Source organism: Scyliorhinus canicula, chromosome 16, assembly GCF_902713615.1.
Source record: "Scyliorhinus canicula chromosome 16, sScyCan1.1, whole genome shotgun sequence".
In the NCBI taxonomy this organism is placed as follows: Eukaryota; Metazoa; Chordata; class Chondrichthyes; order Carcharhiniformes; family Scyliorhinidae; genus Scyliorhinus; species Scyliorhinus canicula.
In genome coordinates, this window is record NC_052161.1 from 51534661 (window position 1) to 51823018 (window position 288358).

Here is a 288358-nt window from a genome sequence, read left to right on the forward strand (position 1 = left end):
ACTCACTGAGTAGCACTCTGTGGCACTTAGTCTCTCACACACTACTCATTGCCGTCATATAATTCCAGCTATTCAGCTATGACAGGCACATCACCCAAGGACAGGGCAACAGACTCACCACATTCATTCCTCTCTCTTGCAGCAGAAGATGGGGTGAATGAGGATGTCTGAATCTACTGATCCCAATGGAAGAGATGACTCTTAACATCAGTGGTCAGCAGCAGGGTCTGAAGCTCTGAGAACATTGACGATAATGACAACTCCCTATTTTATGTCCCTTCTGAACTCCCAGACACCTTAATCCTACTATCTGGCAGGATGAGCAGGCTGCTGATGGTGTGACCATGTACGTCCTTTCCATCTCCTCGCCCCCCCCAACTACCTGCCCAATACCAGCAGGAACTTGGTAGGCCATCCACCTCGTGGAGTCAGAAATTTCTCAGAACCTTTGTCTCTTACCCCAGCAATGCTCTAATTGGTCAACCCCGACTATGGGCCAAACTGGGCTAATATCTTTTGAACGTGTTTGTTGTCCACAGGGGCTTAAACGTTTGGGAAGGGTAGTATGTCTTATTTTTCTTAGCATTCTGGTGCCTACATGGATCCTCGGTGAACCTCGGGAACAGCAAATCAGCTTAGGAAGTTCCTGCTCCTGTCTGATAATTTGCCTCGGAAGAATTGGGCGCATTTTTCACCTCTTAAAAGACAATTGAGAAATTCCCAGAGATGGTCGGCACTTGCCGTTTCTTTTATAATTCCCCAGATTATTGGCCAAGGTTTCAGTGGGAAAATTCCTGTTCCTGCCTTCCACCTTTCTGTACCATTTTGGACTGCCCTGTCCGAGACTCTCCTTCTTTCCCTTCTATTGGGTCCATGATTTACCTTCCTGCTGTTGACTGGTTCTTTGTTACCGTATGACAACCTTCTGCTTTTGCGGCATTCTGCTCACACCCTCAGAGCAGCTCCCTTCTGTTGTTTTGGTAAAATTTGTTTGAAGCACCCAAGTCCTGTGCTCCCAGTTAAAATTGGGGCTTTCATTTCCAGTAAGATGCTTCAAAGTTCCCTCTCATCACGAACTGCTCTGGGAATGCTAACTTTGTTTAATTCTCGATTAACAAGAGGGTGGAAGATTATCAGGGATAGGCAGGAATGTGGAGTTAAGGTTACAATCAGATCAGCATTGATCTTATTGAATGGCGGAGCAGGTTCTAATTGGTATGTTCGTACTGTTTGCTGAAAGGTTTTTCTGTGTACACTGTAAATACATTCATGCATTTATTCATCCGTTCCAACTTTGAACATATGTAAAATCCACCAATTTCTTGAGGTAAAACCACTATTTATCATTGCAAAAAATGCTCCGAGCAAAGTCATGGTCTGACCTTAAAAGTGTGAAAATATTTTGACTAATGAGAAAACATTGATTGCTAACTTGACAATTCCAGTACCTGCTGCATCAAGGTGAAGAATATTTATTCTAACAAGGGAACATAAAGTAGCGGATGGAAAGAGCTCAGAATCTCAAGCCCGCATCAAGAGTTGTCATGTCTGTGCTCCAGGCACCCGGTCATAACAGTTACATGAATAACTGTCTCCAGATGTTGGGTGGGATTCTCCCAACCCACTCGCAGCGGGTTTAGTAACAAGAATTTGGCGGGAGTCAAAACTTGGAAGCCTGTCAGTGTAAAATCACGTTGCAATTCTCCCAATGGCAAGTCGGTTGTCCCGCTGGCAGGAGGCTTGAACTCCACTTGCATTCATTTGTATCTCGAATGCTCATTAAAACAGCTGCCTGCTGGCATCCCGTCAGTGTTTCTAATCCTGCCTCAGGCCAGGAGGAAATTACATCAGCTTCAAACCCGATTGATAAAGAGTGGCGTAAACAAGACAGCCCTCAGTTTACCAGAGATTTTCAGGTGATTCAGCGAAGGCTAACGGCCATAGTGCTGATGTGCAGAACACCATTCTGCCAGGACCTGCCCTCCATCTCTATGCCAAGCAGATCTTGATGGGAAGCAGGGTAGCATCGTGCTGCTGGGCCCATGGATCCTGCTGAGCTGCCTCGGTTAAGTGAGGCTGGGGTTGGGCAGTACAGAGGTCTCCTCCCCCAACCCCCCCCCCCCCCCCCCCTCCCCACCCCCACTCCCCACCCCCACTCCCCACCAAGGGACTCGTGTAGCCACAACAAGGGTCAGAAGTTCAACTGGGGCAGGAGTGGAAGGTGAGAGTGGTGTGGGGCATAGCCTGACAAAGGCAATGGGGAGGTGGGTAACATTGAAAGAGGGCTGTGTAGGGAGGGGAGTGGGGAAAGGGAAAACACTTGGGTGGCAATGTGGAAGGAAATGCTGGAGGCCAACCTGTGGCCTGCCACCAAATAGATGACGGTCGTCTCCAGTTCTTCAAAAATCCCCACCCCCCTCCTGACACTGGCGCATCTCAAGCGCAGCAGGCAGAACAGGGTGCCACGGTGATGCCTGTGACACCACTAAGGTGGCCAGGGCCCTCTGGCTCCAGTCCCCCTTTAGGATGTCCGCCAAGAGCATCAAAGGCCACAGGGCGCAGAAACCAACAGGTTGTAACTAATGCAAATGAGAGCTAATGCTATTCTCCACATCTTTGGGCAAGATCTGGAACTCGCCCTCTGGAGTGGGCTGGCTGAATTGCAAAAATGGTTCGCGTCTGAAGCCAATCTCAATTTTGGCCTTTCCCATCATTCACCCGTACGCCCTGATCCGCGCCGGCCACAACATGGTAGTTACATTGCTTCCTAAATTTAAAGGGTTTTAACGGGATAGGAACAACTAGATTGCCTCACGTCAAAATTGGAAAAGCTATGTAATGGAAGACAGGAATACGGTCTCGGAGAGCGAAGGTTATAGTGAAGGCACACAGCTGCATCAATTGTGCCACCTTATCAATGAAGGGAAATCACGGGTTAATAATTCATGCCATTTATTAGTGGCCAAACAGATTTCATTCATTCACCCTGAGCAACCGAAAGCTCATAGTTATGCCAAGTCAATGAATGGAGTTCAGAGCCACATTGGTTCATAGAACATACAGTGCAGGAGGAGGCAATTTGGCCCATCGGGTCTGCACCGACTCACTTAAGCCCTCATTTCCACCCTATCCCCCGAACCAATAACCCCTGCTAACCTTTTTGGACACTAAGGGCAATTTAGCATGGCCAATCCACCTAACCTGCACATCTTTGGACTGTGGGAGGAAACCGGAGCACCCGGAGGAAACCCACGCAGACACGGGGAGAAAGTGCAGACTCAGCACAGAGAGTGACCCAGCGGGGAATCAAATCTGGGACCCGGGCGCTGTGAAGCCACAGTGCTAACCACTATGCTACGATGCTGTCGAGAATTCCCCACCTTTGGGGAGGCCCGATCCCTGAGTGGTTGGCGCTACTCCCCTACGCCGGCATCCTCCGTCACGCCAGGTAGGGGAGAATCCAGCCCATGAACTGGAGTGAGTTTCCCACGTGATCAAACTTGGCCCTTCACAATCTGGCTGTGCAGAGAGGTGAGCCCCTGCCAGGGGGTGAACTGCAGGAGGAGGAGCCCTCCGTGGAAGAAGATGAGAAGGTGCAGGAAGCCCAGCGGGCTACGGAGGAACATGAGCACCATGATGTAATGGAGGATGGGAGACGTGGAAGGCATACCTGTGATACACTCATTGGTGACAGGCTCCAGGAGTAAAATTATAGAAACATAGAATTTACAGTGCAGAAGGAAGCCATTCGGCCCATCGAGTCTGCACCGGCTCTTTGAAAGAGCACCCTACCCAAGCCCACACCTCCACCCTATCCCTATAACCCAGTAGCCCCACCCAACCCTAAGGGCAATTTTGGACACTAAGGGCAATTTAGCATGGCCAATCCACCTAACCTGCACATCTTTGGACTGTGGGAGGAAACCGGAGCACCTGGACGAAATCCACGCAGACACGGGGAGAACGTGCAGACTCCGCACAGACAGTGACCTAAGCCAGGAATCGAACCTGGGACGCTGGAGCTCTGAAGCAATTGTGCTAACCACCATGCTACCCAATGAAAATGAAGTATGATCGGACTTCCGGTTGCGGCTATGACCAGCTAAGTCGCACGTTTGGCGGCTCCTGCTACAAAGGTGTTTTCGGGCCGACTGGAGGGCCCCAACGGCGCTGGAAGGACAAATCCCAGTGGGGGAAGGCTCCCTGAGGAGAACCAGACCAACTTTATGGTCGGTACCCGGAGTGGGGTGGCAAAGAAAGCAACAGCAGCTCCCCAAAAAAAGCGGGGGAAGAAGACCAAAATGGCGGCCGGTGGCGCACCCGAGGAATGGAGGAAATGGGCGGAGGAGCAGCAGGCCGCTCTCCTGCGCTTCTTTACGGAGCTGAAAGTGGAGCTCCTGGAGTCAATGAATGCGACGACCACCAGGCTGATGGGAGCCCAGGCGACCCAAGAGGCGTCGATTCGGGAGCTGCAGCAGGAGATGACTGCGAGGGAGGAGGAGGCCACGGTCCTCGTGGGAAAGGTAGAGGTGCACGAGGCACTCCACCTGAAATGGCAGAGCCGTTTTGAGGAGCTGGATACCCGAATGAGGCGGAAGAACCTGAGGATCTTGGGCCTGGCAGAAGGCCTGGAGGGGTCAGACCTCCCGGGATACGTAGCAGAAATGCTGAGCTCCCTGATGGGGGCAGGGGCCGTCCCTTCGCCCCTGGAGCTGGAAGAGGCCTATAGGGTCATGGCTAGGAAGCCAAGAGCAAATGAGCCCCCGAGGGCGGTGCTGGTGCGGTTCCAGCGACTCAGCGATCGTGAGAGAGTGCTGGAGTGGGCCAAGAGGGAAAGGAGCAGCAAGTGGGAGAACTCGACGGTGAGGGTGTACCAGGACTGGAGTGCGGAGGTGGCAAAGCGGCGGGCCCGGTACAACCGGACGAAGGCGGTGCTACATGCAAAACGGATCAGGTTCGGAATGCTGCAGCCAGCGCGCTTGTGGGTCACCTACAAGAACCAACACCACTATTTTGAGTCCCCAGAGGAGGCGTGGGCCTTTGTACAGGAAGAGAAACTGGACTCGAATTAGACCCAGGGGATACTTGGCGGCCGTAGCCGCTCGGGTACTTTCAGCTGAACAAGCGGTTCTTTTTCGGCTGGGTCGGAACTGGGCAACCCTTATTGGAACGGTTTCCCTTTTTTTTTCTTTCTTTGTTTGGATCTTGAACTCTTGCTTTGGTTTTTCTTCTGATGTTTTTCCCCCCTTTGCCAACTTCCCTTAGTTATTGTTATTGTGGTTATTCATGGTTATTTATAGTTATTTATATTGTTTGGTAGAGGGCGACTGTTAAGTACATTGTTATTTGTTATCTATCTGTTATTTATAATGTTAAGTTGGGGAGGCGGGACGGGGGGGGAGAGCAGATCGGGGATATGGGCTCCTAGGGGGGGTTCTTTACAGGTATGGATGGGGACGGGGGTGGAACTGAAGATGGCGGGGTGGGGTGTGGCAGGGCGAAAGCGCGGGCTTTCCTCTGTTTTCCCGCGCGCGGGGCAGAGGAGGGGGGAGGGGAGGAGCGCGGGGCGTGGCTAGCAATGGCGACCTTTCCCGTGTTGGAGCGGGGCCAGGGAGGAGTGGCAAGGGGGGGGAGCCTCCCCCCCCCCCCCGAGCCGGGAGGAGTCGGAGTGTGGCAGGAGCAGCCGGGTCAGCGTAAACCAGCTGACTTACGGGAGTACGATGGAGGGTACATCGCGGCTAGGAGGGGTCCTAGCCTGGGGGGGGGGGGGGGGGGGGGGGGGGAGGAGGGGGGGTTAGGGAGGGACACCGGGTTGCTGCTGGAAAGACCAGGAACGGGAAGTGGAGGACTGGAGGGGTGGGGGGAGGGGGCCATCGCCATGGGGAGCGGGTCAGAAGGGGAGGGTCGACCCGGGGCGAGCAGGGAACAGGACATGGCTAATCGGCAGGGGAAGGGGGCGGGTCGTCCCGCGACCCGGCTGATCACTTGGAACGTGAGGGGGCTGAATGGGCCGGTCAAGAGATCAAGGGTATTCTCACACCTGAAGGGACTGAAGGCTGATGTAGCAATGTTACAGGAGACCCATTTGAAGGTAGTGGACCAGGTTCGCCTGAGAAGGGGGTGGGTGGGACAGGTGTTCCACTCTGGATTGGACGCAAAGAACCGGGGGGTGGCGATTCTGGTGGGAAAGAGGGTGTCGTTCGTGGCGGAGGAGGTGGTGGCGGATAAGGAGGGTAGGTATGTGATGGTGAAGGGTAAGCTGCAGGGGGAGAAAGTGGTGATGGTCAACGTATATGCCCCGAACTGGGATGACGCGGGTTTTATGAGGCGCCTATTGGGCCTCATTCCGGGACTGGAGGCAGGGGGCTTGATCATGGGGGGGGACTTTAACACAGTGCTGGACCCCGGGCTAGACAGATCGAGCTCAAGGACCAATAGGAGGCCGGCAGTGGCAGAAGTGCTGAGGGGGTACATGGAGCAGATGGGAGGAGTAGACCCATGGAGGTTTGGTAGGCCGAGGGCGAGGGAGTATTCCTTTTTCTCCCAAGTCCATAGAGTGTACTCCAGAATCGATTTCTTCGTGTTGAGCAGGGGGCTGATCCCGAGGGTACGGGAAGCTGAGTACTCGGCCATTGCGATCTCTGATCATGCACCACATTGGGTGGATGTGGAAATGGGGGAGGCGCGGGACCAGCGCCCGCTGTGGCGGCTGGATGTGGGGCTGTTAGCGGACGACGAGGTGTGTAAAAGGGTCCGGAAGAGCATTGAGAGCTATCTGGACTTGAATGACACGGGTGAGGTGCAGGTGGGGATGGTCTGGGAGGCCCTGAAGGCAGTGATCAGGGGAGAGCTGATCTCCATAAGGGCACACAGAGAAAGAAAGGAGAGGCAGGAGAGGGAGAGGCTGGTGGGGGAGCTATTGGAAGTGGATAGGAGATATGCGGAGGCACCAGAGGAGGGGCTGCTGGGAGAACGGCGCAGCCTGCAGGCCAAGTTCGACCTGCTGACCACCAGGAAGGCAGAGACGCAGTGGAGAAGGGCGCAGGGCGCGGTCTATGAGTATGGGGAAAAGGCGAGCAGGATGCTGGCACACCAGCTTCGCAAACGAGATGCGGCTAGGGAGATTGGGGGAGTGAAGGAGAGGGGCGGGAAGGTAGTGCAGAAGGGGCAAGAAGTGAACGGGGTCTTCAGGGATTTTTACAAGGAGTTGTATCGGTCTGAGCCGCCGACGAGGAGAGGGGGAATGGAAGACTTCCTAAACAAATTGAGGTTCCCAAGGGTCCAGGAGGGGCTGGTAGAAGGGCTGGGGGCGCCAATAGGGCTAGAGGAGCTAGTCAAGGGAATAGGTCAGATGCAGGCGGGGAAGGCGCCGGGGCCAGATGGGTTCCCGGTGGAATTCTATAAGAAAAATGTGGACTTGGTGGGACCGGTACTGGTACGAGCCTTTAATGAGGCGCGAGAGGGGGGGGTTCTGCCCCCGACAATGTCGCAGGCTCTGATCTCCCTGATATTGAAGCGGGATAAAGACCCCGTGCAGTGCGGGTCCTACAGGCCTATCTCGCTTCTGAACGTGGATGCCAAGTTGCTGGCAAAGATCCTGGCAGCTAGAATAGAGGATTGTGTGCCAGGGGTAATCCATGAGGACCAGACGGGGTTCGTGAAGGGGCGGCAGCTCAACACGAACGTGCGGAGATTGCTGAATGTAATTATGATGCCGGCAGTGGAGGGGGAGGCTGAGATAGTGGTAGCGCTGGACGCGGAGAAGGCATTCGATAGGGTGGAGTGGGAGTACCTGTGGGAGACGTTGGAACGGTTTGGGTTTGGGGAAGGGTTTATTAAGTGGGTGAAGTTGCTCTACTCGGCCCCGACGGCGAGTGTAGTGACAAACGGGAGGAGGTCGGAGTATTTCGGGCTCCACCGAGGGACCAGGCAGGGATGTCCCCTATCCCCCTTACTTTTCGCACTGGCGATTGAACCGTTGGCGATGGCACTGAGGGGTTCAGGGGGGTGGAGAGGACTGACTAGGGGAGGGGAGGAACATCGGGTATCGCTGTATGCGGATGATCTACTGCTGTACGTGGCAGACCCAGAAGGGGGAATGCCGGAGATAATGGAACTATTAGCAGAGTTTGGGGACTTTTCGGGGTACAAACTAAATTTGGGCAAAAGCGAGGTTTTTGTGATACACCCGGGGGACCAGGGAGAGGGTATTGGGAGACTCCCCTTCAAGCGAGCAGGAAAGAGCTTTAGGTACTTAGGGGTGCAGGTGGCAAGGAACTGGGGGACCCTCCACAAGTTGAACTTTTCCAGGCTGGTGGAACAGATGGAGGAGGAATTTAAGAGGTGGGACATGGTACCGCTGTCGCTGGCGGGGAGGGTGCAGTCAATCAAAATGACGGTCCTCCCAAGGTTCTTGTTTTTATTTCAGTGCTTGCCCATCTTCCTCCCTAGGGCCTTCTTCAAAAAGGTGACGAGTAGCATCATGAGCTACGTGTGGGCGCACGGCACCCCAAGGGTGAGGAGGGTCTTTTTGGAGCGGAGTAGGGACAGTGGAGGGCTGGCACTACCCAATCTCTCGGGGTATTACTGGGCGGCAAATGTGTCAATGGTGCGCAAGTGGATGATGGAAGGGGAGGGGGCAGCTTGGAAACGAATGGAGAGGGCGTCCTGTGGCAACACAAGCCTGGGGGCCCTAGTAACGGCACCATGGCCGCTCCCCCCCACGAGGTACACCACGAGCCCGGTGGTGGCGGCCACCCTCAAGATATGGGGGCAATGGAGGCGACACAGGGGGGGAAATGGGAGGTCTGTTGGCGGCGCCAATAAGAGGGAACCATAGATTCATCCCGGGGAACATCGACGGGGGATTTCAGAGCTGGTACAGGGTGGGCATACGGCAGCTGAAGGACCTGTTTATAGAGGGGAGGTTTGCGAGCCTGGGAGGGCTGGAGGAGAAGTTTGAGCTCCCCCCGGGAAACATGTTCAGATATTTACAAGTGAAGGCATTTGCTAGGCGGCAGGTGGAGGGGTTCCCCCTGCTCCCCAGTAAGGGGGCGAGTGATAGGGTGCTCTCGGGGGTCTGGGTCGGAGGGGGGAAGATATCAGACATCTACAAGATAATGCAGGAGGCGGAAGAAGCATCAGGGGAGGAGCTGAAAGCCAAGTGGGAAGGGGAGCTGGGAGAGCAGATAGAAGACGGGACGTGGGCGGATGCACTGGAGAAGGTCAATTCTTCCTCCTCGTGTGCGAGGCTGAGCCTCATTCAATTTAAGGTGCTGCATAGAGCTCACATGACGGGGACAAGGATGAGCCGGTTCTTTGGGGGTGAGGACAGGTGTGTCAGATGTCTGGGAAGCCCAGCGAACCATGTGCATATGTTCTGGGCATGTTCGGTGCTGGAAGGGTTCTGGAAGGGGGTGGCAAGGACGGTGTCGAAGGTGGTGGGGTCCAGGGTCAAACCAGGATGGGGGCTTGCGATCTTTGGGGTCGGGGTAGAACCGGGGGTACAGGAGGCTAGGGAGGCCGGAATACTGGCCTTTGCGTCCCTAGTGGCTCGACGAAGGATACTAATTCAATGGAAGGACGCGAGGCCTCCAAGCGTTGAAACTTGGATTAACGATATGGCTAGCTATATTCAGCTAGAAAGGATCAAATTTGCCCTGAGAGGGTCGGTACAGGGATTCTCCAGGCGGTGGCAACCTTTCCTTGACTTTTTAGATCAGAGATAGGCGTTCGGGGTCGTGGCAGCAGCAACCCGGGGGGGGGGGGGGGGGGGGGGGAGGGGGAGGGGGGGAGGGGGGGGGAAGGGGAGGGGGGGAGGGGGGGGAGGGGAGGGGGGGGAGGGGGGGGAGGGGAGGGGGGGGCAGCAATGGTCGTGGGGGGACATGCACGACTGTAACGCGGGCAAGTCTGCTCGCTGCTCATGTCTGAAACTGTAGGCTGCCTTGTTTGTTAAGTTGTTGCTTGGGGGGGGGGGGGGGTGGGGGGGAGGAATGGTGCGCGCGAGAGGGCGGGCGAGGGAGGGATATTTGCCGAGAGGGATTGTGTTGTAAATAATTTCGAAATTAGTAGGGGTAAATGTCTGTATGGAAAAACTCTTTCAATAAAAATTATTTAAAAAAAAAGAAAATGAAGTATGATCATCAGGAGACATCGCTTCTAGCCCTCCAAGCCTTTGAGTTCTAAGGGAATAGTCAAACCATTGCTCGGAAGATGGGTCCTGCATTCACACTTTGGTCAGATTTTAGCTGTGCTCATCCGTGTCCTGGCAATTTACTCACTCTGTCAACATAAAGGCGCACCATCTCCAGTCACACAGTCTGGACCTGTAAAGACTTTACCTACACAGACACGCATTCAAAGTATCATCTTGCACCATTTCCTTTGTCTATATATGCTGTGTTTGTGTAACCTACCTCTTCACACACCTGATGAAGAAGCTATGCCCCAAAAGCTTGTGATTCCAAATAACCCTGTTATTAACCTGGTGTTGTGCGACTTCTTACTGTGTCCACCCCAGTCTAATGTTGGCTTCTCCACATCATAACATGGAATTATAGAATTTACAGTGCAGAAGGAGGCCATTTGGCCCATCGAGTCTGTATTAGCTTTTGAAAAGAGCACCCTACTTAAGCCCATGCCTCCACCTAACCCGTAACCCAGTAACCCCACCCGACCTTTTTGGACACTGGGAGCAATTTAGCATAGCCAATCCACCTAATCTGCCCATTTTTGGACTGTGGGAGGAAAGCGGAGCACCCGGAGGAAACCCACACAGACACGAGGAGAACATGCAGACTCCGCACAGACAGTGACCTCAATCCGGGAATCGAACCTGGGATCCTGGAGCTATGAAGCAACTGTGCTAAGCACTGTGCAACCATGCTGCAAGTCCAGTAAGGAAGTACAGTGACACGACTCAACACTAGATGGCTCTTATGCTATGTAAGAATGCAAACACTGCCGTGAAGGAAATGCGGACCAGCGTAGGGTTCCCATCCCAAAGTGCACGTCCTGGTTTGGGACATGATCAGTTTGGAACCCCAGATGTACAGAGTCACATAGCTGATGTACCCATCTCAGCCATTGTTACCAATTGAGGACTAAAGATTGAGAATTCATCCATCATACACTCCGAATAAGGAATTACCACATCTTCCTGACAACACACAAGGGTCTGGTACCAAGTGACACTGAGAGCAACATCATGTGAATATCAATCTTAAAAGCAGGATGGTCTGAGTGTGAGAAAGGTTGAAGCTCGGAATAAGAGGCTTGCAAAGATGCAAAACCAAAATGCTTTCATCTGACCATCACATTCACATGGAATCATTCTCAAAAAGTGCAGTTCATTCAGTGATCGAGCAGCCGTTACCCTGAGGTGACATCAAAATGTTTTAACTTTCCTAACCCTACCACTACACCTTGGTGGACCCCGGCAGCCTGCTGACAGCTACATTCACAGCTGCTTGTGATGACCTTGGCAGATGTCCACTGGAGGCCTGAGCCTTGGAGAGCCCAGGACTCATAAGGATCTCCTGCTCTGGAGCAGTTGCACCCTCAATGGCTTATGCTGCGGGTGTTTTGTGGGCACAGGCAGTGGGCACTCTGAGCATCTGCACACCCTTGGTGTGTGCTGGGTGGAGACCCCTGGGTCTCTGGCTGATGCACATCCTCATTGTGAGTGCTCGAGGGTCCCACCCTGCCTCCTTTAAGTGATGGGGTACTTGGAGGGATGTCAAGGAGACTGGTCTCCATGTGACCTACAACTTGATGGGTTGTGGCCATGTAGTGCATGGTTGAGTGCAAATCTTTGAGGCGCTCGCATGTTGGAGCCATGACATCAGACAGAATGTGGATGGACTCCTCCACTGTGGTCTCTGCTTTGAATAGTGACTGGCGAAGCTCTGCCTAATGTTCCGCTGCCTCTCTTTGCATCTCCACCAGCCATTTCCAGAGGCTCATCATCATCTGACTGGGGTTGAGCAGGTGGCTGGTCTCCAGCAGCCCTCCGAGTGTCGGAGACCTGGGCTGTCCCTGGCTCCAACTGCTGCAGGAACATGTCTGTTGGTAATCGCCAGAAAGTGACCCGAATTCCAACCTTGAGCTACACCCCACCGAGATGTGTGTGTATCTATGCTGGTGGAGAGTGTGGGTAACCGATGTGATGGTTCTTCCTGAACCCCTTCATTGTCAGACATGCTTTGGGGTCTATGAGAGCTGCTGGACTGGCTGGCAGGTGGCTGGCTGGCTGTGGTCTGCTCTTACCTATAGAACACAAAAGGACAGTTTTAGTGAATGAGCTGAAGCGGATTCAGAGTTCACAGCGCTCAGTACGAATTGCAGGATTGTGTGAAATGATGGCATGAAATCCGTAGTAGGTTGTTCGGAGGGGTCAAGATCTGTGTTGCCAGACGTGCGATCTCTGTCCTTGATAGCGAGCTCTGCCGCACCCTCCTTGAGCGTGAGTGAGGCCAATAATCTCTGCCGTTCCTCCCCTGGTCTGGGCTCGCACTTGCTGTGTGCAGGTTTGGCCTGTATGGAGAGAAACGAAAGAGATGTGACCAGAGGGGATGGAGCAGGGGTTGGGTGAAATGAATGTCTCCTGTGTCTGTGTGATGTGTGATGTACCGTCCCCTGATGGGACCGATATTGCAGTTTGAACAACAAGACAGATGGGATGATGGTGTTGTGAAAGCCTTGCTGAGAGAATGTTGATACATGTTCCCACGTGACTGAATGTGTGAGACCCGTGAACAGAGTAGTCGTTTGAATACATTATGTTATACTGAGAATTTGATAGTGGAGGGAGCAGAGAGAGGTATTACCCTGATGGAGCAATCACTCATCTGCTTCCGAGACTGTGTGACACTTCGTGGGCAAGTGGCAGCTGCTTTGACCTCCTGGGAAATGGCCTCCCCGGCCAGAGAGGTGAAGTTGGTGTGCTTCTTTGAGCCAGCCCTGGGGCAGAGCACATGTCAGAGGGCCTGCACTCACTGAATAAGGGCCTTGACAGCCCTGGCGCTGTAAGCTGGTGCCTCCTTCATCTTAAGGCAAAAGCCTTTTTCCTCTGGGTTGCTGACATGCTGCACAGTCTGGTGAAGACAGGTGGACTGGAGACCGAGATCAGAGTGTGCTGGACGGGCACTTAAATACGGCGGCAGGGATTTTGAATATGCGAACTGAGGGTGAGCGGATGAATCAGCTGCTGGACCACCAGGCAAACCGGAGGTCAACGTGTGTAATTAATGAGGGCAGCATGGTGGTTAGCATTGCTGCCTCACAGCACCAGGGACCTGGGTTCAATTCCAGCCGGGTGACTGTCTGCGTGGAGTGCGCACAATCCCGCCGTGTCTGCATGCGTTTCCTCCGGATGCTCCAGTTTCCTCCCACAGACCAAAGATGTGCAGATTAGGTGGATTGGCCACGGCAAATTGCCCGGTAGTGTCCAAATGTTAGGTGGAATTAAGGGGATAGGGCAGGGGAGTGGGCCTGAGTGGGGTGCTCTTTCAGAGGGTCAGTGCAGACACGGTGGGCTGAATGGTCTCCTTCTGCACTCCCAGTGTTCTTTGATTCTAAGCGCCAAAACTGGCATGGGATCCGGGGGTGACGTGCCGCCAGCGCTGCCTGCAATCTCGCTTCGTCTCAGAATGGGAGAATTCCACCCGTGGAGGTTACAGTGAACCAAATAAGATTTTACACAAACACAGCATCAATTTAGTGAACAAGCCAATGATTAACGTTTGCAAAGTGCTGAGATAAAAGAAAGGCTTCAAGTACAGTCTAAGCAAACGATTGAAATGTGTGCACAGAAAGACGTGTGACCAGTGAGAATTTATACAGCACTCCTGTTGGTCTTGTAATGTGGAGAGAAACTGAGAATTATTGACAGGTTTGAGCTGGTATTTTGCATCTATAATACATTTGGTGAAGGCTACAGTGATTCATCAGGAGAATAGATATGAATTCAGCTGTCAGGCAACCTACAAAGTGCTTGAAAGTTGAGAAGATGAATGAGTTGCAATACATGATTACAACTGACACCAGATAAAACCATTGGAGCAAATTTATGTGCTGTTCACTCTTTAAACCAAAGGGACTGTTGTGTCAAAATTCTAAAGGGTTGAATTTCTTCATCTTCCAAGGATTGACGTTAATTAAGAGAGATTTTATGGATGTGCTTTGTGCGTTTTAATTTCACTTTATAGTTATATATATTTTATACATTTATACTAAACTTTGTCGTAAGTCCCATTTTGCTAAGGCTTGTTGATGGAAGCATATACGTATGGAAAGCTGCAAAATAAGTAGAAAGGTTTAGCCCATAATGAAATTACTGTGAATTTACCATCAAAATTAAATCCTTGCTAAATATTGTGAAGCATTTATATTATATAATACACTTAGTGTTAGGGCAGTGAAAAGATTTAGAAAGTGCTAATCACATTTTAATGATTAAAAATATTCATATACTGTATTGTTAATTGATTTAAAAAAAAAATTGGTTTTAACGATCAGCTTGGCTTAAATCTGGGTTAATATGTTTATCTAACTCCTGTACAGTTTTTCAATTTTATTCTTCTGCGCTATAATAATAATCTTTGTCACATGTAGGCTACATTCACACTGCAATTAAGTTACTGTGAAAAGCCGCTGGTCACCACATTTCAGCGCCTGTTTGGGTACATGGAGGGAGAATTCAGAATATCCAATTTACCTAACAAGCACGTCTTTCGGGACTTGGGGGAGGAAACCGCACCCAGAGGAAACCCATGCAAACATGGGGAGAAGATGCAGACTCCTCATAGACAGTGACCCAAGCAGGAATCGAACCCGGGTCCCTGGCACTGTGAAGCAACAGTGCTACCCACTATGCTACCGTACCAAGACTAAACCTGAAATGTGTCTTGCAACACTTAGCTTACTTGTGTTCTAAGTATCAGAAGTAAGCAGCAAATATGGAAATAAATTTTGAAACAAATTATGTGAAAAAATATCATATTTAATTTCTATATAAATAGCACATGGACAGCAGAGAACAAGATAAACATTGCAGCTTTATGTTCCTTAAAAGCAAGTATGAGTCATAAGATCACAAATCATCATCAATTTCTTTATCTAACAGTTTACAATATGTAGTGTATAGAATATAGGAACGTACAGTCCATTTGTCACTTTCTGCCCTGAAATATTACATTTGAATTTAAATAACCACATGCATTTTCAAGCATGCAAAACATATTTATTTGAGAAGGTTAGTAATTGGCATATATACATTCTATTTAAGACGGTTATGTGGCTTTAGGTCATCTGGTTAGGCAAGCAACAATCAGCAGAACAAAACAGCTACTAGCCCATTAAACAAAGAATAATTGACACACGCTGTCAATACTTCTCATCTAAATTCATACCATGTGAACCAGAAGTGTCATTACATTTGAAATATACTGTTAATTATGTTTTCCTTCTCTCATCGTTGCACACAATTTTTAAAAAATGAGCAGCAATGCTAGATTTACCAACTCCAATAAGCCAATTGCTGATATTATTGTGTGTAAAGGTGTCCAGAACTGTGTGGACATGTACTGTTCCACTCCCCTTCTGAATTGCAATCCACAAGTGTACATGTATATCCTGGTTGAATTTATTTGTGAATTAAAAAGGATGACTTTACAAAATCACAAAAAACAGTTTTGATTGGTTGATTCAGCTAGGATTAAAGCAAACACACAAAGGTCCCGAAAATACTTTAATGCCAGTTAAAGGATTGCTTGACCAAGCTGAAAAATCTTTCATTGTGTTCTCTAAAGTAAGCATGTAGCTCCTTCAGTACAGTACTATTCACAACTGGATGAGGGCGGCCTTTCGATTCGTGTAAACATCTTTCTTTGCCATCGCTTCGAAGACAGTAGAAACCCTTGGTTTGATTAAAGTAGAAATTTGAAGTCATTATCCGAGCAGGAACGTTAAGAAATCTTTCCACTTTCTGTAACTCTTCCAGAGGGTTCCTTATAAGAGTACCGCCATCCACAATATGTATTTGGTCCAGTGGGAAGTACCGCAGCCAGTTATTCATGTGAATGTCATACAGACTTCTCTGAATGGCTTTGTATTTAGTATTCAGTACTCCATTTTTAATGACCATTTCTTCGATGGGTTGGACCGGCTTGTGGTTTTCCAATCGGTTGTAGTATACCTGGGTGTAGTCTGATATCACGCGCTCTGTAGGATCTCTGAGGATTAACAGTAATTTGGTAGAACTGTTCATTTCATGGATCCTTTCTGGTGTCTTAATAGAAGTGAAATAACCTGGGGTTTTCTCAATAGTGGTTTGGTGTGGGTAAGAGGAAGGCATCAGCTTCCTGTACCATTCTAAGCCTTTTGCATAGTTCTCGTCCCAGTCAAAGAAGTGGACTTCAGTGGCAGCAACCACAATATCAGGGTGCATGTCCAACATCTCCAACAGAGCCCTGGTCCCTCCTTTTCGCACACCAATTATGATGGTCTGTGGAATCATTTGGTTGGTAATGGAAGATGGCGACTGTGGAAAGTTATATTCTGTTTCATTGCCTTTTAATCCACCATGGTATCGCAATGACTGAAGCAGTATTCCTTCTCTCTGCTGAGAACTCCCCGAATACACCCTTTCTGTTTGGGCTACCAAAAGGAGAGCCCCCAACAGTAAGCAGGCCATGGGAGAAGCTGTGCTCAGTAAGCAGTAAAGTCAGAAGTATATTGTTACCACTTAAACGCCAGTCAACGCACTCAGATGAAATGATGTAAGTAGCAACACACAAAGTGCAATTTGGAAAGTTGTCTTGATCTGCATCTGCCGAAGACAAAATCAACAGAATGAATGACATTCAAACAAATTGTAAAGCACTTTAAACACAAAATGACTTTCTTCAGAATCACTTCTACTACACATCACATTTGAGCATCACATTTGGATATTTTACACATTTTAGCTTGAGTTAAAGTTGAAATAGTCCATCCGAGTATATTTCTTTGCCTCATCTAATACAATCAGTATATTTATTAAAACTGCCTTCAGATTTTAATACCTCTTTAAGTAGACAGTGATTCTTTGAGGTTTTAAAACGTCTCTGCTGCAAGGATATTTTGATGTTTGAGAGACCACTCAGAAACCACCAATTTGTATTCAGAATAGATGCTGTACTTTCTGCCAAATCTTACATATAAAGACTTGTGTACAGATTCAAATACCAAATGTCTTGCGTACTTACATTTGTTAATGGAAAAAATGAAGCACACGTTGAGGACTTTTGAACGTGTCAAAATACATCACATCCATTTTCATGAATAATATTTGACCTCTCTCTGGATCACTATATAAAACTAAAACACACCATTGTACCAGATCTCAAATCTTATTGGGTCAGGTTTGTAAGTCTTTGATGTTGGATACAATGCTGCAACATTAATGCACAACGTTATCCAGATAGCTTTTGACTATCAACCATTTATAGATATAATGGAGAACAGTTGGACATCTCCAGATACTTCTCAAAATTCACATTAAAATTATTGACCATAAGTTATATCAGCCTTACCAAGAAATGGAGCTACTGGTAAATGAATCATTGCAACTGTGTCATGAATCGTTGGGCTAAGAAGTTAAGAGGTTACAAAGGGAAGTCAAAATTTCAGGCCCTGTCAAAAGCATGGGGTCAATTTGTAAAGATGCAAATCCAAGGTTGGAATATCTCATAAATCCTGAGATTTTTTGACCAGAGACCAAATTAATTTGAGCGAGACTGCTTGCTTTGCATAGTCTCAGCTTTGTGAACTGTTTTATCTTGAATTCACTTGACATTTCCTTCCATAAATTTTCTTTAATGCTCGAGTTAGAGGTCTACAGCACAGAAAAGGTCCTTTGGTCCCTCATGTCTGTGCTGGTCAAAAACAACCACCTAACTATTCTAATCCCAATTTCCATCACTTGGCCTATAGCCTTGTATGTCTTGGCATTGCAAATGCACATCTAAATACTTCTGAGGGTCTCTGCCTCCACCATTGTTTCAGGCAGTGAGTTCCAGACTCCCACCACCCCCAGGGTGAAAAGGTCTTTCCTCACATCCCCTCTAAACCTTCTGCCCCTTACCTTAAATCAATGCCACCTGGTTATTGATCCCTCCACCAACGGGAAATAATTCTTCCTGTCTACTCTATCTATGCCCCTTATAAATTTTATACATGTCAATCATGTGCCCCCCCCTTCTCAGTCTCCTCTGCTTCAAGGAAAATAACCCGAGTCTATCTAATCTCTCTTCACACCTGAAATTCTCCAGCCCAGGTGGGATTTTTATCAACATGATAAAATCCAGTTTCATTATGGCCTGCGGCACTGGGGAGTAAAGCACCTTATATAAAAGATCATTATTTTGGCAAGATATTAGCCTAGATTTCAAATCCAAGAAGGAGACATTGAGGTATTGGATTACATTGTGGTAAGGGGGAAAGAATGGGTTGACTTTTAAGAGATACAGAGTTAATAATTTAATAATCTACATCCTGGTAGATCTCCTTTTTAAATTTTAATAATCTTTATTGTCACAAGTAGGCTTACATTAACACTGCAATGAAGTTACTGTGAAAAGCCCCTAGTCGCCACATTCCAGCGTCTGTACAGGCGCCTCTGCAACCTTTCCAGTGCTATCACATCCGTCCTATAGTGTGGATTCCAGAACTGCACACCAATGTGCCTAACCAATGTTTTTCACAGTAACTTCCTTGTGGTGTGACACTAATAAAGATTAAATTAACTAATTTTATGCAGTTCCAGCGTAACCTCCCTGCTCTTAAACTCTCTGCCTCGGCTAATAAAGGCAAGTATACCATATGCCTTCTTAACACTGTATTCTGCCCTCCTACTTTAAAGGACCAGTGTACATGAGCACCCAGGTCCCTCTGATCCTCAATGCTTCCCAGGGTCCTGCCATTCACCATGTATTCCCTTGCCTTGTTTTCCTGCCAAGCATATCACTTCACACTTGGATTGAAATCCATTTGCTACTTATCACCCCATCTGACGACTCTGTTTATATCCTTCTGTAAACTTAGGCTATCCTCCTCACTATTTACCATTCCACCAATTTTCATATGACCTGCGAACTTACTGATCACCCTTCCTACATTTCTGCCTAAACCATTTATATAAACCACAAACAGCAAGGGCCCCAACACTGATACCTGCAGGACCCCACTGGACACAGGCTTCCAGTTAGAAAAACACCCTTCGACCATCACCCTCTTATTCCTGCCACTCAGCCAATTTTGGATCCAATTTGTCAAATTTCCTTGTATCCCATGAGCTGTTTCCTTTGCTATCAGTCTCCCATGTGGCACCTTATAAAAAACCTTTCTGAAGTCCTTGTAGACTACGTCAAATGCATTGCTCTCATCTACATACCTGGTCATCTCTTCGAAAAATTCAATCAAGTTGGTCACGTTGGTCAGACGAGCTGACTGCTCGTGATTAATTCCTGTCTCTCTAAATGCAGATTAATTCTGTCTCAGAATTTCTTCCAATGGTTTCCCTACCACTGAGGGTAGATGGACTGGCCTGTTTAGAACTTTGATTTTAGACCCATCCTTGTCCTTTTCCAGAACAATCTTGAATCTAACGGAGTTATGATCGCTGTCTGCAAAATATTCCCCAACTGATTCTTCAACCACTTCCGCAGCTTTTTTTTAACCTAAAATTAAGTCCAGGCCCGCACCCTCTCTTGTAGAACCTTCCACTTACTGGCTTAAAAATTTCTCCTGGAATTCCGTTCCCTCTAAACCTTTCGCACTATGACTACTCCAGTTAATGTTGGGGAAATTGAAATCCCCCACTATCACCACCCTATTACTTTTACACCTTCTCTGAAATTTGCTTACATATCTGCTCTTCTATTTCTCTCAGACTGTTAAGGGGCCTATAGAACACTCCCAGTGATGAGATTGCTCCTGTTTGGTTTTTAAGTTCCATCCACAAGGCTTCATTTGAAGAGTCTTCTAAGATGTCATCCCTCCTTACTGCTGCATTTGATTTCCTGATCAAAATTGTGACACCCCCTCATCTCTTTCCCTGTCTTGTTTGAAGATCCTGGGCTGGATTCTCTGCCCCGCCGCGCCATATTTCAGCCCCGATTCTCCATTACACGAGCCGGTGTCACTCCTCGCTGATGTCAATTTAGATGTCTCTCTGAATAGCAATGCAGCATTTACCATAATCTGTCAAATGTTCACATCACTGCACTGGAAGGCCCTCCCAGGTTGAGCATTTTGCATCCTGTTTTAACAAACCAAATAAGTGTTCAGTACATTTGTTTACCTCGTTGTGAATGTATTCAGTTGATATTTGTGATAAAATAGGTTCATGTATCATGTTGGAATTCCTTGTGATGTGTGCTTTGTAAAAGACCTGAACATAGCTGCCAGATTTCGAAATAATTTTTGTCCTATTCATCTAATTGCTTCGTTGTAGAGCAGATCTGTGCGCATCCTGCTGTAAAGTTGTGCCTTCCAGCATATACAACTGACTGACAGCATCCATGCTGATCAGACCAGAGCTCATTGCGGTGGCCAGTCTTTCAAAGCTGAAGAGCCTGAACATAAATTGTATGTAAACAAAAACACTAATTCGTTTCTGCCATTGGCTCTATGGGGATGGGGATCATTGGTTTCCAGTGACGCGAGAGCTATACATCTTCAGTCAATGGCAGTCCATCAAGGTACAAGCACCTCCAATTTCCTAGCCAGTGACACACATTCCCAAACTTGGGGAGTTCCAGCCAAGCGTCAAGTCACACCCCTTGCTGTTTGCAGTTGAGCTGCTCTGCATAATTCCCCATAATTCACATCACTGAAGCAGTATCGGGGCAGGGGAAATACGTTTTACTTCACGTTGGCAGGAAAATTGATGCCTGCAACAAAAAAAAACATTCAGTGCAGTCACAAGGCATAGCCTTCATCCAGCTTTGCACTCACACTGCACACAAAAAAATCTGCTGTTTCTGAGTTGTCTTCCATTATCCACCTGCCAAATATTATTTGGATTATTCTCAATAAAATTCACTATGACACAGAATCTTATGTTTACTGCAGATCTCGAATTCACCACCTTTAGCTTCCTCTTCAGCTACTCCCCTCGTTGGCACTTTACCTTTTCACAGGAAATAATTTCCGAACATCTCTGAGCCTTTCTGCACCTGTTTCTCGATGCTGTCCACGCAACACCTGTCATTTCACAGGTCATCAACTGCCAGTGCTAGATCAGACCAACACTGGCTTAGCTAAGCAAAAAGCGGAGTTACACTCCAGATAATTTTCCGGCAAGGGAAAAGACTGCATACATGGGAATACGAAAGCCACACGAACCATGTGAGTCATGGATTGGCCCTCTAACAGAAAATGCATTGTACATATCCTCAATTAGCCCATTTCTCTTCATCAAAACGTTAACATTTATTTACATAATACATTGAATTTACAATATAGAAACAGGCAATATGGCCCAATTGCTCTATACCAGTGCTAATGTTCTACACATGCTTCATTCCACCTTAACTCATCAATTAGCACATTCTTCTCTTCATTTTCCTCCACATGCAATTATATAGCTTCCCCTTAAATGCATCTATGCTACATGCAGGAGGAGGTCCTGTGTCATAGGGGTAACATCCCTACCTCTGGGCTCAAAGCTATAGGTTCAAGTTCCACTCCAGTACTTAATGGCCATAAAAGGTTCATAACGTGGCCAAACAGGTTGATTATCAGCCTGTAAATCCTTCCGATCGACCAGAAAACAGGCAGTAAGAGCGGGCAAGTTTTCTGCTCAGCCCTATTGCAAAAGGCAATGGCAAACAGCTGCACTATTTTGCCAAGCATAATTGTGGACAAATCACATGGCAGTCCATGGTTAACCATGCCCTCTTAGGGCATGGTACCTGAAGTCGGAGGAGGAAGATGCTCTCTGCAATATTAAATGAAAACCATTTAAGTCCATAAATGCTCAGTTTACTACTAAAGTGGCATTTGAAATGATATGGAAAGCTCTATTCCTGACCCGCTTGTTCTTGAAGATATGATCTCTCTCAATTTCTTTTGTACGGATAAATTTTATTAAAAAAATATGTTCAGGTAGGTGCTTTCGCAATGAATTAGTGAATGGGTGGCATAAACTAAGGGATAGGAATAAAATTAGGCTCAATAAGAACAACAATGGGCTGGATTCTCCGTCCCGCCGCGTCAGAAGAGCCTGGCCACTAGAGGTGGGAAGATCGAGGGGCCAATCTGGTGACAGAATTAAGTTTCAGGCAGGCACATGGCAAACAACACTCAATCATGCTGACTTCATGCCAACAGGAAGTGCAATGTGATCATGTGCACAATGATAATGCCAAACTTTCGTACCTGAATGTACTCATTGATATCTTTTATTCCCACTAGGGCATCACACATCATGCAGGAGGTGGTCTGACTAGCTGACAATGGCAACTCCTCAGTACAGGTCACTCCCACTTAGGATACATCAGAGAACTCATGAAGATTGGGGACCAGCTCAGGTACTTGTGTCTTGCTGGGACCAGTATGGCAGATGGCTTGGTTTTCACCTGGTGACCCACATATCACAAGTGAGCATGAGGAGATGGTGGAGACAGGAGCAGCAGGTGAGCATTTGCATCAAAGACCAAAGGACATTTCAAGCTCTGCACAACTGGATGCAGATGTTGTACCTCGTGCCATTGACAAACAGGACACCTCTGGAGCAGTAGCTAGAAATGTGAGATTCACTGGTAGTAAGTAGAAGTGCACTGTGCGTGAAGTGCACTGTGCGTGCGTGTAGAGGGACTGTAGAATGCATCTTAAGCATGAGTGGCATCATGTTTCATGATTTTGTAATGATATATTTGTCCATGCAGCATCAATTACAATAAGTGTGTAGGGGTCCATCAATGCCTTGCACACTCTAAATCCCAACCTTTAAACATGATCTGCAGTAAAGTGCTCTCCAGTTCATTGCAAGCAGGAAGTGGCTGTGCTATCGTAATGACAGTGAAAGGGGATATGGAAGTGAGGATTTGGTTGGAAACGCTTCCATTTCTCTAATTTTCTCCTCGTCCCCCCCAGATATCACCCAAGATGCTACCTCATGTGTCAATGACTGGGTCTGTCTTTGTCCATGTGCAACTAAATAGCTCGTTGGTGGGCCCTCACAGGATCCAAAATCCAGGCGATGTTGGCCAAGAGCATCTGAGTAGTCACTGCAGAGATCTGTGCAGCCTGCTGCTATCACTGCTGAAGCCATAGGAGTTACTCCAGGTAGAAAAAGGAAGAATCAAGATCTGTTGTTGCACACGGATATGTACATGGACATGCTAGAATGCTTAAGTGTCTGTTTATTTGTAAGCTTCGTGAATATTATTTTGCACCACTTTCCTGCATTGACGATTCTTTGTGCAAACTGTGCAAACTATTTTCAGTGTGATGATGACTGTAAGATGTGCAAGCCACGTAGGTCTATGAAGGGAGGTATAGGTTGTTTGCATATCATCTTTGGGTTAACGGCTTTGCAGGTGGGGTTGTGGAATTGTGGCTTTTGAATGCTGTTGTTAGATCGGTACACTATTTGGATCAGTGCACTGGTTAGATCAGTGCTTTGGTGGAATCTAAGTGACTCTCACAATAATGTGACACCCCATGGAGCAACGTGTGCCACTGGTGATACTTGGCCTTCAACAGCATCCACTGCCTTCTTTCCCTCTTTCTGCTCTGCATCATAAGAAGATACTCTGAACCTTGCGCTTTGTTCCTTCTGCAGATCCAAACCTTGAAGCAAGGATCATTCTTGAAATCCTGGCTTGTGTACTGAAGAGGGCCTTAGGTTTGTTGTTAGGATTACGGACCAGACCTCAACATTTGTTAGGATACTGAACGAGAACCCCAAACAATATTTCAATTTGTAAAATGTGAGGAAAGGATGCTTCACCCCAGGAGTGATGGCTCTGACCTATAGATATCTATTATGCAAAAACAAAGTTTAATTTAAACACATAATTAACCACATTAACATCAAAGAAATAGCTTTACAATTATCAGCTAAACCGCTTTTAAATAAAAAGTTAAAAAAACTTCCCATCTACACGTGCCACTAATTCCAATTATGCAACCCAATTCAGTTCAAATGTCACTTATAAATAAAGTTAACAAAACAGGTTACTTGTTTATCTGTGCAGACCTTTGGAGAGAGAGAGAGACCCTTTCCGTCTTGTCAGGCTCAAATTCTATGACAAACATAATATTCTATTTCAGACTACAAAAGAACCAACAGACTTAGCTCATCCCATTAATTACATCATCTGCACCCCATTAAGATGTCCCATGACCTGTTAACTAGGACTAAACATAGCTCATAAATTAACTACAGTTCAGGGAATATTCAGCAATTAAAAACAATGTTCCATTAGCCATCTTTCTGTAAACAAGTAAATGATTAAAATCAATCATTACCTCCTCTTTTACTTAATTACAGCTTTAGCAGTCCCACTACCTGCAGGTATTTTAGACTGGATTTTTAAAAATAACATTACTGTCACAAATATGAGATAGAATATATAACAATTTCTACATTCATCACACTGTCCAGACACTGTGGTGTTCTTTGTGTTGCTGGATTCAGGATGGTTGGCGCAGTGGCAAAGATCCACAAAAGAGCTTTAACTTGAACAAAGCTATAACTTTATTAACACTACTAATTTAGATTTGACACGTACTCCTAAATAATACAGTTGATAATTAACATATAATCTACACTATAATAAACTATGATCTGCTGTTCCCGCACTATATTTCCTTCAGTCTATGCTCTAGCTAACTCCTTCACTTCTCTCCCCACAAGGCTTAGCATCAATGGCTTATATACTTATAACTCCAGCACCCTCTAGTGGCTGAACTAGACATTTAATTAACCCTTACAGTTCTTACATTTCTGATAATACCACAGGCACTTGAAGCCTATTTTTGGCATTCCAATGATTCAATACATGCCTGGTGGTCATATAACGTTCACTATATCACCCCTGAACTTTATTCCTCAGGTTTCCAAGGGATGTTATCAGCCATGTTTAAGTGGATATCACTGGCCTCCGAGCAGCCAGCCAGTAACATTGCTTTGAAATGTGATGGGGTCAGGGATGGTGGACTGTTGCAGGATGAAAACACCATGGCAGATGCCCTGGGAATCTTCGCACATATGTAGAAAGATATTTTTGTGGTTGCACACCAGTTGCATTTTGATGGAGTGAAAGCCCTTGCTCTTGAATCTTCAGTGATCTATAGGTGCCTGAATGGCCACATGTGTGCAGTCTGCGATACCCTATCGCAGTGGGAAGCCAATTGGAGCCACAAACCTGAACATCCATTCATTCTGGCCGATATCATCACAGGCGGGATTCATATTCCCGGCCCTGGAAAATAAACTATCAGTCCCTCAACTTATACATTTGTATGTTATTGACTGTGAGTCCTACATGACTCCAGCAAAGCCCTGGATGGACCCAGAGGCTAAAAAGGTGCAGGGTGGTAGTGCCATTGACATTTGTTGGTATCACTGGAAAACTAGTGACCACCAAGTCCAGATGGGAGCAGCTTTTGCTTCCTCAGCAGGCTGTCTATGAAGCAATGCCCTGGGCCTCCTGCTACATCAGGTCTGACTCCTGTCATACCAAATAGCTGATCCTATGTCTGTAAACCCTTGGTACCAAGTATGGTCTCCTTCATGTCTCTGCTGATCTCCTCTCTCCTGTACACTCACCAGCCTATGAGCAGCAGGCTATGGCTGCCGCTGGGTCATGCTGCTCCGGCTGCTACTACTGCTCTTTATGGGCATCATCGGAGGACCAAAATAGCACAGTATAATCAACACCCTTACAGAGCAGATAGATCAAAGCGCGAAACTTCAAATCAGATAGCGGGACCTTAAGAATGTAGATGACACCTTGGAAAGCATGTAAAATCACCTCCAAATTGTGTCACGTCACCTTAGAAGTACTGTGAACAAAACCTTTTCACACAAGCAGGTGTGAAAACAGCTGTGAATGCTCAGTTCTTATTAACATATTTCCCTGGCTTCAGACACCTCAGCTATCTTCTCGATTTGCTTTACTGGCAAATTCCATCAAGCTTGTGTTGCCCGCGGAGCCAAAATTAAACCACAAAACCCATATCAATGTTGCTGTAATTGAGCAATTAACATTATGAAATTGACCTCTCCCAAGGCCGCCGCACACATCACCATCGGCTGACACGTTATGGTTGAATGCGGAAAGGGATGGTTTGGATTTTGCTTCCGGACTTGTTTCCAGGATTTCATCCTCAAACCATATCAAACCCACCTGCTCACCCACGTTAAAATTCCTCCAATGTTTCCACGATGGCACAAAGCAGCAATGGATAATTGAACAGGATTTTTTGTTTAATAAACAGTCATCAATGCGCCGCACGCCACATAACCAGAGCCCTGGTTTATGAGCTACTATCCAGAAAAGCAGAGTTTCTGCAAGAAGCAACATTCAAACATTTGTCTTGAAAGGAAATTAGGTTAATTTGCAAATAAATGGAAAAAGGTAAGAAGCAAATCAATATTCTTCCCATGACTGAGAAAGAAGAAAAATGAACATTCAGAAATGGGAAGGGTAGAAAAAAGAATTCAAATTGGAAACATGTTCGGCATTGTTTGATGAAGCTGTAGGAATTTGTATCTTTGATCTAACAAGCATTGCTTCAATGTATAAAAATCGATTAAAATCCTCTTAATGGACTCGGCTGCCAAAAACTGTTGCATTCACATGCTGAATGTTTCTGAACAGAAATAGGAAACATAAACCCCTGAAAATGTATTACTGCATTATAGTTTATCCATGCAGATCTGCCTCCTGACATTTAGAATGAGAAACGGTCTGTAGTTGATAAATATCTAACTGGCCCAGACTACAGAGAAACTAACCAATTAAGTCCTGCATTTAAATCTGTCAGTCCATATGTACATCAACAATAGTGGTGCTTTTCTGATTTGACACGGAACAAAGACTCTTTGAACTCTTTGAACTTATGTCTGTGTTCTTGCAGAAATATAGCTTATGCTATCAGAGACAGAATTAGCGTCAAGTAATAATTGCATTTGCATTAAACCCAAACAAACTTTAAAACATCAGCGTATCATTTATGGGACTCATTTGTTACATTTATAATGCAGGCCAACGAACCATATGCAGAATTTAGCACTGCAATATAATTCCTGACGCTCAACAGCATCGGAGAGTATGAATCAGGTCTTATCAATTTGTTAGTGCAAAACTGTTGCGTTAAACTGAGCTAATAACCGGGTAGCGTCTGTTTGATATTTTTTACTGGGATTGCTAAGAACTGTATTTGTAATCGGAGTTCTCTGCGGTTCTCCAAACGCTATTATATACATATATATATATATATATATATATATATATTCATAGAACGGAAATACGAATGACAGAGGATTTCACCACCGACTCTCGTATAATTTGATGGCTACAAGGACTGGTTTGGTCAAGGACATAGAATAATGGTGTACATAAAACCCAGGGGCAGGACTCTGTCGGCCGCCGAAATCGAGAAAAGCTATTGGGCGGAGCATAGGTCGTGGTGGGCGCTGGGCACACGCCAGAATGCCATGCTCTGGTGCCTGCTCAGCGGCATCAATGCTTTCTACTCCGCACATAGAGTAAACACCATTCGCATACAATTAACAGGCTTGACCCGGTATTCACTGGGGCCTCCACGATGCTCCACCTCCATCGCTCCGCCTCCATCAGGGGGAATTACCAACCGCGAGTTTCACTTGTGATTTCTGAAATCAGGAAACAGGCGCCATGGCTTATGAGGGAGAGCGAGGAAGTAGGACATTGACAGCTGTGACCGTTGGCTGCTGGTCTTGCTTGCAGCAGGGCTGACTGGGGGGGGGGTGACCAGAGGATGGGCTGTGGGGTCGGGTGACCCCCTCACGAGACTGGGATGTCCAGGCATGGACCGCCATTGCTACGGCCTGCAAAGCAACTACCTCGCTGCACACTCAACTGACTGCCCACGATTGTGCAGACCCCTCCCTCCAACCCACCAACTCGTGGGCAGCATGGTAGCACAGTGGTTAGCATGGTTGATTCACAGCTCCAGGGTCCCAGGTTCGATTCCTGGCTTGGGTCACTGTGTGGAGTTTACACGCTCTCCCTGTGTCTGCCTGGGTTTCCTCCGGGTGCCCCGGTTTCCTCCCGCAGTCCAAAGGTGTGCGGGTTAGGTGGATTGGCCATGCAAAATTGCCCTTAGTATCCACAAAAAGTTAGCTGGGGTTACTGGATTTTGGGGATAAGGTGGAGGCGTGGGCTTGAGTAGGGTGCTCTTTCCAAGGGCCGATGCAGATTTGATGGGCCGAATGGCCTCCTTCTGCACTGTACATTCTATGACTCTATGAACTAACCCCCACCCCCTAAACTAGGTGCCTAAACTAGCACACGGGCCAACCAATGACAACGCCCACAGTAGCCCCTACAGGAGGACCCCGGACAGGGGCTGCGGAAAATACCGCTGGGATGGGTAGCGCCAATCAATAGTACCACTGGCAGCAAGGATGTGCATCAGGGCTAGAGGCCCCCACGGTGCCGGGCACCAATGGGGCCAGGGGAGTGGCGGGCAGAGTGCCGGGGTAACTGTTTGGATTTTGTTTATTGTCACGTGTACGAGGTACAGTGAAAAGTATTTTTCAGCGAGCAGCTCAACAGATCATTATGTACATGAAAATCAAAGAAAATACATAATAGGCCAACTCAAGGTCCACAATGGAACTACATAAACACCAGCATCGGGTGAAGCATACAGGGGTGCAGTGTTAATGAGGTCATTCCATAAGAGGGTCATTTAGGAGCCTGGTAACAGCGGAGAAGAAGCTGATTTGATGCTGTTTTGGGTAATGGAGGGGGATGGGGGGCTTGGGGGGCATGCGGGGGCAGGTGTTGCATGCAGGCTAGGGCCGTGGTGTAGCCCAGTGGATCTGGTTGGGCACAGGAGTACACATCATACAAACATCTTTGCCTTTCATAGAATTCAACCAGGAATGGTCGTCTGCATCCTGGTCACCACAGCCCTGGGGGATACACTGAGGCTGTACAACCTGGAGCTACTCGATGATGACCCTGCAGCAGAGTAGGCTGCCCCAGAGGAACAGGGGGCAGCCGGTGAGGATTGGGATCTGGTCGCCCAACAGGCCGAGGAGGAGGTGGGAAGGAGACGCCGCATCAAGCCTTGTGTTCACCAGCAGCGCCTGTCATTCGAGGGCCTGCTGGACTGGGCAAGTCGTCAAACACTCCAGCTGAGTAGGGGGACAGTGCGGCATACCTGCCAGATTATGGCGTACCTGGCATCACGGGATATGGGGGAGAACACCCACCCCCGGCGGCCATCAAGATGACCGTCGCCCTGAACGCTTACACCAGCGGGTCTTTCCTGGTGTCAGGTGGGGACCTGTCTGAAATCTCACAGACCTTGGTGCACAAGTGCATCCACTTGATTATATCCAGGCCCTATATGCCCGCTGTACTGTTCCGGCATCTACCCTGTGGGAGTCCCAGTATGGGACCCATCGCCCCCTCCTCCCTCGGGGTGCCCAACGGCCCCCCCGGGCTATTCCATGGGACTGGGGTATGAGCGGAGGTAACCCCTGAGGCTTCCCCACCACCTGGCTCTGTCAGTGCTGGAAACCCATTCCCATCGCGACCAGGGTCTCAATGCTTGTGGCAAAGGACCACAGGGAGTGGAGCACCTTGCTCTGGGATTGTGCCACATCATTCTGTGACTGTGCTACCATCTTCTGGGTCGGTGCCACAACAGCCAGTGACTGCGCCACCTCCCTCTGGGTCTGTGCCTCAGCCAGCGCCCAGGCAATTCCGTCGACGCTCCTCAGCCATGGCCCGTTGTGACTAGGCCAGGCTCTGGTGCGCCGCTGCAATGACCAGGTGTCCCTGGTACATGGCTGCCTGTGACAGGGCAGCCCTGTCCTAGGGCCTTGTCCACCGCCCGCACAGGATGCCCTAGTTCTTGGACACCTTGACCAATGCTGCGGTGCCACCCGTGCGGTATTGGCCTGGTCCACACACATGGTCGACAACACATCCTGCTCCTGCAGGTGGTTGGACTCCAACTTCACCTGCAGATGCTGGATGATAGCCAACACCCCCCGCATAGTCCCTGGCTCAGCGACTGCACCTCCACTACCAGATGGAAGTCTGGAACTCATCCAGGTGGCAGTTAGTCCCTGGGGTCAGGCTGCCCTCCTACCGTCGGCCCCCTCGGGGGTTCCTATCTCTACCTGCCGTACTGCTTCACATGTGTGGTGCACACCAGATAGTTCTCTAGAAACCTCTCCACTAACATTCCCTCTGGTATGGTGGAGGGTGTTGAGACAGCTGAAATGAGTAGTCAGTATCAAGCCCGGTCTGGTGCTCCGGGGTGTCTCAGCTGCGGGTCGAGGGCCCCCATCTTCCTTCGTATCCTCTTCCTCGCTGCTCTCCACCTGGTGTTGTGGTTGGGGACACGGAACAACGTCGCCGGGATTTGTGCAGGACACAAGATTGGGCCGTGGGCTGGGGTAGTGGGGTGGTGGTGGTAGAGTTGGAAGCGTTGAAAGTGGTGGTGGTGGTGGTGGTGGTGTGTGTAGCGGTACACGTGCCATGGGAACTGAAACTCAGATGGGGTCTCACTTGCTCACCCGATGCCAACCTCTGCCTCGATAATTGCCCTTTCTCTGGGCCCACTGATCAGATCCAGTGCCCCCTGCCCCGCTGCGGGAGGAGCCGCAGGTCCAGTGGTCCACCACTGGTCTTTTTCCTCTACTGGTGGTTGTGCGCCGCCGTCTACTGAGGTGGAGGGAAACAGAAAATGCACAGTGTTGGACGCATGCAGCACAGGGGGTGGGTAGCCAGTTGCCTTTGTGGCCAGGGCACCAGGCCATGGTGGCCTGTATGGTGCTGGGAGCTGGTGCAGGGTAGAGGTCTGGTTGTGTGGATTGGAGGTTGGTGCCAGGGGCACAGTGTTGCCTACTCACCCTGGCAGCCAGAGGTGGTCTAGCACTGTGGCACGGCTGGCCAATCCTGGCGGTGTTGACCACAGCGCTCATGGCCTCTCCCATCTGCGCCCAGGCCCAGTGCACAGCTGCAGGTGGCAACCTCCTTCCCACCCCAGGGTACAGGGTGACCCGCCTCTCTTCAACTGCATCCAGCATAGTCTCCAGTTCAGCATCTGTGAATTGTGGTGCCGCTCTCCGTGCTGCCATCTTATTGGTTGAGATGAATGTGTGTGGGGAGTGGAGTGCTCATATGCGGCTGTAGCTTGTCAGCCCCTCGAGTATTAATCCTGACACCGGCAAATCGGATACTGCTTTCCAATGGAATCGATCGTGTTCCACATGATGCCGGTGCTAGTCCATTACCGGTTGATGAATTTGGGGCCTCACGGTAGCATGGTGGTTAGCATCAATGCTTCACAGCTCCAGGGTCCCAGGTTCGATTCACGGCTGGGTCACTGTCTGTGTGGAGTCTGCACGTCCTCCCTGTGTGTGCGTGGGTTTCCTCCGGGTGCTCCGGTTTCCTCCCACAGTCCAAAGATGTTGCGGGTTAGGTGGGTTGGCCATGCTAAATTGCCCGTAGTGTAAGGTTAATGGGGGGATTGTTGGGTTACGGGTATACGGGTTACGTGGGTTTAAAGTAGGGTGATCATTGTTCGGCACAACATTGAGGGCCGAAGGGCCTGTTCTGTGCTGTACTGTTCTATGTTCCATGCTCTGGGAATGGTGCCAATTTTGCTGTGGAACCCCACCGATTCAGTCCCAGCGTCAATACTTAGTTTCTGAAATGGAGAATCCTGGCACAGGTGTTTCAGCTGCATTGCGACACTCTCCTCCTTTGTGTCGTGCCTTGTCTTGCATCTGGCTTCTTGTCTTTCACCCTTGTTGGACGCACTATGAACCATCTACCTCCACTGCTTTCTATTCAATGCTGCACTCACTGCCTATCCCATCGAAAGGCTAGTCCACATTCTCATATTATCCATCCATGCCATCTTCAGTCTTCCTTGTGCATGTTTTCCAGGTGTTTTTCCTTGTGTTACCTCTTTTTTCCCCAAACATTACCCTCCTGTTAACATCACATGTCTAACATGCGTTTACAATCATCACATGCATGTATTTTATTTTCCAGATGTGGGTGTCGCTGGCTAGATGAGCATTTATTGCCCATCCCTAATTGCCCTTGGAAAAGTGGTGGTGAACTGCGCTCTTGAACCGCAATAGTTCATATGGTGTAGCACACCTGCAGTGCTGTTAAGAAAGGGAGTTCCAGGGGTTTTACTCAGTGACAATGGAGGAACGGGGATATAGTTCCAAGTCAGGATGAAGGAACGGCGATAGCGTTCCAAGTCAGGATGAAGGAACGGCGATACAGTTCCAAGTCAGGACGAAGGAACGGCGATACCGTTGCAAGTCAGGACGAAGGAACGGCGATACCGTTGCAAGTCAGGATGAAGGAACGGCGATAGCGTTCCAAGTCAGGATGAAGGAACGGCGATACCTTTGCAAGTCGGGACGAAGGAACGGCGATACAGTTCCAAGTCAGGACGAAGAACGGCGATATAGTTCCAAGTCAGGATGAAGGAACGGCGATATAGTTCCAGGTCAGGATCAGGGAACGGCGATACCGTTCCAAGTCAGGATGAAGGAACGGCGATACAGTTTCAAGTCAGGATGAAGGAACGGCGATATAGTTCCAAGTCAGGATGAAGGAACGGCGATATAGTTCCAGGTCAGGATCAGGGAACGGCGATACAGTTCCAAGTCAGGATGAAGGAACGGCGATATAGTTCCAGGTCAGGATGAGGGACTGGCGATACCGTTCCAAGTCAGGATGAAGGAATGGCAATCTTGTTCTCAGTCAGGATGAAGGAACGGCGATATAGTTCCAAGTCAGGATGAAGGAACGGCGATATAGTTCCAAGTCAGGATGAAGGAACGTCGATATAGTTCCAGGTCAGGATCAGGGAACGGCGATACAGTTCCAAGTCAGGATGAAGGAACGGCGATATAGTTCCAGGTCAGGATGAGGGACTGGCGATACCGTTCCAAGTCAGGATGAAGGAATGGCAATCTTGTTCTCAGTCAGGATGAAGGAACGGCGATATAGTTCCAAGTCAGGATGAAGGAACGGCGATATAGTTCCAAGTTAGGACAGAGGAACGGCGATACAGTTCCAAGTCAGGACGAAGGAACGGTGATATAGTTCCAAGTCATGGGATTGTGTGGCTTGGAGGGCATCTTGAACATTTTGGTGGTGTTCCCATGCATCTCCCTCTGCCCTTGTCCTCCTGGGTGTTGGGGGTTGTGGGTTTGAAAGATGCTGAAAGATTCCTGTAACAGCCTCCCCAAACAGGCGCCGGAATGTGGCGACTAGGGGCTTTTCACAGTAACTTCATTTGAAGCCTACTCGTGATAATTTTTTTTTTTTTAAATTTAGATTACCCAATTATTTTTTCCATTAAGGGGCAATTTAGCGTGGCCAATCCACCTACTCTGCACATTTTTGGGTTGTGGGGGCGAAACCCACGCAGACACGGGGAGAATGTGCAAACTCCACACGGACAGTGACCCAGAGCCGGGATCGAACCTGGGACCTCAGCGCCGTGAGGCGGTTGTGCTAACCACTAGGCCACCGTGCTGCCCCGCCTACTCGTGATAATAAGTGATTTTCATTCCATGTTGTTGAAGGAATCTTAGTGAGTTCCTGCAGTGCATCTTGTACGTTGTACACACTGCTACCACTGTGTATTGGTGGTGGAGGGTTTGAATGCTTGTGGAAGGGGTGCCAAAGTGGGTTGTTTGTCCTGGATGGTCTCAAGCTTGTAGATTGTTGTTGGAGCTGCACCCACCTAAGCAAGTGGAGAGTAATCAATCACACTCCTGACTTGTGCATTGTAGGTGGTGGACAGGCTCCAATGAGTTAGGAGGAGTTACTCACTGTAGGAGTCCCAGCCTCTGACCTGTTCTTATTTGCACAGTACCAACTAAATTTATGGTCAATGGTAACCCCAGAACGTTGACAGTAGAAGATTTAGTGGTGGTAATACCACTGGTTGTCAAGCGGAGATGGTTAGACTCTCTCCTGTTGGAAATGGTCATTACCTGGCACTTGTGTAGTCTGAATATAACTGTTTATCAGCCCAAGCATGAATATTGTCCAGGTCTTACTGCATATAGGCACAGTCTACTTCAGTATCAGAGGAGTCATGAATGGTGCTGTACATTGTGCAATCAGCAAACATCACTACTTCTGACCTTATGATCAAGGTTTATGAAGTACCTGAAGATGGCTGGGCCTCGGACATTACCCTGAGGAATTCCTGCAGTGATGTCCTGGGACTGAGATGATTGGTGACCAATGACCATTTTCCTTTGTGTAAGGTATGACTCCAACCAGCGGGGGTTTTCCCAATCCCAATGATTCCAGTTTTGTTTGGGCTCCTTGATGCCACACCGATCAAATCACTCTCACCTCTTGAATTCAGCTCTTTTATCCATGTTTGGATTCAGGCTTTAATGAGGAACCTAGTGACCCTGAGCAGTTTATTGCTGACTACGTTTCAGTTGATAGGGCTGTGGACAACAGCTTCCATTACTTTGTTGATAATCGAGAATAGGCTTACGGACCAGTACTTTGCCAATTTGGATTTGTCCTGATTTTTGGGTACAGGACATACCTGGGTTGTTTTGTGCATTGTTGGATAGATGCCAGTAATGTAGCTGTACTGGAACAGCTTGGCTAACAGAACAGCTAGTTCTGGAGTTTAAGGCTTCATTAGTGTTGCCTTCAGCCATTTCTTGATATCACGTGGAGTGAATCGAATTGGCTTAAGACTGGCATTTACGAGGTTGGTTCATCTACTCTAGCTGAAGGTTGTTGCCTTGCCTTTTACACTATGTGCTGGGTTCCTCCATCATAGAGTATGGCGATATTGGTGGAATTTCCTCCTCCAGTTAGTGGTTTAATTCTCCACCACCAATCATGACTGCAGATGTGGCACAATTGAAGAGCTTCGATCTCATCTATGGTTGTGGGATTCATTTGCTCTATCTGCCGCATGCTGCTTATGTGACTTGGCATCCAAGTGATCCTGTTCTGTAGCTTCACCAGGTTGAAACCTCATTTTTCAGTATGTCTGGTTCTGCTCCCAGCATGCCGTCCTCCACCCTTCACTGATTCCCCAACCTTGATGAAATTGGTAAAATGGGGATACGCCGGGCTCTTAGGTCACGCATTATGGTTGTAAACAAAACCAGTGATGCTGATGTCCCACAGTGCCTCATGAGTGTTCAGTTTTGAATTGTTAGCTCTGCTCAAAATCTATGCGATTTAACACAGTAGAATTCCATACAACATGAGGGAGGTATCCCCATTATGAACAGAGGACTTTGTCTCCACAAGGACAGTGCAGTGGTCACTCTGAACAATACCATACAGGCAGATGTACTGCAACATGTATGTTGGCGAGAACAAGTTAAAGTAGGTTTTTGCCTGTTGTTGGCTTCCTCACCACCTGCTGCAAACCCAGTCTAGCAGCTTTGTCCTTTAGGACGTGGTGAACTCAGTTAACAATGGTAGACATTGAATTCTATCCAGTGTCTCGGTTGAGTATATTTTGTGTCTTTTGCACCCTCAGTGCCTCCTTAAAATGTTCAACAGACAGGAGTACGGGTTAGTTAGTTGAGAAGGAGGTGGGAGGTGGCAATCATCAGGAGGTTTCCTTGTCTATGTTTGATCTGGTATTATGAGACTTCATGGGATCCAGAGCCAATTTTGGGTACTCCTTGGGATTCTCCCTCCTGACTATATACCACTGTGCCGCCACCTCTCGTGTTGTTGGCAATGCCTGGGAGATTTTCTGTGAGGTGGGACGGTACTCCTAACTTATGCACAAACCTCCAAATGTTACCAAGGGGAACTGCATATGGTCAAGGGAGCTGAGTTTGTTGTTGTTGCTCCCAGTGCCGAGACCGACACTGGGCAGTTAATCTAGTTTCATTCCTTTGTTAGGCTTTGCAGTGATAGCAGTTTGATATTGCTAGATCAGGCTAGGACAGTGGATTTCCTCCCTTAAAAGGACATTAGTGAACCAGTTTTTAACATTTTAGGATGTAAACAACAATCTACATGGTCTCATGGTTACCATAATTGAGACTTTTAATTCCTGATTCAGTGAATTTAAATTCCAGTAGCCACTGTGGTGGGATTCAAACCTGTGTTCTCAGAGCATTAGCTTGGGTCTCTGGATTACTAGCCCAGTGACATTACTATTAATGTCAACCACTCTCCCCCAATCCATTCTTTTTCGATGAGAATATTGAAAATCTGTGTCTTTTGGAATTATATAATTGAGTATTTAATATAGAATCTTTCAACATGCTACAGGATGTTTAATGCTTAAAGATAAACTTATTTAATGTAATCTCCTGAGCAACAACAAACTAATTCTTATCCAAGGTTTACTTTGATGAAGTCCAACCTTTCTTTCTCTCTCTCAAGATTTTCCTCTCTGCCAATTTTGCCCTTTCCAATGTTGAAGGTGTTAACTCTGCACAATTTCAGGGCCATTTGTGGTCTCTCAGTATGTGTTTGGTGTGGAAGGGAGAGGAAAGTGAATACAGTGGAGAAATCTAGTGATGTCTATGAAAAAGTAATTTTGTCCCTATATATAAAACAAGAAGAGTTCATTGGCTATTATTATGTGCTGGACGTTTTGGAATGGAGGAACTCCACCCATTTTAAGGCATATTAATTTAGTCAAACATCATGTATGCTTCATTCAATTGGCCTTTATAGAATCCTTGATGGTACGTTTTGGCAGACTATTCAATCATAGAGGCATTGCTGCTGGGCCTCACCTTGCCTTCACATGTAATTTAACCATGAGTCACTGGGTACCAATTCGGGGCAGAAAACATGTAACATTGCTGTTCCTTATACAGGTGCATTGAGGTCAGTTAAATTGCCTCGATCACACTGGGTGAGATTAGATAAATCAGCATCAATTTACTGGCCTGTATTTTTAAATATTTGTTCAGGGGATATTGGCACCGCTGGCTAGGCCAGCATTTATTGCCTATCCCTAAGGTGATGGTGAGCTGCCTTTTCTGGAGATATTGGGTCTTTTAAAAGATATTAAGGCAGATAGGTGTCCTGGGCCAGATGAGATTTACCCCAGAATAGTGTGGGCAGTAAGGGAGAAAATTGCTGGAGCCTTGACTGACATCTTTGTATCCTCATTGGCTGCACATGAGATCCCCGAGGACTGGAGAATAGCTAATGTGGTACCGCTGTTTAAGGAAGGTAGCATGGATAATCCTGGAAACTCTAGGCGGTGAGCCTTACGTCGGTAGTAGGTAAATTATTGGCGAGAATTCTCAAGGACAGGATTTATACACATTTGGAAACAAATGGACTCATTAGCAATAGACAGCATGGTTTTGTGAAGGGGAGGTCATGCCTCACTAACTTGCTTGAGTTTTTTGAAGAGGTGACAAAAATGATTGATATGGGGAGGGCGGTGGATGTTGTTTACATGGACTTCAGTAAAGCCTTTGACAAGGTGCCTCATGGCAGACTACTAAAAAAGGTAAAGTCAACGGGATCAGAGATGAGGTGGTACGGTGGATACAGAACTGGCTCGGTCACAGAAGGCAAAGCGTAGCACAAGGTGGGTGTTTTTCTGAATGGAAGGTTGTGATGAGTGATGTTCCACAGGGATCAGTGCTTGGGCCTCTGTTGATTGTAATATACATAAACGATTTGGAGGAAAATGTAGCTGGTCTGGATTCTAAATTCGCAGGTGACACCAAGGTTGGTGTAATGGCAGATAGTGTTGAGGATTGTCAGAGGGCAGCAGGACATAGATAGGTTCGAGACTTGGGCAGAGAAATGGCGAATGTAGTTTAATCCGGACAAACGTGAGGTAATGCATTTTGCTAGGTCTAACATAGAGGGGAAGTGTATCGTAAATGGCAAACCTCTGAGGAATATAGAAAGTCAGAGATCTGGGCGTGCAGGTCCACAGATCTTTGAAGGTGGCAACATAAGGGGACAAGGTAGTCAAGAAAGCATACAAATTTGTTTACCTTCATTGGATGGGGCATCGAGTATAAAAACTGGTAAGTCATGCTACAGTTGTATGGAACCTTGGTAAGGCCGCACTTGGAATATTATGCACAATTCTGGTCGGCACAATACCAGAATGATGTGGAGGCTTTGAAGAGGATGCAGAGGAGGTTTTCCAGGATGTTTCCTGGCCTGGAGGGTGCTAGCTATGTGGAGAGGCTGAATAGACTCGGACTGTTTTCATTAGAAAGACGGAGGTTGAGGGGTGATCTGATAGAGGTCTACAAGATTATGAGTGGCATGGATAGAGTGGATGGGCAGGCACTCTTTCCCAGAGTGGAGCGGTCAGACACCAGGGGGCATAGGTTTAAGGTCCGTGGGCAAAGTTTAGAGGACATGTGCGAGGCAGCTTTTTTTACAAAGAGGGTGGGGAGTGTCTGGAACACATTGCCAGGGGAGGTTATGGAGGGAGATACATTCACGGCATTCAAAAGGCATCTTTACAAACACATGGATAGGATGGGTATAGAGTGATATGGCACAAGGAATTGCTGAGGGTTTTGGCAAAGGTTGGTATCACGACTGATACAGGATTAGACGGCCAAAGGGCCTGTTCCTGTGCTGTATTGTTCTTTGTTCTTGAACTGCTACAGCCCATGTGGTGTAGGGATTTCCAGAATTTTGACCCAGTGACAGTAAGGAATGGCAATATATTTCTAAGTCAGGGTGGTGTGTGAGTTAGCAAAGATCTGTTTATTAAGTGTGGTAAAATAACACCGGGTATGAGCTAACAATCTTTTATTAAAAAAGGCTATACAAAGTATAATAGTTGTTTTTTACTTCCTTTTCTAGATTCAGGATTTGTTTCAAGATTCAGCACCTCTTTTGCATTCATCAGTGATTTAAAGAAAACTAATGATTCAGAATCTCATTAATAAACAACCTGCCCAACCAGCCAGAGAGCAAAGTGCTACTGATGAGAAGGGATCACCATGTTGCACTCTTAAGTTTTGATTTTTAGTTCTGTTTAAATCGGATTCCAGGTTTGGAACAACACTTCTGCACTTCTTCAAGACCAGCCTATCTAGATAAATATTCTCCAGCACTGTATTTTTAAAGTGTAAGAGAGGGAAGCAAATCTTTGACCTTCCATTTAAATGTACCAAAAGAGGCCGTCTTGCAAAATATATTGATCAAATTGTGCTAAAACAGCTCTTTCAAAAGATCAAAATCCTGTGTAACTGTGACAAAGGCAAACTACCTTCCCTTCCCCCTTTCAGACTGTCCGTAGTCTTTGATAAAGTTTACCTCACCAAAGCTACTCAAACATTGTCCAGCTGGGTGCGGCTGCACTCACCCGATTCCATTCTTGCCTATTTAATTGTCGCTGGTGAAATCGCTCTTCATGGCTTCTCTTCCCATTCCCACAGTTACTTCTGGTGTCCTTTAAAGGATCTATCATTGGCCACCTCCTATTTCTCATCTGTATGATTGCCCTTGGAAACATCATCTGAAAACACAACGTCAGTTTTCAAAAGCGTGCTGACAATACCCAGCTTGATCGTACCACCGCCACTCTTGATCCCTTCACTCTCTAAACTATCAGATTACTTATTTGACATCCAGGGCTGGTTGGGCAGAAATTTCCTCCAATTAAATATTTGCAAGACTGAATGAATGCCTCGACTTTGGTCTCTGCTGTTCCCTTGCCTCCAATTCCATCCCTCTCCTAGACAATAGCCCGAGGCTGATATCTGACTAGGAAACGAGTTTTCAACCACATACCTCTGCCCGCATGGAGACTGCCTAATCTCACCTCCATTATCTAAAACTCTGCTGCCCGAAACTTAAACTCCACATTCACCAATCATTCCTGTGCTCACTGACCTGTACTGGCTCCGAGTACGTGCAGCAATTTTAAAATTCTCATCATTTCTCCATGGCCAATCTCTCCATATTTCCCCATATCCAGCCGATGTCTGCACTCCTCTAATTCTGGACACTCGATCATCCCAGATTTTAATCATTCTACCCCTGGTAGTCAAGCTAAGGTCTGGCCTAAACTCTAATTCAGTTCCTACACCTCTTGTGTCTCAGCATTTCACTTTCTGCCCAATACCTGCCGCGGTGGCAAAGCATTTGGGCACGTGACTTAATATCTCCTTATGTGGCTCGGTGTCATGTTTTGTTTTATAGAACCCCAACAGTAGAGAAGAAGGCCATTCGGCCCATTAAATCTGCATCGATCCTCTGTAAAAGCACCCTACCCAGGCCCATTCTCTGCCCTATACCCGTAAGGATTGGCTGGTCCATGATTGACACTCGGGAGGCTGACAAGCTGCAGCTGCAAACTCCCCACACACACACTTAACAAAGCCAAAAATATGGCACTGATTGTGCTGTAGCGCGCCCATAGAGCTGATGGGTTGGCTGGGACCAGAGGGCACCCAGGGGTGTGCCCCAGGGGCCCCTGGCACTAGGTTTAAAGTGAGCTGTGAGTGGTGTATGCAGCCGGCCGCTGCAATGGCACCCCGTCTCCGTCCATCCCGACCCCACAACACACCTGTTGGCCACCCCTCCACTACTCTCCCCGGCCTGGCAGAAGGCCCCCCCCCCCTCCCCGTCGGCAAAATATGGCGATGTTGGACACCGTCCGTACCCCTTCTCTCTCCCTCAGCAGCCACCACGCCAGGTTCACGATTTTTGAAAGCACCAGTGAACCGTGCCATCGGAAACTCAGCCCATCGGAGGTGGAGAATCACGGGTAGGCCCACTAATGATATGCAAAAGATGTTTAAAGTACGCACGGTGTGAAATGCAATGATGCCGCTTGAGGTGACGGAGAACCGCGATTTGGCATCAAACCAGCACCTGCCACGACTTTGCCGTCAGAAGCTATTCTCCGTCCGATCGCACTCCCCGATTTCGGTGGCGGTTAACGGAGAATCCTGTTCATGATCCTTTGATCGGTTACAGAGATTTTGGTTGAACTGTGCAAAAAAAAAAGTACAATCGAGCAATAAGCCCAGAGCAGAATTTTTGTAAGCCATGAAATGATTCTTTGAAATGAAGAGGGAATGTTATAGGCTGAGAACCACGATTCCCCTTCTAGTTGGCAAGGCCCTTAGCTGTGTCCATTCTATTCTGTGGACACCTGTCCTCACCTTTGCTCTTTCTCCAAGAAGCATTGGGCGGAATTCTCCGCTCCCCACGTGGCGTGGGAGAATCGTGGGAGGGCCTCCCGACATTTTTTATGCCCCCCTGGCGCCCCCGCGATTCTCCCCCCCACGCTCGGAAAAATCGCCGCTCGCCGTTTTTCACGGCTAACGGCGTTTCTCCGAGGCCGATGGGCCGAGCGGCCGGCTCTTCACGCCCGTCTCACCACGGCAGCAACCACACCTGGTCGCTGCATTCGTGAAACGGGCGCCGGATGCCCGTTTGGGGCATCCAGGGGCCCGATTGGGACGGGAGCACCGCGACTGTGCTCGGGAGGGGACAGGCCCATGATCGGTGCCCACTGATCATCGGGCCGGTGTCCAAAATGGACGCACTCTTTCCCCTCCTCCGCCCGGCAAGATCAAGCCGCCACGTCTTGCCGGGCGGCGGTGGAGAAAGACGGCACCGCGCATGTTCGCGTCGTCTGCGCGCTGATGTCATCCGCGCATGCGCCATTCGGGCGTCATTTCCGGCGGCCGAGGTCGCGGCCGGGAACGACGGGGGCCCACTCCTAGCCCCCCGGGTGGGGGTGAATTAGGTGCGGGGAGCGGGCCCCGAGGCCGTCGTGAACTCAGCCTCCACGATTTTGGCCACCAGCGGAGAATTCCGCCCATTATATATAGTGTCCTCACCTTCCATCTTACCTGCCTCTCTATTGAAATGCTCCACCATTTCTGCCAACCCCAGTGTGAGACCACCGGTAAATTCATCATCAACCTTCCCCTTCTAGCATTCGGAGGGGACCATCCCCTGTGCAACAGCCTGCTCCACTTTGCATTCTCCCCAACATCCATGGTATTTTCCCATGTCAGCACAGGAGATGCAGCACTTGCCCTTTTACCACCTCCCTTCCTACTGTCTACAGTCCCCAAACACTTCCTTCCTGTGAAACAGTGAGTCACTTGTGCCCCTTTCAATTTGGTATACTGTATTCATTACCCAGAATGTGATCTTCCCTACATTGTGGAGACCAAATGCAAATTGGGTGATGGCTCTGTATATCTCTGATGTAACCATCAATTCATACGACACGTGGTTAGAAGTGAACAATGGTTTTAATAGTCTTTCAACAGAAAAGACTATTGTTGAGATGAACTGGCAGGCAGGATCACGACTGCCAAGCTTTATACTTCCGGTTAGTGGGAGGAGCCGTGGGCGGAGCCAAAGGTGGAGCCCAGTACAATCTCCTCATCTCCCCCTATGGGCAGAGCCGCGCAACTGCTCATATACCGAGCTTACATAGACACAGTACATCATATATAACAGTGTGAATTACACGGACTGTGATTCACCACATTCACCCCCTGTAAAAAATTGGGGCATCCAGGGGCCCGATTGGGACGGCAATGCCCTTTTCGAGCAGCTCGTCGTTCATAAAGGACGAACCTCTGTCGCTGTGTACGTAGCTGGGGAAACCAAACAGGGTGAAGATACTGTGCAGGGCCCTAATGACGGTGTGGGAGGTCATATCGGGGCACGGGATAGCAAAGGGAAAGCGAGAGAACTCGTCAATGACGTTCAGGAAGTACACATTCCTATTGGTCGAGGGAAGTGGCCCTTTAAAATCGATAATGAGGCGTTCAAAGGGCCAGGAGGCCTTGGCCAGGTGGGCCCTGTCTGGTCTATAGAAGTGCGGTTTGCGCTCTGCACAGATCGGGCAATCCCTGGTGATGGCTTTTACCTCCTCAGTGAAGGAAGGCAGATTTCGGGCTTTGACGTAGTGGGCGAGCCGGGTGACCCCCGGGTGGCAGAGGTCATTGTGGATAGCTTTCAGGCGGTCGTCTTGCGCGCTGGCGCACGTGCCGCAGGACAGGGCATCTGGGGGATCGTTGAGCTTCCCCGGTCGGTACATAATGTCGTACTTGTAGGTGGAGAGTTCGATCCTCCACCGTAGGATCTTATCATTTTTGATTTTGCCCCTTTGAGAGTTGTCGAACATAAAGGCAACCAATCTTTGGTCGGTGATGAGGGTGAAACTCCTACCTGCGAGGTAGTGTCTCCAGTGACGTATAGCTTCCACGATGGCTTGTGCTTCCTTTTCGACTGAGGAGTGTCGAAGTTCCGAAGCAGAGAGGGTTCGGGAGAAGAAGGCGACTGGTCTCCCTGCCTGGTTTAGTGTGGCTGCGAGGGTGACCTCTGAGGCATCGCTCTCTACCTGAAAGGGGACGGATTCATCCACCGCCCACATGGCCGCTGTGGCGATGTCTTCCTTGATCCGAGTGAAGGCCTGACGAGACTCATCCGATAGAGGGAAGAGTGTGGCCTTAAATAGTGGGCGGGCTTTGTCCGCATACTGAGGGACCCACTGGGCATAATAAGAGAAAAATCCCAGGCACCTTTTGAGGGCACTGGGACAATGAGGGAAAGGGAGTTCTAAGAGGGGGCACATACGGTCCGGGTCGGGGCCCAGGACTCCGTTCACCACGACATAGCCGAGGATGGCTAGCCTGGTCGTGCAGAAAACGCATTTCTCCGTGTTATATGTGAGGTTGAGCTTCCAGGACGTCTGGAGAAATCGATCGAGGTTAGCGTCATGGTCCTGCTGGTCGTGGCCGCAGATGGTGACGTTATCCAGGTACGGAAACGTGGCCCGCAGCCCGTACTGGTCCACCATTGCTCGTTGGAACACCGAGACCCCATTAGTGCTGCCAAAGGGAACCCGGAGGAAGTGGAAGAGGTGGCCGTCGGCCTCAAACGGCGTGAAGTGGCAGTCTTCCGGGCGGATTGGGAGCTGGTGGTATGCGGACTTCAAATCCACCGTGGAGAAGACTTTATAATGGGCGATCTGATTCACCATGTCTGCAATTCTGGGGAGGGGATACGCGTCAAGGAGCGTGAACTGATTAATGGTCTGGCTATAGTCCACTACCATTCGGAATTTTTCCCTGGTCTTGACGACCACCACCTGAGCTCTCCAGGGACTGTTACTGGCCTCTATGATCCCCTCATGTAGAAGCCTATGGACCTCTGTTCTGACAAACACCCTGTCCTGCAGGCTGTATTGCCTGCTGCAAGTGGCTATGGGTTTGCAGTCCGGCGTGAGATTGGCAAAGAGTGGAGGGGGGTCGATTTTTAGTGTGGCGAGGCTGCAAATAGTGAGTGGGGGCAAGGACCCGCCGAAGCGGAGTGTGAGGCTTTTCAGGTTGCACTGGAAATCGAGTCCCAGTAGGAGTGGGGCGCAGAGTTCAGGGAGCACGTACAGCTGGAAGTTTGAGTAGCTGGTGCCCTGGATCGTTAGGGTCGCGACGGTGCACCCTTGGTGGTGAACAGAGTGGGAGCCCGAAGCGAGGGAGATAGTTTGCCGTGCAGGAAAAATAGGGAGCGAACAGCGTCTTACCAGTTCTGGGTGTACGAAGCTCTCGGTGCTCCCGGAGTTGAAGAGGCACGGCGTCCTGTACCCGTTGATTTTAACGGTCATCATTGAGCTGCGGAGGTGCTTTGGACGCGACTGGTCCAACGTGACCGCGCTGAGTTACGGGTAGTCGGCGGCTCGATTGGCTGTGCTGGAGTGGCCCCGTGATGACTGCCCTCTGAGTTCGTAGTCGTCGAGGTGAGTTTCAGAGTTTGAAGAGGGTGGATCCCAAGATGGCCGCCCCATGAGTCGCACATGGCCGGCCACATGGAGGAGGATTGCCAAGATGGCCGCCCCCATGAGTCGCACATGGCCGGCCGCATAGAGGAGGATTGCCAAGATGGCTGCCCCCATGAGTCACACATGTCGGATGGGGGCAGAGTCGGCATACAGGCTGCAGCATTTCAGGGCCTGCAGGCCTGTGAGGTTTGGAAGCGAGTGCTTTGGGCTGCGGGAGAGTTTGGAGAGGGGGATTTCTTCACCAGGCAGACCCGGGCATAATGTCCTTTGCTGCAGGTCGCGTTGCGGGCCAGGCAGTGCTGCCGTGGGTGCTGGGGCTGTCCGCAAAATCGGCACACTGGGGCTGCGTGATGGCTGGGTGGCCGCGCGTCGCAGGCCAGGGGCAGTCGCTGGTCGGGGGCCCAGGATGAGGTTGCTTGGTCCGCGGGAACAAGGTGAGGCTGCGGAATGAGAGCTCCATAGTGGTAGCTAGTTCAACTGTGTCCTCTAAGTTCTGGGCCCCTTTTTCTAGCAACCGCTGGCGCACATAATTCGATCTGAGGCCTGCCACCTACACATCTCTAACGGCAAGTTCCATGTGCTGTTCGGCTGATACAGCCTGGTAATTACAGTCCCGAGCTAAAATCTTTAACTCCCGCAGGAATTCTTCCAACGACTCCGCGGGGCGCTGGGGGCGGGTCGTAAAAATATGGCGCGCGTAGACCTCGTTGATGGGCCTCACATACATTCGATCCAGCATGGTTAGGGCCCCCTTTTACGAGTTGGTACTATTGAGTTGAGAAGATATACGGTGGCTCACCCTTGCGTGCAGTAGACTGAGTTTCTGCTCCTCTGTAGTTTCAGCAGTACTTGATTCAGCCAGGTAGGCCTTGAAACATCTGAGCCAGTGCTGAAAGATTTCTCTTGCCTCTGCAGCCTGCGGGTCGAGTTCTAGTCGGTCAGGTTTGAGGGCTGATTCCATAGTTGTTTCTTTGATTTCTTCTTGTTTCCAAAGACTATTAAATTGATGTGACCACCAATTCCCACGACACGTGGTTGGAAGTGAACAGTGGTTTTAATAGTCTTTCAACAGAGCCTGCCTGTGACGAGATGAACTGGCAGGCAGGCTCACGACTGCCAAGCTTTATACTTCCGGTTAGTGGGAGAAGCCATGGGCGGATCCATGGGCGGAGCCAGGGTGGAGCCCAGTACAAACTCCTCATCTCCCCCTATGGGCAGAGCCGCGCAACTGCTCGTATACCGAGCTTACATAGACATAGTACATCATATATAACAGTGTGAATTACACGGACTGTGATTCACCACAATCTCCATTCAGTTCAGAAGCATGACCCTGAGCTTCTGGTTGTCTGTCATTTTAATTTGCTTCTCCATTCCCACTCTGACCTCTCAGTCCTCATTTTCCCAATGCGTCTCGAGGTAAGCTCGAGGAACAGCACCTCTTCTTTTGATTAGACACCTCACTGCCTTGCACACAACATTCAGTTCATAACCTCTGCTCCTGTTATTTTAACACAACAGTTGTTGGTGATGATTCTGTTTCAGTTAAACCTCTGAGACCCATCTTTTGTTTCTATATTTATCTCATTAAAATCTCCCCTGTGCTTTGTACCACCATTCATTTTATCATTTACTCGATCCCAATTCCGCCCCCCCCCCCAATCACAGAACCATTCCATTTTATCTTCCCCCCCCCCCCCCCCCCCCATTTCCCTGTCTCTGTGGCTTTAAAAGCTGCTACATTGCTAATTCTGTTCAATTCTGCCATCAGCTTGAAGCTTTAACTAGTTTCACTCTCCACAGACGCTGCGCATTTCCAGCATTTTCTGTTTTGATTTCAGATGCTGAGTTTATGGCTTAACATTTCTAACCTCCTGGGCAGGAGCTCCACTATTTGTAGGTTTGGTTCCTGAGCCATACCCAACTTTCTTAGTCCCAGAGTTTCTAGTGCGTTCGAGATTAGGCAGTGTTTTACTCCACACAGCACAGTCACATGATGCTGAGCATGTGTATTTAATGTAATAGGCCCCAAACTAACAAAAGGAAAAATGGAGCCACCAGAATGCTTGGAAAAACAATTCCCTTTATTTTGAGGAAATTTCAACTTTCTGTTGTGCATGATCACTAGATCAGATCCCCCAGACCACTCTCAGATTATGCACTTTCCCATGGTAAGTGTGCATGTGATGCATTCCTAAATGCTTCTTTACGAGAAAGTAATGTTCAAATTGATAGATTAACTGCAGACATGCCTACAAATCCAAAAGCCCCTTGGCTAAAGTTGGAGCGAACTCTGTATCTATATCACCGGATCAAGGGTCCCCTGTACAAAGGTCAGTGAGGAGTAATTGCTTTCTGCTTCTCACGAGATCTTTGAGTCATGTTCTTATGATTGTCTTTGTTCATAGCCATCTATATTGCTTCTTACATCAAACATCTAAAAGGAGTAGTGGGAGACCACTGTTACCACAATCACTATTACAGCAGAACTGGTGATGCTGCCTGCTCACTGTCAGGTGACAGAGTGGATAACATTTCTGTCTAAACTTTGCACCATCACAGGTATGAAACCACAAGCCTACTCAATGCGGTTCACGTATTACAGCCTCATTTGGAAAGTTGCCCTAGTAATCTCTGTAAACTATTTACAATGCATAATGAGGATTTATTATGCCAATTTTTTGTTTTTTAACTGCTGGCTCCTCAGCAGCCACCATCTCTAAACCTTCATAACCACGGATCTGTGACTTATCCTGAGCTGTTTCATCTGTGGCTCTAAATAATAGATGCATTCTGTCAGTTTGGCTGCTGTTTCTAGGGAGCATTTGGCTGGTGAGGTAGTGAACACTCCAGTATGACCAGTCTCTGAGGATCACTGGCTTCCCACTCATCTGAAGAGAATTGGAAGAGGCATTATTAATAGCCAGGTGTACTTACCTATTTTGTATTATGTCTGCATTTCATAAAGCCCATCTGTAAAATTAGCAAGTGAGGGCAGTTAATGTTTTTTATTGCATTAATTATTAAACATTTGTTTATTGACATGTTAATGTGACATATGGTGCATAACAGAGAACACAGGAATAGTATGGGACACACAAGATGGTCCACATGAATTCCCATCCTCTGGAGGACCAGGCTTTCCAAACTTGCCACCTTCAGAGTACATGCAGCTCATATATTGTCAAATATTTCCCTTGGTACAATCCAGCACCTGCACCTTTCCTAGCCATCCTGTTGAATGCAGGATTTTACCTTTAAATCTAAGAACAGTACAAACTTAAAAAGGAATCAAGCTGATTGCCAATATTTGTTCTTAATGTATTTTACATAATACAGGCCTTAAATGTCAAAACTAAAACTCAATTTACCATATATGTCATTCTTCTCTATAGTAAGGGATGGATTTTCTTTCCTCATCTTAGTTGAGTTTTCTTTTAAATTGTAGAAGCTTCTCTTACTGCTTGTAATCATTGAACTGAAGTTGACCTGGGCAGTGATTGTATCTTGCCAGGGAAGATCCTGCTCATGAAACAGAAATCCAATTTGAGAAATGCTACGGGCACCTGTCATTTAGATTGACAGCTGGTATTGACGACTAAATGTTTATTACTTATTTTCAATTGAGACAGTGAAGTGCTTCTGCCCTGACATGCAGTCACGGAATCATACAAATTACAGTTATACAAGGAGGAGGCCAATTGTACCTGTGCCAGTGCGGACTGGAGCAAACTTATCAGGGGCACAATTCAGTGGACCAAAGTTAAAGTCCAGTTTTTGGGCGTGTTTGGCAGGGGGTTTCATGATGGCCATGTAGGCAAGACACATCGTGCCAAAAATCAGCCCCCACAAGATTCTCGCCATTACTGGCTCCCTCACCATGGACACCCGATTCGCCAACTCACCCCTCAGCTGCTCGCCGCTAACAAGAGGGAGCTGCTTTTATACGCTGCCTCACCACTTACTCCCAGTCAACATACAAGCGTGGCAGCGCGCAGACTTGCTCCTTGCTTTGGCGATGCCGACCTGGCCGGGCTTCTCAGCGCTGTGGATGAGAGGTGGGCCACCCTGTTCCCCCGAGGGGGTCAGAGGACCAGCAGCAGGGTGAGTAATGCAGCTGGACGCGGTGGCAGCAGCTGTCAGTGCAGGCATATGACCAGAAGGACCACCTTCCAATGTTGGAAGACGACCAATAACCTTACTGCCTCTCCCCTGGCATCAGTTCGGCCGGCCACCCTTCAAATTCTCAAACCCAACCCCAATCGACTGGCTGGCACCTCGCAACTTCCCCACATCCGAACTTCATATTTTTTCCTCAGCACCCCTGGTACCCACCAGCACAAGCCCTTCATGTCCAGGTGCGGTGCCTACAAATGCCACCTGCTATATTACACCCTGTCCCATCAATCGTGCGGCTCACAATACCCTCCCCCCCTTTTTCCCCACAAGAGAAATTGTGGGGAAATCGGGGCCTCACGGTAGCATGGTGGTTAGCATCAATGCTTCACAGCTCCAGGGTCCCAGGTTCGATTCCCGGCTGGGTCACTGTCTGTGTGGAGTCTGCACGTCCTCCCCGTGTGCGCGTGGGTTTCCTCCGGGTGCTCCGGTTTCCTCCCACAGTCCAAAGATGTGCGGGTTAGGTGGATTGGCCATGCTAAATTGCCCGTAGTGTAAGGTTAATGGGGGGATTGTTGGGTTACGGGTATACGGGTTACGTGGGTTTAAGTGGGGTGATCATTGTTCGGCACAACATCGAGGGCCGAAGGGCCTGTTCTGTGCTGTACTGTTCTATGTTCTATGTTCTATGTAAGGTAGCCCATAATAAATAGGGAAGGGTCAAGGCAGGAGGAAGAATCCCAGAGAGTCTAGTCCTTATCCCCCATGAGGAAAGGGCCCTGATAATCAAGGAGAGAGCAGTCACTGACAGAGAGGTTTGCTTGCGCCAGAGAGGGAAGGATCCCACTGTCCCTTCATCCACGTGACTGGTCTCTTTTTAAAAAAAGTTTTATGATCTTTATATCTTTATTGTCACAAGTAGGCTTGCATTAACACTACAATAAAGTTACTGTGAAAATCCCCCAGACCCCACACTCCAGCGCCACACTTCAGGTACACTGAGGGAGAATTCAGAGACATTAGCTCACAAGCATGTCTTGTGGGACTTGTGGGAGGAAACCGGAGCTCCCGGAGGAAACTCACATAGATACGAGGAGATGTACAAACTCCACATAGACAGTGGCCCAAGCCGGGAATCAAACCTGGGACCCTGGCGCTGTGAAGCAGCAGTGCTAACCACTGTGCTACCGTGGATTTTCACATCTTTTATTTGACAATTTGTTTTATATTACATATTTGTAGATTGAACGTTAAGTTACAGGCATTGTACTCTCAAGTAGCATTTTACAGAAAGTAATCAGGGTGTGGTTCCGCTTATACAACAAAAAAAACCAAAAGAGATAAAAGAAAGAAATTTAACAATAATAATAAAGAAAAAAATAAGAAAATCAAACCAGTTCACCAGAGTGTGGACAGACTAGATCTGCGGTCCATGTTTACAGTCGCCTGCTGAGTCTCTCTTTGGTAGCCGTGGATCTTATTTGGCTCGTCAGCTCCTGCTGCATTGCCTGTTATGGCTTGTGCTTCACTGTTTGTTATTATGTCCTCTCGTCTTCTTTTTGCCATTGGGTTTATCCCCCTGCTGTAGAGATATGTATATATCGAGACATATAAAGGCTTAATGACTACATCATAGTGTAAGACAACCACTAGATGGCAGCACTAGATTCCTGTATAAATATGAGAACTCAAAGGATCTTGGGTCTCTTCGAACCAGGAGTGACTAGACAGCAGAGTGTTAGAGAGATAGATAATAGCATAGTTAGCATGTGTAGTTAAAATAGTCAATACGTTATTCTGAATTATTTGATCACTAGTTAGAGTTCTGTAAGAGTGAACAAACTCAATATTAATCAATTCATTATTCATTAAATCTAGAACATAGAACAGTACAGCACAGAACAGGCCCTTCGGCCCTCGATGTTGTGCCGAGCAATGATCACCCTACCCCCCCCCAACCTTACTTTTTAGGACACTACGGACAATTTAGCATGGCCAATCCACCTAACCCGCACATCTTTGGACTGTGGGAGGAAACCGGAGCACCCGGAGGAAACCCACGCACACACGGGGAGGACGTGCAGGCTCCGCACAGACAATGACCCAGCTGGGAACCGAACCTGGGACCCTGGAGCTGTGAAGCATTTATGCTAACCACCATGCTACCGTGCTGCCCAAATCTATTTTGCTTTAAGTTGAAATGTGGTGGTTTCTTAAGAATCACACCATCAGACCACTCTGAATATATAAAGCAAAGAGTAACGATATATTACCAAAGAGTAATATAACACCTGCCTCTCGCAGCCTTCTAGTGGGGTTTTTTTGAACCACCCTCCCTTCCCCTCTGCTCCCCCCACCCTTCTCTTCCTTTTGCTAACCCCTCCCACCACTCTGTTGGCTGGTGGCTACAAACAGTTCTTGGAACAAGTTGGTGAATGGCTTCCACGTCTTGTGGAAGCCCTCTTTCAACCCCCAGGTGGCTAATAGTCTTCATTTGGAGAAATTCTGACGGGTCGCACAGCCAGTCTGCAGCTTTGGGTGGTGCAGCTGATCACCATCCGAGCAGGAGTCTTTAGTGGGCGATTAGCAAGGCAAAGGCCAAGGGCTTTGGCCCCACTCCCCATGAAGGGTTCTGGCTGGTCGGATACCCCAAATACTGCCACTTTCAGGCTTGGCTCCACCCTCACCCCCACAATCATGCACATTAACTCAAAGAAGGTTGTACAGAACCCGGGAAGTCTGGGGCATGCCCAGGACATATCGGTGTGGTTGGCTGGGCCTCCCTGGCACCATTCACATATATCCTCCACCACTGAGACGAATCTGATGATTCAGGTTCCGGTAAGTGTGTTCTGTGTACCACTTTCAGCTGCATTAGGCTTTGCCTTGCGCAAGTGGAGGTGGAGTTAACCCTGTACAGTGCTTTGCTCCAGAGTCCCCACCCTATTTCTTCCTCCTTTTTGTCTCTTGTCTCATCCAGTGGGGAACATGCCTCTTCTAACAGTCATCCATACATGTTCCCGTATTTCCCCACAGTTCCCCCTACTTGAGTCGCCCGTGTCCAACATTTGCTCCAACATTTGAGTGTCTTGGCGTCAGTGGTCATGTTGCCATCTCCTCGAGGAGGAAGTTCTTGATTTTGTAAATGTCATAGTTCAATCCCTTTGTGCAGTTCCAACATTTTCATCAGTTGAGATTAACTTTGTGGCCACTGGGGTGTGGGTGTCCTCCTCCTCCAGGGTGGTACGGTAGCACAGTGGTTAGCAGAGTTGCTTCACATCTCCAGGGTCACAGGTTTGATTCTCGGCTTGGGTCACTGTCTGTGTGGAGTTTGCACGTTCTCCCGGTGTCTGCGTTGGTTTCCTCCGGGTGCTCCGGTTTTCTCCCACAAGTCCCGAAAGACGTGCTTGTTCGGTGAATTGGACATTCTGAACTCTCCCTCAGTGTACCCGAACAGGCGTTTGAGTGGGGTGATGATTTTCACAGTAACCTCATTGCAGTGTTAATGTAAGCCTATATGTGACGATAATAATGATTAAAAAGGGGGTGAAATTGACTTTCAGGAGAGAAGCCGCAGCAAGGCTCTGTCCTGGAAGGGTTTTATGTTTCTCCATAGTATTTAAAGATGGCGTGAATGCCTTACAGACACAAAGCCCCTCACTTCATTACCCCCAACCCAGCTGCGACCCACAGATTCAGCACCCAACCAAGCCCAACCTCCGTGAAGGGTCCCCCACCCACCCTCCGGTGCCCTTGAGCTACATGGAAGCGGCTACTCACCTCCTCAGTTCCCTGTAGAAGACATTGTGCCAGCTTCACATTTTTAAAAAGGAGTACAATAAACGACACCCACCTGATTTCCCAAGGGAGAGTTGGGTAAATCCCGGGGAGGTTGCTGCATTTGCTTTCAATCTCATTAATGAGTTTGAAATCAATGCAATTTAGGGTTAATGATATTCTCGACATTTTTGGATGAGATCCAGAATTCACCATCGGGACGTTGTCAGGTTGCACCCAGCGCAAATCTCGGATTTTGCATTCTCTCGCTTTTCACCTGGCAGGGCAAGGATCCGAGCTGGGCAAAATGCAGTTGCTGAATCGCACCACGGGTTCCTTCCCTTATCATACTACATTCTGTCCAGCATTTTCTGTTTTTGTTTCAGAACCCAGCATCCGCAGTAATTTGCTTTTATCTGTTAGTATTGACAGGTACACTGACAACACCAAGCTCTTCTTCAGCAGCAAATCTCTTGACACTACCACCAATGTTGCAAACTTATCAAACCCCTTATCCAACATTCAGTGCTGGCTGAGTAGAAGTTTACTCCAATTAAATATTGGGAAGGCTGAAGTAATTCATTTTGGTCTCACTCCAAACTCTGTCCCCAAGCTCATCCCATCTTGATCTCTCTGATCTCCTCCAGCCCCACAATCCCCGGAACATAAGTGTGTGTCATCTAATTCTCGCCTCTTCAGCAACCCTGATTTTAATTGTTCCTGCTTTGCTGCCTGTGCTTTCAGCTGTCTCGGCCTTCAGCTCTGGAATTCCCTCCCTGAACCTCTCCAAATCTTGATCTCACTTCCTTCCTTCCAGATGCTCCTTATAACTTCCTAGGTTGACCTCACGTTTGACCATCTGCCCTGCGTGGCTCAGTGTCTAACAATGCTACATCACACTCCTATGAATTACCTTGGGATGTTTCATTATGTTAAAGACGGTATATCATTATACACTGCTGGTTGTTGTTTTCCTCATCTCCACCAACTCCAGTATGTTTCAACAACCAAATAAAATCTTGCTCTCCTCTCTCGGCATTCCTTCAGGACAATTATCTCTGTGACAACCTCGTTCAGGCCTCCATCACCTCCATTCTTTCCAATAAAAATGGAGGACAAAGCCTGACCTACCCTTTTATCTCCTTCCATTCGATTGTCCAGGGCCCCAAACATGCCGTCTAAGTGAAACAGCAATTTAATTGTTCTTCTTGCGATTCAATGGATACCGGCGGTTTCCAACGTTCTCCTTTATGCAGACCATGGAATGTCATCAAAAGCTCATGCGGACCACAATGTGGTTCTCCTTTATGCAGACCATGGAATGTCATCAAAAGCTCATGCGGACCACAATGTATGCAAGCCGCAGCTCATGCATACCACAATGTATGCAAGCTGTAGCTCATGCGTACCACAATGTATGCAAGCTGTTTTAAACATTATTTTTTCACATAGCCTACGGCTGATGAGTGTCAAACTTATATATCCTTCTTTAAAAAATATTTTTATTCAAGGCTTTTTACATATATACACAAAACATAAGAACAATGCATCAACCTAAACAAACAACCAAAGATCCCGGGCGCGATTCTCTGCCGGCAGGATTTTCCGTTTTGCCGGCGCCCGGGGGTTTCCCGACGGCGTGGGGCTGCCCCACAATGGGAAACCACATTGGCCGGCCAGTGTAATGGAGAATCCAGTCAGTGAGTCAAGGCTGAAAAGTGGCGTGGCTAGGGGAGAATCCAGCCCCTCTAACCTCCCCTGATACCAAGACCCCAACACACCCTGCCTTCCCCACATATGCCCCTTTACCCCCCCCCCCCAAATCCCCGAAACACTCCCCCCATTGCTGACCCATCAATCTTCCTTGAATAAATCAATGAGTGGTTTCCACCTCCATGTGAACCCCTCTAACGCAAAGCGAACTTGACCTTCTCCAACTTCAGGAATTCTGCCAGGTCCTGCACCCACACCTCTGCCTTTGGCGGCTCCAGTCCCGCCAACACAACAAAATCCGTCTTCCGTCTCTGGGCTATCAGGGAGGCAAAGGCCAACACATCAGCCTTTTCCCCCACCCCTGGACTCCCAGGTCTTCCAACACACCAAATAATTGCCACCTCCGGACTCGGCCACCCTTACACCCAGCACCTCGTACATCACTTCCGAGAACCCCATCCAGAACCCCTTCAGTCTTGGACATGCCCAGAACATGTGACATGATTCGCAGGCCCCCTGCTCGCCAGCCACACCCGTCTTCCAACCCCGCAAAGAACCTACTCCTCCTCGCCACCATCATGTGGGATCTATGCTCCACTTTAAAATCTATGTGACTTACCCTTGCAGACGACAAGGACAAGTTCACCCTGTGCAAGGCTCCCACCCACGACCCGGTCGGCACCTCCCTCCCAGCTACTCCTCCTACTTGCACTTGATCTCCACTGGAGCATCCTTTCTCTCCATCAATTCCTTGTATATGTCCGACACCCTCCCCTATTTCCTCCTCCAACAGCTTATCCTGCAACACCAGAGGCGGCAGCCCTGGGAAGGACAGCACCTTTCTCCACATGCAATCCCTCACCTGCAGCTACCTAAAGCCGTTCCCCTTGGGTACCTCATACGATTCCTCCAACTCCTCCAGCACCCTACATCAAGTCCCTAAAATACTCAGTCCCCAACTGCCGCCACCCCCGAAACCTCTCACCCAGCCCTGCCGGCACAAACCTATGGCTGCCGCATATAGCAACATACCCTCTAGCCCAAAATGTTAACTGCAATGCCCCACAACCATAACCACCACCACTAGGCTCACAGAGTACCTGGCTGGCAAGAATGGGAGAGGTGCCAACAACAGTGCCCTCAAACTTGTCCCCAAACATAATGCCCCCTCAATACGCCCCCAAACCAATCTCCCCTCGACCGCCCATTTCCTCACCATCGTGATATTCACCGCCCAGTAGTAATTTATCAAATTCAGCAACGCCAGCTCCCCTCCCTTTGCCCCCACTCCAAAAACAACTGAAATACATGGGCTCTTCCCTGCCCACACAAACCCCTCTCTCGCGGACCGCCGGTGCTCGCGTGGACTGCCGGTTGGGAACCACTGACACCAAATTGGGTTACTGCTTTGAATAACACTTTGGTTCAATCTGCAAGAGTGATTCCAAATTTCTATTTGCATTATTTTTATTTTCTGCCCCACTCTCATCTTTCTGCCCTTGGTTTCCCATTTGTTTTAATGACGCTCAACTTAAGCTCAAGGAACAACACCTCATATGCTGATTAGGCACTAGACTCAACACTGAGTTCAACAAGCTCAGATTGTAACCACTCCGTAACCAATTTTTGAGATGACAGCTGTTGGCAAGTAAAAGTATAGGGCGGTATTCTCCGCTCCCGATAAAAATCGGGATGGCCGTCGTGAAATCAGCCGAGCTTCACGACGGCCCGATATGGCCCCGCTCCCTAGCTATTCACGCCCCGAAAATGGGCTAGGAGCGGGGCCGCGGGTGTCACACGTCAAATGACGTGAAAAGGCTGCGACTCCCGAATGACGCCACAATGACGCCCCTCCGCATTGTAAAAAGGCGTGAGCGGTCCCCCTCTCTCTCCCCCTCTCCCCCCCCTCCTTTTCCCCCCACCCCCTTCCCCCCCACTCTCTCCCCCTCTCCCTCCTTTTCCTTATCCCCCCACTCCCTCTCTCCCCCTCCCTCTCTCTCCCCCTCCTTCTCCCCCCACTCCCTCCCTCTCCTTCTGCTTCTCCCCACTCCCTCCCTCTCACTCTTTCTCCCCCCCCCCCCCCCTTCCCCCCCACTCCCTCTCCCTTCTTCCCCCCCCCCCACTGTTCGCTGCGTTCTCCGGGATACCAGCCCCGGTTTGCTCTCAGTCTGGCGGTCCGCTCACATCCTCGTCAGCCAGCTCGACTGCCTGACGAATTTGAAAAGCAGGTGTGTCAGCCGGCGTACTCAACTTGCGTGCTGACGTCGGGACTTCGGCCCATTCGGGCCGGAGAATAGCGGGAGGCCAGTTTTGGCCATTTCGGGCAATTTGACGGGGTTATTCGCGGAAAAGGCGGTCGGAAAAATTTGTGCGTTGGGGAGAATAGCGGGAGCGTGTCGGACCGGCGTCGCGGGAAAAAGCGGCGCTTCCCGCTATTCTCCGCACCGGCGTAGGGTCGGAGAATTCCGCCCAAAGTCTCCGTAGTCCCAGATGACCATAGGCTGCTTTCCCCTCTTGAGGGCGAGTGCTTACTAGTGGTCATTTAACCTGAGGATTACCACGCCTCAGGCAAGGTTGAGAAGGCGGGGCCTTCATGAATAACCTCAACCGTTATGGGAATTGAACCCACACTGCTGGCCTCACTCAGCATACGAACCAGCTGTGCAGCCAATTGAGCTAAACCAGCTGATGGTAAGGATATTCCCATTTACATAAAAGCTAATTCTTGCGGATGCTGGAATCTGAAACAAAAAACAGAAAATGCTGGACAATCTCAGCAATTCTGACAACATTTGTGGAGAGAGAACTGAGCTAATATGGAGTCTGGGTTACTCTTCATCAAAGCTAGTTTGTATTTCCATTGGGGATGTACATTCCTATTACACCCCACTTAGACCCATGTTTTGTTTAAACATGTCCTATTACCATCTCCTTTTGCCTCACACCATCAGTCTATTTGCCATTTAGTCTTTCCTACTTTCAAGCTTATCACAGGCCTTCCCTTTTGTTTGATATCTGCTCTTTCCCCATCGGGTCAGTGTCTAAAACCTGTTACATCCCTCACGTTTTTCAGCTCTGGCAAAATGTGCCCCCACCCGAAACGTTAACCCTGATTCTCTGCTGAGTATTTCCAGCGTTTTCTGCTTTTATTTCAGATTTACAGCATTCACAGTATTTTTCATGGGTGTCTAGATTCGTGTGCCTTCACGGTGTCTCAATTTCCATCTACACCTCCTGTTGCCTCCATCTACACCTCCCACTGTCTGGGGAAAGCGGGCAGCATAATCAAGGATCCCTCCCACCCGGCTTACTCACTTTTCCAACTTCTTCCATCGGGCAGGAGATACAGAAGTCTGAGAACACGCACGAACAAATTCAAAAACAGCTTCATCTCCACGGTCACCAGACTCCTAAATGACCCTCTTATTGACTGACCTCATTAACACTACACCCTGTATGCTTCATACGATGCCAATGCTTATGTAGTTACATTGTATATCTTGTGTTGGCCTATTATGTATTTTCTTGAATTTTGTTTAATTCCCTTTTCTTCTCATGGACTGAATGATCTGTTGAGCTGCTTGCAGAAAAATACTTTTCACTGTACCTCGGTACACGTGACAATAAACAAATCCAATCCAATCCAATGATGTTCGGGATGTAACAATTCACCAAGGAACATCTTACCACTGTCAGGTTCCACACACAAGCGTGGAACAACCGTGAAGCACAGAAATGTGGGATCACAGTTGGATTCTACTCATTTGACATTGTTCCTCTGTCCCACAGGATGGCACACATCACCCTCATTAATTGTAGGCATTTATTGCGGTCTGTAGTATTAGGGTGATCTGGGTTGAAAGAGTTAATGTGTGGGACTGGAGAAACCAAACCACCCGCATGGTGATGATGTAAGCGACATACGAGAGGAAGAATGCTCCGTGGCTCAAACGGTGTAGCACCTCATCATGTATATCTAGGTACAGCTATGTTTATAAAGTAAACCAGTTATAGTTCAGGTATAACTTGGTCTCAGCAAACATTCGTCAGCCAGTCACAACCAACATAGAACACGGTCTTCTGTAGTTGGTCACAATTGAGGCATTAAAGACAACTTGTAAATCTCATTTGAGGACAATTTTTTTAACGGAGACCACCACTTTCAGCATGCAAGTAGAAACCAATATCAAAGGGCGGCATGGTGGCACAGTGGTTAGCACTGCTGCCTCATGCCGCCGAGGACTGGGGTTCAATCCCAGCCCCGGGTCACTGTCCATGTGGAGTTTGCACATTCTCCCCGTGTCTGTGTGGGTCTACCCCCACAACTCAAAAAGATGTGCAGTGTAGGTGATTTGGCCATGCTAAATTGCCCCTAAATTGGAAAAAAAGAATGGAGTACTGATGGATCTCTGTGTCTATTCGGAACCCTGGATATCAGTTATCCCTTCTCAGTTCCCAAATAACAGAGGTCAAGTCTGTGCTTTTTGGTGAAGTCCACTTGTACTTTATTTGCCAGCTGCGCCACTGGTAAACTTATTTTAGTTGAGTTTTCATTCAATTACAGAACATAGTAATTCTTCAAATCATAATACACAGGATAAAATAACTAAGTAATTTAAACAAAAGAAAGATGACGATTCGCAAAAGCAAGCAGCAAGGAAACAGGTTTCAGAAATATAGATGGGGTGATCCTGGGATGGGTTTTTCCATCCCGGTAAGTGATTCTTAAGGAGATTATCTTAAGATCTAGCCTTCTTTTTACTTCTGATTGGCTTTAACTAATTTATAATTTACTCAATTTGGCCAAAATGTCTGTCCATCAATTTAAGAGATATATGTACTTAAATATATTGGTGCAAATTTCCCATTCCATCGCTTGCCAATTTTCCAAATTATCCACACCTGTATCTAGCATTAATTAAGGAAACACAATTTTCATTAAGGCATTATCACCCTAGACTGGCCGTTACCATACAAATGGGACTACTCGTACTGTACAACAATGGGGCCTTTTAGCTTGTTGACGTCACTGACCTTGTAGCCTCAAGCAACTTGCTAATGTGAAGCCCAAGAAATTACTGAAATTAAAGTGTATGATCTGGATTTGCCCTTAGTGGATTCCCAGCTATTGTTGCACTCACGTAATGCTTAATATGATTATAGTTAATTATTCTTAATGAGTTCTCATTTAACCCTTTTACCTCTATCATCTTCCCTTAATCTCATGGTCATAGCTGTCTAGAAAAGTCAATTTCAATCAGGTACTCTAGATTTATATATAAAAAAAGAAAAGCATATCAAGAATGCAACAACTCTGCAAACAATGTAATCGAGGTATTAAATTGTGTCTGCTGACACTTGCATGAAGCTCATTGTTGCTGCTGGTGTCGCTTTGTAATTACTTAAATTGAAGGCAGCCAAAGGCTGGAGGATTTTAGTATAGATAAAAGACCAGGAGGCGGCCAGTTAGCTCCTTGAGCGTGTTCCACCATTTAATGAGATTCGACCTAACTCTGCGCCCCACAGACTTTAATACTTCTACTTAACAAAAATCTATCAGTCTCAGATTTAAAATTCAAAATTGATTTTGCATCATTTGCTGTTTGCAGAAAAATCCCAAACATCCACTAAATTTTGGATGTTGGTTGTGACTGGCTAAGGAATGATTTCTGAGAAAGAGGTGTGTCTGAAATATAACTAGTCTACGGGATATATTTCCTAATTTCACTCTTGAAGTCCGTCTCTAATTTTCATAATATTCCCCCGGTCTTAAGATACCTCATCCAACTGAAACGGGGTAAATTTTATCAGGAGACACTTTCCTCACACCCACCCCCACTCAAAAGGTGGTTGGCAACTTTAAATCTAGATTGCCCAGCAATTATAATATGCTGGGGGTAGTCTTGGTGAAAGTGCAAGCATGCAAAATAGAAGTGGGCCATTCGGCCCCTCAAGTCTGCTGTACCATTCAATAAGATCATGGCTGATCAGTCTGTGTTCCCCATTTCCATCTACCCTGATAACCGTTGATTCCCTTGCCTAACAAGAATATATCTACCTCTGCTTTAAAAGCTTTCAATGACCGTGCCATCACTGTCTTCTGAGGCAGAGAGTTCCAAAGTCTCACAACACTCAGAAAACAATTGCCTCATCTCTGCCCTAAAAAGTCCTCAGTGTCCCCTAGTTCTTGGGCTCATGCACATGAGGAAAAATCCTTTTCACATCAACCTTGTCAAAACTGTTTAGGATCTCATATATTTCAATCAAGTTACCCTTCACTCTTCTAAATTCCAGTACAAACACACCCAGTCCGTCCAACCTTTCCTCATGAAACAACTCACTCATTCCAGTATCAGTCCAGCCAACCTTCTATGAACCACCTTCAGTGCATTTACATCCTTCCTTAAATAAGGAGACCAAAACTACACCCAGTATTATGCCTTGCATAACTGGAGCATAACATCCTCACTATCAAGTTCAATTCCTCTTGTAATGAAGGAAAACATTACATTTGCCATCTTAATTACTTGCTGCGCTTGCATACCAACGTAAACAACATCACATTTTCCCACATTCTCCTCCGTCTGCCAGATTTTTGGCCACTCACAACCTATCTATATCTATTTGCAACCTCCTCATGTCCACTTCACAACACATTTTCCTACCTATCTTTGTGAGATCAACAAATTTAGCTACCATGCCTTTGCTCCCCTCATCTAAATAACTGATATATATTGTAAAATGTTAAGGCCCCAACACGTCCTGTGTATCAGGAAAAGGCTCATTTATACTTATGCTCTGCCAACCATCCAATCTTCTATCCATATTACTATGTTAAAAACTATGTTATCTATGTTAAAAACCCGAGCTTTATGTTTTAAAATAACTTTTGATGTTAAGAGTGGAATTCCTGATAAGAGCTGAAGACTTCAGAAGTATGGACATTTTGGTCAGGAGCATCTTTGTGACAGCAACGGGGAGGGGGTAATTTTGAGGTCGGGAAGCAGCACAGAGCATGCGTGCGATTTTGTTTTTTGTGGGGGGAAGGGGGGGTTTGGTGTGCCCCTCCAAAGGAGGCACCAACCTATTTTACTGCATGGGCTCATGATGGACAGCAACCTATTCAGCTCTTCCCCATCTTCCATAGCCACATAGAATGAGGCCCTTAAATGGCAAATAATTGGCCACTTAAAGGCCTCAATAAACATAAGGGTGGGCTTAGCCTGGCTGATGCTTTACCCACCCCACATCATATGGGTGACTAGTCAACGTGGGTGGGAAGGCAGTGGGGCTGGCCACCCGCTTTTAGTTTAGCCTTTCGGTCCCCTTAATAACTTGAAAATTTATGATCAAATCATCTCTGAGCCTTCTAACTTCCAGTGAATACAACAGTAATTTTTGTAATGTAACTTAACCTCACAAGTCCCCCGTGTTCATGTGGGCCTCACGCCCACAACTCAAAAAGATGTGCAGGGTAGGTGAATTGGCCATGGTAAATTGCCCCTTAATTGGAAAAATAAACCCCTACAGGTAAATCTGCACTGCACACCCTCCAAGGTGCATTTCCGAAGGTGGTATGCCCAGAACAGCTCACAGTGCACCAGGTGTGGTCTAACCAGGGTTGTGTGGGTAGCTGAAGCATGACTTTTTCTCCCCTGTATTCTCGTCCTCCAGATGTAACGGCTTGCATTCCATTAGCCTTTTTGATCATTTTCTGTACTATTCATGACACTCAAGTCTCTTTGGATCTCCACAGTTTCTCCCTTTCACCATTTGGAAAGTACTCTGTTCTCTCCTTTATAGATCCAAATTGGATGACATAACATTTACCTACATTGAAATGGATTAGCCATTTTTTTGCGCTTTGGTAATTTATTATCTTTTCTGTTGAATTTTATGCTTTCCATCTACTCCACTTACAATGCCACCTATCTTTGTGCCATGGGAAAATTTGGATGTGTGACTTTCTACCCCATCATCTAGGTTGTTGAGAAATACAGTGAATAAGTGAGGCCCCAACACAGATCCTTATAGGATAGCATCAGTTGCATCCTGCCAATTAGAGAACCTGTTCATTAATACTAATCACTGCTTCTTGCTGCTCAGCCAACTTCCTAACTAGGTCAATAATTTACCTTCAATGTCATGAGCATCAACTTTAGTTAACAGTGTAAGTGCAAACAACTCAGCACTATGTAGGGCAGAATTAACATTCAAGTCTGCTACAGTGTTATATATAAACAAACAATATTGGTTCCAATTTGAATCAAATAACTCCAATTCAGACATGCAAAGTCTGTGCCACACATGTGCCAAGCAATGATCATCACCAACCATCTCCCCACAGTATTTATTAGAATGGCAATCCCTCACCATTAATAGCCTTTGGGGCACCATTGACCAGAAACATTACTGGACCAGCCACATAAATACTAGGATTACAAGAGCAGGACAGAGGCTGGGTATTCTGCAGAGAGCAACTCATCGTTGTTATGCAGCTTCCAATCCATGTCCTCTACCTCTTAAGATGGACAATGGCAGCAGCTGCACTGAAACATCACCTCTTGCAAGTTCACCTCCAAATCGCATGGCATCCGGATTTGGAAATATAGGCTTGTGTTTTTCAGGGGGATCTTGATGCCACCCGGAACAAAGCAGCCTGCTTGATTGGCACCCCATCCACAAATATTCACTCCCTCCACCACCGACACACAGTAGTCACTTGTGCACCAACTACAAGATGCACTTCAGAAACGCACCAAAGCTCCTTTAACAAGGCCTTCCAAACCCATGAATGCTATTACCTAGAAGGACAAGCGCAGCAGATCCATGGGAACACCACCACCTGGAAGTTTCCCTCCAAACCACTAACCATCCACACTTGGAAATATGTCGTTGCTCCTTCACTGCTATTGGGTCACAATCCTGGAACACTCTCTCTAACAGCACTGTGGATGTACCTACACCACACGATTGCAGTGGAAGGCAGCTCAAGGGCAATAAATGCTGGATGGGCCAGTGACGCCCCATCCCATGAATGAATTTGAAAACAAATGTGCATCACATTCTCCTGCCAACTCAGAAGTGAATAATTAGCCTGGCAGAATTATTACACAGGTAAATTTACAGTTCCCCATGCCAAAGTGAATGGACGTTTAAATGGCTAACTGCATTTTACCACCTGCCTCCCCCCACCGTGTCCATAGATTGTAAAGTCAATTGCTCATATTTCATGATAAAATGCAGAATCTAAAAAGGATATAGTTAGACAATGGGACACAACAATTTGTATTTAATATAACAAAAATGTCCCAGTATTACAACCAAAGAAGAAGAACACAGGTGGAATTCTTCCAAACACCCACTGGCGGGTTCGATGGCTGGCATGTCAGGAGAATATAGCGGGAGGCCCAAAATTGCTTTCACGCAGGCGTGAATTTACAGTGGGACCTTCCAATGGTGCACACCATGGCAGATCGAAAAACCCACGGACCGGCGTGAACCCCATTTGCATTCAGTTAATGGGTTGCAGATGGAGGCCAACTCTCCACGCCAGATGCCGGAGGGAAAAGACTGACGTGAAATACGTCTGGAACAACATGTCAGGACTTATTTGAACAATGCCTGGGGCTGCCTCCGAAGTTCGGGATGGAGGATACCAACAACCCTGGACCACCAGAGCAGTGGGTGGGGGGTGCATCTGTAGGTCAACCTTCCAGATTTAGAGTTCTAAAGCAACTCCATCTTCCAGTCTCAGAGTGCTCCTGGAGATCCCGTTTCATTTTCAGCAGGTCCATCTTCTTTCTTCAATAGTGGGCAAGTGATGGACTACTTTTCAATATGGCATCCAGACACGATGGCGGACTACGCACCATCCAGGCCCCCGCCCCCCACCCTATCCCACTGAACACTGTGTAAAACACCCAGATGCATAATTAATGCGGTTGGGGCCAGAATATTCGCTGTGCTTCCCTGCCCGCACTCTCGAAATGGGAAAACTGCACCTGTTCAAAGTTTTTTTTCAATAAATTTTTTGAAAGCAAAAGATTTGGCTGTAAATGACTGGGGAAATCATTGCTCACAAAGCCTCAACAGCAGGGCAAAAATAAACGATAAAGATGTTGAGAAAGTCTAGCTTGTAAGGCATTTTCCCATTGAAAATCAAACAAGATCTTTATTGAGGCATCAAACTGTTAGCCATTTTTAACATTTAAGTTGGAATGCTGAATAAAGGCTTCTGGTGATTTACTAGTTTCTTTTTAATACCCGACAGCAATTGTAAAACACAATTCCACCTGCCTCATCAAACCAGAATGCACACAACCGACATCATACACTAAAATTCAATCTCCCAGCTCTGCGACCAAGTACCAAACCTGCACACAATGAGCACAAGACCCACAAATTCTGAAATAGTCTGGCTGGTTCTCCCCGCTTCCTGGCCTGATTTGGTCTGTTCCACTTGGTTGCATTTTCGCAGGAAACTCTGTAGACCTTTAAAAAAATGGCAGCCAGGACGAGATTCTGACTCCTTTTGCAGCACACCTAATTTTCGTCAAGGTAGACTAACGGTATGGGCTGATATGGGCTAGAAACCTGTATCCTGTACTCCTGACTTGGCAGGTTCCATTGCGGAAATAGGAATCTCCTAGACCTCCGCAATTTTCATGAAATTGCCCCAGCTTTTCAAGGAAATGTGGTTCACGTCACCTCAGAGGTGTAGTGAGCCAAAGTCTGGATGAGGTGAGATTTTGCAGAAAGTTTCCAATGTTCTTACCAATCCTCCTCCCAATGTCAGGCTATACAATTCTACCCAGCCCCATGACCCCTCATATGCTACATGCCAAGCACTTCCATGTCGATTCATTCAGATACAGAACTAATGAACCCACACACCAATGGGTATACAGAACCAATGAACACATAATTTCATTTCACATAGTAACAATAGCACGTGTGGAAAGGATTTTTCAAAAAGTCATTAATTCTTTCAACTTTCTCAAAATGGTGCTTTTACCACAGCCTTATACAAATGCCACCACCCAGGTCCTTTAAGTGTCAATAATAGAAACTGTGGGCGGAATTCTCCGCAAGGCCCGACGACGTTGTGAAACCTGGAGAGGTTCACGACGGGGTCGGAAGCCTCTCCCGGCCCCCTATTCTCCCCTACCCGGGGGGATAGGCGGGCCGTACCGGGAAATTCGGCGGCCAGGCCTTGTCCCTGGCTTCAAGGCCCGGCACGCCAAGAATGACGCCACGGCGGAGCCTAATGACGTCAGCCGCGCATGCGCGGGTTGGAGAGCTCAAATCCGCGCATGCGCTGTTGCCGTCTTTCCCCTCAGCCGCCCCGCAAGACGTGGCGGCTTGATCTTGCGGGGCGGCAGAGGGGAAATTGTGTGTCCCCTTGAGACGCCGGCCCAACGATCGGTGGGCACCGATCGCGGGCCAGTCCCCTCCCGAGCATGGTCGTGGTGCTCGATCCCCGATCCGCCCCCACTAGGCCCCACACTTACCTGGCGCGCCATGTTCACGACGGCAGCGACCAGGTGTGTTTGCCGCCGTCGTGAACAGGTCGGGAACGGCAGGCCGCTCGGCCCATCCGGGCGGCGTGTTGGAAAACCGGACACGCCATTTTGGGGGGTGGGGGGTGGGAGAATAGCGGGAGGTGCGGGAGCGGACATCCCGCTATTCTCCCACCCTCTTGGTTGCGGAGAATCGCGCCCTGTAAATACTTGACTCTTTTTATCTTGTGCAAATATATCTTGTGCAAATGAACATTGTGCAATTCAGAAATAGATCACAGAGGAAGAGATAGAATATAGAACAGTACAGCACAGAACAGGCCCTTCGGCCCTCCATGTTGTGCCGAGCAATGATCACCCTACTCAAACCCACGTATCCAACCTATACCCGTAACCCAACAACCCCCCCTTAACCTTACTTTTTAGGACACTACGGGCAATTTAGCATGGCCAATCCACCTAACCCGCACATCTTTGGACTGTGGGAGGAAACCGGAGCACCCGGAGGAAACCCACGCACACACGGGGAGGACATGCAGACTCCGCACAGACAGTGACCCAGCCGGGAATCGAACCTGGGACCCTGGAGCTGTGAAGCATTTATGCTAACCACCATGCTACCGTGCTGCCCTTGATGTCAATAAAGCAATGTTTTCCCTGGGGCAGAGCTGTTTCAACAGACTAATGGATGACCGAGCCCTCAGACAAGAATACATAATGAGGTACATTGGTAGGGAGGATGTGAGGGCTCATGTGAGGTGGGTAGAAATTGACAGGAATAGGAGGAGTTGGCATTGATGGAGAGGTGTGAGGGGCAAGGGCTGGAGCGCTATTTTAATTTTACTGTTATTACTCTGGGATACAGTTCCAGAGCACCATAGTAAACCTTTTAACCAGCCTGCCGAGACACCTGGCAGCCCCTGTGGCTACATCCAAACCCTTTCCAGGGTGACAGACCTGACTTTAGTTTACACCTGTGCCCCACAATGAAAATTTGACTATTGCAGGCAATTTCTCCAGAGGCAGGCCCACCAGCTTGAGAACTACCAATCCTGCTACCCATCTGAAGGATGAAAATCCCAAACAATGCCATTGCCTCTGCAATTTTTCATGTTACATGTTCTCTGAAGTTTCAGCTTCTTCTCCTGTTTTGAACTTCCTTAGTCCAGTGTATTATTAAAGGCTGCTTCCTGACTGGTAGAAAAGAAAATTAGTCTAAAGCGAAGTCTAAAATTACTGAAGAGGAAGTGATTTAAAAAAAAAACAAATTGGTGGCCCCTCTGCATTTCAGAGCTTAGAGACAACAGGAAATAAAATCTCGACTTCCGGTGGCTGTCATGAGCTAAGCTGCTGCACAAAAGGTGACTCCCGCCTGAAAACCTGTCTTTGGACCTTTTTAACTGTAAGAACGGGCATAAAAAGGTGAAGCAAATTTGATGCACCGGATCCTCCTCGGTGGCTCTGCCAGTTGGCAATGTCGGCCGGCTGCCGGGCGAGACACAACGGAATAAAAATAAAGAGAACGAAACCCCCACATCGGAGACCCACGTGGCAGCGCAGAGTCGAACATGGCGGACTCACGTCATCGACGCATCCCAGTCCTCGATGAAGAGGCCGTGGAGTTCATCGTGGTAGAACTCCAAAAGCACAGAAAAGCAGTGAAGGAGGATCTTTCGTTGCCAATGGAAACGGCTATCGAAGCAGTGGCGGATCCCCTCTGTGGGTCGATGGACAGGGCGGAGCGGCAACTGGAGTCGCAGGGAGACATGATCGTGGAAATTGAGGGGACGATCATGGAGCAGGACGGACAGATTGCCTCATTAAGAGGCCGAAATAACAATGCTGGCAGTGACCCACAAAATCTTGAAGTCCAGGGTTGACAGGGGAACCGATCTTGGCGCCAAAACATTCACATTGTCAGGCTAGCAGAGGGCATGGAAGGAGCTCAACCGAGCACATCTCAAAGATGTTGGGGAAGCTGGTAAGGGAGGCGGCCTTCATTAAACCCTACGAGGTGGACCGGGCCACAGGTCACTTCCCAGAAATCACGACCCGGGGAATCAGCGCAGGCTCCACAAGTTTCAGGTCAAGGAAAGCACCTTCAGTTGGGCGAAGACCACGTGGATCTGTGACTGTTAGGGACACTCTATTTTATATACATGAGGATATTCGGGCCAACCTGGCTAAACATAGGAATTTAACAAAGCCAGAATGGCACAATTCAAAAGTTAAAGTCCAGTTTGGCATGTTGGACTCGGCGAAACCTTGGGTCACATCAAAGGACAAGGACCATTCCTTTAATATGCCAGAGGCAAACAAATTCATACAGAAGAATGGACTGGGAAGAAACTGAGCGTGGGGGTGCAATGTCATGGACTTTCCTTATTCAGGAATTTCTGGGACGCACAGTGGCTAGCACTGCTGCATCACGGCACCGAGGTCCCAGGTTCCATCCCGGTCCTAGGTCACTGACCATGTGGAGTTTGCACATTCTCCCTGTGTTTGCGTGTATTTTGCACCCACAACCCAAAGATATGCAAGCTAGGTGGATTGGCCAGGCTAAATTGCCCCTTAATTGGAAAAAATGAATTGGGTACTCTAAATTTTTAAAAAAGTTATTCAGGAATTTCTACATGTGTTTGTTTTGTTATTTCCCTTATAGGTCTTGTTGGTTTTCTGCTGTTTGGGGGTACAGGGCTGGACCCTCCAGGTATCGGGATTAATCCACCTGGGTGAAGGGGAGTCTGGAGCTTCTCTTTAGGTTTCTATTTTGTTCCTCTTCCAACACGGGCGGCTTCAAATGGGGAGAGTGGGGGTGCAGGGCTGCTGGGGCTTTGTTTCCAGAGGGGTGCTAGTAAATGGGAAGAATGTGAAGGAGAGGTGAGGGTGCAAGCCAGAGTGCTGGAGCTGACTGGTTCCTTGGGGGACAGGGGGGCCTGGCTATCAGATCAAAGGTGGGTGGGGGGGTGCTGGCTAGTCTGGTGGGGGACGCGGAAATGGTAGAATGCTGGTCACACAGGTTTCAGGATTCGATGGTTTGAATAAGGACGGTGGTAATGACCATCTTGGACAGACCGAGGTAACAGTCAAGCCTGCAGTGGCATGTCCATGAAGTGGTTATGGAAGACAGCAAAAGAGGGGGATGCAGAGACCCCCCCCCCCCCCCCCCTTCAGGATGGTCACCTGGAACATGAGGGGGCTTAATGGCCTGGTCAAACGATCCCGCGTCTTCTCCTACTTGAAATGCCTGAGAGCTGATGTAATCTTTTTACAAGAGACACATCGGAAGGCCAAGGACCAGATGAGGGTAAGGACGAGCTGGGTGGGACAGGCGCATCAATCAAATTTTGACGTGAGGGTGAGAGCGGTGACAATATGTTTAATAAGCGGGAAATATTTACAGGGACCAACACGGTGACAGACTCAGGGAGATGTTATTTAATGGTGAGTGGGGTCTTGCAGGGTGCTGTGGAGGTACTGGTGACTGTGTATGCCTCTGGGATGATGCAGTTTATCAAAAGAACATGGGCGGCAATTCTCTACCTTTGCTCCTACCCGCTGATCATGGGGGGTGACTTCAACTGTATCCTGAACCCAAGGGTGGACAGGTCAAGTACCAGGTCGGGTGCAAGGTCGGGGATGGCAAAAGAGCTGCCCGTTTTCATGGAACAGATGGGGGGGTTTGACCTTTGGAGTTTCAGTCACCCCAGGGAGAGGGAGTTCCACTTCTTCACATGTTTGCCGGTTGTACTCCTGAATAGACTTTTTGTAGTGGGGAAATCGGTGCTTCCTGGGGTCCTGAGGGCAATCAGCAAAATTTATGTCAGACCGTGCACCACATTATGTGGTTGTGAGGTTGGAGGTAGCTCGGGCCCAGTGCCTCCCCCCCCCCCCCCCGGGGCAAGGGGATCTGTGAAGGTGGGACTCACTCCTACTCTCCCTAGCGGGGCGAGTGCAGACGATACAAATGAATGTGCTACCGAGGTTCCTGACCAAGGCGCGCATGAGTGAGCTCTTACCTGAGGTGGAGGATAGATGCGAGCGATGCCAGAGGGCACAAGCAAATCACTTCCACATGTTCTGGACATGCCCAAAGCTGGTCAAGTTCTGGGCCGTGTTCGAGACCATGTCAGGAATCGTAGGGGGGGGGGGGGGGGGGGGGTCAAATCAGAGTCCTATCGCTGGTGGCAATCTTTGGGGCATTGGACTTGCCTGAGCCACTTGAGGGGATGTGGGCCACGTTTTAGCCTTTGCCTCTCTGGTCGCCCTGCGGTGTATCCTACTTAGGTGGAGTTCAGTGTCGCCACCTAGGGTCTCAGACTGGCTGGCAGACCAGGCAGAATTCCTAAAATTGGAGAAAATCAAATTTGCTATTAAAGGGTCGGAGGAAGGGTTCCACTCCAGGTGGAACTACTTCATCGCTGTCTTCAAGGATCTGCTTGTGACCTGCAATTATTGGGGGGGGGGGGGGGGGGGGGGGGGTGCAGAGGCAATGTTTGCTCTGTTAAACCAAAATAAAAATGCACTAGATTTGCCTGTACTTTAGTTGTTCATGAGTTTTATTGTCTTCATTTTGATTTTGCTACGTTTGGAATAAATATATTTAAAAAAGGAAATTAAATCTTATTGCACAAGCCATAGGAAAAAGCTAGCCTGACTTTTTTTGAGGGAGCTCACTGATCAGGTCAGGCTGGTGGGCAATCCACATTTTGGATACTCCTCCAACTTATCACATCTCCCTCTCCTTCCACATGCACTCACTCCTCTCCCTGCCCCCAGGCAACTCTGACAAGTCAGCAAACCGATACACTTTTATTTTGGGACCATTTTGATCAGAAAGGACAGAGCTCACAATGCCAGCAGTCACGCAGCAGAATACAGGAGTTACTTTTCCAAAATCTCGGATTTGTCCCATACCTTTTATCCAGTCTATTGCCATGAGAAGCTCTCTGGAGTCTTCCCTAAGGCAATGAGTAGAATATGTCCCCTGTTTCTTTAGTTAGAATCAAGCTCCCCATGGAATTGGATGATATTTATTGCTTTTTGAAAGTGACAACCTCATCACCTAAATTAGGGCTGTTATTAGCCTTCAGGGTTGACATTCTCATGCAGCTCCTTACTGAAAGGTTTTACTGTTCCTGTATAATTAACTTAAAATATACAGAATATGATGATCAAAATTATGGCATTTGAGAAAAGAACTCCCTTCAATTTATGTTTCATTTAATGTTGAATGTCAATCATGATATATTTTCAGTGGCGAAAGTCTTCAGCCTTCACAGCAGGAGTGAGAGCAACTCACTATATTTGGTGTGACAAATTGAGACGGAAATGGATTCTGTAACATTGGTTGGCCTCAACTGAACAGGTTAAAAGTCTGGAGCTTCGGGCAGGACGGTAGCACAGTGGTTACTGTCCGGCCCCGGGTTAATGCCTGTGTGGAGTTTGCACATTCTCCCGTGTCTACGTGGGTCTCTCCTCTCCCCCCCCCCCCCCCCCCGGGCCCCCATAATCCAAAATTGTGCGGGGTAGGTGGATTGATCATGTAAAATTGCCCCGTAATTGAAAAAAAAAGTCCGAAACTTGAACATTATATAGAAAGTGCATTTCGAATGAAAGAAAAAAAAATTGGAAGTGCCTCTTTTAATGCCAGGAATCCCAAAACACTTCAGAACCAATAAACTGCTGTGATCTGGAGAGAGACTGCGAGGAAGCTCAGAGAAATCTGCAATACAGTTACACGAGAGGGACAGATAACTTTAAAATGCTTTGGGGGAAAGGAACCATGCACAAATGATTGACAATTGACTAACAATCGCAAAGGAAGATTGAGAAGACAGCCAAAATATTGGAGCAAGCTAATTAAAATGATGGGGTAGCTGAGAATTAATGCACTTGTGCATAAACTAACCCCCATGTTCGGAAAATAATTGTTCTTATAATTGCTGTCATGACACGAAGAAACTCAATGCTGGCATAAATGGTGGGGACAAGAAAGAGAAGCTGACATTAGACTGCGAGCAAACAGTCAGCACAGAACTGATCGACTAGAGAGACAAGGAAAAGAGCGAGAGGACACAATGAGCATCATCTGGAAATCGTCCAGTTTCAACTCCTGGGACAGATGATCCTTGAATAAATTGGATTCGAGTGCAAACTCCTCCATGTGCAGGAGCAGAGGTAAGCCTAATTGGTGTTCCCCACAGACCAAAATAGGTAGTTGTGTTGCTTTAACAGATGGGTAATGAACATCAGCAAGATTTTCTGCCAGGAGGGAAAGTGCTTGAAAAAATGATATACTGATAAAGTTCAGATGAAGAGTGTTAGAATTACAATACATGAGCCTGCAAATGACTGGTGGCCGTATCACTGGGTGAAAATTTAATCCACTCATTTGTCTGCTGATTAAGCAGCAATGTTAAGGTAATTGGGTTCCATTTAAGAGGAATGGGTTAACACCTGTGCTGGAATAAGAGACAGAGGCATGCCGTCCTGTCAGTATTACAAACAGTAACCTTCAAGCTCCCATGCTGTGCTGCTACCTTTCATATCCTGGGTGATCAAATCTTCACAGTGAGAACTGCAGTCTTGTGCCTTTCATGTCCGCAAAGGCATCTGTGTGTGCACTTCCAAGTTCAAAACTTCCTTGTAAAGACCATCACAATATAATCATAGCAGGAACTATTAAATACAGCTTCTGGGCCTATTATTTAATGACAGCATTTCATTAAAACTTGTCAAGAAGAAATGCTGTAATTATCCCAACAATTTCTTTAATTATTCCCAGGCTATTTGATGAATTTTAATTGACAATTCTTTGGTAATATAAATAACTGTTGAAATGTTTAATGGTATAATTTCAGAAGAGTTCAACCAATTTATGCATGTTACCATTTCAAACGGTATGAGTATTTTATGGTATTTAGCAACTGCTAGCTTTTAGGCTCGGAAAAAATGTAACATTTTAGTGGGCTGGTCAGAGAATTATTTTAGGTACTGTATTTGGTTGCATAACTTGACCGTTGATTAATCAACGTAATAAAACATTATTTATAGAGATAGTTAGGATTATATTTTTTCTATAACTAGGACCAAGAGGAAATTTGACTCCTTTTGTTCCATGGATATGGGGAGGAAGTGGAGTCAAAACGCAAGTGTTGCATACATTACTCCATTCTCACTCCACCGTACTCACTCCATTGCCATTTCCCTCCAAATTGCCAGCTCAAATCACCCAGATGCCTTTCTGAATCAGGTGGGAATTTCATTAATCTATGCAAATTGGACTCCTATGATGCTCAAAGGACCCTGATGCAATTTTGCCTGATGCCTAATTGGTGACGCTTCTGCAGTTGCCAGTAAACGTAACGGTACAGCAGAAGGGACACCCAAAAAGTTAAATGCTTGTGCTTTTTGAGGCCAGCAGGTAAGGGAACAAATGATGAGGCAATTATCATGTTGAACAACTCAGTTATGTCACCCAACAACCTTCTAAGCTCATGGGGAACACAAACCCCAGTTTATGCAACCTGCCCATATAACACAACCTATGGGGACTGTTGCAATTCTGGCAAAGGTGCTTTGCATTCTCTCCAAGGCTAATACATCCTTTTTTAAGCGTGGTTCCAAGAGCCGAATTCAATACTTCAGGTATGATCCGATCGAGGCTCTTTTCAAGTGAAACATAACTTGCTCCCTTTTGTTTTCCAATCTTCTTAAAAGGCAAGGCAACGTCCCATTAGACTTTTTGATTATTTTTGTATATGTGCGCTAGCTTTTAGTAATCCCTGTTTTAGAATGCTCAAATCCCTTTGCTATTCCAAACCTTGTACTCTCTCAGCATTAAGAAAATATTCCAGTTTATCTTTCCTCCAAAGAGGATGATCTCAAGCCCTCACATTTATCTCCATCTATCACAATTTTACTCGCTCACTTAAGCCTGTCGTTGCCCGTTGTGGCTTTTTTGCTCTCATCTACACAACTTACTATTCCTCTCAAACTTAATCTCACCTGCAACTCCCTATTCCTTCATCTAAATCATACCATAAAAAGTTGATTGAATTAATGATCTTCATTATTAAATTCACAGTTGGTTGAGTTATTGTTTCAATTCTTACATTGCCCAAGGAAGAGTGAAGAAAAATAGAATTTTCTTTGTTATTATTTGATTAAAGTAGTAAATTACAATATTTTGAAGGAAGAGAGTGCACATGCATTTTCATCTTTAGTATTTTAACAAGCTATATAATGGAAGTATATTGAGGGAAAGTGGATGCTTGAAATGAATACTGTGCTAGTTAGCTGTGTCCCTTTTGAGTTATATTGCTATTAACTTGATCATTAAAAAGTACAACATCAAATGTGGGGAATGGTTAACAATGCTTTTTTTGTTTTCATGAGACTCCTTCACTTATAATTGTGGTTCTGATCATAAAACTAATTTATCTTTAACTGGAATCCCAGTAGTGCAGAAAGTCTCCCTATATGGCTCCTAGAGTCAGGTTTACAGTTTCCCCCATGTCTCCAAAAGGCATAACTATTCCTTTCTGACCAAAAGAATGATTTGCCTAACCACAGGTTAATTATAGTTAATGCCCATTCTGCAGTTTGGGAAGCCCAATAGGAGGTAATAATGCAGAGGGTATTTTGGTTATTAAGTAAGCTACAAATATTGCACATTATTGTAAATGCATACAAATTAGGTGAAGGAGGTCAACATTCGGCCCCTTGGGGTTGCTCCGTCATTCAATAGATCATGGCTGATCCGATTGTGATCTCAACTCCACATTCTGCCGACCCGATACCTACAACTCAACCTACAACTCACTTGTTAATCAAGAATTTTGCATCTATATACATTCATATATCTATACACATATATCTCTATTAAACATATTCATTGGCCCTGTCTCCACCACTCTCGAGGCAAGAGAGCTCCAATTACTTACATCCCTCTGGAGAGAAAAAAATTCTTCTCATCTCCATCTTATTTTTAAACTGTGTCTCCTAGTTCTTATCTCTCCCACAAGGAGAATCATCCTTTCAGCATCCTCCCTATCAAGTCCCCTCAGGACCTTGGATGTTTCAATAAGATCACCTCAATCTTCGAAACTCCAATGGACACAGGTCCAGTCGGTCCAAACTTTCCTCATTGATCGATTGATTGATTGATTGTCACGTGTACCGAAGTACAGTGAAAAATGTTTTTCTGTGGCCAAGGGAATGTACACAGAGACATACAGAATAATCGACAATGTACTTCAACAAATAGCAATTGGTTACAATGAGGAACAAAGGGCCAAACCAAGTAAATACATGAGCAAGAGCGGCATAGGGCGTCGTGAATAGTGTTCTCACAGGGAACAGATCAGTCCAAGGGAGAGTCGTTGAGGAGTCTAGTAGCTGTGGGGAAGAAGCTGTTCCTATGTCTGGATGTGCCGGACTTCAGACTTCTGTATCTTCTGCCTGAAGACGACAAACCTGGGTGTGATGGGTGTCTGACAATGCTGGCTGCCTTCCTGAAGCAGCGGGAGGTGCATACCGAATCAATGTGAGGGTGGCAAGCTTGTGTGATGCATTGAACTGCGTTCACCACACTCTGCAGTTTCTTGTGATAATGGGCCGAGCAGTTGCCATACCAAGCTGTGATGCAGCCGGATAGGATGCTCTCTATGGCACATCTGTAGAGGTTTGAGAGAGTTGATGCAGACATGCCAAATTTCTTTAGCTTCCGTAGGAAGTAGAGACGTTGTTGGGCATTCTTGACTGTTGCATCAACGCGAGTGGACCAGGACAGACTGTTGGTGATGGTGACCCCCCAGGAACCTAAAGTTATCGACCATCTCCATTTCAGAGCCATTGATGTAGATGGGAGTGTGTCGTGCTACGCTTCTCGAAGAAGTCGATGATCAGTTCCTTGGTTTTGCTGACATTTTGAGAGGTTGTTTTCGATACACCCTGCAACCAAGTGATCTATCTATAAGATAACATCGCCCCCCTCCCCAATCCCCCCATCCTAAGATAGTCAAGTGAACCTTCTCTGAAATGCTTCTTATGCATTTATATCCTTTCTTAAACAAGGCTACCAAAACTGTATACAGTATTTCCAGGTGTGGCCTCAGTAATATCCTGCACAACTGTAGTAAAATATCCCCAGCTGAATTCTTCACTTTGCGATATTGAATCGCAATTAGGTGGAGAATCACATGAAATGGAAAAAATATGTGTTTTGCGCCCGGCACCGATTCTAACGCTATGTTCCAGTCTCTCACTGGCAGTGTTATCGAAGTTTGTGCCTTGCACTGGTGGGTCCATGTAATACCATCATTTGCATGGATTTAAATATCATTAGCGGGTTGGGCACTTCATGCCCTTCCGCGATCCTCCACTCCTCTGGAGGCACGGATTGGGGCAATTAGTTACAAGCGGAGCCTGGGCACCACGGCAGTTCAGTGGGTGCAAGAAGGTGAGAGAACTCTCAAAAGCTCTCCAAAATTGTCGGGCTGCCCGGGCCGGGGGTAGTGAGGAACGACTTGATGCCAGGTCTATGGACTTGGTGTGTCCCCCCCTCGGGATCGGGGTGGCTTGGCTCAGACCTCCATTGTTGCAGTATGTGGATTTAAATGAACCCCTTTGGTGCCACTTACAGGCCCCTGGCTGTTCACACTGCTGACTGCTCACTGTATCCTGTAAATGTTCAGAGAGCTTCTGGTCATTTGGGAATCCACCCAAGCACCACTCAGGAAATCTCCGACCCCAGCAACATCATAAACAGGATGGGTGTGGCCATTCTTAATCACCAGCCCACCAGGTGCTCCCACTCATCAGTAGCTCAGTCGCACTGCAGGGGAAGCAGGGCTCAGCCCAAACAAAGGATACCTGCAACCTGGCCTTTGGCACTCTCCGTAACACGCGGCCCCTCTCAGGGCAGTGGCCTCTCAGTGACACCATCAGTTAGCCCACCCCTCAGGACCACGAGCTGTCTCCAAGGGCTGCCTGTCCACCACCCCCCTGCTCCCATCTATCCTGCCACCAGTTTGGAACCTTGCCTAGCTCTCTGTCACAACCTGTGTGTCACCGCAGGAACCACATCACACTGGAGCAAAGCTCTCAAAAGATGCACACTTCTCTCGCTCACCCCTGCCCATACACAAGCCGCTAAATATGGAGGCGATTGGTCGCACATGCTGACCTTTCCACCGCACAACCAGTGTCACCTTGCTGGCGGGATAACACATGGCCCACCCAGTGAGGAGACCCACAGTAGACCACACTGGGGGAAAACGGCCAAGAGGCCACAGAGCCTATTGCTGACGCGGGTTGCTGCAGCCACCAGCACCCCTGTTGACAGGGATGGGTGGTGAGGATAAAGGATCCCCACATCACAGGCCAGGTGCTACCCACTGACGGGGACAGGGATGAAGTGAAGTTGGGATAACAAACTATACGTCATATAATGGGACACTGTATCTGCGGGTACAAGGCCTACCCCTGGTTGCCGAACGACTGGTCAGGATCATGTTATCTAGGATTTGTGGTACCTTATATCTATCACTCACCCTCACTTCCAAGAAAGCTTGCACATTCGAGGCAGGGGAGCCATCACAGAAACAGAGCTTTTCTTTGCCATTTTGTTCCCACCATATGGAACAGGAAACTAGCCCGGGAATTAATAAACTTGGCAGCAGCTTTAGAGTTGATAGCAAATAACACTGCAGGGGCATTGGATGGAATCACGGTCGAAATGGTTGGCACACAAACGATAGCCCTAAAAAAAAAGGATGTCTGTAGATTTCCTGCTCACAGAAAAAGGACCGAAATACCAGGCACCTCAGAAAACATTACAAACCTAGGTGCCCACATCAGAAAGGAAGCAGCCAAAATACATGATGGGTCTCCATGGGGAGGTTGAGACAATTGGCTGGAAGATTTGTTAGGAGGCCTGGGAAAGCCCCTATTGCAAGGCATCATCCTCATAGTGGGGCTAGGCGTTTGCATCTGCTTCCGTGGAATTGCCATAAAAGGTTGCTGCCGAATGGCAACCAAGAGCATAGATCCCCTGCCCACCATAATGGCCCTGACTGTTGAAATACCCTCAGACCAGTACCTGACTGAACTGAAAAGAATGAGACCAGAATAGTGTTGTCATAAATATATGACAAAAGGAGGGAACGTGGAAACCTAAAATGGCCAACTAGAGCATGGTGGAATACCTGTCCCATAGAAATTTCTGCAGCCCCCACATTAATTCAGTCAGCAGGCAAGTGATTACACTGTTTGGAATTTAATTGGCTTCCTGACGAGATCACCCTCCCTTTTGTATTGTGACACACACCTTTTGTCTATATCAGTATCACCTAGAGCGATGATGTCAATCGATCACCTCCTTGGCGATTGTATTGCTAATATACCTATCTCTGTAGAATTACCGCAGAATGCATTGACGTCATCTGATCACCTCTCCTTTGTAGTGAAATTATATCTTTGTCTTAGTCTAAGCCAACAGAATGGCTCAGAAATTATTGATGTCACTACTTGTGGGGGTTGGGGGGGGGGTTGTGTTTAAAGATCTGTTCTTCTTTGTGTGACAGTGTGTGCCAGGCTGCAACCTGTAGTGGTCACTCTCCTTGTGCAAGTAAAACGTAATGAACTTAACTGTGTTGTTATCCGTTACATTTTCAGTCTAAAAGTCTTACTCGGATGTCAAAGTTTTTGACAATGGCAACATATTGAGGGGGAGAGGTGAGGGGGTGGGGGATGGGGAGAAACGTGCTCAGGGTGGCACAGCAATACTCATCTTGTGAATATTTCTGTCTCTCATTCCCCCAGAGAATGAAATTTGGAGTCCAGCCAGCCATGCTCGCCATCTGCCTGCTGCTGTTGGAGATGCACAAAATCTGGAGCAGGGTCTGCTCGAGGAGGACCCTGCAAAAGAAGAGCCTGCCCCAAAACACCAGGAGCTAGCCGGTCAGGTTCAAGTGCAAGTCATCCAACAGGATGAGGAGGTGCGAAGGAGGCACCGCATCAGGGCCCGTCTATACCATCGGCGCCTGTCCTTCGAGGAGATACCGGACCAAAGACTTTGGTTCACCAGGGAGACTGTGCGCCAACTGTGCCACATAGTGGTGCCCCTGGCACTGTGGAGCTTTGGAGGATGATACCCGCTTCTGGTTGTCATCAAGGCGACGGTCGCCCTAAACTTTGCTTCTGGATCATCCCACAGTTCAAGCGGGAACTTGTGTGGTATTTCACAAACGTCCACATACAGATGCATCCGCGATGTGATGGATGCCCTCTGCGCCCAGGCAGCAGACTATACAAACTTCAGTCTGGGCCAGACCCACCATGATGCCCAGACAACGTGGCGTTCCACCATCACTGACTTGCTCCAGGTCCAGGAGGTGATCACTGGAACGCGTGACCGGTTCATCAGGGGGTGCCCCTCATCAACATGAAGTGGTTCCACTCCCTGAATGTACTGTTGGTGTGTGACCACCAGCTGCACATCATGCATGTCTGTGCTCAATACCATGGCAACGTGCTTGACCTTACATCCTGGTACACGCTTGAGGTTTCCGGCACCTTCAAGGCACTCCCTTCGATGAGGGCTTGGCTCTTGGGCAACAAGTATTATTTAGTGAGGTGCCTGTCCCGAGTCCCCATTACAATGATGCCATGCAGCAATCAGTATTGTCATTGAACGGTGCACCGGCATCAAGATGCACTTCAGAAGCCTGGATCACTCTGCTGGGCCTCTCCAATTTAGCCCCAAGAGGATCTCCCGCTCAGGCAGCAGAGGGGCAACATGTTAGAGAAGGAGGAGGAAGAGCGCCAGACCTCATCTGATGAGGAGAATGAGGCAGGTATCCAGGATGAATCAGGCATTCAGCCCAGGCTGGCAGGGCAGGCCGCGCATCGTATGATTTGGGGACGCCGCACATGGGACAACTTTTGCCAACTAAGAGGCCTGGACATCGGCAGTTCCACTACCCTGTTCCATTTTTCCATTCCACACACCCCCTTCAACTTCAAAATGGAATCCTGTTCCCCATAATTGCTCACCCCTTCCCTATCCCTCAGTCCTTCGCTCCACCTTCCCCATGCCTTCCACTCCTTTCCACTACCACAGCTTCCCCTCCCCCCCTCAAGAGGGTCCTTCCAGATACTGTATTCCTGTGTTGACAGTATCAGTGGGTCTTATTCATGCGAATGGAGGATGATAACGACTCGTTGCAAGATAAGCTCTGGTGTTCCTCACCAAGCTCCTCACCGATTGACAAAGTCCGACTCCTGTCTTTAGGATCGCATTCCACTGTCTGTCCGATGTTCCCTGCATGTTTTCTGGCCAATCCATCTCACGGGCCCATTTTTCCTTTCCATCCTATGGAGGTGGTGATGAATGGTTAGGGCACACTCACTGGGTAAGCCCTGGGTTTCTCCCAGTATCTGTGTGTTTCCTCCGGGTACTCCGGTTTCCTTCCACAGTCCAAAGATGTGCAGGTTAGGGTTGCCCCCGGAACAGGAACATGTGGTCCAGGGGATTAGAAGAGTTAGCATGGTGGACCTGCGCATGTCCAACCCTCTCCACCATTCCAATCAGAGCCCTCCACCCCAGCCCCAATACCCCCCATGGCGGCCCACCACCAACTGAGCTGCACCACCTGGTTGCTCCCCACCCCCAACTGGGGCTTGCACTCCTGGTTGCCTCCCCTTCAAATGGGGCTTGCACCACCTGGTTGACCCCCCCCCCCCAAACTGGGGCTTGCACCCCATGGTTGACCCCCCCCCCCCCCCCCACACACTGCGTACAGGGGCAGCATTCCCAGTGACCCCATGGTTCATTGACTGTGAGCGAACATGTCTACTCATCCCCTCGGCTCCCACAGTAGGCCTTCCATCAGGTTCCTGTTTTTCGAAAGGAGTACTAATCAGCGCCAGCGTGACCACTTGCTGGAGCTGTTGGATATGGTGTAGCTCCCGAATTGTATGGAAATAGGTTAAAGTGGTGATAATTGCATGGAGAGATCCTGAATTTGCTTATGGGAGCTGGCCAGTTGCATCGCAAACAGTTTGGCACTCGACGCGGTTCTCATTTTCAGCCTCTCCTGCTATTAACCAGGCTCATTGAGCTCTCACTCGAGTGCAATGATGCCGGACAATCACGCTCCAGAACTCTGGTGAGATGAGTGGGGTGTAGGTAAAAACCTAAAAAAGGGAAATTCCTAACTAATGTCAGGAAGCACTTCTCTGTGCAGACACTAACCTAGGTGGATATTTGAAACCAAACCCGAGAAAGGGTACTTAGGGTGCTCAAATTTATGTAGAAGGGTAAACTCGATCAGTAAATGCTCTCTCTGGACTAACATTGCAGTAGACAGACAATGTGGCGGTTGTTAGTCGAATGCTATATTGATTTATGCATTGGTTTTAGACTGTTCCATGTATGTAAACAGCTTAACAGCACATTTTGTATTGGCATATTGGATAAATAAAGACTGTTTCTAAAATCCTGCTGCAGGATGTTAGTATACAAGTGCTAATCTATTGGTCCAATTTTGTCTTGCATATTTTCCGAGTCTTAAAGATTTATGAAATGAAAAATGGGAGCTCTGCTTCAATAAAGGAACTAAATACTGAATTAGGGTTTTGTGTCATTTTATTTACATAATTTAACTTTTAAGGTTTTTAAAAGGGTTCTTCATTTTAATTTGGACAGTCCACATTTACAACCAGGAGGAATCAAATAACTAATTGTTCTTGCCTTGTGTTATGTCTGTGTCGGGGTGGCACGGTGGTGCAGTGGTTAGCACTGCTGCCTCACGGCGCTGAGGACGAGGGTTCGATCCTGGCCCTGGGTCACTGTCAGTGGGGAAATTGCATACTCTCCCTGTGTCTCACCCCCACAACCCAAATATATGCAGGGTAGGTGGATTGGCCATGCTAAATTGTCCCTTAATTAGAAAAATAAAGAATTGGGTACTCTAAATTTATAGGAATAAAAAGTGTCTTAACCGACATTCATTTTTCCACATTTGTTTTATTAATTCCACTAATTAAATATTTATTTGCAATATATAAAAACATTAAATAAATAAAGCTTCATCCATGCCTTTGTTGCTTACAGACTTGACTTTTCTAATAAGTTTCTGGCCGTCTCCCACATTCTATCCTCTGTTAACTTGATGACATGCCAGTCATAAGACCGTAAGTCCACAATTAGGCCACTTGGCCCATCCAGTCTGTCCCGCCATTCAATCATGGCTGATATTTTTCTCATCCCCATTCTCCTGCCTTTTCCCTATAACCCCTGATCCCCTTATTGATCAAAAACCCAGCTATCTCTGTCTTAAAGACACTCAGTGGTTTGGCCTCCACAGCCTTCTGCGGCAAAGAACTCCACAGATTCACCATCCTCTGGCTGAAGAAATTCCTCTCAACTTGCACCAAGTCCCATTCATCCATCCGCCATGTGCTCAACAACTTACATTGGCTCCCAGTTACGCAATGCAACAACTTAAAAATGCTCATCCCTCCATTGCTTTGACCCCCCATCATCTCCCCAGCTGCACAGTCCTCCAAGATATTGGGACTCCTCTAATCCCAATTTAAGCATCACCGATTTTAATTGCTACACCATTGGTTGCTGTGCCTTCAGCTTCCTCGGCCTGAAGCTCTGGACATTCCTCACTCCATCTCTTGCCCTCTCTCTTTGACTCTCCTTCTTTAAGGCACTCATTAAAACCCACCCTCTTTGACAAAATGTTTGGTCAAATACCCTAATGCTGCCTTATGCCACTCGGTGCTATATTTTATTTTACAATGCTTCTGTGAAGAGCCTCAAGACATTTTATGATGTTAAAGACGTCATGCAATATACATACAATTTGTAGTTGAAACGATTCACATGCACTGTCCATAGAATGTGCTTCCAAACTTCAATTACTTGGATAAAGTGTTAAATCTCAGTTAAATTAATAATGATCAACTATAATTAAAAGTAAATAATAGATTGAACAACGGGAGCTCTTCATTGCTATTTGTTAAAAGGTACACATTTATTGTGAGAGAGAACACTGCTGCTTAAAAGTGGCAGAGTGCTGACTTTCTACTTCGAGAACAATACAGCATTTGCGTTTTACAGGCTGCAATTTCGCTCATGAAGCAATAAATTGTATAATTCAGGCAAATCATTTCAGCAAAAAAAAATCATACGCTTAGAAAACTTTTAAGTGTCATAATGTACTCCTTTAATCATTTTGGGAAGCACATTATTCACGCTCTCAGCGATATACTTAAAGCCTCTCATAAAATGTAATTGAAATTTTGAGCAGGATCTGTCATTATGCATGTGTATTACCTCCTACCATTACCAGTGCTGATCATTTGTTCATTGCTTTATGCCATTAGCTTATTTTAACAGACAGATAGAAAAGCACAAAATTGACAAAAATGTTATTAATTCAGTAAAAGCGCTGAACATATAAATCCACTTATTTGATTGAGGATAATTAAATAATATATGTAAATGCTGGTGTTAGGAAGTTTAGTTACTATACAATTACTAATTCAGCACAACACCTTGGTTTGAGTTAACAATGATCATTCAATATTAATATTATGATAATGCTACTTAATGAAAGACGATAACTTAGTCGATTATCATTCAGTATTGATTTGAGATTTTTCTGAATTATTTCACAAGGGAATTTAAATAGCTTTTTATAATTTGTTAGGATTGTAGGAGCATAATGTTACTATTATAATTGCAGAATGGGGAAAAGAACATTTGGATGACCAAACCAATTTATTCCACAGACTCTAAAATCTATCCTATCGTGAACTCTACGCTATGCATTCAATCCTTCTGAGGGAGAGGCCTGGAGAAGTACTCCCCAGTTCCCAAAGATAATCATACAGAATCCTAATGGGATTCACTCTGTAGACTAGGGTGCAGCAAAAGTGTACATGTGTCTTCTTTAGTAAGGGGCTTGAAATTTAGATTTACCTAGTGTACAATAATAATCATCCTATTGTTCCTCTCATGCTACATACCATTCTACCGTGGACAAAAAGTGCCGTTCCTTCATTGTAACGTGTAAATGTAATTCTCACACAGAAGACTGTGCTACAGGGAGAAAGCATTGTCAGGGCAATTGGCGATGAGCAACCAATGCAAAATATATTCTGAGAGCAATTAAAATTTTAAAAAGATAGATCCATCCTTACAAATCCTGTATCCAATTGAGGCTATTCCCATCATAGAACCACAGAATACTGAAGGAGGCCATTCGGCCCATTGGGTCCGCACCAACCCTATGAAAGCACACTCTAACCAGACTCCTGCCCTATCCCCATAACTCATAAACTCACCTAACCTGCACATCCCTGGACACCAAGGGGCAATTTATTATGGCCAATCCACCTAACCTGCATATTTCTGGACTGTGGGAGGCAACTGGAGCACCAAGAAGTCATCCACGCAGACACAGGGAGAACCTGCTAACTCCACACAGACAGTCACCAGAGGCTGGAATTGAACCCAGGTCCTTGGTGCTATGAGGTCACAGTGTTAACCACTGTGTCACCATGCCCCCCCCACCCCCCACCCCCCCCCCCCCCCCCCCCCCCCCACCCACCCACATCATCCTTCACCATCCACACTCCTTAGAGACTGAAGCAGTGCACACATAAACATCTGGACAATATCCAGGCTTGGACAAGTGGCAAGTAACATTCATGCCACACAAGTGTCAGGCAATTACCATCTCTAATAAAAGAGAATCAAACCATCACCCCATGACATTTAATGGCATTACCACCACTGAATCCCCCACTACCAATATCCTAGGTGTTACCATTGACGAGAAACTGAACTGAACTAGCCATATAAATACAATGGCTACAAGAGCAGATCAGAGGCGAGGAATCCTGTGCTAAGTAACTCACCTACTCCCCAAAGCCTATCAACCAACTACAAGGCACAAGTCAGGAGTGTGATGGAATCCCATTTGCCTGGATGAGTGCAAATCCCAACAAAACAAGAAGCTCAACAGCATCTAGGACTAATCCGCCTGCTTGATTGGCACTCTTTCCACAAACATTCACTCCCCCCACCACCAATGGACTTTAGCAGCAGTGTGTACCGCCTGCAAGATGCACTGCAAGAATTCACCAAGCCTCCTCAGGCAGCATCTTCCAAACCTACGACTACTACCCTTTAGAAGGACAAGGGCAGCAGATGCAGCCCACCACCGGTAAGTTCCCCAAGTCACTCACCTTCCTGACTTGGAAATATATGCCGTTCCTTCACTGTTGCTGGATCAAAATCCTGGAACTCCCTTCCTAGTAGCACAGTGGGAGTACCTACACATGGACTGCAGAGTTTAAAGAAGGCAGCTCACCACCACCTTCTCAAAGGCAATTAGGGATGGGCAACAAATGCTGGCCTAGCCAGCAAAGCCCATATCCCATAAAAATGGATTAAAAAAAAAACTAGGGGCAATTTAGCATGGCTAATCCACCTAAACTACACATCTTTGGACAGTGGAAGGAAACCGGAGCACCCTCAGGCAACTCATGCAGACATGGGGAGAATGTGTACACACCACACAGTCACCCAAGGCTGGAATCGAACTGGGTCCCTGGTGCTGTGAGGCAGCAGTGTTAACCACTGTGCCACTCCGCCAGCACAATCCCCTCAGGACAGGAGGGTTGTCAATTACAATATGTTAATTGCTCAATGAAAGCAACATGAGCATGGGTTTTGCAGTTTCACTATGGTTCCCGGCTTTCCTGGAACTTGCAAGTGTAAACAAGGCAAGACGACACTGGCAACTGGGATCTGAAGCCGTGGCAGCGAAACGCATGGAGTATTCACAGCAGTTTTTTTATCTGCTTATGTGAAATAATTCGTTCACAGTACTAAATGGTGACCTTATATACACTTTGGAGCTGCTGTCTACACTTTGAAGGTTCGGAGATCTGAGCTATCAGATCAGCATGGGTGCTGCTTACACTGTGTTACTTTGGTCCTCAGTGATAGCAACGTTTGTGACCTCCTTTAAGAGCTACTGGCAGCTGAGTCCTGTGGCCATGCTTTACCAGTGGCTGTCAAATAAATCATCACACTCAATTATTTAGCCTCTGGATCCCTCCAGGGCTCTGCCAGGTGGCATGGCAGCACAGTGGTTAGCACTGTTTCTTCACAGCACGAGGGACCTGGGTTTGATTCCCAGCTTGGGTCACTGTCTGTGTGGAGTCTGCACGAGTCTGGGTGCTCCGGTTTCCTCCCACAAGTCCCGAAAGACATGCTGTTAGGTAATTTGGGCATTCTGAATTCTCCCTCAGTGAACCCGAACAGGCGTTGGAGTGTGGCGACTAGGGGATTTCCACAGTAACTTCATTGCAGTGTCAATGTGAGCCTAATTGTGACCCTAATAAAGATCATTATTGTATTATAGCACATACAGTGCAGAAGGAGGCCATTTGGCCCATTGAGTCTGCACCAACCCACTTAAGCCCTCACTTCCACCCTATCCCCAAAACCCAATAACCCCTCCTAATCTTTTTGGTCACTAAGGGCAATTTATCATGTCCAATCCAACTGGTGGTGATATGCATCACTGTAAATACACAAAGGGGTAATGTAAATACATGTAGACTAGATAGAGGGAGCACCAGAGACATGACACACAGACATTCAACCAATAGGTCAGTAAGATAGGACACGACCAATGGACATTCACGACACACACACACAGACACACACACACACACACACACACACACACACACACACACACACACACACACACACACAGAGGTGACACTACCACAGGGGGGGCATTACACCAACCCATATATAAGGACACAGCACACATGATCTTTGTCTTTTCCAGTGGAGACACTCTGAGTACACAGGGTTGATTTGAAACACATCTCACCCACCACGTGGATTGTAGCAGACTGGTGCATCAGTCTGAGTAGCTATAGCAGGATTAACAGGAGAATCGAATCCAAGTAGGAGAATCGTTAACAGTTTAATAAATGTGTTAAAGCTATCTCCAAGTCTGAACCTTCCTTTGTCAGAGTGTAACACACCTAACCTGCACGTCTTTGGATGTGGGAGGAAACCGGAGCACCCGGAGGAAACCCATGTAGACATGTGCAGCACATGCAGACTCTGCACAGGCAGTGACCCAGTGGGAAATCAAACCTGGGACCCTATCGCTCTAAAGTCACAGTGCTATCAACTTGTGCTACCGTGCTGCCCTAATTATTATTATGCAGGACCTCATAGTCAACAACATACAAATGTATAAGATGAGGGACTGATCCAGGGCCGGGAATATAAAATCCGCCCGTAATGATATCGGTCAGAATGAATGAATGTTCAGGTTTGCGGTACTGATTGGCTTCCCACTGGGAAAGGGTATCACATACTGCGCATATGGCACCATTCAGGCACCTATAGATCACCCAGGATTGCAAGGGCTGTCACTCCATCAAAGTGCAACCTCAAGAAGACCTTTATACAAAAGTCTGCAAGATTTCCAGGCAGTTGTCACTGTGTTTTCATTTTGAAACAGTCCATTCTCCCCGATCTCTTCAAACGTCAAAGCAATATTACTGGCTAGATGCTTGGAGACTCATCCCCTGGAAACCTGAGGAATGATGTTCAGGGGTGATACAGTGAATGTTACATTTGCACTGGATTTGTACTGAACAAGCCATTGCCATGCTGAAGGTGGGCTTCAGGTACCCAGCCAGATCCGTAGGCAACTCTTCAGCCTCCAAGAGTAGATAGTGACCTATTGTTGTATGTGGTGGATCCGGTGGGGGGAATGCCGGTGGTGATGGGGATTCTCCAGGAATTTGGGGATTTCTCAGGGTATAAGCTTAACTTTGGGAAAAGCGAGCTGTTTATGGTACAGGAGGGGGGATTGGGAGGCTCCCACTGAAAAGGGTGGAGAGGAGCTTCAGGTACTTGGGGGTTCAGGTGGCCAGGAGCTGGGGGGGGGGGCCTTGCATAAGCTAAACCTCAAGGCTGGTGGAGCAAATGGAGGAGGAGTTTAAGAGGTGGGACATGCTGCCGTTGTCTTTGGCGGGTAGGGTGCAGTCAGTCAAGATGACGGTGCTCCCGAGGTTTCTGTTCCTGTTCCAGTGCCTCTCCATCCTTATCCCGAAGGCCTTTTTCAGGTGGGTTAACAGGAGCATTACGGGATTTGTGTGGGCGCACGGGACTCCAAGGGTGAGATGGGTGTTCTTGGAGAGGGGCAGGGATGGGGGGGGGGGGCTGCCGTTGCCCAACCTCTATGGGTACTATTGGGCTGCCAACACAGCGATGGTGCGTAAGTGGGTAATGGACGGGGAGGGGGCGACTTGGAAGAGGCTGGAGATGGCATCCTGTGTGGGTACGAGCCTGGGAGTGCTGGTAACGGCGCCGCAGCCGCTCCCTCCAACGAGGTATACCACGTGCCCGGTGGTGGCAGCTACCCTCAGGATTTGGGGGAAATGGAGGCGGCACAGGGGGGAACCACCGGTTTGTTCCGGGGAGAATTGATGGCGGGTTCCTGAGTTGGTACAGGGCAGGTGTCAGGAGGCTGGGGGACCTGTTCATAGACAGGATGTTTGCGAGCCTGGGTGAGCTGGAAGGGAAGTTCAGGCTCCCCCCGGGGAACACCTTTAGGTACATGCAAGTAAGGGCGTTTGTCAGGCGGCAGGTGGCGGGGTTCCCCCTGCTGCCACCGCGTGGGATCCAGGACAGGGTGCTCTCGGGGTGTGGGTTGGAGAGGGGAGGATCTCGGAAGTGTACCAGGTGATGCAGGAGGTAGACGAGGCCTCGGTGGGGGAGCCGAAAGATAAATGGGAGGAGGAGCTGGGTGAGGAAATTGAGGAGGGGACGTGGGCGGATGCCCTAGGAAGGGTGAACTCCTCCTCTTCGTGTGCGAGGCTTAGCCTCATACAGTTTAAGGTACTGCATAGGGCTCATATGACCGGGGCAAGGATGAGCCGGTTTTTTGGGACCGAGGACAGGTGTATTAGGTGCTCAGGGAGCCCAGCAAACCATGTCCACATGTTCTGGGCATGCCCAGCGCTGGGAGAATTTTGGAAGGGTGTAGCAAGGACGGTATAGAGGGTGGTAGGATCCAGGGTCAATCCAGGCTGGGGACTCGCAATATTTGGGGCTGCAGTGGAGCCGGGACTGCAGGAGGCGAAAGAGGCCAGTGTTCTGGCCTTTGCGTCCCTAGTAGCCCGGCGGAGGATTCTTCTTCAGTGGAATGATGCGAGGCCCCCAAGCGTGGAGGCCTGGGTCAACGATATGGCGGGGTTTATTAAATTGAAGAGGGTGAAATTTGCCCTAAGGGGGTCAGTGCAGGGGTTTTTCAGGAGATGGCAACCATTCCTAGATCTCCTGGCAGAACGGTAAAAACAAAAGGTCAGCAGCAGCAGCAACCCTCTAAACAATGCACTGCCACTGATGCACATTGCAGCCCAAATTCCCTCATTATTATGAGGTTTGCTTAGGTTCCGCCAGTGCACACACCTAAACAACCAAGCGGAAAAGTACATTTGCATCCCTCGTCCCTCCATTAGCCACTAAAACAATTAGTCGAGCCAACAACCAAGCGGAATCCATATCTTCCCATTCGTTATTGCACAGCTGAAAAGGTCATTTGCTATTTGGCAACTAAGAATGGACAATATGGGAAAGTGGTGATAAAGAATAATATTGATATGGCTCACCGATGAAACAGATGCTTAGCAACTCACCCATCTGTATATCCTTGTGAAAGAAATCTTACTCTTCCTAGAATTATTATGTGGTGGCATCTTTGTGGCCTCAGCAGTAATCAAGTCAAGGTGCTCAGAACCCTGGTCTGACTGCTCAGATGCGCTTGGCCAATACCCATTGGCTTTTGGAGCCTGCGTGAGCTTACCAAGGATTGTTCCACCTGCATCAGTGCAGGGGCAAACTCCGCCAATGGAACACGAGGCCACATGTTGGGTACTAACTGGGTTGCAGGCAATGCTTGAAAAGTGCTGAGTCGCCACTTCCATATCTTCTTTCACATCATCCCTACGATGGCCCAGCTGCATTTCCCTGCTCATCATGAGCTGGAGAGGGCTTTGCTGCAGAGCGGTGAGTTGATGGATAGCCAAGGCTATCCAAGGTTTTGCTCACCATTTTTTGAAAAAAATTTTCATTCAAAATTTACACCCCACCAACAAACAGTAAATTGTAACGAATACAATGTCAATCCCCTTGATAACAACAACCATCCCATGAACCCCCAAACAACAGCCCACCTGACAATATAAGCATCAAATAAAACGAAACCTCCCAAGGGAAAAAAAAGAAAAAAGAAAAAGGAATCAGGAATCACCCAAGGTCACCATTGACATATATGGTCCACCACCCCAACACCCCCCCCCCCCACCCCAATATTCAATGCCATCCAATCCCCGAAAGAGTACAGTGAATGACACACATGAATTGTAGACACCCACCACCACACACAGATTCCTACCCTCCACTTCCTCTTGTAAACTGCTCTCCCCAGCCTCGGTTCCTTCCCCCAATTTTTCACCCCGGCTCGATTCCCCGAAACCTGTTCTACCAGGTTCCAATGGCCGCAGCCCCCCCCCCACATTCACTGGCCAGCTTAAACCGGCCAGCGTGGAGACCCCTGCCCCGGTCTCCTTCACCCTTGCCCGGTCCCAGGAAAACAAATAAATCCCCGTTAGCACATAACCCCAGCATACACACCCAAGCCCCAAAGAACCATCATTGCAAATCAAAGTCCCAACTCTTCCCTTGTCCAAATATACAGCTCATTTAGTACATACACCACCATGTAGTGAAAAATTTAAGTTACATGAGGCTACATCGGTACAAGACCCGCTCTCAGTCCCATTTTTCAACTCTGCCACAGTCCTTCTGCCTCCGCAAACCCCTCCACTGCTTTCCGCCGTCCCAAAATAAAAGTCCTTGGATTTGTAGGTCACCCTCCCTCAACTTCGCTGGATACACTATGCTGCACTGCACCTTGCTGTTGTTCAGTGCCTTCTTCACCCGGCTGAAGGCTGTCCACCTCCTCGCCAACTCCACCATAAGTTCCTGGTATTTGCGTATACCGGCTCCAGCCCACTGCACCACCCGCTTCTGCTTTGTCCAGCACAGGACCTTCTCCTTCACGCTGTACCTACGGAAACAAATGATTACTACTCTTGGCGGCTCACTCGCCTTTGGTATAGGCCTCCACAACCTATGAGCCCAATCCAGTTCGTATCGAGTAGGACGTCCCCCTCCCCCAATAGCTCCGCCAACATCGTGGCAAAATACTCTGCCGGCCACGGGCCTTGCACCCCTTCGGGCAGACCCAGATTCTGCCGCCTGGATCTGTTTTCCAGGTCTTCCATTTTGGCTTGCAGACCCTTGTTGGTCTCTATCACCCTCTACAGCCCCTTCCCCATCGAGGTGGGTTGATCATTGTGCAGCGATAATGCCTCTTCCACTTCCTTCAGTGTCTTACCTTGCTCCTGCACCTCCGCCGCTGCGCTTGATACCGCCGCCCTCACCGGGGCAATCGCCTCCTCCACCAGGACATTCAATAATGTCCCCACATCCTTCTTCATTGCTTCCATGTGCTTTGTGAGCTGTTTTTCAAGTTCCACGGCCATCACTTTGGTCATTTCTTCTGCCTTGAGCAATGCGGCCTCCCCTGGTGCCCCAGCCTCCGCTTTCCTTGCAGTGTCCATGGGCAACACGGTAGCACAAGTGGATAGTGCTGTGGCTTCACAGCGCCAGGGTCCCACGTTCGATTCCCCGCTGGGTCACTGTCTGTGCAGAGTCTGCATGTTCTCCCTGTGTCTGCGTGGGTTTCCTCTGGGTGCTCAGATTTCCTCCCACAGTCCAAAAGATGAGCAGGTTATTTGGATTGGCCATGATAAATTGCTCTTAGTGACCAAAAAGGTTAGGAGGGGTTATTGGGTTTTGGGGATGGTGTGGAAGTGAGAGCTTAAGTGGGTCGGTGCAGATTCGATGGGCTGAATGGCCTCCTTCTGCACTGTATGTTCAATGTTCTATGTTCCCGCACTGACTTTTCCACTCACTGGCGGACTTTCATTAATCCCCTTTCTCATGGCTGTTTTTCCCCCCAAACGCAGACATTTCTCCTCGGTGTACGTTCCTACAACTATTTCAGCATCCGTTGCCCCGGGACCGGGCTTTAAAACCCTGAAAATGCTATTCCTGAGCGGGAGCCCTCCATTGTGCGGCTGCCTCCCGCCCGCTGAGTCGGAAGTGAATCTTGGATGGCCACTTATAACAAGAAACATGGACGTTCGCAAAGCCTAAAGGGAAATATGGACAATGTAAGATTCAGGCAGGCACAGAGCCCGCATGTATATTTGTGAGCAGAGAATCCAGACAGCATCGAAACCCCAACCGATTAGCATTTTAATGACCCATCTCCGTAAGACAAAGGATTGATACTCAGGTAACCGATACAATTCCAGACACATGGGCGCCACTCCCTTCACTCAGGGAGCGTAAACAGCAGGGTCAATGACCTCTTGGGACACGCCCAGCCATCAAGGCACCCACCCCTTTATTGGCTCAGATCAAAGGCAGTGATCGAGAACTGCCCAATTAATTGGGTCCAAATCTAAGGACCGCCCAAAAGAGCGTGAAACCCCTTGAGGATAAAGAGAGACACTGCCATGTGTTTGATCTCTTTTAGACGTTGCCGGAGGTCTATCTCCAACTGCAGCACCACGACCAGAAGCAAGTCCAAGTTCAACGCCCGCTACCAGACGGATGAGCCCAGCTGAACAGCAGATACTTCTCCAGACCCAGTTGATCCAGACTCAAACAAAGGCCACTGTTCCTCTGACCTAAGCCGGGTGCCTGAAGTCAAGTACAGGTTGTCATAGTTGTTTGGTGTAGTTTAGCTCGTAGTGTTTATGTTGCATGTATAAGTTAATCTTGTATGTAAATAAAGTATTATTGAACTGTATTAGCCATTGGTTGAGGTTTGCATGCACTTGTTTGATTATAGTGTTTGATCCTCCATGATGCTGGCAATGTTTCCACTGGACGAAGACATCATCGTAAAAGCCTGCGACATGTGCGTGGGGATGGATTCTTTCAGTCTCCCAGCCAGCATGCACAGTGCACTTGGAACATCTGCCAGTAGATGACACATTCATTGGTCCTTCACAAGAAATAACTATCCGCAAAGTTCGGCATTCCTGTCTTGTTTGAGCAGAATTTAGGAGTGTCCTGTCACCCATGAGGTGAACTATCTCCCTCTTGTCCCTTCCCTTCCTCCACCACCTGCTAATGCTTATTTGTGACGCGAATACACAATCATCTGTCTCACTGAACCCAATGAACTGTGTGTACCTGAGCTGGTGCAAAGTCTGCATGAATCCTGGGAGGGTGCATCCTTAAAAGTGAGCAAGTGACCTCTTCCGAGCAGTTGGCTTCATCTCCCTGCACACATCTTGTGGGACTCTTAAAAACACCCTGTGGGCGATTAAAGACATGAACTGGAACTGCCAATGTAATAAAGTATTAAGTGAACATATGCTCACGATCAGATTTCATTCACTGTTTGCGTCAACTCAACATGAATGAGTGTTATGTATCTGATATTCAATTCTGTTACTAGATAGCTGAGAGACTCCCACTCCTCATCTCGAATGGCCAGGTATGACACAAATCTACTGATTTCCAGCACCTCCTCCTCTTCACTTGTTAGCTGTGAGGTGATTTGTCGGTCACTTCCAGTTCTCTGTGCTCTCCTGTTAGGAGGGTAAGAAAAGATTCATGAGTGAGAATAAAGGATTGTATTAAATCGATGGATTGCAAGCATTTGCTGAAGGTGACGAAGAAGGAAAAGCACAGCACTGCACAAGGATAATGGCGAGTGTCAGTGGTGGATGAATGGTTGGAGATGCGAGTGGTTGGAGATGATGGGTGGTGCGTAGATTGAGGGGGTTGCAAGGTAAGTTTATGATGTGCTGTAGCAGGCTTGAGAAGGAGAAGTGTGAGGGTTGGGTTGATACGCCCATCTGTATGCAAGTGAATCTATCACACATCTTTCCTACCCTGTTTACATCACTGAGCCTTTCTGCATTATATCCATGTGGGTGGCATCACAGTCTTACTGCTGACCTCCTCTGCTGCCTCTGACCAATCCAATGTGTGGTCTCCAACCACCTTTCTTTCTCCCATTGCATGGGAGCAAAGCTCCTCACAGCCACTCTGAGGATATCCAGGGATGTGTCACTGAATCAAGGTGCAGACTCGATTCTCCCATTTCCTCCTCGTTTGCTCCCAACTCCTTCAAACTGCATGTTTGGATTTTCCCTTTGAATACTAGAATTGAAATCAAATCATGCGGGTTGTTATCATGCCCACTGATGACAATCAGTGGCTGGGTTAAAAACACTGACTTCAGGGTTTCCCCTATGTGACTGAATGCTTCCCACGTGTCACAAACTTCAAATCAAGTCCATTCTGGCTGATGGGAGTATTTCATCATCTCAGTCTACAACTATCCCTATTCAAATTCCAATTCCATTTCAAACAGTCTATCAGATGAGGTGTTGTCTTGCCTGGATTGTTCCGCATAATGCAAAAGATTCCATGACGGTTTTTCAAGAAGCGGTCTCAATCTGAGCAACATTTATTGTCCGCAACATCATTAAAGCATATTAGATCATTTCTCTCATTTATTGTTCGTTCGATTGTTCTGTGTGAAAACGGATTCCTTCATCTGCTAACATGACAGCAGTAGCTATAAAGTAGTTAATTGGTTCTGGACATCCCGATAAAGTAAAAGGGGGGCATCACGGTAGCACAGTGGTTAGCACTGTCACTTCGCAGCTCCAGGGTCCCAGGTTCGATTCCCGGCTTAGGTCACTGTCTGTGCGGAGTCTGCGCCCTCTCCCGGTATCTGCGTGGGTTTCCTCCGGGTGATCCGGTTTCTTCCCAGAGTCCAAAGATGTGCAGGTTAGGTAGATAGAACATAGAACAGTACAGCACAGAACAGGCCCTTCAGCCCTCGATGTTGTGCCGAACAATGATCACCCCACTTAAACCCACGTAACCCGTATACCCGTAACCCAACAAACCCCCCATTAACCTTACACTACGGGCAATTTTAGCATGGCCAATCCACCTAACCCGCACATCTTTGGACTGTGGGAGGAAACCGGAGCACCCGGAGGAAACCCACGCGCACACGGGGAGGACGTGCAGACTCCACACAGACAGTGACCCAGCCGGGAATCGAACCTGGGACCCTGGAGCTGTGAAGCATTGATGCTAACCACCATGCTACTGTGAGGCCATGCTAGATTGCCCTTAGGTGTCCAAAAGGTTAGGTGGGGTTACTGGGTATGGGGATAGAGTGGAGGTGTGGGCTTAAGTGGGGTGCTCTTTCCAAGGACACTCGCGATGTCTCGATGAGTCAAATGGCCCCCTGCACTGTAAACTCTATAAAAAACCGTTATAAGAAAGATAATTGATTTTTTCACAGCAGTAATTAGTCCAGCTCTTGTTTTTTGCTGAGATTAGGGGCTGGATTCTCCGCTCGCCAATGGAGAATGGCTGGAGAATCTAAATTCTGGACAAAATTAGAGGCGGCGTCGATTCACGATGTGCCGCCCCTTCCAAAGCGGCATACTCAAGAGTACACTCTCACAGGGTACACCACATCATGTATCGACGGCCTCAGGCCATTGTATGAGGCCCGCCCCCCCGAAGCTTGCCCCCCCCCCCCCGACCAACCAAGTTCCTGACGGCGCGAGACAAGTGTGGTCTCATCCGTTGGGAACTGCGTGGCGGCTGTGGACTCAGTCCAGTGCCACCACAATCGGCGGAGGGCTGTCCCGCGGGCAGGGTCCGTGAACGGCCGCTGCCATGCACATGTGCGGCTATGGACCCAACAACTCTCCAGACCATATCGGCAGCTAGAGCCGGGTGCTCTGCGCTGCCTCCCTGCTACGCCCCAGCAAAATGGAGGATCGGCGACCATTTTGCGTCAGATTTCCAGTTGAAAAACACCACCGTTCCCACACCGGCATGGGGACATAGCCCCAGAATTGGAAAATCCAGCCCAAGATTTTCATTCCTGTGAGGAAAAAGTTTAGTCTAAACACTAGCCTCACTAATACAATACAAAAAAAACTATTAATTCATCAAAGGGCTGTCCATACACAAATCAACATATTTCAACAGTGTTGTTCAATATATACATAATATATTGAAGATATATAAAACTGCATTTGTTAAATATATATGCTAATGATACATTTTTAATTACAGTGTATGACACTGAATTTAATCCATACTCTGGTTAGAGATAATAACTGCCATTTACATAATAATGGAATTAACTAAATGATTATGAGTTATTCAGCTAATGTTCAGTTCTCCTGGTGTGTCGTGTGCACAGAATGTTAAATATTCAGGTTATCATTTCACTTCTGAATTTTCTTTTTAAGTTCATTCCAGGAAAGATATGCGTTAAGTAGACTGGGCACGGTGAAGCCTGTTCTCAGTACGGCGTGAATTCACAACATGGAGGAGAGAGAAAGAATAAAATATGTCAAATGTGGGTACAAAAAGTGAGAAAATGCTCAGAATAATATGTGGGAAAATAATGAGAATGAGATTAGTCATGACAATCCCAAATGCTTCCTTCAGTGAAGTTAGACTCCCAGCCCTACACAGGATTCCAGTTCCATGATTGTGGTTGCGTCTGAATGCCACTCGAAGGTGTACGTAGTTGCTAAAAAGGTTACCTTCAACCTTCTCAGGTTAACTAGGGATGACAATAAATGTGGCCTTGCCAGTGTTGGCCACATCCCTCCAGCAATATTTTTTCCATTCAGTCTGGCACATGTTCTAAATAAAATATATGCGCCCACCGCCCCCCATATATTTCCCAATGAATCGCACATGATGCAATCGAACTGTCTGTACAAGGCAAATCTGCCTGTGGGTTTCCTAGTGACAGCACTGAAAATATATTTCACAATGTGCTCCTTTGGGTGATGACAGTGTTTTGGTACTGATGCTATCAAGACATATCTGATGGCCCAGTCAACACTAGTGTTGTCCTCAGTTTGTCATCAGAGGCATACCTAAATCTGACAGATGATTTGAAGATACTCTACTAGTCAACGCAAGATTTTCACTCCGAGGGATCAGAGGCCTGAAAAGGACTAAAACTTCATTGAGTTTTATCAGCAATACAAACAGAACCAAAAAAAACACAGCAAATGCATTTAGAAATACTGCAAATGATTTGCATTAATGAAGAACTATGGAATGTCGCTTTTAACTGCAAGCTGCACAGTCTGGCCCCACGAGTGGAACATAGTGTACAAAATTAAATCAATCTTGCTTTTTGAGTTTGTAGGTTCAGGAGGTTTTTTTTGGTGTGAAATGGTGCATCTAAGTCATTAAAAATCTTTGCAAGAATGATATGTTTCTGCGCATCTTTTAAAAAATATATTTAAGAGTACTCAATTATATTTTTTTCCAATTATGGGGCAATTTAGCGTGCCCAATCCACCTACCCTGCACATCTTTGGGTTGTGGAGGTGAAACCCACCCAGACACGGGGAGAATGTGCAAACTCCACACGGTCAGTGACCCACGGCCGGGATCCAAACCCAGGTCCTCAGCAGCATAGTCCCAGTGCTAACCACTGCACCACATGCCGCCCTGTATCTGTGCATCTTACACAGAACGAGATAATTATATTTTGTAAAATAATAAAGTAATGCTGTGGAAATATCACAAAATGCTGGTTTTGCTTAGTGTATCATAAAATACAGAGGATACGCCTGGAGAAAGGGAAAATATTGTGAACTACTGCAGCAGGTAACAATTGCAAGAGAAAAAAATGGTGAAAGCGACTCGTTCAGTTCTGGAGTACAGGTAGAGGATATTGTTTTTGTATAGCTTGCCTCAAAATCTTCTTAAAAGACACTAATTATTGCAGAATTTTAAGCATAAGTTACATCCTGCTCGAACTGTGTTTCTGCAAAGCCTTGCAGTAGTTCAGAACTGGCCAAGCCTCCAGGATGAATGATCACCATTGGGAGTTTCCACTAATTGCGGTCATTTGCAGGGCTTCAGGGAGAATCTAAAAATTACAGCTGCTTTTCTGGGGGGGGGGGGGGGGGGTGCATAAGGACATGAGTGGGTATGTTCTAAAAACTTTAGAATTTAATTTTCTGAAAGACTGACTACTGTACATCAATATAACCGGGGAATAATTCAGTGTATTTTAAAAAAAAAGTAATTTGCAGCAACTTAAAAGTCAGGTTACACACAGCTAGTGGTTTGACAATGTGATTAAAAACACTTACTTTAAGTGATAATGGTCCATTTGCAGCTGTATTAATCAAACTGCACTGTTACCACTCTGAAATACAGCAAGAAATATTTTTAAAGTAAGCCACTTAAAAAAAAAACAGATGCTGCCTGATTGTGATGGCTCATGGTAGGTTTTGCACTCAGCAATATGCAAATGAGTTTCAAATCGGGTGCAACTTGCTTCCAAACTGGTGATGCTTTCAAGACGGAAACTTTTGGCTGGTTCCCAGAATGAATTTGCAGGACAAACAACAGCCAACACCATCGAAGAATCACCCATGAGGTGGCCAATGCTAAAACTGTATTGGTGGTGGTGTGTCAATCCACAAAACATAAATGTTAATGAAAAACACTGGCATATTTTCCACACAAATGTTTTTTAGAAGAAAAATAATATACCGTGGATGCTAGAAATGTGAATCAAAATAGAAAATGCTGCAAATCCTCTGTCAGCCAAGCAGCAAGGTCATTGACATGAAACGTTAAGTTTATTTCTCCCTGCCCACAGATGCTGCCAGATGTGCTGAATATTTCCAGAATATTTGTGGAATCTTTTTGTATTTTTTTTTGTTAAAAAATGGCCTTACAAAATGACATAAAAAGCATATTACTGTTGAAATCTATTACAAAATGACAAAAAAAAGAATATTACTGTTGAAATCTATTGCCGTTTGTTTCTACTGGGCAGAAGTTAAAAAGGGCTCAAAACTGATGTTGGCCGTTTACATTTGGACTTCTTTATGTGATGTGGCACACTTATCCAACACAAGTGTTTAAGTGGACATTTATTCAAATTTAGTCTCTTTACACCTCAACAGCTGGTCTGAGTGGAGGCCTATAATCAACAATAAACGACTATTGACGTGAATCACATGAAGCAGCTCCAGCCTTATCACTGGTGTTTTACAAGCTGTGCAATTACATTTTACAAATCTGAAAACCTGCTGCTTAATGCAGCCACTGGGAATTATTGGGATTCTGAAAGGGGGGGGTTTGCGGGGGTTTGCGGGGCGGGGCGACTGCCGAATGTGCCTTCGTTTTGATGATGTCTTTCCTAATTAGCCGCAACGCAATTCTTTTGAGGGCAGAAATGGTCACTAATGAAATCACAATTCAAAGTGCTCACAAACAGCTCTGCACCCAGCTAGTGAATCCACTCTTCCAAGTAAAATAACGTATTGAACATTTGGATTTTGCCAATCGCTTAGTGACAAATATGACTGGAAAAGTCTAATAGTGTAACCATGGGTGTGAATGAATTTTTATTAAGTCTAATCTTTTTTTACTGATTCACGTTGATCACGTCATATACTGGTTAAAGCACAGGGGTCAAGATATTCATAAGAAGTCCTTAAGCTCAGAACACGGTGGGATGGATTTTCAGTTGTAATGAGACATCTCAGCCCCAAAAGTCACTGGGGAAAGATTCACTGGCTCATTTTTATTGACTGGCTGCCAATCTCCCACTGTCTTTAATTAAGTGGTGCGGTCCCCGCACAAACCTGACAATAATTATATATTAAATGGGATCCAATTATGATTCCGATGCTATTTATAGCTGGCAAAAGAGAAGTAACATTGAGGAGAGGCAGTGTCTATTATTCCTTGGTGCTGAAGAATTTTGGAATATTGTTTATGCAGCCATCATGCACACATAGTGGGTTCGAGTCAGACTGCCGCACATGATGGAATGAAACTCTTCCACACTCTCATTCACGATCGACTCTCTGGGGCAAATGAGGGTGCTTCTTTGGGAGATTACTCTTCCTTTGAAATTCTTCTTGATGTTTCAAAGCGCGAGCAGAACCCAAAGAGTGGAGGAAGATGGAAGTGAACAAAGCAGTAGATGATGGCCAGTGCTAGCATGGCTTCTAGGTGTCCCTGCCCCAATACCCTGATGGCTTCTTCCTCCATTTGACTGAAGCGCAGAATGAGACTGGCAAAATTCCTGCCACATCCACCCTCACGCCCCTATTGTTGACAGCCATTGTTTCCCTTAGAAAAGCAGTATCTCTATGCTATTAAGTGCTGTGTAGCGGAGTGAAACATATTTATCTAGAGAACATACCATATGGAAGAAATGACAAGTTTAGAGAAAGGATAAGAGGGGTGCTTGTGCATGGGGATGGCTGGAAAGGTGGTGGTAAAAGTCAGCAGTAGAATGAAAGAATTGACAGTTGTGAGCTTTTGAAGATTGCTGTTTGAATCTGTTGAGGGAACTTTAGCAGCAAATAAGACTCCTGTTTATAATGAGGAGTGTTGATGCAGTGAATCACTGCCACTGGAGAAGGGCAGATGGTAGGGAGGAAGAGTGAGGTGTTCATCAGGGGGTGTGCTTTCATAAAATGTAATAGAATGGCATGACCCGCATAAATAGATACAAGACAAGCAGCATCTCACCTCTGCCATCCTGGTTAGGTCACTATACCTCTACTCTGTGGCAGGTGCTAACTACTTGCTTTCAGGATTACTGCTGTGTTTATTGAGACCCTGGCACCACTTTCAGAGAAGAGAACCTACCTCTGGTCCTCTCCTCCACCTTATCCTTGCTCATCTGGAGGTGAAGATGACGATGACCATGCTCAGCATCTGAGGTCTTTTGTAGGGTTCCAGTGGCTATGGAGTTGACTGCCAAGACCCATCTCTGCCTACAAGGTTCTGCTGTGAATAGGACAGGATAGCAAAGGCTGACCTTCTAAAATGGTTTCCTTTCTTATTGTTGTTGGCTTAGGTTTAACTGATGGGGAATTGTGTGCATTGTATCATGTTATCGTTTATGGTTTCTCGCCTAATGGCTGTGTGCTCGCCAGTTATGGCCCCTCCTGCTTCTGTAACCTGGGGTTTGGCAAGCTGCCCATGCTGGTGAAGGGGAGGGGTGCTCTCTCTATCCCTCCTGCCTTGCTCCGTGCCAATTGGTTTTGTTTATCGACAGTTTTGTTTACCGTGTAAAGTTGGGATTGTACTGTTGTCTGTTTTGTGGTTTGTGTGTTTGCTCTGTATTTTGCTGCAACTTTTGTATTGTTCTTGGGTTGAACTGTGCCTCCTCCTATGAGGAGAGGGGTATTTTCCCTCTCTGTACCACCGTGCCCCATGTCGTGTGTCCTTTCCTGGTGGACCATGTTGCTCATTCTCGCACACAATTCCAAAACATGCACATGCATACAATCGCTCATATACTCTTACACACATGGACACTCTCGATGTGCACGACTGTTTTCTACACTGATACTTTCCCATAAATGCGTTGGGCTGCTGCAGGGTTGGGGAGTGTTATGTGTGTGTGCGCTGGATATGATGCTGAAGGTTTCATTTTTCTTTGATTGCTTATTTGGTTTTGTCTATGGTGCACAATGGGTAATTCAGTGTATTGCTGTTTGTCATAATTTCTGCTTTGTTTTTTTTTGGCATTATGAAAATGTTATTAAATTTAAATATACCCAAGTGTACCCCCATGGGTAGACATGCCATGTCACAGGCCAGTGTTACTGCCTAGCATCCCAACCAGACTGAGAGGCCTGGACACTTTGCCTGAACACTGGATGCTTTAACACTGCAGGGGCAGCAGCCGATAATCAAACACCCAATAGCTGGGCTTCATCAATGGGGACATCCCAGTGACCAGAGGGTGCGGGAGAGGGGGGAGGGGGAGGGTACCTGAGCCCAGTCCCAACATTCTTCTGGTGGGGTCTGGGATTCAGTTCCCGGGAACTCTTGCTGAAGCTGGGGGTACGTGTGCAGGGCAGGAATCATCAGAGTAACCGGCTCGTTGGATGGCACACAGAGATGGCAGGTAATGCAAGGGTGGGGGAGGCGGAAGCCATAACTGGTTATCCATCTGTCGCCCTCCCAGGTTCCTTACAAATATCACAAGATGGATGATATTGTGGACACCGCAGCAGCGGCCCTCGCGGTGACAGTGGCAGTTCAGGCGGCCAGATGTCAGGCAAGGCAGCCAACAGAGGCTCGAGGCAGCAGCCCATCTGCAAGGGCCTGCCCCACATCCTGAGGACCCTGCCACCCATCAGACCAGGGAGGGACCCAGAGGGGAAGGCCGGTGACGGCCCAAAGAGTACAGGTGTTGCTGGTTGTTTGAAGGGATTTCAGACAGCACGTGTCACAACAGGGGGCTAGTGCAGCACCTGTGCCATGTCCTTGCAGACTAGGCACCACGTGGAGGAGGAGGATACCTTTGCCCAGTGGCCGTCAAGGTCACCGCAGCCCTGAGCCTCTGTACCTCAGGTTCATTCCAAGGCTCGAGCGGGGACCTGTGCGACATATCCCAACCAACAGCCCAAAGTACATCCGTAAAGTCACAGATGCCCTGTTTGACCGGTCAGCTGACTGTATAAACTTTGACCTGCACCAGGCCCATAAAGATGCCCAGGCAGCAGAATTCTCCACTATCACCGGGCTGCCCTAGGTCCAGAGGTTAATAGATGGCATGCATGTCACCTTGCATGCACCAGGCAGTCCGAGAGCACCCTCAATTAACAGGAAGGGGTTCCACTCCCTGAAGGTTCAACTTGTGTGTGACTGCCATCTCAAGCTTCCCTGGGGCGGTGCATGGCAGCTACATCCTGAGGCAGTCAGAGATCCCCGACGTCTTCAAGAAACAGCCCAGGATGACCGATTGGCTCTTGAGAGATAAGGGATACCCAGTTAGGTCGTGGTTAATGATGCCACGACACCAGTGTGGAGGCTGGTGACCGATGTGAACTCCTGATATAACGAGGCCCATGTTGCTACCCGGGCTGTCATTGAGGGATGCATCGGACTTCTTAAAATGCAGTTCCGATGCCTTGACCGCTCTGGTGGTGCACTGCAGTACGTTCCCTGGAGGATCGCCTGCTCTGTGGTGATCTGCTGTGCCCTCTACAACCTGGCACAGTTGCAGGGCGATGTGCTGAAGGTGGAGGGAGAGGGACATGTGTCCCCGTCAGGGGAGGACAACGAAGATGAGCCAGACCAGGGAGAGACTGGACGACGAGCCTGGGGAGGACGGAGAGAACAACTGGAGGATGGAGGACAGACGACAAGTGGTGAGGGTCCACATGCCAAGACAGCCAGGGAGGCCCTCGTACTCTCCCACTTCTCACAGGACATGGCTTTGTCAGTCTTCTCACCCACTGTCCCCATCCCATCCATAGTCCACCCCTCCCCTCCACCCCTCCCAACTGTCCTCTCACCTGATCCACCTCACCTCCCTGCCCCCAATCACCTTGTTCCACTGTCCCAGGGTCTGTGTAACATCACTCCAGGGTAAGGGGCCTGTGTCAGCACTGTCATCTGGTCATAGAATCCCTATCTGCTGTGGAGCAGGCGGCCATTTGGCCCATCGGGTCTTCACTGACCCTTCAAAAGGCCCCCTACCTAGACCCAATCCCCGGCACTATTCCTGCAATGCCACTCTAAGAGCCAATTTAGCATGGCCAATCAACCTAATCTGTACATCTTTGGACTGTGGGAGGAAACAAGAGCACCCGGAGGAAACCCACGCAGACCCGGGGAGAACGTGCAGACTCCACACAGATAGCCACCCGAGGTTAGAATCGAACCCGAGTCCTGGAGCTTTGAGGCAGCAGTGCGAACTATGCCACCCTGCCGCCCCAATATACAAGAGGGTGATGATAACCTGCTGTCAGCTGAGTTCTGGTGCTCCTCAATTTATGCCATAGTTTGACCCCTGTCTCTCTCTCTCCTGACAGAGCACCCACACTGATCGCTTGCACATGGTGTGCCTATAGCGAGGAGCGCGCCCAGATCCAGGACCAATGTGAACAGTTGGTGCAGTCTGGCCCACAGTACGGAATAATGTAACAGATGCTTCACATGTACACACGTTTTAATTGTGCACAATCAAAACCCTAACTGTCCCGAGCCACCGATTGTCCTGCACCTCTGTCCCCCTCCCAGTGCTCTCTCAGTGATCCTCGATCTTCTTAGCCTTCCATGCCCTGCCATTAAGTCTAGGTGGGTCTCAATGATGCTCTGCCTTTACGTCAAAGTGGGTCTCCAGAATGCAGAGAGGTGGAGGCAGCTTGTTGCTTCCCGTGCCCTGTGACCGTTGATGCCTCTGGCGGACGTCCTCTGGATGGTCCTGACTGACTTGGTGGTGACACATGCCTCGCCATGCCACGCTGATCCCCCCCCCCCCCGCTGATCTAAAGATGCAGCGTTGTCATCGGGGGTGGGGGTTGATCTTAGGAGAGCTGGTGACCACCATTCTCTCCCTATTGGCAACCTCTGGATTGGCCTCCAGTGCTCCATCCTCCCATTTGCTTTAAGTCCTGGGGTGTCACCTTGGGATGGAGGGGCAGCTGTACTGAGATTCAGAGTCCCCTGTGTCATCTGGCTCTCCCAGTTCAGGCGACCCCATTATCTGCACCATAGTGTAGATGCACTCAGCAATGCCCTTCTGTAACTGGGCGACAAAGCATGTCGCCAATGTCCACCTGAGTCAGGGGTATGGTTCCAAGCAACTGGAACATGCTCTGGAGCACTATGCCCACCAGAGACTGGAACACGGTCCTCAGAGATGAGGACTATGCTCTGGAGCGCCTTGGCAATGCCTCCCGGAGACTGGGACATGCTCTGCAGTGCCTTGGCAAGTTCCACCTCCATCTGGGACTCGTCTCCCAGCGACTGGGACATGCTGTCAATGTCCTCAGCCATAGTCGTCACGGACTGCGCATTGCCTTGGACACCACCACTCATGCTGCTGACGTCATGCTCCAGGCTTTCCACTGTGATCAGCACCCAGCAGTGTTGGCCTTAGAGCCATGTATTGCTGGCACCATGTCCTGCACCCGTAGCCTTTGGGACTCCTCCAATCGGCTATGGACCCGCTGGAGTGTCGCTAGCATCCCCCTCTGAATCTCATAGCCATACCTGAGCATCTGAATCAGCTTAGAGGCTCAGCATCTGACTGGGACCCAGCTGGGTCCTGGGGTCCAGCAGCCCTCTGACTGCTATCTTGCCTGGCATTCCTGCCTCCACCTGATGTGCATGCTCACTAGAATGGGCCCCAGAAGCCTGTCCATTACAGTCACCCATCGAGGTGTATGAGGTGGAGGGTGAGGGTGACAGCTGTGACACCTTTGGAGTTCTCCTCTGACATGTTCTCTTAGGAAGCCAGAGGGCAAGAGGAGGTGGGGGACCAGCCCAGATGGAGAATCTGTAGGAGAATGGACATGTGGTCAGTGGGAGGTAAGGATCATTATGTCTTGCATGAACAACACACGTGTGACGGGTTATCTGGGTGGGGGCAGGTGAATACTCTCCTCTGTGGTCAGGTGAATCTCGATGGTGATCGATTTGTCCTCAGCCAACTCAACCTGTTTCCCTTGGGGGCGAGGACTCCGATGTCCTACATCCCGCCGCTCATCTAGGCCCTTCCCAGTCTGTTGAGGGCCAACTACTCTTGCGGGGACAGAGGGGATAGCGAGCCACATGCTTCATACATTGTGTGGCAGGTGTCAGGCATGGGCACGCCACTGCCAGTGATGGGTGGTGTGCGCATGTGGGTGCCAGGTTGTGCTGGACCACAGGTATGGTATTGTGCTTGGGGCAGCGGGGATGGGTCAGTGTTTCGGTGCAAACAGCAGGGCCGACAAATGGGGGCGGGGATGGCCAATAGTGACAAGCAGGACCGGTGGCAGGGAGCCGAGGCTAACTCACCTGTGTGGCCCAGTGGAACATGGGGCAGAATTCTCTTCCCCCCCCCCCCCCCCCCCAATGCCGGGTGGGAGAATCGCCGGGGCACGCAATTCTCCCACCCCCCCCAAACCAGCACGGCGAGAATCACGGCTGGCCACTCGGAGAATCGCCGCTCGCCTTTTGCGACCGCCCCAACATGACAGGTTCCTGCGGCGCCGTCCACACCTGGTCACTGCTGGAGGGAACTGCGCGGGAACGCTGCGGGGGTGGGGGGGGGGGGGGGCGGCCTGTGGGGGGCGGCCTGTGGGGGGCACCGATGGGGTCTGGCCCGCGATCGGTGCCCACCGATAGGCGGGCCGACCTCTCTAGAAGGAGACCTCCTTTCCTCTGCCGCCCCGCAAAATCCATCTGCCAACTTCTTGCAGGGCTGATGCGGGGAGGACGGCAACCGTGCATGCGCGGGTGATGTCATTTACGCGGTGCTGGCCGCGTCATTTACGCGGCGCCATTTTTTACGTGGCGCAAAGGCCCAGCACGCGTAAATGACACGACGCCGCTTCAATCTCCATAGGGTTGCACAACAGGAGGTACTCTAGGTGCACTGGAGAACAGTTCTCATGGGAGGTGCTGCATGCTAATTGCCCTGGAAGTTCATACATCCTCTGGATTATCCTGCTGGGAGCTATCCGATACTCAGATTTCAATCAGAGTCTTTGGAAGGTTCCAACCATCTTAGCAGAATAGTTACTCAGGAAAGATTAAACCAGTTCTAACTCCAGGGTAACTAGAGTACTGATAATGCCCCTGAATCCCAACTTGACCCTACAACTAGCCCCCTGCCCACCCGACTATTGCCCTGACTTTCTGATTACCCTCACGATAATGCTCCAGATCCCTGACTACTGTCTCGGCCTGCTCACTACATCCATCTGGCTGGGATTTAAATATGCAAGGATATATGTCTTGCCGAAAGGCCAGGCAGATGGGCAAAGGGGGCGGGGTTACATTGTCAGTAAGGAATGAAGTTAAATTAATAGCAAGGAGCGATATAGGATCAGAAGGCATAGAATCTCTGTGGGTAGAGTTGAGGAATCACAAAGGTAAAAAGACCCTGATGCAAGTTATGTACAGGCCCCGTAGCAGTAGTCAGGATGTGGGGCAGAAAATAAATCAGGAGATAGTAAAAGTATGTATGTAAAAAAGGCAATATCACAATAATCATGGGGGACTTCAATATGCAGATGGACTGGGAAAATCAGGTTGGTAGTGGATCCCAAGAAAAGGAATTTGTGGAATGTCGAAGAGATGGTTTTTTGGAGCAGCATGTGGTGTAGCCCATTCGGGAACAGGCTATTCTGGATTTGATTATGTGTAATGAGGCAAACTTGATTAGGGATCTCAAGGTGAAGGAACCCTTAGGGAGCAGTGACCACAATATGATAGAATTTACCCTGCAGTTTGAGAGGGAGAAGCTGCAATCAGATGCAACGGTATTACAATTAAATAAGGGTTAACTACAAAGACATGAGGAAGAAGCTGGCCAGAGTTGATTGGAAATGGAGCCTAGCAGGGAGAACAGTGGAAACGCAATGGTAGGAGTTTTCGGGAGGCACAGCAGAAATTTGTGCCAAGGTGGAGGAAACATGCCCAGGGACAAGGCATCCATGGTTGACGAGGGAAGTCAAGGACAGCATAAAAGTAAAAGAAAAAGCATACAAAGTGGTGAGGATAGTGATAAGCCAGAGGATTGGGAAGCCTTTAAAAGCAAGCAGGGGACAACTAAAAAAGCAATAAGGGGAGGGAAGATAAAATAGGAGTGCAAGCTAGCTAGTAATATGAAAGATGATAGGAAGAGTTTTTTTCAATTTATAAAAGGTAAGAGGGGCATAAATAGACATTGGACCCCATGACTGGAGAAGTAATAATAGGAAACAAAGAAATGGCAATCAAACTGATGTTACTTCGCATCAGTCTTTACGGTGGAAGACACCAGTGGGATGCCAGAGCTCCAGGAGAATCCGGGGGCAAAGGTGAGTGCAGTGGCCATCACTAAGGAGAAGGTTCTGGGGAAACTGAAAGGTCTGCAGGTGGATAAGTCACCTGGACTGGATGGACTACACACTCCAGGGTTCTAAAAGAGATAGCTGAGGAGATTGTGGAGGCATTGATGTTGATCTTTCAGGACGCACTGGAGGCAGGAAGCATCCCAGAGCACTGGAAAGTGACCAATGTAACACCACTGTTTAAGCAAGGAGGGAGGCAGAAGACAGGAAATTGGCTGGTTATAGCCCGACTTCGGTCATTGGCAAGATTTTAGAGTCCGTTATGAAAGATGAGATCACAGAGTACTTGGAATGCATGATAAAATCGGACTGAGCCAGCACAGCTTTGTCAAAGGGAGGTAATATCTGACAAATCTGTTTTTGAGGAGGTAACAAGGAAGTTAGACACAGGAGAACCAGTTGACATGATTTATTTAGATTTCCAGAAGGCCTTTGACAAGGTGCCGCACCTTGGAGATTGTTAAATAAGTTAAGAGCCCATGGTGTTAAGGGCAAGTTCCTGGCATGGATAGAGGATTGGCCGACTGGCAGAAGGCAGAGAGTGGGCCTCAGGGGTCTGTGCTCTGACCACAACTTTTCACAATATACATTAATGATCTGGAAGACAAAACTGACGGCACTGTTGCTAAGTTTGCAGATGATACAAAGATCTGTAGAGGAACAGGTAGTATTGAGGAAGCAAGGGGGCTGCAGAAGGACTTGAACAGGCTAGGAGAGTGGGCAATGAAGTATCAGATGAAACGTAATGTGGAAAAGTGTGAGGTTATGCACTTTGGAAGGAGGAATTTAGGCAAAGACCATTTTCTAAATGGGGTAATGCTAAGGAAATCAGAAGCACAAAGGAACTTGGGAGTCCTTGTCCATGACTCGCTTAAGGTTAATGTGCAGGTTCAGTCAGCAGTGAGGAAGGCAAATGCAATGTTAACATTCTTGTCAATAGGGCTAGAGTACAAAACCAGGGATGTACTTCTGAGTCTGTACAAGGCTCTGGTCAGACCCTATTTGGAGTATTGTGAGCAGTTTTGAGCCCCGTATCCAAGGAAGGATGTGCTGGCCTTGGAAAGAGTCCAGAGGAGGTTCACAAGAATGATCCTGGAATGAAGAGCTGGTTGTGTGAGGAACGGTCGAGGTCTGTACTTGGTGAGTTTAGAAGGATGAGGAGGATCTTATTGAAACTTACAGGATACTGCGAGGCCTGGATGGAGTGGACATGGAGAGGATGTTTCCAATTGTAGGAAAAACTAGAAGTAGAGGGCACAATCTCAGACTAAAAGGGGCAATCCTTTAAAACAGAGATGAGGAGGAATTTCAGCCGGAGGGTGGCGAATCTGTGGAACTCCTTTGCCCCAGAAGGCTGTGGAGGCCAAATCACTGAGTGTCTTTAAGACAGAAATAGATAGGTTCTTGGATTAATAAGGGGATCAGGTCTTATGGGGAGAAGGCAGGAGAATGGGGATGAGAAAAATATCATGATTGAATGGCGGAGCAGAGTCGATGGGCCAAGTGGCTTAATTCAGCTTCTATGGCTTATGGTCTTATCTGTCCCCAACTGCTCCTCCTCCCTAACCCCTGCTGACTACACCCCCTGACTAATGACCCTGCCAATCATTTGGTCTCCTCTAATTAACCAACTGACCCCCTTACCACTACTCCCCCCAACTGCCCACCCCAACCGCACAAACTGACCATCCAACAACCATGTACTGGGTCAAAATGACCAAGGATTGGCATTCACAGTCAAATTTCCACTTGCTCCTTTTTGCTTGGATTGGAATGCAGCTGCTCCTTTTGCACTCGGCCTCCTGGCTGGGGCTACTGCAGAAAGGTGCGGCGCAGCCATTCAGGAATCCACAGGGTGCGGCAAAGCAGATTTGGATGAAAGGAAGCCACGCTCCTTTTTGAAATCACCAACTGCCATACATGCCAGTGAGTAGGCACGAACAGATCGCTAGGGGAACTTGCAAAGATCTGTTGAATGCATTCTACTGGGGAAAACCACAAGACAAGACTGCACATTCAGTGCTCAAGTTAGTCATTGCTCCACCTCCTCTAATCACAGTTCGGTATTTGCCCCCTTTATGGGGATCCGCCAAGAGGGTCACATGACCCAGGTAACCAATCACCCTACCAACTGTGGGTTTCTGTATCAGTTTGATCTGTATTGTAGTTATATGTAAATAAACACTGCAGTTAAGTGTGCGGAAATATTACACACATGTTCCCTCCCTCCTGTTCCTGCCATTCCTCCCGGTTCTATAATTGGAGGATCAGCAAGAGATGGAAGATTTGGAACAGTTATTCTGGCCATTTCCATTGGTCACCATGCAAGAGTCTTTCAACTACACAGAACACATTGCGTCAGCATCTTCTGCGAGGCCAAGGAAAGAAAGAATGAAAGAACAGGAGGGAGCCTCTGCCGATAATGAGACCGGGGTAGACAGACTCACATCGGCCTGGAACTGGCTGTTGTTGCTTTCTGTGTTATGGAGTTATCCTGAGTGAGGCAAGCAAGCTGTGTGTCAACGTGCCTGGGGAGGGGGGAAGAGAGCTTAGACAGCAGCACGGGGACTGTCCCATCTCCTCCTTATTTGCCCCCCTACCCCCACCATCTCGCTTTCCCTTCTACAATTCGTCACCACTGAAACAATGCACACTCCAGCAGGCCGATGGTCTGAGTTGAAGTATATAAAACAAAACCTGAAAAGGTTTTTTTCTTTCAATCTGGGCTGCATTGTTGAATCTTTCCTCCTAATATGAATTTACTATCACCATGTACATATGGTGCAATGTGCTGAACATGTTAATGAGGCAGTTACCAAAATCAGATTCTTTCGTCTGCACAGTTTTATAAATAACTAATGGGACATTTTCAAGTCAAATTAACAATATTGCATGATGCTTTCAAATAAAATTTGTTCTCTCTGGTTTGTTTAATGATCGTGGTGGGGTCACGCCATTCAACAAGATCATGGCTGATCTGATCGTCACCTCAACTCCACATTCCACTTAACTTTTGATTCCTTTTTTTAAAGTCATGAATCTGACCATCTCTGCCTACAAATATATGTTGACCCTGCTGTCTGGGGAGGGGGGGAAAAAGAAGAGTTCCAAAGACTCACAGCCCTCATCTTTGTCTTAAATAGGGGGACCTCTTATTTTTAAACTAAACTTATCAGTTCTAGCACCTCTCACACATACAATGGGCGGCACAGTAGCAGAGTGTTTAGCAACCCGGGTTCGATTCCACTGTCTGTGCGGAGTCTGCACATTCTCCCTGTGTCTGTGTGGGTTTCCTCCGGGTGCTCCGGTTTCCTCCCACAAGTCCTGAAAGACATGCTTGTTAGGTGAATTGGACGTTCTGAATCCTCCCTCAGTGTGCCCGTTCAGGGTGCTGGAGTGTGGTGACTAGGGGATTTTCACAGTAACTTCATTGTAGTGTTAATGTAAGCCTACTTGTGACACTGATGAAGATTATAATAAAGGGGAAACATCCTCAGCATCCACCCTGTCAAGTCCCCTCAGGATCTTATTAAGAGCACCTCTCGACTTCTAAACTCCATTGGATAACAGTCCCTAACTGTCCAACCTTTCCTCATAGGATAAACCTAACCAGGTATCGGTTGAGTGACCCTTCTCAAAATTGCTTCAAATACACTTAAATAAAATAACAAGATCAAACATGTACATAATACTCCAGATCTGTCTCACCAACATCCCATACAATTGTAGTAAAACATCCCTGTGACATCCAAGGTGTCTTGTTGCAATTAGGGAGGGGAAAAAAACTGAGTTAGTGATTAAGAGCTCAGCACACATTTTTGGCAAGACTGAAGACCATTGCCGTTGCAATTGCTAATCTTGTTTTCTTGACTATCCCGTCCCATACCTGGTGATCTACATCAATCTTTGCATCAAAGTCACCAGGAACCATCAGCTTGTCTGACTTTGACAGAGTAGCAATCAATTACACCACCGAACCTTGGGAATTTGACCCTGAATATTCTGCCAATGCTGCATCCAAAATGAAGAAACTACAGGACTAACTCTCCTCAGGGCCACTGAATAAACAATTACTGCACCGAAATCGCTTCAGTTCAAAACTGGAAGATAAAGAAAAAGATTAATTTTTGTGAGGGTAATCATCTCTCTTATACAGACGATGCCAAAAGTTGGTTCAGGGAATGTCTAAATGGAAATAGAAGAGAAAACAAAAAAGGCACATTTTCCCTTGGACAGTGCAGGCCTCAAGTCAGAAAATCTGCTTCCCGATTGGGAATCGCTGACCGGCAACTTACTGGCAGTAAATCAATGCCTAGTAAATAAATGTCCAACATCAGCCAGCTCCTCCTGCCCTGTCATCAAGGGGGCTAAGACAATTACTCCATCCACCCGCCTAAATGTCTAAATCCTGTCTGTGGAGGGGGAAAATCTACCCCAGTGCTCATGAACAATTTAAAAAAATCATTTGTCTTCAAACAATTGAACATGTCAAAAATAAAGTTTGATGCTCATGCATTTTGCTGATTATCATAATACTGCAGAAGCGTCATCATTAGAGCCATTCCTCTGACAAGCATTTTGACATAAATCCTTCTGTGGCTTTAAAATCACTTTTGCTGCAAAACTGCTTTGCTAAGAAGTATAATTAAGGGCCACAGATTTAGCTGCGACTCCAACTGAAATTTGCATTGGTCCCCAGAGGCTCAGATACTGCTAAATTATCCTTAAGTCAGTAAAAGATAATCTCTAGAGCTAAAGCCTCTCAGCAGTCTAGTGTGCATCTTTGACACCTCTCCCTTGCTTTGCAAGGCAAATAAGCAGTGACAGGAGTGTTGTTATGGATCATGCAGATAACCAGATGTAGGCAGCACTGAGGACTCACAGTCTCAGCTTTAATCATTCCACCAAGAAAGACAAGCAACAGACGGGATAAACCTTTGCAACGAAGAGATGAAAGTATTTAGCTCAGTTTGGGTGAGTAACTGCAGCTACGTCAACTCGCATTGCTCAAGATACCAACCAAAATAACATTCAACTTTCCCATTATACTGCAGCACAGAGCATGGAGGGCACTGAAGGAAAATGCATTAATATTTTATGAACTCACACTTAAACAGATCAGGAGAATAGCAAATCTCATTATTACCAGAAATTGTAGTTTGTATTATTCAACAGAAAACATTCAAAATCAAAGGAGAAAACTGATGAGCTGCTCCAACAAAACCTGGGGGGGGCGGGGGGGAATTTTCAACTTCCCCCACCTGGGCAGTGAAGTCAATCGACATATAAAAATTAGACTTGTTCTACAGCGTAGGGTTTTAAAAAATTGTGTTTCTGGGATGTGCCTGGCAAGATTAACATTTATTGCTCATCTCCAAATGTCCTTGAGAAAGTGGTGGTGAGCCAGACTCTAGAACCGCTGCAGCCCATCTGGTTAGTGTTAGTTTCAGGATTTTCACCTGTGACAGCGAAGGATTAGTGCTATCGTCCCAAGGCAGGATGTTTGGAGGGGAACGTGCAGGTAGGAGGTGCTGTACCCATACATCCGCTGGCCTTTCCCTTCCAGTTGGTTAAGATTGCAGGGTTGAAAGGTGCCCCCTGAAGGATTGGCTGCAATGCATCATGTAGACGGCGCACGTTATGACGACTGTGAGCTGGTGGAGGGTGTTAGTATTTAACATGGTGGATTGGGTGCCAATCGAGCAGGCTACTGTCCTGGATGGTGCAAATGTTGTTGGAGCTGCATCCATTCAGGCAAGTGGAGCGTATTCCATCACACTCCTGACCTATTGGGCCTGGCAGATGGTGGACAAGCTTTAAGAAGTCAGGAGGGGAATTACTGAAGACAGAGGGCAACATTCTCCACCTATCCACACAGCAAACGCGAACCAGTGGAGAACTGAGCATTCGCCCAAAAGGTCTGCGCCAGGTGCCGAATTGGACGTCTTTTGCTGGTAGCGATAACAACGGTCACACCCCATGTTGCCGGTGGCATGCAAAATCGGCATTTGCATGCATTTAAATGTGAGCCCCTCTCAGGTGGAAGTCTTGCGGACATGGATTACTATAAGTATTGACAAATGTGGACTGAACGCCATGGCTGGGAGGGCGAGTGGGAGGCTAAAAAAAAAACACTGAAAAACTGGAATGGCTGCCTGGGCAGGAGGCAGTAGTGGATAGTGATTTGGTGCCAAGTTCATGGACTGATGGTGTCCCCCTTGGATTAGGGTGGCCTGGCTCAGACGACCATTGCTGCAGTCAGTCGTTTAAACAGACCCCTTTGGGTGTTACTTACAGGCTCCTGGCTGCTCACACTGCAGAGTCCTGCCTGTGTCCTTTCAATACTCAGAATGCCTCTGGTCATAGAACAGTACAGCACAGTACAGGCCCTTCGGCCCACGATGTTGTGCCAACCATTTACCCTAATCGGAGATCAACCTAACCTACACCCCTTCAATTTACTGCTGTCCATGTGCCTGTCGAAAGAGTCGCTTAAATGTCCCGAATGACTCTGACTCCACAACCTCCGCTGGCAGTGCATTCCCCGCACCCACCACTGTGTGTAAAGAACCTTCCTCTGACATCTCCCCTGTACCTTCCTCCAATCACCTTAAAATTATGTCTCATCATGACAGTCATTTCCACCCTGGTGAAAAGTCTCTGGCTATCCACTCTATCCATGCCTCTCATCACCTTGTACACCTCGTGATGGAACCATCAATTCACCAGACACGTGTTTCCGATATGAATCTAGGCTTTAATCGACTTACTTCAGAGCCAGCCTGTTACCCGTTGATGAACTCTTAGTGAACTCAGGCTGACTCTGGACAAGGGTATTTATACAGCCGCACTAGGGGGAGGAGTCGTGGGCGGAGCCAAGGGTGGAGCCCAGTACAAGTTCCTGAGTACTCCAGAGCTACTCCCCCTAGTGGTAGGATAGCGCTACTGCGCTTACAAAGACAATGTGAATTACGTCAGTCTATCCGGTGGTCGAATTCCGGGGTTGCAGCCTCTTGCGGTGGCTGGATGGGTGTTGTGTGCTGGGGTACGATGGCGGACTCCAGGGAGGGTTGTATCCGAGCTTCATACTCTCCTGGTTCGACCGGGGGCGCTGGGGGCTGGCCGGCGCGGGTGCGCGGAACTGGTGGAGCGAGCTCGTGGGCTCGGGAGCGTGAGGGGGCGGCAGCATGGGGTGTAGGGTGAAAGGTCCTTCAGTGGGGGTAGAGGGGGCGCTGGATCCGGCGGGTGCCAGATCTCGGAGGGATACAGCGTTCTGACGGCTGTCAGGGTACTCGACAAATGCGTACTGGGGGTTGGCGTGGAGCAGGCGCACCTTTTCAACAAGGGGGTCGGTTTTGTGCACCCTGACATGTTTCCTCAGAAGTACGGGGCCCGGTGTCCTCAGCCATGCCGGAAGTGAGACCCCCGTGGTAGTGCCCTTGGAAAAAATGAAGAGCCTCTCGTGAGGGGTCTGGTTGGTCGCTGTGCACAAAAGGGACCTAATAGCGTGGAGCGCGTCTGGGAGGACTTCCTGCCATTGGGAGACTTGGAGCTTTCTAGACCGGAGGGTCAGTAGGACGGTCTTCCAGACCGTCTAGTTCTCCCTTTCCACCTGCCCGTTTCCCCTGGGGTTGTAGCTGGTAGTCCTGCTCGAGGCGATGCCCTTGTTGAGCAGGTACTGACGCAGCTCATCGCTCATGAAGGATGAACCCCGGTCGCTGTGTACGTAGCTGGGGAAACCAAACAGGGTGAAGATGCTATGCAGGGCCCTGATGACTGTGGGAGGTCATGTCGGGGAACGGGATAGCGAATGGGAAACGGGAGAACTCGTCTACGACGTTTAAAAAGTAAACGTTCTTGTTAGTTGAGGGGAGTGGCCCTTTGAAGTCAATCGCGAGGCGTTCAAAGGGCCTAGAAGCCTTGACCAGGTGGGTCCTGTCTGGTCTATAGAAGTGCGGTTTACACTCCGCACAGATCGGGCAGTCCCTGGTGACCGCTTTTACCTCCTCGTTGGAGAAAGGCAGGTTTCGGGCCCTGATGTAGTGGGCGAGCCGGGTGACCCCCGGGTGGCAGAGGTCATTGTGGATGACTTTTAATCGGTCGATCTGCGCTCTGGCGCATGTCCCGCGGGCATCCGGAGGCTCGTTGAGCTTCCCGGGTCGATATTTGATATTGTAATTGTAGGTGGAGAGCTCGATCCTCCACCTCAGAATTTTGTCGTTTCTAATTTTGCCCCTTTGTGAGTTGTCGAACATGAAGGCAACCGATCTTTGGTTGGTGATGAGGGTGAACCTCCTACCTGTGAGGTAGTGCCTCCAGTGACGGATAGCCCCCACAATGGCTTGTGCTTCTTTCTCGACTGAAGAGTGTCGGAGTTCTGAAGCAGAGGGGATACGGGAGAAAAATGCAACTGGTCTCCCTGCCTGATTTAAAGTGGCTGCAAGAGCTACCTCTGAGGCATCGCTCTCTACCTGAAATGGAGTGGATTCATCCACCGACCGCATGACCGCTTTGGCGATGTCCTCCTTGATGCCGTCGAAGACCTCGGCTGACAGGAGAAATCGTGTGGCCCTAAAGAGTGGGCGGGCTTTGTCCGCATACTGAGGAACCCACTGGGCGTAGTAGGAAAAGAAGCCCAAGCGCCGTTTGAGGGCCTTGGGGCAATGGCATACGGTCCGAGTCTGGGCCCAGAACTCCGTTTTCCATGACATAGCCGAGGATGGCTAGTCTGGTTGTGCGGAAAATGCATCTCTCCTTGTTGCACGTGAGATTCAGTTTCTGTGCCATCTGGAGAAAACGGTGGAGGTTGGCGTCGTGGTGCTGCTGGTCATAGCCGCAGATGGTGACATTGTCCAAGTATGGAAACGTGGCCCGCAGCCGTACTGGTCCACCATTCGGTCCATTGCTCGTTGGAACACCGAGACCCCATTAGTGACGCCGAAAGGGACCCGGAGGAAATGGAAGAGGCAGCCATCGGCCTCGAATGCCGTGTAGTGGCGATCCTCCGGGCGGATTGGGAGCTGGTGGTATGCAGACTTCAGATCCACCGTGGAAAAGAGCCGGTAACGGCCGATCTGGTTTACCATGTCTGCAATCCTGGGGAGGCGATACGCGTCGAGGAGCGTAAATCTATTTATGGTCTGACTGTAGTCGACCACCATACGGAATTTTCCCCCGGTCTTAACGACCACCACCTGAGCTCTCCAGGGACTATTGCTGGCCTCTATAACCCCCTCACTGAGTAGCCTTCGGACCTCTGCTCTGACAAATACACTATCCTGCAGGCTTTCCCGCCTGCTACGAGTGGCTACGGGTTTACAGTCCTTTGTGAGATTGGCGAAGAGAGGAGGGGGGGGGGGATTCGCAGCGTAGTGAGGCTGCAGATAGTGAGTGGGGGCAGGGCCCTCCGAAGCTGAGGGTGAGGCTACATTGGAAGTCTAGGCCTAATAAGAGTGGCGCGCAGAGTTCGGGCAAAACGTAGAGTTTGAATTTCGAGTAGCTAGCGCCTTGGATTGTGAGTGTCGCGGCGGTGCGCCCCTGGATCTGGACCGAATGGGAGCCTGAAGCGAGCGAGATAGTTTGCTGCACGGGGAAAACGGAGAGCGAACAGCGTCTTACCAGGTCTGGATGGATGAAGCTCTCCATGCTCCTGGAGTCGAAGAGGCATGGTGTTTTGTACCCATTGATATGGACCTCTGCCATCAAGTTTCGTAGATTCTTTGGTCGTGATTGGTCCTGGGTGACCGCGCTGAGTTGCGGGTAGTCGGCGGCTCGATAAGCTGTGCTGGAGAGGCCCCGTGATGACTGCCCTCTGAGTTCATAGTCGAATTCGAATTCTTCCGCAGAGTTGTCCGAGCGCGGATGCCGATCGGGCCCGTGGATCGCACGTGGCGGGCGGCGAGGAAGATGGCGGCCCCCATAGTCGCACGTGGCCAGCCACGTGGTGGAGGTTTTCCAAGATGGCGGCCCTCATGAATCGCACGTGGCTGGAGGGGGCGGAGTCGGGGAATAGGCCGCAGCGTTTTGGGCCCTGCGAGTGAGGGGAGCGATTACTTCGAGTCACTGGGGAGTTGGAAGCTGGGGCCCTTTTAGCGAGGCACACTCTTGCGTAATGGCCTTTTCGCCCGCAGTTGCTGCAGGTCGCGTTGCGGGCCGGGCAGTGCTGCCGCAGGTGCTGGTTCTGGCCACAGAAATGGCAGGGTGGAGCAGCATAGCGGCTGGCTGGAGCAGCATGGTGGCTGGCTGGGGCAGCATGGTGGCTGGGCGGCCGCGTAGCACAGGCCTGGGGGAGTCGCTGGTCGGGGGCCCATGATTGGGTCGCGGAGAACGAGTTAAGGCTGCGGAAGGAGACCTCCATCGTGGTAGCAGCTTCCACAGTCGTTTCCAAGTCCTGGGCCCCCTTTTCCAGCAGTCGTTGGCGCACTTAGTTAGACCTGAGGCCCGCTACAAAAACATCGCGTACCGCCAATTCCCTGTGTTCAGCTTGATAATTACAGTCATTGGACACATTATTGAGTTCCCTTAGAAATTCAGCGAGAGTTTCTGTAGGCCGCTGGCAGCGAGTCGTGAACACATGGCGAGCGTAAACTTCATTAATAGGCCTTACATAAATTTGATCAAGAACTGCTGGCGCCGTAGTATATAAACTGGCCGAGTTTAGTTGCGTAGAGATTCTGTGGCTCACCCTCGCGTGCAGTAGACTTAGCTTCTGATCCTCTGTCGTTTCGGCTGTGCTCACTTCTGCCAGGTAGGCCTTGAAGCACCGCATCCAGTGGGAGAAGATTTCTTTAGCCTCTGCATCCTGCGGGTCGAGTTCCAGGCGTCCAGGCTTGAGGGCCGATTCCATAATCGATCTTTACTGTTCTTAAGTCGATAAAATTGATGGAACCATCAATTCACCAGACACGTGTTTCCGATATGAATCTAGGCTTTAATCGACTTACTTCAGAGCCAGCCTGTTACCCGTTGATGAACTCTTAGTGAACTCAGGCTGACTCTGGACAAGGGTATTTATACAGCCGCACTAGGGGGAGGAGTCGTGGGCGGAGCCAAGGGTGGAGCCCAGTACAAGTTCCTGAGTACTCCAGAGCTACTCCCCCTAGTGGTAGGATAGCGCTACTGCGCTTACAAAGACAATGTGAATTACGTCAGTCTATCCGGTGGTCGAATTCCGGGGTTGCAGCCTCTTGCGGTGGCTGGATGGGTGTTGTGTGCTGGGGTACGATGGCGGACTCCAGGGAGGGTTGTATCAGAGCTTCATACTCTCCTGGTTCGACCGGGGGCGCTGGGGGCTGGCCGGCGCGGGTGCGCGGAACTGGTGGAGCGAGCTCGTGGGCTCGGGAGCGTGAGGGGGTGGCAGCATGGGGTGTAGGGTGAAAGGTCCTCCAGTGGGGGTAGAGGGGGCGCTGGATCCGGCGGGTGCCAGATCTCGGAGGGATACAGTGTTCTGACGGCTGTCAGGGTACTCGACAAATGCGTACTGGGGGTTGGCGTGGAGCAGGCGCACCTTTTCAATCAGACATGCCCTATAGTCCAGGCAGCATCCTGGTAAATCTCCTCTGCACCCTCTCCAAAGCAGCCACATCCTCCCTATAATGTGGCAAACAGAACTGGACACAATATTCCAAATGTGGTCTAACAAGGGTTTTATAAAGCTGCAGCAAAACCTCACTGCTCTTAAACTCAATCCCCCGTTAGTGAAAGCCAACACACCATGTGCCTTCTTAACAACCCCATCAACCTGGGTGGCAACTTTGAGGGATCTATGTACGTGGACCCCAAAATCCCTCTATTCCTCCACACTTCAAGAATCCTGCATTCAGCATTCAAATTCGACCTTCCAAAATTAATCACCTCACATTTATCTAGGTTGAACTCCATCTGCCACTTCTCAGTCCAGCATTACATTCTGTCAATGTCCTGTTGTAACCTGCAACAGCCCTCAACACTATCTACAACTCCACCAACCAACCCACCCTTCCACTTCCTCATCCAAGCCTTTTATAAAAACCACACAGCGCAGAGGTCCCAGAACAGATCCTTGCGGGACACCATTTGTCACCGACCTCCAGGTGGAATACTTTCCATCCGCTACCACTTGCTGTCTTCTTTCAGACAGCCAATTCTGTATCCAGACAGCCAAATTTCCCTGTATCCCATGCCCCCTAACTTTCTGAGTGAGCCGACCATGGGGAACCTTATCAAATGCCTTACCGAAATCCATAGACACCACATCCACTGCCCGACCTTCGTCAATGCATCTCGTCACATCCTCAAAGAATTCAATGTGGCTTGTGAGCATGACCTGCCACTCACAAAGTCATGCTGACTATCTTCAATAAAACTATGTTTTTCTCAATAATCCTAAATCCTATCTCTCAGAATCCTTTCCAATATTTTTCTCATCACAGACGCAAGACTGACTGGACTGTAATTCCCAAGGATTTTCCGATTCCCTTTCTGGAACAGGAGAACAACATTCGCCTCCCTCCAATCATCCGGTACTACTCCAGTGGAGAGTGAGGACACAAAGATCATCGCCAATGGTGCAGCAATCTCCTCCCTCGCTTCCCGTAGTAACCTTGGGTATACCGTCAGGCCCAGGGGACGTATCTATCCTGATGCTTTTCAAAGCCGTACTCGTGTGTGCTTCACCACTTTATTCCCCCCGTTCCAAATTCGGTAGAAACCCAGAGACAACAGTAGAAATGGCAATGAAGGCAATGGAACACCTAATGAACCCCCAGGAATTTGAGGTCGCAGCGACCAATAGAACAGGGCAGTGTCCCATATGGGAAGAGGAAATCGGAAATATCCAAAAGGGAAAGGATGGCCCCTTTGCAGCGAACTTTGTGCAAATGACGAAACATGTCCCGGAAGTATAGGACATACTTGGTGGGAGAATCTGACCGAGATTCATAAGAAAAACTTAGGAAAAGTTTGTAAGCCGATGGCAATCGTGTCCTGCTTGGCACAATTGCGAGGCACAGAGGAGGTCGTGAAGACACTCCGCAGACAGCTTGAAGAGAAAGAGAGGAATAGTGAGGAAGACGTTAGCAAGTGCGAAAAAGTTAGCAGGCAACTTAGAGAGCAGTTAGCAGCAAAGGACAAGGAGATGGCGGATGTCAAACAGGCACACCAATCTTGTCTCACTCACCTAAGCAGCTTTCAGTCACAATACAATAAGGCCTACCAAGACACGCAACGCACAGTGTTGGTACGAGAAGAGACAGAACATCAAGTCGAGCAACTAAAGAAGCAATGTAACGATTTAAAAGCAGCCCTACGAGTGCTCCACGGTTCCACGACGGAACAAAGGCAGAGTTTGGTAGACCACACCAAATGCCGAAAGCAAATTGTAGACCTGCAATCCCTGCTTTCAGTGCAAAATGGTTTCCAGAATACATTCGGTCCCCAGTTAGATCAGGAAAATGGCCACGATTCGCAGGAGTTAAATTAAATTTCCCATCGCTATGTACATGGAACATGTACTCAGGATAAACCTCAGAAAAGAAAAGCACCCCCACGCCCGACTGCACAGGTAGAGCACAATCCCATGAACCCGGTCACCACACAGCACAGGGCCACAACAAACGGAGACCCTGATTTTCTGTACATCACCCCATTAACCGTCACTCAATTAAGGGATACGTGCGACAAAATAACACCGTTCCAACCCACATCAGACCCGCACCATTATTTTGCAAAGGTTAAACAACAGGCGACCATGTACGGCCTGGACGAAAGAGAGCAGGTAACGCTCACAGTTTTGAGCCTTGACCCCTCAATTGTGGCAGCCGTTCCCGACCCACAAAATGTAGGAGGAGGCACCCTCCAAGAAATGCATGCAGCGGTCCTAGACGCGATCGGCTACAATAAGGGAGATCCCGTAGAAGGCCTCAATAAATGTAGGCAGAAAAAGACCGAGCACCCAACAGCGTTTGCTGGACGCCTTTGGACTCATTTCACAGCACTCTTTGGAGAGTTAGTCCACTCCCATTTGACACCAGAGAATACGGCCAAATAGACTTGAATCCATGTCTCTCACGCGACCGAAGCAGGACAGAGGGCTTGCGCTAATTATGACCCCACAGACGAAACACAATGAGAAATGGGTACTAAAGAGATTATCCCGAGCTTGGGAACAGTCCCTTCAGGGAAAGTCAGATTACGGAAAAGCAGATGAAGAGCAGGCAGATGCTCACATGCATCCAGTCAGGACACATCAAAACCCCGCATGGGTAAACGAGGAAAAATATAGCCCACAGCAGCCTAAACCCCAAGAGTGTTACAAATGCGGACAGTTAGGGCATTACGCACAAGAGTGCAATGCCCCCCCCCCAGAATCAACAGCGAAACCAGCAGGCAAATATCCTAAATAAGAATAGAGCCAAGCCCATTCATAGTGTTGGCGCTCGTTCTGAGAACGCAGACATGAACAGCACGGATTGACGGTGTTTGGACTCCCCAACTTGTCTCTGCGACACCCTTTGGGACAAGTCCACAAGACTGGTAGTAGCAGGCACAGTCCGGGGACACCCCATAGAATTTCTTTGGGACATAGGAGGATCCCGTACCATGCTAAATTCCTCCACAATGTTCCAACCGGATACATGGCCCACCACAGACGCCATTACCCTCAGCGGTTTCACAGGACACTTGCCACAGGGACACATTACAGCCCCTGTAGCGATTCAGATAGGCAACATTAAAACCAAACACCCCGTCGTTCTACCCCAGACAGCCAAACACATTTTGGGGATAGACTTTATGATCTCCCACAATCTATCGTTCGACCCCGTAAATAAACATGTGTGGAGAATGGCAAAGGCAGCACGAGCACCCGCCATGCTCAAAGTTGGAGACTACGTACACAGGATTAGCGCAGTAGGAGACTTCTGGTTTGATCCACGAGCCATTAGTCAGGACAAAGACATTAGAGACGTTTTGCAGAGACACAAAGCTTCTTTTGCCCAGCACAAGCACGACTGCGGCAAGATAGCAGGTTTAGTCAACATTACAGGACCCGACCCCAAACCCCAAAAACAGTACGGTTTTCGACTTCTGGTTTGATCCACGAGCCATTAGTCAGGACAAAGACATTAGAGACGTTTTGCAGAGACACAAAGCTTCTTTTGCCCAGCACAAGCACGACTGCGGCAAGATAGCAGGTTTAGTCAACATTACAGGACCCGACCCCAAACCCCAAAAACAGTACGGTTTTCCCCAACAAGCAGGGGGAGAAATCGCAAAGGTCAAACAAAGTTTGCTTGACCAAGGCGTACTTCGTTCAGTAGCCTCAACTAACAATGCCCCAATTTGGCACGTCAGGAAACCCAATGGCTCATGGTGACTGACCATCGATTATCGGGAACTAAACAAAGTAACCCTATTAGCAGCCCCCACCATAGCCACAAGTCCCGAGACAATGTTAAACAGGGACGTCGGTTTTGGACATCAGCAACGGCTTTTGGTCCATTCCATTGGCTAAAGCATGCCAATACAAGTTTGCTTTCACCTTCCAGGGAGAGCAATACATTTTGGACGTGCCTATCACAAGGCTTCCACAACTCCCTCTCCATTTTCCACCGACAGCCGGCAAATGGATTAGCTAAATTTTCCCGACCCGATTGCTTCATCCAGTATGTAGACGACTTACTTCCACAAACTGACACTAAGGAAGAGCACATTTCGCTTCTCTCTGAATTATTAGGACTCCTTCACGAAATCGGATGCAGGGTAAACCCCAAAAAGGCCCAGATTCTACAAGAAAAAATAATTTATTTAAGCACAGTGATCACCCATGGCAAACGCGAGATCGAGCAGAAACGCACTGGCTCCATTGTTAAATTACCCTTGCCCCATAATGTCACAGCCCTCCGGTCATTTCTAGGACTGGTTGGCTACTGCAGGAACCACATAGGCGGCCCTCTTTCTGACCTAAAACGAGCAAGCCCCATGGGAATGGCTTCCACAGCACACGAATGCCGTGGATGCATTAAATCGAGCCCTCAGCTCAGCTCCCACATTACAGGTCCCAGATCCACTCTTCCCATACGCAATTGAGGTTGCAACTACCGACTGAACCCTTTCGGCTGTGCTCCTCCAAGAAAGACACAATCGTTTCGGCCCCATAGCAAACGCCTCACGAGTTCCCGATCCAGTAGAGCAAGGTTTTTCTGCATGTAAAAGGCACTTGTTCGCAGTATTTTGGGCTGTTCAGTACTTTGCGTACATAACAGGACTCAACCCCGTAACCATTTTAACAAAGCACACCCCAACCCAACTTCTACTACATGGTAGACTAAAGGACGGCAGAGTCAGTCAAATACGCGCAGCACGATGGACCCTACTCTTACAAGGACAGGACATTATGGTTAAAAGAACTGAAACACACACGTTTCTCACAGATAATTTACATTACGAAGGCACCCCACGAGTGTGAGATCATTACCACCAGGCACAATACAGGACCCTTTGTACCCAAGTCAGCTCCCCCGAAACCAGAGACCCCAGCCCACAGACACAGATGCACCCTAAAGAATTATGTGGATGGCTCCTCCAGTTTTGAACGGTGAACAAATCACTGGTTGTGGCATTTAAGTAGAGGACGCGCTGGGACATCTAGGTTCGCAGGCAGCAGAATTAGCAGCCGTAGCATATATTGTAGAGCACCCCAACTCGTTCCCGACCCCAGTCGACATATACTATAACGGAATTCCTAACCCTGTGGGAATCTAGAGGTTTTGTTTCCGCAGATGGAAAGCCTCTACCCTCAGCTCCATTACTCAGCATATTCTCAGGACAGCTAAAGATCGTAAATACGGTATCATTAAAGTTCATAGCCACCATTGTTCTCCCCCTCCCCGGTAATGTTAAGGCAGACGCCCTAGCAAAGGCTAGACATGGTCACTTTTGGAATCCCCCCCCCCCCCCCCCCGAGAGTGCCCCAGTACACGCGGTCCAGGTCTCACAGACCAATATTCAAGATTTAACTTGGGCCCAAAAGGAGGACAAAAAGCTCAGGGAAGTTTTAAAAGGTAACGTTCCAGCCCCCCACGATAAGTACAGAAACACTTTAACGACACACGACGGCATAACTTTAAAAGGTAGTATTTATGTGGTCCCCACCCAAGATAGAAACCAAATTACCTGCCAATTCCATGACAGCCATGGACACCAAGGGATAGATGCAACCCTTGCCCATCTCAGACCGCTCTGCTGGTGGCCCAGTTTGAAATCCCAAATAACGCATTACATTGAAAATAGTTTAATTTGTGACCAGAACAAACCAGACAGGTATGCGAGGAAAGGTCAGCTCAGTCACACCCGCCCTGTTAATGGCCCCTGGACGACTTTGCAATTTGATTACATAGGACCCCTACCCCCTTGCAGGAATGGTTTTAAGTATGTGTTGGCAATAATCGACACCTTCACGAAATGTGTGAAAGCTTTTCCATCCAGAATGGCAGAAGACGACAGCCAAGATCCTAACGCAGCACATCTTCACAAGATGGGGACTTCCCCGTAGTATAGAGTCAGACCAAGGCTCACATGTTACAGGACGCGTCATGAAAAATGTCCTCACAATTTTCGGCATCCGACAATAATTTCACATTGCCTATCACCCCCAATCAAGGGGAATCGTAGAGAGAATGAATAGAACCCTCAAGGCAACCCTCAGGAAAATGGTGCAACAGCACAATACCACATGGGACACAGTTCTCCCCTTTGCACTCATGTTCATAAGGTGTTCAACTTCAACAGGTTTCACCCCTCACACCCTCATGACCGGATGACCCATGAAAGGAACAGAATACTTGTTCGGACTTGATTTGGACAGCCCTGCAGTCACCGCCCTCACGCATTAGAAAGCAGTACAGCAGATCCTCGAAAATGTTAAAGCAGCCCAGCTCACCGCAGCTGTTAGGCTTGGCACACAAAAGAAACAAAGTAAAGTATGTTTTGGCAAAGCGGTACACCCCACAGAATTTTCAGTAGGGCAGCAGATCATGCTCTCACTGTACGACCCCAGTTCATTTCTTTCCCCCAAATTTGCAGGACCCTACTCCATTTCTGATAAAGTCAGCCCCTCCATTTATAAGATCACTTATCCCAATGGCAAGTCAGGATGGTTTCACATAAACCAGCTTAAGGCTTATGGCACACAGAGCAACCACTCTCACCATATCTCCCTTGCAGCAGCAGACGAACACACCCCGCCCATGGACGACCTATTCCTACCCTCCCCCAACCAGTCCAGCCCATCCTCGGACACCTCTTTGACTCCACTCCCAGAGGCACGACTCTGCCTCTCCCTTCATTCGACCAGCAGCGACACCGACAGAGACAGCGATAGCACTGAAACATTAGACCCCATGGAACCGCCACACGATTTCAATTCTGCACCAGGCCCCACTCCCAGCGACTCCGAACAAGATTTGTTCGACCCCTTTGAGACCACATACATAAAAGCCCATGAACCGGACCCACTGCCCGATGGCGATAGATCACCCCCTACCAACTCCAACCGAGACTCGAAAATATGGCACCGCGACAATTCCTACAGACTCATCCGTAACAATGAGATGGACCCCACATCGCCCCAAGCAGCTTTGGCACACCTAATCCAGTCACGAGCGTGGCAACCGGGAGAAGATGATGACTCAGACTCCCACCAGAAGAGACACTTTGCGATTCGTTTTGTAGTGGAACAATGAGGTGCCCAGATGATGGTAGAAAGGAACTGATTGAGATTTACGGTGTCCTTTCTGATGGAGCCTGCCCAATTTTGTTATTTTAGTTTGTTAATTTTAAATGTTGAATGTTTGTTTGTGTACGGCCCTCTGATAAAGATTATTCATGGCCCCACTCCAAGTTTTGATGCAGTCATAACCATTCTTTTAATGCCAAGTGGCAGTTAATGGAACTAGTTTGTCGACAGACCCCCATTCATGGCTACTCTTCTGATTTGACAGCAGACAGCAATCATAAGAGGCAGTATCCACGATGAACAAATTCTTTCCGTTCTTGTCCGGTCACACAGGCAGTGAAGTAACGGCACTGATCCCCGCCCTGCCATAGGACCCCCATCTGGTCAGCTACGCTTGGGTAGTGCACCTACGGTACTGGTCACTGTCCTACCCAGGGATTCCACCCATTCTTGCCCCGCCACGGCCCATACGCACCCCATTCGGAACTTTTGGTTAGAAACTCTTTTACTGTTTCTTTTAGTCTGTGGTTTAAAGAATGCTCTTTGCCACGAGTTTTGTTTGTTTTCCAGCGACCCTTAGGTCGCTCTCCCATATGCTATTTGCATCCTCAAATCCTTGGATGGAACATTTTGCTGCGGGACGGAGACATTGTCCACCTCTCACCGCATCGATCACACAGGCCGCGAGACTGCTCCTGCTGTAACAGTATTTTCTTTTCGAATGTCTTGCCCCCAAAAATATTTGGTTTAAAAAAAAGAGGGAGTCACGTGTGGTGACAATTCTAATGGGCAATTGATAATAAAAAGGACAGTCAGACAGACATATGAGATCGTAAACAAGGTAATAACAGATATTACGCTCATGTCCACAGGAAATCCAGAACAACAGAAGGCAGAGGAAGACCAAGAAGGAAAAAGAGAACATGAAGACAGACGTCATGGTCTACATTTGGATCATCGTGGGATCACTACAGTTGCGCGTGGACGCAACCCCCCTGACCCCTACCTCACAGGCCGTGAATGTTTCCCATCCCTGCCACACACCACACCCAGAGACAGCCACTGACACACCAACCTGGTGTGACAACCTTTCGTACATCGTAGAAGCACCGTTAGTCACAGCAATACTCTAGTGTCATCCAGACACTGAGACTTCGGAAATGGCGAAGGAAAGCCTCCCGCACTCCGATATATACACTCAGACCCTCTATTTTCAGACTCCAGCAAACCCCCAACCCTCTCTAAGTAAATAAAGTGCATCGACTAATTTTTATTTGTTCTAATAAAGAAAAATGTGAAATTCTGTACTTGACTGCCAAGATACAAAGAAATGTAATGCTGCTGTTATATAGTTTATACTGTTTGTAAATTATTTTGATTGACTAAGGATAGTTTAGAGAAGGATAGTTAAGAGGTTCCCATGTTTTAAATGATAAAGAAATGTAATGCATTCTTGAATGTCATAGTGCCCCTTAGAATTTTATAATGATGTGATGTACATATAGCAATATAGGTAAAGGTTCCAATCCATAGGTCAGAGTAGGATAAAACCTGTCCTTGATTGTGGGTGCTCGACTTAGGCAGAGAACAAAGAAGATTCAGTAATTTGATCCTTCACGCTTCGCGTTGAGAATCACAAGGGGGGAGTGTAGCCATCTGCGATGGCCACTTTCAGTATATAAAATGGACACTCGCAGAGCCTATGGGGACAAATGGACAATACCAAGCAACAAGCAGGCACAAAGCCTGAATGCATATTTGGAAGGCAGACTGTAGACGGAACCGAAACTCTGGGTTGATTTACATATTGATGGCCCACCTCCGGGAAACAATGAACGAGTGCTCAGGTAGCCGAGACAGTCCGGCGCCACTACCCCAACCAGAAGACACAAACAAAGCAAGGCCAACGGCCAATAGGACACGCCCAGCCATCAAGGCACCCGCCCCTTTTTGGCTTAGATCGATGGCAGTGATTAAGAAGCTGCCCAATTAATTGGGACCAAGTTTAAGGCCCGCCTAAAAGTGCGCAAAGCCTCTCCAAGTGTAAGAAGGAACACCTGCCAAATGTTCAGCCTCTTGGATTCGGCTCTCAGGCGGAGAGACCCTTCCACCAGCACCACCAGAAGCAAGTCAGTTCAAATTCAACGCTTGCTACCAGACGGACAACCTTATCTGGACTCCTGTTACCTCTTCGAACCCAACAGCCTCAGATCCTAACAATGGCCATTGTTCCTCTGGCCTAAGTGGGCACCCGAAGTTAAGTATAGGTGTTAGTGACAGATATAGTTTAGCCTGTAGTGTTTTTCTGCATGAGTAGATCTTATGGTGTGTAAATAAAGTAGTATTGACTTTGAACTAACTAACTGGTGTATTGGCTCTTTGATCAGTATTCGGGTTGAATCTTGTGGTGGTATCGAGAGAAACCTGGCGACTCTGAAAGTATACTCATAATTAGGATTAAGAAAGGCGACCTTATTAACCGCTATATTTATCGCAAATAAACAGAGCAACAATACCCACAACATCATAATTCCCAAGTACTGATCCATGCTCCAGGTTCATCTCCCTTATTCCTGACACTCCTTGCATTGAAATAGACACACTTTAACACATTCCACTGAGTGCAACGTTGCCCTATCAACTGTCTATCCTTCTGCACAGACTATTTCTGCTTGTTCAACAGCTACCCTATCCTCTGATCCATAGCTCTGGTTCCCATCTCCCTGCCAAACTAGTTTAAGCCTTCCCTAAGAGCTCCAGCAAACTTCCCACCCAGGATATTGGTGCCCCTCCAGTTTAGGTGCAATCCGTCCTTCATGTACTGTCCCACCTTCCCCAGAAGGTATCTGAAGCATTCCCTCCTGCACCAGCCCTGTAGTCACGAGTTCAGCTGCACTTGCTTTCTGTTCCTTACCTCAGTTGCATGTGGCACCAGTAGTAATCCCGAGATTACTACTCCGCTTGTCCTGCTCTTTAGCTTCCAACCCTACTCCCCAAAATCACTTTTTAGATCCTCATACACCTTTTCTTATGCCTATGTGCACCACGACTTCTGGTTGCTCCCCCCCCCTTAAGAATCCTGTCGACTCGATCAGAGCCATCCCTGATCCTGGCACACAGGAGCAACATACCTTTCGGCAGTCTCGATCGCGACCACAGAATCTCCTATCCGTTCTCCTAACCATTGAGTCTCCTATCACTATTGCTTTTCTATTCTCCCCCCTTCCTTTCTGAGCCACAGATCCAGGCTCAGTGCCAGAGACCTGGCCGCTATGGCCTTCCCAAGTAGGTTCCCCCTCCCCCAACAGCATCCAAAACGGTATACTTGTTTTGAAGGAGAACGGCCACGAGAGATCCCTGCACTGTCTGCCCGTTCCCTCCCATGACTGTAACCCAGCTACTCTTGTCCTGCACCTTGGGTGTGGCTACCTCCCTGTAACTCTTCTCTATCACCCCCTCTGCCTCCCGAATGATCCAAAGTTCATCCAGCTCCAGTTCCCCAACGCGGTCTCTGAGGAGTTGGAGTTGGGTGCACTTCCAGCAGGTGTAGTCAGTGGGGACACCAGTGGTGTCCCTCACCACCCACATCCTACAGGAAGAGTATGCAACTGCCCTAGCCTCCATCTCCTCTTATCTAAATTCCCAAGGAGACTTAAAAGGAAAAACAAAGATTAAACACCAGTTGGGACCTTAAACAAAATATCTATTCTCTCTGGTCATCTGGGAGGCCACCCAGGCTGCTGCTCTGGACAGCTTCATACCCCAGCTGTATCATCAAAGGCCAAGCTCAATCAGGTGCCCATCAGGTGTCGGCACTCCTCAGAAGTTCTGCCCCATTTCAGGGGACGCAGGGGATCAGCAGAGCTCACCCCAATCAGAGGACACCTGCACCACAGTCTTTGGAACACTCTGATTCTCTGACCCTCATCAGGGCAGAGGGCTCACCAGTGACCTCCACCCCTCTGGATCACCAGCTGTCTCCTCCTGGTGAGACTGGCAGCACTGACTGCCTCTGCACCTTCCTTTTTAATAATAAAAGCCTCTAGTCGCCACATTCCGGCGTCTGTTTGGGTACACAGGGAGAATTCAGAATGTCTAAATTACCTAACAACACTTGAGAAGAGGAAACCGGAGCACTCGGAGGAAACCCATGCAGGACACAGTGAGAATGTGCAGAGTCCGCACAGTGACCCAAGCGGGAATCAAACCTGGGATCCTGGCGCTGTGAAGCAACATTGCTAACCACTGTGCTACTGTGCCGCACAAAACATGTGTCAGAAGTGGTATCAGGCACTGTTCAGGACGGCTCGAGTCTGCGGCCCATCCTGGGGAAGAGAGTGCCCCTCCATTCCTCACTGGCATGGAGCTCTGGGTCCACCTTAGACGCCCAACCTCGGAGGGGGGGGAAAAGAGGGGGTGCTGGCGCTAACTCTGACTCCAGGAGTTACAATGCCTGCTGAGCCAGAAAGTGCAAGGACTTCACAGCAGCAGAGTGCTGGTCCATTAGCATGTCCTGAATTGCTTCCCAAACTGCATACTGTTCAGTCCTGGCGTCAACACGTAGGGTGGAATTTACCAGCGGCATATTCCGACCCCACCGATGCCACAATAGGTTTGCCAGCGACCAGGGGTGCAGTCAATGGGAAATTCCGTTGACAACGACGGGACTAGAACATCCCACTGGTGGGACGCCTCTGCTGCAGAAAGCCACGTGGTGGGTTGGTCGGTAAATCCCACCCTTACTTCTCCCTTTCACCCAAAATTTCTTGTGTTCGACTGCTCTTCTAGCCACGATATTTTGGCTGGTTTAGAGCCAATGGCAAATCCCAGGATATTGGCCATTAAATGTCAAGTTGGAGATGATTAGATCCTCTCTTTTGCAGATGGTCATTGCCTTTGTGGTGTGAAATTTTATCTGCCATTTATCAATCTGTCCGAATGTGATCTTGCTCTGGGAGGACATGGGTCTGCTTTCATACCCAAGGATTCATAAATGGTACTGAATATTGTGCAATCGTTAGGGTCCATCCTCACTTTTCACTGTACGTTGGAGGGAAACGCATTTACAAAGCAGCAGTAGATGGTTGGGCCCGACATGACTTCGAGGAACTTTTGCAATGATATCCTCGGGCTGAGGTGATTGACCTCCAGCAACCTCAACCATTTTCCAGCCACTAGAGAGTTTCTCTCCCGATTCCCATTGACTTCAACTTTGCTTGGATACTTTGAAACCTCAAATACAGTCTCACTTCCACCTCGCCTCTCGAATTCAGCTCTTTTGTCCATTGTTTGAACCAAGGCTGCACGAGGTCTGAACCCAAAGTGAGCATGAGTGAGTATATTTTTTCTATTCTGTCACAGGATGTGGACATTGCTGGCAAGGCCAGCATTGATTGCCCATGTGATTGCCCATGCATAATTGCCATTGAACAGAATGGCTTGCTGGCCATTCCAGAAGCAACCACATTGCCGTGGGTTTGGAGACATGTCGGCCAGACCACGTAAGGATGGCAGATTTCTTTCCCCAAAGCGTAATAGTGAAACAGATGGGTTTTAACAATCGATTATAGTTGTCATAGTAATCATTACTAAGGCGAGCTTTCAATTCCAGATTTTATTAATTGTATAAATTCCATCAGGTGCTGTGTTGGGATTTGAACCCGCGTACCAAGAGCAATTAGCTTGGGCCTAAGAATCATTCGTCCAGAGACATAACCATTACATCACCATCTGCTAAGTTCCACTTGATAGTACTGTCAACAACATTTTGCTCATGATTGAGAGTAGGCAGATGGGATAGTCCAGGTCCAATTTGAGGACAGGATATGCCTGGGTAATTTTTCACATTGTTAGGCAGTTGCTAGTGTTATACTGAAGCCACTTGACTAGGGTGTGACTAGCTCAGGAATATAAGTCTTTGGTACCAAAAAGGTGGCACCTTGGCAGAGCCCATAAACTTTGAAGTAGGCAGTCATTTCCTGATATCATGTGGAGTGAATTGTATTGCCTGAAGAATAGCATCTGTGATCCTGGGGACCTCCGGAAGAGACCAAGGTGGATCATCCAATCAGCAATTCTAGCTGAAGATGATTGCTTGGATTTCAGTCTATCTTTTGTACTGATGTCCTGGGCAGCCCTATCGAGGGTGGAATTTTTGTGAAGCCTTCTCCTCTGGTTAGCTGTTTGATTGTCCACCACAATTCACAAATAAACCTGGCAGAACTTTTCATCCAATCAGTTGGCTGTGAGCTCGTTTTTTTCGGAGTATCGCTTGCTGCTTCTACTATTTACCATGCAGGTAGTGCTGTGTTGTAGATTTTCCGACCTGTCACCTCATTTTTAGGTATGCCTGGTGCTGCTCCTGGCATGTTCTCCAACAGTTCTTTTGAACCAAGGTTGACCTCATAGCTTGTTGGATACGGTACAGTGCAGGGTATTCTGAGCCATGAGGTTACAGATTGCGATGGAATACAATTCTGCTGCAGCTGATGGCCCACAGCACCTCATGGATGCCCAATTTTAGAGCTGCTATATTTCATTTAAATGGGTACCCAAGGACAGGACTTTGTCTCCACAAGGACTGTAGCAGCCATTCCTATTGATATGGTCATGAACCAATACATCTTCAATTGAGAGACTGGTGAGGATGAGGTGAAGCACATTTTTCCCTCTTGCTGGTTCACTCGCCATCTGCTGCAAGCCACCAGGGTCGACAGGTCCCAAGAGTAGGTCACTGAGCCACTCTTGGTTGTGGATCTTGGAAGTCCCCCAGCCAGAGTCAATGCTGGGCTCTTGCTACCTTCTTCGAAGTAGCATTCAACACAAGAGGAGTACTGATTCAACAGCTGAGTGTGGGGTAGGGGTGAGTGTATGGTGATAGTAAAATCTACTCCAGCAGATTACTACACTGGCAGTTATGGTGATTCTTATGACATCTGTCCCTCTGAAGCTGTGTGTAGCCCCAATTTAAATTGCTATGCAAAGGCCAAGCTGCTGATTAGAGGCTACAACAGGAATAACTATGAATCAGCATATGCTGAAGATGGGAAGTAGTTTGCTTGTTACAGTGGAAAATTATTTTGGGCTAGATGTGTATTAATTCTGGGAACCACAATTGTAGCTTTCTGAAATATATAGAGTAAATGAAATATACAGAACAGAAACAGGCCATTCTGTCCAACCAGTCCACGTTGGCATTGTTGCGTTACTAGAGTCTCCTCCAAATCATTCTCCTTCAACTCATGCTGTATTCCCTTCTCTGGAATATAGAATATGCTTATCAAGCTTCCCCTTAAATGCATCTATGTTACTGGCCTCAACTAAAGTGAAGCGAGGTGGGCTGGTTAGTTGGCACCAGTTGCCCCACGCTGTGGATAAAATCCCAGTGCTAGAGGACAGATGCTCTTAAGTGACCATTGACTGGCTATTGAAGGGCTTCAATTGGTCGTTGGACACTAGGGTCTCCTGACACCTCCACCACCACTTGTAAAATTGCAATGGGGCAGGCGCAGGAAAGTAGGCACTGGGAATGGTGCCCCGGCATGTCACTCAATTTTACAGGACTGCCAGAACCTTCACTGCCGAAGATCGGCTGCCAAAGGTCAAAGCCTGGAAAGGTACTTGGAAGCAGCCTGCGGCCACCTGGGAATCAGCGAGGCCTACTACAGCTTTCCCTCTCCCTGCCTTGTCCCCCATGGCTGAAGCCGCATGCCACAGCTGTGGCTGCAGAGCATCCTGTGGAGAGGTTTCCCATCCACAGTGGTGGTATGGTAGCTGTGGCCGCAGCCTATTTAAAAAAAATGAAAGATGGATGAACGGACATTGCGCGACAAACGCCAGGCAGGAATGTTCTCTTGCAGTCAGGGAACACTTCAGCAGTCAGAGGCGGGCATTCAGCCTCTGATCTTCGGGTAATCATTCTCCAAGGCGGCCTTCAGGACACGTACAACGCAGAATCACCGAGCAGAAACGTGTTCCTGGAACCTACCTCTTCATTCACCTGAGAAGGAGCAGTGCTCCGAAAGCTAATGATTCAAAACAAACCTGCTGAACTTTAACGTGGTGTTGCAAGACTTCTTACTGTGCTCGGCCCAGTGCAACACCGGCACCTTAACACCAAAAAAATGAATTCCGAGGGCGTTTCAATTTGTGGTCTCCCTCCTTCAGTCTGCCATTTTCCCAAAGCTTCAGGCCCTCTGATTGGCCTTGGGAAATTGCCTGTCCATCCCGAATTCAACAGCAGGCACGGAGCCAATCAGTTAAAAGGATGCCTCCCGCAAATTCATACCAGTGATCATGGTACCAACAAGCGTGTCACCAAGACACAAAAGTGGTTCTGACCAGTGATTATTTTTTAAGTGGACAAGATTCCTACCTTTGGGCGTCTTCATGCAATCATGATTTGTTTGCTTTGACAAGGGCCGACAAATCCTTCAAACCTGCTAATGACCCCACAACAGAAGATAAAATATTATCGACAGCCATTTGCTTATTCTAGTATTTCTGCAGAACAATTTATTCCAATAGTGATGAGGGTTGTTATGCCAGCAGGTAGTGCACTGATGAATCTGTCAACATTGCTGAGATTAAAGCCCTGGAACTGTTTAAGAAGCAGTTCAACAGAAGCTGACTCCGAATCCAGAGCCAACAGTATGACAAGTTGACATATGCCCCTAAGCTTCCCATTTCATCTGAAATTATCTTTCAATAACTTTTATATGCTGGGTATTAATGGATTCTTGGACAGGAAAACATCTCCAAATAACCAGTCCACTTAATAAATTTTAATCTGCACCTTTGTAAGCGATGCCAATATCAATAGGAAATTGTCCGCGCTGTACAGAAACAAGGACAGGAGATAGCCACTCAACCCTTTGAGGCTGTTATGATATAAAACGGCAGTCTGCGATAAACAGGGATGCTGTAACTGGTGGGCTGGACTTTAGTGAGGTAAGTTTATTAGAGCTCTTTATCAACAAGGTTGCTTATTGTTTTGGTAAATTCTAAAGCAGTGTTAAAAATAAATTAGTCGTTCAATAACCAGTGACTGTCGGGCCCTCAATACCCAATTTTATTATGCGCCTGGAATTTGAAGTGTTGTTTTGTTCAACATTCGTAGATGGCTGCACATAAAGCTGGATGTTAGGAGCTGCTGAACTGAGTTCACAGATATACTTTGTATACCAGGCATACTCCCAGGAGTGTCGCAGTCGTAACATTCATCGAGAACTTTGTAAATCAATGTTATGAAAGGAATTTTCCCTTCAACGCAAACTTCACGAAAAAAGTAAGAGTTGCAATAGAATACTAAGAGGAATTTACTGATGAGTCTGAGAGCAGGAAATCTGGCGCGTAAATTGTGTGGGAGCCAAAATTATGAGAATTGAGGTGTAGAAATATCGCACGGTGCAGCAGCTGTATGGATGAAACAACCCATGGATACACAAGTTTGCATATCACTTATACCTTTTTCCACACAGTTCACTTAGTAGAATAACTACGAGTCTGACAGAGGTACACTTCTTACACGCCTGGGAGCAGGAGGGGGGAAATGTGACAAAGGAGGCCATTCACCAGTCAACTGTGGCTGCAAGGCCAGCACCAGAATGCGGGGGTGGTCAGGTCAAAACTACTCAGGGGAGGCATCAGAGAAGGTGGTCACTGGCATGGCAGCATTTCTTTAGGAGGAGGAAAAACTACCTCCAGACGTCATGAGGTAATGCCAGAGACATTGGGCATTGTCCTGGGAAGTAACCACTGAAATCTGCTTGATCCTGCAGCCACGTTAATTGGCAGCAACCACATACCTGTGGCCATCAAGGTCACTGCAGCATGAAACATTTGTGCCACTGGCTGTTTCCAGGACTCCCATGGGTGATATTCTGCAGGACAGATGGACGGACACCACACACACACACACACACCCAACACGGTGACCAGTTCCCTCTTCGATCATGCAGTGGGTTCATCAGGTTCACCACAGATGACGACAGCCACGTGGGCAAGCCGAATAGGCTTTGTGGCCAACACTCAATTCCCGAGAGCACAAGGGATAATTGACAGCAGCGTGTTGCCATTAGAGGTCACTAGACACTGACAAAAGGTGAACTGCAAGGGATTTCACTCTCTGACCATCTAACAGGGCTCCGGCCACAGGTAAAGAATCATTTCCATACATCCATGATATTTCATATATCATACATCTCGGGAAACTCGCAGCTTCCTGAACTTTAGGGTTTCTCGCAGATCGATGGCAATATCCACCAGTGGAAACTTGCCCCTGTCATACAAGTTGCACCCGCCGGCTCTATTTTCACATGAATGCCATGGGTGCCAGTTCTCGGCACAATACAATGGAAACGGCACCCACTTCCGATTCTGTCGTTGGAGCAGGTCACAGATTAAATTCTGCCTCGAGTTTTGACAGATAGTTGGAAGATCAAATTTAATATAGACTACTCAGAGCATTTGGGAGGAGGGAACATGTAATAAATTATGCGTAAAAGAGCAGTTCTACAGAGTTCGGATACAGTCATCACCACACATAATTGGCATGTTCATGCTAACACAAATTACTCACACTAAGCGATGGATGGTAAATCCATCGAACTCCTATTGCTAAACAACACTGGTTATTGAGTCTTGTCTGTTGGGTTCTCTGTTAGTGACAGGAACTGCATGGTTATTGATGCTATGAGCAAAATATAAGACAGAAACAAAACCCATTAACACTCCAGTCTCCAGTAATTTAACTTTGCTTCATAGCTTTGGCTTTATTTTGACATACGAGTTTAAGCACAGTCTGTTATAGTTTTATCATCTGTAATTGCAATTTATGCCTTGTGAGCCTCAAGTTATCAACTTCAATGGATGCTTCTACAATCTGCAACAAAACAGGGCCAGAGATTTACTTAACTTCTATTTAAAAGTCAACCGTAGTAACCCCACAGCATTGGTCAGTTCAGGTAATGATGGATTGTGACAATGAAGTCCTGCTAGTTAATCGGCAGCCAAACTATACATAATCTAGAACAGTACTGAATACTGGTCAGAGTCTTGTGCTCTTGCTGGTGGTGAGCTTGGGAGGTGGGAGAGGCATCTAATTAGGTGGGATGGTGGTGTACTGTAGTCGCACTGCCTTCCAGCTGCCCAAGAATGATGGTCGCCTTCCCACCTCACTGCCAATTGAGACACTGAAGTGGACAATTAATGACCATATCAAGGCCTTATCCCACCACTACTGATATCAACCCTGCTGCAGGCAGGCTTGTCACCATGCAGTCTGCAAGCAGCTGAAACAGTGCAACCAGCCTGCCACCTTGAGGGTGCATTGGGATGATTGAGGAGTGGACAGCAGGAAGGGTGGAGCTTGCTGACAGGCATCCATTTTTCACCAGCCAAACATTGCCCCCCACTCCCTCCCTGCATATTATTAACCTGTGGCCTAGGTTGCTCCATGATCCAGTGATTCTGGTGTCTATCGTCCGGAAAAAGCCACGGCCTCCCCAGTGGCACTGCTGAGCACAAGAATTGACAGCCTCCGATGGCCCAGCATCTCTCAATAGGCAAGACTTTGGCTCCCTGAGGTCTTGACTCCAGGGAAGTCCACACCACTGCCTCACTGACATGTGGCCCAGTGGGCCTCCCCAAAAAGATGCAGTTGGAGTCTCTTGTCAGCTCTTCAACTGGCAGACTGGACCCCAAATTCCTGAACAAGATTGCACCCACTGATCAAGAGTGCTCCTTGGTAAATATGTGGATTATCTACACCCCCCCCCCCACCCCACCCCCCACCCTCCTTCATAAATAAAGATATATTTAACTATAAGCCAACAGATACATCTGAATTTGAAGAAGAGCTAATTGAAGCTGCTTGAAGTCTCTATCACCTATTCGCACTGTTCACAATTCCAGGAGGAAGTTAAAGAATGGAGACTATAGCAGCTCCCATTAGCTGTTCCTGGTGCATTAGAGTGTGCTTTAAATGGACAAAATCTGTTGCAAATGGATTCCTTTTTGCTCAACCATTTCACACTACAGGGGCATTGCAGTCCAAAGGCATTCTGCTCCTCAGCTGAACAATGAAATGAATTGCATTTTAATGGAGGAGTAAGAAACTGACTGAATTGCCTGATATAGGGACTTTCCCCGAGTGCCACCAATGTAAGTTTTGGGGACTGGACACACATGTTTAAAATTGGGAGGGTAAGTTGATATAATTTCAAATAATAACCACAGATGCTTGGTTTCTAAATTGGGGCAAAGAAGAAATGGTAACCTTATTGAAGTCATTGGAAAGAGAAAGTTAGATTATTGCACCCAATTTTGAGGTAGCTGAATACCACAGAACCCCAACAAAGCAGAAGGAGGCCATTCAGCCTATCACGTCTGCACTGACCCTCTGAAAGAACACCCTCCCCCCCCCCCCCCAAACCTACACATTTTTGAACACCGAGGGGCAATTTTATCATGGCCACTCCACCTAACCTGCAGACTGTGGGAGGAAACCCACGCAGACATGGATATGGGGTTGTTTAGCACAGGGCTAAAATCGCTGGCTTTGAATGCAGACCAAGGCAGGCCAGCAGCACGGTTCAATTTCCGTAACAGCCTCCCCAAACAGGCGCCAGAATGTGGCGACTAGGGGCTTTTCACAGTAACTTCATTTGAGGCTTTTTAGCACAGGGCTAAATCGCTGGCTTTGAAAGCAGACCAAGGCAGGCCAGCAGCACGGTTCAATTCCCGTAACAGTCTCCCTGAACAGGCTCCGGAATGTGGCAACTAGGGGCTTTTCACAGTGACAATAAGTGATTTTAATTTCATTTTTCATTTCATTTCAGAAAGTGCAAACTCCACACAGACACCCAAGGCCGGAATTGAATCCAGGTCCCTGGCACTATGAGGCGGCAGTGCTAACCACTGTACCACCGTGTCAACCATTTAAGAAAGCCATCAAGGCCATTAAGGGTCCAGAGGAGACCTCTGCTGGTAACAGAGATGAGGAGTATTAGTTATCGAACAAATTGTCAGACTGTAGAATTTTCAGCTTTAGCCAAATGTAGAAATAGTTAGACTAATTAGTCTCTTCAAGATAGAGGTAGCTTCTTCAAAATCACTACTCAAGCAGTGTTTGAGAATTTCCTCAAATTTTAAATAATGCAGACACAATAGGTTTCCGCTTCCTTTTCACAGTAATTTGGGGTGAGAGCTGTTCTAAAACTACCTAAAACTTGGTTACTACCCAGACTTAAATCATTCGAGGGCAAATTTCCTATGGTATGGCATTTACTAATGTGCAGCATGTCCATTTATTTTGAGCCAGTCAGCATTTTATTAAGATAGCCGAGAAATATCAAACAACCAAATTAGCCTTTAGTGTGTCATTATCATCAATAGTAATTTCTACTCTTACTGAATGCTAATCTAGATTTCTTGGGAATTAAACAGCAAGAACACCCAATTATATGTTCAGCTGCAACCTACAACACCTATCCCAGCCAAATTCTATCAGTTGTGTGCTGTCATTAATATGCAATGATCATCAGTATGTCAAAAAATCTGGAGCCTCTGTCTGCGGCTTCAGTGCATAAATATATCCACAACAGATTCTCACACAAATCAAAGAGCCAGCTTGGCGTTAAGCTAAACAGGCTGGTGTCTGCTGCCATCTTGGATTTAAAGAGAGATAACAGGATATATTTTGCTCATTCATCAGATGTGCTCCGTACACAACAGAAATTGGCAGCGATTTCTTGACTGTGCAGACTGGAAGTCATATTAAAGAGAAAATGAATTATTTTGCGATTTTATCTTGCAGCACCTGTTCCTTGCTCTACAGCTTTTGACGGCGTTGAAGTGGATGAGAGGTGTATTTTGCAATTAAATATTTGGAAAATAAAAATTACAAAATATTTGGTACTCCCCAGAGAAGGCCAAGACATGTAATATTACCCTATTGGCCAATTGTCTTTTCATTCCATAATGAATTAGGGGCTGTTTAGCACACTGGGCTAACTCGCTGGCTTTGAAAGCAGACCAAGCAGGCCAGCAGCACGGTTCGATTCCCATAACAGCCTCCCCAAACAGGCGCCAGAATGTGGCGACTAGGGGCTTTTCACAGTAACTTCATTGAAGTCTACTCGTGACAATAAGCGATTATCATTATCATGAAATTATCAGCGATTATCATGAAATGAAAATCGCTTATTGTCACGAGTTGGCTTCAATGAAGTTACTGTGAAAAGCCCCTAGTCGCCACATTCCGGCGCCTGTCTGGGGAGGCTGGTACGGGAATCGAACTGTGCTGCTGGCCTGCTTGGTCTGCTTTAAAAGCCAGCGATTTAGCCCAGTGAGCTAAACCAGCCGTAGCATTTTGAAACTCAAGTGCATGGCCAGTAAACGTGTTTAGACTACAGTGAAGGGCTGTCCTAAACAATCCCTTCATCCAAGACATTTATATAGATCGTAAATATTTAAGACACCAACACTGATGTCTGTGGATCTCCACCAGCTACAAATTGCCAACCCGAAAGTGACCCATTTTAAAAACGTATTTCATGGGAGGTGGGCATTTCTGGCTTTGCCAGCATTCCTATTGCCCTAATTGCCCTCAAGGAGTTGGTGGTGAGCAGCTTTCTTGAACTGCTGCAATCCATGTGGTGTAGGTCCACCCACTGCTCAATTCTCTGTTTCTTGTTATTTAGTCAATTCCCTATCTATGCTAATGCATCACATCCAGCAGCATGAATTTTTATGTTGTGCAGTTACCTTTTACATGGCTTTATATCAAAATGCCTTTTGGAAATACTTTCCATCAAGTTTGTTCCCCTTTCTCCACCCTACTAGTTACATCCTTAAAGAACTAGAATAGACGTGTCAAACATAATTTTCCTTTCACAAAACCTGCCTGACATTTATTATTATTTTCTAAATGCCTTGTTACTACATCCTTAATGATGAATTTTAGCATTTTCCCAATGACAGGTTTATAGTTTCCAGATTTCTGTCTTTTTAAAAAAAAAGAAGAGTTACATTTATTGCATTTCCAATCTGCTGGAATCTTTTCAGGACCGAGGGAATTTTGAGAGGTTATGACGGAGGCATCCAACATCTCAGCAGTCACTTCTTTAAGAGACAAGGATGTAGGCCATTCTGTTTAAACCTGGTTTTCCATTTGTATTCCCTTTACTTGCTGTTTTGTGCCTCGACAGTTGCTGGGATTTATGCCTTTCAGATGGACTGCACTTTTAATTTTGAAACAAAACAGGACCCCCCCTGCCCCAGCAGCAGATGTGTTAGTCTGACCTCAGTAACCCCCCTGGTGAGATGGGGTGTTTGGTTTGGTCCAATGATGACACATTCTGATGGACAGCTGGCAGCCAACCAGTTACTTTAAATTCTCGGGCTTTACGTAAACCTTGATGCTGATTGGAGGTGATCATTCTGGAATGTTCCTTACTTTGCAAGACTGTTTTTGCTTGCAGTTTCACTTTGGATCAAAAGTGGGGAGCCAAATGTTGGATTTCTATCTCAGATAGCCTGTGATTAATTACCTTTCTCTCTCTCCACAGCCTGTGACACTATTGGCAAGTAGTCAGTTTTATTTTAATTTAGCAGCTAGATGACCAGAGCTCTGATTTCTCGCTCATCTGATTGATTCTTTCTGAAGGTCCAGGAGAAAGACCTTTCTCTCTGCAGTCAGTTTAACCTGCAGGAGTACCAGGCAGAGGGGCTTGGTTGAAAACCTTTTAACATTTCACGTAGAGAACACTAGCCTTCTCTCAGTGAGGCTGATAGTTAACCCCTGGTGGGAGCAAACTGGAATTGAACAGACCTGAAGGGGATCTTCTGTGTGAAGGTCCAGGTTAATGAAGTGATTAACCGGAGGGGATCCCATAGCCTGACAGTCCAGCTTGAATATTCCAGCCAGAAGTTCCAACCCAATTGGTGGTTTCAGCACTCCGTGTCCTAGCAAGATAGCTGGCTATAATAGTCTCAATATCAGTAACAAGGACACTTATCACTCTTTCTTCCATTTTAATCCCCATCATAATCCCTATCATTTTACCCCTTTCCCTTTACCCTGTATGTGTACCTGTGTTGTGTATGCTTGTGTAGAGGGTGGGACAGTAAAGAGGGAAGTAACAGATTAGCTGGTTGATACTATATGATACTCACCACATGCCTTATCTATATTGATTAACCATTGATGCTGCAAATAAACTTGATTTTTGTGTTTCACTTACAAATCTGGTGCCTGTAAATCATTGGAGCAGTCAAGGATCAAAGCTCTCAGAAACGTTATGTGAATTAAGTGGTTAATTCAATTGTGTTGGGATCCAGGGCCTGTGGGGCTGGAATTGACTGCGCAATCACCCCGGATGTTGTAACAATTTTCTACTCTTCTTGGATTGATTTGTGTGTCTTCTACTGTGAAGACAGATACAAAATACTTGTTTAAAGTCTCGCTCATTTTCTTATTTCCCCATTATTAATTCGGCAGTCTCACTCTCCAAGGGAGCATGCATAATTTAGCTATTCTTTTCCTTTTTATAAATGCGTAGAAGGTTTTATTGTTAGTTTTCAAAATTCTTGCTAGATTTTTCTCATACCCCTATTTCTCCCTAACTTTTTAGAAAACTTTTGTTGGTTTCTAAACTTTTCCTAACCTTCAGAGCTGCCACGAATCTTTGCAGCATCGGAAATTTATTTCAATTAGATACTATCCTTAATTTCCTTAGTTAGTCACGGATGGTGAGTCTTTGTCAGAGTCATTCTTTTTCAATGCAATGCATCTTTGTTGAGAGTTATGAAACATCTGCCACTGCTTCGTTATGGCATTTCCGTTTAAGCTATTTATCCATTCCATTTTAACCACCTGCCTTCATTACCTCGTAATTACCTTCATTTAAATTAATTCTCACTCATTTTTTTCACTCGGTTATATTTCTAGAAAGGGTATGGAGGTGTCCACACTCTGGATTCTTGCAAAATACTCAGAAGTTAAGAGGTGTTGCTCATACTATTGAAGGTGGAGAACTGCAAAGCCAGTGAAAACACTAGTTAGTGTCACTACACATTACGCTTAACCAGCAAGGATGTATTTTCTGATACATAACACATTTTATGCACCTTTAGTTCATTAATGCAACAAAACCTGAGACAACAGATCCACACATATATGTATAATACAATAAGATGGTCCCTGTGGTGGACATCTATTTGGAGTCTCAGTCAGGTGATGAGCATGTAGACCTAGTTGTAATGCAGCAGCTTCATCAGAATATCAGGCAAGGTTGTCAGCTACAATCGACAGATTGAGACACACGGAGGTGGAATCTATCCATGTTCAGTCCAGGGTTATAACGACAACATGCCAACTCAGTAAGGTCAACACCGGTAAGATGGTGGCTGCCATGGGGACCTTGATCTGGGATCTTGCTCCTGCGCTGCTGCAGGGAGTTGCATTCCACTGCTATAGGCATTGGTGGCATCCACCAGTGACTATGTGAGAGGGGGCCAGGGTGTCTAGATCTCACTCCAGGTGCCCTTCTCCACAAAGAGTCAGCCAGGGGCACTCATACTACCATAGAGATGAGGACCAGGATCTGGATATCCTGGAGCCATTCATCCAGGTGAATCCAGGAAATGAAATGAAAATCGAATCCACTCTTTCCGTGACCCATTCAGCTTCAACTTCACATCCTAAGGAGGTTGTAACCACCCAACAGCAGGAGATCCAACTTAGGCTGGGGCTCTCCAAGTCACGGTCCTCCAGAGGATGTCCAAAGACACTGCTGACTTGTGCTTCGTAAATGGTGGGCAAGCAATGGGGAAATGGATGGCGAGTTACTCACCACAGGATTCCTAACCTCTGACCTGCTCTTGTAGTTACAGTATGTATATGGCTAGTCTAGTTCAGTTTCTGGTCAATGGCTTACCCCCAGGATGTTGATTGTAGAGAATTCAGCGATGGTAATCCCATTTCCAGGGGATGATGGTTAGATCCTCTCTTGCTGGAGACTGTCATTGCCTGGCACTGTGTGGCCCAAATGGAGCACGGTAGCACAGTGGTTAGCATTGCTGCTTCACAGCACCAGGGACCCGGGTTTAATTCCCGGCTTAGATCACTGTCTGCACGTTCTCCCAGTGTCTGCGTGGGTTTCCTCGGGGCGTTCTGGTTTCCTCCCACAAATCCCGAAAGACATGCTTGTTATGTGAATTGGACATTCTGAATTCTCCCTCTGTGTACCCGAACATGTGCCGTAGTGAGACGACTAGGGGCTTTTCACAGTAACTTCATTGCAGTGTTAATGTAAGCCTACTTGTGACACTAATAAAATATTATAATGTTACTTGCCACTTGTCAGCCCAAGCCTTGATTGATATTGTCCTGGTCTTGTTGCACTTGGGCATGGGCTGCTTCAATGTCAGAGTTGTGAATGGTTTTGTACATTGCTCATCAGCGAACATTCCCACATCTGACCTTATGATGGAAGGAAGGAAGGTCATTGACAAAGCAGCTGAAGGGGATTGGGCAGAGGATACTACCCTGAGGAACTGCAGTAGTGATGTCCCAGGACAGAGATGATTGACCTTCAACCACCACAACCATCCTTCTTTGTACCAGCAAAAGGCTTTCTTCACAATTCCCATTGATTCCAGTTTAGCTAGGGCTCCTTGAAGCCACACTGTCAAATGCTGCCTTGATGTCAAGGGCAGTTACTGTCACCTCTGAAGTTCAACTCTTTTGCCCATGATTAAACCAAGGCTGTAATGGAGGTCAGGTGCTGAGTGACCCTGGCTGAACCCAAGCTGAGCATAAGTAAGCAGGTTATTGCTTGTAAGTGCTGTTTGGTAGCATTGCTGACTGCCCACTTTACTAATGATCAAGAGTAGACTGATGGGAGCGGTAATTGTATAAGTTGGATTTCATACCTGGGCAATTTTCCATGTTGCCGGGTAGATGTCAGTCTTGTAGCTGCATTGCAACAGCTTGACTAGGCACGCAGCAAGTTCTGGAGTGCAAGTCTTCAGTAGTTTTGCAGTATACAGTGCCTTCAACCATTTCTTGATATCACGTGAGTGAATTGAATTGACTAAAGCCGGACATCTGTGATGGTAGGGATTCCAGAGGCCGCCGAGGTGGATCATCCATTTGGCATTTTTGGCTGAAGATTGTTGCAAATGCTTCAGCTTTATCTTTTGCATTGATGTGCTGGGATCATTGAGAAGCGGGATATTTGTGAATGTATATACTTTCCACCAAAGTAAATAGATTTCCATCCATTCTGCATGTCCCCTTGTGCATGCCGAGTTGTGCTCAGATGTTTCCTCATACAACTTATCACATGTTACTGGTCATGGGACTCTGGTCGATGTGTGAAGCTACCTCATTGCAGCGTGCCCCTCTTCTCCATTCAGTGTGCCAGTTCCAGTCATCTTGTTGATCTGCATTGCAGGTTCAAGCGATGTTCATCCGTATTGTGGAAGATATGGGAGAGATGCAAATGCACATGGAGAAAGGCAATCTTTCCTTGAACTCCATTCTCTCTTCCATTGTGAGGATTTGCAATCTATAAACCCAAAGATATAGCGTGCATTCCTGCCAACCTTGCGCTTTGTCAACTCTACAAGTGTACATCTGCTAAGCTGACCAAAAGTGCATCCACCTTCGCACCTCTGTGCCGGTGCTCTGTCCTGTGTGGGCACAATTTTGTCCTGGTGCTTAAAGCCAACTGTTTTGCACCATGGAATTGTCTTTATGGCGCCCACAAGGCTATCAAAGAACATAGCACTGACCCACATCCCCTCACATGAACATTTATGGAGCTCAGTATTGCGACGTCCATAGGGACATGCATTGTGGTCAGTGGAACCACTGACCATGGTCTCAATGTTCGTATGCTAGCTTGATGGGTAGACAATTCCCAGGGCAGAAACGGACCCGGAGCTAGGATGTGATCCAGCTGATGTGTGCTCTTTATTCTTACAAAGTGGAACCTTGAGGGCTCCCTGGTGTGTCTGCATTTTTTGGGTCACAAGGGCCGGGGCTGACCATTATAGGAAATTGATGGTGTGGAAAAGGATGCCTTTTCATGTCCTTCAGGCAAATGTACAAAGATGGTCATCATGAGGTGATCTTCAGGCTAACTGGAGCCCTACATCCCGAGAGTGAGGGGTCTCAGTTTTAATAGCTGTTCAATTTCCTCATTTTCCTTGGCCCAAGTCTAGCCTCACAATCATCTCAAAGTAACACACAGGCCTTCCTCCATTGCTGGAAATGAACCTGCTTGAGACGCTTCGTCAGACTGAAGGTACACTGCCAGGAGTCCACTGAAGACTGCAGTGCAACTCGGCTGCGCAAGAGATGCTTGAAGAGGCAGCACCTTCTGCTATTTGATGCCAGGACAACCTCCTGCAAGTGACACCGCATCTCAGCAAGGGCATATGTACCGGAGGTTTCATCATCATTCAAAAGGAGAAGGACCTGGTGAGCAGAATCTGTACATACTCAATCTCAGAATGAAAAGGAAGGTTGTGAAGTCAAGCCCATACTGGGAGTGATGTGGGCCCAATCGTGGAGGGCACTGGTCTGACAGGATAAGCTCGGCTACGCATCACCATTTTCCTGGAATGTGGTGACTATGAACATATCACACATTTGCTGCCTCATGGCCTATGCTGTGGCTTCTTTCCCTCCAGCTTCTTCAATCTCATCATCCCTCTCAAATGTCCTCATCAGAGAAGTGAAGTTCCCCTATCTGGGCATCTTGCCAAGTGCTGATCATTTGCAACACCAGTTGTGCAAGGCACAGCAAACCATGATGACTTGCTGAGGATGGAACAGAGTGCCCGGTCAGATCTGTCCAGGCATCAGGTTTGCTCTACCAATGTTTGCAATGTGACAGAATGAGCATCATTATACCCTGGAGTTTGTGGGTAGCGGGTAGCCTTTGTCACCAAGGACCCAACCCTTTAAGAAAATGGAGGAGAAAGGCTCCGGCAACGGAGACTCCTGGAATCCATCTGATGAAATTTTTACCTTTTGTCCCTCCTCTGACCAGGTTTTCTGGTGCATTCTTATCTTTGCATACTCTTGTCCGTCCCGGTCACAATCCAGTTACCATTGCCAACTTGCTTCATTAAGCGAGATACAGATTATTACTAAATGTGAGCTTTTGGTACAAGTTGCTCTTTCTCTCAGCCACATACTCGGATGTTATCATGGGTACCTCAATTCAGTTCAGTTTTGTAACTCTCAAATCTTTTTTCAAGAATTGTTTCAACATGAACCTGTACAATTACATTAAAAATAATCTGTTGCCTTGGCAAAGAAAGAGACTTACTGAAATAAATTGGACAGAATAGGTGGATTGTTCTGAAGTACAGCAACTGGTATTCTTTTGTCATGAGAATGTCACTTTAAGAAATGTTTGGCTGCTCATGTTACATCAGTGATATCAGAGTGTTGGTGGAGCTGAGCTCTGGCTCTGCTTTTTAGTTTCACTTGAGAAAAGCTTGGGTGTGCCAGTGTTTGTTTTGATTTTGTTTTTCAGTGTGTTGGAGCTGAAGCCAGACAAAGCAAGTGTACTGTTATCCTCTCTGCCATGAAACCCACATCTCTTGATCGTTTGGTGAATTCAAAATTATAAATGTTCTCAGCAGTGACTTAAACCTGATGTGCTTCTGTTTCAAGTTTCAAGTTTTTTAAAAGTCTTCTGGATGTTAAAAGGACAGCTTAAGGATTAAGTAGTGTTGTATTCTTTGGGGGTTGTATTTGAATTAATGGTTGCGAAGATTTTCACTGTATGTTTTAAAAAGGTTAACTTGAGTTCATAGAATAGACATTGTTTTGCTTAAAAAAAGTACTTTTCCATTTCTGCTGTCCCACACCTGTAGTGTGGGCAGTGTGCTCCCCATACCACAATCTATTAAAAGTTGTGGGTCAGGTGAACTCCATGATACACTTTGGGGGTTCACTAAACCCTGGCCCATAACACTTTCAACGAAGGTGACACTTCAGAGTTATGGCGAGATATGGAAAATCAGGGGGAATCCTGAGCCTATGAGAGTTTTCAAGAAAAAACAACATAATCTTCCATATATATATCTACATGCTTAATCAGTCAATTCCTTCAACACTCAGCCTCGGATTTGTGATAAATCCACAAATCCTATTTCACAAAAGGCTTAGTGCCGATGAGATGATAACTGCACTTTACATGTTTATTTTATATACTTTCCCTCATAGCATTCAAGTGAAAACCCAATATGTAGCAAAGTAAATGCACTACATCAAGATTTTTTCTTGTATGCTCATCGTTTGCAAAGGAAGAAAAAGGATGCATTTACAAAACAAATCAAAACCTGATCAACTAATGAAGTATTTTTAAAGTTTTCTACTGGAGGGAAATTATCGCATGAACATGTTAATATGATTAACTTCAAAGTGGAAAATCGTATGAGTAGTTTTGAAAAATAGGCATGTCATCAATAATAGGAACTCAGCGTTAAACAATGTAGAACACAGTCACTAATACAGATAGCTGTCTCTAAGGGTAAGGCAGTTGCTCATACACGCATACGAATATAACATCTGAAGGTATGGCGTCAATCATTCGTCTGTGGGATAAAGGACACGGGGCTGAAATGGATGGTGGCTGTGGAAGTGAGTTCCTTGCTTGGACAAACTTCTGACAGAAAATATTTCTCCTCAGCTCTATCCTGATTTCTTATTTTTAAATTGCGTCCCCTTGTTCTAGTCTACTACAAGGGGACAATCAAAAAAAAAAGGATGGGTCACGCACAGTTTAAATATCAAACAAGGATAACAACAGAAATTATGCTTCAACTCCTCAGGACAACAACAGAGTCAAATGCAACCTGAATCTACCTAATCACATTCATCATTGGGATCAACACACAGGACATCCCAAACAACATGACTTTTTTATAAATTAGGACCCATGCTCGAAGCGTGATCCCCTCTAATTCTATAAAACTACGAAACCCACTGAGATTGATATTTGCACTAATATACCATTAATACTCATACTTCAGACCCCCAAATGTTTACTGTATCACCTGTAATATGTCTATGCGCATTAGTAGAAGGTTTTGGTCTTTGGAATTTTTAAAGTTAGTATGAGAATGTTGTGTAAATGCATTAGGCCTTACTTGACTGCTGTGTGACTAGGGAATGTCTGGCAGGTATTGATCCTGAGACTGTGATCTACCACACTTTTGTGTTCAGGATCAAGAGGAGGAATATGTGGCCGAACTGCCACCCAAGATGGAATCCTGCATAGGAGGCTGGGAAATTTAGCCAAGTACAGAACAAGCAGGCTGCATTTTAAATAAACATTGAGCAGCAAGCTGCAGCCTAGACTTGACAATACACAGGAAAAAGGCCATCTCCAGGAACAATGGGACTATCCTGTCAATCACACTTGTTTACCAAACACAGCAGCACCTAAACTCCTTATTTGGAAAGCCTACATGCCCCCAACACTTGCTAGGCATGGCCACCCCAAAATCGATGAGGCAACCCCGGATTGGACTTGATCGATCAGGGTGATTGAGCCCTGATCAATTGATTGGTAATGATCACCCAAAAGGGGCACGGAATCCAAGCAGGTTAAAAGGTGCTGCACCACCTCAGAATCTCTCTCTGCAGCAGCAACAAAACAGCGGTGATCTTCAATGGCCACCACGAGGACGACCATCACTCTACCAACAGAAGGAAGACCAGAGCCAGACCAGACCAAACACCGGACATTGAGGACGCAGGATTCAGCTACAGATAAAGGCCAATATCTGTCTGGTACTTATTGGTTACTTTAAAGTTAAGTAAAGGACTTCTGGTTGCGGTTATGCGGAGCTAAGCCGCACGTTCGGCAGCTCCTGCCAGGAACGGACTTTTGGGCTCTTTTTAGGGCCTCCTGCAGTATTTGATCAATGGTTCCCGACGTGGGAAGGTGTCAGCAGCAGATCCCCAGTGTTCTATGGTCTGGACCAGGAGTGGTGCCAGCAAAATAGCGGTGGCAGCGCCTAGGAAAAAGCGGGGGAAGAAAAACAAGATGGCGGCCGGCGGAGACCTAGCGTAATGGAGGCAGTGGGCGTAGGAGCAGCAGGAGACTCTCCAGCGCTGCTTTCGGGAGCTCAAAGTGGAGCTGCTAAAATCGCTGAAGGCTACTACTGACAAGCTGCTGGAGATGCAGACAGCCCAGGGGGTGGCAATCTGGGAGCTCCGACAACAAGCCTCCGAAAGAGAGGATGAGGCCTCGGCCCTCGCGGTAAAGGTGGAGATGCATGAGGCGCTCCATAAGGTGGCAGGAGCGGTTCGAGGAGATGGAGAACCAGTCGAGGCGGAAAGATTTGCGGATCCTGGGCCTCACGGGAGGGGCCAGACCTGGTGGTCATCTTGCTGAAATCGCTGATGGGAGCTGGGTCCTTCCAGGGGCCCCTGGAGCTTTAAGGGGCCCACAGAATACTGGCCAGGAGGCCCAAGCAGAATGAGCCGCCACGGGCGGTGCTGGTGCGGTTCCACCGGTTCGTTGACCGAGAGTGCGTGCTTAGGTGGGCCAAGAAGGAGCAGAGTAGCAAGTGGGAGAACACGGTAGTGCGGCTCTACCAGGACTGGAGTGCGGAGGTGGCTAAGCGGAGGGCCGGATACAACCGGACGAAGGCGGTGCTCCACAGAAAGAGTGTGAAGTTTGGTATGTTACAGCCGGCGCGTTTGTGGGTCACCTACAAGGACCGGCACTTTTACTTTGAGTCCCCGGAGAAGGCGTGGGCCTTTGTGCAGGCCGAGAAGTTGGACTTTAACTGAGGGTCGGGGGCGGGGGTTTGTATGTAACTGTGTTAATTTTTGGTGGGGGGGGTTCTCTGTTTTATGCTGGTTGTGTGTTGTTTCTAGGGCGGGTGGGGCGCTGTCTTTTTGCGTGGGTTCGGTGGATGGGCTCAAGTGGGTGGAGTCTGGGGAGCTAGTGGTGGGGGCCGACAAGGGGAGCTACCCTCGAGGAGGCAGGGTGAAAGCGCGGGCTTTTCTTTTGTTTCCCGCACTGAGGGTGGATGGGGTCAGAGCTGAGAAGCGCGGGCTTTTTTTCCCGCGCAAGAGCAGGAGGGGGAAGAGGAGGGTCTGCTGAAAGGCATGGGGGAGGAGAAGTAGCCCCACATTGGGAGGGGTCGGAGGTGTGGCGGGAGTCACCGGGGTCAACAGAAGTTAGCTGGCCCACGGGAGTGCTATGGAGGGAGTAATGTGGCTGGGAGGGTTCCTAGCCTGGGGAGGGGGGGGGGGGGGGTTCCGGGTTGCTGCTGAAATGGCCAGGAAGGAGCTGGAGTATGCAGGGGGGGCCAGGGTGGGGGTTTGCCGCCGTGGGGATCGGGCCGAGCGGGGGGGCGCTGGCCTGGGGTGGGCAGGGGATGGGATATGGCTAGTCGGCAGGGAGCCCTCTGATCCGGCTGATAACTTGGAATGTGAGGGGGCTGAATGGGCCGGTCAAACGGGTCCGGCTGTTTACGCACCTGAAGGGGTTGAAGGCGGACGTGGCTATGCTCCAGAGACGCAACTGAAGGTGGCGGACCAGGTTCGACTGAGGAAGGGATGGGTGGGCCAAGTGTTTCATTCAGGGCTGGATGCAAAGAATCGGGGGGGGGGGGGGGGGGGGGTGGCAATCCTGGTGGGAAAAAGGGTGTCGCTTGAGGCGTCAAAGTTGGTGGCTGACAGTGGCGGGAGGTATGTGATGGTGAGCGGCAAGCTGCAGGGGGAGCAGGTGGTGCTGGTGAATGTCTATGCCCCAAACTGGGACGATGGTACTTGAAACAACAACAACCCCCCCCCCCCCCCCCCCCCCCCAACCACCACCATATTTCCTTGGCCATTCGCATTAACTTTAATAGGAGTGAAAAACTTCTTTATGGTGTGCTTGTGCTCTAATTTACACTATAATAATTTCACAAACACAGAAGAGTCATATTGGCTAACTTTTGTTTCTCCCTCCACAGATGCTGCCAAACCTGAGGTTTTCCAGACCTTTTTGTTTTTATACCATGATGCACAATTTAAACACTGTTCCCCAGTGAGTGAAAGGTGTTCATGCGCCACGTGGTAACAAATCTGGATATTGGGTTGGATTCTTGCTCCCAAAATAAGTGGCTTCAACCAGAAAATTTTCCAGTTTGACAAACCTACCGTGGAAAGATGTGCCCCAAGTGGTGGGTGAAGGAAGGAATCAAGCCTGGCACTGCTAGACACTGTTTGCAGGCGACTCCAGAAGTTGCCAAGCGCGAAGGTCGGTTGTTTAAATGGCCCATCTCAGTTCTCTGCAGTTTTGTCCCAGTTTTGTGTTAAACATTATACACTGCATATAGCCCTCACCCCTCACAACCACTCATGCACTTCCCATGCCTATACATGCCAACCCAATGGCTCCTCACAACCTCCAAGCCAACCTATGCACCCCATACCCAATGCCAACCCCAAACCCTCATCAATCCCAATGGCCCCCCATACACCCATGCCAACTCATGACTGCACCCTATCCATCCCCGTGGCCTCTTATAACCCCCATGTCAAATTAGTGGCAAGTCCTGCTGCCCATGCACTCTTTTCCCCAGGACCCTCCATGCAAACTCATCTAATATTTGATACAAGTGAACTTCCCAGCAGCCATGCCAAGATGAAATATAAAAAAGTCCCAAAGATCTATTATAAGGTTCACTAAACAAATAATACTCCATTCATGAAAATCCATTCACTTCATTTAAATCCCCTCAACTTAGGACAATGTCAACAATCAGGTATTGAAACTGTTGGAATGGACGTTTTCCAAATGTCACAGACAAATTTTTAAATGGCTGACAATTTAAATAACTCAGTAGCTTAACAGTTCTCCAGAACTCATACCCCTCCGCCCACCCCCACCATCACAGCTTAAAGCTCCTGTTCCAGCTAAAATAGGGTCTGTTAGAACTCAGTACGGAGTTCAAATGGTTCTGCCGAGTTCGGGTTTCCTATTAAAATGGGATGTGTCGGAAATGGAGGTGAGGCATTTGCATCAAGGTCCCGCCCACCACTGTTAAAGGCCTCCAGAGTCTCCATGACCCAGCAAAAATACAGCCCACAAACTCACTGATAATTAAGTGTCACCGAAAATGCACCTCAGTGTAAGCAAAATTTTGGGCTGCATTTAGTAACCAATGCGTGGGCTGGATAGTCACACTTTCCACACGGTACAAATTGGGCAATAAGTATTTATTTCTGAAAAGCTAGTTTTCATTTTCAGTGACTACCTTTCGTAAAGATTGAATTAATCTCCCCGACATCTATATTTACTCACTACCATACCTGGCCATCTGAAACGGGTTACCTTGGTTTATTACATTTCCAACTGACAAAAATGTTAGCATTTCATTTTAGTCAACCTAGCAATACACACATTGTTATTAAGCTTCAGCTTCTGCTAGTAAGTATTCCTTGGAAACAACAATTACTGTTCAACAGGTGGCACAGTGCGTGGAGTGGATAGTAGCAAACAGGAAACATAACTCCAATCAGCATTGAGCAGCTCATTATAGACATCATTATTTGGAATGCTCCAAAGGCCTTGGGAGACATTAAAATTTGTGGAGAAAATAATGGATTTGTTTGCCAAATGAGAACCACATACATTTTCCATCATCCGGTTCAAAGCAGAGTTTTCACTCTACTGCAGAGTGTGCATGTAACAACAATGTGCCCCAATAAAAGATGCCAAGACCTTGTGATTAAGAAGTGACAAAAGGTCGCTTTGGGCATGTTTAAAAATGTTCCAGTGAAATCCATCAGGCAGGGATTCAGAAACATTGCAGCACTACCACAAGCTCCGTGCAAAAATGTTAATATTCACCATCAGGAGCTGGCCTCCGTTAGCAGTATTCTCACACAAGCTCAGGAACAGGCAGGTGACTCTCATATGGACAATGGTACCTGGCTGACAGCTACTGCTGGACAATTAATTATTATTTTTAAAAATTGCATGTACAGGCAGCCACAGCATTGCAGCAAGTGTTCTTGGAACTACTTGTGAATTCAATGCTGCTGCTGCTTCCAACAGGATATCATGAAAAGAAACATGATACACTAGCATGAAGCACAAGGGGACAACAACATGGTACATTAAGCACAGTGTGCACATGCACACTAAATCAATAATAGCAAACATTCAATACACTAAGTATCGCAGTCGGTACTTTATAAAATGCAAAATGGAGGAGAAAATTGGCTTGTAGATAACAATGGAAAAGAAAAAAGTGCCCAGCCTCGTGCCAAAAGCACAGCTGGGCAACCTTATCTCACAGTATCTGACATTTAAATTAGCTTTCTGCAGACCAATCAACCATGGTCTCCCATCACTTCCAGAATCCGTTTTCGATTGCTCCCCGTTTGAATCCACAACGTGTTGCTATTTTCAATTCCAAAATCATGCCCACTGGGTGCTTTCACATCTTTATAAATATTCAGACTATTACACGATTGATTCACTGATTCATCTAGATAGTATGTGGCACCTTGAGTCATATATGTACTGTTGTGAAAGTTAAATTATTTGCAACACGACAAGTCGGAGGAACATCTCACCTAAATCCCACAGTCGGGTTGGCAAGAACCAAAGAACAAGGGCCCTAAAGGGTGCTCGTAGGTACTCGGACTTGAATTAGTGAACAGAGTTTCTGTTGCCTTTTTTTCAGCTCATTTGCCAGAGATCAGGAACTTGGCACAAAATATCAATGAATTTTAAAAGCAAATTGATTTTCCATCATTTTCTGTTCTCGTTTGAAAAAGCATTTCACACAAAACCGGTTGCTCTCCGAATTGAATTAATCGGCACTGCGAGTTAACGATAATTTGTGGATGTCTTGGAAAAAACCTTGTCTTGAGGTGCAAGGCCGTGATTAGGAACAATGTAAAAGCAGTGTGTGGGGCGTTCTGGCGCCTATTCAGGCACATTGAGGGAGAATTCAGAAAGTCCAATTCACCTAACAAGCATGTCTTTCAAAATTTGTGGGAGGAAAGTGGAGCACCCATAGAAAGCCCACGCAGACACGGGGAGAATGTGCAGACTCCACACAGATAGCGACCCAAGTCCGCAATTGAACCCGGGTCCCTGGTGCTGTGAAGCAACAATGTTAACCACTGTGCTACCGTGCCACAAGTCACCATCTGCCGTGGTGGGATGTGAACCCATGTCCCCAAGAACATGAGATTACTAGTCATGTGGCAATACCACTACATCACCACCTCCAGATACATTAGCCATTCCATAATACTATGCTGTAGGGTAGAATTACTCTATTTTACAACATAACATGGTCATGGGTACTGACAAATACATCGAAATTTACTTTGGAAAGTAAGTTTACTCATTAACACACTCCTCAAAATAAAAAAAAACACCATACTAAGTTTAATGGAGTAGTGTAATCATAAGCACAGTTATCGAGTGGGAATTAATTATTGGTTTTTACACCACGTCCAACATTACTTTCTATTGACTTCAATGGAATGGGAATGTAGGCAGTGGGGACCTGTGGAAAATAAGCAGACAGTGGGATACCGTCTGTTTCCCATCAGGGCGTTTTAGGTTATAATTCATCCCAATTAGTTCATTAGATCCAAGTGACATAAATTAACCTAATTAAAAACAAAATCAAGTTGCTCACCCACTTGGGTGAAGCCATTTGAGACAGTGTGAGATTTAAAAAATTCTCTGCACCTAAGTAACATTTTATAATTTAAGAAAAGCTTGGAAAATATATGTATTTCTAAACATATAAATGTTTGCCACGAGTCATCTATTATTGTGCAAATGGTATTACCCAGGCAACTAACCATACTTAACACTAACAGTGTAAAAGGTACGCAGAACTGTCAACAAGATATTATGGGTCACTAAATCACTAGCTCCAGTAATTAGGGAAAACAGAGTAACTTCTTCAAATTAAACCTTCTTTACATATGCAAATTAACAGGAACACTACAGGTCCGAACTAAAAACCCTTACATCTTGACTTTCACCCCAGTTATGTATCTGGGAATATATCTGTATCATGTGATGTATAGTGACATCAGCAGACTGTTTGCATGGGCTTTAACTGTATAAACCTCTCGTCGTGTTTTATAAGAATCCAGAGTGTGGGCACCTCTGTACCTTTTCTCTTTGCAGCAACAAAGAAAGATAATACCCCCCAGCCAGTGAGAATGGTGTGGGCATGGGCTAAAATGGCTGTCACGCACTCGTCGTCAATCCATTCTCTCAAGGTATTCCCGCAGATAGGATGGGGATACATTGATACGGAATGTCATTGATACGGAAATGTCAGATTCCAAAGTGAATCAGAACCTGAAGCAATCATAAGTTCAAATCTCACAGCTGTGACATTGAATCCCAAAGCTGTCAGGGAAAGCTAATGACAGAAAAGATTATGGGACATGGCTGGCCGGATAAGTTTAAAAAATTTTTTTTCCCCAAAAGGTTTCATTTTCATCAGGAGGAAAAACGGGAGCATCTCTCAGAGTCCCACAAAGAATTTGTAGGCGTCCTGCATTTGTCTCCCAATTGCCGTAATGGTGGTCACCTTGGTGACCCGCTCCCACCTGGCTCACATCAATCATTTTGACAGCGGCCACTTCATTGGGCGCTTCCTCTCATAAACAATTGTTAGAAATGAAGTAAGGCTAAGCATTCAAAGGCCCAGGCCTTAGTCCAACATCAACAAGAATCTTCCTGCCCTCAACCCCACATGGCATGCTACCACTCAGGGTTAAAATCATGTTGATAGATATAGATATAGCGACGCACAGCTCTGCATTTATATAATTAGGTAAAGAAAACTGGGAGGTGTTTACAACAAACAAGACCCAAAAGGGTGAACACCTCATTGAACAGCCAGTGCAGTCTGGTGTAATTTAATTAAACTTTTGTCTTAGCTAATTTATTTAGCATTAGATTCTAATGCAGTCTAAGCAGTCTCCAATGTTCCTGAGGATCAGCAAAGTAATTACTAGATCAAGCATTCATTTGATTGGAAAGGACATATGTAAACTCAACTTCCATTTCCTGTTTTATACCTCCTATAATGTAATTAAAACTGCCTAAGACCTGGAGTAAAATTTATACTCTGACTATACAACTACGGTTAAAGGAAAACAACACATTATCAAGAAGAAAACTGCATTTCCTATAGATGTGGAAGTGATAGCTTGGGGTACAGCTCTTTTGATTTTAAAATCCATTTTTAGAATCTGATGTTGCTACTAATTGTCCACTCCTCACTGACCTAGGGGGTAATAGCAGGCCTGTTCGATGAACTACTGCAGTGATTTGATGCCCCTACCAAGCTTACTACGCCACTTCAGAGCACAATTTATAGTCAGGCACATTGCTACCTGAATTGGATTGCTACATGAATTGTATTGGAGTCAAATAAAGGCCAGACCATTAAGGGCAACAGGCTGCTTCCCCTCAGGGACATGAGTGAAGCAGTTGTACTCAATCCAATATGATCATGGGTGATCATCGATCTCAATGCCATACCAGTGTGATCTCTCCATAGTTCGACACCTTTAGAAGTTTCAAAAGCAATACAGTTTTCCTGACATCCCCAACATGCTTCCTGTCCGACAGGGACGTGCAAAAATCTCATCAGAGCCATTTAGCATCTAATTGATGGGCAGGACGCCCGATTCACTCGCAAGCTGGGATGCTCCCGCTCCCACCAGCCAGGAGTCCTGTTGGCATGAACTGGTGAAAGTCATAAGGAACATGGACCTGGTGACTTGCAGTCTGAGGGGTGGCAAGTACACTCCCGAAAATTGCCTCCAGGATGTTGATGTGTTGGGTAAGCTGGGCCTACGTGGACTGCGTTTGATGCAGTGCAGAGAGAGACAGGCTTCCAACACTTGAAGAAATGAAACACGATTTTATTAATCAACTAACTATAATACATGCTAAACTGTGGGTTGACACTATGCTGACTTGACTGGAGACCGGAGGCTAACCTGACCAGACTATCTGACTACCACATGGTGTGTGTACTAGTTACTGCTCACGAGCTCTGACTGTCTCAGAGGCTGGATCCCGAGAGAGCTGGAAAACTGGTGCCCTCTGGCTTTATTAGTGGTCATATCCTGTCTGGTGATTGGCTGCTGTGTTCAGTGTGCTCACTGGTCATCCTGTGTGTCAATCACTGCCTGTCTGCACACCATCATATACCTGGATGTATATGATGACATCTCCCCCCCTTTAAAAAATAAAGTGTTCAGGTCAATAAATAATGAATGTGTATACAGGAACCTGACTATGTACAGAATATGTTAACGTATATACATGGGAAGGTGTCTAGTGCAGATAGAGGGCAGATAAAACATGAGAAAATACAACGATATGTACAGATGTGTAAACGATGAGAGATCAAGGTAATGCAACATTCAGTCTATAAATTCAGTCTCTGTGGTGGGCGACGAATTCTGGTTGACCGCCTCAAGGGTGGGTCAGGGGGTCACCTGCACTTGAATGGGTGGAACTGCCTCCAATGTGGTGGTCGTAGAGGTCAGTAGAAGAACTGGCAGATCGGTGGCCTCGTGGAAGGGCGCGTCCTGAGGAAGCAGTGTGCGAGGCGGGACTTCACGGTCGGGTGGCGAGCGTGGAAGTCTACAGTGCCCGCCTGTTACACCGGAGAAAGGAGCCATCAGACATGCGGATGAGGAATGATGTCGGGGCCTCTTGCTTGACCATCACAGCTGTGGTGGACCAGCCACCGTCAGGCAGCTGAACACTATCTCGGTCAGCAGGGACCAGCTTGGGGAGATCTGTGGCGTGGGTGTCGTACACCGACTTACAGAGGGCCCACGACTGCTGCATCCTCTGTATGACCAGGAAGTTGTCAAGGTCCGGAATGTGGATAGCCGGCACCGACGTTCGTAGTGTGCGGTTCATGAGGAGCTGCGCTGGGGACAGCCCAGTGGACAGAGGAGTCGCTCTGTAGGCTAACAGCGCCAGGTTGAAATCTGAACCCGAGTCAGCAGCTTTGTACAACAGTCTTTTAATGATGTGGACCCCTTTTTCGGCCTTCCCATTCGACTGGGGGTAGTGGGGGCTGGATGTGACGTGCCGAAAGTTGTACAGCCGGGCAAAATCTGACCACTCCTGACTGAAGAAGCAGGGGCCGTTGTCACTCATCACCGTGAGTGGAATCCCATGCCTGGCAAAAGTTTCCTTGCATGCCTTGATTACCGTTGTAGACGTGAGGTCAGACAGTTTGACTACTTCGGGGTAATTGGAAAAGTAGTCCACCAAGAGGACATAGTCACGCCCCTTGGCATGGAACAGGTCAACATCAACTTTGGACCATGGGAAGGTCACCATTTCATGCGGCTGTAGAGTCTCTTTAGGCTGAGCCGGCTGGAATCGTTGACACGTCGGGCAATTGAGGACAGTGTTGGCGACATCTTGGCTGACACCTGGCCAGTATACTGCCTCTCGGGCTCGACGGCGACACTTCTCGACCCCCCTGGTGACCCTCGTGGATTTGGCCAAAGACCAAATCTCGCATGCTCTGCGGGATAACAATTCTGTCAAGCTTCATAAGGATGCCGTCTACTACCGTTAGATCATCCTTGACATTATAAAACTGGGGACACTGCCCCTTTTGCCAACCATCCGTGAGGTGCCGCATGACCCGCTGGAGCAGAGGATCCCTGGCTGTCTCCTCACGAATTTGCACGACCCCCTCATCAGTGGCCGGAAAGTTGGAGGCACAGAATTGCCCCTCACGTCTATTTAGCAGACAAAGTCAATCTGCTCACATGGTGTGGTGATAGATCTGGAGAGTGCATCGGCAACAATAAGCTCTTTGCCTGGGGTGTGCACCAGGTCGAAATCGTAGCGGTGGAGCTTGAGGAGGATACGTTGTAGCCGTGGCATCATGTCATTGAGGTCTTTTTGGATGATGTGAACCAATGGCCTGTGGTCCGTCTCGACCGTGAATTTGGGGAGGCCATACACAATCATGGAACTTGTCGATCCCTGTAAGGAGGCCCAGGCAATCTTTTTCAACCTGAGCGTATCGTTGCTCAGTGGGCATCATGGCTCTAGAGGCATATGCAACTGGGGCCCAGGAGAAAGAGTCATCCAGTCAACCGCCCCAATGCCAGCCTGGCTCACATCGGTGGATATTTTCATTTCCTTGGCGGGGTCGAAAAACGCCAGCACCGGGGCCTTGATGAGTTTCGCCCTGAGCTCACGCCACTCTTGCTCATGAGCGGGTAGCCACTGGAAGGCCGTCGTTTTTCAAACGAGATGACGGAGGGCTGTGGTGTGTGATGCCAAGTTGGGGATGAACTTCCCAAGGAAGTTGACCATCCCTAGAAAGCGGAGGACCGCCTCCTTGTCCTCCGGGGTCTTCATGGCGTTGATTGCCGAAACCTTGTCTGCATCTGGCGGCACGCCGTGCTGCGAAATGTGGTCGCCAAGGAATTTGATTTCTGATTGACCAAACGAACATTTGGCTCTGTTGAGTCGGAGGCCATGCTCGTGGATCCTGTGGAACACCCGCTTGAGGCGATCGATGGGTTCTTGAGGAGTCGGAGACCAGATAATGACATCGTCGATGTACATTTGCACCCCCTCGATGCCCTCCATCATTTGTTCCATTATGCGGTGGAACACCTCAGAGGCGGAGATGATGCCAAAGGGCATTCGGTTGTAACAGTAGCGACCGAACGGGGTATTAAATGTGCACAGCTTCCAACTGGACGCGGCCAGCTGTATTTGCCAAAACCCCTTGGCGGCGCCCAGCTTCGTGAAGAATTTGGCATGAGCCATCTCGCTGGTTAGTTCTTCTCGTTTAGGTATTGGATAGTGTTCCCTCATGATGTTCCGGTTCAAATCTTTGGGGTCGATACAGATTCGAAGTTCCCCTGACGGCTTCTTGACGCACACCATGGAGCTAACCCAGTCCGTGGGTTCCATGACCTTTGAAATGACGGCCTGGTCCTGGAGGTCTTGCAGCTGCTGCTTGAGGTGGTCCTTGAGGGGTGCCGCCACCCGACGTGGTGTGTGGACCACAGGGGTGACATTTGGCTTCAATAGGATTTTGTATCGGTATGGGAGTGTGCCCATACCTTTGAACATGCTATGGTATTGCGCTATGATGACATCGAGTTGAGCCTGGAAGTTGTAATCTGGCGAGGTTGTTGTCTGTGCGGACGACATGGTGTGAACCCGCTGCACCAGGTTCAGGTGTTTGTAGGCCCGAGCACCGAGCAGGGAAGCTCTGTTGGTTCCTACGATTTCAAATCGCAGCGTTGCTTTTGATGACCTACTGGACACCGCAAGCTGGCATTAGCCACTGGCAGTAATGGCATTGCCATTGTAGTCGAGAAGCTGGCAGGCCGGTGGAAGAATGCTTGGTTTGACACAGATGGTGTCGAGGTCAGACTTTGAAATGAGGTTAGCTGAAGCGCCGGTGTCCAGTTTGAAGCGTATGCGAGCCTTGTTAACCGTAAGGGTGGCACACCACTCGACGTCCGAATCAATGCTTAGAATTGGGAGTTGTTTCACCAATGTTGAGGAAGGCTGCGCATGCTTGGTGATGATGCCCACCCGGAATGGGGATTTGAGGCCCTCAGCGTCGGGATCGTCGGGGTCGGAGTCTGTCACGGGTCGCTGTACGACCGGACGCTCCTACGCTGTGGCTGGGATTGCTGTGTGCTGGGCAGTGGAGCAGATCTGCAAAGAGCTGCGTAGTGGCCAAGCTTGCCACACCTGAGACAGCGTTGAGATTTTGCCGGACATTGGCGCTTTAAATGAACGGAGCAAGAATTGGAACACGTCATGACGCCGATGTCTGGACGTTCCATGCGCAACCGCGCATGCGCAGTGCGGTCGAACGACGTGCGGGCTAGTCGGTCTCGCCGCCCCCTCGGTCGTGGAGCGCATGCGCTGGAGCCTGGGAAAAGCACGCAAAATGGCCACTCATCCAGACTCGGGCCCTGTATTTGTTTGATAGCTTGCACCCGTTGTGCCTCGTGGGGGTTTTGCCTTGCCGTCAAATGCTTCCTAGAAAGAGCAGAGGCTTGTAGTAGCCGTCAGGAAGACTGTGGAGCTGGGTTCCTGCTCTGTTCATCAAAGCCTAAATTTTTGAGAGATTTTCAGCTCCTCACTTGCATATTTAAGGTGCCAAACATGGGGCAGTGTGTGGTCCTCAAAAGTTATTCCTTGCAAAGGAGACAAATAATTTTAGGTTTCCCCCAATCGGTGGGTTTGTAGGAAGGTGATGGCTGTGAAGTTTGTTGGCTGGCCTTCCCAACAAGCTTCCACTTGTCCTGTAATTTTAAGCTGGGATTGGCAAAGCCCAGGCTGGGCAGTCCACCTTTTCCCCAATTGAGGCCTTTCTGTGGCCAACTATTGACCACTTAAAGGGCCACTTCCCACCCAGTCTCCAATTTCAGGCTGGCTTCAGCTCCGCTTCAAACGGTGCACTTGCTGATTGTTGAAGAGATCAAACCATGAGAGGCTGGTTCTGTCAGAAGTGCCACACATGAAGTGGTTATAAATTTGTCGATGCGGTTTTTTGTTTTTGATGTTGACTCCCCTTACTAAACTGATGTAGCCTCCGATGGTCATTCTGCACGGACGATATTATCATTTCCCCTGTTGTCAGCTCTGGTTCCCAAGAGCGAGAATTTGGGTTTAGGGCCTACATTTCACACTGCAAGAGTTCTTGATGTAGAGCTATGGGTATACTACTGTTTGTATTATGATGATATAATACCATGGTCTTATTTACTATACAAGATACCAATCGCTCATAGAGATTAGGTAAACATTGTTAAACTTGAAGGCAGAGCAGCGCGCGTGTTTTCTGCTCAAAGCAAAAGTGGAATTAAGACTAGAAGGAAACATTCGTCATACAGATATCCCTTCAAGTAATACCTAGTGGCCACCTGGCTCAGCCTACCTTGCCATACAGAAAATCCTTAAATATGTGACAGTCTTCCATCCTGTGAACATGCCCAAAGCAGCAAAATGTCCCCTGGTCAACGAGTATAAATATGCTTGGAAGCTTTGCTTTTGAGATGCGATTTTGTCCTTCCAGAATACACTGCAAACAAAGATGAGGGCAGCACAGGTGTTCGCATAGTTCCTTCACAGCTCCAGGGTCCCAGGTTCGATTCCCAGCTTGGGTCACTGTCTGTGCGAATCTGCACTTTCCCCCGTGTATGCGGGGGTTTCCTCCCCCAAATACAAAGATGTACAGGTTAGGTGGATTGGCTATGCTAAATTGCCCTTAGTGTCCAAAAAGGTGGGGTGGGGTTACTGGGTTGCAGGGATCGGGTGGAGGTGTGGGCTTGGGTGGGGTGCTGTTTCCGGGGACTGGTGCGGACTCAATGGGCCGAGTGGCCTCCTTCTGCACTATATTTCATTTTATTTTCATTTCATTTCATTTCATTTCCATTTCATTTCAAATTCTATGAAAGTTGCTGTGCATTCATAGCCATAACAACAAGGTGCTGAAAATTCAGGGCTCATAAGCCCCCTCGGTCTGGTATTCAATGCACACTTTGTGAATTGGCCAAAGGTGGTAGCGGATTTCTCTATGCGTGCATCTAATTCTTCATCGATAGACTTTACTGTGGACCCAAAAATGACAGAATTTCCCCACCTGATTTCACGGTGGGCAGAACACTTCTGGTATTTTCTGATTTCCTCCAACAATCCTGGTTTGGGGTAAAAAATTAAATTCAAAAGGAATCCAGTACAAGGGGTGCGGTTAAAAAACAACAATTGCTATAGCAACAGAAAGGAGCACTCCAGCTGAATAAACCCTCCCCAAAAGGTAACCACCTGATGGCCCTTTACTAATCTTTTCAAATGATCAAACTGAGTGCATTTGTGTTGCATTGCATTTGAGGAATTTTATTGGTGGCTCAATAGACATGCATTTTAGATTGCTAATGATGCTGTTACAGGCAGTCTGTGCAGTGCCACACAGCAAATCAATTATTTTGTATGCAGCGTGAAGCTGGTGGCCTTACCAGCCCCTCTACAGTCAATCCCCTCCTCCCCAGCCCCTCTACAGTCAATCCCCTCCTCCCCACCTCCCGAGGAAAGCACTTTCTTCTTTATGGAGCACCAATTCAAGTCATACACCAACCGGACATTGAAGTATATTGCTGTTACTTCATCGCCACAGGGTCAAAAATCCTGGAGATCTTTCCCTAACCACAGTATACTCCACACAGATGCTCTGGTTCAATAACCACTATTTCCAAGTACAACGAGAGATGGGCAATAAAGGCCCAGATCCCAGGAGTAAATTTTTAAAAGCCATTCCCAAAATAAATTGTTGCCTTTAATGAGTCCCAGGTATCCATTCAACTACAGCCTAACAAATGACCAATGATTAAATCAGGAAGCAAGAGGGTGAAAGAGAGATAAAGATTAGTGAAGACAAATATAGGTACCTCACAGTCAGAAACAGGGAATTTATAATGGGGAACAAAGAAATGGCTGCCAAACTAAATACATTGGTTCTGCCTTCACAAAGGAGGACACAAAATAACATTGTAGAAATTTTGGGATCACAAGGTTCAGGAAGGAACCAAAGGAAATCTGTATGTGTCGAGAAATGGCGTTGAGGGAAATTGATGGAATTGAAGGCCGATCAAGCCCCAGGACCCATTATCTACATCCCGGAGTACTTTGCAAGTGGCCCTAGAAATAGTGGTTGCATTAGTGGTCATCTTCCAAGATTCTATAGACTCCGGAACATATCCTACAGATTGGACTGTAGCTAATGTAACCCCACTATTTCAAATAAAAGGGGGGGGGCGGAGTAAAGAGAAAATAGGGAATTCTAGACCAGTCAGCTGGACGTCGGTAGTGGGCAAAATTCTAGAGCCCATTATCAAAGATTTTACAGCAAATCACTTGGAAAACAGTAGTAGAATCAGAGAGACAGCATTGATTTATGAAAGGGATATCATGCTTGACAAATCTATTTGAATTCTTCAAGGATGTAATAATAAGAGTTGTTCGAGGATGTAATAAGAAGAGTTGATGAGGGGGCGCCAGTGGATGTGGTTTATTTAGACTTTCAGATGCCTTTCAACAAAGTCCAACATAAGAGATTACTGTGTAAAATTAAATACATGGGTTTGAGGGTAGTATATCAAGGTGGATAGAAAATAGGTTGGCATACACGATCCAAGAGTAGGAATAAATGGGTCTTTTTCCTGAATGACAGCCAGTGACTAGTGGGTGGATACTAGGACCACATCCAAGCATAATATATATTATACAGATGATAGAACTGTATTACCTCCAAATCTGTAGATGACACAAAAGCTGGATGGAAGGGCGAGTTGTGAGAAGGCTGCGGCAATGCTTCAGTGTGATTGAGACAAGCCGAGTAAGTGGGCTAATGCATGGCAGATGCAGTATAATGTGGACAAATGGGAGGTTACCCACTTGATAGCAAAAACAGAAAGGAAGATAATATGAATGGCTATATATTTGAGGTGAGTGTGCAACAAGACCTGGGTGCCCTCATACACCAGTCGCTAAAAGTAAGCATGCAGGTGCAGCGGAGGTAAAGGAGGCAAATAGTATGCTGGCCTTCATAGCGAGAGGATTGGAGCACAGGAGCAGGGAGGTCTTGCTGCAATAATGGAGGATCTTAGGGGGCCACGCCTGGAATAGTGTGCGCAGTTTTAGTCTCCTTATCCAAGGAAGGATATTCTGGCTAGAGAGGAAATGCAAAGAAGCTATACCAGACTGATTCCTGGGATGGTAGAACGGATATAGGAGCCAGTTGGGATTATATTTTCTGAAGTTCAGGAGAATGAGGGGGGGGGGGGGGGGATACAACTACGTAATTCTAACAGAACTAAAGAGGATAGATGCAGAAAATGTTCCTGACACTGGGGGTGTCCAGAACCAAGGGTCATAGTGTAAGGATATGGGGTAAACCTTTTAGGGCTGAGTTGAGAAGAAATGTTAAGTGATACACCACAGGAAGTAGTTGAGGCCAAAACATTGTAGGCTTTCGAGAATGGGTTAGGTATAGCTATTGGGGCTAAAGGGATCAAACGATATTGGTGGAACAGTTTGCGGAGTTTGATGATCAGCCATGACCATAATGAATGGCAGAGCAGGCACCAAGGCTCCATTTTCTATGTTTATATGTTATAGTGGGTTGGCGAGAATGTGGGTTTGAGGTTATTAAAAAAAAATGCTTAATTACTGGCGGACCAGGCTCGAGGGCTGAGTGACCTAATCCTCCTCCTAATTAATCTGTTTGGATGTTCAAATCATTGTCCTAAATCTATGGATTTTCACATTTGCCCCAATAACCACCCCTTTTGACCTCCCCAACGGAGTGCAAACTTTGTATCATTTAGTGCTAGATTTGAATTATGGGCTTGCACCAATTCGAGATTCCACTGACAACAGCTCACACTCATGGTTACAAGACCCAGCAGATAGAAAAAAAACTTTGTTAATTTGGATTGCTTCAAGGCCAGGCTGTAGATATGGAAGGACCAGCATCTCTAATCCACTGCTCCAATCAAACCACCAAACATTAGAGAGGTATAGATTATGTGCTCCTGTCATGAAGGGTTAGACATCATGAATATAAATTCATAAATCTACCAGTATGTTTGTTTATTAAATCACAGTTTTAATTCATTATTAAATTGTTTTTCTTTATTGGAAATTAAACCCAGCGTCGTCAAACAGGCTCTTTGTAAATCATGGTGATGATTCCTTAGTGCCATGCCCTTAACCTCAGCAATGTCACCCAGAATCCCTTCACAGAGCGGTTTGCAGCATTAAATGCGGAACACACGAGCAGTATATGAATAGAGTTTGATTCCCCAGCAATTTTCTCTTCCCTCAAGAGTTCCTAGGCAGGAGTGATGAAATTCAGCCGGTGTGGAAAGGCCTTTTAGGAAATGCTCTCAATTCCTGTATTAATCAAGTAGAGGTGCACAGATCAAGCACTGGCTGGTGTTAATGGAGATGTCTGCTAGCTAAGCCATTTCCCCTCCGACTAAAAAGCGGAGAAGAAATTATGATGATGGGAGGGGTTGGGATTTATGTTGACATATTTGTAATGCATCTGCACAAAATAGTAACTGTCTCGTATTAATTTTAGCTGAACTGTTAGCATGGGGAGGAACAACAGCTCATCATCATTGGGGGGGGGGGGGGGGGGGCTAACATGCCCTGCATCATCAATTAAACCCAAATATGCAATACTGAAATATTTTTAAAGGAAACTTCACCAATGCATTGTAAACTATGTTATTCTCCAAGTCTGAATAAAGATTGTAGACTTCCAGTTAACACAAATACTTTATTCAATGGGTTTGTTCTGTTTTCAGAGCTTAACTAGATATAATACAGTCAAGAGATATGACCAGTGAAGCTAAGGTAAACTGCCTACGCCGAGCTGTCTTGGTCTGCTGCTGCTCACTAGCCCGGTGCTTCTGAAAGAGCCGAGTAAGAAGTCTTACAACACCAGGTCAAAGTCCAACAGGTTTGTTTCAAACACTAGCTTTCGGAGCTCCTTCCTCAGTGCTCCAAAAGCTAGTGTTTGAGCAAACCTGTTGGACTTTAACATGGCGTTGTAAGACTTCTTACTGTGCTCATCGCAGTCCAACGCCGTCATCTCCACTTCTGAAAGAGGCGGATCTTCCCTTGGGCTGGACCCTTTTTACCTGTCTCTGATGCTGCCTTCTAGTGATGCTGTGGCTGTTACATCTATCTGTAGTCCCCAGTGTATGTGCAGATGTATGTGCAGATGTACAGATCACTACATCCCCCCTTTTATTGGACATGTTTTCTAGACTGGCCTCAAGAAAACTGTACATAACCAGTGGCGAGAGTATGAAAATCTGCACACTGAAAATGATAAAAGTAATACAGAAACAACGGTGTTGTGAGCCCATCGTGAGAAATGTCCATATTCGTCTTGTGCATGTGTTGAAGTGACTCGGCTGCTTTGCTGATGAGTCGTTCAATGATGTGGACACCTTTTTCCCCTGTTCCATTTGATTGCGGGTAGAGATTCTGTGTCGCACCATTGTCTGACCTTGACTTTTTCCTGTGTTTGTGATATTGATTCTGTATGTCATCATTTGTGAAAGTTGTTTTGCTGGTTTGTTCTGGAGCAGATGTGAATTTGTGAGATTCTTTATCATGCCATGGCATGTTTGTAGTCTTGTCATTATTTCGCAGTGTGCTATGGCATTGTCCTTCACGTACAGAGTTGTACCGTGTTGTACAGGTCGTTGTTTCATTGTTGTTGTTTCTGTAGTTTCTGTCTTTGTTGTTTTCGTTGTCATTCTTGTTGTAGTTCTTGGTATTCTTTTTGTCGCGCTTGTTGATTCTGTTTTCGTTGTTTTAGTCTTTATTCTGATTCTTTTTCTTGTTGTGCTCGTTGTTTCTGGGATGCTTCTTGTTGCTTTTGGCGTTCTTGTTGCGCTGCATGTTGCGGTTCTTGTTTCTGCTGTGCCTCTTGCAGTTTTTGTTGTTCATGTTGCGCTCAATGAGTGTGCCATGTGGATGATTTTAGTCATTGTCACAGTTATTGTGTCAGTGTCCTTTGTGGTATTTGCTACATTGAGCACACCTTCTTGAGAATTGGGAGAATGATCTGATGTTGCATTGATGTTGGTGACATCAGTCACTTGATAGATTAGATTCCTCTTCTTACTTGGTATTCCTCTTCTAGTGTCATTTCAGGTTCATTTGAATCATCTGTGATCTCTTTGTCCTTTTCTGGAGTCAAAATCTACACAAATTCATTTTGTTGTGGGTCGTACTGCTCCTTTTCTGGAGTCAAAATCTTCAGGATTTCAATTGACATGGTCTCTCGGGACTCATGGGTGGCCATCCTCTGATTATTGAGTGCTTCTGTGCAGACAAGCGGATGTCAGTCTCGCCGTGATCCTGCACATCCTGTATGGGAATTGTGATTTCTTAGTCACTTGTCTCACATACAATGGGTAGATATTCAGTGTCTTCTTCTGATGGCTCAAATAAGCTCGATAGATCTTCATGGTCTTGTCCATGCATGGCTTTCGCTGAGGAGTATTTGCTGGCTTCCATTTTTGAGTCAGTCATCGCTCTCTGTGCGGAGTCAGTCAGTCAGTCAGTGCTCTCTCTGTGTCGAGTCAGTCAGTCAGTCAGTCATCGCTCTCTGTGGAGTCAGTCAGTCATCGCTCTCTGTGGAGTCAGTCAGTCATCGCTCTCTGTGGAGTCAGTCAGTCAGTCAGTCAGTCAGTGCTCTCTGTGGAGTCTGTCAGTCAGTCAGTCAGTCAGTCATCGCTCTCTGCCGAGTCAGTCAGTCAGTCAGTCATCACTCTCTGTGGAGTCAGTCAGTCAGTCATCGCTCTCTGTGGAGTCAGTCAGTCAGTCAGTCATCGCTCTCTCTGTGGAGTCAGTCAGTCAGTCAGTCAGTCAGTCAGTCAGTCAGTCATCGCTCTCTGCCGAGTCAGTCAGTCAGTCAGTCAGTCAGTCAGTCAGTCATCGCTCTCTGTGGAGTCAGTCAGTCATCTCTCTCTGTGGAGTCTGTCAGTCAGTCAGTCAGTCAGTCAGTCATCGCTCTCTGCCGAGTCAGTCAGTCAGTCATCACTCTCTGTGGAGTCAGTCAGTCAGTCATCACTCTCTGTGGAGTTAGTCAGTCAGTCAGTCAGTCAGTCATCGCTCTCTGCTGAGTCAGTCAGTCATCACTCTCTGTGGAGTCAGTCAGTCAGTCAGTCAGTCATCGCTCTCTGCCGAGTCAGTCAGTCAGTCATCGCTCTCTGCCGAGTCAGTCAGTCAGTCATCGCTCTCTGTGGAGTCAGTCAGTCAGTCAGTCAGTCAGTCAGTCAGTCATCGCTCTCTGCCGAGTCAGTCAGTCAGTCATCACTCTCTGTGGAGTCAGTCAGTCAGTCAGTCATCACTCTCTGTGGAGTCAGTCAGTCAGTCAGTCATCGCTCTCTGCCGAGTCAGTCAGTCAGTCATCACTCTCTGTGGAGTCAGTCAGTCAGTCAGTCATCACTCTCTGTGGAGTCAGTCAGTCAGTCAGTCATCACTCTCTGTGGAGTCAGTCAGTCAGTCATCACTCTCTGTGGAGTCAGTCAGTCATCACTCTCTGGGGAGTCAGTCAGTCATCACTCTCTGGGGAGTCAGTCAGTCAGTCATCACTCTCTGGGGAGTCAGTCAGTCAGTCATCACTCTCTGGGGAGTCAGTCAGTCAGTCATCACTCTCTGGGGAGTCAGTCAGTCAGTCATCACTCTCTGGGGAGTCAGTCAGTCATTGGTTTTTGCAGCTTTAAATTTCTTTTTGTTCATTTTCGTGCATTTCCCTTTTAAGTGGGCATGGTCCTGGTCCTCTGACGTCATGACGCTCGTGACGTCATGCGTAGGATTCGATTGCCCATGCGCACACCGAGTTTCCTGTACTGCGCCCTCTTTTCGCAACTGAGCATGTGCAGCTCCTTTCTCAAGATGGCTGCCGCTCTGAACCTCCGTCTTTCTCCAAATTAACCCTGCCTCCACCTCGTGGCGAGTGTTCACGCCATTTTTACCGATTTTGTTTTCTAGACAATGATTCTGTGTTTGCAGAGACTCAAAGTACTGATTTTGTTCTTGTTCATAAGCAAGGCATTTTTGTATATCAATTTCTAGAGTTAGATACTTATTTTGTGAAAGTTCTTCCTTCAAATTTTTATCAGATAGTCCAGAAATTAATTGATGCATTATCACAGTGTCTCCAAAATCAGCATAATCACAGCCTTGTGGTATTAACTTGAGATTTGTAATAAAATTAGAGATGGGCCCTCCATTTCTCAGACAAGAGTTAAATCTTTCCAGCATCTCACTGGACTGGTTGTTACAGCATTCAGCAAATTTTTTTTTAATTTTTTTTTTTTTTTTTTTTTTTTTTTTTTTTTTTTTTTTTGAGTACAGCGTCTACTTTGGTGTTGTCCTCACCTTCTAAGTAATTAAAACAATTATAGATTTATCTAGCTTCATGCCCTACTGTTGAGAGTAGTAGGGCTATTTTTGTTGCGTCAGAGGCAGTGCTTAAATCATTAGCTGTGATAAATATTTGGAACAGCTGTTCAAACATTTTCCAGTTATAACTTAAATTACCGGTAGTTTCCAGCTGCCATGGAGTTCCAACAAGTTCCATCGAATCAGTTGATCGTCGAGGATCCATTTGCTGCGAAGTCTTCCACAGTCGAATATTCGATTTAACTTTTTTTTTCTCTTCCTGGTGTCTAGCTAGCTTTCTGAAATCACTCCTGATATCATATTATTCTCCAAGTCTGAATAAAGATTGTAGACTGCCAGTTAACACAAATACTTTATTCAAGGGATTTGTTCTGTTTCCAGATCTTAACTAGATATAATAGCTTCACTGGTCATACCTCTTGACTGTAAGGTAAACTTCCTATGCTGAGCTGTCTCTGTCTGCTGCTGCTCACTAGCCCTGTGCTTCTGAAAGAGGCGGATCCTCCCTTGGACTCGACCCTTTATACCCGTCTCTGATGCTTCCCTCTAGTGATGCTGTGGCTGTTACACCAGGGACTACAGACAGATGTATGTGCAGATCACTACATAAACAATAATTTACATTTATTTTGTGCTCCTTGTGAGACTATGAAACATTTAAAGAAAATGAGGGGAGGGAGACCAAGACTGAAGAGACAGTAGGAAACATTTGACGATAAATGCGAGTTGGGAAGAAATCCTAACACAAGGAATAATGTCTGAAAGATTAGCCTTCAAAATGGTGGAACAGGGGAATGGAGCAAAAGAAACAATAATCCAAAGAAATGTAAGTTGAGGTTTGGGAAGTAGCATGGTCAGAGAGTGGGATAAAAGCGGAGACAGATTGCAATTGCAATGGTGAGGATCTTGAATTCAATATTCTGAGGCACAGAAATGATAAAGAGGCAATGTACAGGGGCAACAACAAAATAACCTTAACCATAATAGTTATGTGAAAAGGTATAACAAACAAAGGGGCACAATTTAACCATAGTGTTGTGCCCGGCGCGATTCTGGCACGCCTGTAAAATAGTGGGAAAGGCCAAAATAGAGATGCACGTCAGGCATGAATCAATTTGCTATCTAACTGGCCTGCTGCCAATGGGAGTGTTCTGGATCATGCCCAAATATGCCGAGTACATCATTAATCCAACTCCCCAGAAAGAATGCGGGTGTCGTTTAGTACTTCTTGTACAAGAAGCTGCCACAATGCCTCCTGAGGGGAACAGACATGAGGAGTCGACATTTCCATTTTCCGGCCTCCAGCTCAAGGGCACCGGAGCTGCTGCTCCAGTGCTCTGCGGCGGAGGTGAGGGGCTTTTCATCTGGGAGGCTTTCAAGCCATCTTTCAATATTGTGGACACTCAAAACAGGGACTGCTACCTGTCTGTCTGGGGAGCGGGAGGGGTAATTGGGGAATGCAGCAAAAATCCCCACTCGAATCCAGGAATGAACCGATTGCATAGAGGTTCAGGGCTGTGGTGATGTTCCCTGCCACTAGGATGGGGTGTCATCCTCTTCAATGGGGTGCCAAGTCCATGAGAACATGGCACAGGTGACACACTGTCTCTTTGTTGTGACGGAGATTCCTGCAGCACATTCGGTCAGTCATCTCCCCAAAGCTGTCTAACGGCTTGCGCCTCAGAGTGCCAATGACCTGGGTTCGATTATAACCTCAGGCGACTACCTGCCTGTGCGGAATCTGCATGGGCTTCCTCTCAGTGCTCCAGTTTCCTCCCACAGTCCAAAGATGTGCAGTTTAGGTGGATTGCCCACGTTAAATTTCCCCCAATTGTCCAAAAGATTAGGTGGGGTTTTGAGGAAAAGGTTTTGAGGCATAGGCCTATGTAAGGTCGTTGCCAATCCACCTAACCTGCACGTCTTTGGACTGTGGGAGGAAACCGAAGCACCCGGAGGAAACCTACGCAGACACGGGAGAACATGCAGGCTCCACACAGACAGAAAACCCGGGGTTGGAATCGAACCCGGGTCATTGGCACTGTGAGGCACAAGCCGTTAGCTTTGAGGAGATGACTGATAGCATGTGCTGTAGGAAACTCCATCACAACAAAGAGACAGTGCGTCAACTGTGCTATGTCTTCGTGGACTTGGCAGCCCATTGAAGAGGACGACACCTCGTCCTAGTGGCTGGGATCACCACCACAGCCCTGAACCTCTATGCAATCAGTTCATCCCTGGACATCTTTTGCAGCATTCCCCAAGCGACGGCCCTCAAGTGCATCAGTGAGGTCACGGATGTCCTGTATGCCTGGGCATCAGATTTTTCTCAACTTTGAGCTGGATGAGGCTCACCCAAGGTGCCCAGGCTGCAGGGTAGTCTGCCATCCCCAGGAGCCCCTGGTCCAGGGAGCAATAGATCGCCTTGGGCACACCGGAACATCAGGGAGTGCCCTTAACATGTTCCACTACTGTGCAACTATCATCTCCAGAGCGTGCACATGTGTATATTTCCCAGCAAGTAAATATGACAGCTACTCCTGGAATACTCAGATCCCTGGTGTCTTCGAGGACCATCCCAGGATGACAGGTAGGTTCTTGGGATAACTGGGGGAACCAGCTGAGCTCCTGGTTGATGATGCCAGTGCGGAGGCCTCGACTGAGGAGGCGGAGGCAGACAAGGAGGATGGAGCCCATGGACGACCCGTAGAATGGAGGATAGGCCTGCGGCAATGTTCAAGCATGCACAGAAGGCCAGGGAGGTTCTCTTCCTCATAGGACGAGGCTTTTCCCACCAGCTCACCCTCTCCCACACCAATCCCCCTGCCCCGCATTCTCCTCCCTCCCACTCAATCCCTCTACTTCCGCCCCCCCCCCCCCCCCCCACCCCAATCCCTTCTTCCCCCTGCCTCCCACGACGGATCATGCTCTGCAGTGCCAAGGCAATATCCATCTGCCTCTGGGACATGTTTTTGAGGCTCTCAGCTCTGGTTATCAAAGACTGAGCCATGCTTTGGGCACCACTTCACCGACGTTGTGCTCCAGGCTTTCCACTGTGGTCACCACCCGAACAGTGTTGGCCTTGGTGCCACGCATTTTTGGGACAGTCTCCTGCAACCTTTACTTTTGGGACTCCCCCAATCTGCTATGTAGTTGCTGGAATGTCACTGACATTCCCTCCTTAATATTACAGCTGTGTCCGAGCGTCTGCATCAGCTCGAGGAGAACCTTGTCCTGGGATCCAGCAAACCGACTAAGGACTCCCTTGAATGTTCCTGCCTCCACATGGTGTACATCAGCAACTGCATGGTGCTCATCAGATTGTGCCCCAGAAGCCTGTCCAATAATATTGCCCACTTAGGTGTCTCTGCGCTGGTGGAAGGGGGGGGGGGGGGTGAAAGCAATGACACCCTTAGGGTGGTCTCCTCAAGAGCTCTCCCGTGAGGTGGTCTCCTGGGTGGCCGGGGGGGGTAGGGGACGACTCCGGAAGGCCTGGCCCCATCAGATGAGATTCTGCGAGAGAATGGACATGTGGTCAGAGAGAGCGAAGGATTATTTTGTCTGACATGAACAACTCACTGAAGACAGGTCAACTGGATGAAGGGGCAGTAGATCCTCACCTCTGAGGCACAGGCCAACCTTGCTGTCGATGACTGCTCTCGGTCAACCCAGGGCCTGCTCCTCAATGGGTGTGGGGGAGGGAAACCGAGGACTCGAATCTCTGGTACTCTGCCCCTCGTATTGGCCCTTTCCTGTTTATTGTAGACAACCTTCTGCGGGTGCAACTACAGGGCATTGGGAGGTGCATGCTTGATGGGTCAGAGGGGGTCTACAGCAGTGGCATGTGTGGGCTGTGTATGAAGGTGTTGTGTTTTTTGGTGCCAGTGGGTTTGGTGGAGGGGGGGGGGGGGGAAAGCACTCAAAAACTGCTCCCTCTTGTAGTTGGCAAGACGCTGAGGCGCAAGTCTGGTGTCTCAGAGGCAAGACAGCAGTAATGGCTTATGGGGGCTCATTTTCAGCACTGTGCTGTGAAATATGCCAACGCAGTCATCGAGAAACATAGAACATAGAACAGTACAGCACAGAACAGGCTCTTCGGCCCTCAATGTTGTGCCGAGAATGCTGATGATAGATGATTAAACGATAGATGAACTTGGATGACGCGCCCAAAGTCACACTTGGAAATGCTTCCGTTAAATCGCACCAAAAGGTATTTAAATGTCTCATGGCTGTTCTATTTTTTAACCTGAAGTTTTAATATTTATAATATAATATTTATAAATGCAAAGTATACATCTCACTATATGCAAATCATTCTCAATTGTCCTTAGACAGCTCCATAGTTTCATTTTTCCCTGTAGATAATAGTAATCAAATGGAAAAAGTGAGTCAGTGCGTTTTTAAGACAACAACATTTTATGGAGGTGTTAGGGGTCTTGCCTGACCATGGGAGAGCCTGAGAGACGCTTTTAGCCTCCTCTGGAAATGCCTGCCGAATGAAGCGGCTAGCGACATGCCTTCTCAGAGTATCAGGACCCTGGGGACGGAAATCCCGTCCACCAAGAGCTGCCGGCAGTCAGAGCCCAGAGGTTCTTTTGCTCAGAAGAATTAATGGCTGTGATGCGACCATCAATTCACTCGAGACACGAGTAGAAGTAAACCGTGGCTTTAATCAACTTAGAACAGTGCCTGCCTGCGACTGAACCAATGTTGAGAACTGCGTGCAGGTCGACGGCTCTTTATACCTCCCTTCAAGGGGGAGGAGCCATGGGCGGAGTCCATACATGCCCCAACATGTTCCCCTATGGCTAATGCTATACAATGCCACATAGGGGAAGCCCACAAGGGCAACCGTATGGCACAGATACAAATACAAGTGCGACAGCACAGATACAAATACACTGGTGGATTATACATTCACCACAGGCTGCTGTCAGAATGACATCAATCTGAAGTCCAAGATCAATGGATTGACCCAGGCCAGATGTAAATAATCCATCAAGGGTGGGGGAGGGGAAGGTTGGCTCACAGCAGTCGGCCCCCTTTCTGATGCAGGTCTCTTGATCTGATACTAAGTGCCTCTGAACTCGGCAAATAATTGCCCACTTGGCCTCAATTGGTGTCTGGGAAGAAAGTCTCTCCAGGCCGACCATCTTGGACTATTTTGGCACAGGCGGGAAGTCAGCTGGGTCCTCACATGCCACCTCCCACCTGAAAAAATGCTCCAAAAACACCATGAGAAAGGGCATAGAATACTGCCCACTAGTTACACAGCATGTGGTCTGAGCCACTGCTAGTCCATTTAATACCATTTTCAAGAAAAATATATCTATTAATTTCACATTTAGTCTAATGGGGAGACTAAGACAATTAGAAATGTGCGAGAATGAAGGACAGTGATGATACTAGCCTGCAACATTGGTTTTTCCAGTGTTGTTCAGCAGCTCTTATTTTTTTTAAAAACCTACAAGTTCAATTTGGTTCCAGAAAGCCAGGTTGCACCGAATGAAATACTCCAACATATTCAAAAGAATGCTGAGTGGATACCTGCTGACATGTTTTGCAACAGTTATCAGGGAGGGAAAAAAGGGATACGAACATAAATATTAAAGATCAGTGTGGGAGTGAAGAAGGTTGTTAAATTATGTACAGCTCATTATATACAGATGCTGTTTTTGCATCTAATCTGACTACTTTGCATCTCTTTACAAAAGATTCTATTAACCCACTGAAATGTGCAGATCTGGGTCAGGTGGCATGTCAAAAGAAATGAATGCTAACCCCAACTCACTACCAAACTGCCCGTTTTAGTTTTTAAGAGAAGCCAAGAAGCTGTGGTTTGGAATTTACCATCTTTTTAAATTTAACTTGGCAGTTTTATAGAGAGAGGCTAGGACTGCTGGATTGAGATGGTCGGTGGTCTTTCAGTTAGCTGCAGGATCCAGCTTCCAATCTCCCCAAATCTTCCAACGTCCCCCTACCAGAGGGCCCTTCTAATCTCGTCCAACTCTCCGGTCTCCCCAAACACTGACCCTTCTATGCCGAGACCTCAGATCTCTGCCTCCCCACATCTTTGGCTTGGTGGATACTGAAGGCCCATCAGCCAGCCTCTTAATCTGGCTGGCCGTGGCTGGAAAACAAGAGCCAAAAATGTCAGGACTTCAGAAAAGGGCGAGGGAAATCTTTGTTTTTCGACGGAAAAACAGCTCCCTTGCTTTCGAGCTAATATTCAAGACTACGGCAGGATCTAACCAAATTTTAGCAGAGTCCAGCGCATTTAGCTGGGTGTTACCCAGAGAAACACCACGCTATCTACTGAGATGTTGTTGCAATTAGGGGCCTCAGTGGGGAAAGCCCCGCCGAAGCTGCACTTAAGTCAGTTTCCTGCACGGAGGAGCTCTGCTCGCTAGATGGCACCTAGGTGGTAGTGCTAGGCTGCCACCCTGCCAAGACGGCAACAACCTGGGGTCTCCGATCCCTTGTGAGACCCCAACCCCCCTCCTTGCCGTCTGTCTAGTTCCCGTTTATGGGGACCAGCACTGAATGATACTCGGCCAAGGTCTCCAAGACAAAGGCGTTAAATTCCAGGACCCCAGTAGGACTGATGAATGCACATTAGAGTGAGACTAGCTGTTTCGCTCGAATGTGCAGATTTGCCATTCCACCCACCATGGGTAGGATTCAGATCGCAACATTGCGCAGGATCGCATTAGATCTCGAGAGGCATCGCGAACCTGGAAGAGGGATCTCCCAACATCTATCAGCCGCGCCTTCTTTCAAGCATAACATAGCTGGTAGATGGTGCCCCACGTCTTCACAAATTGGAAATTTATCCAGTTCCCCATTCCGTTCCTGCAGTCAAAATTCACTGTTCTAATTGGCTGCGCCTTTTTCGTATCCCTCAATTCAGCCGTTCTAAATACAAAGAGGTTATTTCTCAAATTCGGGTGCTGCAAAGTGTTGGGAATATTTCTGTTCAAACGACGATTTCACTTTATAAGAGGAAATATCAGCCAGGGGAAGTTTTTATTTAAACCATCTCAATTTTCTTGCCTGCCTGGCGGTTCTAGTGATGAGGAATATTCCAGAGTGTTTTCTTCTGGTTTAAAAAAAAAGTTCAAATTGGTGAGGGCCATACCCTGAAGCCACCCAGTTCTGGGAAGCCACGCTTCCAACTGGGAAACCTGCACTCCCAGCCAGTCTCCCAGAGTGGCTCTTAGGTCTGCTTGAAGAGAAACGAGATCAAATTTTCAAATACCAGTAAAAATATCAGTAATACTGGAGTTCCATTTATTCACGACCAATTCAGAGAAGTACCCTTCATTTCCAAGTTTTACTGGGTTTTTCCTTCCGTCAGTGACACTGGGGAAGAGTCAGAAAAGGCAGCAGAAAGTGGTTTAAAAAAAATCTAAAAGCTTTTCCTGAAATAATATAATCTTTTAGGGAATAGGGGAATTAATTAAAACGAAAATCACTAGAGTTGAGAAGAATGAGATGTGACCTTATTGAGACACAGGATTCTCAGGTGGGCTTCACAGGGTAAATGCTGTGAGGTGGTTTTCCCTTGCAGTCTAGGACTAGAGAGGGCATAAATCTAAGAGCAAGGGGGTCATCCATTTAAGACAGCAATGAGGAGGAATTCCGGTAGTGAATCTGTGGAATTCTTTACTGCAGAGGGCTGTAGAGGTTGGGCCATTAAGTAAGTGCAAGGCTGAGATAGACAAATTTTTAATCAGTTAAGGAATCAAGGGCTATGGGGATAAGGCGCAAAAGTGGAATTAAGGATCATATATCAGTCATAATCTGTGGTCTACTTCTACATCTTGTGGTCTAAATGTACTTACTACCCCTACATAATTCACTTTAATTTTGTCTTGTTTTACATAGAACATAGAACAGTACAGGCCCTTCAGCCCACAATGTTGTGCCAACTATTTATCCTAACCTACGATCAATCTAATCTACACCCCTTCAATTTATTGCTGTCCATGTGCCTGTCTAAAAGATGGCTAATCTTCAACTTCAAACCTGGAGAGTCAACTGCTATGGTTAGATTTCCTCTTCTCCAAATCGCTGCACTGCTAGCAATGTCGCTAGCCAGTAATCAAAAGGTTGGGTTTTTCCCTTAGCCCAGCAACACTCTGATCCAGGCGTTAGCCTGATTACCCGAGCACATCAGGGGATTGAGCTGCTTGGGAACGAGTCAGATTTATAGCCATATTTATTCATTGAACAAGCAATAAAACAGTTTCAAATAAAAGATGGTTTTGTTGCCAACATTGGCAGGACTACTTTGCAATATCTGAATTTGACTACACAAGACACTGAACACAGGAGCTCTCACTTATTAATTTTTGTTTGGACTCAAGTTATTGGCCATCTCTTCCTGAGTGCAACAGGTGTTCGGCTTCTCCAGGCCCACTCAACAAAAAAAAAGATTTTTTTTTAAAAAAATATGCAACCAGAAGAGCTGCTGGCTGCAATCAGTGCCCCTTTGGTTTCCCTTTACCACCCCCTCCTCCCCAGATATATTTGAGGGCCTCAGACTCAACAAAAAAAAAAATGAGCCTCGAGCAATAGTAGCAAACTAAATCTCGATAATTGATGCACGTGCAGCAGGGTTAGTCACAGATAAGGGGACCAGGATTTCTGGCTGACTAAAATCGGTTGTTAATGCTTATCCATCAACCAGTGAAGCATTTATTCGTGGAGAACACAGAAGATTAGGAGATCTACATAAGGGATAACAATGAGCACAAAACAGACAACAATGAAATCACAGTAGTTTACTTTTAATATATGCTATAGTGGGTGAATTTTCTGCCCGTTTTCAGTGAGCGGGAATTGGAAGGGGAAGAGAATCCAACAGGAGTCCCAAAATGGCTTCTATACCAGCGGGATTTTCCAATCGAGATTGTTCCATATCAGTGGATGAGTTCCGTTATTTATTTTTGGATTGGGACGTGCTCTTTAACTAACTTCATGTGATCCGCCTGTTCCGCTTTTTCTGACAGACAAAATTTAAAGAGAGAGAAAGAAAACCGATACATTCTGCCCATAATATTTAATTTGTCAGCTGTTAGAAGCCAACATTTCTTAAAATGTCTCTTCTGTGGGGGGTCACTGTTGTATAAAAGTAAAGATTAACATTATCCTTCATTGCCTATAGTAGCGCAATACTGACGGCTCACTGTTTTTGCAAGTATACCAAATGGCACATCACAAACCCAGCCTCTGTTGATCTTAGGACATTTTGGAATGAAGAATAGGGGAAGACAGTTTTGTATATACTCTGGTGTGGAAAGGTCAGTCTTTCACTTCTTTCATTGTTGTGGTAATACAAATTTTCCCAATATAACCATGGCTCTGTTGAGAGAATTCCCATTGGAAGGTTGTTCGAGACTTCACTTCAGGTGACTTCAGCTTGCAATGTGTTTTGACACTTCAATGCAGCACTGAGGCTGCTACATTGTTGGAGGAGCTGTTAAAGCATTTAATCAAGGCCCTATCTGCAGGTTTACCAAAATTCCATGACATTTTTCAAAGAAGAACTGTGAATTCTGCTGGTTCCCTGGCCAATATTTTCTCTCTCAACCACCAAAATGGATGAATTGGTCATTCAGCTTGTGATACCATGGAATTTACTGTGCAGAAGAAGGAGGCCATTCAGCCCAACGAGTCTGCACCAGCACTTGGAAAGAGCACCTTACTTAAGCCCACACCTCCACCCTAACCCTGTAACCCCACCTAACCTTTTTGGAGATAAAGGGGCAATTTAGCATGGCCGGTGCACCCAACCTGCACATTTTTGGACTGTGGGAGCACCCAGAGGAAACCCAAGCAGACACTGGGAGAATGTGCAGAATCCGCACAGACAGTGACCCAAGCGGGGACCCTGAAGCTGTGAAACAACAGTGCTGACCATTGTGCTACCGTGCCACCCACTTCTGGCTTCCAGCTGAGTAATTTGGCTGTTGCATTTTCCTATGTGGCTTTCTTTGGCGATCACTCACTAACGAGTATGATTGTCCACCTAAGAAACTCTTCAACTTGTTTCCTCTAGGTAGATGCCTGCTGTGGGACATCTTAACGTGGGTAGGCCATTGCACATCAGCAAACACACGCTCCTTGACAGAGGGTCGATCTAGTTCCAGTAGCAAGGGAACTTCAGCGACTGGGGATCACCCTACTGCAGCAGCCTTCATCCGCCATCACAGCCGTTGATACCACATGGGTATCTTCCACCTGATCCACCATTGGGGGCTTTGTTTGGATTTTGCTTTGTCTGGTTCCTCCCCTCCGACCTTACCATCATGGGTGACCTGGTTCCTCCCCTCCAACCTCACCATCATCGGTGACCCTGCCAGGAGTCTAAGATTCCAGGCGGCATTGCTCTCAGGATCAAAGCAATATTCAAGCCTCTCCACCACAGCAAGGTGGCAATCCAAGGAAAGGTATATGCCTGTGTAACTCCACTTCAAAAACATACGGTCAGATATCTTTTCCAAGATACTGGCATGGTAGTATAGTGGTTAACACTGTTGCTTCACAGCTCCAGGGTCCCCTATTCGATTCCCGGCTTGGGTCACTGTCTGTGTGGAGTCTGCACCTTCTCCCAGTGTCTGCGTGGGTTTCCTCCGGGTGCTCCGGTTTCCTCCCACAGTTCAAAGACGTGCAGGTTCAGTGGATTGGCCATGATAAATTGCCCTTAGTATCCAAAAACTAAGGTGGCGTTACTGGGTTATGGGGATAGGTGCTCTTTACAAGGGCTGGTGCAGACTCGTTGGGCCGAATGACCTTCTTCTGCACAGTAAATTCTATGATCAATCTAATTTCTACATTCATAAAATGGAATTATTTCTTGGTTTCATTTTACTGCCACCATTTATTAAACTCACTATCCTCAGGAAATAATATAAATATTAATTACAGCTGGAGTTAATAGCTAACGATAAAACAAAAATTGGAATTTTTTTCTGCCTTTTGGCTAGTCTTTTTTGCAGAGGCGAAAATCCTCAGCGCAGCGATCACTATAACCTAATGGCCTTTTCTTTGGACACTACATCCATTTTCATACAGACCTGCAGTTTCCTATAAATTGAAAATCGCTTATTGTCACGAGTAGGCTTCAATGAAGTTACTGTGAAAAGCCCCTAGTCGCCACATTCCGGCGCCTGTCCGGGGAGGCTGGTACAGGAATTGAACCGTGCTGCTGGCCTGCTTTCAAAGCCAGCGATTTAGCCCAGTGGGCTAAACTAGCTAAATTAGCAACAATAGAAACATTTGCCTGATAATTATCAATGTGTTGGTTCAGTCCAGTGGCATATCTGATTACTTTGCCAATCTATAATGAATTGAACTCTTGACAGCATTCAGCTCCAGTACGTACAGTCTCTCAGAAAATTCAAAGCACTCTGAAAGGAGCCCCAAAATGACCCTACTCCAGCTGAGTGTCCTTGCACTTTGACCAAATCCGAGAGAAACTTCAAAATCAATCCTTCCAGACATTCAAGCAAAGGGAAAGCAAAAGGTCAGTCCCTGAAGCTCAAAGATTTCGAAAACAGCACATGTTTTAATTGAAAAAAAAAGAGAGGCCCCACTAACAGCATAAACCCATTGTTGAAGATTCTGCCATGTTCCAAATTATCTTCCCGTGTCAAGATATGATAGTACTAATATTTAACAGCACATTCCTAATACTTTAAATCATATTTTTCTTCCAATGATTTGCACCATGTGTTTTCATTGATATGAACAAATCATTTTTTCCATAATCCTTTATAACCACCAGAACGTGAAAGCAATAGGTGCTGAAAATTTACCCCGTGACAGAAATTTAGTCACTGATCACTTATGCTTGCACTAAGGGAGTGGAATAAATAAAACTCCATTTCAGGTGTGGCAAATAGGGTCATACTGAAATATGCCAGTCATATTTTCTACGTCAGGTGATCCTTAATTTGTAAAGTAGCAAGCATGTATCCACCATAAACATTTCCTTTTCCACATCAGTTGCTAGTCATTTTATATTTGATAGAAGCTAACACTGTACCAAACAAAATATAACAAAATCGGAATTGAACAAAATAAAAAAATACTTTTGACATATGACGTTCAGTAGAATGGAGGGATGGGGAAGAGATCTCATACAAACCTAAAAAGCTCTAACAGGACTAGACAGGGTAGATACAGGATGATATTACTGATGGTGGGGAATCCAGAACCAGGACCAGTCTGAGGGCAAGGGCTCGAACATTTAGGACTGACATGAGGAGAGATATCTTCACCCAGACAGGGGTGAGCTTGTGGACTTCACGACCACAAAAAAGTAGTTGGATGTTTTCAAGAAGGAGTTATATATAGCTCTTGGGGAGAAAGGGATTAAAGGATATGGGGGAGGGGGAAAAGAGAAGCCAGGAACAGGTTACCGAGTTGGATAAAAGCAAATTACTGCAGATGCTGGACTCCAAAGCAACAACAGGTAATCTCAGCAGGTCTGACAGCGTCTGTGGAGAGTAAAGGGGGACAACGTCACGTCTGGATGGTCTGTGTCTGTGTGTGTGATGGAGCGGTGGGGTGTGATGGAGCGGTGGGATTGGATAGGGGCCAGTAATAAATGAACATTGACAAAGATGTCATGGACAAAAAGACAAAAGAAATGTAAATGGGTGGATTAGAATGTGTGAATGGCAGAGCAGTGCGTGAAAAGTCAACTAGGAACAGGGAGGAGATGCCCCAAGTAAGGTTGTTGGTGGTGCTGGCTGGCTGGAGGGGGAAAGAGGAGAATCAACGGTGAGGAGAAAGCAGATCAATGGAGGAAATGAAAAAAATAAAAAAAATAAAAAAAATCGATCAGAAATAAAAATAGGGTGAATGTGGAGGAGATAGTTCAAAGTCTGAAGTTGTTGAACTCAATGTTGAGTCTGGAAGGTTGCAATGTGTATAATTGGAAGATGGGGTGCTTTTCCTCCAGTTTGCTTTAGGCTGGAATATTGTAGCAGGTAAAGGACAGACATGTGGACATGAGAGCAGGACAGTGAGCTGAAATGGCAAGTGACAGGAAGGTCTGGGTCCTGCTTGCAGACAGACTGAAATCGGTCACCCAGTCTGCGTTTAGTCTCTCCAATGTAGAGTAGACCACATTTGGAGCAGCAAATACAATAGACCAGATTGAAGCGCTTCACTTGACAAGTGTGTTTAGGCCTCGGCTGGTGAGCAGGGAGGTGGTAAAGGAGCAGGTGTTACACCTACTGGAATTGCACGGGAAGGTGCTGTGGGAAGAGGTTGAGATGTAGAGGGTGATGAAGGGTATCCCAGAGGGAATAGTCCTTGCAAAATGCTGACAGGGTGAGTGAAGAGAAGATATGTTTGCTGGCGGTTATCATGCTGGAGTTGGCGGAGGATGATTCTTTGAATGCAGAGGCTGGTGGGGTGAAAATGGAGGACCAGGGTAATCCTATCCTGGTTCTGGGAGGCAGTGGAAGGTGTGAGAGGAGAGGTGTAGGAGATGGGTTGGACACAATTGAAAGACCTGTCGATCACAGTGGGTGGAAAACGACGATCAAGGAAGAATGAAGAAATGTTATGAGCTTGATGATAAACCAGGGTCATAAATGAATGGCGAAGCAGGTTTGAAGGGTCAAATGGCCTATCCCTGCTCCTATTATCTATGTTTCTAAGTTTCTATGACACATACTCCTCTGGTATGCGATAGTATACATTGTGAATTGTCTGGTAACAAAAACTCATATCTTGGCAGAACAATACTCTGAACTGAATCATGCAAGTTAACTGTACCTGATACTATATAAAGGACACACAAAAGAAAAGATATTTTGCATTTGGACGGCATCCCTCATGGCCTCAGAAAGGTGCAAAGTGCTTTACTATCACTATCATTTAAGTGTAGGCACAATTTATATTTTGGAAAAGTTCAAAGACGTGCTGAGGATAATGGAATCATAGATGAAAGAGAAAAAAAGGATAGTTAAAGAGAGATTTTGAGTTTATTTCTGGCCTGTGCGGGGAACGCCTCCTGAAAACAGATCGAGACTGGGAAAAGTTACAGTTTGAATCAGCCACCCTGTCAAGCTGGGCTTCAAAAAACAACTCATGTCTGAAACTTTCTTGGATTTCCACAGCAGATGGAAGTGAGTTTGAGGGGTCAGGCAGTGTGCCTTTGTTAAAGCAACAGCAGTTTTGCCTTGGGTAAGGTTATTGGAGTTTTATAATTAAACATCTATAAAGGGAGTGTTACCCGAGAGGTGTTTCCTTGTGGGTCTGATCAAGTAGGAGTCTCAGGAGGGGGGGGGGGGGGGGGGGGGGGGGGGGGGGGGGGGGGGGAAGAGAATAATTTTTCAGACTAATTTTAACTGTGCCTCGTGTGGGGAGTTGCAGATACAGGAAGCCATTTGGAAATGATATTGTAGCAACATCAGACCTGGCTTAAATAAGGGCTGAACAGGATATTATTTGCAGATGCAAGATGTTCAAGAAGGAGAAAAAGGTTGCAGTACCTGAAGGAAACTCAAACAGATACAGGGAGAATGTGCAAACTCAACAATGACAGTCACCAAAGGTTGGAATTAAATCTGGGTCCCTGGCACAGTGAGGCAGCAGTGATAACCATTGCGCCACCCACAATTCTAAATGATCAGCCTCTAAATTGAGACTGTGCTCCCTGCGTTTTAGACTACTCGACCCACAGAGATAATCTCTCAGCGTCTACCCTATTAAGCCCCTTCAGAATTTTTGTAGGTTTCAATGAGATCGCCTTTCTTCTTCTGAACTCCACTGAGAATACAAGCGCAATTGTCTCAACTGTCCGTCATCATCGGACAACTGTGGAGGAGGCAGAGTAATTTGAGGTTTTCAAAAAGGGAATTGCATCATTATCTGAAAAAGGAATGATTTGCAGGTCTATTGGGAAAGGCAGGGTGACACTGGGTGAATTGCTGCTAGGAGGGAGAGACAATGGGTTTTGCTGAAACCATTCTATGTGGATTAACCAGTGGTCCTCATTGATGGCAAACTTTGATTTAATCCAGGAAAACCAATGGCAGAGTTTGGTGCCACATCATTGGACAAGCTATGAGCAGGTGAAATGCAATTCTTTCATATTCTTCATAAAAGTTGAAGAGAATTCTGTTACATGTAGAACACTGATTATAATTAGAGCTGTCAACTGCAGTTATAATATACCAATTATCTTCCTGCACCACTTTAATGTTATGAAGTAATAAAATAAACTTCTCATGTATATTGTATTTGGAATTGGGAGATATTTGACTATATCAGGAGTTTTCTTTTTACATAAAAGTCTTATATAGAGATGTCTGCACATAAGCAGATACCTGACCTTGCTAAAGGCAAACCCACTTAAAAGATGGCTATTAAATGACAGAACAGTTATGTGGAGCATTGCAATCCTAAAGTGTGCCACCATGGAGTGTGCTATCAGGATTGCTGATCTCAACTCTACAATGCAAAGAGAACCAAAAGAGAAAGACATCATTGGCAAGCTTAACACAGATGTAGTTAACAGATGGACATAAAAAAAAATCTCTTTTGCTAGACATGTCAGTGTATAGCTCTGGGAGACTAAGTGAGGACCTATGAATCAAATGGAAATGTGGCACCATTGAAAACAATAGAGATCTAAAAATAATGGCTTAGTATGAACTATCATATTAAACAATTGTAAAAGTGTGACCAATGATTCACACAACTTTATTCAAAGAGGAAGGGCTACTATAGGAAAGGCTACTGTTACAACTTAACAAAATGCTTCATAAAGAATGATATTGACTTATTGCAATTTTTTTCAGTTAATTTCTCTTGATCTATTTTTAATAGATCATCAAGGGAACTGGCTAGTCAATGTTAGTCAGACAGACAATGGGAAGGAGTTCATGAGCACAGATAGCCAAAATGACAAAAACTGGTGAATCACCTGTTTGTAATCAATTTTAGAGGTGAACAATAATTTTTCAGGTTTCATGATGATCCCATCAGTGGTCACTGCATTTTTTTCAAAAAGAGAGAGAAAGCACATTGAAAAATTGGAACATTTAAAACTAATAATTTTAATGGTTGCTTTAACTGTGCTTACTGAACCATAGAATTCTGACAGAATCCCAACAAAATTCCTACAGTACAGCAGGAGGTCATTCAGCTCATTTGAGTCTGCACACACCCTCGCTGCCCTATCCCCATAACCCCAACTAATGGGTAATTTAGCATGGCCATTCCAACTAACCTGCATATCTTGGGACTGTGGGAGGAAACACACACAGACATGGGGAGAAAGAGGAGCATAAATTGGGAACAGATGTTCTCAGGGAAATGCACAATAGTAATGTGCAGGTTGTTTAAGTAGCACTTGCTGTGAGTGCTGGATAGTTTTTTCCCACTGAGACAAGGAAGGAATGGTAAGGTGAAGGAACCTTGGATGACAAGAGAAGTGGAGCTTCTAGTCAAGAAGAATGAAGCTGACTCGGCTCTAGAGAGACAAGGTAGCCAGGAAGGAATTCAAAAATGGACTTGAGAGCTAGAAGGGGGTATGAAAAAGCCCTGGCAGGAAGGATTAGGGAAAACCCCCAAGGTGTTCAACACGAGAAACAAGAAGATGATCAGAGTGAGAGTAGAGCCGATCAGGAATGGTGGGGGGAACCTTTGCCTAGAGTCTGAGGAGGCAGGGGAGGCCCAAAATGAATATTTTGCTTTAGTATTCACTATAGAGGGGGACCTTGTTGCTCATGAGAACAGCGAGAACCAGGTTAATAGGCTCAAACAGGTTGATATCAAGAAGGTGGATGTGATGGAAATTTTGAAAAGCATCAGGATACACAAGCCCCCGGGCCTGACGTGATATACCCAAGGTTACTACGGGAAGCAATGGAGGAGATTGATGCGCTGTTGGCGATGATTTTTGTGTCCTCACTCTCCACTGGAGGAGTACCCGGATGATTGGAGGGAGGCGAATGTTGTCCCCCTGTTCAAGAAAGGGAATAAGGAAATCCCTGGGAACTATCAGCCAGTCTTACGTCTGCGGTGAGCAAAATACTGGAAAGGATTCTGAGATATGATTTATGATTATTTGGAAAAAACATTATAAAGATAGTCAGCATGACTGTGTGAGGGACAGGTCATGCCTCACAAGCCTCATTGAATTTTTTGAGGATGTGACAAGACACATTGATGAAGGTCGGTGGTGTATATGGATTTTAGTAAGGCATTTTATAAGGTTCCCCATGGTAGGCTCATTCAGAAAATCAAGGGGTATGGGATACAGGAAAAATTTGGCTATCTGGATACAGAATTAGCTGGCCAAATGAAGAGTGGGAGTGAATGGAAAGTATTCCACTTGGGAGGTCGGTGACCAGTGGTGTCCCACAGGGATCTGTTCTGGGACCTCTGCTCTTTGTAGTTTTTATAAATGACTTGGAGAAGGAAGTGGAAGGGTGAGTTAGTTTGCTGATGACACAAAGATTGGTGGAGTTGTAGGTAGTGTCGAGGTCTGTTGCAGGTTACAACAGGATGCAGAGATGGTCTGCGAAGTGCCAGATGGAGTTCAACCTCGATAAATGTGAAGTGATTAATTTTGGAAGGTCGAATTTGAATGCTGAATACAGGATTAAAGGCAGGATTCTTGAAGTGTGGAGGAAGAGGGATTTTGGGGGTTCATGTACATAGATCCCTCAAAGTTGCCACCCAGGTTGATAGGGTTAAGAAGGCATATGGTGTGTTGGCTTTCATTAACAGGGGGATTGAATTTAAGAGCCACGAGGTATTGCTGCAGCTTTATAAAACCCTGGTTAGACCACACTTGGAATATTGTGTCCAGTTCTGGTTGCCTCATTATAGGAAGGATGTGGAAGCTTGGGTGAGGGTGCAGAGGAGATTTACCGAGATACTGCCTGGACTGGAGGGTGTCTCTTATGAAGAAAGGTTGAGGGAGCGAGGACTTTTCTCATTGGAGCGAAGAAGGGAGGTGACTTGATGGAGGTGTACAAGGTGATGAGAGGGAAGGATAGAGTGGATAGCCAAAGACTTGTCCCTGGCGGAAAATGGCTGTCATGAGGGAACATATTTTAAAGGTGATTGGAGGAAGGTATAGAGATGTTGGAGGAAGGTACAGAGATGTCAGAGGTTGATTCTTTACACAGAGTGGTGGGTGCGTGGAATGCCCTGCCAGCAGAGGTGGTGGAGTCAGAGTCATTGGGGACATTTAAGCGACTCTTGGACAGGCACATGGATAGCAGTAAGTTGAAGGGGTGTAGGTTAGGTTGATCTTAAATTAGGATAAATGGTCGGCATAACATTGTGGGCTGAAGGGCCTGTACTGTTCTATGTTCTATGTAAAACAAGACAAATTAAAGTGAATTATGTAGGGGTAGTAAGTACATTTAGACCACAAGATGTAGAAGTAGATCACAGATTATGACTGATATATGATCCTTAACTCCACCTGATCCCCATAGCCCTTGAGTCCTTAACTGATTAAAAAAATTTGTCTATCTCAGCCTTGAACTTACTTAATGACCCAACCTCTACAGCCCTCTGCACAAAGTACATGTGACCCAAGGGCGGAATTGAACCCAGGCCCTTGGGTGTTAACCACTGTCACCCATTGTCCATTTCAAGAAGTTTGAAATAGTTTGCAACTGTATTGTATTATGCAAACTTTTATACTGATAATCAAAACTATATTTCATCTGTTTTTTTTAAAAACAGGGGTTTGAATGCTTTTCTGGAAGAATACATCACACATTAGAACTTTGAAACTTGTTGGTATGACTGTCATATAGTGTGTTAGCTGGAAGTAGAAATAATTTGAAGGTGATCCAAGGGATCAGCTGGATGTGGGAGATATCAAAGGTAATCCCTAAAATGTTTAAGATATCACACGATTGGCTCATCATTCAGGGTCACTGGTGTGTGTGTGTGGGTGATGTCTAGGTTGCATCGCCTTGTAGCAAATGCTCAAAATTGCCTAATTTTAAACATTCGGCTACGTCCATATCTCCCATGATTTTTGTGGAAAAAGTTGCACTTATCATTATTATTATATAAAAAGAATACATTCATTTACAATTGCAGTAGCTTGTGTTTAATGCCCCCCCCCCCCATACAAGATCTACAACTGACATCTAATCTGATTTCATCCATTTTATTCCATCATTGCAAGTTACAATTATAACCGTTGTCCACATAGCAACAGGTGCTATCCATTATTATCCCAATTTCCCTGCCTTATCATTTAAATTTTATATTCTTCATTTACTATCACAACCCAAAGATTAAAAGCCATTTTGTACAAACCAGACCCTCACTGCCATTTCATTATGAATTGTCTAAATCTACTGCATTGTCATTCACAGATTGGAGAATGTCCGACCACACCAACTTAGATATTTATATCCATGCTCCCTTTACCTTTATTCTATTGAACGATGCACATACTAAAAGCAAACTAATGAACATTCATGCTTAGATTATGTTGATCAGTGTGCAGGAGCAGTAATGAATAGGACAGGTATGGAATTGTGCGAGAAAGTCAAATGTTTATTTCAATGCGAGTGCAAGACGAATCGATTAGATTCACCTTTTGTCTTTGGATGCTTGACAAGCTGACCCAAATCCTGAAAAAATGACTTGGGAGGCCATTACTGAGACTGCAGGAATTCAGCTGGGTGTCTGCATGCTTTCATCAATGTGTCACAATGACATACAACAGTGATTCAAAACCTTTTGTCTGCTCCCTTTTTATGATGATGAGATATCTCTTGCTGCTACATTGCATGACCTCGTGCATCCTGGACATACAAAGCAAATTCACTGGACATGGAATCTTGGGGAGCAGAAAAATCGCATCATTTTTTTGTCCACTTTTGTCTACACTTGGGCGAGGTGGCAAATCGGTGTAAATGAAAGTTTTCCATCTTCCAACACATTGAAAAGATCCATAGGGCAGAAACCATTAAGATTAATCAATTTGAGCGAATCGAGATAAACATTTATTTAAATGCCTTGGGAAAAAATGAATCCCATTTGTAAGGGATGGATTGATCATCCCAGATATTGTTTCAGCAGCTACGTGGGTTTCCTATAGTCATTTCACTGTGCACCTTAAAAATAAAATGTCTAATGTAGTAAACATCAACCACATAAATAAAAATCACAAAACATACCTGTCCTATCTTAACAGTTGATTGTGTGAGATGGAGCAAAATGGGAAAAAACACAGCAGTTGGTTTTACATATCTCCCATTGACTTCAAACACAATCAGGAGAGATGCAAGACAGCCAATTCACCATCTTTCATTTTGGAACATTGTCCCCAAATTACTCCAACACAGGACATGTAAATGCCATTTAGCCAAAGTAATGCAGCTACAATGGAAAATGTAGCCCTCCTTCCAAAACGTCACTTCTTTACCAATAGATCCACATTTTGTTTATAGGATGCCCTCAGATCCCAGGCGCCCTGCTTCCTCCTGGGACCTAGACTCTCCTATTCTCTTCCAGGTGCAGAATACAACATGCCCAGGCCTGAACTCTGCCATTTCCTTCCATATTCTGCCCTACATAAATAACATGAATGGGTGCCAGACAGTAGGATCTTCAACATCTGCCCGAGTTAGGCATGAAGTCAGTCGAGTTATCCCACTGCCCAAATTGTTCTCTGAGCAGCAACAGTCCTTACAAAACATTAATCTGCTTAATTCCTGGTAGAAATTGGCAGAATACCACACATCATGGAAAATTACATTCAAAAGCTTTATAACAGTGTATGGCCAAGATCTGCACATTGAAGAAACCTCTGCCAGGTACAGGCGGGTGTACAACCCACCTATTTACATATTACATCTACTGAACTTTGGACATCAATGGGGTGACTGAGAAGACCTCAGAATCTAAAATTGCCCCTTCATCAGGAGGGAACAAGGAGCTAGATAGAACCAAGCACATTGTGGAGAATGCAAGTAGGATGCAATGGGAAAGAAAGACAGTCAGAGAAAAAAAAACAGAGATCAAGTGATAATGAACAGACAAAAAAAAAAATCAGAGACAAAAACAACATCAATTATTGGATGAAATGGTTGAACAGAGATGGGAAATTATTGGATGAATCAAAAAGTTGCAACAAAAACCTGCAAGCAGATATTACAAGCGGATATCTGAGAGACTCACAGAACAAAAGCAGAAAGAAAGTACAAAATAAGTAGAAAACAGAGAGGGGGCGTCATCTGGAATTGCACAGTGGGAGAGATGAGGCAACGACAGAGAAGTACTTGGAAGTGCTGTCATCTAAAAGGATACAAACCAAGAGCTGCAAGATGGGAATAGGCTAGGGTAGCAAGGTGGAGCTCACAACAGTGTGCGATTGGGGGAGTTGGGAAGCAGAAGGCAGCCGCACTTCCTAGCCCCACTCAAATAATTTCAACATACACCTTTCCAGGTCTCCTCTGCTGCTCTACCACAAGTGAAGCACACATGGCAGTCACTGTCTGGTGGACAGTTCAAATTGCACAAGGTCCAATGTACATTGCAGGACGCTGGAGATTAATGAGACTCCTGCCCGATTCAGGTTAGGGCCTTGCTCACCCCAGCCCAAGGCCCTGGAAAAAAGTGTTGGTGGAGCGGTGAAGAGTCAGCAAATTGACCACCTCTATTTTAACTCCACCTGCCAGGCAGAGAAAGTTTCAATCTCCTCCACACATGATCTTCGTTTCTCTTTCATAGGTGGATGAGAACACAAATATATCTTGTAATATTGCACTGACAGTGTTAAATATAATTTCAGCATCTCGGCCTGTCTCTACACGAAGCATTGGCCGTCAGCTGCGTTGGGAAGACTGGAGTTATCTGCAGTCTTCAGCAACATCACTAAAATCCACGAGTGCAAATTGAAAATCAGCTCATGTCAGGTGGGTCATTTAATTCTAAAACATAAATTGAGCCAGGACAGTTTTCACTAAAAATGCGTGTGGAGGTGGTGATGCCGTTTAAGTTCAGTCAATTTCATAAATGTTCATAAGATTAATACAGATGAGGAATACTATTCATCCATGCTGGCTCTCTCGTTTAGAATGTTGAAACCACAGTGCACAATTTCAACAGGTGAACGGCTCCAATACACTCTGGAAATTCATTCCGATTGTTGATTATTCATTCCATAAAGAATTTCTTCCAGGCATAAATTTCAAACTTTGAACTTGTGCCCCACAATCATATCTCATCTCCAAGCAGTATCCTGGATGAACTTTCCTATACTGTTAGCACGTATTGCATTTCTCAGGTGAAATTTTTCCCAATCACCATGTTTTAAAGCTAAAGAATGTCAGTTTCTACATCACGCAATCATTTCATTAAGCACATCTCTCTTCTCTGTTCCCTGTTCCAGGGCTAACATATATCTAGCTCTCTTACAATTAGGTGACCAATAGACACTGCACCAAGCATCGCATAACACAGTTTCAATATGACAGGCTATATCTTTACTGTTTTAGCAATATATAGCTCAGCATTCAGTCCGTTTCATTCATTGCTGCTCAAACGTAGCTCAATGCTGTAATACCAAATGAGCTGACACCCGAAGCATGCTTTCAACCTTATTCTGAGTTAGTACTGCATCAGTGCGCATCATAAAAGTTTTCTTCCAACTATTTTGGTTGTGGAAGTCATTTTCAGTAATGCACAATTTGACCCATTTACAGTTATTATTTAATTCCCAAGTATGAAACAACTGATCATCTAACTTGGCTTCTCCTAATTTTCTGCTATTGACACATGACACGACCTCAAGGAAGGTTTAAGGCTGTGGTTCCCAACCAATGTCCCACAGGCCGTTAATCCACCCACCCCCCCAGTATGCCATGATAAAAGGTTCCTGATTCATGTCATTAAACTAAAACTAACCTTATCTTCAGCTCTGTGGAGGGTCTCCCGTGCATGTGTCAGCTGGGAAAAGAGGTGCACATGCATGGTTTCGATTTTTTTTTTTTAAAATGGTGATCAGGCCCATGCACATGATCAACCAGGACTTGGAGCTGAAGACAAAGGTCCCATGGGCCTGCCCAAAAAGCAATCTCAAAAAGGGTTCAGAAACCCAGGAGAAGCGAGGGAGATGCAGAGGTTAAAGCAAAAGAGGAAAGGGAGAAGTCACGTCGAAGTTTGAAATAAGGAAAGATGACTGAAAATAGAGGAAGGTGTGCTTTAAAAATCTTTTGTAGAGGTGTGTAATGACATATGGTGGGAACCAATGCTTTAAAGCATAAAATGTCACAACCTTGGGATGAATAAAGCTCAAGTGCCTTACTGGATATATATTTAAGCACATATTACCTTTTTAGTTATTCTTTTGGGATGGCCAGCATTTGTTGCCTATCCCTAAATTTCCCTTAAACCGTGTGGCTTGCTTGGCCATTTCAGAGGGCAGTTAAGAGTTAACCACATTACTGTGGAATCAGGCCAAGTAAGGATAACTGATTAACAATGCAGAAACAAACAATAAACATCAAAACAGTATCAACACAGGTACCACAGGCTGTTCCCACATCTGCGACAGTGGTCCCAGTTCTACCTTTTCCCTATTTATTTACATTAATATGTATCTTATAGCATTTTTTAAATGAAGTGTTCTCATTGGGACTCTAACATTTAGTGGTAAGAGTTACCTCCAACTTTTTAATATGCATTTACAACTATTGCCAGGACTCTTTACATTGTGATTATATTTTGTTTTTGTGGGGAGAGAAATTCACTTTCCCCATTTAAAGTTCTCTGGGGAGGTTAGACAGGTTCATTCCCCTGGCCAGCCTGTATGGGAGGGATCAATGTCCCCACCTGCAAATGGGCTCCCTCCCTGTTTCTTTTCTGCTATATTGGGGTTCCCTGCTCCCCTCTTTATTATCTAATACTCTTCCCCTCCCTTTCTTATCTACTACTCTACCCTCCACTGTTAGTTGCTGGCTGCAAACAGGTCTGTAAAGAGGTTTGTGAACTTCTTCCATGTGTCGTGGAATTTCTCCTCTGATCCCCTCAGAGAATTTTATTTTTTCTAGTTGCAGGAACTCGGCCAGGTTGGAGAGCCACTCTGAGGCTCTGGGTGGTGCTGCCGAGACCAGATGGGTTATGACCACATGGTGGTTTTTACGACATTGATGATGTCACAGTGACCATTACTGAGAGTAACTTCACATTCCAAATTTTGGCAATTGAACTAAAATTCCACCAGCAGCCATGGTAGGATTTGAACCCGTCATAACTGGGCATTTGGATTAGTAATAGTCCAGTAACCGTCTGCATGAATTAGGCCCCTAAATCACCTCCATAGACAAATCCCAAAGTGGGAGGGAAGGGAAAATTTGAAGTGGCCATAAATCAAACTTAGCCATTCTCCAAACTTTCCCAACGCACTTGCGACGATTTCTGTCACTCTGCTAGTAGGATCGGAAAAATCCCAGAATAGATCTTTAAATATGTGCATGTGTTTACATTTGCAGCCACAGTAACTTACACTTTAAGGGATAACAATTTCATAGATGTTATGCAATAAAATCTGTATTATGGACATGATACACTATATATTAAGTAAATTTGGAGAATCTGGAATTCTTTTCCCAAACATAAATTGCCAACTGAAAATTACTAGTTTAAAAATTCAAAACGTGGTAAATTGGAGCAAAGGTTACATCAATTACTGAACAGTTCAACACGAAACCCAGGTTTTTGCACGGAAATAATTGCTACCAAGAACTATTGCTGACAGCTCTCACAGGACTAAAATTAAAACTAGTTTCCTCTTCCTGCTTTGGGAGCTGTTGCCTATTTGCTTCGATGAATCAGCCTCATTAACAAAATATTAGATTCCTTAAAGAATACAACATTATTATTTTTTTTTTTAAAAAGAGAGCTACTCTCACACACATTGAAAAAGATGACCTGATATAGGCACAACATGAACGAAATGACGGCTGGGTCCAAATAAATGTCCACTGCAACTTCCATGAGGCCGCTGATTGAATAAATTATCTCACAGGGCATTAATCAGGTCACAGTCTCTGTTTTCAGCACCTGCTTAAATGGCTTATTAGATTTAATCAAGATATTTAACTTTAATTTTACATCATTCATCACAGTTGGTGCAATTCAGTCAGAGCAGCAGAGTATGAAAATAATGGCCTTTCTCTCACTCGATTCATTCTCCATTGCACATGTCAAATTTTGAACCTTTCAACTTCACAGGCAGCCAGGCAAAGGAAGGTACATATGCAAACCAAGGGCCTGACGATTCCATTTACATGAACTCAAAGGCTGAACTCTAATCATAAAAGTAGCAGCCAGTTAAACCCTTGTGATATGCATGGTTCTAGGTCTTGGTGCCCCTCACATTTCAATCAACTAATCTAGAAACACTTTGTATATATATCTCGGATTTATGTTTTTTTCCCCCCAGAGGAAAAAAAGCAAGACCCCCTTCAGTGCAAGCAATTAATTCTCCTGCAAATGGCAAGTCTGCTATTCTGATGTGCAAAAGTTGATGAAAAAACAATGCAAGTTACATATGCTTGTGCATTAGTGTAAACTATTTCGAAATAATTTCCTCCAGGTGGTGTTTATTCATGCTCTCAGTATCGTATTCACACAAGACACCCGAGGTTAAAGATTAGTACACAAAGCTTACCGAAATTATGGGGTAGAAATGCATCTCGAACGGTAATGCAAAACAGGTGGTCTGGCATCAGCTGACGTTCAGCTCTAAGTAACAGAATTAAATATTAGGCGCTGTGTCAAACGGGCGGTCCACCCACCCCACCCGTCACCATCTGAGATGAGTTTCTTAACACACCCATGTCTACAGTGCAGAATTCAGATTAAAATCTAGTTTTAAAATACTGCACGACTTCATCGAAAACTTATAAAACAGGAGCCCGCGCTGAAACCTTTAGTAACCCCTCAGACCACATATTATTCAATGTTAAAATTCCATATTTGCCAATACAGTTCGTAATCCATTTATGCAAGTCACACATATTTAGAAACACTTACCACTGGACATATGATATCCTAATACAATGCAACACAGAATGCACCTGGACATGAAAAACACATGAATTTATTCTATCTGATTAGCTGTATTTTCAACTCCATTCCAACGCGCTGCCTTCTAAATTATAAGATTTATAACAGTTTGATGTGTTTTTACCTTGAAGTGAACAATCAGGTGTGAGGCGATTGGTCCTCCAGCATCCCCCAAATGCCGAGAGGATTCAGGTGTAGTGCACTCTTCAGCTTTAATGCCATTCACTTTCACTGCAAGGAGCAGCTAATGGTACTGTCTGTTCCAAATAAGAGCATCAAACACTTCATTCTCAATTAATCATTTCCAGTGACCGTACAGTGATCCAGCAAGAGATGAATATTAAAGCGGGATGGTTAAGCTGCAGAGCTTTCTTGGCTACAAAATGCAGCTTACATTTCCCCCCACCTCCCCATCTGCTTCCGAGGTGGAATGCTTGTCACTTCATGAACGGCAAGCTAATAAAAGCCCGGCAGAGGAACCACGAGTACAGTCTCAGCTTCACATTATGCACTGGGAGGAGTTTTGTCAGGTGACAACAGCGATTCAAACACTGATGTCTGTGCGAGAACCTGCTGAGCGATGTAGTTATTTTTGTGGTGTTGGTTACTCATTGATATCCTAGTACCTTTCAGTGACACAATGTTATTCTGCTTGTTGTTAACAGTTCATTTGCTCAAGCTTTGGTAGATAAGAACATGCATCGCAGAAACCCAATGTAATCTTTCTTAAATAATACTGGAATATCTGTACATGTTTTATTATAAAATGTAGGGTGAGCCACAAATTACTTTAGAAATTAACTTAAAAGAGGAAACATTTTTTAAAAATGGGATTAAATAGCTTACCGTTTCTAGGGCAGATTTGGCAAACTGGGCAAAGTGCTCAGAATTACTGTAGTTTTTTAAAATTGAATATTTTACTTAAGTTTCAACCCAGTCATTTGCATATCAACAAATCCAGAGATGAAAATCAGCTCAGGTAAAAATGGTATTGGGTTGCCTGCCACTTGTACACAGCACCTTGTATTCAGTTCCATTGCAATGTTATGATCTCTGTGGAGATCATTAACATCTAAAAAGAAATCCAAATTTTCCAGTCAACAAAAAGGTGTTTCATAGCAAGATTTCAAGTTTTAAGCCTTTTACTGGAACAAGCAAACTAAAAGCAACATTGACCAAACATTATTTATTAGGTAACATATACTTTGAATTACAGGAAATTACTTTTTCCTTTAACTTTTATCACAACTGAAAATTCCATGTAGTTTGCTCTGTTCCCTAATCCCTAAACCCCATCTCATTCTGTTTTGAAAAAAAAAATGACATTTAAAGTATAACCGTTTACAGCATGACAATTTAACGCCTCCCTGAGATTTGGAGTCTAACATTGGGTTTTCATTCTAGAGGCAGGTAGTGGGAGTCAGGAACTTTCCTGAGACAGTGCACTTGCCCCAGGAGAAAGTATCTGCAAATACGGGAATCCAAGAGGATGGGTGCAGGTGGGAGTCAGGCCCATGTCCCAGAAACAATTCAGAGGCAGCCACAGGGACTGCCAGGTGTGGAAGCAGGCTGTTTAAAAGGACCACATCAATGATCTGGAACATTGTCCCAGATACAATATAAACTATGGGTGACATCATCCCCTCCTGCTAGCAACAGAATTTGTGGTGGACAGAGGGTACAAGATCGGGCAGGATCCAAAAACCTGGTTTCTGGATATTGGGAAATGAGGTGGGGGTTTCCTCTCCTTACATTCATGGCGGGTTGATGCTGAGTCAACTTTCCCACTAAGCCTGGCACAAACCGATTCTGCATCTCATGCATGCTGATTAAAACCCCAATAAACTGGAGTCATGCGCCCCCTGTCAAATCCTCCACCACTCCCGAGGGAATTTACCTTCATATTGTTCCATTACCTGACCGCACCTGGAAAGGGAGAATTTAACATAAATTACCATACAGTCAACTCTGCCTCCACTACTCGAGCTGACCACAGATTAGGTGTGCATAAAGACACACCCTCTGCAGCCTTCACTGTGGCTGTGTCAAAATCTTGCAGATGCCTTACTAATAGCACAGCACATGAACTGCAGCCCAACACCATCTCAATGGCATTTAGAGATGGGCAACATTATTACTGGCCTAGTTAGTGATGCCCACATCTCATAACAGAAACACAAAATGAGTGGTGATGCCAGTTGGGAGAGTAAAAGATTCCCTTACCTTAGTGGCATGGATGAGTCATTTATCGGTTTCCTGCATTGCACTACAAAGCAGTAATCCGCTGGACCCCCATGGGTACTGAACACCCAGGTGACACCCCCCCACCCCCCCAAGGCTGGGATGGTCAGTCGGATTGGCCTTTTGTTGCAATCTCTAGGGAACAGGATTTTGCGCCTTTCCTGCACAACCTCAAGGAGGTGCTTCAGGGATACATCCCTGAAGTAGGGAGCTGCAGTTTGTTTCCTTCGCCTATTCATCATTTGTCAGGGTCCTGGCACCATTAAGAAAGGGTGATAACAACCAGATATGATAGCAGGGCAGCCAACTTCATGCCTGCATCACCACGAGTCACATCATGAACTGCGCACATGCATAAGTAATGAGTTGGGGAGCACGCAATTACGTGTAACAGCCTGCCCCATTCTGCAGCAGGAGTAGCTCTGACTTTCTGGTCCCACCATGGAATTTAGGACAGGAAGGGATGATTCTGCCATATAAAACAGAAAACAGCCCTGACAGCCCACACACTACCCTTGCTCTCTCCACGCCAACTAATGCCCTCCATCCACCCCAATAGCCTTTCATGTCCCCATACCAATTTATGTTCCTTCAACCACCCCCAGTGACCACTCGTACATTCTATGCCAACATATGGCACTCCAATGCCCAAGTGCCTAATTTTCACTCTATACAGAACCAATAAAGCCTATAGTAACAATCCCGTGTGAGAAGATTTAAAAAAATAGTCATTCATAAATGCATAATGAGGCTTAATGGAGGGCCCAGATATCCATTTGTCTGTTAAAACAGTTGTGCCCAAGGGAAAACATTGCTTGATTGATATTTTTCTCACTTAAATCCATTTCTCAATGTTTATTTATACAAGATAAAGAGGTGTCCGCTGCTTGCAGTTTCTGCTATTAATACTTCAAAGGGTTTGTTGATACCTTTATAGTGCTGTAGGGGTAGGGGATTACGAGTGAATTATTTTTTAAAGCTTTTTCATACATGTCATTGTTACTATAGGGTTCACTATATCGAGTGTATACTTGGTTAATTGATATTGCAATGCCCTGGGTTAGGATGGAGGGCGTGAGTGACTATTAGGAATTGGAATGGGGTAGGTTAGAATTGGATGATATGAAAGGCTAATGGAGTGGGGAAGGCATAGGTTGGCATGGTAAGACCTTTTAAACTTAATTTTCAAAGATTCCGTCATCCAGACTATGGTTTTTAACATCTGTGAAGGCCCATGAACCTCAAAAGCTGACTTGACTCCACAAATATTGCGGTGGACTCGGAGATGCATACCTCTGCCATGGAGCCAGCCTTAACCCACACTGGCAAAAATTTGGAGTGACAGGCATAGAGCCAGGAATCCCTGGACCAGGGGTGGAATTCACTAGTTCCCCTTCCATGGCAGGCTTCCCCATGGCAGAGACAGCTCATTGTTGGCTGCCAATGGGATCTTCTGTTCCTGCCGAAGTCAATGCCGAATTAAATTCCCTGACTATAGTGGAGCCCATTCTGGACAGGAAGATTCCGCTGATGGTGGGAAGCAGGGCAGATTTACAATGAAACACACTGTGCCCAGGCAAGGACCCTGACCAACATGTGGGGGGAGAGGGGTGGGGGAGCTGCCGCTGCCAGCAGCCCCATTGTTGTATTGACAGACCCGGCATTGGAACACTCAAGAGTCAGCTCAGCTGGAGTGCTTGTCAACATAGTCAGACAGTTAGCAGGGCCTCCAATCAGAGGCTGATTACTACCCACACACCAGGCCAGAAACAGCGTGACACCCGAGGTGAGGGAAAGGTGCAGCGGCCATGGCGAAGACACAGCGTGGAGGAGGCCGGCTGCCTCCAGGACCTCCTGGGGGCGAGGTGAGATAGGGAGAGTGTGAGGGGCAGTGGGGAGACTGTGCGGGGATGGGGTAGGGGGAAGATTGTGAGGATGTGGGGGAGGGAGGGAGGGTGTGTAAAGGGGTTACGGGGAGGGAGAATTGTGAGGAGGCTGTGGGGGGAGGGAGCATTTGTGAGGGGGGAATGTGCAGGGCAAGAGTAGAATGAGTGCTGTTTGAAATCCATGATCAGAATCACAGCTTCATAGTTAAAAGATGAATCCCATTTTTTCAGAGCGAGAACCTGACAGAAATGTAGAATTGACTGTGTGAACGCCCGCTCTTTCAGACACTTTATTATCTGCCAAAAATCAAGATCAGATTCTTTAGCAAAATAAAGCGACGCTATCAATCTGGCAGTCAAAAACACAGAAAAATGAAGGCAAGGCAAGAGGATGAAGCGAAGCAAAAAGACAGCTTGTCATTTTATTTTTAACAACCAAAGTATTAAGCAGTGCACATTAATCCAACACTAAGGGTGAATTATCTGATGACTTGTTGATTTCTGGAGATACCACAGCAACTGCAAAAGTTTAACAAGTGGCCTCTGAACTGGCAACGGAACTACAAGATATTGCCGATTCTGTTGAAGCGAGGTGAGAAACCTATCCTGAAGACATTGCCTTATGGCCAAAGTATGTTCCACTGGGTATGATAGAATATTTCATACGAAATGAACCAGAAAACAGGCAATATGGAAAATATGAGATAAGTGTTGGAGGTTGGAAGTAGGTAAGAAGTCTTCATCAGTCCTATTTTCTGAAGTCGAAGAGAAATAGGATGATGTAAATTAGAATTGGGTGATTGTTTTTGGAAACGTCTCAGGCAGCTTGCTGTTATGTTTGCAAGTTATTCCCTGACCCTAGTAAAGAGGATCAAGCATTTGTCGATGGGTACTCTAACTGGAGAAATGTTGAAAGAAATCTTGCTGATCATGAAACTTCCAAAGCTTATATTAAAGCTATGCGTGTGTTCGTTCAAATATGTAAATTATCTGGAAGAATTGATTCTGCATTATTTGAAAAGGAGTGTTCTTATTGGAGGAAAGTGCTGAGATGCGTTATTGCCACAATCAAACAAAGATTGGGTCTATCTCGGAGAAGACACTATGAGTCATTATTGTCAAATCGAAAGGGTAATTTGTTTGCCTGCTTTGAATATCTCAGTGAATTTTGATGAACTTCTCGTAGAGCATTTGAAAAGTTATCAATATTGTGGATCACAGGAGACCAACTTTTTAATGCACAATTAATTTATCACTATTATGGGCAGCACTGTAGCACATGGGCAGCACCATAGCACAAGTGGCTAACACTGTGGTGTTGCTCTGGTTATCTGGTTCTAAATACAGCGGTCAATATGGTCGCCTTCCTTGATCCTAATTATGTTTTGCTCTAGAGTCGCCAGGTATCTGTCGATACCGCCACAAGGTTCAAACCCGAATACTGATCAAAGAACCAATGCGCCAGTTAGTTAGTTCAAAGTCAATACTATTTATTTACACACTCAGTAATATCTACTCATGCACAAAATACCACAAACTAAACCATCTCTAACGCTAATGCCTATACTTAACTTCGGGTGCCCACTCAGTCAGAGGAACAATGGACGTTGTTCGGATCTGAGGCTGTTGGGTATGAAGAGGTAATAGGAGAACAGCTAAGGTCATCCATCTGATGGCGAGCGTTGACCTTGGACTTACTTGCTTATGGTGCAGCTGGTGGACAGGTCTCTTCGTTTCGAGATCCGAGTCCAAGAGAGCGATTCTCTCTCGGGGGCTTGTTCTTATACCCAAAGGGGCTTCGCGCGCTTTTGGGTGGGCCTTGAACATGGCCCCGATTAATTGGGCCGAACCTTGATCACTCGTATTGATCTTGACCAATAAAGGGTGGGTGTCCTGATGGCTGGACGTGTCTTTGGTGTCCGTTGGCCTTGCTTTGTTTGTGTCTTCCTGGCGCCGGGCTGTCTGCTACAGTATCGGTTACTTGAGTGTCATTCCTTTGTTCCCGGAGATGGGCTATCAATATGCTAATTGCCTTACAGTTTCAGTCTCGTCTGGGGGCTGAGGTTCCAATACGCATACAGGCTCGGTGCCTGCCTGCTTTCTTAGCATTGCCTTTGCAAACATCCATTTTGTATTCTGGAACTGGCCATCCCAGATGGCTACAGTGGCTTCAGAGTGCCAAGATCCCAGGTTCAATTTCCCCGCTGGGTCACTGTCTGTGCAGAGTCTGCACATTCTCCTCATGCCTGTGTGGGTTTCCCCCGTGCTCCGGTTTCCTCCCACAGTCCAAGGTGGATTGGGCATGCTAAATTGCCCTTAGTGTCCAAAAAGGTTAGGAGTTATTGGGTTATGGGGATAGGGTGGAAGTGAGGGCTTAAGTGGGTCAGTGCAGACTCGATGGGCTGAATGGCCTCCTTCTGCACTGTATGTTCTATGTAAAACTTCTATAATGGCAGAGCGGCTCAGAAACCAATTCACCAATGAAGTAAAAGCTACCAAAAATTATTCCATAACAGTTGATTCAATGTCAGATGTGGACCAATTAACATTCATCTTAAGATATGTGATCAGCAGTGGTGAAGTTGCAGAGTGTTTTTTTTTTTGTTTCGTCCAGCTAAAGTCTCACACTTCTAAATGTCTGGAGACAACTGTTTTGAAAATCATTGCAAATTTAGGTTTGGAGATGAAAAGTTTTCATAAGCAGAGCTGTGATAATGCTGCAAATAAGGCAAGAAAATATTCAGGTCGACAAGCAAGACTGAACAATGCAAGCCACTGTGCATTATTCATGGCATGTTCCAGTCACCCTTTGAATTGAAACTGCAACACTGCATCTGAATCCTGTGTGGGAGCTGTACTTTTTCTTGAGTTTGTTCAAACGTTTGTGCAATTTTTTTTCTAGGTTTCCACACATTGGTGGAATATTTTGCAATCATGCATGGATCAGGCAAATGGAAACCATTTGACAGTCAAACGGGTTGTAGCACCAGGTGGTCCGCTTGAGCAGATGTTGTTTTGGCTTTGAAAATGAAATTTGCTGGCAAAATGAAACTTTATTAGACATAGTCACATCAAATTCAGAAAAAACACAGTGAAGACTGAAGCAAAAATCATCGGAGGTAAGTTTGAAAAGTACAATATTCTGACTTTCATCTTTTGTTTAATTTATTTCAAAGAATGAATGCCATCAGAAAATGTCTGCAAACGATTGATACAAACTTATTTAATGCAGCAAAATTGTAAGCCCCAGTTAAAAATTTTGTCATGGGAGTATGAAGTGACTATAGCTCAGCAGAAGCAAAGGTACTAGTATTAGGAAAATATATAGGTCCCTCTGATGTATCTGATGAGAAGTGTGCAGGATGTTATTTTTTGATGAAACTAGAGGTATTGAAATCAATTTCGAAGGGAAAGAGAAGATCATTATTGAGACTGTCAATGTTATTTGTGACACAATAATGGTGCAATTGCGGAGGAGAAGGGAACTCTGATGAAAACTGTTGATTTATTTTGGGTGCTTTTTAAAAGAGGTTGGGTTGAAAATGCTAAAAGCCACTGCAGCAGGAAATTAAGTGAATTTTACTGTGTGGACATAGACATAAATCCTTTTGAAGATGACGTGAAACAATTCATTAATTTTATCGATAATGATGAACTCTGTGCTTCAAAATCACCAGCTGGCTTGTATAGACTTGGACGCGATGGCATGCAGGCAACCTTCCCAAATGTAGAAACCATTCTAAAAATATTTTTAACAATACCTGTCAGAAATGTTTCCGGTGAACGTTTTTCCTCTGCATTGAAAAGAGTAAAAATTTATTTGCGAAGTATGATGAGCCAGGAGCATTTTACAAGTTCAGCAATGAGGACAATTGAAAGTGCGTCTTCACAAGATATTACCTATGATGATGTAACTGATGATTTTGTAAATAAAAAGTGCAGGAAAAAATTGATCTAAGTATCCATGCCAGCAAGTGATGAAGCAAGAAAATCTTAAAAATCTGTGTCTTCCATATTCTTTTGTTTAAATTCTGTTTTTCAAAATGGACCATTGCTGGTCTGATTATAATGGCTGCAGCTGGTCACGTGCTGGTAATTCTCCCTACCCTCGTTCTCAAGGCTGGCTGTCAGTACGTCTCTAGGGCAAAGAATGGAATCCTGTCAGACAAAGCCACCTGATGTTGACTTGGGCTTACTGGACTCCAGTCAGGCAAATTTATGGCAAGAAGTTCTTTAATTTTGTGAGGTGAAGTTAACTTTATTTTGAAACTGAATGAGGCTGTGGAATATACTGAATGACAGTGTATGCATCTTGTTAATTGGAGTATTTGCGCCTGCACAAGCTCATTCAGAAGAAATCCAAACCATAATGCATGAATCTCGAAGAGTTGCGAAGTGATATTTATACTCGGTGTCCAGGCCTGTGCTGCAGTGACGTCATCGGCTGATTTTTCCATCTCATTGCTCATCAGCTCGCCTCAAAATTCACACATTGCAATTTCGACCATCTGTACCGTCATTCTGACGAAGGAGGTAAGATTGGATTTCGGCCAGGCAATTGTTCATAAAGGCATGTTTCTACAAGTGAAAAAGAATCATAGAATTTACAGTGTAGAAGGAGGCCATTAGTCCCATCGAGTCTGTACTGTCCCTTGGAAAGAGCACCCTATTGAAGCCCACACCTCCACCCTATCCCCGTAACCCAGTAACCCCACCTAACCTTTCATGACACTAAGAGCAGTTTAGCATGGTCAATTCACCTGACCAGCATAATCTTTGGACTGTGGGAGGAAACCAAAACACTCGAAGGAAACCCATGCAGACACAGGAAGAAAGTGCAAACTCCACACAGACAGTCACCCGAGGCCGGAATTGAACCTGGTTCCCTGGAGCTGTGAGGCCCAAAAATAGTGATCAATTTGTGTTTTTTTGTGGCTTCCGCAGTTGCGAAGGTGTGGGTGTGGGGGGTTGCCCAGTATTGAAGATGAGCTCAGTACTCCACTAACTGTAAATCTGCCTCTGATGGGAAGAGCAGGAGAATTCTGCCCCGGGTCTCCCTGACGCTGGGAAAATCCAGTTCCAACAATTTATCCATTGTCTACAAGTGTGAACACCCTGCACCTTAATCCCAATAAAGCAACATCCGCCTCACTTTAATCTGCAGCAATAAAATCGTCCAGGTTTGCCAGCAGAAGAATTTAAAACAGATCACATGACCTCCTTCATTCCTTTATTTCACTCTGTATTCAAACATGATCTTAAAACATGACAACCTTATTAAATATAGTACTTGTAGTCAATGGGATTATCAGGTATTGCTTAAAATGGACGGCCAATCAGATGTTGTCCACATTGAGCCACTGCTGGAGATGAATTTTTAACCTGTAAATACAACCAGAGAATCCCTACAGTGCAGAAGGCCAGTCAGCCCATCATGTCTGCACCGATCCATGTCCCACCATATCCCTGCAATTCTATAAACTAACCTTCACATTCCAGGACACTAAGGGGCAATTTAGCATGGCCAGTCCACCTACTCCACACATCTTTGGGCTGTGGGAGGAAATCGGAGCACCCAAAGGAGAACCACGCAGACACGGGGAGAACAAACAAACTCCACACAGGCAATGACCCAAAGCCAGTATTGAACCCAGGTCCCTGGCGCTGCGAGGCAGCAGTGCTAACCAATGTGCTACTGTGCCACCCTATGAACCAGCTCAATCAGGCGGAATTTCAGCGTGCAATTATTTCCTTATTTTTCTTGCCCTAAAAAATACTCCATTTGTTGAAGAGTGGTAACGTGGAGAAGTTTTATTGATACAGCTGAAAATCAGCCTTTCCGAAAAAGTAAGAAGAGTATCGACACCACCATGGGGGTTGATTAGCCGTGTGATGCAGAATGGCACCAGCAGCACAGATCCAATCTCTGTACCAGATGGAGTAAAGTATCGAGGCCTGCTCCTTGCCATGCCCCACGCTTTCTTGAGTGGTGTCCCTCACGATATATTAAACTAATCGTCTCTCTCGCTAATGGAGAGAGAAGCCCCTGGTCCTTTGTGAACTATGGCTAATTACCAAATTAATAACTCCACAACCTGTGAGTAACCTGCTTTTGAACAGATGAAAATGACTTCAGAAACTACACATATACAAGTTTCTTTGGTGCACTGTAATCACTTTCTGAGTGAGTCATCTTTTTAATCCTGGCTTCCTATGTGGCCCAGAATTCTCCAGCTGTTGGGATTCTCTTTTCCCGCTGGCTGCGCACCCCCGCCCGAGGGTTTTCCGGATGTTTGGGGGAGGGGGGGTGTGCATCAAGTAGAACTTCCATTGACAAGCGGCTAGAAGGGAGAATTCTGCTGCAAGTGAAGTGCGCGCCGCCAAGAAACAGGCAATGGGAGACAGGAGAATCCAGCCCCAAACCAGCTCGAAAGGTTGTAGAAACTTGACTTGTGCTGAGTCTAATTTACGTTTGAAATTCCTTGATGTTTTGTGCACGTTTGACTGATTTTAAGCGAATTAAAATGAAAATGCCATGCAACCTGGCAGAAACGGCAGGCGACGGATCTCCTCATAAGCCTTGTGTTGGGGGTTGGGGAGGGGTGTCGACCACTTTGCTGCAGACAATATTTCCTCATCAGGGATGCTCAAAAATCAATTCCAATTAACTTGTGGTATGGCACCTTTTAATAGTCAGAAGGAGAGGTATTTGCTGTAAATAGCATTAGAAATAAAAAAGAAGTAATTGAGCTGTGGCGTATACAAAACTGGATAACCATTCCAACAAACATCCAGAAAATCCCAATCTAACCATTGCATAAATACTCCACAAAGCAAGCGTCTTTAATATTCTAAATAAAATGTCTGATTTAAATTTGAATTGTACCAGTATAACATTTGTATACATTGTCATTTCATTCTTTAAACAGCTGATTACAAAATTCTCTAGCTCCAAATTAACTCCTTCCGAACTAAGGGCAGCAAGGTAGCTCAAGTAGATAGCACTGTGGTTTCACAGTGCCAGTGTCCCCAGTTCGATTCCCCGCTGAGTCACTGTCCGGGCGGAGTCTGTACGCTCTCCCCGTGTCTGTGTGGGTTTCCTCCGTGTGCTCCAGTTTCCATCCACAGTCCAAAGAAGTGCAGGTTAGGTGGATTGGCCATGATAAATTTCCTTGGTGACCAAAAAGGTTAGGAGGGGTTGTTGGGTTGGGGTGGAAGTGAGGGCTTAAGTGGGTCGTTGCAGACTCGATGGGCCGAATCGTCTCCTTCTCCACTGTGTGTTCTATGAACTGTAATATTGTGGTCCTTCCTGCTGGCGGGAACTCCACCCCCCCGTCCCAGTGGAGCTCCCCAGAAAGCCTGTCCCTGGCACTGCCCCCGGCAGCAGTGAGGTGCGGGGAAAATTACAGAACGAGATCTCACCGCCGAGATTCCCGTTCCTGTGGTCTTGCGGGATTTTTCATCGACATTGCAATTTTCACTTGCAGCGAACATCGACTGGAAATCCACCCATGTTTTAAATGTGGGCTGCCATGAGAGCAATGAAGGTAAATTCACGCCTTCTGATTGTCTACATGTTCCAATGTTAAAAGGAGGCCATCTTGAAGGAATGAGAGGGTAAAAACAGTGGGCGCGGTCCAATAGCCACGCTGCGCCGAAAAAGCAGCTTGTTGCGGTGCAGCATGGCAGCTAACAGCCGGGTGACCCCACTCCCAGGATCTACCCGGCTCGCAATGCCTCGCGAGATCCAACACGTTCTCGTGAGGCTTTGCATTGTAGATCCCTCCCGTTGTGGGTGGATCATTTTGGCAAATTTGCATATTAGAGCGAGAGAGCTAGCCTCACCCTAATGTGCAGATTCCCGAGGTACCTGAGGCCTTGGGATGCATCCCCTTCACCTCAGAAACTTGGGTGAGCGCTGCTCAGCACTTGGCCCCACAAAAAGAAACAAGACAGATCGACACTTGTGGGTGTCTCCCAGGGGATCAGAGGCCCCCAGTTGTATGCCCATTGGGCAGGGTGGTGCCCTGGCACTGTTGGTGCGATCTGAGCATCCTGGCACTACCTGAGTGGCACTTTGGCAGTGCCACCTGGGTACTTACCTGGCACTGCCAAGGTGTACAGATGGCACTGTGAGCTGGTGTGGGCACTGCCAGGTTGGCACTGCCAGGGTGCCCAGCAGGCATTTTTTTGCCTGTGTGCAGTTGGGCGGGGGATACCCTGTGTGGTTGTTGGGGGAGTGTGGGAACCCTCCCATAGTGTATTAGGGCTGGGCTAGGGGTGGGGGGTAGATCAGGGATTGCTTCGGGGGCCTCGGAGATTGGGATGCTATTTAAAAATGGTGGCTTGATCTTTCGTTACACTGTGGATTTCTGGCGAGCAGAGCTCCCCACTGTACAAAATGGGGCTATGTATGGCTTCGGCTGCGTGTTCCCCATTCAGGACCTTTGTACAATGCGAGTAGTGTTGAATAGCCATGTGTTTCTCAGCACTGCGAGGACTGTGAAACATGCAACTAAACGCGCTCGCTGGGGAACTTTGTTCCCTTTTGGCCGAATTGTGCCCTGTGTCATAATATACATCTATGTATATAATGGAGTGCAGACAGGCAGTGATTGACACATAGGATGACGAGTAAACACACAGAACAGAGCAACCAATCACCAGACAGGACACTACCACTATAAAGCCAGAGGGCACTAGGTTTCCTGCTCTCTCTGGACCCAGCCACTGAGACAGTCAGAGTTTGTGAGCTAGCCAGTGCAAACACCATGCGGTAGCTAGTAAGTCTGGTCAGGCTAGTACTAGGTCTCCAGTCAAGTCACCATAGTGTCAACCCACAGTTGAACATGTATAGTAGTTAAGACATTAAATAAAATCGTGTTGCATCTTATCAAGTGTTAGAGGTCTGTCTCTCGCTACACTGCATCAAGTGCAGTCCACGTCGACCCAGCCTGCCTAACACATCACCCTGTATATGTGTTTTGCTCCTTTTAAAGTATGATTTCTCCAATAACATCACATATGTCTAAATGATGTTAAAAGTGCAAGAGTTTCTGTTTCTAGTAGCTTTTGTTTAAGCAATCTTATAGCTTTAATTAAAAAAGATAGCTGAAAAATGATAATAATTGTAATCGGGGAAAGTAGCTTTGCACAAATATGCATTTATAAATGGCAAGGGCATCTTCTGATTTTCTCTTTACTGGTAATAAAATAGAAATTGCTGGATGAAGAAAGTCCAAGGTCCTTTCTACTATCCTGGTACTGCACGTGATACTGCAATAAGGAGCTGACTAATCATAGCAATCAATCTCAATCAATTAGTCGACAACAGATTCAGACATGAGGCAAGGAAAACCCCAGTGGTGCAAAGCTGTGGGAACCACAGGTCTAAAGTCATCGTTTTCCACCCAAGCATGCTGCACTTACCACATGTCATGTCTCAAATTACACATACAGCTTCTCCAGTAGTTCAAATGTACGTTTGGTGAGCTCTGATTCATCTGTACCAGGGTTATAAACTTACTGTGAAAATGAATTGCTTACAAGGAAACTATTAAAGTATGTAATCGAATGATTTATGTCAATTTTTAAAAACATGTGAGTTGTCAAGTTTCGCTCTGGAATATCCTTCAAAAGTCTTTTTATTTTGAATTTCCCTCCCATACATATCCTTAATGTATTCATAAATACAAGGGCTGCATGGTGGCGCAGTGGTTAGCACCGCTGCCTCGCGGCACAGAGGTCCCAGGTTCGATCCCGGCTCTGGGTCACTGTCCGTGTGGAGTTTGCACATTCTCCCCGTGTCTGTGGGTTTTGCCCCCACAACCCAAAGATGTGCGGGGTAGGTGGATTGGCCATGCTAAATTGACTCTTAATTGGAAAAAATGAATTAGGTACTCTAAATTTTTTTTAAAGTGGGAAATTCAGATATAAAGGAAGGTTCAGCCAGTGCAATTGGGCTCCGAATCACCTATGTTTTTGAGTTATACCAGGCCTCATAAGCTACCATGCATGCACACCGTTTCTCACAATGCAAAAATATGTCAACCCAAATATCCATTCTAATGCACAAATTAAATCAATCATCACAACATATAAAATTAAGCAAATCACACTTATGCATTTCTCCAGTGCGACTGTGTGTACCTTTCACTGTCCTTGTGGCTCCCCTGTGGCTATAGCATGGCTGGTGAAAGGCTGCTGACTCTCAGTGGAGGAGTCTACAGATGGTCATGGAACATGAACCTGAGTAGCTCTGGCCCGAGAGGGACCAGCTTCCACCTGCAACACCTCAGCCTGGCAGCCAACAGTTTGGGTTAGCTGCTTGATAGGCGACAGCGAGGGCACTGTCAAAATGACAGGGTGAGAAAGGAATGCTGCCATGCTGAGAGAGAATGGCCCATTCCTGCTCCATGGAGTCAGTGCCACTCCCTAGGGTTGGCTCCTCAGCAATCCCAGTAATCTGCTGGAGAAGAGGTTGCTGGAGTTCTGTGACACACAAAGCCCCATTGCAGACTGGCATCCTAAAGCAATGCTAGCAGCAGTCAGATCTTCCATTGTAGCACTCAGGAGTTAGGTGGCCTCTGCAAAGGAAGCTAAGACATTGACCATCAGCTGCATCATGGCTAGTTCACACCGTTGTCTTCATAGAGATGTTTGCTATTCCACTCTGAAAGGATGGGCTCCAAGCTCTTTGTAAAGCTGTGTTGTTGCTTTGTTCTTGCAATCCCCCTGGCAGTGAATGCAGGCGTTTCTGCAGGCATCCCAGTGCTCCAAGCAATTGACTGTATCCACCCGTCATATGTAGCCTGACCATTGAAGTCTTCATCTGAGTTTTCTGCAGCAGAACAGGTGTGTGCTCTCATCCTCCAAAGGGCAGGCGCATATGCTATACTCCCCCTCCCCCAAGCACGCAGCCTTTATGCTATTCTTTAAATTATGTGAAGTGTCAATATCTGAGCTGGTGGATCTGACTGTGAAATCGAGTGGTGGTGTCCCTTCATCTTCATTTCTTCTTGTTCTTCCTCCACTGCTGGGTAGCTTTTAGTTCCTGTGTATTTAAAATGAGAATTGGACAAAAATTTGGTTGAGGTGAGGGAAGAGGAGAAAGTTAGGAGTGGATAAGTCCAAGCAAATGGAGGAATGGGAGAGATGCAGGACGTGAGAGGTAGGATTAGGTATGAGGATCTATCAACCTACATCACATTTTCAATTGTTTCAGCCTTACTGATGGCCACGGCCTCAGCAATGGCCTTCCCATAATTGGCAGCACTTTCACAAGGGAATTAAAACATACAGACATACCTCTGTCTCTCCGTTACTGCTGTCTCCTGTTATGAACCCCTTCTGAAAGAAAAAAAGCCAGTATGTCAGTGAGGTCTGTGCAGTCTGTTTGTAAAATGTGGCTGACCTGGTTGAATAGTTGCTATTGTGTACAAGCTTTGAGATGTGGATGTAATGCTTGCAACAGCGCAAAGCATACTGGGCTGAAATGAAGCCATGAATATATGGAAGTATGAATTCTGATAAAGAATTTTGATAGCCCAGTGATCAGAGTGTAGTCAATTCAGCATTGGTTGAGGATATGTGATTTGAAGATGCCTTCATTGATCTTGCCAACTAATGTCAGATTGTTAAACATCTTCCTGCATGACCTCCAGATTCTTGGGCTACAGTCCTGGAATTGATCTTCTCCACTGTCACCTGCCAATCCGAGTCTATGTCTGCAGAACCTTTGCACCCCTAAGAGTCCATGGCATCTCTCCTTCCTCACCTTTTCCACCAAGGACTCCAATGCAGCACCTGAAAACCTTAGTGTCCACTCTTCACAACGCCGATCATTGTTTGTCCTTCCACAGTGCAATGATCTCAGCACCACTAACTGTCACAAAGCACTTCTCCTTTAGGAGGATGGGGACGCAGTGCCATAGTGATATTGTTACTGGACTAGTGATGCAGAAACCTAGAACAATGCTCTGGCAGCATGGTGGCGCAGTGGTCAGCACCGCTGCCTCACGGTTTTTATCCTACCACAGCTGGTGCATAAATTTTAATCCAATAAAAATCTGGAATGAATCGTCCAATGATGACCATATTGTTGATTGTCATGAAAACCCATCTGGTTCACTGATGCCCTTTAGAGAAGGAAATCTATTGTCCTTACTCGGTCTGGCCTACATGTGACTCCAGACCTACAGTAATGTGGTTCACTCTTAAATGCCCTCTGAAATGGTCTAGCAAGCCACTGAGTTCAAGGGCAATTAAGGATGGGCAATGAATTCTGGCCCCACATTTGGCCCAGGGGCATGTTTGGCACGCAATTAGTGGCATCAGAGACAATCTGGAGGCAGTACTCAGTCCTCTGTCAAGGTGAGCAGCAGCCACAAATAGTTTGCCATTCACTGAGGAGATGGGAAAGGAGGCTTCACCGAGGGTCAGTGTTAGCACAGATGGGTGCACATGCACGGCCCAAAGTTTTCTGATACTTCTCTTGAGGCAGTAACTGAGGAGTCACTGAGAGGCCAGGGATGTTGTTCTTGACTTCCAGTAGACAAAGTCTGATCAGGAACTGCAGACATGGAGGTCAGCAGCAGAGGAGTGATCAGGAAGATGTGGGTCTAAAGTCATAACATATTAAAGTACCAAATAAGAACTGGAAAATCAGGTGGCTGGTGGCCTCTGGGCGCAGCAACATGCATACCAGCTCTGTCCAGTGCCCTTAGATTTCCCTCATACTGTCAGAGCAAATGGTCCAGTTGCATCATTTCAGCCATCCTCACATGTCAGGCACAACTGAGATGGTGGCATCACTGAGGAGCACAACAGCTCTTCTCACCATCATGTTGGAACAGGTGAGGGAGGCCAGGCTGGCCGTACATCATTCTCTCCTCATCCTGTAGGAGAGGAGCGCTCACAACAGTTGTGAGATGCCTTGTATGCGTGATGAATCTGCACAACCTGACACCAATGAGGAGGTGCGCAGGATATTGTGAGGGTGTCATTGCGGCAGGCCATGAGCGATGGTGAGGTGGAGGCTGTACAGAGCTGGGTTCATTTGATAGCTCTGTCCTCCGGTAAAAAGGCCTGGAGGAAACTCCCGTCCAATGTAATCTGTGGTTCTTGTACTGTTGTCATGTATAGGGTTGGCTGTGGAGTAGTCTGAGTTCTCATCGCCACCTTCTTTTGATTCCGAGCCTGCAGCACTGACTGAGCAGAGAGCCCCACCACATTTAGCGACCGCTTCCTCGGCGGGGGTGTGGAGACTGCACAGAGCCTGTACCATCATATCAGATGTCAGAAACCATCCATTAACGCAAACACCAGTTGGTTCTAAATCTAGCTTAAAATTGGGAGCACTTGGTGAACAGGTGAACAGCAACTGGAGGAGCTCGACAGGAGGAGAATCTTGGAGCAATGATCCAACTGATGGTTATGGAATTTGCTTCCGCAATTTCAGCCATTTTCTACATAGATCATGAACAACAAACAAACAAATATTGATTGCTGGGCACTGCTTGCACTTCTCCAAAAATATCTACTTGGGAGTTGTTACCAAAGTTTAATTGGCCATGGAGTTTATGGCAGAGGTCTGGGACATGGTTTAACAGACTTGTCAATTAGTGTACACGCCTCACAATTTCTAATTAACTTTTCTGCATGGCTAAATGCAGTTTGTTGTTTCGAATGGTTTAATTTAAAATAAGGTTGTTTGGTTTTTCAGAAAAAGAGTCAATTCTTCAATGTTTCGCTGTTTGGATTAAACATGTCTTTGGCCGTGCAATGTGTGCTGTTAGTCAAGCCTAGGTGTGGCTACACAGAAACAGAAACAAACTGAAGCAAGATGGTGTAAGCTGTGGGAGCAGCCATTTTAAAGACACTTTTTGTCGGTCACAAAAGAGGCTGAAGCAGAGGTTGGCTGTGCAATGGCACATGCGCAGAAGCCTGTGCAAGAGCCCACACAGGCAAGTCCACAACGAGACAGAAAATACATACATCACAATGTGGGTGCAACGGAGCAGGCCACTTCCACCTCTTCATCAGCCACATGGCGAGCACCCCACAGGACTGGGCGACGATCACCTGGGTGAAGCTCTCTATCTTTGTTTGGCCATTCATTTCTCCTGTGTCAATGATGCCAAAAGTGAGATGAGTTTTGGGCAGGGTGAGGAGCGGGAAGATGCTGGACCTCTGTGGTTCTGTAATATGGGAGAATGTTGGTGGCGGAGACCACATTCTCAATGGATTTGGGTGGCAATGGGATTCATCTGAAATGAGTGCTCACTGGATAATTTCACTCTCTGATCGAAGTTGTATTTCAGAATGACAGGGCTGAGAGCCATTTAAGTGAAGCCTTGCCGAACTAGCATGACCCTTGTTGCTGACAGTCATGAGGTCTGAGATGGCTGTGGTGATCTTCCTTCAAAGGCTGGGCAGTGGCTTCCTCTGAAGTGCTCCGGTTGTCGTCTTCATCTTCCCCCTCTCCATTATCCTCCTGAGGAACAGTGGTGTTCCAGGTACTCCTCCATGTTGGGCAGTGTGCAACAAATGACCACAATGTAAGAAATCCTGGCCTGCTCATACTTGTGGACTCCACCAAGCCAGTTGAGGCAAGGGAATGACATTTTCAAGCTGCCCGTTGTCTGTTCATGCATCTCTCTGCCTCTATGTCTGGATACCGGGCAGGTATCAGGTGCCAACTCTTAAAATGATAACCCTCATCTCCCACCAGCCACAAGCAGAGTCTGCATGCATCCCTGAACAGTTATGGCACCTGGAACTCTTGCAGGATATACAGCTGCCCAAGAGGTGCAGACCTGCAGGCTACACTTCCAGTTGTCACAGACCAGCTGAACATTTTCTGTCGAGGAATTTGGCTGGCTGGTCTGTTGGTGCCTTGGTGGCTATGTGGGTGCAAACAATGAACGTCTGTTCTTTTATTAATCCAACGATGGCTACAGATCCCAACCCCCTCAGTGTCTGCACTGGTTCATCCATCTGAAAATACATGTATTCTCCTGCCCTCTGAAACAGGGCATTCCTGGGAAGAGCCAGAAGCATAAAAGTCCAGCGCCACAGTGACCTTATTGGCTGCAGGGAGGGGGTTTCTATAAGAAGCATGAAGCATCAGGTCATTGTAGACCAGAGTGCAAATGTCCGAGACCACTTGCCTTGATAGGCAGAGTTTCCTCAGGGACTACACACTGTCATTTGAAGATAGCTGACTCTTGGGCATACAATCTTCCTCCTTCCCCTTGCAGCCCCTCACTGTGCTCCATGGCCTCATGACCAGCAATTTGTATTTTCTGAAGCTCCCCCTTGCTACTCTGTATAATGTCAGTGTAGCCTTCTCCCATTTCAACTTCCTCAGCCGCTGCTCATTTATTCTTTTGCCAACCTCTGCAGTCCAAGTGGTCCCAGGAGCATCGAGACCCTCTCAAGAGTCCAACCTCTCACAGTTGGCGGATATAAGGCTCTCCGTTCCAACAATGACACCACTGCGCCACTGGTTGAACAGCTGAACATTGTTTCCTGTTTCTTAAACATGTTGAGCACTGCGTCCATTAGCCCTCATGGCTCTGTGCTGTGTGTGACAGCTACACCCGAACATGCCCCTTGACACTGTGTGTTTCCCCTGTCTTCCAACTGAAAATTGCAAATTGCTGTTCTGCGTCCCGTTAACGAGTTCAACAAGGAGTTAAATAGAGGCAGATTGCCACCTTCCCCATCCGTAACCCTCCCATTAAAAATCGCATCCGATTCCAGATGTGGCTGGATGCAGTGACACTCTCCAGGGTACGATTTGCAATGCAAGCCCGCACCCGTTCTCGTCCCTCCCAGCATTTGGAAATCCAGTCCTGTCTGCATCTTTAGCAGCGCCTGTACTCACTAAATTGGAAAGACTTGCTAAGAATGAATACCAGAATTTGTTTCCATTAAATGGTCACATTTCTTCGTAAGGAGTGGGATGGCTTTAATGCATTTCTATTAGGAAGTGGAATGGAGCAGAGAGACAGTAATGGAGTAATATAATACAAGTGTTATGCTTTTATCTGAAAGAAATTACAGGAAATTAAACAGTTAATTGCAATTAATATTGCAAAATACGACAGCATTACACTGTGTCCTTTCACAGATTTTGCTGAATGCATTGATATCAAATCAGCATCAAACACAAATGGATATTAGAAAGTGGAAAATGGGTAAAAATTCACCTGTGTTGTTTCATATGGATATGAAAAGAGAGATCATTTATCTTTTGGCCTCTTCATCGACTAAAACCCTGGAAGCCTTTTGGCTCTCTCAGATCACAATTGGACTGGCCGCCTCAATAACTGCCAATCCATGAGATGGCTTCCTCTCACACAAATGGTTTAAAACTGGGAAAACTCTGCTTTTATTCATATATAAACCCAGATGCATGGTGCACATTTTTAATGGAAACTAGATTTACCTATTAATTATTTAAAGTGGCCGCAGCTGCACTGCCTGTTATTCATTGTTTTTAACGAATGGTAAAAAGACCTTCAGGTTGAGTCGTGTTGTGGTAATGTGTCCCAATCTAGCAACAGTACAGGAGGAGGTCATTCAGGCCACCCCCCCCCCCCCCCCCCCCCCCCCAACCCCGGGGGGTCTGTTCCACCATTCAATTAGATTATAGCTGATCTGAACCCTCAAATCCATTTTCTCACCTTTGCTCAGAATCCCTCGATACCATTACGAAGCAAAAACGCATCAATCTCAGTGTTTGAAAGCTTCTTAAAATCATCCTCGATTCTTTCCCATTGTTCAAGGTAAACTGGCTGCAACAGCTGTGTACTGCAATTAAAACAACAGACACACAAACCAAACGTTTTCCCACAGGCACCCATCACAGAAATTAAGTGATGCAGGTTAACCCTTCTGAGCACTGAATGTCCTTCTGCACTTCCACGCTTGGGAACTGCCAAAAATGATTTCTTTCCTGTCAGCTATTCATTGTTTTCAACAAATGATAAAATGACTATAACCTTGAGGAACTGTGGTGCTGTTTCTGGGAATATTAGGGACAGGAGTCGACCAATCATACTTGTCAGATGGTTGGATGCTCAGGGTTTTGGGGCCCATGGGGACAGGGCATCATTGACTGATAATTCAGGCACCCACTCATCACCCAGGAGTGGTGCTTCCACGCTATTGTCTTGCAACTGGTGTGCGATCACAAGATGTTTATGCAGTGGTGTGCAAGATGTCTGGCCAGTTGTCATACTGCTTTTGACCTGCGGCAGCCCACCTTCTTTGATCCCTTCGAAACTCAAAGCAGACTTAGTGGCTCCATGGTGGGAGGATGGGATATCCACTTCAAACATGGCTGACGGCAGCCACGTGGAGCCTATCCAATGAGATCCAGAATCGTTACAACAAAAACCATGTGAAAACTAGATGTGTCAGTGTGTATGTTGAAGATGTGTTTCCAGTGGCTGGGCAGATCTGGAGACACTCTGCAATAATGACCAGCCAAAGTCTCCAGAGACTTCAACACCATGTCATGGCGTGTTGCAGTCTGCTATCAGGCCTCACAGCAACAAGGTTTTGACAAGGTGCAGAGCCTCAGAACAAAGTCTCTTCAGGGGGCAGCATGGTAGCACAGTGGTTCGCACAGTTGCTTCACAGCTCCAGAGTCGCAGGTTCGATTCCCGGTTTGGGTCACTGTCTGTGCGGAGTCTGCATGTTCTTCCCGTGTCTGCGGGTTTCCTCCAGGTACTCCGGTTTCCTCTCACAGTCCAAAGATGTGCAGGTAGGTGAACTGACCATTCTAAATTGCCCTTAGTGTCCAAAATGTTTGGGTGGGGTTACTGGGCTATGGGGATAGGGTGGAGGTCTAGGCTTGGGTAGGGTGCTCTTTCCAAGGGCTGGTGCAGACTCGATGGGCCGAATGGCCTCCTTATGGACAGTAAATTCTATGATTCTATGTTCTAAATCATTAATATATATTGTGAATAGCTGGGGACTGAAATCTGCGGTACCCCATTAGTCACTGCCTGCCATTTGGAAAAGGATTGGTTTATAACTGCCAACCGGTTTTCTATCCATCTCAATACACAACCCCCAATTCCATGCGCTTTATTTTTACATGTTAATCTCTTATGTGGGACTTTATCGAATGCCTTTTGAAAGTCCAAATAAACCACATCTACCAGCTCCTGCTTGTAAACTCTACTAGTTACATTTTCAAAACATTCCAGTAGATTTGTCGAGCATGATTGCCCCGACTCTGATCGCCATTGTAAGTTTTCTGCTATTAAATCTTTTATAATGGACTGTAGCATTTTTCCCACTACCGATGCCAGGCTGACTGGTTTATATGTTTTCTCTCGACATCCCTTTTTAAATAGTGGGGTGACATTAGCTACCCTCCTATCCATAAGAACTGTTCCAGAGTTTATAGAATCTTAGAAGATGATCCCCATGCATCCATAATTTCTAGGCCCACTCCTTAAATCCTTTAATGTAGATTATCAGACCCTGGGGATTTATTGGCCTTCAATCCCATCAATTTCCTCAACGCCATTTCCTACTAACATTGATTTCCTTCAGTTCCTCCTTCTCACTAAACCCTGTGTTCCCCAACATTTCTGGGACGTTATTTGTGTCCTCCTTTGTGAAGACAGAACTAAAGTATGTATTTAGTTGGCCAGCCATTTCTTGGTTCCCCATTTTAAATTCCCCTGTTTCTGACTGTAAGGGACTTAGATTTGACTTCATCAATCCTTTTCTCTTCACATACCTATAGAAACTTTTACAGTCAGTTTTTATGTTCCCCGCCAGTCTGCTCTCGAACTCTAGTTTCCCCTTCTTAATCCCTCCTTTGCTGAATTCTAAATTGCTCCTAATCTTTAGGTCAGCTGTTTTCCTGCCAATATGTATGCATCTTCCTTTGATCTAATACTATCATTAATTTCCCTTGTAAGTCATAGTTTGGCCATCCTTCCCATTTTACTTTTGTGCCAGACAGGAATGAATAATTGCTGCAGTTCACTCATACACTCTTTCAACGTTTGCCATTGCTTATCCACCATTATCCATTTAAGTAACATTTCTTAATCCACCATAACTTACTCAAGCTTCATACCTGTATAGTTTCCTTTATTTAGATTCAGGACCCCAGTCTCAGAATCAACTGGGTCACTGTCCATCTTGATGGAGAATTCTATCATATTATGATCGCTCATCCCCAAGAGGCCTCACACAACTTGGTTGCCAATTATTCCTTTCTCATTACACAATACTAGATCGAGGAGGGTCTGTTCTCTGATTGGTTCATCAATGTATTGGGCCAGAAAACCATCACATATGCATTCCAGGAATTCCTCCTCTATGGTATTATTATTAATTTGATTTGCCCAATTTATATGCAGATTAAAGTCATCCATAATCACAATTGTTCCCTTATCGCATGCATCTTTAGTTTCCTGTTTAGTGCCATCTCCAACATCACCACCCCAGTTTGGAAGTCTATACACAACCCCGACAACATTTTATGCCCCTTGGTGTTTCTCAGCTCTACCCATACAATATCACATCGTCGGAGCTAATATCCTTCCTCACTATTGCATTAATTTCCTCTTTAACCAGAAATGCAACCCCACTGCCTTTTCCTTATTTTCTGTCCTTCCTAAATATTAAATACCCCTGGATTTTCAATTCCCATCCCTGGTCACCCTGCAACCATGTCTTCATAATCCCATTTGCACACATTTGTGCGAATATCCACTTTTTTGTGAATGCTTTTTAAAAAACCTGTTCATAGGATGTGGGCGTTGCTGATTGGACCCGCATTTATTGCCCATCACTGAGGACATATAGGAGCCAACCACACTGCTGTGGATGTGGAGTTTAGTTACATGTCGTTCAGACCAGTTAAGGATGACAGATTTCCTTCCTTAGCGGACATTAGTGAATCAGATGGGTTTTTACTGCAATTGACAATGGTTTCATGGTCATCATTAGGTTTTTAAATCCAGATTTTTATTGAATTTCACCATCTGTTTGGTAGGATTCGAACCCAGGTCCCCAGAGCATTAGTCTGGGTCTGATTACTAATCCAGCGACAATGCCATTATGCCATTGCCTCTCCTTAATGTTCTGCGCATTAAGGCACAAGCCTTAAAGCATTTATTTCAACATTCCTTTCCCATTCTCATTATTTTTCACAGTGGCCCTGTTTGATTCAAGCCTTTGGTTTCTCTGCCTGTCACTTTTATTATTCTCCTTTCTCTCTTTATTTCTTGTCCGTATTTCCCCGTCCTCTGACTCCTTACTTAGGTTCCCATCCCCCTGCCATTTTAGTTTAACCCTCCCATAAGACAGAAGACATAGTTGCAGAATTAGGACACTCAGCCCATCGAGTCTGCTCCACCATTCAATCATGGCTGATATTTTTCTCATCTCCAATCTCCTGCCTTCTCCCCATAACCCCTGATCCTATTTATCTCTATCTCAATGATTTGGCCTCCACAGTCTTCTGCGGCAAAGAGTTCCACAGATTCACCACCCTCTGGCTGAAGAAATTCCTACTCATCTCTGATTTTCCTAAGTTTGAGATTGTGCAATCTGGTTCTAGATGTTCCTACTATTGGGAACATTCTCTCCACGCCCACTCTATACAGGTCTCGCAGTATCCTGTAAGTTTCAATAAGATCCGCCATCATCCTTCTAAACTCCAACGAGTACAGATCCAGAGTCCTCAACCGTTCCTCATACGAAAGCTCTTCATTCCAATGATCATTCTTGTGAACCACCTCTGAGCCTTTCCAAGGCCAGCACATCCTTCCCCAACAACTCTGGTAAATATCTCCCCTTGGATATCAGTCCCAGTCCTGCCCAGCTGCCACCCGTCCGGTTTGTACGGTCCCACCTCCGTCAGAACTGGACTCTGTGTCCCAGGAATCTGAACCCCTTCGCACCATCTCCACAGTCATTTATTGATCTGATATATTGGGCTGTTTCTGCTCTGACCAGGATGTGGCACTGGTAGCAATTCTCAGATCACTATCTTTGAGGTCCTACTTTTCAACTTACTTCCTAGCTCCCTATATTCTGCTTCAAGGATCTTATCCCTTTTTTCACCTATGCCATTTGTATCAATGTGTACCACAACCACTGGCTGTTCACCCTCCCCCTTCAGAAAGTCCTGTAGCTGTTCAGAGACACCATTGACCTCAGCACCAGGAAAGTAGCATACCATCCTGGCATCTCGTTTGTGGCCATAGAAATGCCTAACTATTCCCTTTACAACTGAATCCTCTATAACTATTGCATTTCCACACATTTTACTCCTCTCTCGTACAGCCTTGGTGTCTTCCTCTCGCACTCTCCTCTAGGCCCTGCTGAATACCTGTCCCGATATCCTCCTTTCGTGCTCTCCTCTCGGTTCTGCTGACTGTCCCTGTGTCCCTGTGCCCTCCTCTCGCACTCTCCTCTGGGTGCTGCTGATTGTCCCAGTGTCCTGGTGACCTCCTCTCACATTCTCCTCTTGGTGCTGCTGACTATTCCTGTGTCCGTGTGTCCTCCTCTCGCACTCTCCTCTGGGAGCTGAAAAACCGAGACCCCGTTAGTGACGCCGAAGGGAACCCTAAGAAATTGATACAGTCGGCCGTCTGCCTCGAAGGCAGTGTATGGACAGTCCGATTTACGGATGGGGAGCTGGTGGGAGGCGGATTTCAGGTCAATTGTCGAGAAGACCCGGTACTGCGCAATCTGATTGACCATATCAGATATGCGAGGGAGGGGGTATGCGTCAAGCTACGTCTACCGGTTGATGGTCTGGTTGTACTCCACGGCCATCCTTCTCCCCAGTTTTAACCACCACCACTTGGGCTCTCCAGGGGCTGTTGCTGGCCTCGATAATACCCTCCCGAAGCAGCCGCTGGACCTCGGACCTGATGAAGGTCTTGTCCTGGATGCTGTACCATCTGCTCCTGGTGGCGACGGGCTTGCAATCTGCAGTCAGATTGGCAAAGAGGGAGGGAGGGTCAACCTTGAGGGACGTGAGGCCGCAAACGGTGAGGGGAGGTCGGGGTCCGCCGAATTTGAGGGTGAGGCTCTGGAGGTTACATTGGAAGTCCAGACCCAGTAAATGTGTCGCACAGAGGTTGGGGAGAACGTACAGACAGAAACGGTTAAATTCAACGCCCTGTACGGTGCGTTTAACCAGACAGAAGCCCCGGATCGGGTCAGAGTGGGATCCGGAGGCCATGGAAAGCCACTGATTAGCGGGATGGACCGTGAGGGAGCAGCGCCTTACCCTGTCCAGATGGATGAAGCTGTCTGTGCTCCCGGAGTCGATGAGGCAGGAGGTCGTGTGGCCGTTGACAAGCACCGTCGTGGAAGCGGTGGCCAGGTTGCGAGGACGGGACTGGTCGAGCGTCATTGAGGCGAGTAGCGGGCGATCGACCGAAGAGTCCGACGAGTCCGATGAATAGCGGCTGCGACCCGGGTCCCGTGGTCCAGTTCTGAGGGGAGGACAAAATGGCGGTGCCTGGAGTACCTGCGGAGAAGAAGATGGCGGCGCCCATTCAGCGCACGCTGCGTGGGCGGGGCAAGATGTCAGCGACCATGGAGCGCACGTTGTGGGGGCAGGGCAAGATGGCGGCGGCCATGGAACGCACATGGCGTCGGGGAAGGAAGATGGCGGCATCCACTGATCGTACGTGGCCCCGGGGGCGGCGGATGACAGGCCCATTGCGCGATCAGCTGCGGCAAGGGGGGGAGTTCGGGTGCAATAGCGGCAACTGCGTGGGACTGACACACCGCTGAATAGTGGCCTTTCTTGCCACAAGACTTGCAGGTCGCAGTGCGGGCCGGGCAGCACTGGCGGGGGTGCTTCTGCTGACCGCAGAAGTAGCAGCGGGGACCCCAGGGTGCGCGGTGCGGCGAGCGGTGTGCTCTCTGACCTGCCCACTGTCTGCTGCAGCTGCAGAAACAAGTTGTTCATCGAAAGCTCCTGAGAATCCGCATCCGCCTAAAGCTGAGCAGAGTTTGGAGAGTACTGCTGCCTACGATGTGGACTCTCCTCTGTTGTCCTTATCTCCACCATCTGTGCATTCTCACTTGCAATGTGTTATTCACCAGGTGAAAAAAACTGTCTGCCTTACTGATCTCACTGAAGTGTGAGTATCTGTGCTGGTTCACAGTCTGCATGAGTCTTGTGACGGTGCATCATCAGAGTGAGTGACCTCTTCTGAGGAATTGTTGTCATCTTCCTGAACCATCTCCGGTGAGACACATGACGGCACTGTGGGAGTTTAAACACTTGAATTGGAAGTAGCAAAGTAGGAATGATTTAAGAGTGCTCTGTCATGTGGTTGTTTGAAATTCAGTTCAGTTACTAGGTAGCTGAGATCTCCGAACTCTTCATCTCCAAGGGCCAGGACTGATGGGAATCTACTGATTTCCAACACCTCCTCCTCCTCTTCACTCGTCCCCTTGCAATTTCTCGATGGCCTCCTCTGTTTCTCTGCCTCTCCCTCATTTTCTGTGCTCCCTTCATCTCTGCAGAGGGAAGGAAGAGACCTTTGACTGAAAATAATGGCATGTGGGTTGGATGGAGAGCATTTGTTCAGAGTGACAATGAGGAAGAGTCGTGACATTCTGTACGGATGAGGCTGAGTGTCAGTGTGGATGAACAGATGGGAATGTCTGAAATTGCATAGAAAGAAGATCTGCAAGGTAAATCAGTCTGAGGAATGAGGTGCTGGAGCAGGCTTGAGAAGGCAGAGTAAGGGGTGTGAGGTATATGCAAATCAGGATGTCGATAGGATGCCACTATTACCATTCCTGACTTGCTGAGGTCATTAAACTACTTTAGGCATTAGGTTGGCACAACAGCCCGACTGCTCACCTCATGGGCAACCTCCAGTCACGCCTTCTTTATTTCTCCAGCCAGCCTCTTTCTGTCATTAGCAAGAAAGACTCTCCTTGCTAGTCCTTGTCGCCTTTAACCTTTAACAATTCATCTCCATGGAGACATCAACAAAACGAAGGCAGAGTGTGGATGTCTGATTGACATTGTGCAAATTTCTTCTGTTGCTTTCCTAACTCCAGCTCCATATAATTGCAGATTGGGAATGTTCCTTTAAATACCGGAGTTGAAATTGCCTCATGCCTGTTAATGCCGATGATTGGGAAAAGCGGAAATGATATGGTGACACATTGACTGGATTTTTAAAAAATGCCAGTGGCAGACACACAGCGCTTACCTCCTGGTTTCCCACCTGGTGGCGGACACACTCCTCAAACTGTGCAGACCCACCTGCACCCAAGTTGTCACAAAACTAAAATCCTGCCGCTATCTGCTTTAGGTATGGCTCTGATGGGTGTTAAAGATCCAATGACAACCTTGAGAAAACAGCAGAGAGCTCTCCAAGGATCCTGGCCCCATGTTCCTTCCTCATCCAAAAGCAGATTAACAACATGTGCAATCAGTTGCCATTTGTGGGATCTTGCTGTGCACATGTTGGTATCATGTTTACTGTCACAATGATAATCACTCCGCTTCAAAGTCATTGACTGTCATTGAAGCACATTGTGAAATTCTGAGAGGAATAAGTGCAGTGTCTTCCAGTGGGATAAACATTGCTGACTGGTTTAACCTGAAAATATGACCCATAGTTCCAAGGTAGCAAAAATGGAAAGAACTGTTATTATTGGAAAAAGATTTTTATGTTATTTACAATATATGCATATGTATTATATCACCTCTATCTTTTCACAGGTCAATCCGTTTTGGTGTACTGTATCAAGCAAATTGACTGTCACTGTAGTTTATTGCTTAAATGCGCAAATTATTGTTGCTTTCTAATTTTAATTGCTCCTGCTATTTTTGGCTGCTAATCTTTCTATCCTTTGGGACTAAAAAAAGTTGCAGTTGCATAACGATGTTCAAACCTTAACTATCTGGCCAAAAATGAGTAGCGTCATTACTTACCATGCACCTCAAGCTGATGCTTGTGCACATATTGTGTACTATAACCTTGCTTGTCCCCTGTACTATAGCCTTCACCTGGCTGCTCCCATTGTTATTAGTCACTGGCACAGCTGTAGATCTCTATGGCTCAGCCCTATATGGGGATAAGCAGCAATATCAATTAGATGTTCAGCTTGAGAACTATTACTAATAGCCACACTGCATTTTGTAGTGACAGTTTATTATCATGTTATACAGTCAACTTCACAAACAAGCGAGGTATGCAGAGTTTTGTTTCCTTCTATAAACCAGGCTGTGGTTGAATTGCATCAATACTCAGCCACAATGTGCTTCTTTTTCTGTAATAAAATACCTAATGGTGCGATGCTCTATCACAGCATTAAACTCACATGGGGGAAGATTTCCTGTGTGCTACATATACTGAAATTGTAAACCTGCTTATAAGGAGCAGGTTGCAACACAGATGAATTCTTCACAAAATAGATCAACTCACTGCATACTCACTGTACTCTCAAGTCATTTATTGTAATTGTTGTTAATCTTGCCTTTATTCTTGTTGTGAAAGCAAAGATGAATAATCTATGAATGGCACTGAATCAGTGATACACAAAGGATTGAACTACAAATCTTTGGAAGGAAAGGTGATCAACAGTAATGCCATGTGACATTCAGAAACTGTCCTGTACAAGTTGCCAGACAAAGACTCCCTTGGCACACTGAAATTCTTTCAGTTACTGAATAAACCATCAGGCTCCCCAGAGGACGTGTCACACTGATTTTTCTTGTGCTCTGTTAGCTATAGCATAACAGAGAAGTGGCAGGAAATGAAGTCACTTTCTTTTTTTCTTTCTTGTCTGTCATTGGTCTTTTTCTTTCTTGAAAGACTTTGATGCACAGTTCCACTAGTCGCTGCAGCCTGAATGCACCTCCTTTTTCAGAGGGACAGCCTGTCTTTAAGAAGTGCAGGGTGAGCTGTGCTATACACATACATGCGGACCCTGCTGACTATGCAGCCAGTTACCAGCATCGTTCACACTGGACTGCACACCACAATCATTCAAATGGCTAAGCAGAATGAAGTTTGCTGGCTGCCTGCTTTAACTCAGCCGGTTGTGGGGTAACCACCCATGGCGATTCCAGCATTTGTTAATGGTGTCATAACACCCTAGGCTAGTGAGCGGTCAATTCCAACCCCACTTGACCCCGAGTCACAGCACATAGTAAATTAGATTTTATTTAAAATATCCAAGGTCCTTGATTGAGCCAAAATAAACTACAATCACTACGTTTTTTAACTTTCAAATACAAGTACCTTTTGTTATGTGGAGTATTAGAATTAAACAGACAGAAAATGTAACTATCTACTATCCCTTTCCTAACCCTTCACCTTCCTAACTCACCCGATTTTCTACACACACACAAAAACAGGGGAAAGGGTGATGGAAGAAGGGGGGGAAATCACATTATAAATAAAAGTATAAGGATCTTTGATGCACTGGGATGACTTCCAGTCAATGTCTTTCTGAAGTCCAGGCTTTCGTTTTGGTACTTCTTCGTTCTATGCTTCAGATGTTTTCCTCTGGCAAGGTAGTCTACTTTCTCTTCAGACTCGGCATTATTTCAGGTGTACAGCAAAGGATGTGACAGACACTCACTGCTTTCTGAGCAAGAGAGCAGTTCTTTCACTTCAGCAAACAGGAGAGAGAGTTCCTTTCACTTCCAAAGTTTAAACATTTCTGCTATGTTCTCTCAGAAAGCATCATGCAGGAACAATTCACTGACCGTTGTCAGGCAGAACACCTTCCCTGGGCAACCCACCAATTGCCAGTTAACCAATGAACGAACTTCCTCCAAAGCTGGTTCCTGAGATCCCCTCGGTGCAGAAGAATTCTGTTTCTTCTCTCCAAAATAAAAACCTGGGAACACAGTGTCCTGGCAAGCAGGCTGTTTCAACTGAGTCTTCTGCTTAAAGGCACATCCCGATTCTGGGTACACGGACCAAAAATAATAAAATAAATGGCTACAAAGGAAATAACAGGCAGGACTCTTACAATGGGCATCGTCAAATTTTTACCTCAATGGTTTTCTACTAATTCAGTACAGATATCATTTGAAACAATATTTGTTACATTGAAAAGTGACACCTTTTGGTGGCTAAACTGGAACAATTATTTATATCAAAGGGATTGATGGATCATTTCTAATTCCAGGAAACTATCACAGTTATTCAAAATTGTCAGCTAGTAACTGTTCAATGTTTAATGAGCTTCTTTAAGCATCCAAAACATTGTAAAATAATGATGTATCCTTTTGTGTAGGAAAGTATTGGTGGAAATAAAATTAATCACTTTTATAAGTAGCACATAATACAGTAACAACATGAAGGAGCTTTAACTGATTGCTAAGTCTGGAGAATATTTCAGAAGCGTCCCTAAATTGTTATTTTTCGCACATTTAATATCTACTTTTTTATGGCACTTCTCATGGACAAAGATTACAAAAAGTAATTTAAAAATATTATTTGGTAAGTTTTATTTGAATTGTTCTGGTATCTAGCTAGGCCTTACGTTTCGCTGGCAAGCAATGCAATTCAATAAGGTGGAGCAGATGGATTGTAAGCTTTTCTCTCATCATGGAACACTTCTGTATGGCAATCTAATTAATATATTGGCAGGCAGATTGGAATGATAGCCACCATTTGCACTGGAATTTATATCCCATTGTCGTATGAAGGCAATATTGTTTGATTTGTTTCCCTTCTAAAAGGAGCATTGATAAACTCCTGTGCCAGCTTCAAATTAAATAGCCATATTATTACATTGCTACGGTGTTTACATTTCAGAGGTCCTTCATTGGCTGTATAGTGCTTTGGGAGGTGCTGAGGTTGTGAAAGGTACTGCAGGAGTGCAAGTCTGTGTTTCATCGAGCCGTCACGGCACAGAGGAGGCCAACTGGACCAATCCCCACCCTGTTCTCCATCACTCTGCAAGTTCATTTCCTTGACTAGTTCAATGAACTTCATTTTGGAATTATTGATCCCCCCCCCCCCCCCCCCCCCCCCCCCCTCACCCCCACTGCTTCCTACCCCTCCTAGTCAGTGAGTTCCAGGTCATTATTATTCGCTTTGCCAACAAAAAATCTTCTTCACATCCCCCCTTCAACTCTTGCTCAACATTTTAAATCTGTATCCTCTAGTTCCTATAACATCTAATGGGAAACCTGGCATAACTTTATGTAGACCTCTTTTGAATCTTCCCTCAAACTCTACTGCAAGAAAAACAACCCCAGATTCCCCAACCTCTCTTTGTAGCTAAAATTTCTCTTCTCATCAAGCAGATGGACGTTTACTTCTTGGTTGATGGTCGCCCCAGTTGCATTTCCTGTGGGTTTCTGTGCGCCCAGCAACAGGCTGGAAACTTCGACAAAGACAAAACCAAAATCCATCTAACCTGATTGACTCGGTAAGTTCTGAGACCCATGGCGGCAAAATTAGATCTTGCTTCATTCACTGGCACAGAATATGGGCAAAATGGTTCAATTTCACAAGGCGCTGAAGGGCACTTGAAAGACACCGGGCGCACGTCAGTGGAAAAAAGGTCAAATCTGCTTTCAGATGCATTTACGAGGTGTTTATCAGCTACAGCGCGGGGAATAACCCTACTATTCAATAGCATTTGCTGTTTTTTTTATTACCTTGGGGAGATTCCCTCTGTTGAGGCCACATTTAGGCAGCCATCTTGTGCTGCGGAAATGACAAGGCAGCATAGTTCAAGGTGAAGGGGGAAAGGTTCAGTGGAGATGTACAGGGGAAGTTTTTTTACACAGGGTGGTGGTGGCCTGGAATGCACTGCCAAGTGAAGTGGTTGAGGCAAATACCTTAGCAACCTTTAAGGCTTATCTGGATAGACACATAAACAGACTGCCCATCTCTAGACCTCTCCTTTCAACCCATCTCTGGCTTTAAGGATCCCCCACATCCCACTCCCCCCAAACCTAACAACGTCCCTGGAATTCCCCCTTACCCCCTATAATGGGCAAGCCCTGGCAGTGCCAACCTGGCATCCAGGCACCATGGCACTGCTAGCATGTCACCTTGTCAGTGTCACTGGCACTCTGGCAATGCCACCTGGGCACCTTGGCAGTGCCAGGCTGGCAGTGCCCAGGTGCCACGGGGTACCAAGGTACTACCCTGCTCTGTCCCTGACCAGCCAGGGTTTCTAATAGCCTACGAGACCCTAGGTGCCATCATGTCTGGCCCACGTTTGTGGAAATCAGTGCTAAACGGTGACCTATCGAGGTCCCGCAGATGCAACGTTGACTCCTGGGTGCCAGATGAAAGCGCCATCCGGGTATTCAAATGACAGATCGGGATCACACCAAGCGAGGGTCAGATCCAGATTACGCTGGGCGGAGCAAGTGGGGTGATCACGATCAACCCGGCGTGGAGCCTTATTGGGGCTCTCATGGGATTCACCCTTTGCTCCCACATCAACGCTGCGTGCAACGAGGCCACTGAATTGCGCCCACCATTTTCATTCATGTAATACCATATTGGCGCAGGTTTTTCGTTAATTCATTCAAGGGATGTGGGCATTGCTGGCTGGACCAGCATTGATTGCCCATCCCTAATTACCCTTGAGCTGAGTTATTTGTTAGGCCATTTTAGAGGGCGTTTAAAAGTGAACCATTTTGCTGTGGGTCTGTAGTTTGCTGTAGTCACCCCCAGATGTGTTTTTACAATAATCAACAATGGTTTTGTGGTCATTATTAGACTTGTAGTTCCATGTTTTTATTGAATTCTAATTTCATCATCTGCTGTGGGATTAGAACTGGGTCCCCAGAGCATTACCTTGATCCCTGGATTACTAGCCCAGTGACAATACCACGAGACTACCGCCTCCCTCAAAGATGATATTCAAGCATTCCTTGCAAACAGCTTAAACATATATTAGGCCCTTATATGTTAATAAAAGGCATGATGCTTATTTAAGGATCCATTTCTGAAACTGGTAAAAACAAATTAGTTGCAATTTACACCTACCTTATCCAGGTGGAACCGATGAACTCTGACTGGCTCCATAGCAGCACTACGGGCTACTTTGACCTTTGAGCACATCCCACCAAACACTTGCTTGTTAATGTGAACTCCTTCATTATTTTTCCCATATAAAGCAACAACAATGTGAGTAGAGAGCACGCCACTTTTTCCATTAAGAGGTAGGCCGTATTGATGGCCATGCGGATTCAGACCACTTGCTCTCTGATTTCAATGGCATTCATGAATGGGGTTTTCACTCCATTAATGTGCAGCTTGCCTGTGACCGTATGCACAAAATAAAAATATCAACATCTGCTGGTTTGATCACACTATGGCACCACTATTTGAGACAAATCTTTGAGGACCATGGATAATCTCTTCCCCCCTGTGCCATGAGTCCCTTGAGACAGTTATTAACAAAACTTGAGAAGCGACAGAGCGTTGCACAGAGACACCAAGATCCTGGCCAAACTTGCCAACTGAACGTTGACGCAAAGGTTCAAATACATGAACAGATGGCTGGGGACGAATGCTTCACAGGAGTTAGCTCTGCACTCATCGCCGTTTTGCACTTCAATAAAAACAGAAAGTGCTGGAAAACCTTCAGCAGGTCTGGCAGAATTCATGAGAGAGAAACAGTTACCGTTCCAGGACAAAACCAGAACTTTTTTTAATCTCCAAAAGTGTTGTCAGATTGGTGTATTTCCAGCATTTAGTTCAGATTTCTGGTGTGCTTTTATGACCATTTTACACTTCATATGATTATATTTTAAATTATTTTTTCACCGACTTCACTACTTAAAAATTCCCTTAGAGCCCCTTTGATTAAAAATAACTAAAATGGGTTAGCTGCTGCCATGCTATAGGAGAACATGTTCTTTATTGGCCTTTCATTATTTACTGAGACGTTAGTGATGGCAGCAGAGGGACTTTTGACATTTTGTTGAACTCGATAAACAAAGATCTGAACAATGCGACAAAAAAACTTAACTGGATTGGAAGACCAGCAGTCAAACACCAAACACCATTGGGGCAGCACGGTAGCATTGTGGATAGCACAATCGCTTCACAGCTCCAGGGTCCCAGGTTTGATTCCGGCTTGGGTTACTGTCTGTGTGGAGTCTGCACATCCTCCCCGTGTGTGCGTGGGTTTCCTCCGGGTGCTTCGGTTTCCTTCCATAGTCCAAAGATGTGCAGGTTAGGTGGATTGGCCATGATAAATTGCCCTTAGTGTTGGGTGGGGTTACTGGTTTATGGGGTTACTGGGTTATGGGGATAGGGTGGAGGTGTTAACCTTGGGTAGGGTGCTCTTTCCAGGAGCCGGTGCAGACTTGATGGGCCGAATGGCCTCCTTCTGCACTGTAAATTCTATGTAAGGGTAATTAAGGGATTGGATTTGTTTATTGTCACGTGTACCGAGGTACATTGAAAAGTATTGTTCTGCATGCAGCTCAGGCAGATCATTCATACATGAAAAAAATACATAGAGTAAACGTAAAATACATAATGTACAATGTGGAGCATAGAGCAATGGGTCAGATTTTACTGAAGGGAGACATCTAAACTGAAGGGATTCTCATGGGTTAGACTTGTTTGTGCAAGTTTAGGTTTTAAAAAATGAGCCCGCGAAAGTGCGAGAGGTTGAGCTTGACAATGGTGCAGTGAGAGGAGAAGGTGGCAGAATTTTCATGGTGACCTTGGGGTGGGAATGGAGGCGAGAGAGCACATAATTCTGTGTTGCTGACTGGCTGACATGGCTGTTTGCTGGCAGCATCGCAATTTTCCCAGCGCCAAGGTCACAATGGGATGCCTACTTACTCGCAAGCGACGGGAAAGCAGTTGAGATTCGCAACAGGTCAATCATCAGAGGCTGTCTAGAATTTACCAGTTGGCCTGTGGGCCGCCTACAGTGTCAGGAACAGACTGACTACCTGGAGGTGACCTCCCAATGGAAGACCAAAGGATAAGCTCGCTAGGCAGACTCTGAGCTCTGCCCTCTCCCATTTACCTGACTACAGCTGTAGCTGCAGGCAACAATATGGAGCAGCTCCCTATCCACGATGATGTCTGAAGCTGTGACCATTTTTATTTCAGATTTCTGAAAGTTGCTGTGAGGTTACCGCATGATTGAGGCAGCCTCTCGTTCCCCCAGATGCAACAGCAGGCTATAGGTCCTTATGTGCTGGAGAACCTCTTATTGGCCCTTCCAGCTATCAGAGCCTGTCCTCCATCCTTAACTGGTCAGCGAGCATGCCCTGGGCCACTGATTGGTCAATCAAGACGACAAAACTGCTGGGTGACTTCCCATCACTGTGCAGGGTCAGGGCCTGCAGTTGACTCCAACAACGAAACCTCAATCCAAAATGCAAAATCCAGCCGAGATCTTAGTAAACACCACAAACAACGGGCGAGATTCTCTGGCCTTCCGGTAGCATGTTCCTTGGCGGCAGGAGGCGGCCAACTGTTCACCGCCAGAGGAATCTTCTGGTCGCGCCGCTGCCAATGGGATTTCCCATTGAATTCACCCCAAGCCGCCAGGTGTGCGCCGTCGGTGGGACAGGAAGATCCCGCCGACATGGAAAGCTGGAAGATCTCACCCCGGTGTAACCAATCAACTGACAGGACTGAGAAATTCACAGAAGGATTGAAAAGGACGGGGAATTAGAGTGGCTGCATTCAGTATCGATTCAGGAACAGAAAGGGAAATAAAGAGAGGAAAAGAAAGAATGGATTAAGAGGGAGAGAAAAATGAAACAGACAGTAAAAGTAAGTAAAAGATGGAAAAATTAAAAATTTTACCCTTCTTTAAATTTCCTAAAACAATGTACAACCTGAAAGAATAAAATTGTACATTTATAATTGCCCATTTTATGGGTAAGGGTGGTGACTGGTTGTCATTAACAATTATCATGTTAAAATTGTACATATGCTATCCATGGTGAGTTTAGCTGGAATATTTTGTCTCAGAAACATTCGTGATGGCAACAGAGGGACTTTGGTCTCCTTGGCTGAAATTCTCCGGCCATTGGGGTTCTCCTTTCCCGCGGGCAACGCATCCCTGCCTGTGGGTTTCCCAGCGGCATGGGTTGGCTTCAATGGGAAATTCCATTGAAAAGTGGTGGGAAGAAAGAATCCTGCAAACAGTGTGCCGCTGATAAACACGCAGCTGGGGTACCGGAGAATACTGCCCAATCTAAGAAAGGATATACTTTCCACGAGGGAGTGTAGCAAAGGCTCACCAGACTGTTCCTGGGATGGCAGGATTGTTGTACGAGGAGAGATCGAGTTGACTCGCTGAATGAGAGGAAATCTCATTGAAACATATAAAATTCTGACAGGGCTTGACAGACTGGATGCAGCAATGTTGTATCCTCTGGCCAGAGGGTCCAGAAACAAGGGGTCACAGTCTCAGGATACAGGGTCGGCCATTTAGAACTAAGATGAGGAAAAACGTCTTCAGTCAGAAGATGGTGAACCTGTGGAATTCTCTACCACAGCAGGCTATGGGGGCCAAGCAACTGAATTATATTTAAGAAGGCAATCGATTTTGAGACTGTAAAGGTGTCAAGGGGTATGGGGAGAGGGTCGGAGTGCGGTGCTGAGATGGAGGAGCGGCATGATCATGTTGAAAGGCAGAGCAGGCTTGAAGGACCGAATGACCTACTGCTGCTCCTATTTTCTATGTGTCTATGAGTTTCATGGGCAATTATAGTTCAAATACAGCAACCTCATGAAAATCACAAGGAGGTTAAGGGTGAGATGTGAAGCTAACAGAGGAGCTACATAAATCAGCCAACAACCAGTATGATCTCTTCCTCACTGCAAGCTTTCAGTCAACTTGCACATTAATAAATGTATGTATCATTCCAATCCCATTATGTTTTCAGTAAAATCTGGCCCATTATGATTCATGAATGGGGTGGCATTCTACCAGAAAATGAGGTGACGTTGAAGGTGAAAAGAATGTTTGTGAGGTGCTGAGAAAAAAAACAAGAAAGTTTGTCTCACTGATATTATCAGTAGACTCTTTAACTATGCAATGGGACATTGAATATCACTTTCTTTTCAGGCCAGAACATTTAGAATGAACAGTGGGAAATCCTGCCATCTGTTTAAAAACAATGTAGCACCTATACTCCTATTGATAGTCCATAGAGAAAATGATGAAAATGTTTGCCTATTTGTATATTTCTATTAATGATACATCAGTCATTTGCTTGAGACCTCTGCAGATTAATCGATGTTGCTGATGTCCATGTGACAGTTTGGAATGCCCTTTAGGGAAGAAAATCTGCCATCACTGTACACCTGCATCCTTATTTCTACTATATGACCTCCATTTAGCATGGCCAGTCCACCTAACCTACACATCTTTGGGCTGTGGGAGGAAACCGGAGCACTCGGAGGAAACCCACACAGACACGGGGAGAACGTGCAGACTCCACCCAGACAGTGACCCAAGCCAGGACTCAAACCTGGGACCCTGAAGTTGTGAAGCAATAGTGCTAACCACAGTGCTACTGCGCCGCCCACAGTGCTACTGTGACTCTCTTCACTACCCCATTTTAACTTGAATTAAAGAAACAGTCCCAAAATGTAATCATCTTATAAAACCTTGCATTCATTGAACTATCAGAATATTGTATATCCTAATTTGTATGTACTAGGCCTATTTGAGGTCTCCCCAAGCCATTTGTGTGCACGTTTTGGTTGTCACTGCAGATCTGAGTCAGTCAATTGTCATGGACAGGGAGGGGGGGGGCAATTTAAATTGCCCTGTTTTCCTCACTGCCCACCTGCCTGTTCAAACTCCCCTCTTTATAGATGGTGGCATATTTCCCCCAGCCCTTAAATTTGGAAATGGCCCAATTCTCGATGAATAACCTGCGCTGCAAACTCGGGGTAAGATAAAATGAAAAGGGTTGATTTATTTATATAGACACATGTGAGAGGGGTTTTACAATGTCCACCCCTTTTCACTCACACTATAAACTGGTGTTAAGGAAAAAGAAAGAGGGTTCAGGGCGCGACCACAATAAATACAGTTAGGGTTTTACATGTGGCCAGAGTCCTGAAAGTGGAACGATCCGTCTTACCGGAGCGAGACCTCCATGATGGAAGAAGTCATGTAGAGTGAGTTAGCCTTGGAGGACTGAGTTCCAGGATTCCAACAGGTTGCAGCTTTTGAATGAGGGCCAGAGTTCTTTCTGCTGTCATCGTCTTGATGGTAAGATGCACATGCCTGAATTTCTTCTTTAAAAAAAATTAATTTATGGGATGTGAGTATCAATGTCTGGGTCAGCATTTATTATCCATCACTAGTTGCTCTTCAGAACGTGGTGGTGAGTTGCCTTCTGGAATCGCTACAGTCCCTGAGGTGTAAATACACCCACTGTGCTGATAGGGAGGGAGCTCCAGTATCTTTTTCCCAGCGACAGTGAAGGAACGGTGATATATTTCCAAGTTATGGTGGTGAGTGACTTGGAGGGGAGCTTTTCTAGATGGTAGCGGTTGTGGGCTTGGAAGGCGCTGTCTGAGGAACCTTGGTGAGTTACTGCAGTGCATCATGCAGATGATACGCACGGCTGCCACAGTTTGTCGGTGGTGGAGGGATTGAATGTTTGTAGAAGGGGGAGCAATCAAATGGGCTGCTTTGTCCTGGATGGTGTTGAACTACTTGAGTGTTGTTGGAGCTGCACTCAGCCAGGCAAGTGAAGAGTATTCCATTACTCTCCTGACTTGTGCCTTACAGGTGGTGGACAAGCTTTGAGGGGTCTGGAGGTGAGTTACTCGTTGGAGGATTTCTAGTCTTGACCTGCTCTGGTAGCCACATATTAACATGGCGCATATTAACATGGCGAGACCAGTTCAGTTTCTGATCAATGGTAACCCCTGCCATGTTTGGGAATTGTGCGGTATTCAGTGATGGTAATGGCATTAAATGTCAAGGGGCGATGGTCAGATCGTCTCTTGTAGGATATGGTCATTGCCTGGCACTTGTGTGGCATGAATGTAACTTGCCACTTGTCAATCCAAACCTGGATATTGTCCAGGTCTTGCTGCATTTGGACATGAACTGCTTCATTATTGAGGAGTCGTGAATGATCGTGAATGCAGTCATCTGTGAACATCCTCACTTCTGACCTTATGATGGAAGGGGGGTCATTGATGAAGCAGCTGAAGATGGTTGGGCCTGGGACACTACCCTGAGGAACTCCCACAGTGATGTCTTGGAGCTGAGATAATTGACTTCCAATCACCACAACCATCTTCCTTTGTGTCAGGTATGACTCCAACCAGCGAAGATATACCCCCTGATTCCCATTGACTCCAATTTGGCTGGGGCTCCTTGATGCCACATTTGGTCAAATGCTGCATTGCTGTCAGGGGCAGTCACTCTCATCTCACCTCTGGCATTCAGCTCTTTTGTCCATTTTTGAACCAAGGTTGTAATGAGGTCAGGAGCTGAGTGACTCTGAGAGGTGCCTGGGCGATGCTGCCAGGGCTCTCGGGTGGCAGTGTTGGAGTGGCTAGTCGTCAGTGTGGCACTGCCAAGGGCATGGACCTGTGGGGAGCTACACCCATGAAAGGAGGCATGAAGGGGCCTCATAAAGGGTGATGGTCCTGAAAGGAGAGGGGGGGGCAAAAGGGGGGGATCGGGTAGCTTGAAAAGAGGGGGAACCCTCAGCTTCTCACAGTGGCTTGTCCTCATTTGAGGGTGTGTGGGGTAATGCCCATATGTGAGGGGTGACACTGACCATGGGTGGGCACCCTTAGGCTCACTTGGAGATCGGGACACCCTTTCAAAATTGCGGCCCCATCGCTGAGGAGCCGGTTTCACTGGTGAGTTCAGCTCCCCAGTGATGAAAACATTTCTAAGCGTGGCTTTCGTGGGGAGAAACTCCCCAAGCCCAAATTTGTGGTTTAATAGTAATGTGGATCTCACCCAAAATGCCGACGAGAAACACTCCAGCAGTGTTGTAGATAGGTTGTTGAGGGTGCGGTGTGGAAGGTGTGGAGAGGCGATGCTGAGGGTGGGGAGTGAGCCGAAAAGGTCAGTGGCCTACAGTATTTTGGATCTGTGTGTCAAAGACCCAAATAGCTACAGTTCAAATCAGTGATTTGCCATGTGTAGATGTGTAGATAGCATTGCTAAATTTTCTGAACATCTGTGTCATTTAGATTGGTCAACAAAATTGAGGACATTTCTTGAGAAATGAAGGATTTATGTGGTTGCGGTTTTGTCCAGAGTTCAATTTTCAATTTCCTGTCTTGAATGATCCAGGACAGAAGGGAGCCATTCAGTTCATCATGATAGAGTTTTCCAATGAACCCTGTTCTCTTGTTCTTTCCCCAACCCTGCAATTTTTTTTCAAGCATTTATCCAATCCCTATTGAATCTGCTATCACCACACTTGCAAACCATGGGCGGGATTCTCTCAGCCTACGGTGGTTGGGAGAATCCTTGTTCCCACCGTTCCCACCGGTCCGATGCCGTTTCATGATTCTCCCAGCAAGCCAAAACAGCACGGCCGTGATCGGCGTCGCGCGGCCCGGAGAATCGCCGGAGGGAGTCGGTTTAGTGATTCTCCGGGGCCCCGCCGATTCTGCGGCCCGGATGGGCCAAAGTCCCGACCGCATGACCCCAGGTAACGCCGGTGCCATTCTAACTTGCTTTTAAAAATCATGAGCCAGTGCGCCGAAGGCAGGTGGTGAGGGAGTCAGGGTGGGGGGACCTACGGGTGGCGGGACAGGCACGGCCTCAGCTGGGGGGGGCAAGAATGTGACGGGGGGAGGGCCTCCAGGTTTGGAAGGGGGCGTGGGGAGGACAGCCCCGCTGGCCGGGAACGGCCCGCCATGGCAGGGTGGTGCCTTAGCCGCAGGTGCCATTTTGGTGGCCAGGCTGATGGTGCAGCCCATGTGTGTCAGTTAGGGAGTTGTGCCGTCCCCCTAGGGAGTGGGGGGGGAGGAGGAGGGCGCCTTTCACATGTGTGGGTGGTATGCAGGGGTGGTGCCAGGGGTGCGTCACTGTGTGCTCACCCTGCCTGCCGTTGTAAGGTCGTGCTTCTTCTTCCGGTATTGTTCGCCGGTACGAGGGGTGTGTCCCACTCTCTGACATCATTGCCCACCTCCCTCCACAAACGGCGGACAGTGCTGCGCAGGTGGTGGTGTCCATGTCTGAGGCACAGGACCACCCTACTCTCCTCCACAGCATCTAGCAGTGTGTCCAGGTCGTGGACCCTGAACCTTGGGGCAGCACGGCGCGCGGCGGCCATCTTGCGGGTCTCGGGACTGAGCGCCGCTCACGCACCTTTGGCAACACGGTCCAGCATCATTGACACGTCGCGCCTATCTAAAGCTGCTCTGGGGCCACTCCCACCCCGCTTCTCGAGGCACCCATCCTAGCCCCTTTTGCGGGCCAGAATCGCTACTGACAGCGCCCGTTCATGCCGTCGTAAAACCGTCGTCAACACTTAGCCGCTGGATCAGAGAATCCCACCCAATGTATTCCAAATCATACCTACTTAATGTGTGAGAAAATGTTTCTGCATGATTCATTTGGCAATCATCTTAAATTTGTGCCCTCTAGTTACTGAATCTTCTGCCACTGCAAGTAATTATTCCTTATTTGTGATCTATCAAGGCATTCATGACTTTGAACACCTCGATCTGCACCGAACCTTCTCTATTCTAACTACAGCTTCTCCAAATAACTGAAATCCCTGTTACAATTCTAGCACCCTTCTAAGCCTTTGACATTTTTTTACTGGTCTGGTGCCCAGAATCGAACACAATCCTCCAGCTAAGGCATAAAAAGTCTTTTATATGGGTTTAACATTTCACCCTCTGTCTATAGTTTAGTTATGCTTTTATCTGTTGTTGCGGCACCCTGGGATAGCCCGCAGTCAATTTCTGTCGTTGGCAGGTCTGATTAGGGGGAGGGGGAGGGGTGTCTGCGAGGACTGGGGGGGTGTAGCTTGGCGTGACCAGGAGATGGGCCATCGCTTCGGGGTGACCCTCAGAACTGGGGTGGTGCCCAAGCAAAACAGCCTTGCCGCAGCCTGCAAGGCAGCTATCTTGCTGCGCACCCCACTGACCGTCCACTGGGGCCTGTGGTTGCGCAGGGTGACACTGGCCATATGGATGAATCCCCCCTTTCCCCTCAACCCACCTCCACCCAACCACCTCACCCCCACCCACAGCTGGACCCCACCCACCGACGGAGCATCACGTGCCCACCCAAGGGCATCTACAGGAAGGCACTGGACAGGGGCCACAGAGGGACAGACACTGGGGTCAGGGGTGCCATGTGGAGAACAGAGTGCCAGGGAAGTGGCTGGATGAGAGGGACATGTGGGGCAGGGCTGCAGTGCAGGCTGGGCCACTGTGTAGTCCGTTGGACCTGGCTAGGCATGGGAGTACACAGTGTAGTGATATTGTGGTTGCGTTGTAATTCACTGACTGACCACGAGGAGTCTCATTAGTATATAAGTGAATGTTAGAGTCAGGTTACTTCAGACTGACGAGGGAGCTGAGAGAGAGGTTGTTTGTGCATGTTGATACTGTTTTTTATCTGCTGTTTTGTATATATCGGACCCACAGTCAATGTTAATAAAATGTGTATAGCTTCAGCTACAAGTGTTCTTGTAATATAAATCAGGCCACCCGACAAGAACATTACATGGTACTAGGGTTGGTTGGTACCAAACACTGAGAAAAAAACATGCCTGCCATGAGGTCAACAGAGGTTTGAAGTTTTGCAGACTGCAAGAATTAACAACATGGAGTTGTTGAAGCCACCAATGAGTAACTGGGGTCACATTCCTGGGTAACAAGCTCTCATCGCATGGCATGGAACCTGACAAGGTCAAAATCCAAGCGATTCTCAACATACCAAAACCACACAACAAGAAAGCCACCTTGAGAGTGATGGGTATGATCAATTTTTCATAGATTATCATAGACTTTACAGTGCAGAAGGAGGCCATTCGGCCCATCGAGTCTGAACCAGCTCTTGGAAAGAGCACCCTACTTAAGGTCAGCACCTCCACCCTATCCCTATAACCCAGTAACCCCACCCAACACTAAGGGCAATTTTGGACACTAAGGGCAATTTATCATGACCAATCCACCTAATCTGCACATCTTTGGACTGTGGGAGGAAACCGGGGCACCCGGAGGAAACCCACGCACACACGGGGAGGATGCGCAGACTCCGCACAGACAGTGACCCAAGCCGGAATCGAACCTGGGACCCTGGAGCTATGAAGCAATTGTGCTATCCACAATGCTACTGTGCTGCCCCATATTATCGCCTAACACTATCCCATGGGGCTGGTTTAGCTCACACGGCTAAATTGCTGGCTTTTAAAGCAGACCAAGCAGGCCAGCAGCACGGTTCGATTCCCATACCAGCCTCCCCGGACAGGCGCCGGAATGTGGCGACTAGGGGCTTTTCACAGTAACTTCATTGAAGCCTACTCGTGACAATAAGCGATTTTCATTTTCATTTTCATGTGCTGCAACTTAACTGGTGTCTAACTTTCTGACCTTATTTTTTTTTAAATAATGTTTTATTGAGGTATTTGAAATTTTTTTTATAACAGTGACATAAACAATGACATCAATATGGTAAAATAAACATTTACCTCCCAGCCCAATCTTCACGCACCTCAACTATACAAAAACAATCCGCCCCTGCCCCCTTGGAATACCGCATCTGCTAACATTTTAATTTCCCGAGAAAGTCAACAAACGGCTGCCACCTCCGGGTGAACCTTAACATTGACCCTCTTATGGCAAACTTTATTTTCTCGAGACTGAGAAACCCAGCCATGTCACTAACCCAGGTCTCTACACTCGGGGACTTTGCGTCCCTCCACATCGAGTCGTCTCCAGGCTACCAGGGAGGCAAAGGCCAAGACGTCAGCTTCTTTCGCTCCCTGAACTCCAGGCTCTTCCGACACTCCAAAGATCACTTCCTCCGGACTCGGCACCACCCGTGTTTTTAGCACTGTGGACATTGCCTCAGCAAAATCCTTCCAAAACCCTCTAAGCTTCGGGCTTGCCCAAAACATGTGGACATGATTTGCTGGGCTTCCCGCGCACCTATCTTCTACCCCAAAAAACCTGCTCATCCTAGCCACTGTCATGTGTGCCCGATGGACTACCTTAAATTGTATCAGGCTAAGCCTGGCACATGATGAGGATGTATTAACCCTGCTTAGGGCATCCGCCCACAGACCCGCCTCTATCCACTTGCCCTTAAGCTCCTCCTCTGGGGTTTCCTCCGTCTCCGAAAGCTCCCGGTAGATATACAATATCTTCCCCTCTCCCACCCAGGTACTGGAAACTACTCTATCCTGTATCCCCAGTGGCTGTAGCTGCGGAAAGGCCGGCACCTGTTTTCTCAGGAAATCTCGCACCTGCAATACCTAAAACCATGACCTGTTGCAATTTGAATTTATCCTCCAAAGCTTTCAAGCTGAGAAAGCTCCCGTCTATAAATAGATCCCCCATCCTTCCAATTCCTGCCCTCTGCCAACTCCGGAAATCGCCATCTAGCCTACCCGGTACAAACCTGTGGTTATTATTAATCGGGGTCCAAATCGATGCTCCCTCCACTCTCTTATATCTCCTCCATAGCCACCAGCTCCTCAGAGCCGCCACTACCACTGGACTTGTGGAGTATCGGGTCGGTGAGAACGGCAGATGTGCCGTTACCAGTACCCCCAAACTGACGTCTTTACATGATGCCACCTCCATCTGCTCCTATACCGACCCCTCCCCCACTACCCACTTCCTAATCATGGCTATATTAGCCGCCCAGTAGTAATTGCAGACTCGGCAGCTCCAATCCACCTTCCCCCTGACTGCACTCCAGCAACACTTCCTTCACTTGCGGGGTTTTACTCGCCCACACAAAGCCCAAAATAATCTTGTTCACCTGCCTGAAAAAGGGTTTAAGGATGAAGATGGGGAGGCACTGAAAGACAAACAGAAATCTGGGGAGAACTGTCATTTTCACAGTCTGTACCCTCCACGCCAGTGATAGCGGGAGCATGTTCCATCTCTTAAATTCCCCTTCCATTTGTTCTACCAGCCGGGATAGGTTTAACTTATGCAGTGCCTCCCATTCCAGGGCCACCTGGATTCCCAGATATCAAAAGTTCTTCCCGACCATTCTAAGCGACAGCTCTCCTCGTCTCTTCTCCTGTTCTCTTGCCTGGATCACAAACACCTCACTTTTCCCCATGTTCAATTTATACTGTGAAAAATTGCCAAATTCCCCCAGGATTCGCATTACTTCCCCCATCCCCTCCAGCGGGTCCGAAATATACAAGAGCAGGTCATCTGCGTAGAGCGAGACCCGGTGCTCCACCACCCTCCCCAAACCAGCCCTTTCCAGTTCCTAGATGCTCTTAACGCCATGGCCAATGGCTCTATGGGCAGAGCAAACAGTAATGGGGAGAGGGGGCACCCTTGCCTCGTCCCTCAGCGTAGTTTAAAATACCCCGACCTCAGCCGGTTCGTAGGCACACTCGCTACTGGTGCCTGATAGAGCAACCGCACCCAGTCAATAAAGCCCTCACTTAACCCAAACCTTCCCAGCGCCTCCCACAGGTAATTCCACTCCACTCAATCAAAAGCCTCCTCATCCATCGCTACCACCACCTCCGCCTCCTCTCCTTTTGAGGGCATCATAATAACATTGAGAAGCCTTCGAACATTGGCCTTGAGTTGCCTGCCCTTAACAAATCTCGTCTGGTCTTCCCCTATCACCCCTGGGACACAGTCCTCTATCCTTGTGGCCAGTATCCTAGCCAGCAGGTTGGCATCCACATTCATTAGAGAAATCGGCCTGTATGACCCGCATTGCTCCGGATCCTTCTCCCATTTCAAGATCAATGAAATCGAGGCCTGCAACATTGTTGGGGGGGGAGGACTCCCTTCTCTCTTGCTTCGTGAAATGTCCTCACCAGCAGTGGGCTCAATATCTCTGAAAACTTCTGAATGAAAATGAAATGAAAATCGCTTATTGTCACAAGTAGGCTTCAAATGAAGTTACTGTGAAAAGCCCCTAGTCCCCACATTCCGGCACCTGTTTGGGGAGGCTGGTACGGGAATTGAACCGTGCTGCTGGCCTGCCCTGGTCTGCTTTCAAAGCCAGCAATTTAGCCGTGTGCTAAACCAGCCCTGAGAGTTCTTATAGAATTCCACCAGGTAGCTGTCAGGCCCCGGGGCCTTGCCCGACTGAATGCGCTCCAGCCCCTTGATTATTTCCTCAATCTCTATTGGGGCTCCCAACCCTTCCGCCAGGCCTTCCTCCACCCTCGGGAACCTCAATTGATCCAAAAACTGCCTCATCCCCTCCACCCCAGCTGGGGGTTCCAATTCATATTATTTATATGGAAGTCCTTAAACACCTCATTTACCCCCGCTGGGTCCCGGACAGTATTACCGTCTCTACTCTTTACTTTACCTATCTCCCTAGCCACCTCTCTTTTCCTGAGCTGGTGCGGCAACATTCTGCTTGCCTTTCCCCCGTACTCGTATATCGCTCCCCTTGCCTTCCTCAACTGTTCCACCCCTTTCCCTGTGGTCAACAGTCCAAACTTCACATGTAGCCTCCGTCGCTCCCTCAGTAGCCCCGCGTCTGGGGCCTCCAAATATCTCTTGTCTACCTGGAGAGTCTCCTCAACTAACCTGTCCCTCTCAGCCCATTCCACCTTTTCTCTGTGGACCCGTATCGAGATTAATTCCCCTCTGACTACTGCCTTTAAAGCTTCCCAGACCGTCGCTGCAGAGACCTCCCCCGTATCATTTGTTTCCAGGTAGTTCTGGATGGACTTGTTAACGCGCCCACAGATCGCTTTGTCCGCTAGCAACCCCACATCCAGTCTCCACAGCGGGAGTTGCCCTCTCTCCACACTAATCCGTAGATCCACCCAGTGCGGGGCATGATCCGACGCTGCGATTGCCGAGTACTCAGTATCCACCACCTTCGGTATTAGCGCCCTGCTCAGAACAAAAAAGTCGATGCGAGAGTATACCTTGTGGACATGTGAGAAAAAGGAAAACTCCTTCCTCCTCGGCCGTGCAAACCTCCATGGGTCTATTCCCCCCCCCCCATCTGTTCCATAAACCCCTTCAATTCCTTTGCCGCAGCCGGCCTCCTCCCTGTCCTGGATTTTGACCGGTCCAATTCCAGATCAATGACTGTATTGAAGTCCCCTCCCATGATCAGGTTCTGTGCCTCTCCGTCTGGGATCTTACCTAAAACCCCCCTCATAAATTCCACATTGTCTCAATCGGAGCATATATGTTAACAAGTACCACTCGCATCCCCTCCAGCTTCCCACTCACCATTATGTACCTACCCCCCTTGTCTGACACGATTCTCCCTGCCTCGAATGCCACTAATTTGCTGATCAAGATCGCTACGCCCTCCTGATCTTTGATTCCAGTCCTGAGTGGAACACTTGGCTGACCCACCCCTTCCTCAATCTCGTCTGATCTGTAACCTTTATGTGTGTCTCTTGTAGCATTGCTACGTCCGCCTTCAGCCCCTCAAATGCATGAACACGCAAGCCCTCTTGACCAGCCCATTTAGTCCTCTAACGTTCCATATGATCAGCCTGGACGGGGAGTTCCCCGACCGACTAGCCATCACCCTTTTTAGGCCAGCCTCGAGCTCGCTCCCTCCGCTTCCTCAAGTCCCCAATCGGGCAGTCGCCGTTCCAGACCTCCCATTTCTCACCTAGCAACAGTTCCTCCCCTGTCAGAAAAGCAGCTCCCCCCCCCCCCCCCCCCCCCCCCCCAGCAACAACACTAGAAGCCTAATTCCGCAAGTCAAGCTCCAGCTAAGCACCTGCTCACCCCCCACTGCGCTTCTGCGAGTCAGCTGACCCATGCTGACTTGATAGCGCCCGCCCCTGGCAGCAAGCAGTCTGTCTCCCTATTGTTCATACCCCTCTCCCCCCACATGAATAAACATTTTAAAAGCATCACATTCGCCAGTAAACAAACATCAGAAAAAAAACGGTGAAGAGACAGTCATTTTAGAAAAATAATCACCTGAAAAGCAAAACCAAATTCAAAACCCAGCTTCCCCCCTCCCCCCCCCCGAACTCGCTCCCTGCAAGACAAAGCAACCTTTAACCATCCACGCAGCCTATTATTTCACATAGCGCTACTTACATTTATACAATCCAGCACAACAAATCGCCGCCACAGTACTTCTCCAAGGCTACAGTGTCTTTTAATTCGCCTCCAGCTTCATTTCTTTAATAAAAGTCCATACCTCATCTGGCGTTTCAAAGTAGAAGTCCCGTTCCTCATGTGTGACCCACAGACGGGCTGGGTACAACATCCCAAACTTCACCCCCTTCTTAAAGAGGGTCATTTTTGCCCAATTGAACCCAGCTCGCCTCTTGGCCAAAACCGCTCCCAGGTCCTGCTAGATGCGTAACTCACAGTTCTCCCACTTGCTGCTCCGTTCTTTCTTGGCCCACCGCAAAACGTGTTCCTTGTCCATGAAACGGTTAAAACGTACCACCATGGCCCTCAGCGGCTCGTTCGCTCAGGGCTTCCTCACGAGGGCTCTGTGCGCTCTGTCCAATTCCAGGGACCAAGGGAATGCCCCTGCCCCCATCAACGTCTCCAACATGTCTGTCACATAAGCCCTCACATCCAATCCCTCACTGCCTTCAGAGAGGCCAACAATTCTGAGATTCTGCCTCCTGGACCTATTCTTCAGGTCCTCCAGCTTCTCCTGCATTCTTTTCTGGTGGTCGTTCATCATCCCCACCTTGTTTGCCCGCACAGTTATGTACTCCTTGTGCTCAGACACTTTTTTCTCCACCTCCTAGATCGCTCTCCCGTGGGTTTCCTGATTCTGAACCACTTGATCAATCGAAGCCTTAATCGGGTCCAGTGTGTCCTTCTTCAGCTTGGCGAAACAATCCTCGAAAACCCTCACCAACTGATCCGTTGACCACTGTGTCATCTCCACACGGCCCTGCTGCCCCGCCATGCTGTCTTGTGTTACCAGCTCTACTTGTGTCTCCCTTATAGGACTTTGTCTTCTCACACGGCCACTTCTGGTCCAATTCTCCATACACCGGAGGGGGATTTCCCCTTATTGTCTCACTCTTCACTGATTTATCCCATAAAATCAGGAAAGAAAATGGGGGAAAAAGGTCCAAAAGTCCGTTACAGGCGGGAGCTATCAAATGTGCGACTTAGTCCTCCATGGCGGCCACCGGAAGTCCCAACTTTCTGACCTTATGGGCCCTGACACTATGTCTATATGTCTGGGTGGATCCCGAGATGGTACATCAGGGGTGGAGGCGGACTGCTGCGATTTCCACCCCTGCGACCGGGGTCCCCCTTTGCAGCCGTCCTCTGGAGCAACCGGACCTGGACGGGCATGGCAGTCACTCTGGTGTCCCAGCTAGCTTGGTGCCACGCTGTTCTGCCTGATGCCCATCGGATGTGCCAAGGACAGGAGGGGGTGGGGGAAGTCCGAGGCACAGTAGTGTTCTGCCCCCTCCTCCCCAAGCGGGTGTCACTGGCAAGGGCACATGCCTGATGTACAGCAGCGAGAGACAGCCCTCTTCTCACCCCGGGGAACAGAGTGGCTTGTGTCTCTCCTCCACGGCTTATATGCAGCTGCAGCTTGTCAGCCTCTCGAGTGGCATTCTGGATCCTGGCAAATTGGAAGTGCTCGAGTTCTACAGGGCACTGCTGCTAGCCCATTGCTCAGGATCGTCACCGATTCCGTGGTTGTAGGAGTCCACCAATGCGGTCCCGGTGTCAACACTTTGGGGTGAATTCTCCGCCATCAGGATTCTCCATTTTGCCGGCAGCCCGGGGGTCTCCTGACGGTGTGGGGCTGCCTCACAATGGGAAACCCCATTTACCAGCCAGCAAAACGGAGAATGCTGATGGCGTGCTGCTCCAGGGGCTGGGTTCTCCGTCTTGGGGACTAAGTCCCCACGCCATCGTGAAAATGGTGGTCAAAAGGCCACCGATTCCCCGTTTTGCTGGGGACTCACAGGGAGGTAGCGTAGAGCTCACAGCTCCAACTGCCAATACAGTCCCAGCACTTCAGGTTCCAGGACCGCGCATACGCATGGCGGCGGCCTGCAGCGGTCCATGGCAGACTCCATGGCAGACTCAGCCCGCGGACATAGACCGCCAAAGTAGTGCCCCCCCATCAGCCACTCGTGCGCCCCGGACCATTCGTCCACAGTGCCCCCAGCCGGAATGAAGCCCCCCCCGCCCAACGATCGGCCGCCCCCCCCCTCCGACTGTGGCGGCCCAAACTGAACCCGCAGCGGCCTCGTGAGGTTCCCAAATGGCTGAGACCAGGAGAGTCCCACGCCATCGGGTATCCGGCCGGTCGGGGACGTAGCATCGTGGGGCGGGCCTCAGACAACGGCCTGAGATGGCGGATAATAGACGCGCCGTACTCCTAGAGTGGGCGGAGAATTCAGAAACTGGCGCCGCTCCTGATATTGCCGCCAAAACGGATTACCCGCCTTATCGCCGAACGCGATTTCAGCTTCGGCGGGGGCGGAGAATCCAGCTCCAGAAATCTGGTGCGGCAGGAAGCAAGGTCTGGAACAGAATCCCGGCAATGTCACATACACTCCTTGAGATCAACGTTGTCAAAATGCCCGTTACTCAACTTGATTTTAATTTAGCTTTGAACTCTTTGTCATCTGTATTACTGGCTATGCGATGAATGTAATTAATAAATTAATATTTGAGACCACACTCCAGCGTGGATGGAACTCGTTCTTGGCTGCTCAGAGGTCATTTCAAACCTGGAGGCTAAAAAATTGCTTTTACAGAACTCCGAGGTTTGTAAGTATTTGGATAATGTTACTTGTCAATACTTTAATATTAACAATATAAGAAGGAAAGAATTTGAGCTGCAAATCAAACCTATCTGAAGGAGGAAGCTAATTGTTTTTGTAACACACAAAGCTAAATCAATAGGAAAAGCAATGTTGAATTTGGAAAGTGAAATTAAATATCGGGAGTGACAGCCTAGTTCAAAATTTGACTTCACATTGGTAAAGTGTTATAAAAATCTAAGAGTAAATTAAACTTATGGATAGGTGCCACATTAGCCTCTGCGACATGATTTTGAACAAAGGGTCACTAAGCTGTTAGCATATCTACACGCTATAGCAGGCAGCAAGATTGATTGGTTACAAATTGAGTTACACTTGGCTGCTGATGTAATTTACTCTATCCACAGACAAGCAAGTTAGCCAATGATGACCAGTTTTTTTAGATTGGTAGGGCAAGTATTTAAGGCAATGCGCGATAGCTTTCCACTTCTGACTCAATAGGTGTGTGGAAAAGCTGTGAGGTGTTCAAGAATTGAACTTCGAACTTGGATCCTTGCTCTGCTGGTGCACGTACATGGAATGGAAGCTGAACTTCATCTCACACTATCGCCCATTCCCTCCAAACCTCCCCTCCAGCCCCTCCTCCCACCCAACATCTCAACGTCGAAGACAGTGGGTTCTGTACCCCAGCAGCGCGCCGTTCCCTGGTGGCAGGATTCACTATTCCCGTCACTTGTCAATGGGATTTCTCAATTAAGCCAGCCCACGCCGTCGGGAAACCCATGGGCGGAAATGTGCTGCTGGCGGGAACAGTTAGTCGCAACGGTCAGAGAATTCTGTACCGTGTCTCAATTTGGTGAAAATATACGGGGCGGGATTCTCAGTTGGCTGACGCTGGAATCGGGAAAAGCAATTGGGCGGAGAATTGGTTTTGATGCCGAAATCGTGTTGGGTGCCGGTTTCACGCCAAATCGCTATTCTCCGGTGCCTCGACAGCGGTGTGTTCCAGAACGCATGTACAGTAAACACTGCTGACACATCACTAGTGGGCCTGACCCGGTATACTCCGGGGGCCCCGTGTGGTGAATGTATTATATATATATATGATAATTCACAGTCTTTGTAAGCGCAGTAGCGCTATCCTACCACTAGGGGGAGTAGCTCTGGGAGTACTCAGGAACTTGTACTGGGCTCCACCCTTTGCTCCACCCATGACTCCTCCCCCTAGTGCAGCTGTATAAATACCCTTGTCCAGAGTCAGCCTGAGTTCACTAAGAGTTCATCAACGGGTAACAGGCTCGCCCTGAAGTAAGTCGATAAAAGCCGAGATTCATATCGGAAACACGTGTCTGGTGAATTGATGGTTCCATCACCCTGCAATTCTCCACCTCCACTGGAGAGAATTCCCAATGGCCCGGTTCACTAAAAATCATGAAACAGGCGCTATGGCTGCTAAGGGAGAGAGAGGGTGCACGGAAAGTGTCCAACATCGCCATAGCATTCTGACAGTCGTTCTGCTGGCTGGAAGCCATATTCTGAGTGTACAAATGAACAGGTGTCTGAAATGGGAAGCCTGAGAAACGTCCTAAATTGGTCTTGGGGCTTCATTACATAGGGTGCGATTCTTGGGAAAAGTTTTGAAGTGCTGTACCGAGATGGAATTGCCCCCTCCCCCTTCAGCACTCACTTCACCCACCCCTTCAACCCTCCCTCCATCCCAACTTTCCCTTCACACACGCCCCCACAATTCATAGAATCATAGAATTTACAGTGCAGAAGGAGGCCATTCGGCCCATCAAGTCTTCACTGGCCCTTGGAAAAAGCACCCTACCCAAGCCCACGCCTCCACCCTATCCCCGTAATCCCAACTAACCTTTCTTTTTGGACACCAAGGGCAATTTAGCATAGCCAATCCACCTAACCTGCACATCTTTGGACTGTGGGAGGAAACTGGAGCACCCTGAGGATGCCCACGCAGAAACGGGGAGAACATGCAGACTCTGCACAGACAGTGACCCAAGCCTGGAATCGAACCTGGGACCCTGAAGCTGTGAAACAACTGTGCTAACCACTGTGCTACCGTGCTGCCCATGCAAGTGGCTAACGATGCCCTCTCTGTATCCCCTCATGATAATAATCGGTCCCATAATCGGCGGGAGAGGGGCCCAGACTGGCGGTGGGGTGCCGGACTTGAGGATCCTCACCTCCTTCGAGGAACGGGCCCTGGAGGTGACCAGTGTGGCTGAGGACAGATTGGTCACCCAGGCGGAGGCTGGCAGACACTGCAGAACTGAGGGACCATCAGGCTCCACCCGGAGTCAAACGTGAGTTGTTATTGCCTTACTGACTGACCCATCCCACCCACTGACCACATATTCATTCTCCCACAGGTCCAGCAGCCGACGGCGAAGGCCAATCCCGGGAGGCCCCCTCTCCAGATTCCGAGGAGAGCTCCGAGGATGCAACTGTTATAGTCACGGCACAGCTTTCATCCCCACCCTCCACCAGCGCAGACACACACCTCGGTGGGAAATGACTGTGGTTAGGCTTCTGGGGTGCAATCTGGTGAGCACCACACTGCCGCTGATGTACATCAGGTGGAGGCAGAAACCCCAGGTGAGACAGCAGTTGGAGGTCTGCTGGATCCCTGGACCTAGCTGACTCAACATGCCTGGCCCTCCCAGCTCTACCACTATGTTATGGTGTTTCCCCAGGTAGCACATCTGACGTGGAGGCAGCCAGCTGTTTACCTTGTCCTATAGTCTTCAATGCCCCTGTGAGGAATGATGTGGAGATGCCGGTGTTGGACTGGGGTGAGCACGGTAGCATGGTGGTTAGCATAAATGCTTCACAGCCCCAGGGTCCCAGGTTCGATTCCCGGCTGGGTCACTGTCTGTGCGGAGTCTGCATGTCCTCCCCGTGTGTGCGTGGGTTTCCTCCGGGTGCTCCGGTTTCCTCCCACAGTCCAAAGATGTGCGGGTTAGGTGGATTGGCTATGCTAAATTGCCCTTAGTGTTCTAAAAAATAAGGTTAATGGGGGGGGGGTTGTTGGGTTACTAGCATAGGGTGGATACGTTGACTTGAGTAGGGTGATCATTGCTCGGCACAACATCGAGGGCCGAAGGGCCTGTTCTGTGCTGTACTGTTCTATGTTCTATGTTCTAAGTCTTACAACAGCAGGTTAAAGTCCAACATGTTTGTTTCAAACAGTAGCTTTCGGAGCACTGCTCCTTCCTCAGGTCAGTAAGAAGTCTTACAACACCAGGTTAAAGTCCAACAGGTTTGTTTCAAACACGAGCTTTCGGAGCACGGCTCCTTCTTCAGGTGACCTGAAGAAGGAGCCGTGCTCCGAAAGCTCGTGTTTGAAACAAACCTGTTGGACTTTAACCTGGTGTTGTAAGACTTCTTACTGTGCTCACCCCAGTCCAACGCCGGCATCTCCACATCAGGCCTTCCTCAGGTGAATGACATGTGAGGCAGACATACTGCCAAGACCCTCAGCCATGGCCATCACCGACTGTGTGACGCCTTGGACATCTTTACTCATGGTGCCAACGTCGTGCCATCAGGCACTCCAATATGGTTGCCACCCCAGCAGTGTTGGCCATCTCCTGCGGCAATGCTGAGCCTCTGGAAAAGAGATACCCAGGGCTGATGGGAACAATAGGGAGTGGCTGGGACGTTCAGAGGGAGATGTCAGCATCACTCCAGCAGATCCAAGCCAATTGGAGGAGTCCCAGAGGCTACGGGCACAGGAGGTGGTGCCGGCAATGAGTGGCAACGAGGCCAACACTGCTAGGTTGGCGACCATAGTGGAGTGCCTGATGGCACGACGTTGGCACCATGAGTGAAGATGTCCAAGGCGTTGCGCAGTTGGTGATGGTCATGGCTGAGGGTCTTGGCAGTATGTCTGCCTCACAGGGGCACTGATGGCTACAGGACAAGGTAAGCAGCTGGCTGCCTCCATGTCAGATGTGCATCCTCGGGAAACACCATGACATAGTGGTATATAGTGATATAGAGCTAGGAGGGCCAGGCATGTTGAGCATCACTGAGGGCACTGGGGTAAGGGGTTAGGTAGGGTGTGGGGAGGGGGTGGGACTGTGGGTCGGGGGGATTGGAGGAGTGCCACTATCGGAAATGGGGTACTGTGCAGCACATTACACAACTCTTTGCACAAACATTATGATGCCTCTGTTACTTTCTTTTGCAATGCGGGCTGACCCCTGGACCCTTTGCCTGTCTCTCCAAGCAATCCCCCTCCCCGTGGCACCCACCCACTTTCCAGATGTGGTCGTGTCCTGGGAGCTGTGTCCCATCCACTGGGTGTTCGGATGTTGGCTGCTGCGTGTGTGGTGTTGACCAGGGCCGGCCCAAGGTACCGGCAACTCGGGCAGTCGCCCGGGGCGCCATGTGCTAGGGGGCGCCAAAGACTCGGGTCCCGCGCTTGCGCAGTTGGGCCGGTGCCAACCAGCGCATGCGCGGTGGCCGCCCTCCCCCAGGGCGGCCCCCCCCCGCCGCCTCGGCCCGACCCGCCCCCCCCCCCCCCGCCGCCTCGGCCCGACCCGCCCCCCCCCCGCCGCCTCGGCCCAACCCGACCCCCCCCCCGCCGCCTCGGCCCGACCCGCCCCCCCGCCCCTCGGCCCCGCCCCTCGGCCCCGCCCCCCCTCGGCCCCCCCCCCTCGCCCCCGCCCCCCCCTCGGCCGCCCCCCACCCTCGACCCCCCCCCCTCGGCCCCCCCCTCGCCCCCTCCCCTCGGCCCCCCCCCCCTCGGCCCCCCCCCCCTCGGCCCCCCCCCCCTCGGCCCCCCCCTCGACCCTCCCCCCCGGCCCGGCTCCGCCCCCCCCCGGCCCGGCTCCGCCCCCCCCCGGCCCGGCTCCACACCCCCCCCCCCCCGGCCCGGCTCCGCCCCCCCCCCGGCCCGGCTCCGCCCCCCCCTCCCCCGGCCCGGCTCCGCCCCCCCGGCCCGGCTCCGCCCCCCCCCCCGGCCCAGCTCCGCCCCCCCCCTCCGGCTCCGCCGCCCCCCCCCCCCCCCCGAAGGGCGCTGAAGTTCAGCTTGCCCGGGGCGCCAGCAACCCTAGGGCCGGCGCTGGTGTTGACTTCCACACAGTGTCCAGGCATCAAGGTGCGATAGGAATGCTCGGCAATGACTCCCACATGCTGCATGGCCCGCCTACTCACGGGAACCCACTTGGCATGTGTCAAGTGCTCACTTAACCATGATTGTCAATTCCCTATAGCGATTGCCTCTAGCTGTGCAGCCAGAGGCCTCAGCAGTAGGTGGGGGTTATGGGTGATTGATGAGGCAGACGGACAGGGAAGGGAGTTGCCCCACAATGAGGTTTGGGATCCAAGAGTTGGCATGGTGGTGCCTCGAGTGATTGTTGCCCCTCAATTGTCCCCCCAGCACCTCCCCCTCCACCCTCCCATGGTGGCCAACCCCTGTGGAGGGTCTCTCACTGCCCGCCAAGCATTGGGGTGACAAGCCCAGCACCCCGGTCTCTTTGCCCGTGAGCAAAGATGGCTACTCCCCTCCTCGGCTCCCCATGGAGTATTGTCAAAAGGAGAATTAAGTGTCGCCAGCGTGACCACTTGCTGGGGAGGCCTGTGAATGACGGTTGCTCTCGTTAATTGTATGGAAATGGGGCTTAAATGGTGATAATTGGTTTCTCACCACACTATGTCAAGATTCCGATTTCTCCTACGGGACCATACCGGTTGCATCGCAAACTGTTTGGCGCCTGGGGCAGTTCCCATTTCTGGCCTCTCTGACTTTTCACCAGCCTCGTTATGCTTGAGCACGATTATGCCCAGCGTATCCTAGAGAACTGTCTGTGCCAGTTTTACCATTAGTGGCAACTTCTTTGTGTGGCCAGGTCCAATTTGAGGTCCCAGCCCTGAAGGACACATGGGGAGAATGGTGATGGTGGTCCACACTAGTACTGTGGATCTGGGAAGATCATTCCTGATGAACACTTTTCACCAAAGGTCTACAGATAAGCAGGTAACCCTACTTGCAAACTTTGTTTGTGAGTGGATTATGAACTATATTGGGTTGTTTTGTCAGAATATATATTGTGGCACGTGTAGAGAGTGGTTTAAGGTTTTTCTCCTTTTATTTAAGAACTGTTTAACTGTTAATTGCAAAGCTATTTCTTTGATGTTAATGTGGTTAGTTCTGTGTTTAAATTGAAGTTTGTTTTAAAATATAAGATATCTCTGGGGTGAAGTATCCTTTCTTCATAGTTTTACAAATTGAAAAGTGTGTGCAGTTCTCATCCAGTATCCTAGCAACAGTCGGGGTCTGGTCTGTCATCCTAATATTTGTGAGAAAAGTTATAGTTAATAGAATAAAATGGACAGTAGCAACATGGATACAAAATTAGCCGAATAATAGGAAACCGAGAGTAATGGTCAATTCAGATTTTTCGGGCTAGAAGCAGGTTTGTCGTGGTGTTCCCCAGGTGTCAGTATTGGGATCCTTGCTTTGCCTGATGTACATTAATGACCTAGATCCTGGTGTGCAGGGGACAATTTAAAAGTTTGCAAATGACACAAAACTTGGAAGTATTGTAAACTGTTAAGAGGACAGTATAGAACTTCAAAAGGACATATATGTTGGGAGAGTGGGCGCATAAAAAGCAGTTGAAGTTCAATGCGGAGAGTGAATCTCCGCCGGCCAGGTAATTCCTCCAATGTTGCACTGCTTCTACTATGGCTTGAGCCTCCATCTCGACGGAGGAGTGCCGAATTTCGGAGGCATGGAGGGTGCGTGAAAAGAATAGTGCTGAACACGCACTTCTCCTTGTTGTAGGTTAGGTTGAGGACTTTGGCGGTGTGGAGGAATTTGGAACGGTGAGCGCCGTGGTCCTGCTGGTCGGGGCCGCAGATGATCCAGGTACAGGGACGTGACCCGCAATCCGTACCGTTCAACCATTCGGTCCATCTCCCGTTGTAAGACCGAGACCCGGTTAGTGACGCCGAATGGAACCCTAAGGAAGTGGTAAAGGCGGCCGTCCGCTTCAAATGCAGTTTACGGGCGGTCTGCCTTGCGAATGGGGAGCTGGTGGTAGGCAGATTTCAGGTCCACTTCGAGAAGACCTGGTACTGTGCAATCTGATTGACCATATCAGATATGCGTGGGAGGGGGTACGCGTCGAGCTACATGTAACGATTGATGGTCTGACTGTAATCAACGACCATCCTGTTTCTCTCCCCAGTTTTCACAACTTCCACTTGGGCTCTCCAGGGGCTGTTTCTGGCCTCGATAATACTTTCCCGTAGCAGCTGCTGGACCTCAGACCTGATGAAGGTCCTGTCCTGACGCTGTACCGTCTGCTCCTGGTGGCGACGGGTTTGCAATCCGGGGTGAGGTTTGCAAACAGAGAAGGCAGGTTGACCTAAGGGTCGTGAGACCACAGACAGTAAGGGGTGGTAGGGGCCCGCCAAATTTCAGGGTTAGGCTCTGGAGGTTGAGACCTTGAAGTCCAGGCTGAGTAGCAAGGCAGCGCACAGGTTGGGTAGGACGTAGAGCCGGAAGCCGGTGAACACTTCGCCCTGGATGGTGAGGGTGGTGGCACAGTTCCGCCGGATCGTCTGGGAGTGGGATCCGGAGGCCAGGGAGATTTCTGGTTAATGGGGTGTACCGTGAGGGAGCAGCGCCTTACCGTATTGGGGTGGATGAAACTCTCAGTGCTCCCTGAGTCCAGCAGGCATGATGTCTCGTGCCCATCGACCTTCACTGTCGTCGACGCGGTCGCGAGGTTGTGCGGTCGGGACTGGTCGATCATGATGGATTGGAGACGCGGCTGGTGTTGGAAAGCCCCTGGCTGGTCGGCGGCGGTTATAGGCGATGAGCGGCCCGATGAGGTGCCCGATGAGCAGGGGTCCTGGGGCGGGGAAGATGACGGGGCCCACAGAGTGCACGTGCCGGGCGGCATTAAAGTTGGCAGCGCCCACGGGCCGCACATGTCCTGAGGCAAGCAGATGGCGGCGCCCACGGGCCGCACGTGTTCTGCGGTGAGCAAGATGGCAGCACCCATGGGCCACATGTGATCTGAAGCGAGGAAGATGGCGGCGCCCACAGGTTGCACGTGGGGGGTACAGGGACAATAGCGGCGGTTGAGCAGGCCTGGCACACAGCAGCGAAATGTGCCGGGGGTGTTTTGTCTGTCCGCAGAAGTAGCACTTGGGTCCCCTGGGGTTGGTTGTCTGGCGCGCGGCGCAGCTTGGGGTTGGCTGGGGGCGGTCGCTGGTGGGGTCCATGATGGGGTGTTCGCTGGCAGGGTCTATGATGCCCAGGAGGGGGGGGGGGGGGGGGGGCGTGCGGTCGGGGTGTATACCTGTACATTGCGGGAGGCAACTGTGAGTGAGATCGCGAGTTTCTTGGTCGCCGCGAGGTCGAGGATAGCCCCTTCTCAGAGGCACTGCCGGATATAAGCTGACCCTGTGCCTGTAACGAAAATGTCTCTAATTAGAAGTTCAGAATGTTCAACAGCCGAAACGGCCTGGCAATCCCAGTCCTTCGCCAGGGTGTGCAGGGCATGCCATAAATCGTCCACAGACTCACCAAGGAGTTGATGCCGCGTGGAGAGGAGATGCCTGGCATAGATTTTGTTGGTCTGCTGAGTGTAGTTCTCCTTCAGTAGCACCATGGCCTCAGCGTAGGTAGGCGCGTTCTGGATGAGGGGAGAGATATCGGAGCTCAGCCGCGTATAAAGGATCTGGAGCTTCTGTGCCTCTGAGGGTGGTTCTGTCGCAGATCCGATGTAGGCTTCGAAGCAGGCTAGCCAATGTGCGAAGGCCGACTTGGCATTGTCTGCTTGAGGGTGCAGCTGCAGGCGATCAGGCTTGATGCGGGGATCCATCGTTGTAAAATCTCTGCGTAATAAATTGACGCACTATCAATTACAATGAGACAAGTGTAGAGAGTAATCGAGGCTTTATTACGCAGAGATGTGTAGCTTCCCGCAGCTGCTGCCGAAATGGTTGCAGCTCGGAGGCAGCCCACACATTTATACTCCGCCTACTGGGTGGAGCCAGCAGGCAGGGATTTACCCCCGTACCTGTAGTACAGGAGCCTTACCGTAATACACCTCATATGCGATATATATACAACAGTGGTGACTACCACATGGTGTAGACATGATGGGATGGATTTTCCGGCACTCCAGCCACATGTTTCTCAGTGGTGCGCCGTTCGCTGGTGGTGGGATTCCCTACTCCCATGGCTTGTCAATGGCATTTCCCATTGAAGCCATCCCATGCTGCAGGGAGACCCATTGGCGGGGTCCGCTGCCTATGGGAACAAAGAATCTGAATGGTTGAAGAATTCCGGTTGATGGGTCAAAAACCCACTTCTGCATCATAACAATTCTGCGATTCTGTTGTTGGTTAGATCGCTTGTAGACCAGGAAATGCTGAATGGAGTAGGCTTGGTGTTCAAGCTCACGTGTTCATTATGATATTTCAGTCTAAATATGGGGTTCTCCCAAATTCTGGTGTTCTCATTGTTAAATTGAGATACAATTACACATCATATTGGATGATAAATGGTAATACATGTGTCTCAGCAGACTCTCGTGAATAAGGATGCTCCCTTCACTGAATTCTTGGTGATGTAATGAAGATGAAATGCCCCCTTTGAATTGCAATTATAGGTGTACGCTGTACTCAAATTAATAATTAATGGCTAACAGAACTTGTGCATTTTAACAACTCTTCTCCAAATATACGATTCGTTACCATGAGAACATTATATCCAGAATTTTCTTTGAGGGCTGGATTGGTTAGTTTGTAAACAAAACCAAGCATGGGGTTCATAATGCATGATTACCCCAGGGCAGGTTGATGCAATGTGATAACTTCATACCTCCTGCATGTTGTCATTTATTTTGTGTGCTGCCAGTCCCGAGTTTATTGTCATTTGGCTGCTTGTAAATGCTTGCCAGCACATTTGAAAGGAGAGGCGCATTGAGGCTGGAACAGGTGCTGGGAGTCCTTGGTGTGCTGAATCTGATCTGGCAAAGAGATGAGAATGGCTGAACACAAGAGAGAGTTGGCAGCAAGGTTTTCTAATGCTCGACAATAGGGAGGAAATAAAAATGAGGAGACCCTCGGGAAGGCAGTGGAACTCAGATAGCTGCAAAGTGATATGCCAGGAGCCCAACCCGAGGACCTGGATGTAGTGTTGCATAAATTTTAATGTCCTCATACGAATGACCCAGATCGGTGAGTATGTCTTCAAAACCACATCCTTACAAATGAGCCACTCGTCTCTCAGCCTGGCTCAATTCACCACGGCCCTTTCACTCATCTGCGAAGAATTTCCATCAACCAAGAATTGTACCCGACATTCATAGGTTTCCCCACACTCTCATACACATAGCACTACTGTAACTCCGCACCTACATCTCGCTTGAACACATTGACAGTCGTTCAACCATGACAACCACATCAGTCAAACATTGCACACCATTCAGGAAATGTGGTGCACAAGCAGAGTAGCAGCACCTAACTGTAGGGGGAGCAGTGTGCCTGAACATTTCAAACGCACAGAAGCGACAGTTCTGATGATTATTCGAAGGTCCACTGCTGAGGCAATGGTGAGCGGCAGGGTTGAATACATTGAAAATGACTGTATCCTCATATTTAATCTTCCTCCTCACATCCAACATCCACCTCATGTCACAAACTCTTCTGGCTTGGAGGCCAAATATAAAGGAGCAACTGAATCCAATTTTATGCCCAAGATATCTATGGAAAGGTGAAGACAAAGTAATGAAAGATACTGTTGTAACACATGATCGCTGTTTCTCTGGGGCATTTGTATGCAGATGCCTACGGCCATACTAGTCTGAAAGTGTCCGATCTGCAAAAAATGAGATTATAATTACACCATGTGCCTTGTAGAAATTCATCTATGAATGATGGAGTAGGCTTGATGGGCTACATGACATAATCTTGCACGTATCACTTATGGTCTATATTCTTGTAACCACATGGAGATTAGGTTGTGTCCGCTTTTTGTATTGGTCTCAATCATCTTCGTATGAGTAGAGATAACTGGCGCGATCCAACGTCCACGCTGTGCCCAAAAAGTAGCTCACCGCGGAACAGCTTGAAAAGCCAGGAGACTCCACTCCCGGGATCCACCCAGCTCGCAACGCCTCGCGAGATTCAACGTGATCTCATGAGACATTGCGATGGGCGGGATTATTCTTTGACAAATCTGTATATAAGAGCGAGGCAGTAAGCCGTACTCTAATGTGCAGATTCCCGTGGTATCTGAGGCTTTGGGATTCAACCCCTTTGCCTGAGAGATCTTGGGCGAGTGTTGTTCAGCACTGATCCCCAGGGGTCTTCCAAGGGATTGGAAGCCAGCAGCTGCTTGCTCTTGTAGCCACCTGGGTTGGCCACTTCCCGCCTTTAAAATGGAGATCTGCTAAGAATGCATGGAGAAATAGCCAAACGCAGGAAAACAAGCAGGTGCAAAATCTCCTGTATATTAGAACTTGCAGAAACCCAGACAGCACTGAAACTAACAACCATCTACATATTGATGAGCGATCCCCGGGAACAATTGGAAACACTTAAGATAATCGAGGCCAAGCCAGACTCCTCGGCGCCAGTGGGAGCCAAGACAAAGGAAGGCCAACGGACATATAAGAACTGCCCAGCGATCAGGGAATAGCCCCAGTATTGGGGAAATCAAATCAATTGATTGGAACATGGTCCAATCAATTGGAACCAGGTACGGGGTCCGCCCAAAAAGGCGCAAAGCCCCTGGGGACTATAAAATAGAGTCCCCAAGTTCAGTGCGATCTTCTTGGCAGGGTCTCTCAGCAGCTCGAAACAACTCTTGACCATGACCCTCAACAAGGAGAGGCCTGCCTAGCAGCTGCACCAACCAAGTAAGTGTCCAGTCAACGCACGCTACGAGATAGGCGCTCCTAGCTACCAGTCCATACAAGCTTGAAGCCTGCAGACTCAGAATCGAACGAAAGGCCATTTGTTCCCCTGACCTGGTGGGCCAGTTTCCAAAGCTAAGTATTGGCCTTTTAGTGTTAGAGATAGTCTAGTGAGTAGTATTTTATGCATGAGTAGCGATTGACTGTGTATATAATAAATGTGTTTTGATTTGAACCTTACTAACTGGTGTATTGAGTTAGTGATCAGCACTTGAACCTCGTGGTGGTATCATAAAGATACCTGGCGACTCTAGAGCAAGGTGATTAAACAGAGCAAATTAAGTGTAAAGCACACTTAGCACAATTAGCAACACCTTTTGGGCAGGATGATGCCCTGGCACTGCTGATGCCACCTGGGTAGCCTGGATGTGCCAGCCTGGCATCCTGGCAGGGCAACCTGTGTGCCAGCCTGGCACTGCCCAGGTTCCCAGGTGGCACTGCCAGCTGTCATGGTAACTGCCAGGTTGGCACTGCCAAGGTGCCAAGCTGGAATTTGTTGCACGTGTGTGATCAGGCCAGGATAACTGGCCAGGGGCCCTCCCATAATGCATTTGCAAAGGGGATGGTTTTGGTAGCCTAGGAGATCAGTGTGCCATTTAGAAATGGTGGCCCGATCTTTTGCTACAATGGGGAGTCCTGGTGTGCAGAGCTTCCCATTGTACAAAACGGGGCTATGTGCGGCCTCAGCTGCGCATTTCCCATTCAGGCCCCTTATTTATCGCGAGTCACGTTGAATAGCCGTGTGTTTCCTGGCACTGCGAGCGCTGGGAAATACGCAGCTAAACGTGCTTGCTAGCAGACGTTTATCCCCTTTTGGGAGAATCTTGACCAACAAATATCAAATCCCAGCATCTTGCTAATAATAGTTAATGCAGTAACTCACCAAAGACTTACATTCATTCCATAAACATTATAATTCAGAAACAGGGTTCCACATGTAAAACACTGTATGAGCAGTGAACATTGAAATTAGTTGTCATTTAATTATGCTTTGTTTCTTCTTTTATTGATTCATTCACTTCTTTTGGGATGTCTTGCGGTGCTTCTATTGCTAGACCAGAAGCCCTCGGTTCAAGTTCAATGGCAGGACTTGTTGGCCACGAAACGAGCATTCATAATACAGTTAATTGGGCTGACGATCAGCTCCGGAATCCTTCCAGTACTTTCCCCACTATTCCTTAAAGGGAAAAGCAATGTATGTGTGTGTGTGTGTGTGTGTGTGTGTGTGTGTGAAGATGCACCAAAAGAAAATGTTTTCACTTAATTAAAATCATAGTACTGCATTCCATGCAACACATAATTTAGAATATTCCTATTAGCTTCCCCTTAACTTTCTGTGCTCCAACAAATGCAGCCTTTATGTTGAAAGCCATTTACTCTAACAATTGCATAGTGTTTCCATAATGTGATTGAATGTGACTGGCACATGGTGGTTTGAGCTTGGTGCCCTGCAGTGCCAACGAAGAGCCAGAGCCACATTAATTCAAAGTGGTGGTGACTTTGACAAGCATGGGCAGAGCTGTCCCTGAGCTGGAGTTGAGCTGGTCAGTGAGCAGAAGTGCTGTGAACCTCAGTTTGCGTTTCGTTCTTCTTTTCCCAGGTAGATTTTCAAGGATCTGTAAACATGGCTAAATGAATATTGAATGGTGCAGTCAATCCATCTCCCATGTTACTCCTTCTCCTAGCAGCTATACCTTCATTTGTCCACTTCTTCTAGCTCTGAAAAATTAACCGCATGAGTACAGAGCACTCAATTCCAGTCCAATTATCACAATTTAACAGAAAGTTGAACAACTCATTATCATTAAATTGGTTATGGAAGTGAAGCAATCAGTTTGAGAACACTTAACATTGGTCTCAAAGTTTGCTGCAAAATAATGCACTCTACAAGTCCAGTGAGGGCCAGCAATTTTGAAATTCACATCACTCCCCATCACCTATACTCAGATTATGCCACAGCATTTTGGAAAATCAGCCTTTATAGACCAGGATTCTCTGAAAACGTGGCCAAGTATTGACGCTGGCGTAAACACCGGAGTGTCTCACGTCGGAGTCAACGGGCTTCTTGGCCCAGCGATTCACAGGGGGCCAGCACGGCGCTGGAGTGCTCTGCACTGTACGTGGCCCTATACTGCTCGCCACGGGACCGCGCATGCGCAGTCACTGGCCGCGGGTCCGTGCATGCGCACAGCGGCCGCTTGCGTGCTGGCACCACACAACATGGCAGAGCGACACAGCAGGCCTGCGCGGAAGGAGGTAGGCACCCGGATCGCGCGCACCCACCAATCAGTGATCCCTGATTGCGGGCTTTGCCGTCATGGAACCCCCCCCCCCCCCCCCCCCCCCCCCCGGAGTCTGATCCCCCTGTTCCCCCACCAGGACGGCCACCGCGGCCGCGGGTCCGAGCTCCCACCGGGTGGAACCATGTTAGATCCACGCCGGCGGTAACTCAGCCGGTCAACAGCAGAGAATCGGCGTGGAGGCCTCTTTCATCGGCCTCCGACCGGCGCCATGTCGACTGCATGCGTGTGGCTGCCGGCGATTCTCAGGTCGCCGGAGAATCGTGTCCTGTCATTGGACCGGCGTCACGGGTCATCTCCGATTCTCCGAGCCAGCGCGGGCTCAGAGAACCCCAGCCATATTCTTTCATCTCAATTATAGAATGAAAATATTTTGCAATTTTTCCATTTTTATGATATCACAGTGATATGCCCACAACTGCTATCAGTGCTCAAATTGTGGCCGAACTAGTATTTTACATAGATTCATAGAAACTGTCTTGCTTTATATGAAGGCCCAATTATAATCAAGGAGTCCGAAGGCCATGTGATCCATAGCAACTTTCTAACTCTGGGTAAAAATTCACAAATATGTAATGTAAATGTATAATACAAAAGAAAACCATTGATTTCAGGAGAAAAAATGCAAGAATTTTCATATTACAGTGGAATCTGCCATACTGGTTGAGAACTGTGAGTTTAATTAAATGCCTAAGCCTGGAAGTGGTGTGTTCAGCCTAAAAATCCCAGCATTCATAGCAGAGTTGCTAAGCAATTAGTGGAGTAGAGGGGCACATCAGTGCAATAACCCTGCAGTCAACTGCTGTTCATTCATAGTCGCCAAAGACACAGTATCTTATTAATGGGTAATAAAACTAGACTGCTGTAATATGAATGTCACACAATGAAACAGCTGTACCGTAGGAGGGTTTAAAACCTTGTGATTTCTAAGCATGAGATGCTTCAATCTAAATGTAACACACTTTTTGAGCCACACAAACAAATGCACACAGTCGACGCAATTGTCATAAACCAGTTCAGATGCGTCTCTCAAAAAAAAGTTTGATGAAAATAACGAGTAACAAAAGACTCCACTGGATGAAAACAAAAATCTAATTAAAATGAATAATCAAATCTATGTGACATTTGTTGCTCTATTCTAACCACTTGAATTCAACATTGGTCAGGTAGAGGCCCATTGAAAAGAATAGCTTTACGTTATCACCAGCACAGCAATGTTAAAAACAAAATGATATTTTAAAACTGGAGTTTATTCTCTTTTTAATTGCCTTTGGAATAATTACTCTGTGTAGGAACTGTGAATGTTGTGTGTGATATCATTATCAAGGAGTTGCTTTCCTCCGGCTCAAAGCTGATTTTAGTAGAATGCATTGATTACATAAAGCTTATTGCTGGCTGTGGGAGGCCTTATTAACAATATCACGAGAACGCAAGTGAAATGAAACTGAAAAATAATTTATGTAGAAAATGGAAAAAGAAATCTAGAGTCCAGCAATTAAAGAGGTAAGGTAATTTCAAAGTTTAATTGGAGGAAAACAGATACTCGAGTGTGATTACAAGGCAGTAATCTTATTTAAATAATTATACAATATTGTCAAAGGGAACTTTGGATTATTTGTTTTAATTGAAAATTGTATAAATATTTGAAACCGAGGATCATACAGGGTTAGTTGGCAGCAGCAAATGCAGACCTGGGATTAGCGCTGGTTTGCTCGAGCAAAGAGAGAACTGGACTGAATGGCCCGTACACTGCTGTTAACCTCTCAGCTTTTCTGAAGCCAAAGACAAGATGGGAATTCCAGAGACAGGGACAGGGGTCTGGGGGAATGTTTTTGGAGAAATTTCTAATACATAATGGATTTGTTTATGAATGAATTTAATTATTTTCTTCTCTCAGAATGAATTGGTTCAGAACAAAGAACAAAGAACAAAGAAAAGTACAGCACAGGAACAGGCCCTTCAGCCCTCCAAGCCTGCGCCAACCATGCTGCCCGTCTAAACTAAAATCTTCTACACTTCCGGGATCCATATCCCTCTATTCCCATCCTATTCATGTATTTGACAAGGTGCTCCTTAAACGTCACTATCGTCCCTGCTTCCACCACCTCCTCTGGCAGCGAGTTCCACTCACCCACTACTCTCTGTGTAAAACACTTGCCTCGTACATCTCCTCTAAACCTTTCCCCTCGCAAACCTATGCCCCCTAGTCTATCTGACTATCTGACTATGCCCCTGACTATCCATCCTGTCTATGCCCCTCATAATTTTGTAGACCTCTATCAGGTCGCCCCTCAATCTCCTTCGTTCCAGCGAGAACAAACCGAATTTATTCAACGTCTCCTCACAGCTAATGCCCTCCATACCAGGCAACATCCTGGTAAATGTCTTCTGCACCCTCTCTAAAGCCTCCACATCCTTCTGGTAATGTGGCGACCAGAATTGAACACTATACTCCAAGTGTGGCCTAACTGAGATTCTATACAGCTGCAACATGACTTGTCAATTTTTATCCTCAATGCCCTGGCCAATGAAGGCAAACATGCCGTATGCCTTCTTGACTACCTTCTCCACCTGCGTTGCCCCTTTCAGTGAACTGCGGACCTGTACACCTAGATCTCTATGTCAATACTTTTGAGGGCTCTGCCATTCACTGTATATTCCCTACCTGTATTAGACCTTCCAAAATGCATTACCGCACATTTGTCCGGATTAAATTCCATCTGCCATCTCTCCGCCTAAGTCTCCAAATGATCTAAATCCTGCTGTATCCTCTGGCAGTCCTCATTGCTGTCTGCAATTCCATCAACCTTTGTGTTGTCCACAAACTTACTAATCATATATTATTTCAAAATTACATTTTATATCCTTGCGTAACAATAAAACTCCAAAATCACTTAAAGGCGTTGAAAGATATTGTCCAATCAGCCACCTAAACAATACCTTTTAGGCACAATGGCCGTTTTCCTGGTATAGTCTCCACTGGAGAATCCCACTTAGGCCCTTATGAAAACTTTTCTCATTATACCAGGTAACTCGAGAATCTGTTCAGTGAACTCCCAATGTACTGTTAATTGTATACAAATTGTGGTTAATTTACAAAGGCGATGAGCGTTAACCAGGGATTCACTCTATGATTGTTGGATTAGGAGGTGAACGTTTGCATTGTGTATCTCTGAAAATGAAAGCTGATAAAGTGTGTAAAGATTGGCACCAGTTCTATTCTTCATCACTTGGAATAGAGACTGTAGCAGAAAATGGTTGCCTAAATGTGAAGGTTGGGAAAATAAGTGGTGAGGATCAACATAAGTTAAGAAATGTAAAAGTACTAGTTGTTTTAGGTTTGGCAATGACAGCACATTAAGTGAGTTTTAATTCCCTGTAAAATAGCTGAAGTAAGCCATTTTATAAGTACTGATATAATCTCGACTGAGATGCCCATGCTGTTAAATAAACCTATGAAGCAAGCAAAATGAAACTTGACAAGGAGCATGATAAGACAATTATTTTTGAAAAGTCAGCAGATCTACCAGCCACTTCATCAAGACAGAAACTTAATGTTTCTCATAGCGTGTTGGACAAGTACTAATGGCATCAGGTGATAAGAATAAGAGAGAAAATAAACAATTTGTCTTAAATTTAAACAGACACCATTCTCACCTTGTCAAAGGTTAACAATCCTGCTAAAATATGATATAGAGTATATGAGGCTAATGGAAGAGGTTAGTGAGTGTTAGAAACATGGATAAGGTAAACGCTGAGTTGTTTCAAATCCTAGAAAAGAAAGTTGAAACAACTGCCCTCAACCATATTTTACAATTCAAAATAATGTGAAGAAAGGTTTGAAATCCCGAGAAATGTCCTCCAACTTTTGTGATGATTTTAATAAAATAAACGTTTATTAAGCAATAGCACGAAAAACAATAAAATAAACTAGAAGTACTCCCAACTAAGACAATGCTATGAATAGTAACTCTAACTTTACCCAGTTACAAATAGCTTTATTTCACTACATTCAGAGCTAATTTTCCCTGAGTGTTCCATAGCTTCTTATAATTTTTTAAAAACCATAACAAACATCCAATAGTAGTTACCACACCAGGCAGTTATATCTCTATGGGTTTTGCTTCTAAGATAAAACAAGCAAATGGCTTCTAAAGAAAGGCTTTCTTCATAGACCTGGCTTCCTTGGAATCTAGCAGCTATTACTAATCTGACTGAGGTCAGAAGCAGCCACCCTTTCATAGGTTTGATAATCTCCTAATATACAGTTTTCCCTTTTCAACTTCCTTTATCTGAACTAGCCATTTCAGAAGTCAAACTTAGTTGCCTTCATTTCATGAGTCTACCTTTTTGAATGTAAGTGCAAAGTTCATTCCCTGAAATCTGGAAAAAGTATTGGACATAGCTGCTAGACTGGGTCTGTGGCAAGTGGTTAGGGAACAAACAAAAGGCAAAAATATAGTTAACCTCATCCTCACAAATCTACCTGCCACAGCTGCATCTGTCCATGACAATATCTGTAGGAGTGACAGTCCTATTGGAGACAACGTCCCATCTTTATATTGAGGGTACCGTCCATCGTGTTGTGTGGCACTATCCCCATACTAAATGGGATTGCCTTGAAACAGATCGAGCAACTCAAAACTGGGCATCCATGAGGTACTGTCGGCCATCAGCAGCAGCAAAATTGTACTCAACCACAATCTGTAACCTCATGGTCTGGCACAATCCCCTCTCTACCATTACCACCCCCAAGCCATGAAATTAAGACTGGTTCAATGAAGAGGGCAGGAGGGTATGCCAGGGCCAACATCAGCACCAGGCATAACTAAAAATGAGTTGTCAACTCTTTCTTAAAAATATTGTTATTGATTTTCATTTGTATTTATAACAAAACAGAGAAGGAAACATATACTGAAACACAAGACATATTAACAGTAAACTCCAAATAGTTGGCTACAACAACCATATTATTAACTATATACATATAGCCCCATGGTATTAAAACATATCAGGGATGTGTTTGAGGCAACAAAGATGGAACCTATTACTTGCCGTGGCAGCATCAATTTTTTTTTCCCCTTAGTACCCTTTGGTTCCTCTGTATTTGCTTTCCTTGCCCACTGGGTGTTGCCTCCCCTTCTCTCTCACCTTCCCAGGTTAGGGTGTCTGCCACCGGTGTGCATGGCTCCACCCTCACTCCCACAACCTTGGACATGGATTCAAAAAAGGCAGTCCATTACCCGACAGGTTTGAGGCAGGCACAGAACATTTGGGTGTGGTTGGTAGGGCCTCCCTGGCATCATTCATATTTGTCTTCCAGCTCTGGGAAGAACCCGCTCATCCATGTTCTGGTCAAGTATGCCCTGCACACTACCTTTAGCTGCGTTAGGCCCAGTCCTGCACATGAGACAGTGCAGTCCGCCCTATGCAATACTTTGATACAGAGTCCTTCTCCTATTTCCATGCCCAGCTTCTCCTTCCACTTTTCCCATCTCTAGTCCAACAGGGTCCTTACCTCCTCTCGCAGTCTGTCCAGTTGGGTGTGTCCGGGAAACTGGGCGAACGTTGCGGTCCCCTTGCTGAGGAAGTTCCTTAGTTGCAGGCATCGAAGCTAGTTCTGTTTCGGGAGCTGGAGTTAATGTTAGTTCCCCCAGGGTCAATATTCTACCATCTATGTACAGATTCCCTACTGTCGGTACCCCTTAGTCCTGTCTTCCCATTTTAATGGAGGAGTCTATTATTGCCGGGTTTTTACAGATGGGGGTCATAGCGTACATTGCACCCAGATTAAAGTGGTGCTTGAGCTGGTTCCAAGTCCTTAGTGTGGCCACCATCACCGGGTTTCCCGAGTACTTAGCTGGGCAAATGGGAGTGGGGTGGTGGCCAGTACTTGGAGGGATGTCCCCACACTGGAGGTCTCCTCCATTCCCACTCATTCCGCCTCCGGCTCTTTCACTCACCCTCGCACCCTTTCTGCGTTCGCCTCCCGGTGGTAGAATAGGAAATTCGCGAGCGATAGGCCCCCCATATTGCTCCTTTGCAAGTTGCTATTGCAGATCCTGTTTTTTTCTCCCAACCACACAAATGCCATAATTAGTTTATCTACCTTGGTGAAGAAGGACTTGGGGATGAAGATCGGGACGGATCTGAATAGGAAGAGGAACCTTGGCAGCACATACATTTTGATTATCTGCACTCTTCCCACCAGGGAGAGTGGGAGTGGGTCGCACCTCCGCAGATTTCTCTTTACCTCTTCCACCAGGCCCGACAGATTCTACTTATGGATCCGTGTCCAGACGTGGGCTATCTGAATCCCCAGGTATCAGAATTTGGTTTGGGCTGGCTTGAACGGCAGATTCCCCAGCTCTGATCCTCCCCATGGGGGTTCATGGGGAAGAATTTGTTCTTGCTCAGGTTATGTTTGTAACCTGAGAAGGCTCCGATCTCCTTTAGACATTCCATTATTGCTTCTATGTTGGGTAGGGAGTTTGAGACATAGAGGAGTAGGTCATCTGCATAGAGTGAAACTCTGTGCTCTCTGTTTCCCCTTTGGATGCCCTTCCACCCCTTCAACAACCTGAGGGCCATAGCCAATGGCTCGATTGCCAGGACCAATAGCAGTGGGGGCAATGGGCATCTGGGTCTCATGCCTCTGTGTAGCTGGAAGTATTCAGAGCTGGTGGTGTTTGTCCATACGCTTGCCATGGGAGCACTGTACAGTAGTTTCACCCACAAGGTCAATCCTGGCCAATCCCAAACTGCTCTATCACCTCCATGTGGTACCTCTGCCAAAAGCTTTCTTTGCGCCGAGGGAGGTGATCACATCTGATGTCTCCTGCCCAGATGGGGTCATAATCAAGTTCAGCAGGCATCTGATGTTTGACTTTAGCTGTCTTCCCTTGACAAACCCAGTCTGATCTTCTGCTACTACCTTTAGCATGCAACTTTCCAGTTTCCTTGCCAGGGCTTTTGCCAGACCTTTAGTGTCAGTGTTCAGGAGTGAGATGGGTCTGGATGACGGATCTTTGACTTTTTTTGGGATCAGAGATATTGAGGCATGTACCAGCGTGGGCAGCAGGGCCCCTTTCAGCAGCAAATCATTGAACATCTCCCGCAGGTGCAGGGTCATCGGGATCCAGTAGCTTTTCCGGCTGCATGGAGTCAATGCTCTCCATGACCTCCCCTCATCCTAGTGGTGTTTCTAGTCCCGGTTTCTTTTGCTCCCTACAACCGACACGTCAAGTCCATCAAGAAACCATTTAATCTTCGAGTCCTCCTTCGGGGGCTCGGAAGTGTACAGCTCCCTGTAGAAGGTTACAAAGACTTTGTTGATTTTATTTGTTGGTGTAACTAGCTTGCCATTCCTGTTGTAATGCCTGCTTTCTCAGCTGATGAGCTAGTAGGTGGCTGGCCTTGTCTCTATGCCCATAAAAGGTCCCCTGTTCCTGGCGGAGCTGGTTCATTCTGTTCCAGAGGCTAGCAGGTCAAATTCCCTTTGTAGTTTTTTCCTCTCCGCCCGCAAGGCCCTTGGTTGGGGTCATGGAATACTGTCGATCCACTTCCAATATAAAGTCGATCAGCCATTGCCTAGCTGCCCTTTCCTTCCTGTTCATGAGAGCTCTGTGTCCTATTATTTCTCTTCTTATCGCTGCTTCAGTGCCTCCCAGAATGTCGAGGTGGGACCTCCCCATTTTGGTTGCAGCTTACATACCCGTTGATGGGTTGTGATATTTCCTCGCAGAACCCCTTGTCCAGCCTCCATTGTGGGGCAATGGGCCCAGCCTGTCTCCAACCTCAAATCCATGGAGTGAAGCGCATGATCTGGGATTATTATTGTGGAGTATTCCGCCCCTACTATCACTGGAAGCACCGATTTACCAACTACGAAGAAGTTAATATGGGAGTAGACTTTGTGAACGTGGGAGAAAAAGGAGAACTCCTTTTATCCACCCTCCACCCCCTACCTGCTCCTTAAAGGTGTTCAGTTCCTTTGCCATTCCCAATTGTTTCACTGATCTGAGGCTGGATTTGTCCTGTTGTTGGATCCTGTACACAGTTGAAGTCTTCCCTCATGCTGAGCTGGTGAGGGTCGATGTTAGGGATTTCCGCCATTGTTTTTTTTGAATGATATCAGCGTTGCCCCAGTTTGGGGCATATATATTGCAAGCACCACTGGTGTCCCTTCTAAGACACTGGTAACCATCATGTATCATTTCCCCGGGTCTGTCACCATGTTTGTCGCTGTAATGGCTGCCCTCTTGCTAAACAGTATAGCCACCCCCTTGTCCGCATGTCGAAGCACGCCTGATAAGTCTGTCCTATCCAGCTTTTCCTTACCCTCAGTCATTCAATCTCCCTCAGATATGTCTCTTGGAGGACGATTATGTTGACCTTCAGGTTTATAGATGGGCGAAGTCTCTGGATCTTTTCACCGGCCCGTTTAGTCCCCTCACAATCCAGGTCACAATTTTGATGGGCGGGGCTTTCTGTCCCCCTCCCTCCTGTGTTGTCAGCCATACTTACCTCGTGGACATGTCCCTGCACAACGGAGTTTGTTCATGGGCCATTGTCTTCCTCTTTCCAGTCGTCTCCATGTGAGACCTGTTGTAACCAGCATTCTACCCTCCCCTTTCGGGAGATGCACCTTGCCCCGCCCCCTTTTTACTCCTGTACAGTAGCCTGTTTGCCAATGTGGTGGCTCCCCCCTGGGAGCAACTCGTTTGGTTTCCCCCCCCCCCCCTCCCCCTCCCTTCTCGTTTCTTATTACCCCTCCCCACTCAGAACGTGTAGGTTTTAAGAGAACGATAAGAAAGTCAAGGTTAAAAGTTCCTGATTGTCTCTTATTGTTGTCTTCGAAGTTCATTCATTCAGATGAACTCATTCACTTCCTCCAGTGTGTCAAAGTAATGTTCTTTGCTGTTGAACGTGACCCATAGTCTCGCTGGGTACAGCATGCCAAAACAACCCTACCTTTAAACAAAGCCACTTTGGCCCTGTTAAAGTCTGCCTGGCACTTGGCCAGGTCGGCTCCAATGTCCTGGTAGATGCGGATTGTTTGTCCTTCCCACCTACACGACTACGTGCTCCTCGCCCAGTTAAGCACCCGCACTTTATCTTGAAACGAGTGCAGTGCCAGTTTTGCGATTATCATCCGTGGTGGAGCTCCTGACTTGGACTTTTGCTGGAGTGACCTGTGGATCCAGTCTAATCAGGAGGTTTGACAAAGCCTTCCCCTCAGACCAGTTTCCCGATCATCTTTACGAGGTATTCTGTTTGGTTCCTGCCCTCTGTTGGATTCCTGGTAGCTCGGCAATTCTCAGGTTCTGTCGACGGGACCTGTTTTCCTGTTCGTTGACTTTCCCCCTGAGCGCTTACTGGGCTGTTACCAACCTTGCCGCCTCGGCTTCGAGCGAGGCCATCCACTCATCCTGGTCAGTGGCTGCTTTCTCCAGGTCAGGCGCCATCACTTCCTGGGTCTCCAGCCTCTGCTCCGTTCTTTCTATTGCTTCCTTGGGAGGCCCAATGCAGTTTCTATAGCTGACCTCATGGCCGACATAAGGTCCTCCTTTATTGAGTTCCTGTGTTTCTGGAGTTCTTTTGAGAGAAGCTCCATCAACTGCTCTATCGATGGGTGGGTCAGTATTTGTAATGGCAACCCTGCTCAGTGTGACATGCTCCATTCTGCTTCACCCCACGTGTCAGCAAATCAGCAACATTTTCTGAGCCCTGTAGACAGAATAAAAAATGTGCCTGCGTGGTATGGAAATGCAACAGGCACAAGATTTCTCTCATCTGTGGATAAATTGATAGGTATGAGCTGCTGCATCAGCCACGAGGGTAGCATATTGTCATGCAAGCCTTTTATTTTTCACCGGCAGTGCTGTCCCTGTAGATGCTGACAGCTTGTGGGTTCCATTTAACTGATGTGTGAGTGTTTACACGAAGGCAGCAAATAATCACTGCAAACTTATCAAAAGATGATGGGTACGAATTACCGGGAAATGTTCCAAGTGTCATATCAGGCATAATTTCCCAGATGCTTCCTGATGGCCAAGCCGGCAAGACCGTGACTCGGATTTAATGGCAATTAATGCCCAAAATTATCCCACATGAGCTTCACGGCAGAACTGGCTGTCCCACCAGCTGATTTGCCAGAACTGAGCCCGGCAGCTTCCCTCTAAAATAGGGGGAGCTGCTCATAAGCGTTCCCACCGAACTCACTCCCAGCCAGCACACGACCGTGGCACCATGCTCCAAGCTTAGGGGACGCCAACCAGGCCAGGCTGCTGGATGCTGTGGAGGCGGGACAGGATACCCTGTTCCTCCAAGGGGATTGGAGGACCAGGGACAAGGATGCCAATATCGCCTGGAAGGCAGTAACAGCGGCTGTCAGTAAGGGGAGTGTTATTTAACCGGAGTGCCCAGATCCGCGCCTAGCGCAACGCAGACGTTAAATTGTGCCCAATATTACTCATTTCAGAACAAGTAGATTTCCAAATGGCTCAAATCTTTCAGTCAACATCAGAATGCCTGTGTCCGACACTGGTCAGACCGAAAGCTACCCACTTACCTGCATACAATCTTTCGACCCAAACCTCCAATGGAGGATCCTGCAGAACTCTCTTTGCTCAGGAATCCTTGGAGAAAATCGGGAAGAGAATCTGTGCAGAAGGAACAGCCTCTTTTTACAGCATGAGCTGCCATATTCTGGTAAGTGTTTAAGGTCTTTAAACCCTGGGGGAGATGGTAGCGACCTATTGATAAAGTCACTGGAGTAATAACCCCGAAGCCTAGGTTGATGCTATGGGAGCACATGTTCAGATCCCACCATTGTAGCAGGTCAGAATTTAAAATTTAATTAAAAAATCAGAAATAAACTAGTCTCTGTCACTTACATAGTTTGATTCGATTTGTTCTGTCTCAGTAATTATTGAGTTAAGTTAGTCAGAACTGTCCGAAGCCTCTGACTCTAATGCAGAGTCGCAGACCTTTTTGAGGGTTCTGGGTAGCAGGGGAATTGCCCATCAGAAGTTGGCAATTCCCAGAGTCAAAGCGTCATGACATTTTTGGGGTCCTAACAGTGGCGGACCTACATTTTTGGGGCCCTGAAGCTTGAACTGTTATTGGGGGCCCCTTCGCACCCAGCAACAAGGTCTGGGTAACCACTGTTATATTCTTCAATGGGGTTGTTCCACAACAGATCACCACAAATTTAAAAAAAATGTATCCACTACATCTCAGATTTTGATTAAAATTGCTGTACTGGTTTATCTCACGTGTCAAAGTTACTGGTGTGAATAAAAATTTCCTGTGTCTTATAGTTTTCGAGTTATGGGGGGATGAAAATTAGGGAAATGTAATATGCATGCATGATGCATCATAGAATTTTGAAATAAAACACAGAAAAGACCACAGTCAATATAATCTTTTATTTTAGACACCTACGAGAATACATACCGCATGAAGCACCTTTTACAAAGTACTCTTTTTTCTGTTTTTCTAGCAACATATTCACGTACAGTTTTGTCATATGAGAGCTTCCTTGCAATGTCATTTTCTAGAGACAATATGCATAAAGAATTTAAGCGCTCTCCATTCATGGTAGACCGAAATTTGTTCTTTATAAAGGATAGTTTTGAAAAATTCCTTTCTGCTTCACAGTTCGTGCTAGACATTGTCAAGTACAGCTGAAGTGCAGTCGTAATATTGGGGAACACTTCAATTAGGTGTTGCTCACAAATAAGCTGAACAACTTCTGCGCATTGCATTTTAGATGGCGTGTTTTCTTCTGTGTTCTGGGATTTCCTAAGGTGCAAATATTCTTTGAACTGATAACACTCGTTTACTAATTTGTGGTCAATATCATCTTTGCAATACGATATTATAAATTTAATACTGTCCTCATCAATTTCAGAATTGTTCACCAATTCTGAGGAACTTGAACCTTTTCGCAATCTGCTCATATGGGTCAATCCTCTTGCGTAACTGGATCATCAAGCAGTCTTAGAGCTGATATAGAACTTCTATCCTAAATTTGTCAGCTCCTCTCAAAGAAGCAATACCACGTGTTACATCTGAAAATTTCCTTGTAACAATGCGTTTGGAAGCATCAGAATAACTTGAGGGGATATCTTCACACAAACCTTTTGCTTCTGATTCATAGTGTGCAATCCTATCGGCTGAATTTTCTCTGAGTTCTTTAACAAAAAAAAGTAAAGATGATAGCAGAAGATAACCTTCAAATACCTTTAAAAACTCCTTCTCAGAAAGTAAAGCGCCATTTTTAAAGATTTATAATAAATAAGCTAAATAGGCTAAACTAGGCTATGTTCAAGCTAGCCTACGCTAGGCTAGACTAAATTAGGCAAGACTCGCTATCAAGAGTGCTATCATGTTGAAAATTCACGTTAGCATTGTGATTGCCTTTTGAACGGCTTCCCTTTTTTGTTACGACACGTCATCTACTGTTTGTATTCCTGTCATAAATGTTAGTTGTGTTTTAAATTATTTATAATTATTTTATATTAAATATATTTAGAATGAAACATCCTCACTTTGAACGTTTTTTCGTTTACGGCTACCCTAAATGATACTTTAATAACCTTTTAATTTTTATTTTAACTATTATTTTGTATTGAATTACACTATATTATTAATATTATTATTTTTTAAAAACCCCTTCTCATACAGTAGACCCAAAATTTTTAAGCAATGTGGACAAAAGTCGCTTCTGGGGTCCCTCCAGGATTAGGGGCCCTGAAGCTTAAGCTGCACTAGTTTCATAGTAGATCCACCCCGGGTCCTAATAAGCATCTTGGACTGTGCAATCCGGAGACAGGAAGATCTGTGCCAATAACTTTACAGGGGATGTTGGAAAATCAGGAGAAATAGGGAAAGTAACAAGGGAAAATGGAGTAAGTGGTTCTAATTGGTAAGACTCCGAGAATTGAGAGTTGAGTGAGACGGTACAATAAAAATGACTTTAAAAATGGCTATTTCTAAATGCTCCTTTTGCTGCAGTGCCTGTTTTTACGACTATGACGCTGGAACTTGTGAAAATGCAATCCTTTTTCCTGTAGCTTGTGGTCTCGCTCTGCAAAGGCCTCTTGTGCACTCTGAGTCTAATAACACAGGATTGCTTCAACAAAAAAACATTTAGCACAGCTATTTATGAAAGATCATTCTCTCTCCCTGGATCACTGAAGTGGAATATTTGTAGTTTACATTCGGCCAGCCAACCAAAAAAATTAATAATTCACTCTTATATAAACTCTATGGGGCTGGTTATATAACTTGAAAATAAAGAGGAAGTTTAATATCATCACTATCTCAATTTGACTTATAATTGGCGGGGTACTTTAGGGAAATAAACTTGCGAGGCTGCGGGGATAGAGCGGGGTGAGGGACTGATTAGATTGTTGTGCTCAGAGAGCTGGCAGAGACCCATTGGGCTGAATCGCCTCCTTCTGTATCGCAATGACTCTATGACTCATTGATAGTTATGCAGAATTAGTAACATTTCATTAAACAATGACCTGTCTATATCAATACAATTAACTGCATAATCTTTCTGCAAATTAAAGACTGAACTCCACAGCCAGGATGTTGAATAACCCTCTGTGAACTCAGTAAATTGAAATTGAAAAGGTCTAAGCTCCTGGTGGTTTGTCATATATGCTTCATAACCTTTCCCAATTAAGAAGGAATAACAGCAAAATACATTCTGATAGTCAGCTATTTGCAGCACGGTGATGGAGATTTAATCTATTTTAAAGCTTGGGTTATGATGTCTTATTTTGTGCTTTTTAAAAATGTGATAATATAATGTTATATTTGTAATATTGTTTTGCAGAATGCAGTGTGAAATGTTGAGTTGAAGTGCTGCTAAGTAATCTTTCTCCTCGAGGTTCAGCTTTGCTATTCAGTGCTCTGCTCTTTTCCATCTGCATTGTGATTTAGTGGCATGGGATCTGTTTACTCCAGCTCTTTTTTCTCATTCCTACTCCCCCCCCCCCCCCCCCCCCACACCTCCACCACACCCACCCAACACACACACATACCCACAGCTGCAGTACTACCAAATATGCATTATAAAATCTATTGTTAGAAAATTACACAATAAATCCAGCTGGTTACAAGACCAGATCAGGCAGCAGAGGACATGGAACAAAGCAGAGTGCAGCAGAATTAATGGCAGAGGACAAGAAACAGAAAAGAGGTATTGTGTGTTCTCGTGGTATTACAGGGAAGTGACATTTGATAAGAGAGAGAAAGTGAAACGTGGGTCTCACACAATTTGGGAAAAGACAGGGTTAAGCAGGCTAAATCGTGCTGCAGCAAAATCCAGATCCAAATTTCCCTGCCTGGCTCCTCTGTGGCGGATGCGTGGAGCCAATCGAACGATGGTTGACTTTTATCAGGAGGGGTCAGACAATACCAGCCTAACTCTCAAAAGCAAAATCTTTGGGTGCGATTTGATGGAAAAGGTTCGAAGTGTCATATCGGGCGTGACTTCTTGGGTGTTTGCAATGGGCGAGCCGGCCGGATTGCGGCCTGTATTTAATGGCACTTAGTGCTGAAAATGGTCCCCCTTGAGCTTCAGGCCGGTACTGGCTGACCCGCCAGCTGATTCTCTAGACTCGTGCCTGGCAGCTATCCATTAAGAAGACGGAGCTCACTGTCTGTGTGGAGTTTGCGCATTCGCCTCGTGTCTGCATGGGCTTCACCCCCACAACCCAAAGATTTGACGTTTGGGTGGATTGGCCACATTAAATTGCCCCTTTAATTGGAAAAACATAATTGGGTACTCTAAGTTTTAAAAAAAAGAAGGGGGAGCTGCTTTTAGATTCTCCCTCTGACCTCACTCCCAATCAGCACACAAACATGGCACTGTAGTGATCGGCATATCTGTGTATACATACAAGGGATCAATGTAAATGCACTACAACTAAACAATCACTAGAGGGAGCATGGGAGATGTATAAACACAGACAGACAGGAAGTCGGGTCACTCTTCACAGGAACGGCAGCTGGTGAGCAGGTCACAGTCAGGCAGTTCAGATGTAACAGAGTATAAGAGCTGGAGAGAGAAAAAACTCACACAATAAAGCATCTACTTCAACTGTTAGACTACGAGCTTTATTCAGACACAAGGAATAATATAGGCACCACGTAGAACTGCTCCATGCTTCGGGGATGCTGACATGGCCAGGCTTCTGAATGCTGTGGAGGTGAGCGGGGACACCCTGTTCCCCGAGGGGATTGGAGGACCAGTAGCAGGACCACCAATGCCGCCTGGGAGACAGTGGCAGTGGCCGTTAGTTCGGGCAGCGTGACCAAGAAGACCGTCATACAATGCAGGAAGAAGACCAACAACCTCCACCGGGCCACAAGGGTACGTTAACACCAGCCCCCTGGCATCAGTTCAGCTTTCCACCCCCTGACCTCTGCAGCACCACCACCCCCCCGCAACAGATGGTGCCGGCAATGCGTGGCACTGAGGCCAACACTGCTAGGTAGCAAACACAGTGGAAAGCCTGGAGCACAACAACAGCACCTTGCATGCTGTTGTCCAAGGCGTGGCTTAGCTAGTGATGACCATGGCTGAGGGCCTTGACATCATCTTCCAGTCATTGAGGGACATGTCCCAGACCCAGATGAACATTGCCGAGGCACTCTGAAGCATTTCCCAGTCACTGAGGTGCATCGCTGAGGGGACCTACACAATGGTTCAAACAACAGGGAGGCGCAGGGCTGGCAGAGCCGTACGATGGAGCAGCATCTGGAGCTCACTCCAGCTGCCCATTCATCCCATATAGATCCTGAGGGCCACTGGGACACCGTCCGGAAGGAGGGAGCACTGGAGGCCAACCGGGGTGCCTGTCACTAGGGAGAAAATGGCGGTCTCCACCTCACCCTAATCCCTCTCCTCCTGACATTGGCACCTCTCAAGGGTAGCGGACAGAACAGGATGGCATGGCGATGCCAGTGACACCAGTAATTACGTCAGCCGAGGCCTTCCTGCTCCAAGCCCTCTAGAGGGCGTTCGCCAAGAGCATCAAAGGCCACACGGCTCAAGAAGCAGCAAGCTGCCCCCACCTCTTGATGTGCATCATGCGGACACACCTAGATGTTATGGCAGAGCATGGAAGATGAAGATAATTGAGATTCACGGAGGGGGTATTGGGAAGCAGGGTGTACTATTGGTAGCTACGGATAAAGGAAATCTCAAATGTTCATCATTAAACATCCAACACGTGATACATGTGCAGCCTCACGTTATACTGCAAAGCGGATCTGCCTGCACTCCCAGCCCTGCTGCCCCACGCTCCCCCCCACTCCCTGCTCCCCTGGGCATAGTGGTCCTACAGCAAAACCCCTGTGCAGACCCTGTGCAGGTGGTGGGTGTGAGTGAAAAGACAGGAGTCAGATTTTGATATAAACTGAGGAGCACCAGAGCTTTCCTCACAGTGCCTTGTCCTGCCTTGTGATTGCTAACAGTGCCGACACAGGACCATTACCATGGAATGATGTTACACAGACCTGGGGAGGGTAAAACAGGGTAGTAGGCGAGGGGAGATTGAGGGAGGGTCTGGAAATGGGGGGAGGAAGGTAGGAAATGGGTGGGAAGGAAGAGAATGCGGTGGAATGGTCAATGGGGGAGGGGATGAATGGGGGAGTTGGGAGGGAAGGGATGAGCTGATGGACAAAGCCTCGTCTTATGCGAAGTGGGTGAGGATGAGGGCCTCCCTGGCCTACCAAGCATTCTGGACCCTTACCGTGCCTGTCCTCCATCTGCTCCCACGGGTCCTTCCCAAGCTGGTCCTCCAGCCTCTCCTGATCCAGCCCCTCCTTAGGTGGGACCGCATGTCCCCCCTCAGCCTCCTCCATCAGCATGTTGTCCCTCTGCTGTGCCCTCCACAACCTGGCACAAATCGGGAGACCCTCTGGGGGGTTTACTGCAGTGTACCACCAGAGCGGTCCAGGAACCGTATTTTGAGCAGTCCGATGCACCGCTCAATGACAGCATGAGTGGCAGCATGGACCTCGTTTTACCGGGTTTCGCCCTCGCTCTTCCACCTCAGCACTGGCGTCATCAGCCAGACCCTCAGTGGGTACCCTTACCCCCAAGAGCCAGCCCGCAATCCTGGGGTGGTCCCTGAAGACGCCGGGGATCTCCGAGTGTCCCATGACAAGCAGTTAGGCATGCTCTCTGGGAAGTGTGTACACACATGCATGATCCGTAGGAGGTGGTCACTCACGAGCTGAACATTTAGGAGTGGAACCCCTTCCTGTTAATGAAGGGCACTCTGTGATACCCTGGTGTGCGCAAGGCAACATGCATGCCATCTATTAGGACCTGTACATGGGCAACTTGGCGATGGCAAAGAATCCTGCTGCCGGTCATTTTGATGGGCTTGGGCCAGCTCAAAACCTATACAGTTAACTGCCCTGGCATATAGGGCATCCGTGATGTCACTGATGCACTTGTAGGCTGTAGCTTGTGAAATCCTGCACGTCCCTGCTCAAGCCCTGCACTGATTGGGTGGCATAAAAGATCAGGGCTGCAGTGACCTTCACAGCCACCGGGAGTGGGCATCCTCCTCCACCATGGGGTGCCAAGACCGCGAGGACATGACACAGGTGTTGCCTTGTTGAGATGGAGTCTCCTGCGGCACCTGCTGTTCGTCATCTCCTCATATGACCAATGACGCCTGTACACCTTGGGCCATCACCAACATTCCCCTCTGGGTCCCTCCTCAGCCAGAAAGGTGGCTGGGTCTGCAGTGTGTGTGTGGCAGCCCCCTGCACACCTTGTCCCGCCTCCAGCCTGCGATGATGCTGCTGCCTTTTCCGCCGTCTGGCCGCCTGGCCTGCAACTATCATTATGAGGGCTTCCACTGCAGGATCAACACCATCATCCATCATGGTATCAGTAAGGAATTGGAGAAGGAGATAGACCAACAATTAGTTTGGGCTTCCACCCTGTGACCCTCACATCTGCCAAGGCTCCCCCACTCTTATGTGTCCCACCTGCTCCCAGAGTGCCATCTACCAAGCCAGTTATGCTGGAGAACCTCCCTCTGCACCCTCACCCCCAGCCACAGCTGGGACCCCTCGACCACAAGGCCCTGCCGAGAACATTAGGGATGCCCTATATGCCCTCCCCTGATCCACACACTCACTCTCTGGTTGCAGGGATATCCCCAGTGCTGAAGCCCAGCTCCAGAGTGTTTGATTGTTGGCTGCTGCCTCTGTGATGCTGATGCCTCCAGGCTTCAGGCAAAGTGCCCAAGCCTCACAGTTTGATTGGAACCTGAGGCACAAACACTCTTCTGAGACATGGCACATGTACCATGAGAATGCAGTTGGGAATGCTTTGTTTATTAAACCGTCAACAGTACCTTTATACAAAAAGATGAAAACAGTCCATTAATCACACTGCCCATTAATCAACAAGGAAAAGACATTTCTGCTACCAAATATCGGTACAAACACAAAGCTACAACAATTCATTTGTACAAACCAAACACACTGTATCACCTCTCGTCGGTCCTCAACAGAATGGAGGATCTTGCTGTGCATTTGTTTTATGGATCATCCTCTGCCCATGAGCCTCCGTTATGCAGGCCTAATTTCATTGGATCCAAAGCTCGATGTCCACATGTTCCACTGGCATTCCAGGTGCAGTAAAACAGCCTCGACGACCAGCATGTTTGACTTGCGGAAACATCCTAGTCGGCATGCAGGGCTGACCACACTCACAATAAAATCACCAACAATCTGCAAAAGCATCTCTCCAACACCTTCATCAAGTTGCCCATTCGGATTAATCCGCCTCTCTCTCTCCCACCTGCGGCTCCCAGCAGTAAACTCCCCAACAGTGTGTCATGTTAATCACCCTGGGGTAACACGGACTGCAACTGGATGTGAGGTCTGACAGCTTCATAACTTCCGGGTAATTTGAGAAGTAATCTATGATGAGCACATAGTCACGCCCATTGGCATGAAAAAGGTCGATTCCCACCTTGGACCACGGAGAGGTCACGATCTCGTGTTGCTGGAGTGTTTCTTTTGTTTGAGCAGGCTGGAAACGCTGGCAGGTCGCACAATTGAGGACCATGTTGGATATGTCCTGGCTGATTCCAGGCCAATAGACAGCCTGCCGGGCCCTGCGCCTACACTTTTCGACACCTAGGTGTCCCTCGTGGATGTGTTTGAGCACTAAGGTCTGCAGACTGTGAGGAATAACGATACGATCTAGCTTGAGGAGGATCCCCTCGATGACTGTCAGGTCGTTCTTCACATTAAAGAACTGAGGGCATTGCCCTTTTTGCCAGCCATTTGCAAGGTGGTGCATTACACGCTGCAGAAGAGGGTCTTAGGCAGTCTCTTCACGAATGCTGATCACTCTTTAATCTGAGGCCGGGAGGTTGCCGGCACACAGCTGCACCCGTGCCTCAATCTGGCGGATGAAGTCAACTTGTTCACAGAGCGAGGTGATGGAGCGGGACAGGGCATCCGCAATTATCAGCTCCTTGCCTGGTGTGTATACTAACTCAAAATCGTACCTTCGGAGTCGACAGTGAATGCGCTGAAGCCTGGGCGTCATGTCATTCGAGTCCTTATGAATGATATAGACCAAGGGTCTGTGGTTAGTCTCCACTGTGAATGTTGGTACACCGTAGACGTAGTCATGGAACTTTACAATGCCGGTAAGGAGGACCAGGCACTCTTTTTCTATCTGGGCATACCTCTGTTCAGTAGGAATCATGGCCCTGGACACATAAGCAACTGGAGCCCAGGATGAGGTGTCATCCCTCTGGAGGAGCACCGCACGAATGCCATCCTGGCTTGCGTCCGTGAAGATTTTTGTCTCCCTGTCCGGGTCAAAAAAAGCTAGTACCGGAACAGTGGTGAGCTTTGCTTTGAGTTTGACCCACTCTGCTTGATGTGTGGGTAGCCACTGGAATGCAGTGGACTTCTTCAGCAGATGCCTGAGAGCCGTGGTGTGTGAGGCCATGTTGGGAATGTATTTTCCCAAGAAGTTCACCATTCCGTGGAAGCGTAGTACCCCCTTTTTGTCTTCCAGGATCTTCATGGCGTTAATGGCCTTGACCTTGTCCGAATCTGGTCGCACACCCTGCTGGTATATCTGGTCACCCAAGAACTTGATGGTTGACATGCCAAAGGAACACTTGGCCTTGTTCAGCTTGAGGCCGTTAGCATGGACACGTCGAAATACTTATTTGAGACGAGATATGTGTTCCTCGGGGGTCGTGGGCCATATGATTACATCATCTAGGTGGATATGCACACCCTCAATGCCCTCCATCATCTTCTCCATGATCCTGTGGAAGAAGGGGCAGCAGGGTAGCATGGTGGTTAGCATAAATGCTTCACAGCTCCAGGGTCCCAGGTTCGATTCCCGGCTGGGTCACTGTCTGTGTGGAGTCTGCATGTCCTCCCCCTGTGTGCGTGGGTTTCCTCCGGGTGCTCCGGTTTCCTCCCACAGTCCAAAGATGTGCGGGTTAGGTGGATTGGCCATGCTAAATTGCCCGTAGTGTCCTAATAAAAGTAAGGTAAGGGGGGGGGGGGGGTTGTTGGGTTACGGGTATAGGGTGGATACGTGGGTTTGAGTAGGGTGATCATGGCTCGGCACAACATTGAGGGCCGAAGGGCCTGTTCTGTGCTGTACTGTTCTATGTTCTATGTTCTATTTCAGAGGCTGAGAGAATGCCGAACGGCATATGGTTATAACAGTACCTGCCAAATGGTGTGTTGAATGTGAGGAGCTTCCTGCTGGACTCGTCCAGTTGTATCTGCCAGAAACCACGCGATGCATCTAGCTTCATGAAGAATTTGGCGTGTGCCATCTCACTGGTCAGTTCCTCCCGCTTCGGGATCGGGTGGTGTTCCCGCATTATGTTCGGGTTAAGATCTTTGGGATCTATGCATCTCCGCAACTCTCCTGAAGGCTTTGTCACACAGACCATCGAGCTAACTCAGTCAGTCAATTTTGTCACTTTGGAGATGGCGCCCTGGCCTTGGAGCTCCTGTAGCTGTGCCTTTAAACGTTCCTGCAGAGGAGCCAGCACCCGGCGTGGTGCATGGATTAAAGGCGTGGCATCAGGCCTGAGTAGGATCTTGTAGCAGTATGGCAGAGTACCCATTCCATCAAACACATCCGGATATTGAGCAAGGGTGTCACTAATGTCAGCCTGAAGATCCACATTGGAAGGAGACATGGCATGTACTCGCTATACGAGGTTGAGTAGCTTGCATTCAAGGGCACCAAGCAGGGCTACCTTATCAGGCTTGACGATTTTGAATCGCAGTGTGACATCGATGGTCTTGTTGGAGATGAATAGATGACAAGATCCTAGTGCAGTTATGGCATTGCCATTATAATTGAGGATCGGGCAGGCTGGCGGAAAAATTTTGTGTTGCTTTTTAATGCGGTCAAAATCAGCTTGAGGTATGAGATTGGCAGAAGCACCAGTGTCCAGCTTGAACTGGATGCTGCATTGATTTACGTGTATGAGAGCACGCCATTCGTCTGCGGAATCCACATTGAGGATAGATAGGCATCTTGCTGAATTTGAGGAGGCATACTCACATGATGCCCACACGATAGGGGGACTCCAGGCAGTCATCCTCTAGAACATAGAACATAGAACATAGAACAGTACAGCACAGAACAGGCCCTTCGGCCCTCAATGTTGTGCCGAGTCATGATCACCCTACTCAAACCCACGTATCCACCCTATACCAGTAACCCAACAACCCCCCCCCCCCCCCTTAACCTTACTTTTATTAGGACACTACGGGCAATTTAGCATGGCCAATCCACCTAACCCGCACATCTTTGGACTGTGGGAGGAAACCGGAGCACCCGGAGGAAACCCATGCACACACGGGGCGGACGTGCAGACTCCACACAGACAGTGACCCAGCCGGGAATCGAACCTGGGACCCTGGAGCTGTGAAGCATTTATGCTAACCACCATGCTACCCTGCTGCCCCTAGATCCGTAGTGCTACCAGGATCAGAATCCAGTAAACATTGCTGTACACATTGAACGCACTTGCGTTGGAATTGGGATCGCTGGCCCTTGACTGGTGGTGCAGACCTGCATAAGGCTGCATAATGTCCAGACTTCCCGCAATTTAAACATCGCCTGCCTTTTGCAGGGCATTGCTGCTTTAAGTGGGTGGTGCCGCAGTTCGGGCACGTCATGACGTTAACGATGTTGCGCTCCGTGCGTCGTCGCACATGCGCAGTGCGGTCAGCCGATGTTCGCACCAGCCCAGTTTGGTTTTCGGCCATTTAATTCTCGCGTTGGTGTTACGCATACGTGGGGCCCTGGGAAAAGCACGCAAAATGGCCACTTTCATCAATACTGAGGCGCTGCATCCGGGCAATGGCCTGTACACTCTCTGCCTCGTGGGAGGCAGGTTTTTCGTATTCTGCCGATTTGAAATGGGAGTACCGATTTCTCACGTGCTCATGCACTATACATGTCCGATTGCGACTGGTAGGGTCATGTGCTTAATTTTGAGGAGTTGCTCCCACAAGGAATCGGAGTGAACCCCAAACACAATCTGATCACTGATGATGGAATCAGCGGTTTCACCATAATTGCAGGACTGCGCTAATATATGGAGCTGAGTTAGAAAGGATTGGAAAGGTATATCCTTACCCTAAAGGCATTGCTGGAAGATATAGCATTCAAAGCTCTCGTTTGTTTCGACTTCACAGTGACTGTCGAACGTCTCCAAAACGATCTTGAATTTGGTCTTGTCCTGGCCGTCGGTAAAATTAAGCGAGTTGAAAATTTGGATGGCTTGGTCCCCCACAGTTGATAGGAGCAGCGCGATTTTTCTGGCATCGGACACGGTCTGAGGCCTTAATGTAGAGAAGGAACCTTTGCTCGAAGACCCGCCAGTTGGCGCCGAGATTGCCAGAGATCCGTAGCTGTGGAGTGGTCTGGATCTTCTCCATGCCGCTGGAAGGCACTTGCTGGTAGTCATGGAATCACTTGAGGTAAACCACTTAGAGATAGTAGACTACTGGTACCATGTCATGTTAATCACCCTGGGGTAACACGGACTGAAACAGGATGCAGTTGTACTTGAAAGTACACTTCAAACTTTGATGTAAGTTCAATATGCTTTATTGAACTTGTTAAGCAGTGTACACAGTTCGCTGTGGGTTTGACACTCTACTAATCTAAGCATGCTTACTATAGCTAACTGGACCAGACTAGCTCTTAGCCATATGTAGAAGGTGCTAACTGATTATATACACCCTGACTGTCACCACAGTTGTCACCAGTAGAAAGAGGCAGAGTGTTGATGCCTCGTGTGTTTTATAGTGGGTGACCACCTTCTAGTGTTCTGCCTGGTGATTGGTTGTGTTCTGTCCTGTGTGTTGATTGGCTGTACTGGGTGTCTGTCACTGCCTGTCTGTATCTCATTATGTGCATGAGTGCATGTCATGACACAGTGGAAAATCAACTGACCCTGAGCACACCAGAAGAGAGAAAGAGCTCTCCTTCCCCTTCTCCGGCTCAGGCAGCACAAAATCATCTCATCCTCCCTTTCCTTACTCCAGGCCACAGAAAAAGAAGGTAACAGCATTAGCAGTCTGCTGGCACTTGAGTAATATTTTATTGGCAAAAACTCAACAGCAACAAAGATTTGAAATTCAACTATGTAACATCCACATATATCACTCAAACCATTGATCAACAAGGAAAAGTCACCGTTTCATATTGGTACCAATACAAAAACATTTCTTCAGCATCTCCATCAGATTGTTCATTTGCATCAATGTCATGCGCCAGGTCCTGCAATGTCTTCTTGCTTCAAACATGAGTGCCTTCTGGACTCATACGCCCCCCTGAGCTCGGTGTTCCAGGTTTCAGGTATCTGAGAAAAAATAGTTC

General features: G+C 47.2%; 1 protein-coding gene across 6 annotated transcripts; it reads right to left on the minus strand.

Moving 5' to 3' along the window:
* Window positions 1–14980: 14980 nt before the first annotated feature.
* On the minus strand, window positions 14981–198657 carry LOC119950596 (heparan sulfate glucosamine 3-O-sulfotransferase 1-like). Of its 6 annotated transcripts, none has more exons than XM_038773163.1 (4): window positions 198262–198657; window positions 164704–164758; window positions 50552–50731; window positions 14981–16828 (listed from the first exon to the last, which is right to left on the minus strand). In XM_038773163.1, the coding sequence occupies exon 4, from the start codon at window positions 16691–16693 to the stop codon at window positions 15749–15751; it is 945 nt and encodes a 314-aa protein (XP_038629091.1). In that variant the 5' UTR covers window positions 16694–16828; window positions 50552–50731; window positions 164704–164758; window positions 198262–198657; the 3' UTR covers window positions 14981–15748. The 6 variants fall into 6 exon arrangements, with proteins under 6 accessions (XP_038629091.1, XP_038629089.1, XP_038629092.1 ...); XM_038773161.1 differs by lacking the exon at window positions 164704–164758 and adding an exon at window positions 197740–197813; XM_038773164.1 differs by lacking the exon at window positions 50552–50731.
* Window positions 198658–288358: the final 89701 nt, after the last annotated feature.

What these genes read in the sequence shown, in the direction of transcription:
- LOC119950596 (XM_038773164.1), bottom strand. Translation starts at nt 16,693, where the DNA reads ATGGCCTGCTTACTGTTGGGGGCTCTCCTTTTGGTAGCCCAAACAGAA.